General features: G+C 47.5%; 1 protein-coding gene, 1 long non-coding RNA gene and 1 other non-coding gene across 5 annotated transcripts; 1 reads left to right on the top strand and 2 right to left on the bottom strand.

Annotated features, from left to right (window-relative positions):
* Positions 1-33,152: 33,152 nt before the first annotated feature.
* On the bottom strand, positions 33,153-33,259 carry LOC123813287. Its single transcript, XR_006784716.1, has one exon. It is a non-coding gene; the product is annotated as a U6 spliceosomal RNA (small nuclear RNA).
* A 24,391-nt stretch (positions 33,260-57,650) lies between these two features.
* ATP10B (ATPase phospholipid transporting 10B (putative)) lies at positions 57,651-287,979 on the bottom strand. Of its 3 annotated transcripts, XR_006784369.1 has the most exons (26): positions 287,794-287,979; positions 252,327-252,393; positions 202,635-202,698; positions 143,397-143,691; positions 142,202-142,396; positions 128,338-128,542; positions 115,632-115,717; positions 111,924-112,030; positions 108,368-108,499; positions 104,796-104,923; positions 103,043-103,295; positions 101,811-102,049; positions 94,776-94,967; positions 92,880-93,483; positions 90,385-90,494; positions 88,093-88,219; positions 85,062-85,246; positions 80,629-80,950; positions 77,912-77,988; positions 76,387-76,512; positions 71,454-71,654; positions 69,650-69,730; positions 68,236-68,340; positions 65,269-65,456; positions 58,410-60,419; positions 57,651-58,031 (listed from the first exon to the last, which is right to left on the bottom strand). XR_006784369.1 is itself a non-coding variant. In XM_045827276.1 (25 exons), the coding sequence occupies exons 4-25, from the start codon at positions 143,669-143,671 to the stop codon at positions 59,966-59,968; spliced, it is 4,392 nt and encodes a 1,463-aa protein (XP_045683232.1). In that variant the 5' UTR covers positions 143,672-143,691; positions 202,635-202,698; positions 252,327-252,393; positions 287,794-287,979; the 3' UTR covers positions 57,651-59,965. The 3 variants fall into 3 exon arrangements, 2 of the variants coding, with proteins under 2 accessions (XP_045683232.1, XP_045683235.1); XM_045827276.1 differs by having other exon boundaries at positions 57,651-60,419; XM_045827279.1 differs by lacking the exons at positions 142,202-142,396; positions 143,397-143,691; positions 202,635-202,698; positions 252,327-252,393; positions 287,794-287,979 and adding an exon at positions 140,862-141,503 and having other exon boundaries at positions 57,651-60,419.
* LOC123811298 lies at positions 74,453-77,561 on the top strand. Its single transcript, XR_006784370.1, has 2 exons — positions 74,453-74,574; positions 77,151-77,561. It is a non-coding gene; the product is annotated as an uncharacterized LOC123811298 (long non-coding RNA).
* Positions 287,980-288,358: the final 379 nt, after the last annotated feature.

Genomic DNA, 288,358 nt, shown 5'->3' with positions numbered 1-288,358 from the left:
GCTGTACTCTCCCCAAGAGGCCTCATCAGCCCTGGGTCCAGTCAGGCCGGCCATGAACTTGGTGTTCCTTTTTCTTAAGTCCACAATAAACACCTCCTATTACCTGAGGTACTGGAGGTAGCCTGAGGGAATCTTTGTTCCTTGTAACCTAAAGCTTGTACTTAAGGTTCCTTGTCTAGTGCTGGGCACCACATTGGCAAACTGGAGCAGGTCCCAAGGAGAGAGGCTAGAATGGCGAGGAAGCCTGGGGAGGTTTCCCGTGGAAGGAGTTTTCAAAGGAGCGTGGAGGGTTTATCTGGAGCAGAGGTTCTCAAAGTAGGATCTCCAAGCAGCAGCAATAGCAGTGGCCACGAGAAGATGGAACTTTCTGGGCCCCCCCAGGTCCTTTGAATCAGAAACTCTGGGGGCGGCCCAGCCCTCTGTGGTTTAGCAGGATCTGTATGCCTGGTGCATGCTCGACTCTGAGAACCGCTGGCCTAGAGAGGCCCAGGTGGAACACGGGGACCACCTCCAGGTATCTGAGGGGCTGTCCGGGGGAGCTGTGAACCAGAGCCCGATGAAATGGGGAGACAGATTTCAGGGCAAGAGAACAGAGTCTTTGCCAGCAGGTCAGGGGGGTCTGAGAAGGGTTTGGGCCTGGCGGATGGCGAGCTGCTCGCCCCGTTGGTGGATGTTACGGAGCTTTGTGAGGTCCGCAGGGGAGAGAAGGGGAGGCTGGAAGGGGAAGTGTGAATTAGGAAGACGGTAAATCAGGAACAATGATTGAGGCCTGGCATCCAAGTCCCCTTGTTGCCACGGTGACAGTGGGGGTGGGGAATGACAGGCTGCATGCATAGGAGCCTCAAGTGGGGAGAGGCAGAGGTCTCCACCATGAAACACACGTTAACATCTAGGGCTGGGATCCTGCCCTGGGATTTGCTTCCACCCTTACCTTTGGATTCTAGCCCTTCACTGAATTGTCTGAAGTGGAGGCAGAGACTCCAATAGTGGGGCAAGCAGGCGGAGGCATCCTGATCACGCCCCCAAGCCTCTTGGCACAGGAAGCTGCATCTGGAATAATGAATATTAATGTCAAACTGACATGTCGTGTTTAGTGGGTAAATGTGGTGGCTGTAGAGTCAGAAGGCCAGGTGCGCGATTGCATGAGCTTCGTGAAGTTCATTCTCTGCCTTATCTATCTGTCTATCTGTCTGTCTGTCTATCTATCTATCTATCTATCTAAAGAGATAGATAGATAGATGAGGTTCATACTAGTTGCTATCTGATAGGGTTGTTTTAGGATTGAGCAATGCATATCTAACTATTTTCATGGCTGTTATTGTATCTCGTCCAACTCCCACGTTGCCTGTGAGGAAGGTAGGGTAGGTCTTATCAACCCCATTTCACAGCTCCCAGGGCAGAAACAAGGGGTGGGAACCGGTGCAACACCGCTTTAGTGTTATCGGCCGAATAGACCTGGGACTTCGTCTTCCCGACTTCAGGTGGCCGGGACAGGGGACCAATTCCGTATGTGTGCTCTGGAAGGAAGGACAGAATCCGTCTTTTGAAAAGGCCACATAGGCATGTGGGAAGAAGCCTAGAAAAAGGCGTGGGGTGAAACACAGGCCCCCTTCCTACCTCCCTAAGCTGGGCTCCTGGTGTTTTTCTGCTGAAGGTCCTGGGCCTCACCCTGGAACTGTACAAGCCTTGTGTGTCTAGATACCTGGGCACCGTTTCTAAGGCCGCTGCTGCTCCTTCCCCTGTTCCAGGCCTGTGTGTGAGCAGGTGCGCACCTGCGGGGCAGGCAGCGCTGACTTTTGAGGCCGGAGGGTGGTGGTTTGCGACCTGAGCTTGCCCTTGGAAGGAGAGACCAGTAGTCTTAGGCAGCGCCAATGACAGGCCAAGTGCTTTCGCCTCCTCATGGCCGGGGGCCTTGGACTTCCTGACTCTGCTCAGGACGGTGCAGGAGGGCGGCCCACTTGCCCCTCACTCTGAGTCTGGCCTATTATTATTATTTTTTGTCTCTTTCTTAAAGTGCAGCCATTCTCCCTGCTCCTCGCCATCCTCCTGGGGAGTGCTGATGGGGACCCCTAGGCTCCACGCTGCTAGATGGGCAGACCCAGGGTGCAGGGCCAGGCTGGGGATGCGGGCCGGGGCGGGGCAGGTCGCAGGCTCAGGAGCCCCATCTCTTTGGATCTTCCCCTTTCGCCTGGGGCCTCTGCTCACACAGCTTCTGGGGAAAAGTCAGACACTTCCCACTTGGATAATCCTGCCACTTTCCCAGCTTAGAGGAACAGTTGTGCTTGTTACTATTACCACTATTGCTTTCAACTTCTAGAAGGCACTCCTGCAAACACTGAATGGTCTTGGTGGCCCGCCATGTCTCTCAGGAGACAAGGGGTGGGGCCACCCAGGAATGCAAGACCAGAACTGGAATTTGTGGCTAGGGCTGTTTGCATGGACAGCAGCTGAGCCCTCGTCCTCAAATTCCTCTCACTCAAAAACCCTACGGGCCCTTGCTCTCAGGGTCTCTAGGTCTTGGAACCCGTTTCTCTGAGGGCCAGGTTTCCAGTGGCCCATCTAAAACTCGGTGGGCTGGGCCCATCTTTCCTGGGCAGGGGTGTAAGTGTAGGAAAGGCCCATCTGTCACAGGAGAAAACCACATAGGGGATGGACAAAGGGACTTCTAACGTCCTGTCCTTGTGCGTTTTGGCTCCACATTCTCGTGTATTGTGGAGAAACCAGAGTCTGCGATGTGGGGGCCTCATCCTCAGACCAAGGAGCTGGGACGAGCCCTGCAGCTTCCTTCCTTCTCTCTCTTTGCCTTTCTCCTTACCCCCACTGTTTTCTGCCTGGGGCGGTGCAGCCGGCAGGCAGCCCCAGCTCCTGAGCCCTGTTATTTAAAAATTCAGCTGTCACCATGGCAACCTGCATCCTGCTCCATTGCAACCAGAGATACAAAGAAGCAGTGAAAGGGAAAGTTTAATAAGTTTTTTTAAAAAATGAATTGTACTGACAGCGTCCGTCTTTTTGGGAGATAGAAATGTTCCATTTTAGTGGCGTTATCGAAATACCACTCATCTTATGCCCCTTGGCTTCTGGGGGGTCAGCGCTCACTGCTGGCTTTCTAGGGCTGCCAGCGTCACCCCATCACCCCCTTTAGAAGGGGTGAGGGGTCTCATCTGGCATTTGGGCTTTTTGAAGGGGCTTGGGTTGGGCTGACTCTAGAGCATGTCTGTGGTTTTATCCTCCCTTTTATTTCCCCAGCATCCGATCAGCGACATCGGCATATTCAAAGCTGGAAGAGCCCTTCAGGACCAGCAACTCTGCAGAGCTGTGTTGTGTGTGTATGTGTGTGTGTGTGTGTGTGTGTGTGTGTCTAGCAACCATTTCCCCACATTCTGGGTGCTTGGCCTTTCGCTGTGTGGCACAGGTAATTGGGGTGGAGCCCAGAACTTTCCCTGACCACAGCGACTGGCTCATGGGTGAGCGTGTGGCCCAAAGGCACCAGTGGGGCAGTCCTGGGGCTTTTGTGTGGTCCTGCTGTGAGGAAGCCCCTCTGTCTTTCCGCTGTGGGGATGACGGGCTGGAGCTGCCGGAGACCCCCACCCACAGGGGCAGGCCCACAGGGGGACCGACCTGTGGGGAGCAGAGCTCAAGGATGGAGACAGGTGATATGACTTGGCCTCCTGGATTGAGTCAACCACGAACCCATGACTTTTTGGTTTCACCAGCAAATATATGTCCCCTTTTCTACCCCAAGGCTGTTTAAGTTGGGTTTCTGGCACCTGGAAACCAATGACTTTGATGTTACTTACTCCAAGATCTTATTGTACAAGTGCAGCCAGGGCGGGGAGGCTCCAAGGAGGCGTCACAGAGAGGCAGCTCTGAAGGTCAGGTCTCCTGATATGTTCTTTGCAGCCTCCCAGCTGTTCTTTGCAGCCTCCCAGCTGCCAGTCCCTCAGCCCTCAGGCAGGTTTCCCACCGTGCAGGGACCCAAGCCCAGCCGATGGAGGCTGACTGTCACAGAGTGTAATTATGGCAAAGACACCAGCCCAGCTACCCACCCCAAGGGCCATGGTGAGCATTTGGGGTGATAGTCAAGGGCAAAAATCTGCCTTTTATAGGCGGGGAGTCATCTTGACACGTGGCCCAAAAAGCAGTGACCACCAGGGGGTGCTGCACCGAAGCCCCGAGAGACAGTTCACCTGCTTTATCTGTGGAGATGAGCTCTGTTTTTTGAGGGTCTGAACAGATGCGATTCAGTCATTCAACCAACACTTGTGACTTCATTAATTCCACCGAAAAGCATTTACTGAGGGCTTCCTGTGTGCTAATCACTTTTAGGGACACAGGTTCAGTAGTCAACAAGGTCCCCTCAGTGCCTGTCCTCTGGGAGCTCACATTTCAGTGTGGGCATGACAATGATCGGAGAAACACAGAATTAGGGGCCGTGAGAGTCTTACGAAGGGAGAGGATCAGGCGCTGTTTGAGCATATGAGGAGGGCTGGTCTCTTGTACTGAGACCAGGGAAGCCCTAGCTGAGCTGGGCAGGGGCGCAGGGGCTAGCCGAGAAGGGGTGGGGGCCGGAGGTTCGAGCGTGGGGAACAGCCTGTGCAAAGCCCGGCAGGACTTTGAACACATCGATGCCAGTGTTTGTTGGCCTCCACATGCCAGCATCCCCTCTTCTGCGATTTTAGCTGGCCCTGTTTCTGCCCCCATCACATTCTCAGAGCGCATTTGTCCCACAAGTCCCTGAGACAGTTATATAATTCATTTTCAACCCAGGATCCTTGACACCCTAGCCTCACCTCTCCGCAGGTTCAAACCTGCTGCGGCCTAACGTCTAGTTATTTGCATTTATGTGTGTGACATTAAAAACTTTCCCATTATAACCGGGCCTGCTTTTATAGAAAAGGATGCGGGTTGCCTCTGTCCCCTCGTCAAGCGTTTCTTCCTATTTCTTTTGTCTTTTAACGAATGCCTGCAGTAAAGTTTTCTGCCACTAGAGGGCAGGAGCGCCAAGGCAAAGGACTGAAGCCCGCAGGTAACACACAGGCAGTCGGACAGGGTCCCCGCTGGTCTGGGTCCCACGAAGTTCCCAAGCCCAAGCCCTGAGAGTCTCAATTCGGAGACACAGGTGTATTTACGATGACGACCACATTCCGCACACTGTTGATGGTTACAGATGCTAGTGCCAGAAGAGAACATTTCTAAAAAGGGGGGCTTTTGGTGGGGGACGTTCCTATTGCCTGTGAAACAGAGGAACGGTACCTCGGACTAGAGTTTAACCTTCCAGAGTCCTTCAGAACGTGCGAAGGAGCCAGAGGGCCCCAGTCCTGGCCCCCAGTGTGCTGCCGCGTGACCTTGTGAAGAGGCATAACCCCTCGGGGCCTAGCTGCCCCTTTATGAAAAGACGGGGTGATGTGAAGAGCCCCTTCAGAGTCCAAGAATCCAGAGGTGAAGATAGCTGGGCCCTTACGTGCCTGCTACTGTGATTTCTAACCTGGGGGCTCTCTCGTGGGCGGCGGCCTTGTTTTCCTGACTCACACCTCCTTTCATGTTGGCAAGCGATGGTGTTTCACACCAAAGGACTGCAGAGCTGTGGGCAGCGTGGGCAAGCGCAGAGAGGGGTGCTCGTGGCTCTTTCCAATCCACCAAGACAGTCAGAATGCTCTTGCCTTTGATGGGGTGAGGCGTTTGGATCTGATACGGGAGGCTGATGGGGCGGCACGTGCCAGAAGCAAGTCTCTCCCTGAAACTCACGTGAACCCCCTCGTTACCCCGGGACCCAGAGCTTCACGGAACCGGTGCACCCTCGAGGCTGCCAGCTGGTGGCCTGGGAACAGCACCGCCCTGGGGCTGAGCGGTGATGAGCTTTAAGGCCCTTCGCTGCCTTGTCGTTCTGGAATTAGAAGATTTATATGCCCGGACAAGAGGCCTCCAGGAGGCTGGTTCCCGCTGCAGGCTTGTTCTAGGAGGAGCCCCCACGGGAACGGGTCCCCTGGGACCTGTGCTCCCATCCGTACGTCCCTCCTGCTGGCTCCGGCTGGGGAAGGCAGTGGATTGGGCTTTCTCTCCCAGCTCTCTTTCATGAAACATCACAGAGACTGGAAACCAAAATAAACCCAAACAAGCAAGCACCAAAACCCTGTACAAAATCTTCTTTTCCCTGGCAGCATCAGCTTCTGGAATTCACGTTCCCAGATGACTTAGTCCCGGAATACAGAGTGGGAAGGGCCAGCAGGGGTGGGGTGAGTCTCCGCTTGGTGTCTGGGGTTGTCTTCCTCTCAGCGATCACTCTCCCCTGTCCCCCGACCCGCTGCTGCCTGATTGACAGCCAGCCGCTGCTTCTCGCTCAGTCATAGTACTCTCACTCCGTGAGACATTACACGTACCTTCAGACTCCATTAATATAGATTAGCACCACCGTTTTTTCTCTAACGGTTATTTTAGTTTTGAGATACATTTTAATGGAAGCTCTTTTTTTTTTTTGGTGGGGTGGCATCAGCATCCCAGTTTTTAAGGATTGCAGATGTTTCATTGTGACCGTCCCATGGTTTTAACCAGCAGGTCCCCACCTGCCCCACCCGTTGCACCTCCTGTGGGTCACCTGCGTTGTCTTGTCACTAGCAGAATGACAGCATTTTAGGGATCATCCTCCCGGGCCCGTTCGGGTTACAGCGCAGGGCACTGGCTTCTGGCTGATGGCAGGTGAGGACTGCAATTCAGGTGTTCTAAATTGCTAAGCTGCTGGGCTTCCTGGGGGTGGCCGTGAAGAGCAGAGGAAGGGACCACAGACCCCCGTGCTTGGCAATTTACAGCTTAGTGAGAAAAACATCCCCTCATACACATTTTTGTAATCTCGTCCATGTTTTCAGGAGTGTCTGGGTGATTGCTAATTGAGCACACTTGGTCTGATCTGTCTTCCTGCACCCCAGAGCGGCAGTTCAAAGCCCTCCTTGCCCCCTCCCAGGTCTGCCTCACCTCTGCGTCCCCCAGGACTGAAGTTCCCAAGGGCGATCATCACACATAGCCTGCAACCCAGTCACAGGACGGCTAAATATAAACCCTGCAGACTGCAAATAAGCCTCCTCCATCATCTGCTCCTTTGTTTAGCTTATTTGCCTCCCAAATCAGACTGGCAAGGAGGCATGCGCATCGTCCGTGCTGGGCAGGACCCGGTGGGTGTCCGTGTCCAACAGGACAAGCCAAACAAACACCGCTGTGCAGGGAGCCAAGTCACCCCCTTCTCCAGTGGCGCGGGGCCTGCTTTGCAGGGGAAGCGCATGATCCCCAGGCTTTGATTTCCAAAGCCAATCGCTGTGAGTCACATCGCTATCGGGAACACTTGCAGCAGTCTGGCTGCGGGCTGAGGCAGCCGGTCGGCCAGGAACACGGGATCGGGGACAGGAGACGTGGTGTGCGTGGAACGTGTCTCACCTCTGTCTCCTCTGACGCCTTCCCTGCCTCAGGGGAGGGTGGGGAACGGGGCCAAATGAAGCGGTCGGGGGATCCAGGGTTCCGGGCTGGACAGCCTTCCCGGAGCACGGCAGGTGGGGACAGTGACCCCCCAGAGGTGCACGTGTTTAGGTGGAGACTGCTCATCGATCAGTGATGTTGGGTGGGTTTGTAGGCATGCCGCATGTTAGCCACCTGTGGTCTAGAGCAAACCCGTCTCAGTGCACGGATTTCTTAGTAGGTAGGGTTCAATACGTCCTCCAGAAAATTACAGTCTTGGTGAAAGCCCCCAAGCTGTGGTGCTGAAACAGCCACAGTGGTGAGGACCCTAAGAATGATTGGTTTTCCCTGAGATTTGAGGTCCATTTTGAATGCGGGACGGTAAGAGCAGGGAGGAACAGGAAAGAACCTCTGTTTGGAAGGGAGCCAGGGTCTGCTCTCTGTCACAAAAGGACCCGTGACCTCGGTTGCTAATCGAGTTAATATCCGTCTTTATCTTAAATTAACCCTTATCAGCACTTGATGCTGCTGGTCATTTCTTCCTTCTTGAACTGTGCCCTTGGCCTCCTTCAGTCTCTCTGGTCTCTCCCTCGTCTCTCCTCAGGCTCATCCTCCTCTGCCATGCAATCCCATGCTTGCTGCAGACTGGTCCTGTGCTCACGGCTTGTCCCACCCCGTATCCTCTCCCTCCGTGACCTTATCCTAGACGATGACTTCAGTTCCCACCTGTACGGACAGCCTGGAGCCACACACATCCCTCAGCTCTGATGGCCTATTTGACACTTCTGCCTGGATGTCTCAAAGGCACCTTACGCTCAACATGTCCAGAATCGAGACTGCTCCCCCAGCGGTGACCCACCAACCTGGGTCTCCCCTCGTGTTTCCTGTCCCGTCGAACAACACTGCCGTCTGGTTAAATAACCCAGAAATGCCACCCTGAGCACGCCCCCTCCCTCTCTCTCCCCATCTCCAAACCATCGCCCAGCCCTGGTGATTCTCATACATATTTCTGAATCTGCCCCTTTTTCCGTTCATGACCTCCATCCTAGGTCAGGCTACATCCACCTCTTGCTTGGGCTACAAATAGTCAAAAAAGTTGTCATAAAAGATCTTTGTCAAAAGCCACATTGGATCACCCATCCCGTCCTTTCTACTCCCAGTATTTCTGCTCCGACCTGGGCCTCCAGTTTCCCATGGTGCTCTGAGAAGGGCATTCACATGGTGCTCACATTCTCCAGCACTTTTGTACACATGATCTCATTTACCTCTCAACCAGCCTTGTGTGAGCGGGTCACACTCACGCCACTTTAGGGGTCTTGTCTGCTCTCCATGGGGACCGTCCCAGAGAGGGGAGTCAGCTCTTCTGGGGTCATCCTCCGGTGAGGGAGGGGCTTCGGTCTCCTGACCGCTCACACAAACCTTGTTTCTCCCCTTGTCCGAAGAGGGCTTGGGGTTACCCAGTGCTGTTCAAGGCCCATTCTAGCTCCAACGGTGTGATTCTGTGGCTTGCAGGGGCCAAGAAGTAGGTGCAAAAACATTTCAAAGGGAACTTTATAGTCAAGGCTGAGACCCAAGGCTCCAAGTGGAAGTTGTCTTTCTCCAGGGTGAGCCCCCGATCCGGAGCCCAGAGACGACTGGCCCGCTCTCTCCTCCTGCATTTGGCCTCTCGGTGAGAAGACTGAGAAGTGCCAGGGGTCATCTTGCTGGGGGAAGACAGAGCATGGGAGGAGTGACAGCCTTCACTGTCGAAGAGGGCGATGAGGAGTAAATAAAAACCACCCACTGGGCAGGGGCCCTTGTACCGGCTTCAGATAAAAGCAGGGGAGCCACAGGAGTGGAGAATTTGAGAGAAAGAGTCCAAGCCATGAGGGGCCAGCGATTTCGGGTTCCCAGATGCGGTCCCCACAGCTCACCTCTGAGACCACACCAGAAGGGTCTCTGTGTGCTGGATCGCTGCGTCTCCTCTCGGTGTGCATCTCAAGCTCCCAAAAGGTTGTGAATGGGCTGGACGAACAGGAGGGACTCCCTCCAGTGAGACGGCCATTCTCCACGAACTTTTTACTAGACTGGAAATAAAAAGATAGACATTTCTTATTCTGGGCATAAATATTACAAATGGCCAGTCTTTGGACCACGTAGAGCAGGGATGGTAAATAAGTTTGTCTGTGGTGTCTCTGATTATTGGCGCGGTGGCGGTTGTCTTGAACACTGGGATGAGAAAGCTTTTACAGCCAAACGTGGGCTTGATGGGGAAATGTGTGACGATTGATTGGCGATGTCTGCCACGGCCGAAGAGTGAGGCAGTGGGAGTGAAGGGCATGTGGGTCAGCACCACTCACTGTGTGGTCTGCAGGGGGCGTAGGTGTACAAGTCATTTGTTGCCCACGATAAAATGAGTACAAAGATGGGGTGTGAGCAGTTAGACACTTTTAACACAATTTGACATTGCTGCCTCATCCAAGTGTATAATTTCTGTGTTTTATGAAGAATCAATCAACAATGGATTAAAAATAAAAGTAAAACCCGGCCCTTGACCGGAGATAGTTCGAGAAGCATTGACCTAGGGGACTGTAGTTGACCCCGTTAGGTCTTGTTGCAGCACTGGAACGGCCCCGGACCCGGGGAGCTGAGGACCGCAGCCACAGCCCTCCCTGTGCGCGGGCTCACTTGCTGAGTGCAGGTGGTTGCCAGCTCTCCTCCTCTTGCTTGGCAGAACAGTTAAGATAATAACTGCTCAAAGATTGCCAGGCATGCCTTCCTGGCCTTCTCTACTTACTCATTTCTGCTCTCCGCTCATTCCGGAAGGGCTTTGCTACCATTGATTTCTTCCAGTGGAGAGGCAGGGAGGCCAGCAGAGATGTGATGTCCCCGAAGGCGCTGGAGGGAGACCAGAGAGGCAGCTGTGCAACATCAGCTGGTGAGCTGGCCTGGGTGGCCACTGGGGTCATGCCTGCATTCATTCATCCACTTTCCTATTCTTGCCTTCTTCTTTTTTTTTCTTTATTCTCCCCTCTGCCCTACACACCCCCTCCCACCCACATTCCCCCACTTTACTTCATGTCCATGGGTCATACATATAAGTTCTTTGGCTTCTACATTTCCCATACTATTCTTAACCTCCCCCTGTCTATTTTCTACCTACCATCTATGCTACTTATTCTCTGTACCTTTTCCCCCTCTCTGCCCCTCCCAGTCCCCTGCTGATAACCTTCCATGTGATCTCCATCTCTGTGGTTCTGTTCCTGTTCCAGTTGTTTGCTTAGTTTGCTTTTGTGTTTGTTTTAGGCGTGGTTGTTAATAACTGTGAGTTTGCTGTCATTTTACTGTTCACATTTTTATCTTCTTTTTCTTAGATAAATACCTTTAACATTTCATATAATAAAAGATTGGTGATGATGGACTCCTTTAACTTAACCTTATCTGAGAAGCACTTAATCTGCCCTTCCATTCTAAATGAAAGTTTTGCTGGATAGAATAATCTTGGAGGTAGGTCCTTGCCTTTCATGACTTGAAATACTTCTTTCCAGTCCCTTCTTGCCTGCAAGGTTTCTTTTGAGAAGTCAGCTGGATAGCCTTATGGGAACTCCTTTGTAGGTAACTGTCTCCTTTTCTCTTACTGCTTTTGAGATTCTCTCCTTATCTTTCATCTTGGCTAATGTAATTATGATGTGCCTTAGTGTGTTCCTCCTTGGGTCCAAATTCTTTGAGACTCTCTGAGCTTCCTGGACTTCCTGGAAGTCTATTTCCTTTTCCAGATTGGGGAAGTTCTCCTTCATTATTTGCTCAAATAAGTTTTCAATTTCTTGCTCTTCCTCTTCTCCTTCTGGCACCCCTATGATTCCGATGTTGGAATGTTTAAAGATGTCCTGGAGGTTCCCAAGCCTCTCTGCATTTTTTAGAATTTTTGTTTCTTCATTCTGTTCTGGTTGAATATTTCTTTCTTCCTTCTGGTCCACTGTTGATTTGAGTCCCGGTTTTCTTCCCGTCACTGTTGGTTCTCTGTCCATTTTCCTTTATTTCACTTTTCATAGCCTTCACTTTTCCCTCTAATCTGTGACCATATTCAACCAATTCTGTGAGCATCCTGATTACCAGCATTTTGAAATATGCATCTGATAGGTTGGCTATCTCTTTGTCGCTTAGTTGTATTTTTTCTGAAGCTTTGATCTGTTCTTTCATTTGCGCCATTTTTTTTTGTCTTGGCACCCTATTCATGCTTTCTTATTCATTCTGCTTATCTAACAGCTCTTCCTGGAATGCCAACTTCCTGGAGTGGCAGGTCCTGGGGATATAATGGTGACCAAGACAAACCGGTTCTTTGCTTTCTTGAAACTGATAGTCTGGGAGGGGAGACAGATGTCAAATCAATGATGTATGTAAGTTGTGATGAAAATCCTGGCGGGTGGGGAAGCACCGATTGCTCTGAGAACGTCTAGCAGTTGTGCTGCCTCAGTCAGGGCACCTTGGAGGCCCCCGAGGAAGTGAGGTGTCTGCCCTTGTGTCTGAACCACGCCAGGTGACTGGAGAGCTAAGGAGGCGACTGAAGAGGTGGGCAAGGGACGGATGGCACAAAGCCTTGCAGGCCACGAAAGGAGTTTGCTCTTGATCCCGAGAGCAGGAGGGACCTGACGGAGTTACAGATGTGGTTCGGCCTCTTGCAAGGCCCTCAGCTCGGTGAGCGAGAAAGATACCTAAGCAACTACATGTGACATAACATGAGCCGGGCTCCACGGGGGAGCACGGGAACGGTTTACCAGACGCAGTCTGACCCTGTCACTCTCCTGCTGTAAACTCCTAGCTGCCTGTTGTTGCTAGCACACAGACAGAATATTGTCATGTGGCCCCACACGACTCGGCGGCTCCCTCCCTCCTCAGACCCTCTGGGGTTCTCTCTTTCTTGCTCTCCCCGCTCCCAGCATCCCATGTGTCTCTAGGCTCCCAGATACCACACGCTTTCTTCCTGTCGTGTGGCCTTTTGGTTGGGGTGCTCTCCCGATGCCCCCGCCCCACCCCTGCCAGCCTCACTAATTCTCTTGTCTTTTTAGGGCCCAACTTAAACATCCCTGGCTCCCTATAGGACTCTGTATTTCTCTCTCCTCGTGCTTGGGACGAGTGGAATTCTTTACCTCTATGATTAGTTTTGTAATGTCTGTCTCCCCTGACGCAGCAAGCATGCAATACATACTGAACGAATGCGTACGTGCATGCATGGATGAATGAGTGAATAACGAATGAGGGAGAAGACAGCTGGCCTGGCCTGAGAGGGTGGCAGCTCTGGCGTGAGACAGTGGACATGGGTGTGGACTTGGGGCTGAGCGCGGAGGAGTGGGCATGACCCACCCAGAACGCAGCCGTTTCCTTTCTGTTGGGTTTTTCTTTCTCCCAAGCATGTGTGAAGTGAGTCACAACACGATGAAGCTCTCGAAATGTCCACTTTCAAGGGGTTATCAATGCCAATCCTTAGCTCTTTAGGAAAGGCAAGCATCCCAGGTGGATAAACTGTGCTTAGTCCCTCTGTGAATTATAAGAAAACCCTCCAACCTTAAAATTGCTTAGGGCTAAGAAGCTTCTTTTGGGGTAAGGCGCTCTGCAGTGTGACAGACGTGTTGGAAGGCTGGGGCAGGGGGCTGGGGGCAGGGGGAGGGGGCAGGGGCAGGGCAGGGGCAGGGCAGGGGCAGCTGAGCCCTCTCCCTGCATTCCCACTTCTCCCTGGCTGCACAAGCCTTCCTGCCCTTAAGGTTTTAGATCAAGAGCCAGGAAGCCTGACATCTCTGCACTTTCCTGTGGGAGCCATCTCTTAACTGGGTCACAGCTTACCCCCCAGTTTTGTGGCTTCGGATAATGTTATCATTTATTATCTCATGGCTTCTGTGGGTCAGGAGTTTAGAGCACCTGGCTCGTGTCTGTTGCCCCGGGTGTGGGACCTCAGCCGGGGTGAGTCAGAGGATGGGGGCTGGAGTCATCCAGAGACTCGCTCACTCACGAGTCTGGCGGTTGACACGGTTGTTGGGTGGGGGCCTGGCTGTGTCTGTGGGCCGGGACACCCAAGTGTGGCTTCTCACGTACTTGGACTTCCTCTCCACACAGTGCCTGGATTCCCAGGGCAAGCTTGGGAGAAAGAGAGCCAGGTGGAAGCTGAAGCCCTTTTAGAACCTGGTTCTGCAAGTCACACAATGTCACTTCTGCCACATTTTGTTTGTTAGAAGAGAGTCACCAAGTCCCACCTACGTTTAAGGGAAAGGAGATTACACTCTGCTTTTTTTTTTTTTTACAGGCGTATTTTAAAACCACCACATTCCCTTAAGCAGAACCCCAGAGAGCACCCTGGAATAGCACTGTAAGCTCAGGAGTGAAGGTGTGGCCCTATAGCAAACATTTTATTTCTGAGTGTTTGTAGGATTTTGTGCCCTGGGCAGTGACTTGGCCCGGGCCCCCATCTCCCATTGGAGAGGTGCACTGGCTTCTGGACTATTGTTAAATAAATGCAGGACAATGTGGTTTTATCGTGCGTGCGGGCCGGGGGTGCGGCCCACAGTTCACCCCCCACCCTGCAGACACTCCGGTCCTGCCCTGGCCCACTGGGCAGCTCCTCAAGGTTCGGGGATGAGTGACGGCATTTTAGAGCCACCCAAAGAAGAAAGTAAACAAATGAGCCATGCGAATCGTGAGGAGTTATATTTAAGGGAAGTTTCTTTGACTGAACTAGTTTAAATGTTAATTTTATTACTCAAGAGGGCACTTTGGCACTCCCTGTCATTATCAGACAATTAAACTGTAGATCCTTATTAATTTTTACTGCCTTCCTAGGGTAATTAGTGGCACGTAACGTGAATTACATCCCATTAATGAATAGATATTTGAATGTGAATGGGCAGAGCCTTTTGTTTGGCACTCCAACAAGGGTCATGAAAGGAAGACGGGTGGGCCCATCCCAGAAAGAGGGTCCCCTCCCCCCAGCCCTGAGTCTCAGATTAACCCCGGCCGTGCTCGAGATCAAACGCCTCCTGGTCATCGAGCTTTCCGGAGGGGTGATGGTTCTGGCACTCCCCTTGAGCCCCAAGTTGGTTGTCAGAAAATGGACAGTCCTTTTGGAACAAAGACTTGGAACCGGGATTTTGAGATTCCCAAAGTCCTAAAGGATGGCGGTCCCTTGAGGATCCATCTTTCTGGTTTGTTGAAAGGGCCATTGAGAAGCACCTGGTATTTGCCTGGCACTTCGTTAGCCAGCATGGGTATTGTTTAATTCTCAGTGCTGCCTCACGAGAGGGCGATTATTATTTCCAGTTTACAGGTAAGGAACACTCGTCTCAGGCTTACAAACACGAGATCGTACAGCAAGTGACAGATGTTGGCCCTGAGCCCGGGTCTGGTGCGTCCAGAGCCCAAGTTCTAACCCCTGAATCCTACTGCCTGTTGGTTGGGCCATATCCTCAGGCTGATCGCTGTAATTTATTTCAGTGCTTTTCTTTGTTGATTCTTTAACTAACAAGATAGAACATGAGTCTTGAGAAGACCTCAGAGACGCCATGTGGTCCCTGCATCTTATGGACGAGGAGATGGAGGCCCACGGGAGCAGAGGGGACTGTCTGAAGCAGAGGGCGAGAAGTGAATCTTGGTCCCCGGGTAGCCTAGAGGTAGCGGGAGTTCTGGCCACCACTGGGTCCCCTGAGTCCTGCTCTGGACGTCACCCTCACGTCCGCACAGAGAAGGCCAGCCCTTCTCACGCCTGCCCGAGAAGCTATGGGCAGGCCACGTTCCTCTGTACGGGAGAGCCGTAGCCAACTTCACCTTGTCCATTCGCAGCTCAAATGTCACCAGCCTGCAAACACAAATTGTGCTGGCACAAGCCTGCTTGGCCGACAGCATTGCCCCCCTCTAAGTGTCCCCTGGTGATTTCTGGGATCGCCAAGGCTTGACTGAGACGGTCCCAGAGCCAGCCTGGCCTCTGCAGTCTGCATGGCCTCCCTCCTCCTCTGTTCTGCTCCCACCTGATTGGTAGAGGCCACTGCCTGGGGAGCCCCTCCACCACCCCCCCAAGGCCCATCATGAGGACAGTTTGGCTCTCTGTGCCAGGGGTGGAACTTTGCTGGGTGATGTGGTGGCCTGGCCCAATGCCCTGTCGTCTCTATGCTCTTGTGAACACTGCCGTGAGCCCCGGGCCATCTCCCCTCACCCAAAATGTCGCTGGGATACTCATGAGTTGTGGTACCATCCGTTTCTGGCCTTCACTCCCTCACCCACTGGAGCTCGAACCCATTCCCACGTGTTCCTTCCACCCTCCTCTGCCCTCCCTACGCTCCTCAGTCCGCACTGCTGTCTTCACCCTCAGCTGCAGAACAGCGGTCTGCGGGCCAGGCCTTCTGCTGCGTGCGGAGTGTACAGTTGTGACGGACATTGTTATTCGCCCTGCTCTTTTTTCTTCCTTTCTCACAGAACCTCAATTCTTTTTTTTGCAGGAGGGAAGAATTTGTCCGACTCCAGTGATGACTCAATGCTCATTCTAGACGGATCTGTCCACCTGCCCTGTCCCGCCCCGTCTGTGGGCATGTGGTCCTGACCTGGATAAGGGGTAAGGGGAAGGATGGCTGTCTCTGGGGAAGGCCCTGTTCTCCCAAGCAAAAGCGCAGACATGAACGGTACCTGGTGGTGCCGCCCCATTTCCTGATTTCCTGCCTCAAGTGGGGAGCTGATGGCTGGAGCTGGGGAGAGTGGGGGCGGTGGGGTTGCACAGGAGGAGGGCAGAGCACAAAAGTAGGGGCGCCCAGATCCTGAGGACTGGGTTCAGCTATCAGCCCAGTCTGCGGCTGCCTTCCCCTGGGCTTCTCATTGGGAAACAATTAGTGCCCATGAGTGACAGGACACAGCCCCTGCCCCCACGGAGCTTGCACGCAGTGGGTGGATGACAGAGATGCTGGGAACAGAGCAGAGGAGTCGTCAGCTCGGGCGGTGCCTGCGTGCCAACCCAGCCATTCTCTTGCTTATCAGAGGAGAAGAACAGCGTTCCTTGGTCACTGTGTCTTTGCTCAGGATAATTAAAGTCCCTCTCTATTTGCTTTGACTTTTAACTTCTAATTTCTCAGAGCAAATATGAGCCAGGAAGGGCTGATTGAGGGAGCAGCTGCCCCAGGAACCCGGCTGTCTGCGGGCTGTGGTGGGCTGTGAGCTCATTTAGAGAACACTCTGGATCGATAGTGACTGTGGTTCCACCAGAGGCAGCGTTGGAAGCCCGTGACTCTTGGAGGAGCGGCGGTTACATCCGGAGTGCTCGGGCAAAGCTGGGAGGCGCTTGCCTTCTCTCCTCTGCACAGGGGCCAGTGATCTGTATTCTGGCAGCTGAGGTGCCACGTCAGCCGGCCCTGGGAGTGGTTGGTTCACAGCTCGGGATTATTCTGTCACGGGTGGCAAGTTGTGCCAAGGGAGAGGCCGCGGAGGGAGGTGGTCAAGAGCTCCAGGTCCGAGACAGCAGACACTGTCTCTTTACAAGCTGTGTGACTCTGGGCAAGTTGCTCAGCATGGCTGAATCTCTGCTTCTTTACCAGGACATTGTGGATAATCACAGCAGACCAGGCTTTCCTCGGCCCTTAGCAGGCCTTTCATAAATCTTCTGAGAAGCCTGTCCAGCCAAGGGCTGGGCTATGAGGAAGTGACTTTGTGGAATGCATAGAAATGGAAACACCCCAATGTAGGAAAGGTGAAGAGGTTAAAAAACAAAACAAAATGAAAACACAAAACAAAACCCAGACCCTGGGTTTTTTGGGAGATGCCCTGGGCTTTCCCTGGGGGATAGGGGGAGGAGAGCCGTGTCTTCCTAATTCTTTTTGCCCACGGTACTGCCAGGACCACACCCCGTGCGTGAGAGGTGCCAGAATAAAGACTAAAACACACTCCCAAACATGCAGGCATGGATTTTAATTTTTAGTGATATTCAGAGTTTCTGTATTTTTTAAGGGAAGAAATAGGCACCTCTATGCTGCTGTGGATATATACTTATTAAAATATTTCAGGACAAAAACAAAGAAACAAGCAAAATATAACCAAAGACACTGAAATAGAGGACAGGCTGACAGTGACCAGAGGGGAGAGAAGAGGGAATTTCAGGGGAGAATGGGAAGGGTTTACAGGAACAAATTTAAAGGACACATGGACAAAAACTAGGGGGAGGGTGGTAATGGGAGGGAAGTGGGGAGGGTTGGGAGGAGGGACTGGAATGGGAGTAAAAGGAAGAAAACTGTACTTGAACAATGATTAAAATAAAATTAAAAAAAATTTTAGGACAGTCAGTCTGGATCAAGAGCCCCAAAAGTGGTCATACCCTTTGACTTGTTGATGCCATTTCAGAAATTGACTCTAAGGAAAGAAAAATATGGTTATGGGAAAATTTAGTTAACATGCTCTTTATACAGCATTGTAACAGAGAGGAACTGTCCAATGATTCTCAAATGCTGAGGCATCTGTGCAGTCGAATACCACGTTCCCATTTCAAAAATCGAGACCAGCCCTGGCTGGTGTGACTCAGTGGATTGAGTGCCAGCCTGTGTGTGAACCAAAGGGTGGTGGGTTCAATCCCAGTCAGGGCACATGCCTGGGTTGTGGGCCAGGTTCCCAGTAGGGGGCACACGAGAGGCAACCACAGATTGATGTGTGCCTCCCTCTCTTTCTCCCTCCCTTCCCCTCTCTAAAAATAAAAATAAATAAAATCTAAAAAAAAATCTAAACTAGAACAACATTGAAAACCTAAGACGTTCAAGATGGATGCAGACGTAAAGCATGAAGACTGCGGATTTATATTCTTGAAGCTGACACCTGCTTCAACACTTTCCAGCTTTATGGCATTGGACACATTACATAAATTCTCTGCACCGAGGATAGTTCATGGGAGAACAGGGGTTATAAATAATAATTACCTTACGGGATCGTTATAAGTAAGACAACGCTTGTAAAACTCAGGGGACAGTGACAAGCAAGTGGCAAGCGACTTATCTACTGTTAAGTGAAAACCATGGAAACATGTTTAAAAAAAAACAAGGAAGGAAAGAAAAGAAAAATGTATCTATACAAAGAAACAAAATAGGATGGTATTTATTTATTTATTCACCACGTATTTGTGGAGGAACTCCTGTGCCATGGGCTCTGGAGTGCAGTTCAGAGAGGAGGTCCTCATAAGACTCTGGGGGTGACTTTAGAGAATGCAGAGGGGACCCATCCAGCCTCGGAAACCTGGATCCCGCAGGTGTGGCCCGAGGCCCGGCTGTCTCCACGGGGAGACCGTGCCGCAAGCCTTCAGAGGCTGCAGGGGCCGGGGAGGGGTGAGGACTCAAAAATTTTTTCCCGGTGTTTTGTCAAGTTTCTCCAGGAAGGAAGAGCACTCTTTTACAATTAGAAGTAAGCATTTTATATGTATAAACATTCAGCAGCTGTGCCCCTCCTGTCTGCCTCTTCCTGTTACAGAACTAAAAGGGGCCAAAAGCAATATGCTATTATTGAAAGGAACCCCCCAGGTTCGTTATGTCTGCTGCCTTATAGGAAAGATGTCTCTCAATGCCAGAGATTCATGAAAAGGAAAAGAAATGTTTATTTAATGCTATACAGACTCAAAGTAGTGACCTAATGTCTTCATCAAAATCCCAAAGTCCCTTAAAACACCCACAAACACACACAGTCCTTCCTTCCCCCCTTTGCCCAGTCTGGGGTACTATATCTCAGGAAAAGAAATAGAAGTCCATGGCTCAGGCAGCCCCCAGTTCTTCCCAGTAATCCATCTTGGCTGGTAGGCCTCCCTCGGTTCCTGGCACCATCAGCTGTGTCGCCGGGATCTCTGCTAAAGCCAGGTGGTGGTTCCCCCTTCTAAAGCTGCCCACACCTGAAGGGGGAAGGAGTGAGGACATCTTATATGTCTTTCTAATATTTCCTAGACACCCTGAGTTCTGGGGCCCATTCCAAATCCCTGTTTGTGGCCCCCCTCTTGGCTGCACCCTGTAACATTCCCAGGCCCAGGACAGTCCTATGTCTTCTTCATCAGCAGAAACACATCACCAAGACTTTGGCTTAGGAACTGCCTCTGGGAACAGGCGGTGGAGCTGTGATTCTCAGCTGCAGTCTCACAAAGGGAAGGGGGACGGTTTATTTCTTGTCCAAATCATCTACTTTTGTTTGAAAGGGCACCAGAGCAGTCTCTGCATTGCAAAGGGAACCTCTTGAACGGTACATTTCATTTATTTTCTTTTTCTGCAAACCCTCCTGACCTTGAGATTCATCCAGTGGCTCTAGTAGTTGGTGCAGCTTCCAGAGTCATTTGTATGGACGCTGTGCGATGCGGAGGTAGGGGGAGAAATCTCCATAGTCATCCCGCGTTTGCACCAGGTGAATTTATATTTTATGGATCTTGGTTAAATTGATTTTTGTGAGACACACCGGAGTGTTTGCAAATATGAAAGTTCTTGTAGTGCCGGTCATTTGTTTGCATTTACAGGAAGAATAAAAAGAAGAAGAAAAAATTTGCTCTCTCTGCCAACAGACTCCACTGTCCCCAAGAGTGTGGTAGGGAAGGAGAGGGAGGGCTTCTAACAGGAGAGAAAATTAGAGGCAGGGAGATCAAAGATAAGGGGGAGCAGCTGCCAGGGAGGGCTGGTCTGCCCCAGGAATCTTTGGCAAGGTGTGGGCTGCAAGTTTTCAAGTGTTGGGTGGGTCTCACCAAAGATAAAGATAAACACAATTGCTGTGATTAAAGGCTTTAAAATTCCTCAACTCTCTTATGAGTGGGCTCTGTGGCCCTGTTGGGTTCATTCTGGCCTGATCTTGGCAATTGCATAGATTCAGAGAAAGATACCTGCCAGCGTGGTTATATAACAACCGAGTTTTTAATAGTTTGAAAAACATATCTTTCCTAACCCCAAACTAAACCAAACCAAACAAGAATACCTAACCTTATATCAGTTGATTCTGATGCCCAAAATACTTTTTGTGTGGTTGGTCCTCCTAGTAAAGGTAGGCATAGTCAGTATGTAGTATGCAGAACACCCATCCCTACTGCTGAGCCCATGGCAGACATCACTAATCAATTACAGTACTCTGTACTGCTGAGGACAGATGTCAGCCCCAATATTTGCGCTGATAGTCTCAGGCAGAACACTCATTTGGGGTTGGTCTTAAGCATGGAGTTGGTAGTTCACTTAACCAGCAGAAGTTGTGGGATGTTCTCTACTCCACAGTACTTCTCCCATTAAGCAAACTGGGTGCCTGAATTTCTCACCATGATAGCCATGCCATCCCTTTTGCATAAGGCACAGTTGGCAAATGCAAAGCGTCTACACTGCTGTTCTTACTGTCGTTCCTCCCTGTTTTGTCCTCGACAGGCACCAGTTGTAAATCTCAGCGCTCACGGTGAGTTCAGGTGTGAACGTAGAATCTTTCTCAACAGAGTTCTCCTTGCAGCTTCTACCAGTTGATGGGATTTGTGTGAAACAGAAAAGGCATTTTCCATCCTTGGGTTTCTGAGAGTGAGGGGCCAAAGCATGCGCCATTGAGCGCTGTTTATAAATTATTTTATCAGATCAGTGTCACCAGAGGGTGGAGGGTATTAAGACCCTTTAGAGCAGGGACCAGTTTCATGGAAGACCATTTTTCCATGGACAGTGAAGGGGGGGGGATGGTTTTGGGATGGTTCAAGCACATTGTATTTATTGTGCATTTTATTTCTATTATTGGTATGTTGTAATATATAATGAAATAATTATACAACTCACTTTAATGCAGATGCAGCTGTACAAGTGAAGCACATCAACTCACTGGCCACTATAAAGCCTGCCACGGGATGCAGCTTAATTGTCGCTTGCCACTCACGGATAGGGTTTTGATATGAGTCTGTAAGCGATTGATTTATTCCGGTCTCTGTGCAGTCAGACCTCTCTGCTCACGATAGTCTGTGTTTGCAGTTGCCCCCCAGCACTGGCGTCACCCCCTCAGATCACTGGACGTCAGATTCTCACAAGGAGCACGGAACCTAGATCCCTCACACGTGCAGGTCCCAGGAGGGGTCTCGCTCCTACGCTAATCTAACGCCGTGGAGCTGACGGGAGGCGGCGCTCAGGCTGTAATGCAAGCGATGGGGAGCGGCTGCAAAGACAGATGAAGCTTGTCGCTTGCCCACAGCTTACCTCCTGCTGTGCAGCCCCGTTCCTTACAGGCTGACCACGAGTCTTGCTCTAGAGTCTGGCCTCAGTTTCTACTTCCAACCCACAGCCTGTGTCTGCTCAGACGAGCCTTCCCACTTGCTTTCCTACATCTTGTCTCTTTCTTTTTTTGTGGGAGAGGGTCCTCTGCTCACTGTCCCCCGACCTAGAATACCTTCCATCCCGAATACCCAGTTCTTAGCATTATTTCAGGCTTAGTCCATGGTTCATTTCTTTTTGCTAAGTTCTTTTTTTTTAAATACTAGCAATGACTTTTTAAAATGATTTCTTTGTGGTTTAAATTCCCATGGCTTTTCAATTCATCGAACTCACTTGGCATCGAACATTTTCCCCCGGAAATGTCTGTTCCTTTTAAAGTCTACGTGTTTGAATTTGTTAACCACTAGCAGTGAACCCTGCCAGCAGGGGCTGGGCCTTCATCTTCCTCTGTGTCGTGTGTAGGGCTGGGCCCAGGGAGGTGGGAGGGGGAGGTGCTGACGGAGGGGGGTGGCCCCCACTTCCTCTGCTGTGCGCTCTGGTGGAAACCCCTCTCTGTTTCCATTTGAGGTCTTTTAAATAAGATTAAAAACATCGAAGGGAATATCTGTGGGCTTTCCCAAGAAAAGCTCCTGCCTGCAGTGTTGAAAGAGAGGGAATGGCAGGGTCTGGTGGGCGCTCTGAAGCCCATAGCAGCCCCAGGCCCCGGAGATGGAGCGCTGAAGAAAGCCTCCCTCCCCTTGAGCTGTTCCCACCCCACTGGGAAGTCGGGAGGACACCTCATCTTCAGAAATGCCTGGTCTTCGGTCCTGCCATTAGGCAAGAAGTGCATTTAATCAAAGCTGCCCGTCTCCCTGTGACTCTGCTCGCTTAGAATAAGGTGTCAGGGCAGGTGCAGCTTATTTCCTATATCTGATATATGTCTTAATAAGCTTTTAAAAAAAAGTAGAGCTTCCGTGCTGCATAAGATGATACAGGTTTTATTGTGTGAGGCACGGAGAAGATGGGAATCAGACTGAATAGTTGATCTCAGAGCTTTTTCTATGTGTTTCCCAATCTCACAATGTTTTAGTTAAAACTATTTTCCTTAATTACAATGTCAACATATTTGCATTTTTATTTTACTCAGGGAATAAATTCATAACACATCCATGAGTTCATAAAAATACCCAATGAAAAACGGGTGTGAGTCACTGAGCATGTCAGCGATCCTTCTTTTCACAGGAATGGATACTTAGGCGTAACGTACTAAGAACAGAAAGTTCAGTGGAGAAGCTGAGACCCACAGGCCCATGCTGTGTTAATACAACTTGAAAACCTGAGCCCTAATTTTCTTCCACATCCCAGCATGCATGTATCGTGTCTCCATAGCTAGTTGGTAAATTCCTTGACGTCAGAGATACAGCTTCTAACCCAGGCAGCCTGTCTCTGGTTAGCTGGGTGACCTGGAACAAGCAATTAGAGCCAGACCATTAAGTCCCAAGTCCTCATGAGTAAGACGAAGAGGTTGACTGCGCTGAGGTTTCCCGCTGTGCTCCGTGGGGCCCTGGGTTTCCCCGGGCACCTCCAGGGCAGCTCTTCACCCACCGATCTCTCCCAGGAGAACGGCTCTATTTTTGTGACTATTTTTTCGTGTTACGATGAAGATTTTAGGTGGAAAAAAATGGACCGTGTGATACCTCAGTTATTGTTCACCTTTAAAACATTCTGATTCTAGGTCTAACTTTCTATACCCAAGGGCTAGTTCAGTGAGCACAAAAGCGCTTAATGAATTTTTTTGGCTGTGCCCTAGCTGGTGTGGCTCAGTGGACTGAGTGCTGGCCAATGAACTGAAAGTTTGCCCGTTCAACTCCCAGTCAGGGCACATGCCTGGGTGGTGGGACAGATCCCCAGCCCGGGGCATGTGAGAGGCAACCGATTGATGTGTCTCTCACACATCGGTGTTTCTCTCCCTCAATTTTTCCTCCCTTTCCTGCTCTCTAAAAATAAATAAATAAAATCTTTAAAAAAAATTGTATTGGCTGAGAAAATAAAAGGAAAACTTTTGTGAATAATGACTATCACTTATGGGCTACCTATTATGTGCTAAATGCTTCAAGATGATTGTTTCATTTATTCCTACCATAGCCCTATCAGGCAGGCTCTTCTGAACTCCTCATAGAGACCCCGAGATTCTTAAGTGACTTGGACAGGGCACATTATTAGTAAGAACTATGTTGTTTTAAAACGATTTACAGAGTGGTCCTGTTCAGGTTCTACTCTCAAAACCTTTGCGTTCAACTGCAGTTTCCCCTTGTATCTCTGGTCCACGAGTTCATAGCTCTCCCAAATCAAAGGTTTAAATAGTCTTGGGGAAAAAAAATAGAAAATTATTTCCCTAGACATGTGCTCTTGAGGTTGCCTTAAGCATTTAACCCACAAAAGACAGAGGACGAGATGGAAGGACCCAGTGAGGTGGGTTTCCAATTCTCATACAGTGACAGCCAAGATGTCTATTGAATCTAAGGCCACGGTTCTGAGTTGATTTCTGCCTTCAGCATCCAGGGAACATTTGTCCTCTAATAACTGCCCCCACCTGAACTGGAAACAGGGATAGATTCTACTCCTTGGTTGGAGACGGAAATTAGGGAGCCAGGTGGTGAGGTCAGGTCAAGGGCATCGCCTCTGGATTCTTTCCCCGGTGGGACAGTGTTATTTAACCAATGTTCCCAACACATTCTCTGTAGGTAGGAGGAGGCTGAAAGAAAGCATTCCCAGGAGTCTTGGAAAATAACTTCCCATATGTCCTCTTAGGACTCAGTGTGAAAATTCCTGGGGGTGCATATCTATCTAGGAGGAGGGCTCCTGGGTGGTAAGGTAAGCCACACTGACGCTGGGGTGAGGTAGGGTAGGGCTCAAGGTGAGCGCTGACTCACTGCCCTCCGGGATGACCTTAGGTTTTCACTCCCATGAGGATCCCCTTCTCCTGTGTCCTCATCAAAAATCCGATGGGTCTAAAGAGGTTTCTCGCTGGCATTTAAATGTGCATTTATTTCTCTGATGACTGGGGGTGATGAGCAGAGCATTGTCTTTCTCTTCCATGAAGCTGTGAGCTCCCCAAAGGCCAAGGTGTGATTCATAGAGACAGAAGATACAAGATAGGTGATCCTGGCCTGGTGGTGGGAAATAGGGAGTTACTATTTAATAAGTGCAGAGTTCTGTCTGGGATGAGAAAAAGGTTTGGAAATGAATAGTGGGAGGAGGAGGTGTTCGCACAACATTGCCAATATACTTAATGTCACTGATTTGCACACTTAAAAATGATGAATTTTTTGTTGTATGTATTTTACCACAACAAAAAGAATTAGCAAAAGCCAGCGGTATAATTCAGTCCAAGTCCAAGTCCAAGTCCAAAGGCCGGAGAACCAGGGGAGCCGATGGTGTAAGCTCTAGTCTGAAGGCCCACCAACCAGGAATGCCGGTGTCTGAGGGCAGGAGATGCTGTCCTAGCCCAAGTAACAGAACAAATCCACCCTTTGTCCTCCTTTCTGTACCATTCAGACCAGCAATGGATTGGATGATACCCACCCGAATTAGTGAGAGCGATCTCCTTTATTCAGCCAACCAGTTTAAATGCTAATCTCTTCCAGAAACATCCAGAAATAATGTTTTACTAGCTATCTGGGCCCCTCTTCACCCAGTCAAGTTGACACATAAAGTTTACGGTCACCGTTGGTCTGTTTATCATGTCTAATCTTGACTATAGACTCCCCGAGGTCAGGAACCGCAGTTTACTTGTCTCCTAGTCTAACACGGCACCTGGATCTCAGCAGTTAACAGTGAATGAGTGAGTGAGTGAATAGGTGAATGAGCAAGTAAGTGAATAAGTGAGTGCATAAGCAAACAAATGATTGTCACATAAGTCTTAAGGCGGTCGAGTATCCACTGAGATTGTGTGCAGGATTTTGTGCATACATGGGTTTCCTGGAGAAAGGGTCTGCACTTTTCAGCAGAATATCAGTGGGACACATGACCCCAAAGTGCTTAAAACCACAAGTGTAGAGATGGGGACAGGATGGGGTGGACTAGATGACACCCCATGGGTGGCCCTTGGCAAGTATTTCAAACGGATCAAATGCAGGTGAGCAGCAGGCAGCCAGACAAGATGACATACCAAAACCAGAAAAGACACGGAGGGTGGGCTGCTCGTCACTACCAAACCCAATAAGCAGAGACAGGGATTGCATCTTTATGGGCGCTTTATTCAGATGGCTGGCGATCTGAGAAGGTGGTGGGTTCATACCCTAACAGACCATCTTGTCTTTTCTTTCCAGGCCAAGGTTTTTATAGCAAGAATAAACAAGGTGCCGTGAGGGGTTTTGAAATTCGGAAAAAAGTTAATTGGATTAGAAAAAAACAACCTCAGCATTCTTGTTCTGGGCAGTGGTCTTAAGCTGTGCCCCAGGTGGTGGTCATTAGCTGTGTCCTGGGCGGTGGTCATCTCACCCTGGAACACAATGGCTCAGATAACATCTCGAGTTGCTTGCAGTCCTTCTGAGCAACAAAGGTAGAACTGCTTGTGGTCTCCTGGACTCAGGGTGGGTCATACCTTCAGTTCCTGGAACAAAAGTTTGTACATGCATCGATTACTAAGCTTATTAGCTATTACTTCAACTAAAATTTTCCAACTCTTAAGTCCCCTATCAATACCACACTGTTTTTGTAAAATCAGAGAACTGGTAGACTTCGAGGACTCAAAGAGGAATGGCCAGCTCCTTAATCAGGTCCTTTGCAGTAAACTCTGATTTCCATTCTTGTTTGTCCATGTGTTTTATTTTATATTATGTAATCAACTGTTTTTTTCTGGTCTCTAATGTTTTTATAGGCCTCCCCAAAATGTATAGCCCTCAATTACTGTGCCCACAGCATTGATGGAGAGAATGGCTTTGAACAATACCCGAAGATTTGCCTTGCTAAAAAAAATTAAAAGATAGGACAACTGGTCAGCTTCCCATTGTGTGGATGCATTACAATTTCATTAATCACACCCAGTGAATAAATGTCACTTGTTTGTGTTTTTTCCTTGTGTGTGGGAAGCTTCATACGCAGAGATTCTGGCTGCGCACAGGAATCACCCGTAGACCTTCTCTGTTCCCAGGCTTGGACCTTACTACTCAGGGGCCTGATTGGCTCGGTTTGAGTGCTGCCCAGGCATGAGTCTTTTTAAAGGTCCTCAGGTGAGTCTAATGTGCAGCCAGGGTCGGGGACCTTTGTCCCACATGCACCTGTGACCACTCGTGGTGTCTTGTCCGGGCAGGACATTCCCTTGAGATCTGACAGGGACTCAGGAGGAGACTCATCATTATCTTTGTAAAATATGGGTGGAGATGATTCTCCAAATCAAGACACACCATGTTGTTACGGCATCGGCACTGGCAAAACTGACCTGCAGTTCACCTCTGCTCTAAAACACACACATGCATGAACATACATGCTCACACGTGCACACACACACACACATGCACACCCTTCCCTGGCACAGATGCTTATCTTTTAATTGCCAGGGAGAAGGGAGGAAGAGCATTAAAAAGACAAGCATCACTCAGGGGATCAGGACGGGAGCTCATTCTTTATCCTTAATAGAGTTTCTACATTCATTGTTTTCATTATTTAGATTCTCGCATTGAAGATATATTCAGTGCAGGAATATTAGGACAGATTAATGAGTGAAAAGAAAAATATATAAGCCTCTATTTTCGATTTAATGAAAAATAATGAGAATCAAATCCAGTCACCTTAATTGACAGCAGTGTTCAAGTGCAAATGTTACATTTTGGTTTGGAAAAGATGAGTGACTAGCAACAGGTGCAGAGATTTTGGAAGGTGAATCCAGATGCATTTTTAAGGAGCGTATGTACGTATGTGTCTGCGCATGAGATCTTAATCTCTTATTTATTTATTTATTTATTTTTGAGACCTTCATCTCTTCACAGCTTTCACCCTTAGTGAAAGGACAAAGCCAGCCTCATTTGCTATTGTGGACCCATTTCTCTAGCAGGCCTATGACCTTGTTAAACATGAGGCCATTTTACTGTTCTGAGCTTGTGTTCCCAGGACTGGAAAGGACTGGAAACGAGACACTGAAATAGGGAACAGGCTGACGGTGACCAGAGGGGAGAGGGGAGGGGATTACTGGGGGAAAGGGGGAAGGGTTTGCAGGAACAAGTATAAAGGACACAGGGACAATAACAAGGGGGGGGGGTGGAAGCAGGGGAGGGGGGTGGGGAGGGCTGGGTTGGTGGGGAGGGGGAGGGGGAAAAGGCAGAAAACTGTACTTGAACAACAATAAAACAATGTTTAAAAGAAAACAAGGAAGCAAAAAAAGAACAGGACTAACCGCTCCCCACAGCCCCAGGCAGAGATAACTTTGGAACAAACTGCAGCCTCAGTTACAACGCCCCCACAGCCCAGGGGCCACCCAACAGCACCCCCCACCCTTTTTAATCCAATTATAGTCCAATAAAAGCTCAAAGCCCCCACCCCTCAGTGCTGGTGTACCTCTCCACACCATGCCCCTCCTCTCCTGTCTTGGAGAGTGACTAAAAACTTTACTCTCTATATCAGGGGTGTCAAACTCATTTTCACCAGGGGCCACATCAACCTCGTGGTTGCCTTCAAAGGGCCAATGTAATTTCGACTCCTTAACACTTAAGAAGCAGTTACATTTATACAGCCCTAAAATGACATTTGGCCCTTTGAAGGCAACCTTGAGGCTGACGTGGCCCCTGGTAAAAATGAGTTTGACTTGCCTGCTCTAATACTTTCTTCTCTTTGTGAATTCTTTCACGGCTTGCATCACAGACCACCCTAACACTCAGCGTTGATTCCTTTACAGTTGATGCTGTGAGCAGATTCCCTGTGGGAGAGGTCCCCTGACGGATGGGCCCTAGGAGAGGCCGGCGCTGACGGGGAGAGAGGGAAGTCAGGGCTGTGGGTCTCTGCCCGCGGAGAAGAGGCCTCTCTCTGGAGGCGGCAGCATCAGCAATAGGCGTGGGATGGGAAGAGGACTTGAAGATCGGTCTGGCCTGGTTTTCATCGTGTTGCCAAGCAATTAACTTCACCGCAGATGACTAGGCCTGATCTCTTGAACTCTTTTTCAAAAACTGTCTGGGGCAAGTGAAGACTTAAAAAGAAGCTGACAAAAATGGTATTTCTTCCCCTCCCCCTATTGGTACTTCCCACCCAATACCCGATTCACTTTGAGAACCTCCAATGATGACAAAAGAAAAAGACTGAATGTAATTTTATTTTTGCTAATCAAATCGAACAATTGGTCTTTGTAAATCTCGGTAAACATGCAGCACATTAAGGACTTCAAATTCTATTTTGTTCATCTTCTCTGGGTCACTGCCCTTGAAATAAGAAAGAGCCAGATAAATAGACATCCAGGAAAGAACAATGGAGATGCCTAGCCTTCTGTTTGCTTAAATTATAGCATATCAAGGGCCTTATCCTTTACTGGGGTACAAAGCACAAAAGAATAATTTAAATTTCCAATTTAACAAAAGAAAAGAGACCTACACCCCTACCACAGTTTATTTTCTGTCTCCGTGGTATCCTTCAATCTAGCACAGCTAGAGAATTTGCACTATTGGTTTATTGGTGCCAGAGGGTCTGGGATCCCGGATGTGGCCAGAGGGGAAGGTCTCCTGAGTCCCTGTATCACAGCCCTAGGAGGGGCAGGGAGACCTTGGGCACAGATGCATAAGAGTGAAGCGAAGGTGGGAGCTTGTGGAAGTTCCTACCCAATTACCTTTTATTTTCTTAATGATTTGGAGAAGCAGAGTCAAGGGCTGGAAATGGGGATGGGGATTTGAGGTTTGCAGTGCTGGGAAAAGGCAGGAAAGAATCACCTAGGAGGGTGGGCCAGTGCATGGGCTAATGATTGGAGCTGCTCGAGGCTCATGGTTGACTTCACAGGGACCCAGCGTGACAAAGAGAGAAGAGGCCAGGGGGTTGTCCCAGAGGGAGCCGTAATAACAACGGACCAAAACTCTGAACCTCTGGTCACTGTCGCTCTCCCTCTCCCCCATGTCACGTGCTGGCTTGGAGGGAGGGATGCTCGAGAGTGAGATTTTGGGGAGAAGCCCCTCCACTGCCCTTCTTGAGTGTTTGTGGCTGGAACGATGATGTGAACACAAGACCAGATGAACAGAACAAACAACATGTGCGCGAGGGAGGTCATAGGTGATGCTCTGTGAACCAGCCAACTTGTTTACTTATTAGACAAAGACACAATGCATTTCTGAAGAATCGACAGCGACTGAGGGTGCCCATTAGCGAGGAATCTGACGAAGTCTGGGCTTAGGTAGAAATTAGTAACCGGGTTTGTTTCTGTCACCTTTTGGAGCCTGGGTGCCTTCACTCTAGTGGTAAGGGCGCCCCCCTCAGCCTCCAGGTGTGGGCGGGGCAGCTTTCACGTGGCACATTTACCTCCTGCTTCCCGGGGGGCAGACAGATAGGTCAGAGTGTTCTCACATGGCTGGTTTTTAAAGTCGCTTTACGTGATGTCGCGGGCGCTAGCGCGGGGCAGCCTGCCCTGGGCCTCGATGGTAACAACGAGGCCTAGGGCCTGCGGCGAGGCCATGGGGTTGACTGGTGAAGCGGGATGGAGAACAAGCTCATCGGACACAAGAAAGTCAAGGAACCGAGGGAACAGGACGTGGGAAGGGTCAGAAATGCAAATATTCTGGATGCTGCTGATGCCTGCACATGGCATCACTTACCACGCCCCTCCTCTGGTTTTCGTACTTTCCGTAAACTGGTCATGGCAGAGACTTGTTCAGATTGAGGCTTGATTTTTGGGGGGGAAGGGGTAAGATAAACACCGTAGATGTTCCTTTTAAATTTTGAATCACGTGACTATATTCACTATTAAAATAAATAAGCATAAAATTAAAAAAAAGGAGACGTTGAAATCACCTGTCATTCTGAAGACAGAACTACAATTGGAGAGAGGAGAGACAGGCGCTAACTATTCCAGCAGGAAGCAGGTGAGGCTGGGAGTGGGGCAGAAACGGGAGTGGTGGTCGGTGGTGAGACATGATAACAGGAGACTAAAAGCTGCAGACATTTTACAGGAGAAGGAAGGAGAATGTTCTGGAAGAGAGTAAGGATACCACCCTATGCCCAGGTCTGGTGGATGGGAGAGTGTACAGTCCTGACCCGATGGATCTTCAGGGAAAGTCCACTGTGGCCTAGGACAGATTACTTCGTTTCTCTGACTCTCTTTGTCACCAAGATGGGAATAATAGTCCCTACCCTAAAGTTCCTGTGTGAACTAGGTGAGGTCCTGCAGTAATGCACTCAGCAGTGACCGGTGGCACGATGACTGTTCAATATATATTAGCTGTTATTTTTATGGCATCTGACCTTGAAGCGCACACATGCTCTCCCATTAGTTCCTCTCCGGTTTGGCTGCACGTCGGAACCACCTGGAGCCCGTTTTTAAAAAACACGAAAGCACGGGTCCCACCCCCGGGGATTCTGCTGGATCTGGGCGGGGCGCGGCCTGGGTGTTTTCATAAGCCCCGGGGCGGCGCTAATGTGCAGCGAAGGTGGAGTGTTCTTGGTGCTCGAAGTGCTAGACCCTGAAACAGGAACACTAGCCTCACCCAGGGATTAGTAAGAAATGCCACATTGCCCTGGTGGCCTGAATCAGAACCTCGGGTGAATCAGCAGCCTGTGTTTTAACAAGCTCCCCTGGTGATTCTAATGAACCCTCAAGTTCCACGAGTACTGATCTAGGGGCAGCAATTCCAGGTGGTCATTCCCGTGGTCCGGGCCTCCCATCTGAACCAACGTGCAAATCAGGTCCCCCCGCTCCCCGCCTCCTCCACGTGCTCGGGCCTGAGCTCGTGCTCGCGTGCGCTCTCTCTTTTGTTTTCCCTTCAGGGACAATGGTGAGATTCAGGGTTATTTCTTGTTCTTTCGGATTACTTAATTTTGTATGTGCTCTGTTGTCTTTGTTCTGTTCCACTCTCCCAACAAAATGGAGGTGCCAGATACTGGTTCAATAGGACGGAACTGGTTCAGCTCCGGACCCCGTGGGGTCGCCCAGTGGTGATGTTGTGATTAATGATAAATATATATTTGGTCTTCGTCCTCCTGTTCAGCACAGGAGCGAAACCCTGGAAATTCCCGAGACAAAAGCGATGAAGATGCCTTTTGTTGTGTTAATGAGTGACTTTTGAAAAGCTTGTGCTGGAGGAGGCTGATTGCCAGGAGGAGCCACCTGGATGAGAGGCTGGACCTTCCAGTGCACGGGGCTGAAGATTGACTTCAACCACCAAAGGCCAATGATTTAATCCATCAAGCCTAATGAAGACTCCAGAAAAACCTGAAAGCACAGGTCTGCGAGGGCTCCTGGTCGGCAAGCTGGGGGAGGTTCAGGTAGTTTCGTGCCCAGAGAGCATGAAAGCTGTGTCCCTTCCATCTGGCTGTTCCTGAGTTACACCCTTTCACAGTGAACCTGCGTCCTGTAAGTACAAGGCTCCTTTGAGTTGTGTGTGTGTCGCTCTAAATACATTGATTGAGTTTAAGGAGGAGGGCATTGTTACCTCTAACCTATAGTGGACAGTCGGAAAACCTGGCCTTGCAACTGGCATCTGAAGTGGGGACACGGGGTGGGACACCTCGTGGGCCTGAGCCTTCACCCTTGGAATCAGATGCTACCTCTGGGTACAGTAGTGACAAACTGAGCTGCATTGTCCAATGTCCTGTGGGCAGGGGAAAATGACTGGGTGTGGGAAGGAATGCACTGCCCACCCCCCCCCAAACACTGGAATTACAGTCAAGAATTTTATCAGTGTTAAAAAAAAAAAAAAGGTGGCTAACTGGGCCCGCCCGGGGTGGCCCAGCTGAAGGGTGATTTTTTTGGCCCTTATTTTGCCCGTTTCACATCCTCCTCTTTCTGCACTCTTGTGTTCTGTGCCCTGCTCCTGCGAAAACCTGGTCTCAGGTTTGGATCCAGGCTCCGTCATGTGTAATTTAGCCTGAGTCATGTTTGCTGTGACCAGACTGGATGCGCCTGAGGAAAAGGGCCGTGTCCCCATTGCTTGGTGTCCACATACTTCTCCAAGTCCAGATCCCCGCAGTGACGTGCCACTTGCATTTTTATTTTTAAGTGGCAGAGAGCTGACAAGCACCGGCTTTGGCACCAGCATAACCTTGGGCAAGTCATGGCACTTTTTGCTACCTCAGTTTTCTTATGTATAAAATGGGCTTCATGATACTTTAATTTTAAAATGGTTTGCTGTAATTCTTAGTAAATATTTTTTTTTAGAGAGAGGGGAAGGGAAGGAGAAGGAGAGGGAGAAAAACATCGGTGTGTGGTTGCCTTTCACACACCCCCGGCTGAGGACCTGGCCTATAACCCAGGCATGTGCCTTGGCCAGGAATTGAACTGATGACCTTTTTTGGTTTATAGGCCGGTGCTAAATCCACTGAGCCACACCAGCCAGGGCTAATTTTTTTTTTTTTTAAAGAAACAAGTACAAGCCATTACAGAAAAACATGGGACGCTTCACGAATGTACGTGTCATCCTTGCACAGGGCCCATGCTCATCTTCTCTGAATCATTCCCATTTTAGTCTTTGTGCTGTCGAAACGAGCACTGGGCTTGATGACATTTATATTTAACCTCACACTGTTGTGAAGACTGTGTAAGATAATGCATGGCAAGGGCTTGGGTCAGCACCTTAGGCCCTACTTGGAATATAGTGAGTGCTCAGTGAGTGGCACCTGTGAGTGATTGCTGTTAAACTCCTTTCCATGCTATGGAAGGATAGGTTGTATCCCCTGGGCTGTTGGGGAGCTCTCGGGCCCAGTCGGTTTTCCCCGAGGTACAGCTTCCGCTCCGACAGGGGACACCTCCTCCCGAGACCCCCTGCTCCAGCTCCTCCAGTTTCCCACAGCCTCACCCACACCACCTGGAGGACTTCCTAAATCTCCTCTTCAGGAAGTTTAATACCATGCAAAAGCCTCAGCCTATTTTAATTGAATTATTTCCTTCAATGTCAGGCTTAGAGAGCACCCGACGGGCTCTCAGCTCTGACTGAATGCATTAAAAAAGTCAAACAGTGCAGACCGTGGCCTAATCCTTGAGGGAGATGGAAACAGAATCCCCTCGGCAGCCCTTTCATTTTCTTATGTTAGTTAATAAACATACTCATAACATCTGCTTTTTCTTTCCTCCCCGAATGCTCTTTAGTTGCCTTAGTAAGAAAAAGAATAAAACTCGGACTAGAACAAGATGTTGGGGAAGAGTTTGCCATCTTAATTTTCAGGGCTGGAAGGGATTTTCGACGTTACCTGGTCTAACCTGAGTAATTTACCTGGTGTGGGGCAGAGGTCTGGAGTAGGAGATGGCTTGGCCAAGGTCACAGAACTTAACCTCCAATGAACGCAGCTTCAAAAAGACATGTTCTTTGTCTTGGACAAGGTTTGGGAGCCACAATGAGACACAGCAAGGGACATCCGAGCGAGTGGGCCAGGGTGGTGGGTAAGGGTAGTGCTCTGGCCTCAGCCTCCCCAGGGACCGAGTCTCGGTCCACCTCACACCATCTGCCCCTGGGCAAGTTACTTAACGTTGCTGGGGCTTCAGGGCCCTTACCCCAAGTTAGGGATGGTCATGGCACCTACTCAGAGTGCTGTTGAGCAGACTACAGTTCACCGAAAAGTTCGGTACTGCCCCGGGCACATAGTAAGTGCTCAATAAATTTTAGCTATTACTGTTACTGAAGAATTTTTTGAGAGGCTGTTGTTGGGATGGCAATGGGAAAGCCCTCAGTGTGAGGACCTGTGGCTGTGGTTGTGTGTTGCCCACAAACGACTGGATTTCTGGACCTGTAAAAAGAAAGCCCCAGATCTCCCTTATTTAAGGACAGACCTGTCTTCTAATGAGACTAGAAGGGCAGGTGTCAAAGGTCAGTTCTATCAGAGAGCACTGAATGCAATACTGTCGGAGCCCCAGAGTACCAAATGCAAGTGAATCTAAGTGCTTAAAAAATGTGGGAGCTCAGTGAAAGGAAGGTGCTATAACAATAATAAAGCTAATGCTACCAAGTATATTAACATCCATTATCTCATCTGATTCTCAAAATTATATGTGGTTATATGTTCTGTGGATGTTGTGCAGGGGGCCATCAAGAGTGCTACTGGATAAACAAATGAACAGTTGGATGGGCATTGTCTTCCCTTGAATGAGGAGATAGGGACTCAGCCTTGGCTGTGTAACTAACCTCCCCAAAGCTGAAAGCAACACAACTTATTCTTCATGCTTTTCTAGGCTGGCCAGGTACCTCTGCTGCTTTTGCCTGGACTCAAAACGCTGGATGTTGGGCAGGTCAATTGGATTGGAAGGTAGGAGAAGGCCTCGCTTGTCTATTTGGCAGTTGATGCTAGATGTAGTATCGTTTCTCCACCATGCCTCGTTTTTCCCCACATGGCTTCTGCAGTAGGCTGGGTTAGCTCCCTTGCATGGTGGTCTCAGGGATGCATTCTGAGATGCTGGAGAGAGAAGCCGTATGGCTTTGGGACTTACACGATGCTGTGTCCTCTACGTTCTATTAGTCAAAGCAGGTCACAAGCCCAGCCAAGATGTAAAGGTTGGAGAAGCTCCCTTGTTAACAGCAGAAGCCGTAAAGAATTTGTAGCTACATTTAGTTTATTAGGAGATCAACAAATACAATCCTTGACTAGCATTTGGCCAAGGTCAAGTCAGGACCATACTTGAACTTGGGTCCTGTGATTCCAGGGATTGTGACCTTTCTTCTATAGCAAGGTCACTTTTGTTGCAAGAGTAAACGTAGTCCAGGATGAGAGGCAAAGGCTTTTCCACCCTTTGACTCCGTGGGACATGGGGCACCTGGCCAGTCTGTTAATGTCATAATCCTGCGACATTGTGATTTGGACGTAGTGCTGGTCTTTCTTTATTTGTGCATGAAAATATTCATTGTTGTGGTGGTTTCGTAACTCAGTGTACTCGCTTTAAAATGCGAGCCTAATGATAGTTTTCCCTTCCAGGAGAACCAACGTGCCCATGTGCAGCTTAATTTAGGTTTCATCTTCTCAGCTGTTCGCAGAATCCAGGCCCAGGAATGTAAGCCCTTTGTACATGCTGAGGTTTGAGTAGCAGTCGCGTGGTTCCCAAGCCTTTGGCTGAGGCTTGAGAAGATGAAACAAAGACTAAAAGGAAAAAAGGAGGTTAAATTTTCAAGTTAACAGGGGCTCCTTTAAAGCCTCGGAAGGACCAGAATAGTCTGTTGAATATAAAACCTGTAGGAGAATGTGCCTAAATAGCTCCCCGAGCTGCAGTGATCTTTTCTGGGTAGCAGAAGAAAGTGATTCAGAAAACGAGTGGCTGGTTTTCAGTGCTTGTGATGGCGTCCTTTAGAACTTGACCGTGGCCTGGAAATGTACTGAATGGCACTAAAAATCATTTCTTAGGGGAGGGAGTAGTAAAGAACCAGTATTTGGTCTCCCGTTGTTGCCTGCTAAGGAGGAGGGGAATCGCTTCCCAGCCACAGACCTCGGTCGCGCAGAGACCCCGAGGAAGTGTGGGGAGAGGGTGCTCTGCTGGGGAAAGGGCCTGCGGCCACCCAGGGCACCTTTGGGGACAGGGAGGTGCCAATGGCCAGGGAGGATTTGGGGGAATTTCAGAATTGTTCTGTAGTTGTGGTGTAATTAACTCTCCTTTTGTGCATCTTCAAGACACCTTTTCTAAAGACTTTGTTCCTCTTGGAGGCTTTTGGAGATGATTTGCGTTTGAGTGTGATCACTGAGAACAGCCACAGCCAGGGGCTGGAAGACCTAGTTTTATTTGGGTTGTGCTAGTTTTCTCCCAATAGTTTTCTCTTACATTTCCCAGGAGATTTTGACCTTTTTAACCATGAATCTTTTTCAGCTGGTGGGGGTTTTAACAATCTTACAGATTTTCATTTTCTTTTCTAATTCAGTTAATTTTGTTATAAGGGTACTTCACTAGCGGTGAGTCTATAAGGCCCGTGCTAAGTGTTCCCTGGGCCAGAAGAGCTTAAGATGTTGCTGACCCAAGAGCAGGCCTTTCTTGGTTCTAGCCTGGGTCTCGCTGAGCCGTGTGTTGGCATGTGGGCCTGCTTTCCCTGGCACAATTTTGCAAGTAATGTAGAAACCATGGTGGTTCCCCAGAGCCCCCCTGACATTGGAGCCAGCAGGCATTAAAGTCATGCCGTGTGTATTGCTTGGAGAATCTGGATGTTTGTTACTCATTATTACAGCCCATTGTCATTGTGTTCATTGCCAACGTTCTACCCTTTCACGTTCTTTTTGTGGCTGTGGGAGAGGGCAGCTGAGTAGAAGGCGATTTGGATTAGGATGAGAAAAATAAGAGATTTCCCTGGAGTAGTCGTCAAAGCCAAAATGATGATAACGAGAGCATGTGTATCTATACGTACGAGTACATATTCATGCTCACAGACGTAGGTTCACTGACTCTCTTAGCAGCCTGAGGACGTAGGAGCGTCTACATTTCTCAGAGGCCGAGAGACATGAAACAAGATCATGTAACTGGTAGGTGGCAAAGCTAACATTTGAACCCGCATCTCTCGGCATCAATCCGTAAGCCCTGTACTATATAGAGCATCCCTCCCGAATGACAGGAGGTCTGGGTTCTAATCCAAGCTGGTTGCTCTTGTACAAGTCAGTTCCTCTGCCCAGCTCTTAGTTTTTCCACGTGTAAAGGGAACCATGGACCTGATCTCTAAAGTCCATTTCAGCCGTGCGAGTCTGTGATTCCAGTCTTTGCAGACGCTTCCTGCGTGCCAGCATGCTGACCTTGGGGTAGGAGGGGAGGCATTCCTGCCTCCTAGGTGGGCAGTGGAGCGGGTCCGACTATAACAGGAGGGAGAAGCACAGGAGTGAGGAAGCTTATAGTGTACTTGGTGCATAACAGGCAGAGGTGATGCTCAAAATAGTTAATAGCTTGTTTGGTAATATAGGCACAAAATATAAAATAATATGAAACTCCTTTTAGCCTATATACTACATATTTTTAAAAAAACTTTTTGGCAAATGATGTAAGTTGTAGTGTATATCATGGGTCAAATTATTCTAATTTCCAAATCAGTTATTGAGTTGTAGGTTTTTTCCAGCTCTATTGAGATCTAATTGACATAAAACATTGTGTAAGTTTAAGATGTACAAGGTGTTGACTTGCTATCCTTCTATATGATGAAGGGATTCTCATAATAATGTTACCCAATACCTCCATCACATCATGTAATTCCCATTTCTTTTTTAAAAAATATGTATTTACTTTTAGAGAGAGGGGAAGGAGGAGAGAGAGAGACAGAGAGAGAGACAGAGAGAGAGACAGAGAGAGACAGAGAGAGAGACAGAGAGAGAGACAGAGAGAGAGACAGAGAGAGAGACAGAGAGAGAGACAGAGAGAGAGACAGAGAGAGAGACAGAGAGAGAGACAGAGAGAGAGACAGAGAGAGACAGAGAAAGAAACAGCAATGTGTAAGAGATACATCCTTTGGTTGGCTCTCATATGCCCCCAACCAGGGACCTGGCCTGCAACCTAGGCATGTGCCCTGACCGGGAATCAACCTGGAGACCTTCAGTTCACAGGCTGGCACTCAATCCACTGAGCCACACCAGCCAGGGAACCATTTCTTTTTTTGTGGTGAGAATACTTATGTAGCCTTTATTATGTTGAGGCACATTCCCTCCATGCCAAGTTAGTTGAGAGTTTTTATCATGAACATATGTTGGATTTTGTCAAATGCTTTTTCTGCATCTATTGAGAATGGTCATGTGATGTTTCATCCCTAATTTTGTTAATGTGGTGTATCATATTGATTCTGCCTATGTTAAACTCCCCTTGCATCTCTGGAATAAATTGTATTATTGACTTTGGTTTGCCAATATTTTGTTGAAGTTTCTTACATTTGTGTTCATCTGGGATCTGAGCCTGTAATTTTCTTTTCTTGCACTGTTCTTGTCTGGTTTTGGTATCAGGGTAATCGCTGGCTCTGTGAAGTGAGTTTGGAAGTGTTCTGTCCTCTTTGTTTTAAATTTCATTGATGTTCTTTCAGTGCAGTTGCCATGGGCTGAATGATGCCCTTCTGAACCATGATTTGACATGAGGCACTGCCTCAGCCTTTTAATGACTTCCCCCATAAATGGATAGTCACTAGGGTCCCAAAGCCCTGTATTTCATCATAGCAGGGAGGCAGTCAGGACTGCTGCCCGTGAATTGGGATGGGTGAGTGGCTGCCCTAACACCCAAAACAAATTTAGGCTCTGTGAGCAAGAAAATACATGCTTGCTATTATGAACTGAGTTTTGGAATGTTTTGTTTTGCAGCAGTGTTATTGCAGTAATAGCTGTCTAATACACAGGAACAACTTGGTGTAGACCAGTATAAGTAAGCACTGAGACTAGATGATGAAATATTTCTTGTTACAGTCATTTTGGCTGCCTGAGAAAGTGTTGGGGACGAGGAGAGGACAGAAGAGGCGGGATTTCAGGGGCAGAGATATTCAAAGGTTACGAAGGGACAGTGATGGAGATCATCTTGTCTGGAGGAAAAATAAAGCGCCAGCACCCAGGGAGAGGCCTCCTGGCTTTTTGACATGTATTTTCTTCTTTCTTTATAACTGGGGCTTCCGAGCCCTCTCTTGTAAACATTCATGTCACTGATAGGATGTCCCCTGGTCTAGACCTGGAGGAAAATTGGGGAAAACATATCAATTCATTCAATGTGCCTATTGTTTTTCTTCCGACTGAGCTACTCCTTTTTAAGAGTGTGTCCTAATGAAATTGAGCAGGTGAGACAGGTGATACAAGAGTTTTTTTCTTACTTTACAATTTGAAGTAACTAGATATCCAAAATAAAGAATATTGGATAGCTTGGCTGTCCAATAGTAGACCATTACTTAAAAAAATCCATACATACAATCAATAAGATATTATATAGCTTTGAAAATGAAATCATAAAAGTGTATTTATTGACAAGATGTTTTTTATAATGTATAAATGTGAACATGGACTTCATTGTGTGTTTATGGGATTTGGATGACAAAATACTGGGTGCATGTGTACACACACACGTTATTGGAGACAAGTTTATTCATTAGGCTATTTTTTTGGAGGCACAATTTATGTCTTTAAAATAAATATATTGGTTGTGACTGGGGTATGAACCCTGAGTAATAAAAAAAATCCTAAGAACCCCAATTGGCTGCTAACTTGCTCTAGATAGTGAAGGAGTGTTTGGGGGGGAGGCAGGTTCCAAGAAGTCAGGATGTTGTGTATGGGAAGGGAAGAGAAACTCTCTTCTTCCTTGGCCTCCCTCCTGCCCTCTGCTTCCCTGACTTTCCTCCTCCCCTGCCCCAGCATAGTCCAGGAGGGACTTTGAGGGAAGAGAGAGTCACCCTGGCTGAATCCAACCAAAGCCTCTGGCGAGGAATCCAGTGCGCATGCTTCGAGGCCTGGCGGCATGGAGGAGGGGGGAGAATGGGGAGTGCGGGGCTGCCACATCCCCAAGGAATCCTTACCACGTGGAAGCTGTGACACCTGTTCTCATAGGCTTTGATCCTAGCTCACTGGTGAAATACAAGCCCCTTTTCAAAGGTGACCACTGGCCGAGTCAAGTGGGGACTGGTGAAGGACTGAGGGCGGGGTGTGGGCCAGACCATCAGTTTGACTGGGCGAGGAAGTCAGATTTCAGTCCCATTCATCAAAGGGAGTGATCTGTCTGGAGAAGCAATGGGGACAACCATCTCGATGCTTGTCACTTGATTTGTTGCTTAGCCATCCGCACTGAGTATTTGCAGGTGTTCGTGAGTGAGGCGTGGAGAGGCAGGTGATCAGAATGAAGGAGTGCCAGAATATTAATCCAAGGGAGATGATTAGGCAAAAAGCCAGCCTGTTGAAGGTGTGTAAAAACACACAGCTCTGGATTCTTTAATGAGAAGATGGAATTTACAGAAAATGTTCTTAGAGAAATCCAGAAGCTTCCACTTAAGAGTCAGACTGTGACTAAGTACCATGGCTGTGGGGACATCTGAAAGGTGGGCCAAGGGCAGGAAGGCAGAAGGCGGGGTGACAAAGAGCCCAAGGGTGACTGCCGCTGGGAGGTCCATGAACACCCCACACAGAACACCCAGATTGGATCCTGACATTTAAACACGCAGAGGACTGATTGGGCACAAATGTGTTTTAAATATGCATTACTTTCCTGTAAGAACTGTTTATCAGTGATTATACGGGGCTTACTCAGTTAGTGTTGGAAACTGGCCTGCAAATGTGAAAACACGTAACTGCATAGCCTCGGCTCTTTGAGACGTTCTAGAAGTCATCTACTCCTCCTCCCCTCGTGTGCGGCTAATGAAATGGGGCTCGGAGAGTCTGACACGTGGACTGAGGTCACACAGCTGCTGGAAGACGGAATGAGGACGGGAACCCCAGCAGCGAGGTTCCCAGTCACTCAAGTTTCCATGCTCTTTATTATAAACTGTGCCTTGTATCTTGACAGAGGCCAGGCCCGTGTCTGAGTGAAACAGTGCTTTCTAGGTTCATCAGAATCACCACTGGGTGTTTGTCCAATGGGGACCTATCTGTCGGAGGCCCAGTCCGGAACCTCAGAGGCAGAATTCTGGAGTGTCAGAACAAAGCCTCAGGAGTGTGTATTTTCAGAAAACTTCCTAATGAATGTCTGGTGTCCTGCCCCGTTGTTCCTTGTCCAGTTCCTGTGGAAGAACATGGTTTCAGGCATTGACTGGCAGAAGAGAGAGTTCTTTCTGAATGTCCACACAATTCCAGTTAGGGAAGGCTTTTGCCTGAAGCCCCGTGACTGAGTGACTTCCTGCGGGCCTCACGTGCTGTACTCCGTCATTAGGAATTTCCATTTGCCCTGGCCAAGTACTCAGGTGTTTAGAGTGTCATCCCAATACACCGAGGCTGTGGGTTCGATCTCCGATCAGGGCACACAGAAAAATCAACCAATGAGTGCATAAATAAGTGGAACAACAAGTTGATGTTTTTCTCTCACCTCTCCCTCCCACCTTCCTTCCTCTCTCTAAAATCAATAAAGTAAAAAAAATTTCCATGGGCCCATCCTTTGTACTGAGAGCAACAAACAATGAAAGTGCAGCATTAGCTATTGTCAGACTGGCTCCTGCAAGTATCTGTAGTCCAGAAGATCTCAGGATGAAGTCCTGTTCAGGCCACGTGAAGCATTGATCCCTAGGCACCAGGCCATTGGCATGCTTACCCAGTGGTGAGTGTAAGTTGTAACTGGGGAGAGGAGGCAAGTCTAGGGCTGAGTCTCTCTTGCCCAGTGTGTTATCTGTGCTCCTAAAACAGTACCTGGCACATAGTAGATGCTCAGTAAATATTTGTGGACCGACTGAATGAAAGGGAGCTGCTTATTGGGTGCCAGCTTGAAATAGCTGTACTTAACGTAATCCTGAGTCACTATGTGTCCTGTTTCCAGAAGTGTGGTTGTATCTGAGTGTAGTTGGGACTCATCCAGCAAAGCTCCGCAGGGCCTAATGTATGATGATAAATCATAACCGTCCCAGGTGCTCGGAATCAATTTCACACCTCATCTGTTATCCTGAGCAGAATGTGTGAGAAAGTCCCCTCACCATGGTAATATATCAGCTCACAAAAATAAAAACGCCCGAAGATCAGAAAAAGGAACACTGTTCTAGTCCATGGTGCTTAATCAGCTCCCCAGACATTGATGGATTTCAGGGGATATTTACATTTAAATCATGGCATCCGAATGTCTCAAGCAGAACCCAGAGTTATGGGCGGCATGGAGGCAATTTAAAAAAATCATTTCTTATTATCTGTAGTCAGAAACGAGGTCTCTCTTTGCAGAAGTATTCTGTAAAAAAAAAAATAAGAGAAAACTCAGGCCAGGGGAGTATCCAGAGCAGTGCTGGGCTGGCCACTGGCATCCTCACCGTGACCATGACAGACATGGTTAACTCATCACGGTGTACTTCCAGTGCCTCCTGCAGTCCCACTGCTTCTCACGCCAAGGCTGTAAGAGGCCACTGCTTGTTGACCGGAGGTCTCCTGTTGAACTGAAACTCACCGACCACCACTGCTCTGGAGCTTCTCTTTGGCTGTTATTGCTCTGGAAAGCTAACGTCAGTAGGTAATAAGAGATGAAGGGGAAAGCCAGTGAAACGCCATAGGTGTGGAAAGCACCTTGAGGTAGTGAGCTGGTGGACTGTCTTCTGGGCAGGGCAATAATCCTCAAAGCCATTGGCAGAGAGGGTTTCCTCAGTGGTAGTGTTTCACCGACGGAGGTTTTGGGGCTGACTGCACAGCCGCACCTTAGAGATAATGTAGGTGCTTGTGCCTCAGGACTTACTGGACCAGAACCGCTGGGTTGGAAGCCACGGATACTGCACTGGGACAAGAATCCCACTGTGTCTCAGTCCCTCTAAAGGTGGAGAACCACAGCACTATGGAGACCCGGGTTCTCGTCCCAGCTGTGCCATTCGCTTGCTGTGTGAACGTGGGTGCATCCCTTACCAGCTTCTGTATATGAAGGAGGAACAGCTACATCTGTGCCATCTACCTCATAGGGCAGCTGTGACAGTCGTTTGAGATGAGTCACCCGAGGATGCTTTGACAAGGAATGTGCTGTACGCATGGACTGGACTGTTGTCCACCTGGGGTACCTGGGGAGTTGGTGGCTTGGGGTGGACTTCTGAAAGGTGATTCCAGGATAAGACAACTATGGGGCATTTACACAATGGAAAACTGCTCAGCCATAAAAAATAAGAAAATTTTACCATTTGTGACAGTGTGGACGGATCTGGAGGACATTGTGCTAAGTGAAGTAAGCCCATCAAGAAAAAGACAAATGCCATGTGATTTCACTCATCTGTGGAATCTAATGACCGCACTGAACTGACGAGCAAAACAGAGACAGACATAGAGAACAGGCTGACAGCTATGGGGCTGGTAGGAGGTGGAGGGATTGAGCAAAAGGGAAACAGACTCATGGACATGGACAACAGGGTGGTGATTGCTGGGGGGAGCGGGGTGGAAGGGGCCTAATTGGTAATGGAAAAAACACAATTAAAAAAAGGTCTTAACATTATCAGGAGTCAATGATCTGCTAAAAACCGGAATGACATAAGAGAACGACAATAACTCTGCTGATGAGACCAGAGCAGGAGTCACCAACCATGGGTGCAAACTGGAATCACCTGGGGAAAATCTAAAACTATAGGCGTACCTCGTTTTATTGTGCTTTGCTTTATTGTGCTTCAGACGTGTTTTTTTTTTTACAAATGGTGGCCAGGAAAATGATGACTCACTTTGTGATATGGCTTTACTGCATGGCTTGGAGCTGAACCCTCGATGTCTCTGAGGTGTGCCTGGACGGAAGCCGGGGCCCCATCCAAGAGAGAGTTAAACAGAGTCCAGAGACTGGGCTTGGGCCCTGGTGGCTCTCCTCAGGGCTACGCTGGTTTCCGGCCTTCTCAATAAACGGCCCCTCTGTCTGTCCCTCGAGTCTGTGGGCATCCCAGTATTCTCCCAACACCTTTCCTTTTATGTAAGTGACTCAGCCTCACATCTGTTGCTCGTGACCTAAAAACCTTAACTGACGTCTCATTAGCTGACTAACCTCCAGAGCTAGGGACTGTGGCTGTTGTGATTCATCTGGCTCCGGAACGACTAGCAGGCACAATTTCTGACACATAGTGCAGATGAGCTATATCGGCTTAAATGAACGGACAGCCACTGGGACAGACTGAATCTCAGTTTCCTGGAAGCACGAAGGTGATGCCCTGAAAAGCTGCTGGCCTGCATAGGTGGACACGCAGTGAGTGGTTGGGGTGGCTGTTTTGAACACTGTGGAGATACAAAGGGAGGGAAGACTTAAATGAGTTCACGGTAAATAAAATTCTATACATAATGAAATAAAAGTAACTTTTTCTTGGAACATAGCTACCATCCTTCATTTATGTGGTGCTGTGATGGCAGAGGTAAGGAGTAGCAACAGAGACGGTTTGGCCTGAGATGGTCAAAATATTCACTCTCCAGCTCTGTACAGACAACATTTGCTGGCTGCTGGTCTAATGGGTTGAATGGTGTGGATTGGATACATGCACGGGTGCTGGACATCTTCCTTTCACTCCTCCATTTCAACTTTCCACCCCTTCCACCCTGCTCTGTGCCCAGGGGGGCGCTGGCCTGTACTCCAGGGTCAATGGCAGCTGAGCTTGATGTGTGGTCCTAGGGTCAGCATCACGTCAGCATCACTCGTGATCTGGAAAAGTCTTGACTCTCAGCCCAGGCCAACTGGATCACAAACTTTGGGTGTGGGGCCAGGAATTTCTGTTTTGTCAGTTCTCAGGCAGCCATGATGTCTGTTAAAGTACGAGAACCACTGGTCTACGGCACTGAGTGCCCTTGTCCTTCAGTTTCTGGCCCATGCTAAAACGAGTGACCGAACAATGGCTGCCTCCTGTTAGCCTGACCTCCCCCTTCCCCAAAGCCTCACCGCCTTCCACCCTATCTACAGCCTTAGGTGAAAAACCATAAATAATAATTCTTCCTGAAATGGCCTCTTTCCTGCCTTTTGCATTTGCCTCCCGCTGGCTTGTTAATTTCAGTTTGGGAGTCGGAGACCTAGTGACCACTGCTATCACGCAGGGCTCCGTGGCTGTTCAATAAATGCTAATAAACCATCATCTGCAGTCTTAATAATTGCTGCCGCTCGAACCAAAACGCAAGGGCACCGCTTACTTTGGTCTGAATAGGACTTGAAAGGGCTGAAAGAACAGGTCTGGAGCGTGCAGTGGAAATGCCAGTTGAATACTAATGGCAGTGGCACTGCTGGGCTGCGGAAGGTGCGGCGGTTCAGCCACAAGTGCCAGGGCAGGAATGGAAGGCAGACAAGGCGCTCCTGTCTGCGGCACCCGAGAGCGTGGCTTCAAACAGCATCCGGGGAGCATCGGGTGGTTTTCTGCAGCTCTCCCGCTGTTCAGAGGGCTCTTCCCGGGTTTCTGATTTGCTCTTTTTATATGTTCCTCAGAATCGCCAGGATGACTCAGCCGGGAGCTATCTTGGGGGCAGGTTTTAATGAGTGGCTTGGGATTCAGAAAGTGGCAGGGAGGGAGGTGCGGGTTCCTGAACCCCTGTGCCCGGCCAGTTAGGTCCCACAGTCCAGGAAAGGGACGCTCCTACCTACAGTGATCCAGGCCCTGGGTGATCACAGCCAGTCTCTCAATGAGCTCGGCCTCTGTACACGCACGCACGCACAGAGCATTCATAGCACGGGGTGGGCTGGGTTTACGGACAGACTGGGCCATAGGCAAGAGATCATCTCCATGTGTCTCAGCCTCTGGCAAACTCTTATGTGTACAGGATAATTTCCTACAGATCTAACTGCCTGATAGACTGTGCTGCCTAATTGTTTCTTTCCCCTTACCACGGGCGCCTCCTGGTAGGCTATATGTTTTGGTGTAATTATGTTGACTCAGACCAGGGCCCAGGCCATTTGAGCAACCCGAGGAGCATGCTAATTGTCCTGAAGTATGCTGCCTGGCGCGTGCCTCATTGCTGTAGTGGTTCTAATGGAACTTCTAATTAAGAATAAGAAGAGAGGTAGGGCTGTGGGCGTTCCTCCAGCGTCAGGGGTTCGGGCGGGGCCCCTCTGAGCATGCCAGTGTGAGCCTGCCCACGGCGGGAGCCAGCTGGGGCAGAAAGTAATGTGCCTCTGCTCTGGTTTGTCTACCAGGCAGAGCACGGGCTGTCAGAGCGAAAAATTAGAGCTGGGCCAATGTCAACGAGTCTTCCAGGCACCAGCCTTTCTCCTGGGCTCTGTGGTGGTGGATGGAGGCTGTGCCTGCAGAGAAGTTGGGCAGGAAGGGGGCTGGAACGTTTAAGTCACTGGAGGTACAGTTTGAAACCTTGAGGGAGGTTGTGAGAGAGGACTCCTCGGGACTCTGCTACTTCCTGAAGACCAGGCTGCCCTACTTGCGAAGGGGCTGGGAAGCTGACCTGAGTTTGGAATGCTGGTTTACCTCTTAGTGCACCTTTGAAGTTGCTTTTTTTGAGTGTCCGTTTGCTTACCTGTAAATTGGTGATAAGTTACAATTGAAATTTTGATGGTATTTGGTGGCATCACGGACGTAGAACTCAGGAATGTCTGTAGCCCATGTAGACAACTACTTCTTCTCCCCAATCTGGGCCTCCACTTTCCCATGCTCCTACTCCCCTCTACCCAGATTAGTGCCAGAAGAAACATGAACAGAATGGGAACAGTAACTTTTTAAAAAGATTTTATTTGTTTTATTTTTAGACAGAGGGGAAGGAAGGGAGAAAGAGGGAGAGAAGCATCAATGTGTGGTTGCTTCTTGCCTACCCTCTACCGGGGACCTGGCCCACAACCCAGTCATGTGCCCTGACTGGGAATCAAACTGCCGACCCTTTGGTTTGCAGGCCGGCACTCAATTCACTGAGCCACACCAGCCAGGGCTGGAAACAATAATTTATTTATAACTGAGTCCAGTGGCCAAAAGTAAAAGAGAGGAAAGTGAGCAACAGAGAGGTTGGCTTCCACCTGAGGTGTGAGTCTCAGCCCCGCTGTGGTTGCTGACCCCCGGGAGGAAGAAACCCAAGGCAGAGAGAGGAGTCCAGAATATGTATGGAACACTTTTAAGACAGTTCGTCAAGAACTAGTGATTTTCTGGGAACTTTGATCTTTGGGTCATCACCCAGTCTCTGCCTATGGGGCAGAGAAGACGTGTGGCTGAGACAGAGACTTCCTGGTCTGGGGAGGGGCAGAGGAAATGTCCCGCCTCTGCCTCCTGGATCTGTGGGCAGGACTAGATGAGAGGGCATTCTGACGAGCCAGTGTGCTAGTCACTAGCATTGGCCACGGCTGGGTTCTAGTCCCAAGATGACCCAGAGGGGATTTGTTTTAAGACCTATGACTTCAGGCTCTAACATTCTAGAAGGAGTGATTGGAAAAAAAAAAAAAATAGAGGAGTAATCAGCAAGCTCATGGGACAATCTAGAGTAGTTGAAGAGATGCTCAACCTCCGGCAAGTTCATGCCCCCTTTCTGGGTCTTGCATCCCCTCTCTGCTTCCTTTGCTCCTTAGAAAGAGGATGGCTCGACTAGAAGTGCAGCAAATATTAAACTGCCCAGGGTTCTTTTTAAAAAAATTTTATCTTTCAGTTACAGTTGCATATATTTTATTAGTTTCAGGTGTACAACATAGTGATTTGACAATTATTTAATGTAGGAAATGATCATCCCACTAAGTCTAATAGCCATCTGTCACCACACACAGTTATTATAGTACTATTAACTATATTCTCTACGCCATACTTCACAGCCCCGTGAATATTTGTATATCTGGCAATTTGTCCCTCTCGATCTCGTCCCTTTTTTCACCCAAGCCCCACCCCCTGCCATCTGGCAACCATCAGTTTATTCTCTGTATCTATGAGTTTCTGTTTTGTTTGTTCCTTTATTCTGTTATTTAGATTCCACATATAAGTGAAATCATATAGTATTTGTCTTTCTCCGTTTGGTTTGTTTCACTTAGCATAATTATCCTCTAGGTCCATTCATGTTGTCACAAATGAAAAAATTTTATTTTGTTGTGTTTTTTTGTTTCAGTAATATCCCGTTATATATATATAATATATAATATATACATCCACATTTTCTTTATCAATGAATACTTCAGTTGCTTCTGTATCTTGGCTATGGTAAATAATGCTGTAACAAACACAGGGGTGCATATGTTTTTCTGAATTGGTGTTTTAGATTTCTTTGGATAAATATCCAGAAGTGGAATTGCTGGGTCACATGGTAGATCTATTTTTAATTTTTTGAGGGACCTCCATACTGTTTTGCATAGTGGCTGTACAAATCTGCATTCCCACCAACAGTGCATGAGGGTTCCCCTTTCTCCACATCCTTGCCAGCACTTGTTGTTTGTTGATTTATTGATGCTAGCTATGCTGACAGCAGTGAGGTGATATCTCATTGTGGTTTTAATTTGTATCTCCCTAATAATTAGTGATGGTGCAAATCTTTTCATATGTCTATCGGCCATCTATGTGTCCTCTTTGGAGAAATGCGTATTTAGGTTCTCTGCCCATGTTTTAATTAGATTGTTTGGATTTTTTATGGTGTTAAGTTGTACGAGTTCTTCATATTTTGGGTATTAACTCCTTATCAGATGTCTCATTGGTGAATGCCTTCTCTCATTCAGTAGATTGTCTTTTCGGCTTGTCCTTCATGGTGCAAAAGCTCTTTAGTTTGATGTAATCCCATTTGTTTTTTTCCATCTCCCTTGCTTGGGAGATGGAAAAGAAAATTCCAAAAAAAAATATCCAAAAAAAATATTGCTAAGAGCAATGTCAGAGAGCTTATTGCTTTCTTCTAGGAGTTTTATGGTTTCAGGTCTTACATTTAGGTGTTTAATCAATTTTGAGTTAATTCTTGTATATGGTATAAGACAGTGAACCAGTTTCATTCTTTTGCATTTGTCTGTTCGGTTTTCCCAACACCATTTATTGAAGAGTCTGTCTTTACCCCATTGTATGTTCTTGCTTCCTATGTCATAGATTAATTGACCATAGAGGCGTGGACTTATTTTGGGGTTCCCCTTTCTGTTACATTTTCTATATGTCTGTTTTTATGTCAGTACCATGCTTTTTTTTATTACTACCCTTATGGTATAGTTTGATATCAAGTAGTGTGATCCTCCAACTTTGTTCTTTTTTTTCCTCAAGGTTGCTTTTGCTATTTGGGATTTTTCGTGGTTCCATTTAGAAAATTCAGAAATTTTAGGATTAATTGTTCTAGTTCTGTGAAAAATGCCATTTGTATTTTGGTAGGAATTTGCTTTATACATGTAGATGCTCCATGTTGGGTGGCTAGATTTTTACAAGAGTTACGTTGTCTTATTGGATTGATCCCTTTATCATTATGAAGTGCCTTTTTTTGTTTCTTGTTAGAGGCCTGGTATTTTTATTGTGATTTTTTTTTAGTATATTGTCTTGATTATGCTATTATAGTTGTCCCATTTTTTTCTCCCCTTTATCCCCTCTGCCCTGCACTGCCCCTCCCACCAGCATTCGCCCCCTTATTTCATGTCCATGGGTCGTATATATAAGTTCTTTGACTTCTCCATTCCTATACTGTTCTTAACCTCCCCCTGTCTATTTTGTACATACCATTTATGCTTCCTATTCTGTATACTTTTTGCCCCATTCTCCTTCCTCCCCCTTCCTGCTGATAACCCTCGATGTGATCTCCATTTCTGTGATTCTGTTCCTGTTCTACTTGTTTGCTTAGTTTTTTTTTTTTTTAGGTTCAGTTGTTGATAGTTGTGAGTTTGTTGTCATTTTGCCATTCATAGCTTTGATCTTCCTTTTCTTGTATAAGTCCCTTTAACATTTCATATGATAAGGGTTTTAGTGATGATGAACTCCTTTAACTTGACCTTATCTGGGAAGCACTTTATCTGCCCTTCCATTCTAAATGAAAGCTTAGCTGGATAAAGCAATCTTGGATGTAGGTCCTTGCTTTTCATGACTTGGAATATTTCTTTCTAGCCCCTTCTTGCCTGCAAGATTTCTTTTGACAAATCAGCTGATAGTCTTATGGGAACTCCTTTGTAGGTAACTGTCTCCTTTTCTCTTGCTGCTTTTAAGATTCTCTCCTTATTTTTTATCTTGGGTAATGTAATTATGATGTGCCTTGGTGTGTGCTTCCTAGGTTACAGCCCTAGTTTTAAAGTCTGTTTTGTCTGATATAAGCATTGCTACTCCAGCTTTTTTCCCTTATATTTGCAAGAAAATAACTTTTTCTATTACTGTTCTTTCAGTCTGTGTGTGTCTTTTGATCTAAAGGTCTCTTGTAGGCAGCATGTGTATGATCTTGTTTTAAAAAAAAAACTATTCAGCCACCTGTTCTTGATTAGAACATTTAGTCATTTACATATAAAATTATTATCGATAGGTATGTAGTTATCACTATTTTAGTAATTGGGGATTGTTTCTGTAGTTCTCAGTTCCTTTCTTATTCTCTTGCTCTCTTCTCTTGCATGTTGATGATTTTCTATGGTGTTGTGTTTGGATTCCTTTCTCTTTATTTCTTGTCTATCTCTTGTTGATTTTTGATTTGTGGTTACCAATTTGTTTCTATGTACCAAGTGATTTATAGCAGTCTATTTTAAGTTGATGGTCACTTAAGTTCAAACACAGTTGAAAATCACTACCATTTTTACTCTCCCCATGTTTATGTTTTTATTATTTTTTACCTTTTTTATGTTGGTATTTTTGTATATTCCTTAATTGATTTTGGAATTACACATGATCTTCCTACTTTTGCCATTTAACCATTGTACTAGCTTTAGAGTTGGTTGATTCAATGGTTTTATTATGTATTTGTCTTTGATTGTGAGAATTTTTTCCCTATATTTCCCTATTCATATTTTTAATCTGTTATTTTTTAAAGGAATTTTTTAAAAGTTTTTATTTATTTTTACGGAAGGGAAGGAGAAAGAGAGAGAAACATGAATGTGTGGTTGCTGGGGGCCGTGGCCTGCAACCCAGGCATATGCCCTGACTGGGAATTGAACCTGCGATGCTTTGGTTCGCAGCCTGCGCTCAATAATTTGTTATTTTTAAAGAAGTTCCTATAACATTTATTATAACTGGTTTATTGGTGATGAACTCTTTTAGTTTTTCTATCATTTGGGAAATTCTTTACCTCTCCTTTGATTCTAAATGATAGTCTTGCTGGATAGAGTAATCTTGGTTTTAGGTCCTTGCTTTTCATCACTCTGAATGTTTTGTGTCAATCCCTCTTGGCCTGAAAAGTTTCTGTTGAGATATCAGCTGATAGTCTTATGGGAGCTCTCTTGTGGGGAAGTAACTGCATTTCTTTTGCTGCTTTTACAATTCTCTCTTTGTCTTTACCCTTTAGCATTATAATTATAATGTGTCTTGGTTTGGGCCTCTTTAGGTTCACCTTACTCAGGACTCTTTGTGCTTGCTGGACTTATATGTCTATTAGCTTTGCCAGGTTAGGGAAGTTTTCAGCTATTATTCTCCAAATAGGTTTTCAATCCCTTGTGTTCTCTCTTCTCCTTCTAGTACCCCTATGATGTGAATGTTGTCATGCTTCATGTTGTCCCAGAGGCCCCTTAATCTATCTTCATCTTTTAAAATTCTTTTTTCTTTTTAATCTTTCCATTGAGTGTTTTCTGCTACCTTGTCTTCCAGATTGCTTATTCAATCTCTATTTCACCTGATCTGATGTTGATTCTCTTTAATGTAGTCTTCATTTCGGTTATTTTATTCATTTCTGACTGATTCTCTTTTATATTTTCTATCTCTTTGTTGAAGTTCTCACTGAGTTCTTCTGGTCTTCCCTTTAGTTCATTGAGCATTCTTACGACCAGTGTTTTAAACTCCGAATCTGGTAGATTGCTTGCCTCCATTTCATTTAGTTCTTTTTCTGGAGTTTTGTCCTGTTCTTTCATTTGAGACATCTTTTTTTATCTCCTCATTTTGGTTGCCTTCCTGTGTTTGTTTCTATGTATTAGGCAGAGCTGCTATGACTCCCAGTCTTGGCAGAGTGACCTTATGTAGTTGGTGTCCTGTGAGGCCCTGTGGCACAGTCTCCCTGTTCACCTGAGCCAGGTGCTCCAGGGGTGTCTCTTGTGTGGGTTGTGTGTGCTCTCCTGTTGTAGTTGAGTCTTGATTGCTGTTAGTGGGTCGGTGGCTGGGAATGACTCTCAGGCCGACTGGCTGTGAAAGCTGGCTGTGACTACATCAGACGAGCTGTTATGTGGGGGCTGAACCCATGGAGTGGGAGTTGCTGTAGTAGGATTTCTGGTGTCATTTGTGGAGCTGGTTGGCTGGTCCATGGTGTGATCTGAAGCTGACCACTGGGTGTGTTTGTTCTGGGAGGGGCCCCTGGGCAGACCAAGGTCATTGTTGCCTGTGCTGGGTTGGAGGCACTTGGGAGAGGCTACGCTGTGAATCAAGGCTGGCTGCCACCAGTGCTGGTCTGGGGGCACCTTGGTGAGCACCACATTGTGCACTGAGGCCAACTGCCACTTGTTCCAGGTTTGTGGCTGCTTATTGAAGCTACGTTCCAAGACAACACTGGCTGCAGCTTGTGCCAGGCTTGGTGCCATGTGATGGGAGTTAGAATGCAAGTTGAGACTGGTCTCTGCTTGTACCAATCTTGGGACTGCTCAGCTCAAGAGGCACAGAACATCCTGAGGCCAGCTGCTGCTGGTTTGGGGTTTGTGATCATTGAGAAGATTTAGGAAAGCCCTCAGCATGAGCTGATGCAGGCCACCTGTGTGCAAAAGCAGCACAAGTGGCCTGCTGTCCAGGGTTCTTGTACTTGCTTCTTGAAAGAGAACTATCATTGCCCAACGCACGTGTCTCCTATAAATGGGGTTGACAAATGTATGCTTCTCTTCACACTTCTGTCTTTTGCATCCAGTGAAAGGAACGAATGTGTTTGTAGATACGTAGTGTGTGTGTAGAAGTTGGGCTGTTTTAAAGGCAGGATTGGAGGCTCCGAAGCAGCAGTTGCTGGAGCATAGAATTCATTTTCGTCTCTGCAGATGGGAGATGCTGAGCGGTGACTTCTTACTGGCATAGCCCCTCCCTCCCCGCAGGCTGCCCTTTTGCAAACAGGGCAACATGGAGTGTTCTGGAAGGATTCCATAGTCAAACAGATCTCAGATCTGACTCACTTGCCATGAGGCCTTTTTAAAAAGTATATCTTTTTGTGTTAGCCGTCTCATTTTGATACGGCCCAGCAGCCCTGGAAAGGATTGCTAGTTACTAGTCTCTGGCTGGTGAGGTGGTTGGGGAGCCCTCACCGAGGGGTTTCGGGAGACCCTGTTCTAGCCTTGGCTCTCAATTTAAATTCCTGGGTGGCTCCGGGCTCGTCTACTTCTCTCTCACCTGAGTTCTGCTGTCTTCAGAAACATCTTTCACCTCGTCTATGGGAACGTAGGTCAGCCGGGGTAGGAAGGGCTCGTGACACTGAAAAAACCCATTTCTCCCTCAACATTCAGTCATGTGTCTGTCAGCCAGTCTCCACTGGCTGAACAGGGGCCTGAGGACAGACGCTAGGTCCCCAAGGTGCCTGGGCTTACCTGTCCCAGTGCGAGCTGTGAGGGGCTGGCCCCTGTAGTGGACTGACTGGGGGAGAGAAGGGGCTTGGGGGCAGCGCTGTGCCTGGAAGGCATACGGAGACTTGTCTCAACACTTCATTTAGGTAGCGAGCAGCTCTTTTTTTGGGGGGTGGGGTGGTAGGAGATGCTGATGGAAATTACAGGAAAGGAAGGCTCCCCTTTCCCCACTCCTTACACAGTTTAGCACCTGGACTGAGTCCATGAGAGCCTGGGTCAGGGAAAGAGGCCTCCAAGTGCCCTTCTGACGGTGGAAGGGGGCTGCCCTGCCCCCTCATAGGTATTTGCAGCTCCCTAATATCTCTTGCTCTGAAAAAGGCAACTGGGGGGCCCTTCATCTTCCCAGACGTGGGTTCTGCCCTCCCACCTTCTCATCCTCCTGCTGAGACCAGCCCCGTCTGTGATTTTTTTAACAGCCAGAGTCACAACAGTGTTCAGCACTGAGCGCTGGGCCCGCAGCAGAGAGCAGATGGCAGGGATGGGGGGTTGGGGGGGTGCCTCTCCCATGGGATCTTCCACTGTGTGTGCATGCGGGCATGTGTTTGTGCACGCACACAGGGGAATCAGATGGTAACTCCATGTACCAGGGCTCATTCCTATACTGTAACCAGCCTCCCCACATAGCTTTTAATAGAAGCACTGCAGTTTAGGACCAGAGCAGTTCCCACCCTGAGCGTTTGGGGAAACTGACTAAACTTGGGTTTGAGGATGAAGGCTGGTGAAGGGATTTGTCCGGAGTCACAGCAGAAACCGCTGGCAGAGCCAGACTTGATATCTGGCCTCTTGACTCCCGGCTTGGTTCCTGTTCCCCCTCTGCCCTGGTTATTTTTTATTTTATTTTTTATTGTTCCGGCTGCAGGGAGAGCCCTCAGGTGCAGCAGCTCCTCCGCGGCTGCTAGGTGGCACCAGAACGCCTCTGAACAACAGGCTGCCAGTCTGGCCTCCTGCCTGAAAATGCCCGAATCCTGAAGCTTGACAGGCGGCACTCCTCCTGTGCCCTGCAAAGGCCTCCCTGCTCGGGGCATCGTCCCAGCCCACGGCCCCACCTTCTGAGTCTGTGCAGTCCTGCCTGGGCCCCACCCCGCCTCGGGTTCTCTGGTGACCTGGGAGAGCTCACTCCTGTGGGACTGATTTCTCCTGGGGGCTCTGTGTGCAGAATGGGAAGTCCTGGCTGGGTGATCAGCTCAGGGGAGATCGGAGTTTGGGTTCCCTGTAGGTGCTATCTTCCTCACTTACTGAATGAAGCCTTTGTCTGGGTGAGCAACCCAGCTGAACAGGGCGTGGGCTCTCCCCAGGTCACCTTGCTAGTCTGTGACAGGGATGGGATGGAGTTCAGGCACGCTAAGTACTGTGCTACCTTGTCTCTCAAGAGGCTGTAGAGAAGACCAGACGCTCTGTCGTCTGGTCCCTCCAGCCCTGTCTTGCATTTGTATAGCTCTGTGGCTAAGAGTATATATGGGCTTTGGTTTCAGACTTCGGGAATTAGAATGCCACCTTGCCACTTGTCAATTGCAGGACTGTGCCAAATGCATGTAACTGCTCTCTGCCTCGGTTTCTCCTCTTGTAAGTGGGATGTGGTAGATTACAAATGGTCTCAAATGTCTTTGTAACTCCTCTCATTAAACGTGGGTTATATTTTCCCACCCCCTTGCGGCTGGGCTGGCCTTGTGACTGGTTTCAGAGAGAATGTGGTGGCAATGACAACGTGTGAGTTCTGAGCCTCGGTGTCAAGAGACTTCGCAGCTTCTGTTCTTATTCCCTGAACGTTGCTGCCATGTGACAGGGCTGGCCAACGTCCTTCAGGGTGAGAGACCACAGGGAGCGAGGTCCCAGCCACCCAGCCCAAATTGCCCACTCGCAGCGCTGTGAGCACATGCCTAATTGTGTTAATCTGCTAACTTCGGGGGTGGTTCCTAGGTCGCCAAAGTGCAATGGACGAGGGGAGGATAACAGTGCTTGCCTTGCAGGGTTGCTGCGAGCTTACTGACGATGTGTGCTCCGGCCAGTACCAGCCCGCAGCGGCCGAGGCAGTTGTTACTGCTGATGTCCTCCTGGGCACTTGCCCCTGCTCACCGGGTTCCAGTCACATGGGCCTCTTCTTTTCCTTAACGCTCTTTGATGTAATCTTCATTGTATTTTTTCCTATTACTAGTCCCCTTATACCATCCTCCTGCCAGCAGTCACCATGCTGTTTGTCCACGTTCACGAGTCCTTTTTCCTTTTTGCTCAATCCCACCGCTTTTTAACCTCCCTCCCCGCCCCCAGCTGTGATCCAGCTCTTCATCCGTGGGTCCGTGTCTCCATCTGTGTCACCGTTTTGCTTGTCAGTTCAGTTTGTTCATCAGATTCCACATATGAGTGAGATCATACGGTATTTGTCTTTTTCTGACTGGCTGATTTCACTTAGCATAACGTTCTCCAGGTCCATGCATACTGTTGCAAAGGGCAAAATTTTCTTTTTTTGTGTGGCCGAGTAGTGTTCCGTTGTGTAATGTCCCCTAGTTGTTTTATCCGCTCATCTCATCTACTGATGGACACTGGGGCTGCTTCCACATCTTGGCGATTGTAAATAACATGACTATGGACGTAGGGGTGCTCGTGGTTTTTCAAGTTAGTGCTTTGGGTCCCTTCAGATATGTTCCCAGAAGTGCGATAGCTGGGTTGAAAGGCAAATCCATGTTAAATTTTTTGAGGTATCTCCTTACTGCTTTCCGCAGTGGCTGCACCAGTCTGCATTCCCACCAGCAGTGCAAAAGGGTTCCCCTTTCTCCACATCCTCATCAGTCCTTGTTGTTTTGTTGGTTTTTTGATGATAGCCTTTCTGACAGGTGTGAGATGACATGTCACTGTGGTTTTAATTTGCATTTCTCTGATGATTAGTGATGTTGGGTATCTTTTCCTATTTCTTTTGGCCATCTGTATGTCCACTTTGAATAAGTGTATATTCAGGCAGGTCCTTTGCCCATTTTTTAATAGGGTTGTTTTTTTTATGTGTTGAGTTTTGTAAGTTCTTTATAAATTTTGGATATTAATCCATTATCAGGTGTATCGGTGAGTATGTTCTCCCATTTTGTGGGTTGTCTTTTTATTTTGTTGATGATTTCCTTTGATGTGCAAAAACTTTTAGTTTGATGTAGTCCTATTTATTTTTTTTTGTTTCCCTTGCCTGGGGAGATGTATCTACCAATTATTTTCTTTTTCAGGGCATTCATACTTAATTCTCTGCTGGTTAAGTAAGGTCTCAGCTGAAATTTTGGATTACCCTGGGAGCCACCCCCTGCCCCCACTCCCTCTGTCTCCCCTTCTAGACTGTAACCCCCTTGAGGGCAGGATGAGCCTGTTCGTGTTCCCTCTTTTAAACGTGCTGCCTACCCCAGTGCTGCGGACAGCAGGCACCTGCTGGGTAGTCGCTGCATGAGTGAATGAAAAGGGGCTCCTGATCCATAAAGGTTGGAGGTTGGGGTCAGGCTTCCCGGAAGGGGCGCGGGCAGCCAGGTTAGGGTTTCAGAGAGAGGGGCCTGTGTGTGTTGCTTCTTGTTCCTGTAGCTGTTCTGGTTTGTGTTGCACTCTTCTGTGGGGTCAGATATGTTCCCGATACTCTGCGCCCCACCAGGCTGTGAGCTTCTGTAAGACAGGGAAGAGTGCCCAGCAGTCCCTAGCATGCACGGCACAGGCATGTAGCAGGGGCCTACCAGAAATTCAGGGGGTAGATAAATGAATGGATGAATGAGCAGATAAATGAATGCAAAGAAGGACTGGATGGAGGACAGACTACTCCTAACTGCCAGCAATTCTGAAAAAAACATTTGTTTATTTCTATCAACAAAGGATGACACATTTTCCAGCCACTCAGTAAAAGAACATAAAAGTATAAAAATGTATTAAGTGCAATCATTAACGTGATGTTGTAGGTGAATAGTTACGCTGCACGGTCACAGCTGATTTGGTTTACAAAGGGCAGGAGTGGGTGGCCCATTGCCCCAGCCGGCCGGGCCGGAGGAGGTTCTCAGGACGGGGGACTTGCAGCGCTGAAGCTGGGAAAATCCCGGCTAACGGGGAGGGTCGGTCATGCCCGAGACAGAGCAGCATCACAATGCCGGCTATGGTTTGGCATTTAGGTGCCAGGATCGGACACTTTCTCAACTTCTCTGTCACCTCTGTTCCTCTCAGCTCTGAAATAAAAATCCCTGTGTCATTATCGAGGGTGTGACATCTTTCAAAGCATTTTCCCCTCCCCTCCACTCCCTCCATTTTGACTGGATCCTTATGCCCAGCTTGGAGGTAGGGCAGTTCAACCCTAATTTGTAGGTGGGGCTTCCTGCTTCAAGGCTCCTGGCTCTAGGGAGTAAAGATCTAGGTCCCAGCTCGCCTGAGGCTGTGTTCTTCCCACTCCCCAGTTCTCTTCTGAAACACCCTGGCTCGTCTGGCTTTCGGGGCTGGCCGGGCAGGAATCACATGGAGTAAGGGACCCTGAGATCCAGGTTTTGGCTCAATCCCCTCTTTTGGGATAATGCATGTCATTGTATCACAGGACTCCCCTGAATACCCACCAGCTGGCCAGTGCTGCTGGTGTCATTGCGTGGGAGTCAGTGAAAGAGATCCGGCGTTTTGGCTCCAGGATGGCGCTCCAAACAGCTGCTCCAGTTCAGGTTTGTCTGCAGGTGGTCGGAGGACCAGCTCAGTCTGCCGTTTGCCAAGTTGGTTGTGGAGATCTGTTCGGGCATCGTTGCTGAGAAGTTACTCAAGCCAGGTGGCTGACTCTTGGGGCTCAAAGGCTCATCCTGTTCATTCCTAACCCAAAGGGATTTTTGCCTGACGTAGAGGCACCGCCTGAAGGAGAAAGGGTTTAGTAGCTCTCCCTGACTTGCCTCGAAAGACTAGGGACAGGCTCTGCTTGACCATTGAAGACCTGGCTTCTCTGGAGAGCCTGTTAGAATTCTACCTTCCATTCTTTTATTTCAACACTGTTTTGAGTGGTTACGTTTTTGGAATTCACTACCTCTAGGGTTAAGAAGCCTAGGAAGTCCTTCTTTTCCCCGTGAATGAGACTCCCTGTGAGTCTCCCCAGCTGAATGGAAGCATGTGCCTGTGTCTTCCCGATGGTGCTCCTCTGGGCTGGGCTTAATGAATAGGGTTTGACATGGACCCTACCCTTAGAGGTGTCATTGTTTTGGCTCCGCATTGCTCCTATCCTGTGGGTCTAATTCTGGGTGCAGGTGTGCTAAGATCTACTGGCCTCAGCGTTTTCCTGTTCCGAGAGCTGGATGAGCAGGAGTCCTTTTCTTTAAAAATAAATACAATAAATAGCTTTACAAAAAGTGCTGCCCTCTCGGTGGATTCCCGAGGCTGTGGGACATAGGGTCTGTCAGCTGAAGCCTGGGTCCTGAGACACACATTTCCCTTAGTGTGCGGAAGCACACCAAGAAAGAACAGAGGTTCTTTCTGCCTCTTACACCACCGGCTGTGGCCCTACAGCCCCCTGACGTGTTTGTGGCACTGAGTTCAGGTCCAGTTTTAATCTTCAGATGTGGTTTTCTTTGGCTTAGAGACAAAAAGCGATCCAACTCTTTGTGGTTGGAAGAGGTGTTAACCCCGACACGGCCATCTCTGCAGCACCAACAAGACGAAACCCTAGTGTGTATGGGTCTCTTCTGAAATTGAAACTCTGGTGCCCACGGGGTGAGGTGATGGTTTGACAAGCCCAGAAACTTCCATAGCCTGAGAGATCGCCTGGATGGATGTATTTCTTGGAATCTTGGAAACTTACGCATTGGGCCTGTTAGGTTGTACTTTTCTAGCAGATCAGAAGACCGTCTCTGAGCTAAAACATTTGGGAACTCAGTGCCACAGAAACGGAGCCTCTTTAGAAAACTGTTTGCAAGATGTGCTGCCTGGCAGCAGGAGAAAACTAGAGGTTGACTGGTTTCCAGTCTTTTTTTTTGGTCAAACCCCTTGGGACCAGCACTTCTCCAAGGAAGTCAAGACTGGTGGGGATGAAAGAGTAGGACTGGCTCCTTCTGTCCTTTGTGAAGAGGAGTCGTCTTGGATCCATGGGGCCAGTGCCAGGGCGGCCTCCTCTGAGCATGCGAGGGTTTCTGCAGGCACCTCATATGGTCATCGAACTCTGGGATCGGCGATGGCTGCCCCTGCTCGAGCGCTGGTATGCACCGGTCTGTCCACTCTCGGGGGGCCCGGGGGCCATCATGCCGCCCAGAAGGAGGTGCTCTCTGGAGGAGAGATTAACTGAGGGGTCTGCTGAGCACGGGTCATCCCTCATGTGCTCTCTGCTGCTTCTCTCTCCGTGCACCCCCTGGTTCTCTTTGCACTTCTGCTTGGGGGGGCCGGAGCTCTTTGGGGTGCTGGTCCTGAAGTCCCGCTCAGGGACAGGTGGCACCGGGCGGCGGGTGGGCTGAGGCCCCCCGGGGACAGGGGCAGGCACGTGCCTGCTTCTCCAGCTCTGGATCTCCAGGTCTCTCTTGTCTGCTGGGAGTTGGTCAATTTTCTGAGCTTTGGTGATCAGGGACTTCCCGTATGTCCCTTGTAGAGATAAGAAAAAGTACCTGGTAGGAAAAAAGAAATAACCGAATCAAGCATTTCTGACTTTTGTTGACTTCTTGAATTTGAGCACTGAAAGAGATCTGTGAATCCAACTCCCCACCCAGGGCACGGTCCTTTTAATGCCGAGTTTCTGACTGATGGTTATCAAATCTGTGTCTGAGCACCTCTGGGATTTGGGAGTTCTGTGGCAACACATAATAGCTAATGCTTATTATGTACCAGAACTGGTCTAAATGCTTTAAATATCATTAATTCGTCTTTCCCAACAGTCCCATGTGGCTGGTGCTCCCCACTCCACCCCCGGGTGTTACAAACGAGGAAACAGAGGCGGTGAGGCAGTGACTTGCCCAGAGCCACTCAGTGGTCCAGCTGGGGTCTGCACCGAGCCCTCTGGACCCCTGGGTTTTCTCTTCTTTACCTTGTGCAGGGCAGTCCTTTCCCTGTCTGGGCTATTCTAACTGAGGCACATGTACATGCTTCACAATAGCAGCCCTTTGTGGAACCTAAATAGTTTCTAAATATATATTCTTCTTGAATCTGTGGGACATGAGATTTTCACAGCATTGCTGTATTTTCATGATCTGCCACATGAAGAAACTGAGGCTGCAAGAGACGAGATGGCTTTTCCCGGGTCTCCCCCTGGCTAACGCAGGGTTCCTTTCCCTGGCCCAGCGGCATGGAGCCGGTTCCGGACCTGGGACTGGGAATCTCTACGTATGCCTGGAGTGTTTTCCTGTCCCACGTTTGGGGGAAAACATAAGGTGAGAACAACTCCGTGGTTTCTGGAGAAGGCCCGCACCATCTTGTGATACTGGGCAAGCCATGTTCCTGCCCTGGGGGTCAGTTTCTTTACCTAAAAAGTAGACACCTAAGGTCTTTCCCCAAAGTAACCCTTTTCATTGAAGTTTTTATTTCTAAAGCCTTATGGCAGAGAGGCCCCCATGCTGTCCCGGCATCTGAAAGCGTTAGGCAGCCTCACAGTGGGCGGGGGGCGGTTTCTGCAGCCCCCCAAGGCTTCAGGTCAGCTCCCCCTCGTCCTCCTCTCACCGAGAGAGGCAGCACAGGCGGGCATGTTAGGGTCAGGAGAGCCCCAACTTCCTTCCTGCTACCTGGAATCTTCTCAGTTTAACACCCGCCTCCCCCCCATCCCCCCAGGCACCACTTTTCTTCTCTATCTGTTCATTCCAGAGATCCCTCCCAAGTCCCAACCATGGGCCAGGCCCCCCCACCCCCTCCCCAGCCCCCAGGGTTAAGCTGAGAACAGGGCGCACCGGGTGCTTGCTCTCCTGAGGCACCTGAGCAGCGTTGGAAGCAGAGGAGCAGAGAGAGAGAGTGTCAGACCCCGGATCTGGTGTGAGACACCTTCGTCCAGGGACACACACTCCAGCTGAGGACCAAGGAATGCACAGGGGGCAGCCTGACAAAGGAAGTGAGACCGAGTCCGCTCACAGTGGTTGGAGTGAGGACAAGAGTGGGGACATGACACAGCAGGGGTCGTCGGGGCCAGAGCAGGCAGGGGCCGAGAGCCACGTTTTGGTCTTTGTGCTGTTTTGTAAGGGCCTTGGGGAGCCCTGGGAGGATTGCAAGCATATGACATGGCCTCGCTTTGACACAGTGATAATGGGTCGGAGTAAATAAGAGACTTTTGAAGTGATTTGGGATGAAGGGATTATAACCTATCCACGGTGGCGGCGGGAGGAGTGGAAATAGCACTAGAGCTGAGAAATACATAGCAGATAGAATTGGCCGTTCTTGGTGATGGGCTAGACATGGGCACGAGGTGAGCGGGGGTGTCAAGCATGCCTCCCGGGGCTGCCTGGGTCCCGACTGGGCAGCATTTGATGGAGGAAACTCTGGGACAGACCCAGGTTTCCTGGAAGGTGCCGGTGCTAGATAATAGGAGGATTATGACTTCAACTACAGACGTCTCTCACTTTCTTCGAACTCACATCCCGAGTGGAGGCGGTGCAGGGGTAGCTAGAGAGAGGTGTCTGGAATTCAGAGGTGAGATCTGGGCTGGGAATTTATGCTGGAGATCCACCTGTAAAAAATATTTATCTTCACAAGAGTGGTCGCCATGTCTGTGGAGAGGCTGTAAAGGCAGAAGACAGAGGAACCTAAGGCCAGAGCTTGACGATACGCTGTGTCAAGGGTGTGAAGCGGGAGAAAAACCCAGCGTGTCGGGGAGAGTGTCTGAGGCCTGGCATCTGGTACCGTAGCTAATGAAGATGCTCATTATGTCTTAAAGTTCACGTGTTAGCTTCTTTTGTTTTTATCTGCCCAGCGATTTACATGTCCTTAGCTGGAGAGAAGTCTAGGTCTTTTATTTCTGAATTAATTAGACCAGGATCAGTGAGGTCATGGTCAGTGGGCCAATTATCACAAGGTTGGTGAGTGAAATCTACCTCCAGTATGACAAATACAGCGTATAACCTTAAGTGAACAAATAGGGCTATAACAAACATTCATTTTCCCAAGGTTACAAGTCAACAGTCCTTGGGACTATTAAAAGAATCCTTTCTTAGAAGAAACCTCTTTGCTTTACTTGGTAAACAGAATTAAACAGAAATACAACTTTATGATAACGTAGAATAAGCAAAGATTTAACTTATGTGCTATGGTAACCGACAAGTAAATATTTGCTCACTTTTCCTTAATGTGTCTGTTTAGCAAGCTGGAATGTTCAGTGCTTGTCTTTCCAAAGCACATGTTAACAGCCTTTCCTACTTTGCAGGGCTTCTCGTTAAGCTGGTCGCTTTTGACTCCGAGTATGTTTTCTAGCCAAGGGTGAGACAAAGAATATGGGGCTGATAATTTTCTATTTCTATATGCCCGCCACCCCCCCACCCCCCAAAAAAAGCACAGAGCAAAGAGATCAGTCCTTGGTCAGTTTTGACCACAGCTGTGTTTAACCCTGAAAGTGTGGACAAAAGTATTTTAGCCACTTATTTGACACTCTTTTCCGGCGAGGGCATGGTCCTCACCGTCTCTCCCGGGGTCTGGCTCCCGAGGGGGCGGGCTGAACAAGGGGTGTGGTGGGAGATGTGTTGTGCTTGTTCTTAATCGCTCCCCGCTCTTGGCTCTCAGGGCCCTCTGTGAACACTCCTCTGCTGGACTCGTGGGTTATAGTCAAACTGAGGTCTAGTCCGTTCACTGCACTGCAGGCTTCTTGAGAGCAAGGATCCCATTTTTCTGTTCCTTTAGCTTCCTTTGCTCATTTGTCTCTGGGTGCAGCCACTGCGACAGGAACTGTGCTACGCGTTGGTTGTGTTGCTATAAGGAGGATGCCTTCTGTCTGGGCGTTAATGGGCAGACAGAGACAAACAGGCAATGTATGTGAAGGGCAGTGACAGATACACCCAGGTCATGGGACAGGCAAGAAAGGGGAGCCTGTTTCAGCCTGAGGAAAGGTAGGCGAAGTCAGGGAAGGCTTGGAATGGCGCTACCTGAAAGAATGTCCAAGGGGGAGGAGCTAGTGCAGAGGGTGTTCTGCAGAAGGAACCCAGGAGCTGCGGTAGGAAGGTGAGAGGGCGGGGCGTTTAGGGAAGTACAAGCAGCATTGGGGGGTGCGGCTCGAGGGTCGAGGCAGGAGTGGGGGGAGCTGAGGCGGCAGAGACCGCACACTCAGTGCACATTCAGACTCAGCGACACAGGTGTTGGCATGTTGGTGTCTTCGGCCTGCAGCCTTGCACAGAGGTCAAGGTTTTGAGGGGGCTTCGGGAGAGGACATGGAGGCCAACCTAGGTTAAACCGGCCGCCCCATTTATTAAAGGAAGCCCTGTCCGCTGAGTTTGGATTAGCACATGTTCTGCACAGCATCGCCATGGCCTGTTTTCCCTACAGCTTATAATGAGAAAGGGGCTGAACGTGGATGTTCAGAGTGGTGAGATCGCGAGGATGGAGGGAGGGGCCAGGTTTCGTCTGTGGGTACCACAGACAGAGTTCACCGGCTGCTTGACTGGACAGTGTGGACGGAGACTGGAACCCTGGCCACCAAGTTGGGAGAATCCAGCTCCCACTGGGATTTGTGGTGAGCCTGTGGGCACATTTCTGGTCCCTCCTGGCACCTGAGTTGTGCCCTGAGCGAGTGGGACTAGAACCACCGCTCCCCCTGATTTCTAGGTGATAGAAGCAGCAGAATGAAGAGCTGGATACAGTGTTTGATAAGAGCAATCAAGCTCCAAGGAGACACAAGGCGTTGTTGCTAGTTTCCTGGAAAAGGCCAATGCAGGGGGTTTAGGCTGAAAACGTTAGAACTAGTCCCTGGGCATGAATGATTTATTTGGCTAATACATCTTGTGCCTGTGTTAATGAATTTGAGTAATATTAAAAAGTTGGCTGTTGCATGCAAAATTTGAATTTGTGGGAGAAATCTAAAGCTTGAGAATGCTCAGCGTGATCACTCCTGGGGGCAATGATGGGGGGAAGGTGCCCAGGTCGGTCTTTCTCCCCACATATGTGCTTCAGTTGGTTGCCGGCCTGTCTCTACAGGCCTTTGTATGGGGCTCTGGGGCTCACAGAGAACTGCTGAGCTTTTCAAAAACGATCCCTTACACACAGCAAAGTTTGTAAGGCTGGAGGATGGGAATGACCACTCTCATTTTACATACGTCACATCTGAGGCCATGCCGGATTTGGTGGCTTGGCTACTCCATGGCTGACCTGGGACCAGAGTCCATGCTATTTGCCTCCAAGTTCATTGTTCTTTCTGTCCCGGGGGCCTATCTTTGAAAACAGTAGCCTCAGGGATCCCCGCCAGGAGTCAAACTCCTGACTCCGGGTTATGAGAAGGGCTTATTGAGGGGAGCTGGGGGGGGCGGTGTAGGAAGGAAAGAGGCCTCCTGCTCAAACCTTGGGAGAAGAGCCATGGCCGGTGTGAGGAAGCTGACGAGGTAGAAGGTGGGGTCCGAGAGCTGGCCTTCCATCACGCCGTAGGGGTTGGCGGGGCTGTTGCAGGTGACGCAGGTGGCGTTGTACACTAGGGACACCACAAAGTACATCAGGAAGCTGCCGGCGAGCACCAGCGCGTGGATGACGGTCTGCGGACGAGAAGACGTGAACGCTGTTGAAGCAGACCCTGGATGGGCAGGCAGCGCACTCACTTCCTGACTTTACGCTTTCCTGGGTGGGGGGATGCAGCACACACCCCACGAGCACCCCTCGATCTCTGTCTCAGCCTTGGCTTGGGTGATAATTTCCAAGCCATCCTTGGGTGTTTAACCACTCTTCTGTGTTTCTCTGCATGGACTGTTTTTTTGGGTGTTAGTACATAAAATATTTTGCATAGCTTTTCCCCTCTTCAATATTATGTGTGTGGGACAAATCCCTTTGTTCTCCAAGGTCAGTGATGTCGTCTGATCGTATTTTTTCCTGCCTGCTTTGCGCTGCTTTCTCTCCCCATTCTCATCCTCTCTTAAAGTGATCGACTATTTTTAATAATTTTATTTCCCCCTTGGCTAGTTTGAAAGTTACGTACTCCATTTCGATTCTTTCAGTGATTACTCGGTAAATAGTAATAGGCAATTTTAACTTACCGTGGTCTACGGTTTAGAACTCCTTTCTCTCTTCCTGCATTCCACACGGGCGTTGGAGGCCTTGCTCCGTTCACCTCCCTGCCAGTTTATCTTATTGCACCTGCTGGCTATCTCAACTGTATCATTTTTAAAGCACACATGTCACTCTAGTGTGGCCAATATTTATTAAAATTCAGTTATGTCTCCTACTCTGTATGCCTCAATTCCTCCTTGAATCTTGGACCTCCCGTCAGCGATTTCTCCCTTCCTGATTTAAGGGCACCCTTCAGAACGGCCTCCGGTGGGAGTCTGCTGGTGATCCCTTCCTTAGGCTTTATTTTACTCTCATTCTTGATGGATACAGTGTTTCTGTTGGCAGTTATTTTCGTTCAGCCTATTTAAGATGGCACTCCAGTGTCTTTTGGCTTCCATGGTTGCTACCGAGAAATTAGTAACTCTTTATTTTTTATTGTTGCTCAAGTTCTGTTGTCTCCTTTTTCACCCCCCGCCGCCCCCCTACCCAGAAGTTGCTCACTCTTCATCTGTTGTTCTTTAGGACATCTGTCACTTAAAACCTGGCCTGCTTTTATGATTTTTATTGTGTTCTATAGTTTCCTTTTGATAGAATATGTGTGGATTTCTTTTTATCTTGTTTGGGCTTTACTGACTTTCTTGAAACTGTGGGTTGATGTATTTCATCACTTCTGCAAAACTCTCAAGTCACTACCCTTTAAAATATTCCCACAGTCTCCTTTTCTCTCTCCTTTCTTTCTGAGAGTTTAATTAAATGTATGTGAGACCTGTTAAGATACCACAAATTGCATTTTCAATTTCAGTGATGATTTTTCAACTTCAGGTGTTCTACCTGTTTCCTAGGTTGGCTCAGTTCCTAGTGTTAAAGTTACACCTTTGTCTCTTGCTTCTGATAAAACTGTCACTCCAAATACTTGTCATTGTCATTTTTTTAGCTTGTTTTCTTGAGCTCAGGCCTGAGACCCAGCAGAAAACTGGGGCTCGCCCCAGAGGAGCCAGACTCTCCACCTCCTGGCCCCCCAAAAGCCCGCCGCCTGCACCTGTCCCATACCTTCCACTTGTGTTGCGGCCTCTTCCGGGGCTGGTGGTCCTTGGAGACATTCATCCTGTACTTAATCATGGCTCTGCCTTTTCGGTTTTATCACTTTGTTCTACTTGCCATGGGCACGAGTTAGAGCACAGGGGGTGTGTCAAACGGGAGCTCTCGGATCCCGGAGTTCCCTTGGGTGGCTCTTCCCAGCCATCGCTCAGCATGGCAGGGCCTGGGCTGGCCTGTGACAGTGGAGGTGGGGGCGGGAGCGGGGTGGGGGGGAGTTCCACTGTGCAACGCAGGGAACACACTGTGCCCACTGGGGGCAGTTTAAAAAATTTTTAATACGCGTGTTTTCAGGAAGAGGCACTTCAGTTTGGCTAAGGACCAATCTTTCTGTACAATGGTCTCTCACACTATTAGCAAGGCAGTTAAAAACTCAGGAGTCAGACTGCCAGAGTTCAAGCACGCTTCTCTCTTGAACTTGCTTGGGGCAAGTTTTTTTAAACTTCATTGTACCTACTTCTGTATCTGTAAAGCGGGAATATAAAAACCACCTAACACAGGCATGCATTGCAAAATGGTGATCACAGTAAATTTAAGTTAACATCTATCACCTGGCAACATGTGCATGTGAAGTGATTACACGGTATACTTTAAACCTACAGAGAGCTGTGTGCCTGTTAAATCTCAAAACAAAAGCCGACCGACCACCTTCCCAAAGGGCTCTGGGAAGTTAAATGAGATAATACATTTAAAAAATTGTGTAGCTAGGTACCTGACATGCAATTTTCATGCCTTTGTTTTTATAATTATTGACTAGGAGAACTTAATGAAAAAGCTGGTGTTGCCCTTTTAGATACTAAAATGGGATATTTCAGCTTGAGATGTGGTTACATAAAGTTGGTTTTCTAATCTTTTACCCTGACATTAAGTGGGAGCACACCTCTCTACCACAGTGTGATCAGTCTGATCTCCTTGCCTCTGAAAACACTCTTCACTTTTTTTTATTAATATCAATTTTTGCAACTAATTGTCTCATGGTTTTATGTATGTTAGCTTCATCCTCCCGGCTGGCTGATGAGCACATTGAGGCCAGAAATTTTACCTTCCACACCTCCTTCATCCTTGTTTAGGACAGACACAGGGAAAAGCTCGGCATGCATGTATCGAGTGGATCAATGGTATGAAGCACAACAGATCTGAACACAGTCGCAAATTTTAAGCCAGTGAGGCACTTACCCAGGTCTTCATTTCCATTGCCTGGTGCAGGAGGATGGTGGCGAGGGAGATGGTGTTGATGGGGGTCCCAAAGGTGAAGACGTCGATGTCGGAGTCCCTGTAGGTCTGCAGAGGGGGAACGAAGGGGGACCTTCAGCTGTGCCCGTGGGCCCAAGGCCGTGTCTTTGACACAGTGATTCTAAAGCATCGGTGAAGGCAGGTGTCAAGGGTTGGGGAGGAATGGGGAGAAGACGCCCAGCTGCCACCTGTGTGGAACTGACCCACAGAGCAGATGAGATGAGGGGGGAAGTGACGGGGCTACATTGTTTAGAAACCCATTTTCACAGGGAGCCGCGATGGGCATTCCAGAACGCTTGGGGTGAATGGAGTAATTTACTGAGCACCTACTGGGCATGATGCTAATTGCTGAAGATACTTTGTGTCTGCCTTCAAGGAGTTCACAGCCTACTTGGCAGGGTTAGCAGCACAATTTAAGGGGGTAAATGCCACAGTGGAGGCGAGTACGAGGCGCACTGGGCGTAAAGAAGAGGGGCTGTGCCAGCTGAGACCGTAAGAGGAGAAGTTCATGTCTTGAAGGGCAGGGGGGAAGGCAGTTCAGCTGAAGGCCAGAACTGAGGCTGTAGAACTTTAAATAGTCCTTGAGGGTGGGTCTGCTGAGCTCACACAGGAGCAAAAGGCTCAGCAGAAGAAGCAAGCAGAGGCCAGGCCAGGGAGGGATTTGTCGGCCAGGAAATTCAAATGAAGAGTAAAATGCCTGCTTTCTGGACCCCCGTGTTGCTAACTGCAAAAGGATACGAGCCCCGAGGCTGGGTAGACACCACCGTTTACCTGGTGGCAGTTACCCCGCATTCTGGTTCTCTGTCCAGGAGAAACACACATATCCCTCACTCTCTAAATTCTCACGCTACACGGGGGAACCAGGCTGAGACGGGGCTGCTGTCCTCGCTGCATGTATTCTTGTTTTTATTTCAGTACTATAGTGTTCTGTATATCCTGCTGCCTGAATGCAAACTGAAATCAAGGGTTGTAAATTCGATTCCCTATAGTGCTCCAGTAGGAAGGAGTAAATAAGCGAAGGTGGCCAGGGATGATAGGAAAGGGAGTGGTGGGGACTATGGCAAACTGGAGAATACAGGCCCCGTCTAAGCAGGGCTGTGCTCCAACTCTGGATTTCTGCCACAAGGGAAAAATCCAATGCAATGTTAGCGTTCAGTTTTTCAAAGCCTGGCAGAGAGTGAAATGTTTGGGTAAAGCATTCTGACTTGTTGGATGCCCTAGGCTGGATGTAGTCTGCAGGCCACCTGCTCTGAACCTCCGCTCTGAAGTGTCTGGAAAGACACTACTAGTCAAGAACGTCACATAAACAGGGCCAGTCCCGCCCTGCGGTTTGTGTGGCTGGAACTATGTGACTTACCAGGTAAGGGACGAAGAAGCAGACGAGACTCTGGTAGAACGCATCCATCATGGAGATCCAGAAGGTTCGCAGGTTATAGCACTGCCGGAAAGAACACAGCGGCAGTCACCACCCCCGGAGGGGGAGGGGCCGTCGGCAGTAAGTCAGCCAGCAGCCCGTGCCGGTGAGCACACGGGGCAGGTGACCCGGGAGGGTTTGTGAGTTGGTGCAGCCATGGGGAAGATAGCATGGAGACCCCTGAAAAAATTAGGGAGAGAGCCGCCATGTGATCTGGAAATTCCACTTCTGGGTATTATATGAAGAACACAAAATTATTAATTTAAAGAGATATATGTACCCCATGATCATTGTATATACATACTTGTGTGTATACTTACACACACACTGGAATGTTCTTCAGCCAAAAAAAAAAAAATCTTGCCATTTGCAATGGCATGGATGGACCTAGAGGGTGTTATGCTAAGTGAAATGATTCAGGCACAGAAAGACAAGTCCCACATGATCTCACTTACATGTGGAATGTAAAAAGAAAAAAATGAATAACAAAAAAAACCCTCTTTAAAAAACTTGGTAAGTTTAGAGATTCTAAGGCTTTTAAATGGCTCGTTAAAGGAAGATCTGTCTCAGGCCAGGGTCACAGTTTGCCGAGAGACAGCTCAGTGGCTTTGGACACAAGCCTTCTCCTTCTGTGCCTCCCTTGGGAAAAGGGAAAGTATTCACAGTTTACGCTTTTGCTACATTAACTTCTTTTAACGTCAAGGCCTCAAGGAACACAGCAGCCGGCCAGTGCGCCTGCGGGAAGGGGGCCGTTCCGGGGCCTGGGATGTACACGGGCCCTCCCCACGTCCCCCTCGCCTGGAGCTGTGGGGCTGCTGTGTTCCCCTGTCTCTGGGTCAGGATTGGGCTTGCTTCTTTGTTTCTGGCCACAAAACGTCACCAGCTCTCAAGCACCACAGCTGGCTTTGCTGTCCTTTCCCGCAGGTGCGAGGGACTTCCTCCCAGGTGCTTTACTGTCCCTTTTCCCAGGGCTCCTCCTTTGGGGCAGCTTCCCTCTCTGGCTCCTGCATCCGACCTCCCGACCCCCTGAGCGCCTGCTCTCGGACTTCTCCAAATTGGTCAGGTGCCGCTGTGGCCCCTCTGGGTCTTTTATGAAACTGATGGCTTCCCAGGCCTCCTTTACTCTACTTCGGGGGTCCCCAACCTCCAGGCTGCAGACCAGTACTGGTCCGGGCCTGCTGGGAACTGGGCTACATGGTGGGGCGTGAGCTTGAATGTAATGCACCTGAATCATCCTGAAACCATCATTGCCCCCTCCCACCCGGGTCTTCTGCACAAACTGTCTTCCCTGATACAGGCCCCAGGTGCCAAGAAGGCTGGGGACTGCTGATCTACTGGATACCAGCAAGTTCTGGGCCACGTGTGATCTTGGGGTTTGCCCTCCCTGATGTGCGGTGGGAGCCCTCATTTATGACAAATGCGTGACCCAGCGCTGAGCGAACTGGCATTCAGTCCCAGGGGTTGTGGCGAAGGCCTGCCTTTGGGGCTGGCTTCACACCCTCAGCCCTTTCAGTGAGGGCAGTCCCATAGCGGGTGGAGTAATTGCAAAATCACTAAAAAGAAACACACTCCCTGGTCCGGTCCTTCACCCTCAACAGCAAACGAGAAACAGGCCATGAACGGGGAGCGGAGCTACTCGGTCACATGGGGGACGAGTGGCAGCGTGGTGACTGGGACACGGGGCTCCCGGCCCGCAGCCCAGTGCTCCTGCTCTGACGCCCCCCGCCCACCCGCTCCAGCCCCTCACCTCGGAGTCCTGGCCGCTCTTGTACAGCTCGGGCAGCGCCAGGAGCGTTTCCGCAGAGACGTCTTTATCGAGGATCCCGAAGACGAGAGGAGGCAGCGAGGTGAAGAAGAGATTGAAGAAGATCATCTGCCAGTAGTCGATCATGGTGGAGCCCGAGAAACCGCACAGGAACTGGTACCAGAAGAGCAGGTTGACGTAGCACTGCGGGCAGAGACGGCGTGGCCTTGAGAGCGAGGACCCTGTGCTGACAGGGGCTCAGTCTCCTCGTTCATGACGTGCAACGTCCGGTGAGGTTGGTGATAACTCAGACCCCTGGAGCAGCACTTCTGTCACCACTAAGCACTGAGCGCGTTCAGGGCCTTGCTGAGTGCATGATGGTGGTTAAGCGCACAGGTTGGGAGGCAGGGAGGGCTGGTGCTGAACGCCTGTCCTGTCCCTTCCTAGCTGTGTGGCCCTGGGCAAAGTGCTCAGCCTTTCTGAACATCATCTTGCCTCCTTTCAGGTGGGAGGAATGGTACCTCGACCACAGCACGTGACCCTGAGAGGCAGCAGGGACTGGCAGGCTGGTAAGAGAGAGGGACGGAAGAAGACGGGACTGAGGGAAGAAGATTTCATGAGGAGGTCTTTCTCTCAACACTCTAACGGTCACTCAGCTCTGGTGAGCAGGACAGTCTGCTCCCTAACTGCTGCGTTCTGTTTGCTGAAGCTCTTTCCCACGCTAGCCCTGCCCCCAAGATGGGCTGGCCGCCACTGCTGGCTCTGATCATCGTGAGTCGTGCCGTGATGTGGTTTGGTGACAACGAGCAAGGTCACATAAGCAGTGTCCTGGAGTTAGGACTAGAACTTCTCTGCTCCGTGTGGCCGAGACACAGTGGGTGAAGGGTAGTGTAAGAAATCATTCAGCAGGTTTGTGTTCAAACTAGAATTCTCATTCCCTAACTACGGGGCCAGTGTTATTCTGAAGAGGCTCTCTATTTATCATTGTAATAATAACACAAACATGTTAATACTACCATTAGTAACAACTGATCATTCATATTTGACCTTCTATTTGTGCCAAGTGTGTAATATATATTAGTGTATTATATATTAAATGTGATATACATTATAATGTGTCCCTGCAACCTTGCATGATTAATATTATTGCTAATAATACCATTATGCCTATGTGTTATCTTAATATGTTGTATCTTGATAACAACATCCCTAGCCCCACTCTGTGGGTGAGGACTCTGAGGCTCCGACTCATCAGCTACCTGCTACCCACGTGCAGAGCTAGACAGTGGCACAACGTGAGTTTTCAAAGCTCTTGCTCTCCAACCACCCCACGCCTGCTCAGTCCTGCCTCTGAGCTGTGTGGTAACAGCAAGGCTGGCTATGATTTTCCCCGCCCAGGAGCTCCATCCTTGGGCTTCTCTGCCCAGGTGGCTAGTGGGAGGCTCCCTGTCCCCACCCCACAAGGCTGTCAGCACCTGCTGCCACCATTGTCCCCATCACCTAGTTTCACCCGGAGAAATGAGGCACTTACTAGGCGAGGTGCTGTCCGAAGCACCTCCCATAGAGCAGCTCATTTATGCAAACACAAGTCCCCTTTCACATGAGGGGCCTGAGATACTGAGAGCTTAAACAAGTTACTTGGGGCCACAGTGCTGTTTGGTAGCAGAGTGGGGCTGGGACTTGAACCTGGTCTGGCTCCAGCACATATGCGCTGAGCCGCTGTACTCCCCTTACTCCCATGGGTACCTCTGAACGTGAAGTTCTTGGCACAGTGTTTAGTATACGATAGGTTCTCTATAATAGTGGTGGATGTTACCGTTGGTAATGCTTTGCTGAACAGTAGCAAGCAGTTCTGAGTATGAAGGAAATGGCACAGAAGTCACGGGTGGGGAACTGGGCGTTGGACAACTCAGCATGTGTTAAGCTCCTTGCCCCACACCTCATGCACCGGCGGCACTGAAGGGTTTCACCGAGTCCTAGTTAAAGGGATAAAACGCTCTGTGCTTTGATGTCCCTGGCTCAGTTTCCCACAGAAATGCCCTTACTGAATTATGATTTAATATTGACTTTTACTAAGGGTTGTTAGGAAAAAGACCGACCATAGACGGAGGTTAATTTTCATTTCCTACAAAAATGCCAGGGAAGGCAAGTTCCCAAAGGTTTCTGTGTGGCCTTTGTCTAAAGGTCTGCTTGACAAACTGGTCTCTGAATGTAGAGCAAAGAGAGAGTGGCCACCTCCCCACCTGCATCCCCGTCCCCCCACCCCAGAACTGGTCTGCTTGTTTCAATCAGACGTCGAGCACTTGGTATTTTATCCCAGGGTCCTGGCCCAACTTCTCTCTCCTGATCTCTACTCTTACATGTTCTTTATAACTTCCCTACTGCCTTCACGCTTTTACTGTAAATTACTGACACTTCTGTGGGATTAGGTACAACACCTGCTGTGAAGTTATACACAAGCTGCCTGCAGTCATTTCCTGGAAGGACTCAGGTCATCAAGCCTCTCCTGGTCAGCGAGGGGACAGCAAGGGTTAACAGTTATATTTACTCTTTCAGGTCGTGGCTGAGATGCTCACTTCTTCCCACCTTCTTCCGCCTGAGACCCTACATCTCACTTCCCGACAGGGAGTTCAGAGAGGTCAGGACACGCAGTACACTATCTGTTGGCGAAAGTGTCTGGAGGAAGGAGGTCGTTTGGGTTCTAGTCTTGCTGACTCTCGCATGCTGTGTGCACGTGGGAGAGTCCCTTCCCCTCTCCGAGCCTGGGTTTCCTCATCTCCTAGAGATCTGTCCATAGCACCCTGACCTTCCTTCCTCCAGGGAGAGAGTTCTCAGTTCTTTCCTGTGCTAGTGCTTATCAATCTTTAAGCTTCACAGGAACCACATAGGGACCGTATTAAAAATGCACATTCTGAGCTAGCAGGTCTGGGGTGGCCCACGAGGATCTGCGTTTCTGAACGCGTCTGCGGAAAGCTAATGCCGCTGGTCCCTAAACTGTATTGAGAAAAACAAGGTTTACTGAGACCAGGAGTTGACAAACCAGTCCAGCCACAGATGCCGGGACTCAGCCACAGCAGTTCACTCGTACAGTGTCTACAACTGCTTTCATGTTGCCACAGAAGCGGTGAGTAGTTGCGACAGAGGCTGGATGAGCCGCAAAGCAGAAAATGTTCACTACGTGGCCTTCTGCAGAATGAGTCTGCTGAGCACTGATTTCACTGCAAGCTTCGTGAGGGCAGCGACCACATCTGTCTCCTTACCCAGTGCCCGAGAATGTCCCTGACACAGATGTTCAATAATAATTTGAGCAATTATTCATTTATCTCGGTTCTTTTCTCCTAACGCTCAGGCTGGAGTCTTAACAGTACAGAGTGTTTTCTATCCCTGAGGCCCTGGAGGACTTTGCTTATTTCCACTCCCTCCGTCTGGCTGCGGTCTGGGCACCTCGGCGGGAGTGCATTGAACCCAACGATGGCGGCGCCCAAGGAGCCCCGGTGCAGTAATTAATGCATTGTTCACATCTCTGAGCAGGCGGGGCTTGCAGCCCCTCTGGAACTGGTTTCAGATGTGGGAGTCCTAGTTCTCCACCCCCTAATTGCAAAGGGGAGATAATGCGGCGTCAGTATCGCCGTGGCGAGCATGGCATCGGGCTGGAAATACATATCATTTAAGCTTTGAAAGCACGACTGGCAGGAAACATTTCTTTTTCTAGTTCACAAATTTAGTGCAGCGAGGAGGCTGAGCTTATTCAAAAGAACTATTCCCTTAGAGGCCAACAGAAAAAAATTAAATGGGTATTTTGAATTCTAAGTAAACAGTCTTTCATGCTCAGTGAGTGTTCGAGTCAAATTGAGTGACTTTGCAGAGACCTGCTGAAAGAGTATCATCCAGCTTATTGAATTAACGTTATTGTTTGCCGCACTGTTTATACACATTGACCTCCGCGCAGAAGTGCTCACTCCTGAGCCCGCGCAACAGCCTCAGCGCCTGCTGGCAGGACTGGGGGGTGGAGCAGGAGGGGAAAACATAACTTGGAGGCTGCCACTTGGCTGCTGTTTTTCTCTTCCACCCCCCTGGTCTCAGGCCCCCTCTCTTTTCTTATGCAAACAGGCAGGGATTCTCTGTGCAGGCTCTTGGGGATTGTTCCAAAGTCCTTGAACTAGATAATGAAACACTCAGGCCCTAGTTCCCTCCCTTTAGTACGGCAATGTCCTGACTTCCTCCTATATGCCTTGTTCATGAAGGGCTTTTCCAACCAGAGCCTCCGCCAGTTTTACTGCCTCAGCTGGTGTGTCCCTGCTTTGGACCCTTATCAACAAGACAGAAACGAACATATCTGGTAGGAGAAGCCATGTTTTTGTATTTGGCTAGTGATGCAGAGAGGGCCATAGTCTCCCCACGTTGCTGATGAGGAAGCCAAGGCTTCAGAGAGGCTAAGTGACTCTTCCCAGGTCTCCCAGGTGACCTCCTGACTTGAAACATTTGTCAGTAGATACTTTATTTAGTGTCCTGCCTTTGACAACTGCCTGCTGGGAGGTAGTGGCAGAGTCAGGTAGAAGTCAAGGACTCCACCCTAAATCTTTACCTGTACTCCCCCAAAGGGTGGACCGTGGGTCTTGCGTTAGGGTGGCTTTACAGACGGCAAAACTGAGGTGTGTAGGGCCGTGACCCAATACAGGAGCCTAGGCTGGAACCACCTATGTCTGACTCCAGAGTCCACGCTGGTAACCGCCCCTGCTGCCTCCTAGGTACCAGGTGCTTTCTGCGCAGCACTGCTGTCCTCACAATAACATCCCAAAACAACTAGTATTAGACGCATTTTGTCAAAGATGAAATCGAGGTGCAGAGAAGTGCATTGTCTTGCCCAAGGCCCCAGAGCTGTAGTAAGGCACAGGACTCCCAAGGCGCAGACAGGAGGTGGCCGTGGGCTACTCACCACGTTCTTGTAGAAGTAGTACACCACCATCCTGGCCAGCCGCGAGTAACACCAGTGGCCGTGCACGAGCAGCAGCTTTTTGAGGTGGCTGAAGCGGGAGATGGCGAAGTCGCTGGACATGACAGCCTGCGGGGGCGGAGCAGAGACGTTAGCCTCCACCCTGGCTCCCGGGGCACCACAGAGGCTCCCCCAGGGCAGGGCTCAGTGCTGGGTCCGTAGGGCCCCTACATGGTGCCCTTGGGTGTCTCTTCTGACTCGGACACCCCACCCTCTCCTCCGGGAGACCCAAACCTCACTGGAATCCAGTAAGGGCAGGTCAGGAGGGGCCCATGGTCTCGCTGGGCCTTCGTCTCTGTTTATCCAGTGGGCACTGACTGTGGCCCCGTATGTTTTGGGCACCACGCTAGGGATGTGACGGTGGCCCGGAGAGTCGGGGCTTCCAGGCACGTCATCCGCAAACCTCTGAACACCCCTGGCCACCTTGCTGAGGCCGGCCACCTGCTGAGGCCGGCCACCTGCTCCGCGCTCAGATGCAGTGTGTCTTCTGCCCTCAGAAGACAGTTCCTACTGCTCTTTTAAGACTCCGGGGTTTGGACAAGTCTGGTCATAAAGCCTGGCATGAACCTGGCGGGCGTGGCATGGAGTCAGAGGGAGGCCTAGTCTTCTGAAACTGGGGGACCTCATGACTTTGATTAAATTTAGCTTTAAATCCTAAGTCTAGAAATTTCTCTGTTCCCCCCTCCCTCTTTCTATCTTCCCTGCAGCCTTTCCCCTGGATAAGCAGCAACCCCCAAAGCAGCAGGAGACAGTGGCCAGAACCTGAAAAGTGGTCACATGGTCTGGATAGCACGGCAGGCTAATGGTAACATCTTGACCTAATTGATGTTTCAGTTCTGAGCCCTAAGGGGATGACCCCCTGACTACTTTAGCAGGAGACCAGACAGAGGGACAAGCAGAAAGGACCTCACAGAGGTGTCCTCAAGACCTGAAGAAACAATTCATCGCCTTCCCTCGCCTCTGACACTCAGCTTCCAGCACACGCCCTAAACCACAGTGTCTTACGATTTTGCCCCATATAATCTGTAACCTACACACCTTTGGGGAGTCAGGTTTTTAACTTTAGCTCCCTGCCTCTGGGTTAGCCAATGCAATATTAAAACTTTCTATGCTGGGAACTCCTGTTTGTGCGTTCCTTGGGGCCAGTGCATGCAGGCAGGTGGACATAAGGGAAAACATTCGGGTTCTGGGAACGCTCCCCTGAATGGTTGGGTACCATGGGGCTTTGGGACACCGGTATCACCAGCTGTCTGTGACAGGCTGAGCACCTTTGATATTCTCTGGGCTCAGAAGCACCTGGCAGTAGGGGGCTGGTAAGGGGGGTTTATGACATGGAAGCCTAACTTTCAGATGATAACTCTGCAAAACTCTCAGGGAGAAGTTTACCCCACACTGCAGAACGCCTTAACTCTCCCACAAGGAGCAAGGACAGCAAGGAGGAAATGAGGACAGGTGACGGGAACTGTACCTGCATGCCTTCCTGTCCAGATATTCCGATCCCGATATCCGCAGCCTGAATCATGCTGACGTCGTTTGCTCCGTCACCTGGGAGAAGAGAGGTCCCGGGCTGTCTTTATTCCTGGTCCCGCTGCTGCAGCACACAGGGGAGGGTTTTATAGAAATGGCTCTAAAGAGTCCCATTTGTACTTAATTGAATCCTTTTAACATTGCTCTAAATAGTCCTACAGGAAAAGTCAGTTGCTACGGTACTTGGCCTGAGAGACGTCTTTTCTTCTTTGGACAAGGAGCCCTACTTTTTTTTTTTTTTAATCAACAAATATTTGTCTCCTTTTTCTAGGCACAAGGTTAGGTGTTGGGAGTTACTGGTGAGTAAGTGAGACTTGAGCTCTGCTTTATAGTTTACACAAAAGGCCTCGAGAACGCTCCAGTGGACTTGAGTGAGGAGCAAACGGAGAATCTGAGCAAGGCAGGCACTGGGCGAGAGTAACCCGGCCAGGGAAGAGACCTGGGGAAATCGGAGCTGAGGTCTTTCCGACTCCAAGGCTAGCTACCACACCTTCCTTAACTCAGTGTAACACGGAATACTGACCGCACCAAGACCACCGGGATGTCTGGACAGCTCAGTCCTCAGATTATCAAGGGACTCGAGGGGCAGGGTTCGGTTTTGTTTCTGAATATAGAAAAACGAGACTACTTTTTTGACTGAGGTACATTTAGTCACATTGAGCTGCCATGCAGTGAGTAATTCAGAGAACTGGAAATTAGGGCCAGGTCGATTTTTCTGTAATGATGCAAATGTCTTATGTCTTGACTGTCCAATATGGAAACCACTAGCCTCATGAGACTATTGAAATGTGGCTGGTGAAATTCTATTTAAGTGTACACAGCCACAGATAGGCAAGCGCTTTGGACAAGGAGCTGTATATAGCTTGCAAGCCTGGGTCTTCCTAACGCTTTATCTTTCGCGCTAGAGCTGACCAAACTTTTTCTGTAAAGGGCCAGATGGTAAATATTCTAGGCTTTGTCGGCCAAGAAGCAAAACTGAACAACTGTCCTTATGGTTAGAAGGATAAAAACCATTCTTAGCATCCCTATAGAAACACACAGTGGGCTGGATTCAGCTTGTGGGGTGTGGCTCATAGATGGTATTGCCTTAACCCTCTGACCCCACCACTTTCCAGCAGGTCCTCCTGGTCTGCAATTAAATCTGTATCAGGCTCCATGGAATACATGGCACCCGGGGGAGAGACTTTCCTTCCTCTAATTATTTGGCAACAAAATTTACTGATCTTAAACATCTTATCATTTTAAGTAGCCGTTATTCTTATAATGACCTTTTTTTCTTGATAACAGAGCAGCACATAATTTTGGTCTTTCCCCGTGGCAGAACAAATCCACCCTTTACCCTCTTCTGTTAGCTGACCAGCGGGAGCAGAGGTGTATAATCACACTATTTCTCGCCCCGCTGGCTTTGTTTCTGTCGCTATGGGAGTGAGGCCAATCTCTCTCTTCAGGGAATCAGTCCTGGGCTATTGCCTTGCGTCTGTCTGAAGTTTTGGAGAGGACAATTCAGGGGGATGAAATTAGAATGTAGTGGCTCAAGCGCTGTTACCTGTATTTTTTTTTTGTGCCCACTCCCTAATTATTATTTTTTTACTTGCTTTTACCTAAATACCAGGAGAAAAAAACAATGTATAATAGGCTTCTTCTATGGAATGCCAGGAAGGAAAATATCTGTACGCAGGTCCCTAAATAAACGTACTCTTTACACGCTGTGTGGTACGTGCTGGGTGTGGGATGAAGCGGTGGGCAAGACTGGCACTGTCTGCCTATGCTGGGACCCCTGGTCTCTTGAGCAGGCCATCACAGGGGGCATCCGAGCACTTGGGAGCTAGGAGGGCTGTGAGCCAGGGGAGGCCCCCGAGAAAAGGGAGGTTAGGCGGGGCTGGCAGAAGGAGGGTTTTACAGAGGAAATAGCTTGTGCAAGGGCCTCGATGTGAGAGAGGACAAGGCTCCGGGAGAATGGGGAGCAGTTTCGTTGGACTGGGACCTGCGGGCAGAGATGGCTGGAGGGTTAATGGAGACCCGATCAGTCAGATTCTTGTGAACCAGGATTGGGTTCTCCTGGAAGGTTTTACTTCTCTGCCTCCACTGTGATGAAAGTTTGTTCTCCCATGAAGAATTCTTCATCAGCCAACAAGCTGGCATTTAATCAAGTGTATGCTTTGCTGGGCCTTACATTTAGGAATAAACATACAAAATTAAATGTGGGACAGGCCCGACTTTTAAATATCACTGAGCAGAATACCAAACCCACCACACCTGACGTTCATAGTGTTGTGCCGTGTGGGAAGTGTGGGCGGGAGGTGGTCTGCATCCCAGAACTGAGCTGGCCTCTGCGTATATTACCGAGCTACCTGGAAGCTCCAAAGTTGAGGCCCCTCTTGGCTTTGCCCTTCTGCCAAGTCCTAATTTTTCCTTAGCTCACCTGCCAATCCTGAGGACTTGGGTTCACTCTCCCACTCTGCTTAGCCTCTGCTTCATCTCCTGGTTGCCACATCTTGTCACTTTGACCTCTCTCCCTCTAAGACAACGACCCTCAGCTTTAGCATCTTAACTTAGATGCCTAACCTCCCCCATGCACCCCACCCCCCACCTCTGGTCCAGGCCTCTGGTCAGAGCAGCCTTGCCACAGTGCCACCCACACCTGAGCATGACGGGTACCTATGGAAAGCGTCATGACGCCCAGCTTGTCTCGCACCAGCTTGACGATCACGCTCTTCTGCAGCGGGGTGGAGCGGCAGCACAGGACGGACCGGCAGTGCTGGGTCAGCTCCAGAAACTTCTTCTCCAGCTTCCCCTGGAAGATGGTGTTCAGCGTTCTCCCATCGATGACCAATCCAACCTTCGGAACGGCCGCTCCCGAGGTGGGGGCGGGTGTCTCAGAAGGCAGGCACCACCCAAAGAGCTTGCGGTCTGGCTTCTGTGGTCCATGAAATTGCTTTACCTCTTCCAGTGCGCAGTCGAGGATGGATTCACAGGTCTCCTGTAAAGATTCGGAATCATGCATTCGGTATGAGTAAGCAACATTGGAAATGCATGTCTAAAGCCTCCCTTTGTCCTTCAGTAAAATAGTTATAAAATCCGATCGCCACACAGATTACTTACCTAGGAATCATTCTGTGATTTTTTTACACGTCTCTGCACTCTTTCAAACAGCACTGAAGCAATATTAATTTGGAATCAAACTGATGTCCAAAATGGGGAAGACTGCTTGGGAATGGGACTGGAAAGAGCTCACGAGACAGAGACAGATACTGGGGTGGTGTGCGATAATGAGCCCGATCCGACAGTAAACAAGGACAATGCATCACGCCGGTGTGGTGCTTTCCACGAGTCACGGTCATCTCAGCTCCCCTGCGCTGTTCCTCGGGACGCTCCTGTGTAGTAACTTTGGAAGGAGGCTGTGTTACCGCCCGCTTTTGTTTAGAGATGAAGAAATGGAAACAGTGGAAGTGCCAGTGACTTGTTCACGGTCACCCAACTTAGTGCTGGAGGCACATCACCACCACTCAGATTGTTACAGCTTCTTAATTGTAAAACCACATTCACTGTGTGTGTTCACCTGTTGGTGTGAATGTGTTGGTCGTATTGTTTAAAACTGACCGTGGATGTGAGAGTCTTACTGGTTTAAAGAAACTTCTTACTTTTTCTGGTGTTTCCCGTGAAACATAGTAGGGAAGAAGTTACCTCTTTTTATCAAGTCTCCTCCGTTACTTCTGATTATATCAAATACCAAGTCAGATTTTGGTTCTAAATATATTCTTAATCCTCTTTACCTTCTGTAAACCTCACTTTTAAATAAAGCTAGAGAAAAACCGTGGCAGGCAACTGTATTATCAGTGTTATAGCATCATGTCGCTCACGCAGTCTTTTTAGGCACGGCCCAGGGTGACAGTTTTCATTTACTGTTGTGCCAAAAATTCCTTCTAAAAATACATTTTTAAATGCTCAGAGTCAATTTAAGTGAAATCATTCCATAAAAAATAGCACAGGTAATACGTGGATTTTGGCAAGAACTGTGATGGTGGTTCTGAAATGACAGGTTTGGGAACCACTGATCTACAAGCTTCTGAGAAGGCCGTAATTTCTTCCGGAGCCAGTAGGCCTGCAGTTCATTATTCCCGATCCTTCCTTTAGAGGGCGGGCTGCACCGGCCACCAGGCGTGCACAGAACCCAGGCGGCCACAGGAAGCAGTGCGAGGAGCCGCAGGTTATACCTGAAACACTTACTTGGGGAAGAGATCACGACAGTCCTCGCTGAAGCTGGGATCGCCATAAAGAAAGATTCCTTCAACTCGGGACCGCAGCAAGTCATTGGAAACATAAGCTTCCAAGTAAAATCTCCAAGTTATTTCGAATTTTCTATGTAACAACCACAGTAGTCACCATGCGTGTAACATTTAGCGTATGTCAGGTACTGGGGTAGGCAGCCTCTTAGGAGGTTCCCTCCTGTGTACTCACGCCCTCGTGTGAGTGCCTCCCCTTGAGTGTGGGCTAGGACTAGCGACTCCTCTCTAATGAAGAGTTCTGCAAAAGCAACAGGATGTCACTCCTCCAGGTGGTTTATGAAGACTGGCTACCCATAAGGTGTTCTTCCTCACTCTGCCTCGGACAGCTTGCCTTGGGGAAAGCCAGCTGCCACGATGGGAAGCCCTCTGCGGAGAGGCCTGCGTGGCAAGCCTGGAGGCCTGCTAACAATCATGTCCATGAGCTTGAAGGAGGACTCCTCCCCAGTCCCCAATGGCCCACCCAATTGAGCATTTAGATGAGCCCACAACCCTGACACCTTGACCGAAACCTCCAGAGAGACCTTGACCTGGAGTACATACTCACCCAAGCTACTCCTGGATTGCTAACCCTCACAAACTGCGATAGCGAAAGTGTTGTTTTCGGTTTTGATGTAATTTATTAACTAATACAAATACTGTGCTAATAAATATTTTCCTTCGATGATCTTATTTAACTGTCCCAAACAGCCTCTGAAATAAATCTTTTTAATTTCTATTTCACAGATGAAGAGAATGAAGTTCAGAGAGTTATGGTATCTGGACAACATTAAGCCTTCCCATATGTTGCTAATAATAACAATAACAGTTGCTATTATTAGTTCCTACTTAACACCATAGTCCCATCTAAGATTCTGTGACACATCGACATTTCAGGGATGGGCTGTTAATTCTCATCTTACGGATGAGAACCCTGAGGTCCACACTTGCTTACTTGCTTACAGCTTCAAGATGCATAGCAAAGCAACGGTAGCCCTAAATCAATATATAATGAATGAGGCAGATAAAAACCCTTGGAGGAAATATCCACTGAATATGTAATTACATTAAACGGATGTTTAAATAAATCTGTGGTTTAGCATGGATTTCCCCAGTGTCTGTCTTGACATATCTAGGCACCCAACTCCTTTTCCCCAGACAAGGAGACAAGAAAGACTCCTGGGCTTAGCACCCCGGGGTGTGGTGTGGGCGGGGCCTGATGTCCAGGCACCTTCTTGGAGGGCCCAGGCAACCTTCAAAGCTGGCAGTGACTGAACTCAATGTGGAGTGTGGCCCACCATTCCTTAGGAGCTTTGGCTAATTAATCAGCAAACACCCCAGCTCCCTGCAGGGACACATTGCATTTAACAGAACCTGTCCCCCACAGAGGCAACCCGCCTCCCCCGGCAGCTCACATCACAGGCTTGCAATGTCCTTCTGGAATCACCTTGAGTGAAATAATCTTTGCAAACAAAATTTCCATTGTCAGCAGGGCAGGAAGGCATCAACACTCTTGCAGGGATTGAGAACTCAAGCAAGCTGCAAATTACTTTTTCTCCTAAGCATAATATTAATGCCAAAGATTTCCCCGAGATTATTTTCATTTTGAAAATTCTTTGGGGTTTAATCTAGCTGTAGCATCATCTGCACACCTGACAAGAAAGTTAATGATTTTTCCAATTAATTTAAAGGGCCTCAGGCACTTTCCACAGTATACACTACCCTTTTTTTTTTTTAAAAAAAAATGTGTATGTGTATTCTTCGTGAAATAAAAACCAAATTTAAACCTCACAGATTTCTGGACCCTGATCACTTCTATCATCCTTCTCCCTTTTTTGTCTATGGTGGTCTTTTCCTTTCCCGCCTTACCTGTTTCTGCCCCATCCTTTCTCAGTGGCATGCTCTAGGTCTCCAGGTCCCCCCACCCCCACTCACCCCCTCTGCCACGCAGAGCTTTTCCGGTCCACGCCCCACATCTCATCCAACCCCTGCTCCTTTTGGTAGGAGCACACAGGTCAACGCCCACTTCCCATATGCCTCAGCCCAGGAGAGAGGGGAAGTTCACTTCCTGTAGTTGGCATTGTGAAAATTGACTTTGCCTTCTAAATATAAAATGATGTTACAACTTTGAACACACTTCTTCAGACTACACAGCCCCATTTCCAAACCTTGCTCCCTGCCACTTAACAGCCTATTTGGGTTGAGAATCAGAGTGTTCACTGTAACTCTGCTTCTCTCTCTCCTATCCCATCAAAATGTGCTGGTTTCACATGTCATTCCCTTCAGGATTTATTCTGTGGCAAACCAACTTGACTTACAAGTTGGAGCTGAAATTTTAAACTCAGAATGATTTCAGTTTAAGTGAAGTTTTTTTTTCCCCCCAATGGATGAGTTAATCCAAACTATAAGAAATGAATCATTGAGGTTCTGTGAGCGAGCAGTACGGTCTCATGCAATCAGCAGTGGCCTGAAGGAGGCAGCTTTCTAGACTTTTATTTCTCTACAGGAAACTACAAGGTGACCCTGGGCAGGTGACAGCCTCTGTGATCTTAAGCGTCCTCACACGCAGAATGGGGAGGCTGGGCCAAGGGTAGAATCCGGGAGAGGCATACCTTTCTAATGTGCACTCTTAGACCTAATATAATACTGGCTACCCCTACTCGGGTGCGAGGGAGAGGGTCCTGGGCTGGATGACTTCCGGGGCCCTCTGAGCACCAGGGTTTTGGCAGAGTGGCCTCCTTGTACACCCAAACACCACCCATGAGCCCGTCTCCAGGTGGCCTGAGGGCTACGCTGCACTCGGACATGTGGACTCGGCCTTGTCCTCACCTGATTTTCGGTGTTGATGGAGTACACGGTGTCGGTCTGATCCAACAGTCTGCAGGAGTGGGCGATGTTGACTGCTGTCTCCTGCTTATCTCCCGTCAAGACCCAGAGCTGGATCCCGGCTTCCCGCAGAGCGGCCACCGTGTCGGGCACTCCCTCCTGCAGCCGGTCTTCGATCCCAGTGGCTCCTGGGGGGATCACAGACACCGGAGAGCACAGTTACGGTGGGAAAGGAGCTGCTTCATTTCCCCAAAGCCCTATCAAGACAGGCAGTAATGATTAAATATCTTCCATGTTCCAGGCTGTGCTAAGCACCCTGATTACAGCAGTGGTATATACAGAGCTGGCCCCTGCCCTCTTGGAGCTCCGAGGCCTGTTGATAAGGGTTTGTAACTGAGCCACATGAGAAGCCCAGGGTCCACGGAAGGTCAGAGAAGGCTTGCTGACAAAGTGCCCTTAGCGCTCCAACCTGGAAGATAAAGACCAGAGGTGGAGAAGGAAGAGAATTCCAGGTGGAGGGATCAGCATCTGTCAAGGCCCAGGGGTCAGAGCGAGAGAAGGTGCAGAGAAGGAGGCCGAATGGGGTGAGAGAGGGGCCAGGAGATAAGGCTTTTCGGATCAGGGCCTTAAAGGATTGGCGTTTATTTCGCAGCTGAGAAAGCTATTAAAGGGACTTAGGTTGGAGAATGGCAGGATCAGTTTTGAGTTTTCAGAACACCATTCTGGAGAACTGACTGGCGTTTGGAGCACGCAGGGTGAAGGAGTTCAGGGCCAAGGGGCCGAGCACGAGCGAGGAGCGGAGCTGGGGGCGCGGTGGCAGCGGAATGGAGAGAGACAAAGAGACCGAGATCTTCGCTAGGCAGCCGCTCGTGGCAGGATTGATAGAGACCCAGGTTTTTGCTAATATTCTGGGAGAGAATTAAACCTGCAGCTTCCCTGGTTTTTGAATCATCTCCAGCTTTGCACCAGCCCAAAGACTGGATAGCAGTGATTAAGCAAAAATAAACCAGCATTTAAATTGAGATTCATTTCAGGGCACAGACCCATGTCACTCTGGGCAGGAGCGAGGCATTTCATTTCTTTCAACAGTTCCGAGTGACAGTAGGTTGGCAAAGCAGTTACGCTGGATGCATAGTGAAAAGATCATCTCACCGTGGGAGCGACTGTGAATGCCAGGCAGGTTTGGAAGGGCCGGGCGGTTTCTTGGTGGCAAGGTGAAATCTCTGCCTGGCCCTAGCCGTGTCTTTGCAGAGCCACCTCGAGGGAAGAAATACAGCCTGGCTGTCCCCAAATGGGTCTGTTTTGTGTTTGAGGCCCAAACACGCAGGTAAACTGCCCCAGGAGGAGGGATGGCTTGGCCTTGTCTTTCCCTCCAAGGCTTAGCTTGGGCGGTGGGCCTCCGAAGCGGATTCACATCACAGGGAGGCAGAGTGAAGGAGAGCGGAGGAAAAACACATTTATTTGTGTGAAAGAGAAAATGAAACAGGGTGGCTGGGCAGACCCTCCCCTGCCCAGGAAGCAGACAGGTCCTGACAAGTGCGTTCTCCTTTCAAGCTGAAGAGCCCTTCTCACCAACTGAGACCAGAGTGCTTCCAGAAACAAGAAACCGTGGGGGCTGCGAAGGGGTCAGCGCCCTAACGGGGTGACGCTGTGTGACCTTGTGTGGCGGACAGAGCTGTGGCCTAGCTACCCTCTGGTTCCCGTTGAAGTGAGTTCTTGCAAACAGCTTTCAAGGGGGCCTTGGGAGGCCGCAAAGGTCCCTGTGATCGACACACGGAAACAAAAGGGGGGAGGAGGTGGGGAGCAGAACTCCGTCCCCGGATGCCTCCCATCTCTCCACATCTTGCTGCTCCCTTTGTATAGCAAGGCATCATGCTCTTACGGGGACGCTGGACGGGTTGGGCAGCGTGGAGGAGTGCGTTTTATCCAGAGAAGCCAAAGCTGAGAGGGCTGCAGGGATGTGTTCTTGGGCCAAGGTCTCACCAGGGCTGGGATGTGGCCCTTGTGCCCAAGGCAGCGTTATCTCGTGAGAGGAAAGAAAGCTGCCACGGGGCCCCTGTGTGCACGCTGCCCCCCCCTTGCGTGCTGCCCTGGCGCATGCTGCCTCTGTGCATGCAGCTCCTCAGGGTCTTTCTGAGATCTTACTCCCGAGCTGAGAGGTTGAGTCTGATAAGTAAAGCCCCCTCTTCTCTCAGCCATGCTTTCCGCCCAACAGAAATATACAACGCCACCTCTGAACTGTGGTCTGTGTGCTGCTCCTCTTCCCGCAGGGCGTCAACCTCACTTCTGTGCGGGAACAGCCGGAGTGATCTCGGTGAAGCACAAATCCATCCCCGCTTTCACTCCCTTCGCCTCTCCGGACGTTCAGTGTGTGATTTACGTGGCCCTTCATAATCTGGGTCCTTTCTCCCCAACCTCCGAGGGCCAGCCACAGCAGACCCGAGGGACCAGCAGGCCCAGGCTTTCTCTCCGTGCCAGGAACACTCACTCTCCCCCTTGGCCCGACCAACTCTGCTTCTCCTCTCAGTCCAGCTTGCCTGCCCCCTCCTCGGCCCCCAGGCCAGGTTGGCGCCTTTTCCCTTGTGTTTGCACCCCAGCTGGTACATCTTCCAGGCCAGCACTCACCACACTCTGTTTAATTACTCATTTAATCCGTTTTCTCGCTGAACTCTGACCTATGGGAGGGCAGGTCCTGTGCTCTTGTTCCCGGTTGTAGCCCTAATGCCTAGTATACTGTTTTGGCACACAGTAGGTGCTCAACAAACATTTGAGCGAATGCAGAAGAGGCAGTGAAACTCCTAGGCTTCACCCGGCAGGCAGTGCAGGAAGGCCCCTGGGCACCCTCGGGAAGCTGCGTGTCGAGTCTGGGTGGCATGTTGGCACAGCCTGTGCGTGCCAAATAGCCAGAAAGGAACCTCAGGGAAGGCCCCTAATTGAGACACATTTGTAGCAGTGTCAGAATCAGGGCCAAGAACTCCCTTCCCAGCTTGCCATGCTCCTATTTTTCATTTCACGAGGACTTATTTTTAGCTACCGAGTAAGGTGAGCTGATTCTCCAGATGCTGTGCGGTCTCCATCAGAAGCTCCTCTCGGTTTTCAAGGGCCGCCTCAGCCTCGTGCCGGAAACTGGCCCACCGCCGGAAGTCCTCCTCGCTTATGACCTATGGGGCAGGAATAGACTCATTCACAACTCTGAGTGAATCCCCCACCCTTCCCATGTGTCTGTTTGAGCTTCTCTGTGTATTTTTTTTAAGATTGTGGGAGAAGCGGGGGAAACAGGGAGGGAGAGAAACACTGATATGTGAGAGAAACATCCATCAGTTACCTCTTGCTCACGCCCTGACCTGAGGACCAAACCTGCAACCTAGGCATGTGCCCTGACTGGGAACTGAACCGGTGATCTTTCCCTTTATGAGATGACACCCAACCAACTGAGCCACACCAGTCAGGGCATGTCTACAAAATTTGATAGGGCTTTGTCCTGAATGATTGTTTCTTTAAATGCCTGAATCAATAAATCAATTATATTCTATTATCACCAAACATCTGTTGAGCAGCTTCTGCCCTTCTCAGGGCACTGGAGATGCAGCAGGATCAAGACAGACAGACCCCTGCATGCCTGGGCTTATGTGTTACCAGGCGGGGGGTGGGGGTGGGGAGCGGCGAGAGACATTATCCAAGTAAACACTTTAAAAGAATAGGTTATTTCAAGGACTTCTACATAGAAATGAAAGAGGATGATATCATGACGTGTGGGTTACTGGGTTGGGGGACAGCTGTGGGAGGAGGGGCTGTTTCATTGGAATCTTCAGGTCTCTTAGACAAGGTGACGTACAAGTTGAGATCCAATGAAGAGAAGGGTTCAGTCATGGGGAGGGCCAACAGCAAAGGCTGTGAAACAGCAGTGAACTTGGTTTTGTCTGTTCCTTGAACATGCCAGTTGGCTAAAGGACGGAGAGCCAGGTAGAAAGGAGCCAACAATGAGGCTTGGAAGGTAAGCAGAAACCAGATCTTGCGTAGCCTGGTGGAATGCTCTACCTGCTTGCTGTTGGAGGTGGTGCCCGAAAGCCGGAGGAATACAACTAGAGGACACATCTCGCTCCCTTGGAGTCCCACGGCACTTTAAGACACTTGCGTGGGCATTACACGAAGACTGTCTCTTACAGCAACGGATAAATCTGTTGTCCATACATCAAATATATTTTCTCTCTGTGCCTGGCTCTATAGGGAGTGCCACGTGGACATAGGTGGGCCTTCTGCTCTTGTGAAATTCTATGTCTTATCAGAGGAGATGAAACTGGCACAAATAATTTCAATGGAAAATAGAAGGTGGTGAGGGTATAATTACCATCTATAGAGTAGTGAGCACTGGTTGCTGTCCCCTGTACATGTGTCCCTTAGTTAATCTCCATGACAACTGTGGGAGGTAAGGAGCACTGACACCACCACTTCACAGAAAAGGAAATGCAAAACTCCGAGAGGCGAAGAAACTTGCCCAGGGTCCCACAACACGTAGGTGGTGAGACTGGGACTTGGACCAGGTAGGTCTGGCTTCAAAGTGGGTGCTCATAAACTTTTACATTTTTGTTGTTGCCTAAACAGCACAAAAGAGATGAGCTCTGGGGATTTATGGAAGAGAAATCAGTCTAGCCCTCTGGAAATCTGCCCATCATAGCTTCCCTACCTGATTTAGGTGCCTCATTACATGCCCATGCTCTGGGATACACAGCTCTGTCTGCGTCTCTTGCCAAGTTAAAGACCTGCAGGGGGTTAGGTGGTCATCCACATGACCAGAGCTGGGCCAAGGGCAATTCCACCGGGAATGGTGGGGACTGTGACTGACCGAAACACAGAATACGCCCCTGATCAGGCATCAGCTGGACCATGGCTGTAGCTGTTTGCTGCCCTTTGAGAATGGAGACCCACTTTGGCAGATCCTCTCCATTTTCAAGAGAAACCAGAAATCTAGATTTTTATGTGATCACATAAAATCTGCCAAGTCCCAAATCTATGCAAATAATGCCAATTTTAAAAGAATACGCTGAAGGCAAAATTACAACATTGAAAATTACTTTATGAGCTAGGTAGGGGTCACCAGCTTCCATAGACCCTGTAAGGCAGGGTACCATAAAGCCACACTGATGGAACCTGGCCATTCTGATTTCTGCCCCAGCAAAACCGTCAAGGTCATGGGTCTGTGGTGAGTCAAAAGAGCTCATTTTGAAAGAATCACAGCAACCGACATTAAGGGTCTTCTAAAAAGAAATGGAAAACACAGAATCAGGGTCGAGGCCCTTCAGCTATGTGGAGAGGAATCTGTTCCCACCTTCTTGGCGATGCACAGAGTTCGGAGGCCGTCTCTTGCGTACAAGTCTAGGTGCTTCTGGGTCCGGGCTCGGATTCTCCTCACCTTCTTTTCCACATCAGCATCAGTCACTGTGAAAGAGTCATTGTCCCCCATGAGGTCATGTGCAAATGCTCAGGGATTCTCTTCCTAACATTCTGGACTTTTTAAGAGGGGGAACCCCCTTACAGCCCTCCCTGGAGACAGGGGAGCTCTCCTGACCACCAGGGAGTCCAGGAAGGTGATGTGGTAACTCTGGGAGTCCCTTCAGTCCTCTGCTCTCTCTAGCCGGTCGTCAAAAGCCTGGCTGGGCAGGGCGCTGTCTAAGGAGGGCAGATGGTCTGTGTGTTGTTCCCAAACGCCCGTGGGCCTCAGAATTCTCTGGGACCCTCAACAAATAATAGAGATTCCCAGGTCCAGTTGAAGCTTTGCTGAATCAGGGCACCGGAAATCTGAATCTTTATTATTATCCATAGCGTTTTCTCTGTAGCTGCATTAGCCCTGGATGACCAACTGTTTGCTAAGTGGTAGACATACCACCCAGCACCTTCTCTGCCATCTACTTCAGCCCCCATATCAAGTCAGGTCCCAAGACAGCTTCGGACCCGACTCTCATTGCGAAATTCATCGCCGCAGTGGGTTTGCTGAATTAGCCTTTCTTTCTAGGTAAGAAATGGTCTTAGAAATTTTTTTTTTTTTTTTTTTGCATTTCCTACCAATCTAGTGTTTAGAATGAAAAATGCTTCATTGTGTTGCTCACGGTCCCTTTAGGAAGTCCTACATAATACATTTCTTTTAGAAAAAGTCATCTTTTTTTCTTGAAGTTCCAATACTTTAATCTACCAGATAAAAAGAATTTTTTATCCTGGGTTAGTGGGTATGGGGCAGGATTGATGCTATCACAGCTTGCTTTATCTCAGATGCCGCAAACATCACCAATCAATTGCTGCACTTTACAAGCGGAGCTTGGAAAAAGGGCCAGAGTTTATTTTTTATTTTAAAAACAGGTCTAGATAGAGATCTTCAGAAAGCCCAAAGTAGTAAACAGATTTTGTGCACCTCATCCATCCCTCTATATAATGCAAAATTAAAGATACAATATTTAAAAGTAAGGTAAGTATAAGAAAGCCCAATGAGCTCTGATTCTTCCCCCACAATAGCAGTCTAAGGCTGTTTTTATACACTGCAAAATTTCTCTCAGAGATTATTTTTCTCATTTTTTCAAAGGCATTACTGTTTTCCCGGTGCCTTGAGCACAGTCTTTATGCATTGTCTTATTGAGCACTATTTGCAATATTTTATTTTCAAAGACATCAGTTTCTAAGATTAAACCCTTTTGCCTTCTATCTGGTTACCTTTGAATTGGCCTGTTTTGCTTGGGCTAACAGAAACCTCGGGGTCCGATCAGATGTTCAAAGCCCATCGCTATGTTAAACCTCGGGTTATTTTCCCCCTCATCCATTTCAAAGCTTTAGTTCTCAATGCTTAATAGCAACATTGCTCATGTGTCTTTTACCGAGAGCATCTCTAAGCCATTTTGCAATCAGCCGAGGAACAAATAAAAAACATCTCTGGGGTGGCTCTGGTGGCCGTGGCCCAGGGATTCAGAGACACTGCGTTCACTTGTCTGCCAGAGTCTGGGGATGGAGAGACCTCATTAGCTCCCTTCCCATTCTAAACACTTATCCATCCCCACGAACCTCTTGGCTTTGCTCCACAGCTGATAATGCAGGAGGCACAGGGCTGCCTGGGCAATTCTAAAGCTTGGCTGGAATCTACTGTCCCGGGAGAATCATAGCCCCATCACTGTCTTCTCCTCGTTAGTAATCAAGGAGCGGCTGTGCACTGATTCACGCTGCTCCAAAATTGGACACTGATAGGGAGAGACTTTGGAACATTTTTCTGGCTCAGTGCAGGTTTATGAAAATCTATTCAGGGAGAGGCTGGGGAAAAGGATGATAAAGAGGGACACCTGAGGCTTCCCAGAGTGGACCGAGCCTGGTGCAGAATTCCGGAGGCAGGGAGGGAGCTCTGGGCTAGGCTTCAGGGGCCGTATCTGGGCAGAGGATTTACCCCTAGTTACCACGCCACCTCTCTCAGGTCACTTCCCTCTCTGGGTTCAGTTGGCTTCTCTCCAAGACTAAGAGTTAGGGGCACAGCACGCTCTAGGGTATATTCATGGGTGTCCTAGTCAAAAATAGTGTATGGATACTCCATGTTTCAATGAGTTTGGAAAACTAGAAACTGGGATAATGAAGAGGCTTTGCTTTTACAAGACCACCCTTCTCCAGGTTGAGGAGACATGGAGTAGAGTGTGTGTTAAAGAACCTGCTTTGAGGAGACCAGCGTGTGGGCCCGTGTCCTTCGGGGACTGGCTGGGCCGAGTGATGCTATAACTGGAGCTCGCCATTGCTGTTCCATGCTGCTCTTACCCCTCAGAGCCCCGTCCTCCCGGAGCCCTGGGGAAGGGCACTCACCGCGGGCAGGGTCTTCCAGCAGGTCCATGATCACCGAGTCGGCGCCCTTGGTGTAGACGATGATCTCACCTGTCAGCGGGTGCTTCACCACCACAGACATTCTCTTCCTGACAGAGTCAAAGCCCAGGGTGCAGAGGACATTGAAAGTGAGGCAGGTGCCCTGGGGCAAGCGCACAGTCACCTGCTCGGGTGTCCGGGACATGAGCGTGAAGCTGTAGGCATTGGCAGCGTGCACCAGGGCGGCCTCATCAGGGCTCTCGGCCTCGTAACACAGTTCAGAGCCGGCCAGGCCTAGGGCCGGATCCTCCAGAGCCGCCTCCAAGGAGGCGCCCGACCCAGACACCAGCATGTCACCTTGGTCCCACGTGCTGCTCCTGCAGCTGCCATCAGTGGAGTAGCCTCCGCTGCAAACAGAGGCATCGTCCTCTTTTTCATCCGAGTCCGTAGTGGGCATGTTGGTCCCCAAGCTCTCCCCCAGGTCGGTGCCAGAGGGCGCAGTGGATGAGAAAGACTGGCTGAGGCTCAAAAGCTTCAACTTCTGGAAGAGCTGCTGGATCTTCTCCAGGGACGTCCCCAGAGCCTTGGTGGAGGGGGGCATGGTGACCTTGAGATCAAAGGAGGGAAGGAGAATGTTACTCTCAAGGTTGGAAAAAGATATCAAGCTGTCTTATGGCAGACTCTGAAGGTCATTGTGCAGTAAATGAATTATTTGGGCCTTCTGGGGTTGTGGACGAGCCTTCTCCCCCAGCTGAGCCTCAGTTTGCCCGCTTAGAAAACGAGACAGTTAGGCCAGATGTTTCCTCCACCCGTGACATTCTTGGGATTGGTCACGACCGTCCACTCTAGTCAGAGACAAAGGAAAGGAAAGGAGACAAAAGCCAGACCCATAGTAAGAGTCTACATTCCCCACACCCTAACCACGGCCTTCATCGCACTTCATCCTCCCAGCAACGTTAAGGGCTACTATCACCCCAATTCATAGATGAGGAAACTGAGGCACGGAGAGGTTAAATGCATGGGCCATCATCACCCAGCATGAGAGCTGGGACGCAGGTCTGGTTCTGTCTGACTCCAGAGGGTGGGATCTTCCGCTCCCTGCCAGCTGCAGCCTCCCTATTAACGCAAACATTGAGAGGTGGAGGCTGTTCTTCCTGAAATGGTACTTGCTCCTCTCTTGGGAATAGAGTTCACTTCTCAGATAACGCTAACATCCTCCCAGAGCTCCCTGGAGACCTCTGATAACTGGGCGACTTTTCAGTGCCTGGAATGACTTTTCAGGGTGCTTTGGGGTCTGGACATAAGAAGGGGAGGCTCTGAGTTGGTGCCTGGGTGAATCCTTTTCTTAATTTCACAGTCACAAGTTGTGACACCCAATATTCTCAGCAGTCACTCACAGGGGAGCTTGGCAGAGGGTCGACGGATGATGAAAGACCAGCTATCTTCATTACTAAAGCAGAGACCAGTATAACATGATGTTATGGAGTCACACAGGTGGTTCTGTCATGTACTGACCATACAACTTGTGTTGAGTTACTCAAGCTTCCTGAGCCTCTGTTTCTTCCCTTGTTAAGTCCAAAGTCATACCACTGTGAGGCTTAAATGCTAATGCAGCATGTAGCAAGTGCTCAGTAAATATTAACTCTTACTATCTACCCTGCGGACAGACAGACACCAAATCTGAAAGCTACACAGAGAGCTCATAAAGAACCTTTTTCATTTTATTTAAGAATGAGGAAACTGAGGCCCAGAAAGGGTACGAGTTCAAGGTCTTAGAGTGATGAAGCAGTGACGCTGTGGCCCAAGTGCCTTGTCTTCCTGTTCAGGGCCTCACCTCTTGCCCTCCCCCCTCCCCCTTTCTCCCCTCCCCCCTGCCACCCCACCTTCACCGGTCCCTACCCTCTGTCTGGGCTCGGTGGTGGTGGAGACCATGACGGAGTTGCAGATGGTTAGGGCGAGGAAGAAGTCAGCGATGGAGGAGGTGGTGGAGAGGGCAGGCCTGGTGGGTCTGGAGTCTGGCAAGGTCCCCAGCCACAGGGCAGCCTCTTGCACCTTGGTCAGTAGGTTTTTATCTGGAGTCACATCTTTTTCCTGAAAGAGAAAGGCCTGTGTGAGTCTTTCCTAAAGGAAGGCCCCTTCCAGCAGGTTCTTTGCACGCCTGGGGCAAAAATGATTGTCTTTCCTGCACTCCTGAACCCAGACGGCTGCCCCTCCCCTGAGCCCGGGCACCAAAGACTCTGATTTGATTCCTCCCTTTCCCTCGCCCACGTGCCCATCAGTTACAGGCTCTGGCGATTCTCCCCTCGCAGTATCTCCCCCCATTCCTGATGCTACCAGCCAGGCTCAGACCCTGCAGCCCTCAGTCCTGATTTCTGCATCACCCCCAAACTGATGTTGCTGCCTCTTGCCTGTTCTCCTTCTAACCCTTCATATGTATCACCTGCGCATCTTTCTAAAACACCATTTCCCTCAGGCACTCTTGAACTGGACAGACCTTCAGGAGATCTTCATTGTTAACACGATCAATATACTGTCACTTGAACTTGTTCACAGTCTGCACTTCCACTCTCTGCTCCCGCCACGTCTAAACGCAGACCTCAGCTTAGCTGGGTGTCTGTTTGCTGCCTCCCGGGTGAAGACTCCTGTTCTGTGCCTCTGACCTCACCTCGTTTGGAAGGTCCCTTCCTGTCCAACGAAACCCTACTTCGACTTCAGTAACTATGAGAAGTCCTATGTGCCCATGAGAGCTTATCCTGCCCACAATGAGTTCTCTGTCTTCTGAGCCACAAGAGCAGGCTCCTGACTCAGAACGTCCACAGGACTCAGGCAGGCCGGGCGAGGGAGGGAAGTGGGCCAGAGCACAGAGGAGGACACTGTGGGATGGTGGGGGCTGTGCGTGCTGGCCGGTCCTACCCCACCGAAAGGCTGGCAACGGCCCTGCTAGTAAGATGCTCCGGTGCTGGCCTACTTTGCCAAGCCTCTTGATTATTTGAGATAAAGCAGAGATGACCTGGAACTCATTATTATTTCCAATCTGTGGGCTGGATCTGTGGGTTTCCAATTTTTGACATCTTTGTAGAAGTTGCCACTTGGACCACCCTTTGGAATTCAGCATATATTGACCTATGTTGTAAGGTCAAATTTCTTACATCCTCTCTAGAAGTGAGGTTAGAGCCTCAAAGACAGAGAGACTGCATTTACCACAAAGCTGTATCTTCTAGAGCTCCGGCCACTGCTCTGTTTGAAGCAGAGGTTCAACCACCACCAGCTTTCCACAGTTAGCTATGGTAAAGGCATTCTGCAAAGAAGTTTCCATGTGAGACCACTCTTATCAGTAATCAGAGTTTGGTTTAAAGTTTAGAAGGAAGAACGTACAGTGATCCTCCCAGTCACCTTGCATTTCAGATAAAGAAACTGCTTCCCGGGGAGATTACGTGTCTCACCCGAAGTCACACCATAAGCGGGAGAGATTCCTTCAGTTGACCCAAGATAATCTGACACCCGTTGATTCGAGATCGTCTGACACTAGAATTCATGCACTCAACCTCGACGCCAGGGAAGACCCCGGCGAGAAGAAAGGGCTCTGGTGCTCGCCGGCAGCCAGCATCTTCAGCATCCGGCGTCCCAAACACAGCGGATGGGTTTGTGCATGTAATCCTTAGTGCTCAGCAGACAGGCCATGAGCTTATAAAGGGGTTATGGGAATCTTTCTTCTTGAGGAAATAGACTTCTTTGTTGGGGAGGGAGATGAGGGTACAGGAGTGGGGTGCTTTTAACCCTTACCACAGATACCCAGAGCTGGGAACAGGCTTGGAGGTCATCAGAGCCAAGCCCCTTATTTCGCTGACAGTAAAACTGAGTGGCAGAGAGAAGGGGTGTGGACCGCTCAAGGTCACACACTGAATGCAGGTCAGAACAGAACCAGGGCAGCTCTCCCGTCCCCCGGCTCCCAGCCTCTGGCACACCTGGCTTTGCTGCAAGCTGTGCCTTATGTATTTCCAAATGGTGACACGGTTAAAGTGATTTACTGGTTGTTTATTGCATGACCACTTACCCTCTAGTCTAAGTGCCACCAGGAGAGACTGTCATGTGTCCCCAGTGCCTGGCAGACGGCACCACGTCAACCTGTCGGCTGACTCGAATCTAGGATGCTACGCTAGAGGTGCACTTCCACCGAATCATACAGGGATGCGTTTAAAGAAATCTCTGCAAAGAACCTCCTTCTCTCTGGTGCTGGCAGCGGGCCTGGCCTGCAGGTGTCTGCTGAGATGTTGCTTAAGTTTATCCAGTCTCCACAGACCAGCTGCTGCAGGGCAAGGTCCCTGGTTCCCTTCGCCCACAGCCCACTGGTTTCCTGTCTGGTCCGTTCACATTTAGGATCGTGGCACTTAGGACAGTTAGAGAAAGCAGCGTGCTGCCCACCTTTGGGCCCTTTGATTAGTCTACTTCTCTGAACGCAAAGATACATAAACTTGTGGGGCCACCAGTTGTTCAGGTGAGTGCTTTGTGGCAGCCAGACACCCAACTGGTTGGATTTCTTTCTATTGCGGGTGACCTAAAGCTCACACAAACCCTCTTTGAGGAAGGTGACCTTGGACCTCACACAATACCCTACGGACCCTGTTATTACCCTCACATACATTTACTGACAAGTTAGAGCAAAGTCCAGTGCTTTGCTAAGTGCTTCCAAATACATCATAATCATCAGAACAGCATTGAAATAGTTACTATCAGCCTCGAATTTTAATTAAGGGGCGACTGAGGCTCCCTGAGGTCAAGTAACTTGCCCAAGGTCACAAAATGAAAAAAAAGAGCTGGGACTTAGCTCCAGTTCTGCCTGATGCAAAACTGGGACCCTGAAACACTGCGCCAGCACTCCCCCAACTTCACGGGCACACGCATCAGTCGGGCATCTGGTTAAACACCGATGCTGATTCAGCAAGTCTAGCACCTGGGTTCCTACCAGCTCCCGAAGGTGGTGCTCATGCCACTGGTCCCAGCACCACAGTGTGAGTAGTGGGTGCTGAGATCCACAGAACTAGCAGAGGTGGGAGGAAGCAGACACTTCTCTGTTGGTGAGTGCCTAACCTGGTACGGTCTCTTAGGAAGTGTCTATCAAAATTAAAAAAAAATGTACATACTCACAATTTAGTAGTGATGCTCTAAGAATAAGTACTCTAGAAAAATGCACACACGCGTATAAACAGATGATGGCTCCACCATCCAACAATTGCTAACAGCCATTATATGCACAGGGTGGGGCAAAAGTAGGTTTACAATTATTCTTATGGAAAATAATACAATGATAGCCCTGGCTGGCGTAGCTCAGTGGATTGAGATCGGGCTGCGAACCAAAGCATTGCAGGTTCGATTCCCAAACAGCGCACATGCCTGGGTTGCAGGTCATGGCCCCCAGCAACCGCACATTGATGTTTCTCTCTCTCCCCACCTCCCTTCCCTCTAAAAAGAAATAAATAAATCTTTAAAAAAGGAAAATAATACAATGATTAATAAATCATAATACAAGAATAAACTCTTTCACATGCTTGCAACTGTAAACCTACTTTTGCCCCTCCCTGTACATGAAGTATTTCCCAAGATTCACTAGGTAAAAAGGAAAAAGCAAAGTCCAAAACAGTGTGTGGGGTATACTTCCATTTGAGGTCAGAGACATGCTCATGTGGATACAATGCTTGTTTGCTTTCTTGTAGGTAAAACACCGCTGGGAAGGACGCAGGGAACTGTGAACCGTGGTTGTCTCTGGGGTGGTGGGGACAGAGAAGGGAGGCAGGGAGGGGGACCTACTTTCTACCATTTTTCCCTTGGTTCCTTTTCTCTGCTTAACCATGTGGTCGCACTTCCTCAGTGGAAACAAACCTCCCTGGGGGCCGAGGAGCGGGAGGCTGAAATGCTGTTCAGGGCAGTGGTGCTGCCCTGGCTGATGCTGTGCCCTCGATGCTACCAGGTCTGGCTCAAGAACAGGGAGAGCCTGATGTTTGTAAATTTGTGCTTAAATGGAAGCACCTGGATCATTGTGGTAAGCTTTCCCCAAATGGGACCTAAGCCCCAAGGGGGAAAAATGCTTAGGGGCCTAGCCAGAAGGGCGTTTTCCGCCTTTTGTGAACAGGGTCACTGCAGCCATGCATCCCCCCCATACGGGACCCTGGGGACTAAGGGAAGCACAGCTGAGACTGCCTTCATCTGTGGGGTCACATCACTTCCAAAAGATTCCCTCCGCTTGGCTAATTAAATCAGGACTCTTATCTAACCGGTGGGTGGGGGTGTGTGGCAGGGTGTGTGGGGGCCGTCCCTCCCACCAGGAACAGACTGGAGTGCTGTGCAAATCTCTCGCGAAGGAAGAAAGGAAGACTGAGATTAAGGGAAGGAGGCAAAGGGCCAGGTGTTCCTTCTGGAGGGGTGGCAGGGGCCGTGCCCACAGCAGCGAGTGGTGGTGATGTTTGGGGGATACTCGGGTCGCCGATGCAAATTTTAAGATTAGGAAAAGGTTCTTTGGTCTGATGGTTCTGGATAGCATTTGGCAAGGGGCACTTCTAAACAAAGACTCTCTGCTCCCATCATGGCTGCTTACTGTTGCTGGGCGGGGCGGGGCATTTCGTTGTCTGTCCGCCCATAGTATTGACCGCTGGCTCAGCACTCACCACGTTCCTGAGTACGTTGCCCTACCCTGAAGGCACACATTTTATAGCAGCCAATTAGGCAAAAGATAACCCATGCTTCATTGTTTTTTTGCAGTAAAATAAAAAAGCCAGCCTTTGCTGTTCTCATGGAGACTCATGATATTTTTGATTTAGAACAAAGAGCCAGGGAGACCAAGGCTGGGCTCCTTCAGCGTGTGGTCGGGGGCTTCACCGCGACTTGCCAGTTCTGGCTGCGTCTTTGAAGGGCAGGTCCAGACCCGGTGGTGCCGGCGGATGGTCAGACCGGACTGAATGCCCGGTGGGCAGGGGGCAGAGGAGGCAAGCCCCGAGAGCTGGCCGAGAGTGGGAGGGGTGGGAGCTGGGGGATCCTTGGGGGCTACCCCAGACATTGTCCAGGGACTGACTCAAGGACCTGCCACTCTGGCCACAGATATTTTTATAGATACATATTTTTAAAGATCTTATTTATTCATTGTTAGAGAAAGGGGAAGAGAGGGAGAAGGAGAGGGAGAGAAACATCAATGTATGGTTGCCTCTTGCACACCTCCCACTGGGGACCTGGCCTGCAACCCAGGCATGTGCCCTGACTGAGAATTGAACCAGCGACCCTTTGGTTTGCAGGCCTACGCTTAATCCACTGAGCCATACCAGCCAGGGCTAGCCACAGATATTTCACAGGTGGTGTCAGAGCCGGATGAGGCAGTGTAAGTCACTCCCTTCAGCCAACTCCCTCCAAGCTGGAGAAGGGGCCTATTTGAGCCAAAGGCAGACTATTTCCTAGTCGGGGTGGCTGGGCATGCTTCCAGAGGTTCTCTGTCTGGGTTGCTCACTAGAATCATCAGAAATAAAAATATGAATGCTCAGGCCCTGCTGTAGACCAAATATACCAGAATCCCAGGGGAGGGGGCTCAGCATTGTTTTTATTAAAAAATTCCAATTTTTCTTCCATGTCTCCAGATACGTGAGCATGTGTCCGAAGCAGAGAGCTTTCTGTCAGAAAGATTATTTAAACCCTCTGTTAGTTACCCATCCATCTAGAAGGCATGATTTCAATGGTTAAATCCTCAAAAGAAACTCAGGAGGCAGAACTCTTTAAAGATGGGAACGCTGAGCCCTGGCATGGTGGCTTGGTTGGTTGCCGTGTTGTTCTGTCCACCAAAAGGTTGTGGGGTTGACCAGGTCAGGGCACACACAGGAGGCAACCAATCGTGCTCTCTCTCATTGATGTATGTATGTATGTATGTCTGTATCTATCTATCTATCTCTCTCTCTCTCACTGTGTGTGTGTTAATGAGAATAAATCCTGGTAGGAAATTCACTGGAAGGATCATTTTGAAAATCTAATTTTCTAGTGATGGGATAATGGCACTTTAGGTTCCTCTTGAAGCGTGTGACTTGTTCAAGATGCTGGGGTTCCCTGTGCCCTTTTCAGGAAGTGCAGAAGATTCCAGATGACGTGTCCCCTAGAGAAAGAGCTTGGTGCAGAGGAATGTGGAATGGGACAGAAGTCAGAGGCCCCGGTTCTGGCTGTGACTGCTAGGGGATGCTGTGAAATCTTGGAGAAGAAACTCAATTCCTTCACCTGCAACCTGGACATTTAGTGATGAGTGTCCCAGTGGATCAAATGTGAAGGGACTGTATGCAGAAAGCCCCAGACCAAAGCTGCAGGGTCGAATGACCACAGGGGTCAGGAAGGTAAGCAAAAGGAGTTTGGACATGGGTAATTTTGACGTAGAGGTTCTTTGCTTCGTAATAATTTAAGACACTTTCTGATGATAAGCCAGTAACCTTATCTTTTGTCTTTCCACTTTATGGAAACAGGGGCATGGCAAATATTTCTCTTTCCTCTTACCCGTATCATTGGGAAAACACGCATAATGAACACGCTGGCTCTCGGCTCAGTGACGGGGACACACAGAGAAGCGGGGTAGGGGACCGTGATGAACTGAGGATGACGTGCCCAGTTTAAACGGCATCAACTCTGTAATGTGAGCAGTTACTTCCACATGGAAGTGCCGGCTCAGTGTGGAGAATTTTCCCAATTCCATTTTTAAAAGAGAAGCCCTAACTCTATGTTTATACGAAACCTCCCGATTTCTAAATACTGAGCTTTGGGATTTAACAAGAATGGCGCAAGCTCAGGAGAACGGGTGGGAGGATTGGACACAAGACCAAGGGCTGGCATCCTGGGAGCCCTTCCGGGCTCACACCGCCCCTCCCCATCTCTCCCCAACAGAGACCACGTGCAAATCCAAGAGGAAACGGCAGGACTTACTATGGAGCTGCTGAAGGCCACCGGGGACTGTGCGTTTTCCCAGCGCCCGACCGACCTTTGTCGGGAGTGGCTCTGCATGGGCACCTGGGCGCTCTGGCTCCTCCTCAGAGGCTGGCCCCCGCCTTGGCTCCTTGTGGCTGCCGGACCCTGGGCCCTCCTGGATGGGAAGGACAGGCACTGGTATTGGGTCCACTCTTCACTGTCCGAGTCCAGCTCCTTTGGGATCTCCAGTCGCTTGGCTGTAAGAAAGGAATCCTGTTGTTGCCCCCGTCACACCTTGGCTGGAGCGTGGTGGGGGCGACCCCAGACTTGGGGCGTGGAGGTCAGAACACAGATGAAGAACACGGTGCTGCTCTGAAAAGTGGGGAGCTGGCTGCCCTGACTGGAGACAGGGGTGCAACCAAATGACAGGTTCGAACCCTGGCTCTACTACCTCCTAGTGATGTGGCGTTGAGCTTCGGCTATACCCGTGCCTCTGTTTCCTCAGGAGTTTCAAAAAAGTACCAAACTATGAGGGCTGTTTTGAAGCGCAGAACGCTCTGAGTCTGATAATGGTAGCTGTTTGGATTATTAGAAAGGATCAGGAGCTCCCATGTGAATGGTTAGCATCGTGGCAAGGGGAACTGCGTTCCCTCGAATGTCTCCACCTTTCTCTTTCTCCATCCGCCCCACCCAAAAGAAGGAATGCTGCTTTCTTGAGAGTTCCTTCTCTCAGTTAAAACGTGTGTGCATGGGGCGGGGCCGGGCAGGCAGATCGGGGCAGCTGAGGGAATCAGGTCAGTTTTAAAGGTCACCTTCCGTCCACGTGAGATGACAGTCCCGGCATTTTATAGCCCTATCTCCTACGCTGAAGCTTTGCCTCTGAACATCCAAGGGATCAGCTAGCATGGAAGGCATTTCCTGGATGGGTCCACCTGACCACGCATCTAGACCTAGGCCTGTCCACTCAGGTAAGGTGAACCGAGAAAATCTTACACCTTGGAACCTAACTGGGACGTGCGGCAGGGCCCCACACAGGCGGGCCCTGATAGCCTCGTGAACCAATACGGGTTTGCAGGTAATGAAAGCAGCTCCGATCTGCGACACGGAAGCCACAGGGATAGAGGACGCTGCTCTCTGCAAGCCGTGCCACCACTGTGGAGAGCCAGGGTGAAGTCTTGGACCCCCTTTCTCTAGGAGAGCGGGATGATCCCCTTAGCGAGAAGGACGCGGAGCCCTGGGAGGCCACATACCATTTTCCTGGTGAGAATACTCGCTGCCCACGATGGTGCAGCGCCGGAACACCATCTTGTTCTCCGTCAGCGTCCCCGTCTTGTCAGAGAAGACGTACTGGATCTGGCCCAGGTCCTCCGTGATGTTGAGGGCCCGGCACTGAATGGGCGAGTCAGTCTCTTCGTCGTACAGGTCGAGGTCGTTGTGCAGGAAGAAGACTTGCCCGAGCTTCACCAGCTCGATGGACACGTACAGCGAGATCGGGATCAGCACCTGCGAGAGATCGAGTCCCGCCCAGTCAGGCACCAGGTGGGGTCCTTGTCTCGGGACCCTGTCCGGTGGGTGGCAAAGGCTTTCCATGGAAAGCTGAGGTTGGCGCACATGGTGCATGTGCTCTGAGAAAGGAAAGGTTAATGACTCCGTGTGTCCCTTGAAATTCTTAGGGGGATCTGAAAAAGACACGCTTTCTTCCAGCAGGCGAGTCTGGGATGAGGCGGGCACTCGCCCCTGGGTGTTTAATGTGGAGTGGGGAGCAGGTGAGGTGCTCTGTGCAGCACCCCCGGACTCCTCCCTTGGATCTCAGTGTCACTGAGGGTGGCCTCCCATTTGACAGGGATTCACACCTATTGTTGACAGCTGGCCACGGACTCGATGACTAGTATCTACGGAGCACTTCCTGTGTGTCACCTGTCATTCTAGGTCCTGGACACGGCAGTGAGCAGAACACTATCCCTGGCCTTGAAGACCTCAAATGCCAACAGACATAAATATGTATCAGGGGGTGGTAAGTCTCATAAAGAAAAAGTCAAGAGGTAGAGGGTGATGGCTGGGAGGGACGCTGGAGTGGACGCCTGAAGGTGAGGGTGTGTCTCGAGGCTACCTGTGGGAGGAGGAGCATTCCGGGCAAACGCTGGGCACTGGGAGCGGCCAGCTGTTTGGCAGGTGAGAGTAGGCCCGTGAGTGAGCAGGCCAGGGAGGGAGGGGGTCAGGGTGCAGATCACTCAGGGCTGGTTGGCTGCCGGCTGGACTTTGGATTCCACCCCAAGAGGGTGCGCAACCACTGGAGAGGCCTGTGCAGAGCAGGGGTGTGACCTGATCCACATGTAGAAAGGATTACTCTGCTAAACGAATGAATGAACCGATGACTCGATAACATTCACCAGTAAGAGGACAACGAACCGCCCTCAAACAGTGCAAGACATTAAATGCAGACAAAGTCTCCTCGTCTTTTCATAGATTGTAATTTCTTTCAGAGCCTGAGGATTTTTTCTTCCTTCTCTCACATAGGTGCTCTGTGTTTTTGTTTCTGTCTCCTATATAGGGTCAGTTCCTTTTTTAAAACAATTTAAAATCTTGACTTATCAAATGCTAAAGCACCTGTGATTTCTTTCTCTCAATATTTAGGGCTGGACAGTTCTTGAGCGTTCTCTATGCTGCTTTAGCTTATTCCCACGTGCTGGGTTTCACCTGTTCAGTGCCTGGCAAAGGGGCAGGCACACATGGGTCCCTGCTGTAATCTTGCTCTTATGTAGAAGAGCCTGATGAATATTTTTCTCCGCTAGTAGCCGGGGGCAAGTTTCTCTCACAAAGCAGGCCTGGTCCTGCCTTGGCCCCCAATGTAAATATTTTCAAAGACCCACACGAAAGCAACAAACATCTCCCTATCTCAGTCCCATTAGTTCTTTCTTGGGGCTGGCATTGATTTTTATTTCATAGAGTTGTACAGGTATTGACCACAGGTTTCTTAACCATTAGTGAGAGAGGGCTTCCTACCTGGAGCAGGATGATCATCGTGAGGAACATGTAGAAGCCCTCCAGGGCGAGGGGTAGGAAGCTGCCCTTGGCATCTGGCACGTCGAAGGGAGGGTGCTCCCTGAAGGTCCTGTTCCACAGGCTGTGGCCTGAGAGGAGACAAAGCCAGCATGAGGCGGAATCTCCACTTAGTCCAGAGGTCGGTCAGTTGCCTCAGCCCTTGACCTATTTCTGGAAATGAGTGTGCTTTGGAGGAGCCCACCCCTACTCTATATAATCTAGCTCTGTGTGTGTGTGTGTGTGTGTGTGTGTGTGTGTGTGTGTGTGTTCCTTTAGCTCTGCAGTGGTCCTTCCTGTAGCCTACACATCAGCCTCTCGATAGGCATCATGTCTGTCTCACCAAAGGAGACTAGCATGGGCATTACTTACATCCCCATGAAGTTGTTATATCGGGTTTGGAAAAAGGGAAAGGGGCACGAGTTCTTTTCAGTTGTGTGGTCCAAAGTGCCTGGTTGGGGAGTCCCGACTGACCTTTGCCTAGTCTCTTCCCCTACGCATGTCCTCGTCCATCTACCCACCCATCCACTCATTCTCCTACTCATCCATCCTCAGTTCATCCATCCCTCCATCCATCCATCTCTCTATCCATCCCTCTTTCTATCCATCTATCTCTCCATCCATCCATCCCTCCCTCTATCCCTCTATCCGTCCATCCCTCCAACCATCCTCCCCTGCTGTCTGACATTTATCAGTTCAAGAAGGAATTGGTCCTAGTCCTTGTCCTTGAGGAGTTCCCTACCAAGTCAGGGAGTCAGATGTGCAGGGACAAGTCCCCTATGGCGTGAGAGGTGCTGTGCCAGAGCCTGCAATGCTCTGCGAGCACCTGGTGCAGGCTGAGCCCTCTGTTTCTCTGTCTGCAAACGGGGAGGAGAACACCCATCATCTGAAGATTAATCAGATGAAGTGCATCCAGCACCTGCTAGCCTCTCCCTGGGTCTCAGCATCCTCATCTGCCAGTTTGTAGTAATACCTTCTCCTTAGGGTTATTGTGAGGCTAGAATAACCTAAATGTGTATAATGCTCTCAGCTCTGGAGTAGGCACTATAGGGACTAAAAAATAAAATACTGCCCAGCCCCCAACATGCTTCTTTTCCCAGGAGGTTGGGCCAGATGCTATCATACGTGGCAGGAGAAGGGAGACTCCCAGGCATGAGGTTCGGGGCCAACGCATGGTGCAGAGTAAGGGCCACTGGCCTTCAGAGGAGCCAGAGACCCTGGGAGAAGCCAGAAAAGGCTGCATAGTGGGGGAGGCCTTGCAGGGTCCTGGAGCCTGGGTGGGTATGGGGTGCTCAGAAAGGCCTGGGAGGGCATGTTTGGAGGAAAAAAAAAGACACAACTGCTACACAATCAAGGTAAACATGTGATAAAGAACCCGGAATGGCGTTGGCTAAGAGCTTTCCCGTCCTGCAGGGCCGTCTCTGTGCATTAGTCATTGCTCTCAGGAAGAATAGGATTCTGCCTCTCCCATGCCTTCTCAATTTATTTATCATGCGGGCCATCTGCCAAGCTACTTCTGGCTTGTCTGTACCTTATCTCACTGCGTGACCTTTATAATCATTAACTCCCTTTCTCTAGAGACACAGTGAGATGATCTCAAACGTCCTCTCCAGCTCTGACACTCCTTGAAAAGCAAGTCCTGAAGCAAAGGCGACAGTTCCTGCAGAGTCTCAGAATGCATGACGTGGCCACACAGGGTCGGTTTCCCTGCTTGTCTGTGTCCCTCCCTCCAGGTGCCCTCCTCCCAGCCGTGGGCCACTCGCATGGGGACTGCCACTAGACAGGTATGGGAAGGATTAATCAAACACGGCAGGCCGTCCAGAGGACTAAATTCCACCGTCTTCCCAGTGGCGGCACACACACGCTCTCCAGGCCCCAGGAAGGTCTTAGCCTTAGACACTCTCCTTTAAAACCAGCGAAGGGGACGGTAGCTGACGCAGGCGACAGAAGAGCGAACATCACCAGGGCTCCCGGTGTGGGGGTCAGCAGGGGGTTCTGGACTCGGCATGGGAGTTCTCCCTCTTGTCCTTCCTTGGAGCTTTTTAGGGACTCCTTAAGGGTTCCGAGAACTATCCTGAGAGATAACCTTAGTGGGGGCAGAGCGGGTGAGAGCGGGGGTCCCTCAGTGCCTACACTCCGAGGCTCAAGATGAACGGCTTGGACTGCTCGCACCTTGCCTCCCTCGGCTCTCCACCCTGCGCAGGTGGGGAGCTCGGCCCGGCTAGGTTCCCACCGGGTCTCCATTCTTGCCTTGCTCTCGCCACACCAAACAGCCAAATGCTCCTCTGTCCAAACGGACTGCCTTTTCTACCTCTGTGCTGTCACTGGGGCAAGGGGACCTCTCTCCTCTCTCACTTTTCACCTCTGCCCGCCCCTCCTGCCCCTGCCCCCACCTACTGACCTTCTCTGAGAATGCCTACTGCCCCCTGACGCTTCCACCACACCTGTGGCCTTCAGTCGTGTGAATGACGCCCCCTAAGATGTCTACGTCCCTAGCCCTGGGGCCTGGGGATACGCTCTTACATGGCAAAAGGAACTTTATAGATGCAGTTGATTAAGTTAAGGATCTTGAGATAAGGAAGAGTATCCGGGGTCATCTGGTGGGCCCCATGGTGTAATTACAAGTGTCCTTATAAACGGGAGGCAGAGGGGGAAAAATGTGAGGAGAGTGAGACATGAATTATCAGAGTGTGCTGGCGGAGTAACGTGCACTGATGACGGGGGGAGGAGCCACAGACCAAGGCACACAGGTGGTCGCTGGAAGCTGAAAAGACGAGGGGCAGATTCGCCCTCCGGGGCCCCCAGAAGGAGGCAGGCCTGCCAACCTCTTGGTCTTATTACGGTGATATCGATCTTGGGCTTCTGAACCCCAGAGCTAACAGAATAGATTGTGCTATTCTTTTTTTTTTTTAATGCTTTTTAAAAAAGATTTTATTTATTTTTAGAGAGGGAAGAGAGGGAGAAAGAGAGAGAGAAACATCAATGTGTGGTTGCTGGGGCCCGTGGCCTGCAGCCCAGGCATGTGCCCTGACTGGGAATTGAACCTGCGATGCTTTGGTTCGCAGCCCGTGCTCAATCCACTGAGCTATACCAGCCAGGGCAGATTGTGCTATTCTAAACCAATAAGTTTGTGCTAAGTTTTTGCAGCAGCCACAGGAGATGAATACGGTACTTGCGTGTGGCCCTCCGCGAGGGGATAGACTGCTACGGGCCCCGTCCACGTGCCGGCCCCTTCCCGCTGGACCAGGAGCTCCAACACACTCACCTTGCTCTGGCCTCTCACGCTAAGAGAGGCCTGGCTTCAGTGAGCATTTCTCAGACGAATTAATAATAGATGACATTCCTAATAGTTTCAGTAATTAGTACTTCCAGGAGATTTTCACACGCATTTTTAGATCACTGGTCTCTTGTGACAGGACAGGGGAGGCCTTAGGTTTCATGAACTCTACTTTATAGATGAGGAAACTGAGGCTCAGAGAGTGGAAGAAAAAGGTGACTGTGGTAGTGTGTGTTGTTCTTTCCAGAACATTCCATACCTATCGCTCCGATGAGGCACATGAGGAAGAGGAGCCCGATGCAGAAGAAGATATCGGTGTTCATGCGGCGCTCGATCTTGCTGCGTTTGTACCGCGGGCCGCTGTTGTTCAGCATGGCTTTCGTCTCGTGGCCTTTGAGCAAAAATGAGGTTGTCAGTCTCCTGGCCCCCGTCTGTCTCTGGCCCGGATCACAGCCTGGGCTCTTTTCACCGGAGCCCACAGCCCCGGGGCGGGTTGGGGGGGCCTTCCTCCCCCAACCTGCCTCTGCCCTGCCTCAGGGGGCCTGCGGAGAACCGCTGCAGCCGCTGCACTTTACTGAGCATCCTGACATGCCGGGCGCTGGGGGGCGCTGGAGAGCTGCCATGCTAGGGCTGTGCCCTGCACAGCTCTAGAGGTACCCCTCATTTGGCAGTTGTCATCGATTTGTAAGTTCCTGGTGGCCCATTTCTGGCGAACGGCAGTAAGCTGTTTTGAGGAAGGGCTTAAGCTGTTTTGAGGAAGGGCTATCTTTTTCCAACGTGCACAAAGGCACTGTTAGGGGCTAGTGGTGGTATACAGTGCGAAGACAGATGACTCACCTTCTGGTGAAAATATACAAGGAAATAAATAAATAACTACAGTTAGTAACACGTCCCATGAAATACACAGTCAACAAAAGGCTAGTAAATGAGATGGTTTCAGAGAACATGATCATGGAAGGCCCCTTGGAAGAGACCCCATTTGAAGAAGACTTGAAGGGAGAGAGAAGAGTTGGGAGAAGAGGATGGGGAACAGTAGGTGCCAAGGCCCTGGGGCAGGGCACTGCTCGGGGCCAGCTGTTTTCACGTTTGTCTCCTTGTCTAAGGTGTGGGCGTGGCTTGGGCAGGAGCGGTCAGGCCTGAGGCCCCCACTCTGACATTAATTCTGTGCAGCGACACTCCTGCCTTGGAGTTCTGCATCCAGAACATTTGGTTCAAAGAAAGGACAACAAAATCGGAAAACTACCCATCTCATCCAATCACCCCTTTTTCTAGTTGGAGAAAAGTACAAGGGACTTGCCTAAGATGAAAGGATAAATCAGTGCCAGAGCCATGCAGAGCACCCCGGGTCCCGATTCCCAGCCTACTTCTCCTCCGACCAGCACACGGCTGAGAGTCGAGCCGAGACTCTGTCTTCAGACAGAGCCTGTGCGTGGGAACTGCTACATTTTAACTACTATGCTGCCCTCCTCAGCACTCAAGTGACAAGCCACCAATTACATCTTTTCTGTGCACAATTAAAGTAGACTAATGTATCAGCTCCAGCAGTGAACGAGTTTAACGCTGTTCAGCTAGTTGCCCTGTGGATTTAAAGGGCAACGAGCCGTAGGAGCGAGCAAACTGTAGGCCTGCTGAATGGGACTGGAGTCGCTGTGGTTGCGAGGGGCATTCCACAGCACGGCGAGCACAGGCCGACTGTGCCGATGACACTGCGCCTTCCCGCCTGCCTCAGGGTCACTCCACACGGGGGGGCTGGGACCACCCTCTTCAAATACCTGCTCCTCCTCACCTCCGGGATCCCTCTGTCTTTGCAGCCAAAGTTGGCCTCAAGGGGTGGGGGGCAGTGTGGTGCAGCAGTTAGAACATGGCTCTAGAGTCAGAGTTAGACTCTGCAGATACTTGACCTTGGGTTACGTGGACTTAATCTTAGGAGACAAGTGACCTCAAGTGACTTAACCCCTTGGCACCTCCATTTCCAGTGTGTAAAGTGGGAGATAGTGGTTGCATATGTGTGTTTGGGGTGGGGGAGTGGATTCATATACACAGAGCACCTAAAGGCATTGCTTGTCCACAGCAGGGGCGCACACCTCTGCACTGGGTCTCTCCCCTGCAAAGCTCAGCTTGGCTTTTTTGGGCTTTGACACTGAGCTGCTCCAGTGTTGCCCATCCGTAGTCTCCAGGGAGAGACTCTGGACCTGTCGTTCTCGACCAGGGGGACTGAACTCCTCAGAAGACATTTGGCGATGCCTTGAGAATTTTGGCTGTCACATCTTGAGAAGGCAGTGCCAACGGCATCCAGTGGGTGGAGGCCAGGGGTGCTGCCCCACACCCCACAGGGCAGCCCCCGGCACAGAGGACAGCCTGGGCCCACACGTCAGCTGTGCCGAGGCTGAGCACCCCTGCTCCAGGTGACAACACTGGAAACCATTAGTGCCCTTCTTACTCACGCTTTTGAGAGCTTAACATGCGCCAGGCATGTTGGCCCCTTCACAGATCATTTCATGGGAACCTTGTGACACTCCAAGGCAGGAACTCTCAGTCCCCCTGTGTTGAAAGCCTAGCCAACTAGCACAGAAACATTCAGCCAGTGAGTGGATTGCACCGCAGGCAGCCTGATGCCCCCAGAGCCACGGTGAACTCTCTCTCCAAATCTGTCCCCTCGGGTACCACTCCCAGGGCCCCCACAGCGCTGCTTCTTTGTTTCTGACCACTCAGAGAGGCCAACTCCACGCCTGTGTGGGGTTTCTTGGTGGGATGGAGGTTATCTTTAGTGTGTCTGCCGGAAGGCACTGGACTCCATTACCGAAGACCATTACAGTCACCTGGACCAACAAATACGACCTCCTTTCCCCCAAGTGAGAAAATGTTTAAACATTTTTTTCTCTGGCAGTCCTAAAAACGATTCTTAGATAGACTGATACCTAAAATGCTCTTCTATGTCCATCAAAAGTGGGGTTCTACTCAGACAAAAAAAAATAAATCAAACAATACAACAAGCAAACTAAATATTACAAGGTGTCCCAGTGAGTGGAAGACCCAGGGAAATGTATTCTGGAGTCTTCCAGCGAAAGTGGACACCTCGGGGAGACTGTTTCCCCTCCAGGGGAAGGAGTCTGCAGTTGCTAACATAACAACAGACAGTTACTGAGAGCCCACGGGGCACCGGGCTCTGCATTCCAGCGATACAGCAGTCTTAAGACTACCCTCTAAGACTTTAGATTTCATAGTAAGAAATGTTGCTTTTTTTTTTTTTAAGAAAGCAAAATTGCAGCAGCAAGGAGAGACAAACCACCATAACTGAAGCCATAAAATGAATAAAGATAACAATAAAAACTTAACTGAAAAAAATACAGTGACAGCCAGTCTCGCCTTGGCGCACTAGACACAGTGCGTCTCCTGTGTTGGAGACACATTTGGTCCTCGTGAGTACTCTGAGGCAGATACAGGCATTTTCCCCATTGTATAGATGAGGAAACCAAGGCATGAAAGATGAAGTTATTCAGTTTGATGAGGTTATTCCTCAGGCTCCACAAGATATACTTCATCTTGCCTATTAGTGTTGCAAAACCATTTGGGGTGAATGATCGGGAATCTCCTTGTCTTGTTCAGTTGCGTGACAGTCACTTGGACTCTAATTATGTCTCCTGTGAACTGAATGAGCAGCTGGGATTCCAGCCTCAGTTGGCTTAGCTGAGAAATGGGAAGTTTATGTGACTCTACCCCTGGGAATTAATGGGAGTTCCCCCTGACTTGGAGGTGGATTTGGAGGAGGGGACAGAGGAGGAAAGATAAAGGAGAGGGACAAAAGGAACTGTCACCTGCATAGATGACGATGCCAGCAGCCACCTCGGTGTTTCGGATGGTGCAGCCTCGAAGCAGAAGACTCTCACTGCCAAAGCCGGTCCTGGTCTGGTCAGGGCGCTCCCTGGGGATGAGGAAGGACAGGGGGCAGTTTGGTGGCCTCGATGGCATCCCAGAACTAGAAGTGGTGAGTGAACATGACCCCCGCCCTCCCTCTTTTTCAGAAGAGCTATATTAACTCGGAATCTAACCTCTGCATTCTAGTGCAACTTCTGGTTGCTGCTGGGAGGCTGGACCATTATTAGAAGGGAATTACCAGCCCTGGCTGGTGTAGCTCAGTGGATTGAGCTCGGGCTGCAAACCAAAGTGTCACAGGTTCGATTCCCAGTCAGGGTACATACCTGGATTGCAGGCCATGGCCCCCAGCAACCGCACATTGATGTTTCTCTCTCTCTCTCTCTCTCTCTCTCCCCCTCCCTTCCCTCTCTAAAAATAAATAAGTAAAATTAAAAAAAAAAAGAAGGGAATGACCCACCCCTAGGAAAGCCCTCGTTTGCCCACCTGAAGAGCAGTACTCTGAAAAAGCCTGAAAACCGTTTGTGGGGAAACTGGCTTCTGGCCCTCCGAGGACTGCGTTGTGTTCCCTTCAGGCTGGGTTCACCTGCCCGCTGTCCCCTAGTGGCTGGGACCGGAACTGCACCGGCTGACCCTCCGCGTCCACAGCAGACACCAGGCAGACAGTCCTGCCTCTGGCAGGGGAGCCAGGTAAGGAAGGGCCGCTGGCGGGCTCCTCTCCTTCCAGCTCCTTCTCCCACTGGCCCAGCTCCTGAACTATCCTCCTCTGGCTCCATCACTGGAAGTGGACCGTGGCCCTCAGTGCAATATACAGGGAGGTGGCTTCTTAAAGCAGGACAGAGTTTTTTCCTCGCTCTGGCCTCAGGGAGCATTGCACTTTTCACCCCACGGTAGAGAATTCCGGGTCCAGGCGACACCAGTGATTACTTCATGTCTGGCCCTTATTGCACCTGGATGGCTTTCCTTTGGGATTTTTAGGAAGTTTAAATATAACTTCCCCACAACACTGGGGAGACCAAAAACAATAATCTGAACCTTCAGGGCTTTTCCCTCCTTCTAGCTCTCCAGTAGTTCATTTTCTGGGGCTGGTATATGTGTTTTTCATGTATCAAATCAATCATCATGATGGCTTTCTAAGATTGGAAAATGCAACTTTTAAACAAAAAAGACCTCTATAGAGGTCTTTTTATATATTTTATAGAGGTCTTTTGTGATCACATAGACCTCTATGTGATCACACCCACGATATGGACAGGGAAACTGAGGCAAGTTCATAGACCTACTAAGGGACAGATCAGAGAGTCAAACACAGCACGTCAATATGCCTTTCAATACTAATTATTCCTCACTGTGCTTATAAACTGCCTTTCCTCATGGCATTTGACCCCTCAAGGCTCTGGGAAGTAAGCAGGGTGATTACCCTTCCTTGTGAAAAGGGTAAGGGAAGGTCAGAGAGGGTGACGGATTTTTCTGAAGACACACACACCTCGTGAGATATCCCAGGACTTGGGCACTCGGGGCCCACGTGACCCCGACCCTTACTTGGGTTCACTGCCCGAGGGTTTGCAAAGCGGGGCCCCGTTACCTTACACTGAATCAGAGTCACTTTCCTGCGCTGTTCTTCTGAATTTAACAGGGCCATGTCTCCGTTTGGTGCTAGTATATTGCTAACTTTTTTCTAGCACTTCTGTGTCTAACTTTTCCACACAGGGAGGCTTGGGCCAACGATCGTCTGTAGGCAGAGCAGCCTCTCTCCACCCTGACACTGCTGGCGCCTTAGGCGCGTTCACTCTTTGTTGCCGGACCGTCCTGTGCCTTGCAGGTTGTTCCGCAGCGTCTCTGGGCTCTCCCCACCACGTGCCGGCAGCCCCCTCCCAAAGTGTGACAACCAACAATGTCTCTAGGCATTGTAAAGATTCCCTTGCGGTGGCAGAGGGGGTGGGTATTGCTCCTTTTTGAGAACCATGGCTCTATAGAGGTCTTTTTTGTTTAAAAGTTGCATTTTCCAATCTGACACCCCTAACCCTCAATCAGAGCATTAAAAAGGATGCAGGACCACAGCGGATAATTCTCCATCATTCTCTGGTTGGCTTCTGGGCTGACCAACTAGACTTTTAGGGCTCACCCCTGAGGCCTGGGCAGGTGGGGGAAGGCATCTCTAGGGGCAGCCGCCAAGAAGAGGGAGTGCTGGGGGTTAGGTGGGAGAGTTCTGCCTGAGGTGGGGGGATGGACCCAGGAGGAAGCTCAGCCAGGCTGGCTGTGGCCCGAGCTGTTTGGGACAGGACAGAAACCCAGCGATGAGGCTGCTCTGGAAGAGGAAGGAGAGCGACTCCAGGAGCAGGTGACGCGCGATGAACCCAATCCACAAACCTCGGGTGTGACTCCTTGCTGGGGGGCAGGTGGCAAGCTCTACCTTGCCAGATCCCTGCCACGAACCCTCCTCTCCCCCAGGAGTCCACGCCCTTCTCTGCCTCCATCTGCTCGCTCTGTGGTCTCAAAAGGTCAGTGGTGTTTCAAAGCTGCTCTTCCTCTCGGGTTGTTCTGACCCCTGTCCTCTCGCACTGCTCTTCACGACACCCCATATGGCCTGGGGAAATGCGGATGGAGGGGCAGCATCGACACTGGCCTCCCCACTCCAGGACAGTGGGCAGGCCGCCACAGCAGGGCTGACCTTAAGGAACACACTGGGGTGGGGGGTGGGGGGGGTGGTGTGAAAACACCCGGATGTAAATCCTGGCTTCGTCCTATGCCTGCTGCGCACCTTCAGGTGAATCCTGAACAGTCTTAGATCATCAGATCCCCTATCTGAAAAATGAAATCATTTCTCCCTGGGTTGCTGTGCGGATTGAATGCGATGATGTTCTGTGAAACTACTCTAAAACCTGTTAAGGCACTATATGAGGGCATTTATTCATATCTGTTACCTTTTTTTTTTTTTTTTTTAGTAAGACCAATAGTCTGATGTGAGAGCAGAATTTCAGTAAAATTCTCAGGCTGAACCAAAGTCGAGGAACAAGAATAGCAGTGATTGCCTCAGCAGCGGCCACCATTAACTGAATACTCACTCCGCCCGTGGCTGTGGTAAGGGCTTTGCATAGGATAAACAATTTTATTCTTTGGAAGGAAAAATCCTGTGATGTAGGTAATTATAATCTTCATTTTACAGATGTGAAAACTAAGGCCCAGAGAGGTTAATTAATTTACTCAGGGTCACACAGCTTGGATAGAATCCAAGTGATAGAATCTGATTTCAAACCTAGGTCTGTCGAACTCCAAAGTCCTTGTTCTTACCTGCAATGCAATACAGGGTCTTTCAGAAAACCAATGTCAGGTAAATCTAATTTGCCTCCCCTGAATCAGAGTGTATAGTCTTGATTCTGATGCTATTTCACCAGAGTTCTAAGAAACGAGATTCCGAAATCTCATCCTGCAAGATAATTAACTGTCACTCCAGCAAAAAAGAAAAACAGAATCGGAAAAGTTTCACAACTTAGGTTTCTGTAGCCCTTCTTTGTGATAAAGAAACACATTTCCTCAGGACCTGAATGCTTATCTGTTTGGCCATTTTGAGAAAACAACAACAACAACAACGATGTTTTCTAGCTGCAAAGGAGATGTTTACTAGCAGCTCGTGGGCATGAGATACTTACATATAACCCTTGAATCTGCTGAGGTGGTTGTTGGGTTTCTCACACACGACGGTGCTGTGGAAACGTTCTGGTTCGAACTGTACCCCCTGTGAGAGAGAGGACGTCACGGGGTTATTATTGTTATTATTTTTGACATCACGAGGTTATTAAGAGGGATCTAGTTTTAATAGGACCATCAGGGAGCTAATCATGATCAGAACCATTGCAAATAAGGTAATCCCTGATCTGCTGCATTGCGATAGTCGTAATGCATTAGAAGAAAAAGTTAAATCCTCATGAAGGAGGAGAAAATAGATGCAAATAAAATTTGGGTGCATGGCTAAGAAAAGTTGGACGGTGGCATTTCTCTGTCCTGTGCCTTTCAGGATGTGGAGCAGCATCTCTGGCCTCTGCCCGCTGGAGGCCAGCAGCGCCCTCCCTGGTTGTGATGCAGAAATGCCCAGGGTCGAGTTGCTAGACCTGCACTGTCCGACAGACCCTCCTGCAATGATGGGAATGTTCTGAGTCTGCACTGCCCCGTGTGGAGGCCACGAATGGCAGGTGGCTGTTGGAACGTGGTAGGATGGCTAAGGAATTGATTTTTAGATTTCATTCATTTTAATTAAAGTTAAATAGCTACATGTGGCTAGTGGCTTCCACACTGGGAAGCACAGAAATAGACGATCAAAAAGGAGATTATATATCATGCCATTTAGAGATAGCTACAGTTAATATTCTTGTGTGTATAATATTCCCAGGGTTTATAAATATATATGTACACACACGCACACACACATTTATGTATGGGCACACACATATCGTGATACATTTCAAAACAGAGATTTGGCAATCATATACTTGAACACATTTTACATCTTGTTAAAATGTTCTACATCCTTATTAATGCCTGCATAGAAACCAGTTGTCTGAATGCCACCGTATTTCACTTAATCATTTCACTATTGAACATTTACATTGTTTCCATTTCTTTTGCTGTTATAAAAATCCTGGGAGAATAGTTGCTAATAAAACAAAATAAGTAGCATTTTCCGCATGCTCATTTCTGCCAGACTCTGTGATGAGAACTTTGCACATATTATTTTCAAGCTCCCAATTATCCTATGAAGTGGGAATTTTAATTATCCCCTCTTTGGAGTTGGAACGACTGTGGCTCAGGAGGGCCAGGCTGGCTGCCCAAGGTCACCCCGGCATGGGGACTGGAATGCGAGTCTCACTGCAGACCGTCTGGTGTCACTTGCACAGTACACTGCCCCCGGTGACTATTCTTGGAGCAAAGTACTTTAAACACGTCCCTGGTTCTTTCTTCACTTTTCTTCTTCCTTTGGGTAATTTATTTGTATAATCTTTCATAGTCCAATGGAGGGAGAGGATACAACTAGGGGTAGGGAAGTCTTGCTTTTTTAATTATATCGCAAACTGACTGCAACACTGCATTCAATTCCCGAGCCTCAGTCTCCTCATCTGTAGAATGGGGCCAGCGCCACCTCCCCTGTCCCTCTGGTGTGCCCCAGAAGACAGGATCCGTGTGGGGAAGTCGTGAGAGGGGCAGAGTGCTAAGCACATGAAAGGAAAGAATGCTAGAGGCGGGGCTGCACATGGTGCCGCCCCGCGTGCAGCTTTCAGCAGGGGGAGTGAATTTACAGCCGAGAGCTCCAAGGTACAGCTGCTCACAGGGGTGAATTGATTAGAAGAAATGATAGCATTTTCTGGCTTCGTGTAAATATACCATCCACCGGATCTGTGGGGACACCGGCATAAATAAACTCTCCAGTCTCTTGAAATAAATTACCCATCCAAGAGTTTCTAAAAATACGGCCCTCTTCCCTCCAGGTATCGATTCTTTCAGGGACAAACACTTGCCGAGTTCTGAGATGATGACAAATCACGCTGTAATTTGTCAGCTGCTTTCATGCCCCTGATTAAGCCGTGTGCTTCCCTCCCAATGCACACCATCGGCCCGTCCCTGGCTTCCTAAACCCAAACGCATTCCAGAAAGGGGCGGCCGCGGGGTCTGAGAGCTAATGGTCCTGCCGCTGTGAGTCCCCATAGTCGGTTTAATCAGACTTGTTGGACCCCCTCAATGGCCAAGTGTTCCTCTCTTGTCCCTCCAAGGGGCTTCCCAGCGACCTTCCTCCGAGGTGCTTTGCTTGTCTTCTGGGCTTGGGGCTCAGGTCCTCTGTCTCTCCTCAAGGAGGAGTGACCTGGCCCTTTCTAGCTACCTGTCCCCTGGGCACCTTCCTCCGCTCCTGAACACGGGCTATGGGAAGGGGTGTGTGGACCCTGCTGTGGCCAAAGACAGGCCCTCAGGCTCCGCTTGGATGGGTTTGCCGAGGCACACTCCTGGTGGCTGAGAGAAGAGACCAAGGACGGGGGGCTTTGCAATGCACCCCCAAACCCGCCATGTCCTTAATTTAATCAGGAGTTCTGATTCCCTTCTGATGCACTTCTCCAAGCCTACCTAACCAGCTCTTCTTTCTACACAGCCTCTTGTCTAAGGCACTGTCCGTGATGGAAGCCCTACTAGTAGCAAAACGGCCTGGGAGCCAACAGTCAGGGTACAGGCAAAGACAAACCCTTTGCAGAAAGGAGAGCAGGTGTCTCTGCATTCTTCGGGCCAAGCCTACCTACCTTGAGCACTTCCTATGTGCCAGACTCCTGTCCTTAAGTTCTTGCAGTAATCTGTAAGAGGTTCTGACAGGCGTGCAAAGGGAGGCTGCACTAAAGCCACTGTTTTACAGTTGGTAAGTAACGGAACCAGGATTGCAATTCATATAATTGGAATCCAAAGGCAATTGGAATCATGATCATCATCACTGTCGTTGTCATCATCATCTTTATTCCTCTTCCTTCTCCTCTGTTATTAGGACTATTATTGCTATAGCCTCCATTGAATGCTTATTTTGTGCCAAGAAACAACTAAGTATTTCATACGTGCTATTTCCTTTAATTCCCCAACAAGGGCCTGACTGGTCTCCCAATCATCCATTCATGCATTCACGCATTTCTGAATGCCCATGATCCCTGAACCATAGGGAAGGGAGAATCAGACCGGAGAGGTAGGTAATGGACAGCAAGCAATTACTGCAGCCATAAAACAACTCAAAGTTCCCAGTGTAGCTCATGTGTATGGGCAGCATTATCTAGGAGAGCGCAGGAAGTTCAGCCAAGGGTTGGTGTGTAACTACTCTCCAGGTTAAGGTACTCCTCACTGACCTATCACTGAGATATAGCAAACTGCATCCTCCCAGGCTCTCTGGGAAGGCCAAGGTGAAGCAGACGGCTTGAAGTATATTCCAGTAACCGGAATGGGCCGTTTTGCTTGCACTGGCCTCCACTTTTACTTTTCTAGGCTTACTTCCCACTGTTCTTCACAGCTGAATTCCAAGTTGGTCTGTACACAGGATCACATGCACGCATAAAAGTATGAATGATCTTCTGAAATTCTTTGGAGCGGATCACTGTTTTCTGGAGACTCACCATCCATTCTACTCCTCTTCCATTAACAAGCTTTTTGTTTCCTCTTGGGAAACTACCTCCCTTCCCTGGTTCGTACTTTCAATGGGAACATATGTCACGACGCCTTTGCCCACAAGACTCTCCCGCTGTGGGACTTTGACGTGAGTGGAAGGACTCCAGGAAGAAAAAACAAACGCGAGCATTAAGTAACTGTCGCTACCGATCTCTCCCACGGCGCTGTTTCCTGGGTCTAGTTTCTGGGAGCTGTGTCGTGTGCTCCTTTCTTCCACGCCCCCTCCCACCACGGTTTTGCATAATTCTGTTCTGCTTAAGTTAGATCATTTCTGTTGCTTGCAGACAAAGAATCCTAATCAACACAGTGGCTTACTCAGTTGCATGGGCATACCTGGGCCTTTAAAAAGTAACGATGTTTATTAATTTGGTAAAATTATAGTCCAGAAATAAATGCTGCCTCATATTTATTTGATCTGATTTGATCTTCCCAACTCTCCTGAGACAGGTTCAGGACAGGTCATTCCATTGTTTTGGAGAGGACACCGGACGCTGATTACACTAAGTGACTTAAGCAAGGTCACACAGCTCATGAGCACGCAGGTTTGTCTGATTCTAAAACGTGCGCTGTTCTTTGCTTGATGGAACCATTTAACCCTCTGGGCCTTTTCCATGATTTCCTGGCAAGTTTTCCATATTGACAATTCTCTTAAACTTTCACAAGCTCAACAGTTACACTTCTTAAGGACACATCTATCCACAACAGACCATTACAATCTCTCCTTCCTTTGCGCCTGGACAACTCTTAAATATCTATACCACTCACTTTGAACTTTTCTTACACTTTTAAGTGTCAAGTACCAAGCTGTTTGTATAAGCCAATTGGTAGATTAAGCACTGTAACTGGTCCTCAAATTCCCACATGCACCAAAATGTCATCTATAGACAGGATAAAAATAAGCCTCACATATACATGGTTTTCCAAATTTTTACATAGGAATTCTTGAAATCAATTACGAATTCATTTTAAAAAGCAATCAGATTCATAGCAACTTTTTATATTATTTTCTTAAATAATGGACTCTGAATGGGCAACTACTTTCAGGGAGGAGAGCTTAGAAATGAGGTGGCCTCCGGTTATCAAAAATTTTTTGACAGTCACAAGGGTCTTTATAGTTCATAAAATGGACCCATAGTCCTAAAGTCTTAGAGGATAGGAAGTGTATCTTAGACCAGTTTGAAAGCCATCCTTGGCCATTAGGAAATATTTAAGAAAGATGTTGTGAACTGAAAAAAGAGAAATCAGCTAAACTCTTTCCTTAAACACAGAATGCATTTATTTACTGAGTTTCTACTGTGACCCCGGGACACTTGTGGGAAAGGAGAGTTGAACCAGGGATCACCGGGCGTCTGTGCAGCTCTGAGAGTCTATTTCCCACACGGCCCTCAGGCGACATGACCAGAGGAAACACGCCCTCCCTCCCATCCCCACCCTACACAGGGGTCAGGGTGGCAATGCGGCCGAGGAAACCCATTTGTAGAGTGTTCCCATGGACTCTGCATGGACTGGGGGTGACAGGGTACACAGTCTCCGCCAGCCCTCGCAGCTGTGCAGGAGGGACAAGGCAATCTTGCAAAATACTATAAAGCTTTGTCCTTCCTTCCTTCCTTCCTTCCTTCCTTCCTTCCTTCCTTCCTTCCTTCCTTCCCTCCCTCCCTCCCTTCCTTCCTCCCTCCCTCCTCCTCCTCTCTCTCTCTCTCTCCCTCTCTCCTCATACGGGTTTGGATATGTTGTAGAAGCAAATGTTCTTCACGCCCCAGCTGCTGAGCCAGCTTTCCTTCTCTGCATACAAATGAGCCCACCGATGCCCGAGAACCCTACCTGAAAACTAACGACAGTTCCCAGCACTTGGTAACCTTCCTGCTGCCGGGTTGGGCAGGAATTCTTTCCAAGATCAGCCATCATGGGGTGACCGGCTGTCATGGCCCCTCTGATCTGATGAGGAAATTGCCTACGAGTTCAATCACTCCTTGTCTCTGCCTGTGGGACTGATTCCTGCCAAAGCACCCAAATCCGTCTGGAGGGCTGAGGGAGGAAGGCTCTCTCTTACAGTCTGTTCCCCCTTCTCAAGTGGACAAACACTGACTCAATTTAATCTTGCAATCCTTTTTCTATAGGTTGACACAAAATTACGTTAGTGTTAGGTGTCAACATAAGGCTACTGAGGTTGTGGCAGAAGAACTCAGGAGTCAATTTGAAGACGCTCCCATTGGCTACAGATGGGGCAGTCAATAAATATAATAATGGCACTGATTTGACACCCACCAAATATGCTTAAATGCATAAGGTCATGTGGAAAATAAAGAAGAAAAACTCAATGGCCACCTTTGGAGGATACTAGGGGGTCAACTCATGAAACAGTGACATAAACAAGCAAAACACAAATCTACCTGGAATCTGATTTAGGCACTAGATCTAACTACCAATGTTAGGGATACATCATACCGGGAAATGTGCTAAATGGCAATGCAATCAGCTAAACCAAGACTACAGGAGATTTCACAGGGCAAATGACCTGGTTGATTCAGCAACAAAAACTAAACATACAAGAAAATAAAAAAGAAAGCAGAATAGTCAACCTATAGTGTAAAAGAGGTTTAGGAAACTAGTCTCAACATTTGGCCTTCTTTGAATCTCGATTCAGACACACTGATAATATGGAGCACTGACTTGCAAGTTGATGTCAAGGAATTATCATTAATATTTTAGTCATGACAGCGAGAATCTGGTATATTTTAAAAATCCCACCCTTAAGAGATGAATATTAAAATATTCATGGGTGAAATGTTGTGACATGAAAGATTGGCTTCCAAACAATTTGCAGAGAAATGAGGGGGGATATAAAAAACAGGACTCGTCATGAGTTATTAAAATGAAGTTGTGGTATATAAAAATTTATCATAGTATTCTCTCTACTTTTGCATATACTTGAAAATTTTCCATAATAAAAAGGAGCTAAAGAAAGGAAGGAAGGAGGAAGGAAGGAGGAAGGAAGAAGGAAGGAAGGAAGGAAGGAAGGAAGGAAGGAAGGAAGGAGGAAAGAAGGAAGGAAGGAGGAAGGAAGAAAAGGAGGAGGAAGGAAGGAAAAGGAGGGAGGAAGGAAGGAAGGAGGAAAGGAGGAAGGAAGGAGGAAGGAAGAAAAGGAGGAGGAAGGAAGGAAAAGGAGGGAGGAAGGAAGGAAAGAAAGAGGGAGGAAGGAAGGAAGGAAGCTGCTTGAGTTTAAATCTGAGGTCAGTCGATTGCTAGCAGGGTTGCTTAACTGCTCTTGCCTTTTGTGACATGGGGTGATCAAAATGCTCATCTCATAGGGTTATTTATGAGGAGTAGAAAGAGATAACAGGCACCTAACAGAAGAACTATCTGTGCCTATTTCATGTGCTCAATCAAGTTATCGACTGATATTACTTATTATTATATGTTACTATGTAGATCCTATGTTAACAGAACCCTAAACAATATGATCTTGGCTCAACGTTTAAGCAGTGGTCAACAGGGAGAAAGACTAAATATTAATCTTAACGATAATTTGGAACAACCTGTCAGGGGCAGACCTCATTACTGAATCCACGAGGAAAGAGGGTTTTTCTCTGGTTCTCGGGGCAGGCAAGGCTGAGACGACACGCTGCTTGCTACCTTCTGCTTTCACGTGCGGCGTGGCACCACTGAACTGGGATGGCGATAGATGACTCCCTGTCCCTCCTCAGTCTGTGAGCAGAGTGCACCTCTGCCTAAATACAGGGTGGGCAAAAGCAGGTTTACAGTCGTTCACCTGGAAAGTAATGCAATAATTGCTAACACAAGAATGAACTGTGTTTTGAGCACTCATCACTGTAAGCCTACTTTTGCCCCACCTGGATGTTCAAGTCGGCACGCGCGTTCACTGCAGAGGGCCCAAGCTCCCATGGCTATTTACAGTTGAGCAAATGGCTGAAAACACTAGCCATCAGTGGAATGCAAGCGAGTTCAAAGGGAGAGCCAACTGAGAGCCAACCTTTAACCTGGGCAATAAACAGGTAAGCACACTGATTGCGATAATGAATGATGCCCGAGGCCAGTGCTTCCCAACTTTCATGTGCACATAAACCACGGTGGGGGGGGGGTTCTGGTTAAACTGCAGATTCTGGTTCTGTCTGGGGTAGGGTGTGAGCATCTACACCCACGCCTCCCTCAGTGTAGCAAGTTCTTGGTTGGTAGCAGGAAATCATCAGACACATGCTTCAGTACAACCTGGGCTTTGGCAATTTGAGTAACAGGTAATAGTTGTTAAAGAGAAAACCCACAGGTCCAAATGGCATCCCTTGTGCTAAAGCCCATGACACCAAACTTAGATTTACTGCCTGATCTAAGTAAGGGCCATGCCAACCTTTCCCCACTCATGGAACCTTAATCAACTAGTCCGAAATTTTCTGGTCAACACCCATGAAGTAACCTGTCATGCTGGGTTCTTGCCACCCTCCCCCCCCCCCACCCCCCGCCGCCACTTCCCCGTCTGGCCCTGTAAACAGAAGAATCAACCAGCACTATAAAAACCCGCATCATCCCTTTCCCTCTAAAATATGTCCTAGTCTAAAAATAATCCTTTCTTTTCTTTTGTGGATAGCTCACTTGCTCGGCCTTCTGCTCATAAAATCTTTCCATTTTTGCAACTCCCCAGAGCAGCCTTCTAGTTGCTAGACGGGATGCTGCCTGATTCATGAATCACTTCATCAGGATGGGTACATCTTCAGATCCACTCGGCTGAGTGTTGTTCTTTCACACCAGGAATGTGCTGGATGTGAGATACGAATCAGAAGAAGTAATTTCTGAGTCTTTGGTTTGGAAACTGCTCCATTTCCCAAAATGAATGGCACACACTCATTTTCAGGCGTGAACTGCCAAGTGCCCATCTTGGAAATCCTTCTAAAGAAGGGTTTTCAGGCAGCAGAATGCCGTGGAAGAGAAACTGTACAATTTAATTCTCTCGGGATGTCCCCTCAGCATAATCCCAATTCGAGATTCCTTCTCTTCCCGCCTTTTTCCCCAGCAATGGGGTATGGGAATACATATTTCATGAGCAAGTCAATACTTTTGTGAATTCAAAGATGGCCCATCACAATAAAAATTCCGACTGAAAAAAAGAAAAAACTGGCTTGGTCCAAGTTGAATTCTGAGAAAAGGATTTTGAAAGGAACTCTTTGGCAACCCTGAGACGGATGCTCTGTCACAGGTGGAAGAGTCTGTTGAGAAGCCTTTTCCTGTTTCAGAATTGCCTTTGAGTCTCGATGGGAAAGAAAAGGGTGAACTGCCGAAGCTACGAGGATTGTTGACTTCTCCGCCACTCTCCCCCGCATTGCAATGCTGGGTGTTCTACCGTCCAGTGTAACATTTTGCCCCAATTTCCTCAGGAATGCTAAAAATTACTGTGCTGAAAAAGGGTTCGGAGGTTAAAAAAGTCTGGAAAGCTCTGAGTTAGAGAGTTTAGCCAGCCTCTTGACTCCAAACTTTCAAGAACTGTTGCTCGAGCTAAGGGTTTGGCGGACTCTGCCTTGAGACCCAGGCCAAGGGGAGCTGGAACAAGGTTTGTCTGACTGACTTCGCATTGACAGGATGTGGCCACCTCTCATCATCTGTGACAGGGTGAGATGGGCGTGGGGATATGTGTGGGGTGGGAGGTTTCCAGAAATCCCTGTGGTTAGTGACAACCCTTTCGTCAAGGTGAAAGTCTCACAGACAGTCGGGATTTAGAGGAAAAACAAGCTAACAAAAGCTGTCAGTACTTCTTATTTAAGATATTAGATTTTTAAGCAATCTGTATTTGTAGGTGTTCAAAATCTGAGGCAATCGGTGAAATTTGCCTTTTCCGTGCCTCAGCATTTCCACCTGTAAAATGGGGCTGGTAACACCCACCTCCCACGGTGGTTGCAAGGACTGAAACAGACAATGCAGGCAAGAAGCACAAAGGTGGTAGTTTTGTTCTCACTGCTCTTCAGGGTCTGGGGGAAGTACTTGAATACAAAGGCACCTTCCCTTTGTTGTCCGGCTTTTCAAGGAGGTGGCAGTAGGTTCACATCAAGGTAATCCAGGGAAACGCTTAAAAAATATGCGTGTCCAGACCTGGGGCATGTACTTGGCAAAAATAAATACCTGTAATGTGATTGGGGGCAAATGGTTCAACTGTGATCTCGCCTCTACTGCAGTCATCCTGGAACAGAACGTTTCTGTGGCTACGTGTTTAGGAAGGCTGCACCGGCAGCTGCCCCCTCCCTTCCTTGGGGCTCCTTGAGAAGTCCCGAGGGGCACAGCACTGGTGAACTTGTGACCTGTTGCCTTCTGACCTTACCTGACTCCGCAACAGGTATTTGTCTTGCTGCTGTCATACTGTCATCAACGTTTTTGTTCCACACGTTGGAGAACTACTGTAGTCTAGAGTCAGCCAGAAGAGAATTCTACCCAGATCCAGAAATCTTTCTGCACTAAAGACATAAAGGGGAAGCCAGGTAGCAAAGGGCAGCACAACTCCTCTCCCCCAGGTAGCTAAGTCTACCTTTATTCTTCCTGCCACTTATTACTTACATGTGGAAAGAATACTGAAAATGAAAAATGTGTACTTTCAAATAAGCATCTCTGGGTAATCTCAAGGTAACAACGGGCCAGGGAGACGAGCGACTGACAACCTTTAAGAACTGAGATTCCGGACGAACATGGCTTTGAATCCTGGTTCCAACACTTCCGGGCTCCGTGACCTTGGGCAAGTGACCTTCTATGCCTGTTTCCTTATGTGAATAACGGGGACAATAACAGCAATCGTCTCTTTGGGTTTTTAAGAGGATAAATAAGGTAATCATGCAAAGCCTTTAGAAAGGGACTGATAAAAGCATATTATTATTACTGTTATTATCTAGAAATAGAAAAAAACACACTTGAGAAAAGTAAGGGGGGGAGAATCAAGAATGAAAACAGAAGAGAAACTCTGAAAAACTTCAAGCTCACATAAATCTTCCACTCTTCACAAATGGATTTACTGTTTTTTGGAAGTCATTACGCCGAGAACCCTGTGAGGATTCAGGGCTAGAGTTGGAGCGATGTTATTAAATCGGCTGGTCTCTGGCGCTGGAGCGTAACTGACCCCTTCATCTGGCTCTGCGCTCCGGCTGAATCCCAAACTATCTGACTAATTAATATACAAGGGACAGCGTGGGAGCTGCTGCCAAAGACAGGGAAGAAAACCAAAACAAAACAACTGACTTTTGCAACTCAACAACACCGAAACGACTGCCCCGGGGGGGCGGGGAGAGAGAGGGAGAGAGAAGGAGAGAGAGAGTAAAAGGACTTAGAACTGTGATAAGGGTATTGGGGTGAGGTGGCGGATGGGAGATTTACAAGCAAATACAAGGTTCACTGTTCCCAGAACGTTAAAAAAATGAAATAGAATAGAAACTCTCAGAACGCTTTGCATGTAGTTTAAGTAAGGAGGCAGTGTTACACACTCACACGCCTGCTCACACATGCACGTGTGTGTATGTGTGCATGGCCTAGTTCTTGTTGTGAAGTGTGGTTAAGAAGGTCTGAAAGCCCCAGCTCTCGGGGACAGGCCACGGGGCCCTGCACCCAGAGGCGGGTCGTCACTGCATGTCTGGAATGGCTTTGTGAACTCACTCGGACCTGGTCCTGCCTTTTTGTGAACACAGGAGGCACTTGGTCCAAGTGGTGAGGACAAGCAAAGGAGAGAAAACTCAGACGCCAGGCCGCAGTGCGGTGGACAGCTCAGGTAGGGCCTGGAGACCACTCGGGAGACTGGGCTGCCTCAATAACCACACCCACCAGGATGAAGGTGAGGTGGCCACGGCGGGTTCCGCTCCCAGGGCTGCAGTGGCAGCTGAGGCAGCAGCGACAGACTGCTTACCGTGTGCCTGCTCTGCACCAACCCCCGCAGTTTCTTCCTGACTTTCCTCATCTCCTTTGAACCTCGCAGCAAACCCATGGGATGGCTCTTACCATTCCCATGGTCAGGGCGAGAGAACAGACATTCCTCGGACCGGATTAATCACACAAAAAGGGATTTTGTGGGAACTGTTCAGGCAGTACTGTGAGAGAGGCGGAGTGAAGTATGATGAACGGTCTCCTCTTGAGAATTCAGTGGAGACAACTGAACTCATGAGAATCACCTGCTGTCTTTCTCCTGGATCCCCCAACCTGTCTGATTCCTCCCCCACCAAAGACCGGCCGACTGCAGAAAATGGATGAAGCCTGTTGTTTCCCATGGGCAGAGGAAGGTGCCAGGTTGGAAATCAACTCCTTCAAGGGGAATTTTCATTGAAAATGAGAATGTCACACCCAGTTTCAATCAGTCAGCTTATTGCCTATGGACACCGTGGACATTTACTGCCGACTCTTGACTGGTCTCTTACTCTGTGTCTATCTGCATGTTAGGTAATTCATGCATGTATCAGTCAGTCTTCAGAATTATCCTGTGGAGGGGGTACTACTTTTGTACCCATTTTCCCATGAGGGAATGAAGGCGTGAGGGAACAATAACTTCCCTAAGGTGAGACGGCTAATAAATGGCGAGGCTGGGCTTTGAGCCCAGCTCCGGGCTCCAAACCATCGAGCAGTAACGGCTTCCCCACGATGTCCAAGGTCCCATGCATGTATGTGCGGGGATTCAACAAAAGTGTCAATGATTGCTCTCTGTCCTCAAAGAGGCTTCAGAGAAGCCTCTTGAGAAAGTAAAATACACACAAATGGTAGCAGTTAATGACAACTAATTGCCGTTCGTGCTGGGGTTGAAGGAATACCAGAGGAGATTTGTGAAGGGAGAGATTGTCGTTGGAGTTGAGCTGAGCAGGATGAGCAGGGCTTAAACACAGAAAAGTGGGTTGGTCCCCAGGGGAACAGATACTAGACTCCTGGGTTTAGAGAGGAGAGCATAGTTTCATCCGATGAACAGGCTGGGTCTTCATTTAGAAACTCAGAGGTTTTCAGCAAGTTATTTAACTTTCCCAGACTTCCGTTTCCTCCAGTGAGATAAGGGGATGACACCCATTTCAGAGGCTGCCAGGAAGATTGTACCCAAGTGGTTGGGAAAGGAGGCAGCCACCACTTTCCCCTCCACCCACCAGATTAAGGTCAGATTTCTGGTGGAGTTGGCGTGCTTCTTCCCTCTGACCTTACCCTTGCAGATGTTAGAACAAGCCCTACCTGCTGGGAGAAGCCCTTCACCACACGCCTCTGTTTGAGGTTCGTCTCTCCATCCAGGTTGGCGGTTTCCAGGTGGCAGATGCCGCTGGGGTCCGAGGAAAAGAGGAGCAGTATGTCGGCCGGGACGATCTCATTGCAGTGCATCTGGATGAAGTCCCCCACACGCACATCCTCCCAGTGTTTCTGCACGTAGCGCTGTTCTTTCCTTGGGTGGGGGAAAGACAGGGTCAGAGTGAGTCCTAAGCTTCTCCAGAAAATCCATGAGTGAAAGGAGGAAGGCCCTACCCATACTTAGACAAGTCAGCCTGCTGCCAGGCTGCTCTGAATTATCCCTTGCCCCCAACGACCACCACCAGAATCTCTCTAGAAAAGCGAAGCATGATCCGTAGAATCCCACCCATGAAAGATCCATCCTTAGGATCATTGGGAGTTTTGATTGACTGCTGGCTGCTGACTGGGTACTGTGTTCAGGTTTGCTTCCTACCGGGGGAGAAATGGAAAGCAGATGGTGACTATACAGTCACATGAGCATGTATTCCGAATATACATCTCTCCACACAATAGCCAGTTATCACGGTAGAAAGCAGGGTCACAGGACCCGGGGGTACAGGAAAGACTGTTTCTGATTGCAGGAAGAGAGTGGCTGTGGGAAAGCTGAGGGTATAGGCCACTGTCTGGGAAGATCCGAGTGGTTCTGAAACAGAAAACTCGGGGCCATCGGGGTATTAGGAGAACAGCACCAGAAACTTTGGGTGGAACCCACAGCGATCGCAGAATTAGAGGACTGAAGAAACCAAAGGATATTAAATACGTGCTCTTCCCACCCGATTCATTAAACTCAGATAATAGCAGTGGCAGTGATAAGGACAAACTTGTCATTTCTACTGTGCCGGGTTCAGGTGCTAATTAAGTATGCTTCATTTACTAGCATAATAACCCACTGGAGTAGAGACTGTTGTACCCATTGTACAAATGAGGAAATTGAGGACCCAAGAACAATTTCTCAAGGTCTTACAAAAAAAAAAAAAACAAAAACGGAGCTGGAACCTGAGCCTGGGGTCAGCAGATACCAAATCCCACAGTTTTTACTGCTGGGGTAGCCTCCCTCCTCAGAAACACGCCCCCTCTCCTCCCAGGTCCCACGCCGGCCTCGGCGTGTCCACACTGGCAAAAGGGCTCGCTACTCCCCAAGGCTATGCACGGCACTCCAAGGAGCTCTTATTTCAAAAAGTCTTCCTTCTCCTTAGCCAAACATGGAGCTAGCTCTGCTCTCCCAGGTACTTGGATCCATCCCACCTTCTACCATTTGAAAAATAACTTAAGGCATCCATCAGGTGTCCCAAGAAGCCTCTGGGGAGTGTCAAGCTGAATTTAACTTCCCAAGTGCCTGGCGGTTGTTCTTGTGTGACTCGGTTTCAAGGTCTGCCCTGGGGGTGTGGACTCTTCTGCCTCCAGTGGCACGTAGAAATGTCCTTCTTTAAACGTGGGACTTGGAGACAAACTAATAGTCCACATGGGGTCGTTTTAATGGTGCCCAGCGGGATGGCAGCTGGAGGCCTCTGAGCCCTGCCAGGCCCGGAGAGGCAGGCTCTCCTTGGCTGTTTTTCTCTACTGATGCTGAGCGCTCCCCCTGGGCGTGTTACTGCTTCTGTTCCTACTGGAATCCAGGCTGCCCTGGGCATGTCAAGCCTACTCTTCCAGAGAGAGAGGCATGACTGGAACGTCCCATTTCTCCTCTGACTTCACAAACATCCCTGAGGGGTTTGATGTCTGCCTTCCTGCTTTGGGGCCCTCTGCAGAACCCCAGGCAAGTCCTCCTAGGACCCTCTTTTCCTTGTCATAAAAGACCCTCGCAGAAGACTCTCTCACAGTCCCTGAAATGAATGTGCTTCCCTTTGGCAGGCCGAGGGGAGATCTCAGCGTCTACAAAGCAATCCGGGCCGCAGTGCCGGAGTGCAGCCTTGCAACCTTTAAGACCCACAGAGCTCTGTGGAAGTGCCCGTGGTCCCGGGAGCTCAGTGTCCTGGTTGGAGCCACCCAGGGGCAGCACCACTCAGTTAGCTGTGGAGACCATGTCTGAGGAGTGGCAGCAGTGCACCTGCAGGGTTTTGGAGATGATTCTCTTCGTGGGAAAGCACGCCACGGCTTTTTAAGCATTCTTCAGCTTCTTTTACGCTTCCTCTCTGCCCTCACATCCCTTCTTTTCTACGTGAAGAAGAGGAACAGCCACCCTAGACTGTTTCTCAGCGTGATTTCAGAAACGCATGCATCCATTTATGGGTGTATTTAGGGTGGATGCGCCTCCATCGGGAGTGTCACCGTTGCTGTCAAATAATTCATTGAGAGAAGGACTCAGGGCACGACGGGTCTTTCTTTAGAACAGTTTAAAGGGAGCACTGCTGAAAGGAATCAGAACGGCCCACACTTTCTACGTGAAAAGAAATCTTACAGGGTAAAGGGTTATGGCTTTCTCTATTGCCTCCCTGCTACCCTTTGTGAGAGTGTGCTTTTAAAAAGCATCCTTAAATATCAACAGCAAAATTGCTCCAAGGAACAAAGATTTATCCTTCAACTTGTCTACCTTCTTCCCTACCCTCCCTGTTTGACCTCTGTGTCCTATCGGATAATGCCTTTGGGGGTGGCGGGGACTTGGTGGATTGCTGTAATCCCAGCATTCCAGCTGGTATCTGAGATCGGATTTCACTAGAGAACACATCTAACTGGGAGCAGCCTCCTGACTACCAGCGCTTTCAGAGCACACGGGTCAGCTTTGCAAATGCCAGCTGGGGGTGCAGCAGATGCAGGCTTATCAACGGCAAGGTGAGCGCACCTTCAACGACGGACATTGAATCTCATTCTTTCCCCTTCTTACCAAGGACTGCGCTACTTATTATGGAATGTGGGTTATTAAGGTGGCGGAAGATGGAAGGTTACGGGGATGAGCTCATGGTACACATTTTTATGAATAGTCACCTCTATGATTTGGGCTGGAGAGTTTTCTTGTCAATTGCGGCCACAGTGATAGGTATCACACAACAATGGAGCCACCCAGGAAGCTGTAAGTCCGACCAGTCTGTTTTTCCTTTGGATGTAACCTGCTCTTCCTTAGGATGGCATGCGGTGGTGAAGGAACATTCTCAGTCCTGCTCCAGGCTGGGCATGCCCACCTGCAGGCTGTGCTTCCCCAACAGAGGCATGCCTACCTCCAGGCACACAGCCTGTCCTGTGTGTCTGGGAGTAATGAAGGCATGAGACCAACGTGATTTGGGGAATGTTGGTTCTTAATGATGTGCGTTTTTGAGGGGGAGGGTTTAGGGAATATGGCTGAGTAAATTAGCAGGCACATAATTGAAAGAGTCATGTTTACATTAACCCCAATATGGCTGTGTTATGACATCAGAGTCAAATTTTGTAGGAACTTTAGGGATAAAGACACGGAGACATCCAGAGCATTGCCTGAGCACTGGGCCCCTCTGTGCTGATCTCCCGATCCTCAGGGTCCGCTTTGTCTTTTCAACTGTCCAGAGCGTGACTGTGGAAAAGGCGAGGATGCGCAGCCCCAGGGGGTCCAGCCAGAGGAAGTGATGAGTGGCTGAACGCAGCTGACACGGAAAAGCCGCAAGCTCCTGAGTTGAGTGACACCCGGACACGGCCAGCTGCTGGCTCCAGCCACCTGAGGAAGTCATCCCCTTGTTAATCCAGCCCGTGTGGAACTGCTGGCCCAGTGGACACGTCCACACACTCTGGATCACCTCCCTGCTCAGTGAGTCCACACCTGGGAACTGACTGCTATTTTAGTTTCATGGAATGTTCACTGATGTTTAAAAAATAAGACAAATCAATGTGGCTCGGGATGAAGACTCCATCTGGCAGATTCTGCCTCCAGGAGAAATTGAGTGGGGCGGCGTTAAATGGCTTTCTGAGAGGCCATAGAGCTTATTAAGTGGTAAATAAACAGCAAGAGATTTGTAACCAACTGGATACTGTAGGGAAGCAGGTAAAAGGGGAAGGGGTGGGGGAGGAGAGGATGCCTAAGGCTTCACTTCTCAACTACGTGGGTTTTGTAGAAAGGGTTTCAAGGAACTGGAGTAGAGGGACTTTATCGGGATTAGTTGCCTGTGGGACTTTTTGTTCAACGGAGGATGATGTGCTGACCTGGGCTGCTCTTCAGGAAGCTTCAATGTCAAGCCCAGAACGGGCAGTGTTGCTACCCCGGGGTGAAAGGGGAGAGTCAGGGAGGATGAGCGCAGTGTAGGGATTAAGAGCAGGCTTGAAGCCCAGCTTCTCCGCTCACTCCCTGTGCGACCTTGGGCAAGTTACTTCACCTCTCCGTGCCTCTGCTTTTTCCAATGGAAGGTAATACATGTACTTGCCTCAGAGGACTGGCGACAAGACACAGGTAGAGTACTGAGCTCAGGGCTTTGCCCCTAGTGCTCAATAAATACAAACTTCTTCCTGGCTGGTGTAGCTCAGTGGATTGAGCGTGGGCCTAAGAACCAAAGTACTGCTGGCTTGATTCTCAGTCAGGGCACATGCCTGGATTACAGGCCACATCCCCAGTAGGGGGTGTGCAAGAGGTAACCATACATTGATGTTTTTCTTCCTCTCTTTCTCCCTCCTTTTCCTTCTCTCTAAAAATAAAGAAATAAAATCTTTAAAAAATTGAGTCAACAGATCTTAGAGGAGCAAAGGCAATATCATGGGGAAAGATAGCCTTTTCAACAAAAGTGCTGGAACAACTGAACATTTATACGCAAAAATATATATATATAGACACAGACCTTATACCCTTCTAAAAAATTAACTCCAAATGGATCACAGACATAAATGTAAAATGCAAACTATAAAATTCCTAGCCAATAGCATAAGAGAAGATTTGTCTTGAACACGAGGCAGCAGAAAAAGAGCTTTGCTAACCTTTAGCTATTTTAACACCCAATCTAGCTCTTCTTGTTTAGGGACTCATCAGTGGAAACTTCCAATAACGATAATATATGATAATGTGATCTACTATGACATAATACAGATAATGTATATCATATAATACACAATCTAACCTAATGGAATAAATATAATAAGCTCATATATATTGAGTGCCAGTCATGAACCCAGCACTTAACCTATATGACCATTTAGCTATGTGACAATGAAACAACTTCTGTTGTTACCATTACCTCTGTTTCACAGATGAAAAACTTAGGCCCGGAAAGCTGATCTAACTTATGGAGGGTCACATAGGTGTGTCTACCAGGACGTATGAGTGACAGCGTAAGAGCTTCATGGGTCATCCTGGTCTCCTGGTTCTGTGTGGGACTGAGCCACAGAGCAGATGAAGTGTCAGAAGCTGGTGTCACAGGCGTCAAGGAGGAGGAGTGGAGGACAGCAGCCTCGCTCTTGGAAATTGTGTGCTCCTTAATGGCAAAACAGAGGCTGTAAATCCTCACCCGCTAAAATACAAATCAGGCCTGTTGACACAAGTGCAGAGCTCTGGTGACACTTGAATTCTTGTTTTACGACTCTTGCACCCACCGGGGTTTCGGGGAAGGCCTAATGCATCCCATCCTGAAATGACAAGCTGAATTGGCCCGAATGGTTTATGGCCTCCTGTGAGCACAGGGTGAGGCAGTGGGCGGAGGGCGGCACTTGCAAAATTAACACTTCTGAGGGGAGCCTAGTTTGCTGGTGCCAGAGGCAGACCAAAGACTTGTGGGATGGACGCGATGGCCCGCTGGTCTACTGTGTCCAGCCAGTGGTGCTTTTCACCGTCATGCTTCAAATGACACTGATGTTGCTTTGTTGTCTGCATTTTTCAGATTCTTCCCCCAGGCCCACTTTGCTATGTTTTACAGCTTGCAGTCCAGTCCTGTGGCAAAGAATTTGTTTTCTCTCCTGTGGTTCTAAACCCTAGCCTTTCTTTCTTACTCTCCTTGAGTCAAGCTCAAGGTGATTTCTGACTATCAAGGTCACAGAAATCTCCTTAGCAATAATGTTAGCTAACATTTTCTGAGTGCTCCTCAATGCCAGGCACTGTACTAAGCATTTTCCATGCATCATCTCATCTAATACTTGCAGCAAGCCAGGATGTAATTTTAGGGTGAAAATGAATGTGTGATTGTATTTAGATGCTAGAATGGCCCTGGCAAACCCTAAATTCCACCCTGTCCATCATTGCATCTCCTTTGGGTTTCCTGGAGAGCTGTGGTTCAGAAGAAATAATAGCAGCATGGGGTCCAAACAGCTGCTTTATGGGTAGCTGCACAAGCATGACATTCTAACGCACACTCAATGTTAGAAATTGGGCTGAACAACGTGCTTATTAGGCTCTGGGCTGGATGAGGCCACCCACATCCCTTGCTGGATCTAAACCTTGGTGTGTGTGTGCTCAGGTGTGGCGTGGAAAGGGCAGGGCCCGGGAGGAGAGGAGATCCAGGCTCCGGTGGGATTCCCTGAACTCCAGTTTTAAATTCTGTCCTTGGAATAGATGAGAAATGAGAGAGCAGAGCACAGGTTTTTCCTTTTAGAACATTGAAACCCTGCACACTGTCAATGTGGCTCTGTGAATGTCCTTGCTTTTTCCTAATAAAAGAAGCAATTCCTCCCTTGTACATATGGGGAATGTAGCAAGAAAGAGGAAGGCTCAGACTGGGACTGCCATTGATAAAATTAGAGTTGAAGTGCCTGGAACAAATTTTTAAAAATTACCTAGTGCTAATAGGTAGGGTGCATAAATGGTTTATAAGGATTATCTCATTCAAGCCACCAGAAAGGTCCTAGTATTGTACCCATTATGCAGATGTTGAAATGGAGGCTCAAGGGATCAAGCAATTCTATATGTCTGCACATTTAGTAAGTGGCAGTTCTGCGATAACCCCAGGTCTGACGTCCAAGTCCCCGATGCCAAGCATCCAGTAAGATGTCACGTTTTAAATGCCGTTGTTGAGACTGCTTTGCCTGTCCTCCTTTCACGCTGCAGTGCACTGCATACTTCATGTCTACAGCTGGGCTCTTTTCAAGCCCTTTTGCATGTCATCTGCACACCTTTTAATAAAATAGACCACCTACCCCTTTTCAGAAAATATAACATGGAGAGATTATTATGATCACCACTTGAAGATGAGACACACGGGGTCCCAACTGCTCAAGTGGCTTTGTTCAGGTCCTGTGGTTAATTAGCAACAGACCGGGATCAGGACCTCTGGTGTCCTCACTCTCAGGCTTTCCGATGGGGCCCTGGCAAGAAAGGCAGCTGCTGTACCGACACAACAGGTGGCAGGCCGGCCCGTCCTTCTCCCGCAGGGAGCCAGTCCTCAGGGCCATGCGGGCAGACGGAAGACCGGCCTCTCACCTGCAGCACCTGCAGCACCTGCAGTTGTTTTTACGTTACAGAAGCTGCCTGACTTGGCAGAAAAGGCAGTTCCCAAATCTTAGTAAGAGTCAGAGTTTAAGAATTTCTCATTGAAATCATTCTTCTCAGTTTCTGATATTTTTTGACCATGGTCCTTGGGATAGCGGCGTCAAGCCACGTGCACAACTTTTAGGTGACACGTGAACAGGCTGGGGGCTGAAAGGTGCTCCCTGTGTGGGGTGAAACGCTGTGCATCCTCTCTCCCTTCCATGCCTCCTGGAAGGTCACCTCTTCAGGGCTTCCCGCGCCTTCACGTTCCTCACGTGCAGATGGGTCATCATGTCCCCCGCTTGACCACGGCCCTTTGTACACGGGCCACCAAAGCACGTGGGCCACTGCAGCTGTTTACAAATTCCTCCTGACCCCTGGACCACTGGGAGCCCCTGGAGGGCACACAGGGCCTGTGGCGGTGCAAACGTGCTCGGTCCTGAATTAATACTTGCTAAACAGATGAATGAGTGAGTGCCTGGCCCTTTAAGCACTTTTGCTACGTGACAATATACAAAATACAAAAATCGTCCTGGATTCTCTTGGTTTCCACTCCTGCTTCCTTATTGCCTGTTTTCTGAATACAAATAAAAATTTACTAAGCTGGATGAAAAAATTCTCTTGCTGGGTATTTTTTTTTCCCTAGATTCATTAAACTGAGCCCTGGGAGAAACAGAGCTAATACAATTCTGAAGCTAATCTCTCCTTGAAGTCATTCCATAAATCTGATTAATGGGTCACCTTTAGACCACAAGCACAGTTGCTGTATTAAAAGAAAATGCTCTAACAGGATTGTAAGTCTGTTAACAAGGCTTCTGGTGTTTGCAAAAAGATTCCCTCACAGTCTAAACACGTCCAGGCTGGATGATGCATGGGATTAGGTTGAGCAAAATGTGAAGGGCCCTAGTATTCAATCGCACAAAAATGAAAACAACCTAAAAAAAGGACATCAGTTTCTCAGATGTGTGAATGTGAGACAAAATGGATAGAGCTAGTGATTGAGATACAAGCTATTATGTGGCTTCTCAGAAAAAAACGATCCTCTCGGATCTTGTATTCTCCGTTTGACGTCCTGTTATGTATCATCAATATTTGACAAAAGGAAGTGCCATCGGGCATCCGTCAGTTAACATAACAACTAACACAATCTAGCGTTTCCCAGCTTCCTCTCCCGGGGCTTTTCATAGAGTTGATTCACTCCCGAGTTTGAAGGACTCTAGGAATCTGCAGTACGGAATGTCCCAAAGTGTGTATGTTCCTACCTGCTAACATGTGGAAAACAATTTATAAAAAGACTAAACTCAAATATTCTATAAGGTGATAATTTTGAGAACATGGAGGTAGCTTCTCTAACATCTGCTCACCCTTCTCTCAGAAAATATATCCCTCCCTCTCTCCATTTGGGTTTTTTATCTTCTCTGGGATGCTCATGTGCTTTCAGGGAAGCAGATTGCACGTAGAACTCTGTGGCTCAGATGGAACCTAATTAGCATATGCCCATCTCCTGGTCACAGAGATAGATTCAAGGACAGGCATGTGACCCTCTGTGGTCACTGAGGTGTGAGGAGGGACTTGGCCTCCAAGAGTGCTTCTAGAGTGCCTTTCTTTTCCCTTTGTGAATTATCACATGTAGAGGTGAAGGCTGGAGCTGCTGCAGCCATCTTATCACCATGAGGGAAGTTTGCCTGAAGATAAAGATGACATAAAGGGGACTGAATGAAAAGGACAGCTAAGTGTTGGGTCTAGGGTACATACTGAACCTTGCCTTATCACCTGCCCACCTCAGCATGGTTGTAGTGACTTAAACCAAGAAGTCTCTTTGTTGTTTAAACTCATTTGAGTTGAGCTTTCTGCTGCTTTGAGCAGAAGGCATTTCAACAGACACAACTGAGTTGAACAAAGTTGGTTTAACTCAGGGGTCATCATCAAGGGTCTCTCGGAACTTTTATTGTGTTAATGAGCATGGTTGTACCTTTTCCCAAGTTTATTTGGCTGTGGGTTCTGTTCTTTCACAGTGTTTATCTCCAGCTCAAGATCTAGTCTGACTCCAAAGTGTTACAAAAGTGCAAACTGAGACCCAGAGACTTAAATGACTTCTCTAAGCCATTACATCAGTGATGGGTCTGAGCTGTGTGGTTCCATTTACACATGAATCTCTTTGCAGCTCCAAACCACGTTGTCGAAGAGTTGACTGTACTAGCAGTGAGCTGCAGATCTGGGCCGAGAGGGTAGGCTCCCTGACTCCTAGGTCTGCCTGCTCACTTCTAGACCACACCCCCTCTGCCCAAAGGGGTAAAGAGGTTCCCTCTGTGAAGATAAATCTCAAAAGAAGAATCCAATAATTCTTTTTCGAGAATCCAGATTCCTAGGATACCGTAAAGCAAAGGCTGCAAAGTAGGGAGCTCCCAGGAAACGTAACTTTATGTCAAATAAAATAGGTCTGAAGTATTTGAGAAAAATCAGTCAGTTACCAACATTTAAAAAGCAGGTTATTTCAAATAAAAATATTAATTCTAGCTCCCTTAATAAAACTCAGGCAATCTAGCAACATTAGCCCTCGACTGCATGGGGCAAAAGTAGGTTTATAGTTGTTTTTATCGAAAGATAACACAGTCATTAATAAATAATTAAAGAATGAACTTTGTTTTGTGTACTCACAACTATAAACCTACTTTTGCCCCACCCTGTACGTCCACATGGTAACCAGCTGCAGCTGAGCGGCCATCTCTGCCTCCTGAGATGAATGCATGCTCCCCACCCCCTTGCCACAGTCCCCACCACTCTCTACTGCCACCTATCGCTGAGGCCAAGTGTCACTTGCCATGTATAAGCACACACACGCAAATACGGCTTTCCTGTTTGTATCCAGTCCATTTTATTCAATTTCCTTCCAGTCCCTGTAGTCAATTATTTGGCTCTCCTGGAAAAAGTAAGAAATATTAACAAATATCCCCAAGGCTCAGTAAGTCTGTACCAACACCGAGTGAATCAATGATGAATAGTTTTCTTTACTCGGTACTTTTTCTTAGTCTTTCATGGACCATGGAGCAGGAGGGCCAGCATATATACATATTTGCCATGGATGTCTTTCTTCAGATGCATCTCTCTGTCCCTATTTTTCCACTAAATAGACTTTGTCACAAAACCCCGAATGCCCCTCTCCGCCAGTGAGCCTGTGGACGAATGTCTCTTCTTGCTGGGATTGTTACCACCTAGGCCTTCTGCCGTCCTGGAAGTTATTCTGAGGAAAGAACTACAGCCATCCAGTCTCTGTTGGGCCAGTACCCTGCACAGGCCAGCCTGTGGTCTGATCCGCCCTGACATCATCCCGAAGAACAGGCCCATTATTCTGGGATGCTTCGGACAGGATTCCTGGCAGGGCAGGGAGGACAGGACCAGGCTAGTTGAGGCCCATGTGCATTCCTCCCTGGAACCAGCTTCCAGACTCACTAGCTTCTCTAATAGGGGGGCTAGGGGGGTGAAGAAAGAAAGAAAATAACAACAAAGGAGGGAACAAAAAGTGACGGGTGGATCGATGACAGAAGAAAAGCTATGCTTTCTACAAAGCCAGCCTTGTCAAAGAAAGACGTCTGACCCCCACAGTTAGTTCCCCTCTCTTTATCGTTCCTTATTCACAGGAGAGCGATGACTCAATCTCAGCCCTAGGTTGTGCCAGCAACATTCAGGACAATTAGGCCCAGCTGAGAAAACAACCACAAACCCAAACTAAAGCCTTGTGATTCAGTTTCTTAGACGCAGGTGTGGTCCTGCCCGCATGGAGACCCGAAGCTCATCTGAAGCTGACAGAGGACACGGAGCCTCTTGGGGTGACCTGGAGACACATGCGTCACCTGCGTGAGAAGCCTCCCTGGTGACAACTTTCCAAATGGAGTTTGGCTCAGCAACCCTCTCACCAGCCAACTCCAAACGGGTCTCCTTCCCTTCCACGAGGCGAGGACCCTTCCTCAGAAGGACGCAGTCCCTGCTCGTACAGCTGCAGCACACACCTTGAAGCGAGAATGACCAGAGCCACTGCGGAACTCGTGCTGAATTACAGTTGACAAAGTCAGAGGGAAAACGTGAGACAGACAGTGCTCCTTGGGCGAGACATTCTCCTGATTCGCCAAGACGTCACGCCCTCACCCGCTAGTGAGTCCATCATCTAAGCATGGGCTGCTGACCCAGAGAGCCCTCGGTCGGGCAGCCCGTCTGTGAGCCCAGGCTCGGTGGCCTCGCTTTCTTCCAGCCCATGCGAGCCGGCACACACTTGAGACACATGATAACTCTACTCTCTTCCCTCCCTGACCATGAGCATGTCCTTTCCCTAACACCTGAGGCCGGTCAAGTGCTGGTGGAACCTTTGTAAAGCAATGACCCATATAAAATAACAAATAATGTGGCAGCAAGACAGGTGGTGTGCAGCTTTTACTTTGGCTGGGACAACGTCAGAGAGGAAGCCGAAGGGCAGGCTTGACGATGGAGCTGATAGGAGTTTTACACTCTAAAAACAAACCCATTGCAGCGTTCATGACACGTTAGGCATCGTGCTAAGCGCTTTCCAAGGATTACCTTGTGCAATTATCGTGACCACCCCAGGGAAGTGTTCCGATTTTACAAATGACAAAATGAGGCTCAGAGAGATTAAGCGAGTCGCCTGAGGTCACGCACTTCTCTAGTGACAGGGACGGCGTTTAGCCCAGGCGTGGAGTCTCTGATGCCACTTCTCCTAATACGACTCTCTGCCAGTAGCTCCCCCAGCCAACAGCGATGCCTCCTGCCCTGGAGGGTGTCCAACCCGCGCCACTGTGCTCATGGCCACACAGGACCAAGGATAGGTGAGCATGTATGCAAGATTCTTAAATACTAAACACGTTTGAAACAGCAAAGAGCATGCCATCTAAGAAAGACCTCCTAATTTTAAAAAGTATCTGAGTCCAGCCTCTACTGTTTTGTTTTGTTTTGTTTTTTGGTTTCACACCATAGTCTTCACTGGGAAGAACTGAACAGCTCCACTGAGGTAATGTGATGTTCTCTCCCTCCTTACCCCTTCTCCACACAGCAGCTACAGGGGTAGCACCCACAGGCAGAGCAGAGCTGGGCCCCCCAGGTGAGCCGAAGTGTTTCACGTTACCTGCTATAGACGAGGCACTCTCTGTTATTGATCACCTTATCGGATTTGTACCTCCGGAGGTCTTCCCAGGCATCCTTGATGGCGGTGACCCCCAGGATGATACAGATCGGTATCAGGTTCACCTCGGGCTGGAAGGCATTGACCACGGGGACGAAATTCAGAACCGCGATGCCCACAAAATAGATGTTGGCAAACCGGTGTAGCTGCTCAAAGATGTTCTTGGGCACGAAGGACAGCACGGTGTACTTGCTGGTCTTAATCTGGTTCCCGCAGTAGTGCCTGTTGGGGTTCTCTTTGCGGGACCCTCCTTCAAAGGGCAGGCTGGAGACCACCACTCGTTTCCTGTCTTCTTTCTTCTTCCGCCTTCTCTTCCCTTCTTCCTTTCTCATCTCTGCTCAGTCCCGTGTCTTTAATTCTCACGGGATGGCTTGTGAGCTCCATGCAGAAGAGGTTTTTCCCTGTTCAGTGCCATTGTTCAGCCACCAGCGAGTCATGTCTCTGACATCTTTTACCTCCCTTCTCTGCACGAAACTTCTCTCTCCTTTTTAAAGGCAAATTAAAAACAAAAAGCTGGTGTACAAACACCGGGGGAGAAATCTAACAAGGAAAGAAAGAGTTTGCAAAGGACAGGTGTGCACTTGCCAGGCCACTTCCTCCTACCTGCTGAGACTCCACCTTCTGGAATGTGGACAGACGTCACCAGTCACCCACAGGTATCTTTCTTTTCCACCCTCAGCAGCTGGGAACAGGTGTGCCAACTCTGGGTCCTAAAACCTACCTGATTAAGTTCTCTAAAAGCAAGGATTTTTAATCAAGAGACTCGGATGCTTGAAAAATGGTACTTAATTTCTGGTTGGGAGACACTGCTTGTTACCCCCCAAAGATCTGCTCCTAAACTTGGTCTCCTGAGATGATCCAGTCAACACTGGACTTCTTAGCCCTACTCTTAATAATATAACTTCCTTGTGTTTAATTATATGAGTGTTTACACAAGTTAAATTAAGGTTTCTAAGTCTCAGCACTATTGACATTTTGGGTTGGATAGTAACTGTTTGTCGTGAGGGGGGGCTGTCTCATCTATGTAAGATGTTTATTTAGCATTATCCTTGGCCTTTGCCCATTAGATAGATTCCAGTAGCAGCCTCCTTCCTAAAGTAGCAACAAAAATGTCTCCAGACACTGTCAAATGTCCCCTGCAGGGAAAAATTGCCCTTTTGAGAATCACTGAAATTATGTGAACTTAAGAAAATACGTGAGAAGAGAGACCAGTCTTTTGAGAGTGCTGATGATTTTACATAATTGACTTGCAAGAGAGAACACAGAAGAGTGATTCCCCTTACCTCTCATATATCTGGATGTGGGAGCAGTTTATCTCTCTGTCAAAGCGGTATCTCTTGAAGTCCTCCATGCCGTCCTTGACCATGATGATGAACAGGACAGTGGCCAGTGGTAACATGGTGATTTCCCGGTGGAAAACCTCCATGGCGGGCATCCAGTTCAGAATCACCAGGAACAGGAAGTAGAGGTTGGCCCACCTGCAAGGGGCGAGCAAGGTGTGAGTGAGCATCACGGAGAAGAAAAATACCCTCTCCACCCTATTCCTCCCCTACCCTTGACCCTTCTCCGACTCAAGTGACATTCTTTCTCAGCGTCACCTCGAACAACACGGAAAGGGGTTTGAAGCCAAATCTATCCAGATTCAAACTTGGCTCCTACTGTTTACTCGCTGTGTGACCTTTCTGAGAATGTTCTGTCTTGTGTAAAATGAGAATAGTGTTGCCTACTTTAAAGGGTTCTTAGTACATGGGTCACATTTATGTATACAACGGAAGGTTTGGGAGCATGGTGGTTGCTTAGTAAATGGTATCTTATAATAATAATTACAAAATTTAGGCTGATATCTAAGTGCATGTTTTGCTTTATAATTAAAAGGCGATTTTTGCATATATTATCCTAAAAAGAGTGGCTTGCATTTTCAAGTTTTCCAGGTGCATCTTGCTCCTCCTTGCCACAGGGCTTTTGCACATGAAGATCCATCTGTAGAAACATTTTCCTGGCCCCCTTCCCCGACTTCTCTCTGCCTCTTTCCACCGAGTTAACGCATCCTCTTCTTTCCGAAGAAATGATGGTTATACTTCAATCACCGGTTCCTCCTGGAAGTCTTCCCTGTCTTTCCGAACTAGGCCAGACTTCCCTCTTGCTCCAGCAGCACCACATATCTTTCCTTGAAAATACCTATCTGGGTTATCATTTTACATCTATTTATATAATTTGTAAAACTAATGTCTCTTTCACTGGATGATATACTCAGGATGGTCTTTTTTTTTCCCCCTCATGTATTTCTAGAACTCAACACATGGCCTAACACAGAGTAGAATGTTTATAAATACTTATCGAATGAATGATATGGCTTCTTTCTCAATGTACATGCATTTGGATACTAAAAAAGGGGGGGCCCATGGTGCACATCTCTGAGATTCTCTGAGCGGCAGATACTTGGTCACAGTGAGTTTTGCTCGCCAAGGGCGTGTGCACCTGTGAAACTGCTCCAGGAGGTTCTGGGGCAGGAAGGTGAGGAGTGAGTACTTGGTCGTGCAGATCCGGTTGCCGGAGTATCTCCTGGAGACCTTTGCCCAGTCCCGGTGGAATGTGTCGTTGTTGGGGAACACGACCCGCTGCCGTGTCAGGTTGTAGCTCTGCCTCCCCTTCTCTGGGGACAGCAGCGGTGTGGCTTCAGATGGATGCTGGAGGTGGTCATCTCTGAGTCGCCACTGCCACCGGGGCCAGGATGAGTCCACCGAGAGGGCCATTTCCTGCAGCAGGCTACGGTCTGGAAACACATGAGAAGTCGCTACGGTCAGAAGAAATACATGCACGTGGTGTATTGGCTCATCCCTTGTGCACCCACCCACCCAAGGAAGATTCTGGGACACAACGTGAGGTAAGTAGGTGCAATCCCCATCATCCATATTTGCTCTAGGGTGAGAGACATGGAGCAAATAATCATCTAAATAATACCCAACTAATACAGGGATAAATGCCATGAAAGCATTTAAGAGGGTGGGGTTCTGATGACCTAGTGATGGCCACCAGTCTGATGGGCTGTGACCCCAGAGGTCAGAATTCTAGCTCTGGTTCATTGCTGTCTCTGAACTCTCCCTTCACCTGGCTGGTCTTCAGTTTCTGCACAAGCATTTTGTGAGGAACAAATTGGACAGTGTGTAAAAGTAAGTTGAGATATGTCTTAAAGGGAAAGGTATTTATTCTTTAGGTTTTCTTCAGCTCCAAAATTTTCTGATATTGATATTTTGGAGAACCCCATTTGTGGCCAGAACGTGAAATGACAGTGATAGGTGGGACAGAAGAGAGAGGTTATTCTCTAGGACACTGGGGCCCGGGGTGACTGGGAAGTGCTGTATGGGGTTCCAGGAACACCAGATGGCTTTCTCTCACCTGGTTGTCTGGAGTTGGGGGAGGGAGAGTCCTTTCTTTCTCTCTACTCTGTCTGCGGGAGGTTCTGAAACCGAGCACTTGTCAAGCAGACGATTTCTCTAGATGGTGGACGAATGATGTGTTATCCAGGATATTTCAGTTTTTGAGCTCTTTCAGTGAAAGCTCTAAGCAAGTTCTCAAGGTTCCTTTTAGCCAAAGCTTGCCTGAAGACCCAGAAGGATACTATTCAAGGATATCCTTTGTAGTTACAAGTTGTATGTAATGATGCTTCTTACCTAGTAGGCTAGCAAGATGATTTTCTTTTGAATAAATGGATGAGTAAATGTCAGCTATTATGAATTGTACAATGAGCTACCCCTTCTGTCATTGTAAATATGATTCACTTAAGGAGAAAAAGTCCCACTTCTAGTTTAAATGGTAATATTTTCCCTTCTTGGTGCCCATGTGATCTGACCCTTATCATAATTCTCCTCATGACTTTAATCAATCCAAATGATTTTCAGTCCACAGACTCCAAGGCTATAAGAAGCTATTCAGAGTCTTAAGTGAGTCCTTGTAGCAAGCATGAAAAAATAAATGCAATTATAGATGCCCATCATAATGTGACCAAAAGCAGTATTATGACATTTGACAAGCCAGAAATAATATTATATACCTTCTTTCTTATTATAAAAAATATGTCATTTTTATGGATTTTTTTTATTGTAAAAGAAAAGGAAATGAAAAGATAAATTCCTGAATAGAGTTGAAAATGCAAATGAGAAATATTGCCTTGGCTGGTCCCTTACCTATGGGACCTCTCATAATTGTAGGTGATAAGATCTTCATAAATAAAGAAGCTGGGTTGGTATGGGAGATGCGGGTATTTCAGGTGGGTGGTTTAAAAAGCCCACTTATCATAATCATATTCTTTATTAAGAACGAAAAATAAGCTTCTTTAAAAATGAAGCAGATATAAACTGGATGCCAGACTAGTGGACGAGAGTTTGATGGGACGTTCCCATAGTTTCAAAGTATCTCCCCCCCCGCCCCCCCCAGTTATTAATTATAATGGTGAAAAGAATCGCTTTGTGGTGGAGAAACCTGGCAGTTACGACCTTCCCCCCAAATCAAAGCCTGAGTCCCCAGGACTGGGTAACTTGACATCTTGTGCCTCCTGATATGCTGATGTACTGGGAAGGACATGACGCCACCTCTGTGGGCAGTCACAGGGAAACACTGAAAAAGTGCAAACGGGGGGGCTAGTCTATAAAACAGCTGGCCTGTGTTTTTCAAAGGTCAAAGGTCAAAGAAGGGCAGAGGACTGAATAAAAAGAGATGACACCTACATGCGATGTGTGATACTGGACTGGACCCTGAACTAGGCGGAGCTAAGAATGGGCATGAGGATGTTCTTGGACAATGGGCAAGATTTGAATGTAAAAGCAGACTAGGGAATGGTATTTTAATAATACTGAACTTCTTGATTTTATAATAATTATATGGTGGTTATTTAAGAAAATGTTCTTGTTCCTAGGAAATCCATGCTAAATTCAGTATGGGTAAAGAAGCAAGACACCCCAATGGCTCAGAAAACAATGTCTATATTGTATGTATGTATATATATGTTCATATGTGCACACACACAGACACACTTACTACAAGGAAGCAGAGTCGGGAAGACTTCCTGGAAAAAGAACTATTTATTTTCACAGTCACCCAAAGAAATGCATACGAGTTAGCTCGGTAGGGCAGTTGTGGAAGGTTGTTCCAGGTAGTGCCGTTTCTAGGAAGAGACAGTTCACAGGGGTGTCCCGCCGAGTACACAGGAGTCGGGGACACAGGGTGTTGAAGGCTGAGGCTAGAGACACAGACCAGGGCCAGGTGGCCTGTGGAGGCTGTTCCCTGAGCCGCGAGCGGGAGGAGTCCTGAAGGGTGCTAGGCAGGCAAGTGAGCAGAGCAGAGCAGAGCTGCTCTGGCCCAGCCGCACCTGAACAGGCCACAGAGGGCCCAGGGGGGTGACAGGAAGGCAGCTTCTCAGTCCCCGCTCCTACATTCCCTCCCACCCCCTCAAATGACTGCTTTCCAAAAATAGAAAAGGAAACACAGGGGCATTGTGTAACCCTTTTATCTGAGGTGTGGTTTATTACTGCTTTCAGGAAGGGAGGGGCGTGCCTGGAGAGACTCTCCAGGCCCCTCCCAGTTGTAAAGGCTTTCTCCTCACATTTTCTGCAATGATACCTCCCACTAATAATAAACTCTAGTTGTGCCGGTTCACACTCAGATGACTCTGGCTTGAAGTGGCAACCCTCTCCAGCACCAACATCATCTTCCTTGGGCAGAACGTCCCCTAGATGGTGGTTGGGGGTGACATTCCTACCTGGTGGACCATGAGCCTAACATACTGGGTTAATTATAGATTGCTGAGAAATCCTGTTCTCCCTTCCAAACTTTATCCTGCTTTCTAATCAACCCCAGTTGCTTTCTCTTTCGTTTTTTAAAAAAGTAGTTATTATTTTAGAGAGAGGGGAAAGGAAGGAGAAAGAGAGGGAGAGAAACATTAATATGGGAGAGATACATTGATAGGTTGCCTCTCGCACGCCCCCCAACTGGGGACCTGGCCTGCTACCCAGGCATGTGCCCTGACTGGGAATCGAACTGGTGACCTTTTGGTTCGCAGGCCAGCACTTAATCCAAAGTACCAGCCAGGGCCCTTCCTTTTTCATATTAATGAATCTTAATAAACCCCATCATTAGCAAATTCCATTTTTACTCCTAGGGGTCCATCAACCAGTCAGTCACTGAACAACAAGTAGCTATTGAAAGAACCCTCGTTTTACAGCTGGTAAGTAAGACCTACACATCCACCCCTCTCTTCCTGGAGCTTGCACTCTAGTAAGACTGAGAGATTTTGAAATACATGCCCATAGAAATAAAAGGATATTCACCGACCAGCAGGGTAAGTGCCACAGAGGAGAATGGAGTGCAATGTGCTTGCCTTATAGAGGGGAGTGACCTTGTCCCCGAAGAGGTGGGGTTTGAGCTGAGGTCAGGGGACGAGGGAGAGGTAACTGGATGGTCTTCTGTGTGTGTGTGTGCTTGTGTGTATCTGTGTTGTGTGTTTATGTGTGTGTTTGACGTACAGTGTATGTGTGTGCGTGCACATGTATGTCTAGAAGTAAGTGAGCATCCTGGCAAGAAGTCACGTTTGCAAGGTTCCTATGGCCAGAGTAAACACGTTGACTTTAAAAATGAAAGAAGACTCAAGGAGGGCTAGAAAGCAGAAAGAAGTGGTTACTCAAAAATTATTTTCCCTGCATATAGAGCAGGGGTGTCAAACTCATTTTCACTGGGGGCCACATCAGCCTCGCAGTTGCCTTCAAAGGGCTGAATGTAATTTTAGGGCTGTAAAAATGTAACTATTTAACAGTTAAACAAGAGCTCAGCACTGCTGCCGGGTAGAAACAAGGCGCCAGGCTGGATAAAACAAGGCGGAGAGCTGGATTTAGCCTGCGGGCCTTGTGTTTGCCACCTGTGATATAGAGTTCTCTAAAAAGCATATCGGTTAGTCAGGACTATGGGGAAAACCCTATACAATTTAATCTACACTTGGATTCTTGGTAAGTAGTACACTATATCCTGATATTAGAATGAATTAGAATCTGAAAAAGTTTGGCCTTTACTACAGGCGCTTTTAAAACGCTCTGTCTTGAGGACAAAATATGTGGATCTCACATGTGTGCATGTACGCGCGCGCACACACACACACACACACAAAATGATTTCTTGTTAGACACCTAGTTAACAAACAATAAGCACCTTCGAAAAAACCATCTGAAGTTAGTATAATCAATCAATTATATCAGTTTTACTCAAATTGCAATCATTCTTGAATCCCCTTTTTCTAATTTTTGCCATATCTGAATATCATTTATTTCATTAAATGCGGTATGTTTTGTCAACTTGCTTTTTAAAAGCTAAAATATCAACTTTGGGTTTGTGCTAAAGCATTGATATCCACAATGAAGGGATTTGACACACCAGTTTTTTTTCCCCCCATGGGTACTAACAAGACTTATTTTTTATTAAAATAAAAACTGTTGGCCTGTTATTACAACCTTGTAATAGGCCTGGTGCACCTCTCTCTGCTGTTCTGAAGACCAGGTCTGGAAACCTCACCAACTGCTCAGAGAGCGCCACCATTTTCATTATTCCAGGCTTCCCTCCCCACGCGTGCAAGGCTGCTGACGTGTTTAGCAAGTTTTTGTTTGTTTCCTATAGATGCATCAAAACAGCAGCAGTGACAAAAGGCTTTCATCAACCCTGAATTAAATAAAACTCAGTGAACCAGATTCCTATCCGTTCCACACGCCGTCTACTGGACCAAGGAAAGGTTTGCACGAAAACAATCTTGTCATCAGTTGCATATTCATTTCGCCTTTCTCACATATTTGATTAGATTTGCTTGAGAAAATGGCTATCACTTCATGAAATTTTGTGCCCATCTTACCCACACCCGTTTTACAGATGAAGAACAGGAGACGGGTGAGGGGAACAGAACAATTCCTCTCTCGGATCTGTCCCTTCTTTTTACTTCCTTTAAGGAAAGAAAGCCTATATTTACTAGAATCCAAGATGTCCCCCCCCCATTTCAATGTTTTGAGCCTAAGATATGTCAACATAATTGATATGGTAACATTTCTTTCCTTCTTTTTTATCCTCACAACATATTATTAAATTGGTGGCAGTAGAGATTCCAGGATAGATATTTGGTTGTAGGCCAGAATATAAAAATCACAGTTTGAAGTTCCCTCTCACTAGGGTTTCCAGTTTTGGGGACCTGCCCAGGGAAGTGGAGTGAGGCCTTTGTGGGAAAAGAGGGTCAAAGCAGAGACCTCATTCTCCAGCGGAGTTTTCAGACAGTCTAGACACCATGGGGACGGCGGAACTTCCGAGCCTCCATTCACCCGGTTCTCAGCCCCTGGGGTCTACACAGCTGCGTGTGTGGCCAGTCTCGTAAGCACCAGAAAGTGCTCTGTCCTTCCCGATGGGAAGAAAAAGAGCTGTGATCCGCCTCATTCACAGACTAACAAAATGTGTCTGATAATTAGGATGCCAGATGCTGTTGTCCTCTAGAGGAAACAATATTGAATAAGAAATGCGTCTAGGCCCTTGCACAGGATGGGGTGGGGACTGTCGCCTTTGGAGGCTGGAGGGAGTGAAGACGAATGCGAAAGGGGAGGGGAGAATGAGAAAGAAACAGCAATCACCGTAAGTAACATTAACCAAAGGAAGCAGACAATAATGAAAATATACAACAAATGGAATCCTTCCTGGGAAAGGAATGAGCAAAGGGTAAATTTTGACAAAACTCACACATCATCAACACGCCATGCTCAGCCTCTGTCTCTCCTTTTTGAGTGAATGCATTTTATCGCTGATTGGTTTTTCTCATAGCTCCTCAGCCTTAAGAGCCTTACTCCAACAGATTTTCAAGGACAACTATTTTTTAAGCAGACAAGAAGGTATTTCTGTAGTCGGCTATGTTGTACTTCATTGCTCCCCAAGTTCATTAGCGTTTAGGGCATCGCCAGTTACCCAGCAAGCTGACCTCCCTTTTGTGGGATTTGGAGCTCAGACCTCTCATTAGCTTTGGGTGGGAGTAACACACTACAGAACTAACTTGCCATTTCCACTTCTCTAGGTAGCTGAACTTTAACATTTCGGAAACTTTCAGAATCTGTCCAAAATCCATTTTGGTTTCAGTCTGTGAATAGCATCTCCATTTACCGAAATGGCCTAGCCACTTCCAGGTTTCTCCTTTATGTGCTATAGCCAATCAATCTGTAAGTTCTATAGCCAATTTTAAGTTCTATTCAATTCTGCTTTCGAAATAGTCTTTCAACCCGTCTGCTTCTCAGTATTTACCACTTTCAATCTAATCTAAAGGTATTGTCCTTTCTCGTCTTGGACTACTCAATAGATTTCTAACTGGTTCCTGCATCCTTCCTGGCCCCCTTTCCAATGTAGTCTTCACATAGCAGCCAGTTACTTCCCCACAGTGTAAGAAATATCATGCCAGCATTCTCTCTCTTTTAGAGAAAATGGAAGGGAGGGAGAGAAACACAGTTAGTTGCCTCTTGTACATGCCCCCACCAAGGACCAAACCCACAACCAAGGCACACGCCCTGACCAGGGATCAAACCCCTGTGAGGCCCAACCAACTGAGCCAGACTGGCCAGGGCTCAGTTCTCTTGTTAATGCTCTTTATGATTGCCTTTGTATAAAATCTGCCTCTGACTCAGACCCACTGTATCAGAAAGTCTGGGCACGGGGTGGGAAATAGGCCCCTTTAACTAGCTCCCAGGTTATTCCATGTAGGGGTTGCCAAAGGACAAACCTGGAAAGCCACTGACTTATGCACTCGCCTACTTGCTCTCCAGTGGAAGCGACCTTTCCCCATTTCCTTCCCTGGCATCCAAGGCTGGCTTCCCAGGTACCTTCCTAAAGCAAGGCGAGAGAGCTCAGGAAACAAAAAGACAATGTGGGCAATCTTGTGAGTTTGTTTGGTAAGAGGCAGGCAAAATGAAATGCGTGATTTCATTTCTTATATCCCTCCAGGCAGAAATGTGACGTCACTTAAATGCTGTCTTATAGATTGTATTGGTTTCTTTTACCGACAAAATAATTAAGTTGGGCCTAATTAAAAGTGAACAAATTGCTTGCAGAGACGAAATGAATCAGTGCTGAGCTGAAGGGTGAAGACAGTCATGCCAAGTCTGCGGGGCTGAACGCAACTGGGAGATGACAGTGCACACGGATGGGCTCGGTCCAGCTCCCTCAAGGCCCGTGCGTGGCTGTGTGAGTGAGGGGCTCACGGGTCCATCCTGGGAAGACTGAGGTGGGGCAGGCAGCCGGAGAAATCTGGGAGGAGCTTTCTCAAAGTCAAATGGACTAGGCATTTGGCGTAGTGCAAAGAATGTAGGGCCAGATTTGCTAAGTGGGGTGGGAAAAATGGACATTTTAGCATTTCCCTCAGGAATTTTTTTAGGGCGGGAATATACCCTGCTCAACCTTTGGGATGGAAGGCAAGGGTTCAAGATTGATGGGAAGAGGAAAGTGGAGAGGGCAGGGAGAGGGAGAAGGAGTTGGCAAGAGCTTGAGAAATGGAAATTGAGATGGTAGCAGGTTGGGGTGTGTGTTTTCAGAAGAAGGCAGGGATTTTTTTTTTAAATGTTGATCTACAGTTGACATATCACATCATATTAATTTCAGGTATACAACATAATGACTCAATATTTGTATATATTACAAAATGATCATCACAATAAGTCTTATTAATGTTCATCACCACTCAGCTATAGAAAACTTTTTTTCTTATGATGAGAATTTTTAAGATCTAGTCTCTTAGCGACTTTCAAATATATAATATAGTATTATTAACTATAGTCATCATACCACAGTCATCTATGGTATTTATTAGCTATAGTCATCCCCATGACTTAATTATTTTATAAGTGCAGGTTTGTACCTTTTGACTATCTTTTCCCATTTTACCCACTCCTATCCCTACCTCTGGTAACCACCAATCTGTTTTCTGTACTTACGAGTTGTTTTTACTTACAAGTGAGACTATTTCGTATTTGTCTTTCTCTGGCTGACATTTCACTTAGCATAATGACCCCCAAGATCGATCCATGTTGTTACAAATGGCAAGATTTCCTTCTTTTTAATGGCTGCATAATATTCCACTGTATAAAACTTATATTTTTTAAAAGGTTGATTATTCACTTAAAATACATATGCTATTATATTATAATGTAATATCCCTCCATGTTACTTTAAAAGTGTTAGTAAAACCTTATAACACAGAGTGGCCTTGTGTGAATGGCATCATTGGATTGGGGGGTAGAGGTCTAGAAACAAGAAGGACTTGTCCTCATCCTTGCCTCAGTGCCAAGGGGAGAAGGTGAAAGAAGAGCCACAAGACAGTGGAGAATGAGAAACAGAGCAAATGCTGGAAATCAAACCAGAGATGACCGGAAGAAACTTCAGTCCCATAGGAATTCACAGGAGTTGGGGGCAGGGCAAGTGGTGGCATAGGGTTTTCCATGACCTATGGGCTGGGGGTCAAGTTGATTTCAGCTGGAGTTTAAAGGTCAGGGCAAGCCAAGCTGACACCTGGTCTATAAGTCCCACCAACAAGCAACGTGGCTGTGGGCAGGTTGGTTACTCTTTCCGGGCCTTACCTCCCTCCCCTGTACAATGAGGGAGTTGGACCAGGGAGTCACTAAGGCCCATGTTCTTTGACTTTGGGTTCAATTCTCACCTGGACTCTTCTGAATTCAAGGGGATGAGTGGCTCTGACAGGGGACCTTGCAGAGGGCGATTATTTCCTCCCCATATGACGGCCAGTCCCTACGAGGTACGTGATCTTAGCTATGTTACTGAATCTTTTCTTTTCACAAACGCAGCCTTTTTTGAAAATTCATCTGTTTTGGTTGAGTTACTCTCTTACACAAGCGTTGGGCTGAGCCTTCTCATATTTTCCAAAGAAATAACCGAACCCTCCTATCTCCATTCTTGCTTCTATTAGATTACTATATAAACAACAAGGGTTTCAAAAGGTCTCTATGTGGTCCAAATGTCTATTCCCAAAGTAGGGAGGACTTTCAAGAAAGATCCAACTGTGTGTTGGACATCGCCATCTGGGTGTGTTTTCAGAATGTCAGGCTCAGTTTGCCTCCAAACGGACTGAGTGTCCTCACCCCTATACCTGCTGCTCCAGCCCCCTCTGTCCTGTCCCCCGGAATGGCAGTGCTACCCTTTCAGCTGCCCAGGCTTTCGACTCCTTTCCCCCAATGTATCCAGTCTTTCACCAAGCCCCTCTGACTGTAACTCAGACGTATCTGTCAGTTCTCTCTGCTCTTCCCTGAGCCCCTCGCCACCACACCAGTCCTGGCCGCTTTCATCTCTTGCTTCCATTACTTGAAAGGTTTCATAGTTTGCCCTCCTCCACCCAACTTGGCTCCTCATCACTCTGCATTTGCGCAGGGACATCAGAAAGATGTCATCAAGTTGGAAATCCATCCATGTCATCGCCTTGCTCAAAACCCTTTCTGGCTTTCAATTGTCCTTGGTCAGGATTCCAAACAAAACCTTAACATACTTTTTGACTCCTTTTCTCTGTGAGCCAGATACAGCCTCTCTGTTAGGGCTTGTCTTTTGTTAATCTCCCTTTCACGCTCTGCTCTGGTCATGGGAAATTATTTTATTTCCTTCTGTGTCTCTCTCACTGTCACCGCCAGTACCAGCTGCACTTTCTACCTCCCAGGTCCCCAAAGCCCAGCTACTTCCCCTCCATGTTTTAGGGCTTAGATGCCACCCTTCCCAGAAAGCCTTCCTCGGTTCTGAAGTATGATGGAGGGGCTACGCATGTGCTTCATGGTGCCCCATCCTTACCCCGTGTTAGCTCCTAGTCCTGCATGTTGAGACCATGCACTTGTCGGGATTGAGGACTTCTACAGAGTGCTCACCACTGGACCCCAGGGTCTCCTGGGAGCAGGGACCACTCTACCCCAATGCCTGGTAGGGTCAACTGTCACTTTACCCAGCACCTCCTGGGAGCAGTTAGGACTTTATACTACTCCTTCCCTGGGACAATGATAAGCACCAAGAAAAGCTTCATTTCTTTGATGAATAAACACATCTGCATTTCAATATTATTTTTAAGAATTTCAGAGAACTTCCACTTTACCCCCCCAACAATCCTCTGAGGTAGGTAGGTGGGGCCTGTATCATAGTGGGTCTCCTCAGCCATGGGGTTAAGTTCCTCAATGTGCCCATTCAGAAGAATCTGCGGCTAAGATTCTTGAAAAACAATAGAGGTTCCCTTCCCTGGTGAGCAAGGAAAGTACAAAAGAAGTTTTATTGTAGTTCTGAGAGTGTAATAAAAAATACATTGAACAAAACAATCAAGGTGGCACAGTAAATAAAGTCAATATAAATGACATCCATCCTTTTGAATAACAAAGGCATGGCACGATTTCACTCAGAACCCGCTCCCAGAACTTTTTTTAATGCTTGGCTCTCCTAACACCAGAAACTTGAAATTAATTTTGTTTATAGCTAACATCTGTTATGAAGCATAAAAACAAAACCCATGGCTTTTGATTTCTGGCTCCTTGGGTCTCCGCAACTCAGAATGACTGGATTTTTGAGAGAGATAAATGACTGGGGAGGTATTTCTGAAACTCCCTTCCCACAACGCATATCCTTAACTCTGTTCAGGAGGATTTCTGACCGAAGCACTTGAACAGCATGCTCTCATGCCTCTCAGCAAAGGCTCTCCCTACACACTCAGGGTGCAGTGCCAAGGTCAAAGTTCACATGCTTTCAGTATGGTTTCACGCACACTTTCACTTCCGGCACACCATCTTTCTGTAATCACCCTCTGGTTTCCTGTTTTCTTAGACATGACTTGATATTTGCATATGCTGGAACTGAAATCATCCAACTAACCAGAAGAGCTGCAGAAGTAAATTTGCTTTGATGGCATTTTCACTTTTGGTATGATGGTGGCTAATTCTGAATTTCTCTATATTTTTAAACATCCATCTGATTACCTCCCCCCCCCCTCTGAAATAATAGAATGAAGAGAGACTAGGTGACTTGCTTAAGGTCACAAAGAAGCGCAGTGGTGGCGTTAACGCCCGTTTCCAAACGCACGGCCCTGGTAGCTCCGCTTTCGGTTTTTCTGTTTCAGCGGGAGCAGTGCATGCTCACCACTGTATCTCTTGTGTCTGCGATTGCCCCGGTTGGTTTGTTTAAAAATTTAGACTTTTGATTTCAGAATAATTTTAGGTTTACAAAAACGTTGCAAGGATAGTATAGCGTTTCTTCAACCAAGAGAGTCTCCTAATCTCATAGAACCAGGATACATTTGTCAAAATAAGAAATTCTCACTGGCACAATGCAAACTACAGACCCCATTTGGATCTCGCCTGGACATTTTTAAAAATCCCTTAATTTACAAAGAATTTGGAATCAGAGAGAAGTACAGACCCTGACCCCAATGCCACAATGATGCTTGACCATCGGTACCCAGAGACTCAATCAGTCAAAGGCTTGTTTATGAATTGTCTATTTTTCCCTGTTCTATATTTATCACCTACTTTTCAGACCGTGAGAAACCTGGTACTGCCATTGGACAGATATGCACTTATTTGACGAAAGCCCCCATTGGCAACCAGCCTGGGGCCGCTGCTGCCCGCTGCCCTCCCTTCATAGCCACACTGCCTTTAGGACAGCTCAGGAAACAAAGGGAAAGGTTTCTTACCATCTGGTACCCTGACCCATGCCTGCGGTTTGCTTGGGGTCAGTAGCTGCCACCGTAAAGGAACACTGGGTCAAAGTAAAGGCAGTACACACCGGAATGTAACTACTCTCTGTGTGGGCGTCCTTCGGTGGACCGGCCCTGTTGGGAGGCTGCGTACCATTCCCCTGAAGTCGCTGTTGCTCTAACAGGCTTGTTCATTTGCTTTATTACCCCTTTATTCTCTTCTGAAACTTACTAAGTGATCTTCTGTTGGGACCCACACTGCTCCCCGCTCCCTCACTGTGGTAGGGCCCCTGAGCTGGTATGGGGTGGGGGACAGGGGTCTGGCTTTCAAGGCTCTCCAGGCTGTCCGTGACAGCCAACCCTAACCTTCTTGCAGCATCGGAGACCCTGAAAGCGTTCCTAGTTATTATAAGACCCATTACACCACAAGGAAGCCTATTTCTGCACAGAGACATTGTTTTGTTTGGCTTATTATTCTGACATAGGAAATTGAAATAAAAACAAATTAACACTTGCAGATAGCTACACTCACCCTCCCTCCCACCCCCTAGCACTTCATTCTGTCTTTTCATGAAAGCACCAAGAAGATAACACCCCATCTGGTGGGGGATAATTTATTTCCAATTCTCTCGATCTTTTTAGAGTTGTGCCTGTGGAGATCTGGTGGCGTTTTACATCTCCAATATAATGATTTCTATCACAAGAGCTTTACAATTATCCAGTCTATACATACTGCATCGAGACATCTTTCTTTTGGACCTGTGGACCCTTAGGAAGACAAATGGCTTTGCTGTCCAGCAATACGGGGAGAGGGACCATTGCGGACAGCACTGTGTACAGTAGACTGTGACAGCGGCAGATTGTGGGTATGGGTTTTGGAGTCTGAAACACCACAGCATATGCATTGAGAAGAGAGGTGAAGGGCGAGTTTGAATGTATTCTATTCCTCCCTTCTGCTGTGCTCGCCCCTGTGGCACTGAGACTTGTCCTACGTAGTGTTGGAAGAGCTGCCGGAACAGGGGAAAATCCACCCTAACTACGATTTGCTTTACTTGCATGATGCCACCAAACCAAGATCTCTGAACTAACTCATGGATTGAAGATCCCCTAGGGCCTGAGAATCCGTGTGTGCTGGCACTGGGATAGCAAAGAGGCAAAGGGTACACACCAGAGAGGTGGGCAACGGACTTGTGCGCATATGGGGCACTCTATACACGACAGATGTGGCCTTACAAATCTGTGTGGACAGAGGGGCTACTCGACCAATAGTGTGCAGACCATTGTTGACTTGTATAACAATAACTACTTTCTACATCACACACAACAATACATTCCAGGTGTACTAAAGACCTCCCTCCTGGTGTGTGTGTGGGGGGTGGATTTAGTACAAGTTCAAAAAGGAAAAGACAAACACCCCAGCAGAAAGGTAAGAAATGACAGGAACAGACTGTTGACAGAAGAGGAAATCCAAGTGGCTCTAAATGACGTGAAATTATCTCCAGCTTCACTAGTAATCAGGAAAATGCAAATGAAAATGAGAGCACAGTAATACCTGGCTACACCATCAGATCAGGGAAAAAATAAGAAGTTTCATTTCGCTGGGATTTGACAAAGATGGGACGCCATGGGCACTTTCTTATCCAAAGTGTTAGGGCCACTTGGGGACACAGCGTAGCTTCATCCAGCCAGGCTGCGAGTGCGCCCACCCTTAGACTCACGCTTCCACCCCTAGGGGGCGCCCCGGGGAAATGAGCACACGCGGGCACCAGGAGACATGTGCAGACGTGTGCAGCGCATCCTTGCCTAAAAGCTAAAAACTGGAAAGATCTTCGATACCCATCAGACATAAAATGGAAAACTAAATTGTAACATGTATAAAGTGAATATTATATGGCACTTGAAATAATAGTTAAAAGTCTCTGTAGGCTTAGTCATTATTTTCCTATGGGGACTACTCTAAGAATTTGCCACGTGAATATTAACTCATTTAATTCTACTGATTGTCTTGTAATGGGGATACTATCATCATCCCCATTTTATAGGTAAGTCATCTAAGGTATGGAGAAGTTAACTACCCAAGGTTTCATAGCTGTCAGTGGCAGAGTTGGGCTGTGAATGATCCAGTCTAATTCTAGAATTGGTGATATACTTATTTTATTTTTAAAAAAGATTCTCTTTATTTACTTTTAGAGAGAGAAGAAGAGAAGGAGAAAGAGAGGGAGAGAAACATCAATGTGCAAGAGAAACATCAATCGGTTATCTCTCTCATGCCCCCAACCAGGGACTTGGCCTGCAACCCAGGCATGTGCCCTGACCAGGAATCAAACCAGCGACCTTTCAGTTCACAGGCTGGCACTCAATCCACTCAACCATACCAGCTAGGGCTAGCATTGGTGATTGAAACACTATACCTGCCTCATAAAATAAACAGAATGGTCACCAAGCAATAAAAGCACAATGCTGAGCAAAAATTTCAATTTGGAAGATGATATACAGTATGATTATTACTCAGGTTAGGTTCAGCTGCATGTGATACAAACAAAAATGACAATGAGGCTCCAAGGCCATGAGCAACCCAGGCCTTACTGCTCCGGCATCCTTAGCACCGTGCCGACCTCAGGGTGGGGTCCTGAACCCAGGGGCAGCTGCAGCTTCCTCCTGCACTCCCATTCTACATAGGAAGAAGAAGGGGAGGAAGAACACAAGGCACACCTGCCCGCTGAGATCCTTGAAGGGGTCGTCTCAGCAGCCCTGCCCAACAGCCTCTGCTTCCACCCCACAGCTGGCCCTACAGCTGTAAGAGAAGGTGGGAAACGTAACTGTTCAGTTGGGCACCTTGTTGTCCAGAATAAACTACATGCTCCATGAAGAAAAGCAGACATTGAGTAGGTACCTAGAAACTTCTGCCATAAATACCATTTATATAAAGGTTTAAAATGATACTACATATTATTCATGGATCTATATATACTTACTATAGTACAAAAGCATGCATGGGAATTATTAATACCCAATTTAGGGCAACAGTTATTCTGGAGAAGCAGGGAAGGAGGGGGATTAAGAGAGGGAGATACTACAATGAACTTCCACACTAACTTTAAAAAAAATACAGCACAAATGACATGATGTTAACATTTGGTAAGTTGGGTGGCAGGTAAGGCCTGGTGTGTCTTTTGGGGTTTCCAGTTCTCTTCTCTTGGGCAGCGCATCCCCTCCTTCCCATTTTCCCCTCTTCGTGTAGGAGAAAGTCTAGGTGCCCCCCAGCTGCCTCCCCTGTTGCAATCTGAAGCCCTCACCGAACCCGAGACAGTTTGTTCCAAAACGCAGTATTTTTGGAGCGTGCCTGCGTGAACAGGACTAAATTGGCTGAGAGCTTATCAAATGTCAAGCACTAAGCGAAGGTCTTTGCAAGCATTAACTTATTTAATCTTCACGAGAGCCCTGGAGCTAAGAGCTGCTGCTATTTCCATATTTCAGAAGGGGAAACGGCTCGCAGAGGTTGAGTATATTTCCTAAGGTTCCAGAGTTCACAGAGGCAGAGTCCAGATGGGAACCCACACTTGCCTGGCCTCTGAACCTGAGCTCCTAATTACCTCGCTGTCCTGAGACCCTTCAGCGAGCTCTTCCGAGGTCCAGTCACTCACTCAGCCTGTTCTCCTGCTAAAGGAAGGGCCCCTGGTGTGGATCGGAAAACCAGGGATAAGGTGCGATGTGGAGTCTGGAATGGAAAAGCAGGATGGGTTTACCACGGGCTTAGTGGGGTCTCAGTCTGGGCGGGTCACGTAGAGGCAGGTTGAGGGGAAGGAGCAGGCAAGCCAGGGACTGAGTGGTCAGAGTGGTCGACAGCTGAAGGACTAAGGACTTCTTCAGCCCTTTGTTATCCGTGCTCTCGCCTCTGCAGGGCAGGAGGCAGTGAGGGGCTGGAGGTGGGACTCTGGCCAGGAAGAGGGTACACACTCTGCTGTCCCCAGCGCCACTGCCCTCTGACATTTAAGCAGGGCTCAGCGCCCACGCCCTGCAGCTCTCTGTCCCCTCACTCCCCTCCAGAGAGCTCCTTGAGGACAGGGACTGTGTCTGGTTCAAGGCCTGTCCCAGTGCTGGCGCACAGCAGGGACCTAAATGTTTGTTACATAAACAAAGGAGCACATAAATGAATAATAAGTCAACTCAGTAGGATGGAGGTTTGGTGGAGGCCTCTGAATTGGGACCCAGCACCCAGAACAATAAATACCAAATTAGCTTCCGTTTCTTGAGGGCAAAGTCCATGTATTATTCATGTGTACTTCGCCCCTGATGCTCGCTGAATAGCTGCTGAGTTGAATTGAGATGAATTATCAAATGAAAACAGGGATTTATAATGATGGTCTGGAATTGCATGAGGCATTCCAGAGATCCATATAGAAAGAGCCAGGTTATTCTGGAAGTGATCCCAAATGTTTAATAAAAACACCTTTATCTTCATGGTCAGAAACAAAATAACTATGGCCACCATTGATTTGGTCCATCCTGTGTGCTGGGTGCTATTGAATGGATTATTACTAAAGCTTAACCTTCACCTTGCAAGTAGATTTTATAATTATCATGTCACAAGGAAGCAACCCAGGTCCAGAAGGCTAAGTGACCTGCTGAAGGCCAAACAGATCACGGAGAACCCAGTTAGGACTTAAGTGCATGTTTCTCGGGCTGTTGGGGCCATTAGAATTTTTTTCCTTTTGCAGCAGTGACAAAGGGCAGTCAAGAAGTTGCTTGTCTTCTTGAGAAAAGGTTCTGCAATGTCCTGTAACTCCTCCCAGGGCACCAGTGATCTTATGGCTACTCTGAATATACTTGAGCTGCAACTACTAACCTAATTGTTTCAGCTGGCAAATCCAGTTGACTTCATGTAAGCCCTTATTTCCCATGGGGGTGATGTTAGGAATCGGTATTGCCCTGTGGACATGGTATACCCCATACAAATCCCAACACTAATCACGAAAATATATGAAGGGAAAAGAGCCCCCCAAATATGTGCTTTTGCAAATACAAATACTGAATGTAAAAGACTGAATGTAAAATTACATTGTAATTTTTCTTCTTCTTTTTTTTAATAAGAGGCTTTACAAAAATCGGAGTGCAATGAAGTTTGAAATGAAAACGCTGGCTGTCTCTCCCGGCACCTCTCTCTCTACCAAGCTCCTTAAGCCCTTTTCCTGCTCCGGGCTTCTCTGAACTGAATTAAAATTAAAGTCAATTCTCTTCAACTTTCCTTATGAGTTCATATGCTGCCTCCCCCTGGGCTGACAGCCCCCTCTCTTCAACGATCCTTTACACCGGCCGAAATTCCTTCCTTAGTGTGTCACATGCGTAAGCTTTCGAAAGGGAGATGCTCCCATGGTCAAAACTGTGGCTTCGACGGAGACGCAGATGATTCATATGGGTTTTCATCAGTCTGCGCCATCAAACATCTTTCTGCTTTCCTGACTCGGCATATTGTCTTTGATTATTGGGGGCATCATTCAGTCAGCTGGGGACTGGGCGACATGGGTGGCAGCAAGCCAGTTTCAAGCGGGTTGTGGGTGCCGAGGTGTGTGTGAGGGTGTGCGAGTGTGTGCCAGTGTGTGTGTGATGACTGACAGAGTGTAAATGTGGGAAGTTGCCTGCAGGGCCTTCCTAGGCTGGGGACAGCAGACGCACACTGCTCTTTTGGGATCAGACCACCTAGGAATTCCAGGACAGAGATGCTCTGTCCTACAGACTGTTACCACCTCCCGAGCAATGGGGATTCGCAGGTGATTATGGTGATGTTGACCAGATTTATAAGATGGATTTTATCAAAGGGGAAAAACAAAGTTTCAAGGTGTAAAAAGGGATCTGCTGCATCTCCACGTGGCCATCCCAGGGCTAATGCCCGCCCCGCTGCCTCCCCTCTGCCCAGGCCCATTGTCGTGAAGGCAGGAGCCCGGCCGGGATGGGGGTTCTGAACAGGTTGCTGCGGTAGAACTCAAAATGTCCAAGGACACTTCTGGAAGTTCCACGTTGTAACTCTGTCCATTTAGGCCCGTCTTTACTTTCTTCAGAGTCCCTGATGAGAGGCTGATGTGCGGGCCAGGCAGGAAGGGGCTACGGAGCTGAGGCCGCACATTGAGCACAGCTACCACGGGCCTTGTTGCAGCTGCTGGGAGGGTTCGCAGGCCGGTTTCGTGGAGAACATACGAGGAGAGCCACGACGCCACAGAGAGGCAGCAACGGCTCCCGACAACCTGACACGCTCTGCCGCCCATCCCTCATGCAGTCGGCTGCTCTGCCTTCCTTGGGTTCTACGAGACATGCAGATTCCTTCCAGGATTCCCTGCTTAGTAAAACAAAACCAAAAAACAACTCCATATCCAGGCCCTTGCCTTGACCTGTCATGACACTGTATATGCAATTAGGTCCAAACTTCCTGAGTTGGAACCTCAGCTCTGCCACTTACTAGCTGTGAGTCCTACGTACCTTCTTAGTTTCTCAGGTACCCCCCTTGTGCGGGAGTACTAGGGTTGGGGGGATTCATGAGATAATATTTCCAAAACATTATAAGAATGAGTGCCCCATAGTAAGTGCTTTCTTTGTAAGTAGTTGTTCACTAAATACATTTAAAAAAACTATGTTTTAGGCAATTCTTGGACTTATGAGTCCATGATTGTGGGTTAAAAATTCCCTGATTTGGATGAAAATTTTTGTTTATATTCAAAATGGGTCACTATTTACTTAAAGATTACATTTCATGGAATATAATTATATAAATACTAAATGTATTCAGGCCAACAACATAAAGACTAAATAATAGAATTTAGCTCACTTCTCTCCTCCTAGCTCACATCAGAGGAAATAATTTTTGAGGATTCATTCATTCATGCATCGATTCACTCATTCATCCATGCATCCATCCATTCATCCATCCACGCATGCCTCCATCCATCACACCAGTTGCTCTCCCTTCTCTCTTCCCATTGGGTCGTGGTAGCTCCCTGTGAACTGATGACTAGTGTACTCACTGAACCTGTCTAACTGTTGGTTGCTACTTCAGCTGCTCCCAAGCACTTGAAATATTCGTTCCACACCAAATGACCTTTCTGCTGGCAGTGAGCATGTCAAAACACAGGGAAAAAGACTCAGGGACCCAAAAAAAACCAAAAAAAAACCCCAAAAACCAAGTAAGGCATGGAGAACAGGACTTGCCGTACCAAATGGAGCAAATCTTATTTACAAATGACCTCTCACCCCCGAGATCAGCCCAAATAAAGAAGCATCTGTCATCTTTGGGAACATCCAATACTCCTCACCCTGACAAGGGGCCTCCAAAGACCAGATTCCATTTCAATCTAATTGGCTCTTTGCCCTTTCCCTGCCTTCCTGCAGCCACGCACAGCAAGCTAAACCATCTCAGGACGGAAAACCAGCCCAGAGATGAGAGGCATCTTGACAGCGGAACCTGGGGGGGAGGCAGGGCAGCGGCGCTGCTAATTAAAGAACAACACAGTGAGATTTCGGCGAGAGGCTGCGTTGCCTGGCATCTCAGAGCACCTGCGCACGGCTGCGTTTGGGTAGGACACTCTGCTTCACTGAGGCATCGCACAGAGAGATCTTTCTGAGCGAATGGTCTAAACTATGTTTGGCCCTCCTCTGTAAGCCCTCCTGAATGTTAGTGCCCAAATTTTCTTAGCCGCAAATGAGTGACAGGTATGAGTGTGCGAGATGGACAGTACATAGGTCAGGCAGAGATGTCATGGGAAATCCAGGCTGAGCGATAGATTCTTTCGCGCTTCTACTCATAAGTATTCATCAGGCATATGTGAAGGTTGAGGCGCTGCTGTAGATGCTGATGAGCTTGCAGGTGAGATTCTTGGCCTCACGAAGCTTACATTTTGGTGGGGAGGAGAGAGGCCAAAGAAAAAGAGACAAACACGATCCCACCAGATGGTGCTTAAGTTCTCTGATGGAATAAAGCATGGAGAGGCCCAGAATCACAAGAACAGTAGCTGACACTTGCTTTTCATGCACCAAGCACAGTGCTCAGCATTTGCTTATAACAACTCATTCAACTTTCACAACCTTATCTTTCCGATTAACTTCCCTGTTTGGCCGATGAGAAAACTGAGTCAGAGAGAGGTTAACCATGATGTGTTACCATGTGGCAACTCCATCCTTCTTGGCCCCAAACTGTTGTGCCATTTTCCCTTCTCTTTGTCTGTCCCTCTATTGGACTCTGTCCCCAAATATACAATGAATCAGGAAATACCACCTTCTTTACCTCAATCAATATACAGAGTCCGACCAGGGCTCACCTCCTCCACTGATACATTCTGATCTGAGCCACCATCGTCTCTCACCTGACTTGTTGCAATGAACTCCTAACTGGCCACACATCTGTTCTTGTTCCTCAGAATCTATTCTTGAAAGAGTAGCCACAGCTGAAAAATGAAAGTCAAGTGATTTCACAGCTCTGCTCAAAAGGCTCCAAGAGGCTTCCTATCTGTCTGCTCAGAGTAGAAGTCCTTTGCGTTTGGGTTCCTTAGCCACCCCTCTCTTCTCTGGCCACCTGTCTAAGCTCGCTGCCCTCCTGCTCAGTCTGCTGTAGCCACGCGGCCCTCCTACTTGCTCTTAGGAGACAGCAGGCATGTGCCACCTCAAAGCCCAAGGACCTGCAGTTACCGCTGTCTCAATACCCACTGAGCTCCCTTGATCTGGCTCACATGGCATTTTCTTCATTGGGAACGTGCCCAGCCACCCTATTTCTCAGCGTTCTTTATCATTCTTCCCTACTTTTTTTTCCAAAGCATGTATCACCATCTGCTATACATTTTTAAAGTTTTTTTTCTTTTATTGTTTGTTTTCTACTACTAAAATATAAACTACATGAGGGCAAGGGTTTCTGTCTGTTTTGTCCATTTTATCTTTTAGATGGCTTACGATAGTTCTTTGTGTGTAGGAGACACTGAATAGATATCTGTTTAATCAATGAATGAAGGAAGACGCCCTATTTTCCTGACATGGTAATAATAAAAAATGAAGATCAAAAGAGATAATAATGCCGGATCTAGAAGAGGAAGAGGAGGAGAAATGACTACAAGTAAGATAAAGAAAGGAAGAAACTCTCAAGGGGAAGTATAATTTGAAACTAAATAACAGAGGCCAAGCATAAAAGTAGCCTGAATATACACTGCTAAAAAAAAAAAAAAAAAAGGCCTGGATGCATATGCTTTAGTTCACCTCTGTGCAGTCCTCGCCGACTGCCTGAGATCAGTCAGTCCCCTGCTCAGCTGATTAAGAGTGTCTTAATCTTGAAGAAGTGACTTTTCTCTCTAGACCTTGCAGGAAAGATAAGGGCAGTGCCCCTGTGTGCACTCTCTTTCCCAGCTCTAATTGCCTTGGACTCTGTCACAGGCTTATCAAGGAATTCTGAGACCGAGACAGGCCCCTTATCGCTGAGCATCCTGAAGGCCACGATTGTGGGGAGAGGTGCTGGGAAGGAAGCAGCCAGACTGGTGACTCAGGTCTTCACCTGCCTGGAAACGGAGGCCCTGAACCGAGGTGTCTCCTTCTCTTTTTCCTTCTCCTCCTCCATTACTGCAGCTCTGTAGGAGGAGTATTTTGAGCGGAAGTGCACACAGAAGGCCGATCTCAATCACAGGATATGTCTGGAAAAGGGTCAGCTTTCCCCCAAACCTCAGAACAATTGGAGGCAGCACCCGGACGGCCTCCGAGTGACGTCCAAGCCTAACCCAGCGTGGCTCGGGCTCGGGGTCTCCCGAAGACTTGGCTGCAGGACGGGGTCAGTGTTACTCTGGGGTGCTTCGGAGTCTTTCTCCGTGAGTGGCGCGCTGTTTGCTAACGCTAGCGAGGAGTGCAGGGCTTTTTTTAGGCGAGTTTCCTGGCATGTGAGCCCAGCCATCCCTGTTTGCCCAGGAGAGAAGTCCAGGCAAGATTATCGAGTAAGCAAAGGTGAAACAGGCTCAGACATCTGCTGCAGCAGCAGCCGGGCAGTTTGGGAAAACACATTTTCATCTTCACTTTACACCAGATCTGGAGTGGAGTGAAATCATTACAATGTGTTTGCTCCTGTTCATCCCACTGCGGACAGCTAGCTTTGTTCGGCAGATACCTTCAGGGACTGTCCCCAGGGGGTGGGGCGCCCTGAGGCTGCTGCGGGAATGTGGTTCTCTTGAGTTTGCCATTTCGTCAGTCACAGCGCATGGAAGTGACATCCTCTGATCCCGAGCAGGGATGGAAGGTTGGAAAAGGACACAGAGAACAAGCGCATGGGAAGGAGGCAGAAACAGAGAGAGACACCAAGAGGGACGGAGGGAGAGAGGGAGGGAGAGAGGGAGGGAGAGAGGGTTAGAAAATAGAAGACTATGTAATTGATTTGGTACCTATTACACAACAGCGTGATATCAAACACATTAAAAGCGTTAACTCAGACGTGGTCCCCACCCAGCCTTCTGCCACAGAGACCAGCCAAGCCACTGTGTGGGCTGACCCTCCGGGAGTGAGTTTGACTTCACACAGGGATGGTCTCCGGCAAGTAAGCTGTTAGCTGCTCCTGACACCTTTGCAGGTGTTTGCCGTGGGGTAAGATTACACGGAGAGGGGCTTGCACAAGCACCACGCAGTGCCTTTCCGGGCCCCTGGCATCCGGATGGGGGGTCCGGTGAAGTGGCGTTAGGAGGGATGCAGGATCGAGAGGCGGATAGTGATCCTAGCTCAATATAAACTTCTTGTTGCTACTTTTGCACAAATCCACTCATTTGTTCGACACATATTTATCAAGTGCCGATAACAAAATCATATGTACATGTAATTTACATATAAATATAAAATATAGAACTTATATAAATATATGTAAAATTTGAAAGATTTTCAAAAAGAAACTGTGACCAAAGGTGACTTTTGTTTCAAGGCCGACTGTCAAAGCTGATGCCTACACGAGCTGTGACTTTATTGAACTCAGGAGAGCCCTCAGTCCGTGCACAGAAGCGTGTAAACCACTCTGGGCCCGAACGCTTCACGTGGGGGGCCCGAACCTCAAGTTCCTGAGAGTGTTATTCAAAGATCGGAAGGGCTCCTGGGTTTCCTTCTGTAGTTGTTGTTTCTTCTCTCTAGTACTAAACAATTCCAGTCCTAGATTGATTTTCCTTCCCTCCTGTAATCAGCCCAGCAGAGGTCTGTGGCCTCAACGCAAAACAACTGCTGAGCCAGCACAATCGGTCCTCAAGTTACGTAACAGCGTCAGCTACTGCAAAGTGCAATACACGAGGCCCTGAATAGCACTAGTTGCATTTTTCCAGCTGAGTTCTGCCAGAAGGCACTGGGGTGCAAGTCTCTGGACCTCTGTCTGACCTCCATCTCCAACATGTCACTGACCAGCTTTAGGAGATCGCCATCCCGACAGCCCTCTGAGCAACTCGGCTCCCGTTTCGGTGGAAGTTTATAAGCTCAAGGAACAGAAACGGCCTCCCTTCCCTTGCCCCAGCCTCCATCAGGGAGCGATTCAATACAGAGTAATGATCTTTAAGGAGTGGCGTGTTTATTCTGCAGGCAGTTTCTGCTGCCTCCATTAGTGGCCTGAGCCCTCTCCCAGGCTAGCACAAACCGCTCTCCTGGAAGCAGTCACGCTTTATGAACTGTTCACAGAAAAGCACATCACCAGCTGTCAGCAGCTGCACGCACTTTTACCCTGAAGAGCTAGGAAAGGAAGGAAAGACAAATAGCTCTGAAGAAATGCTTCTGTAAATTTAGCAAACAGAATGGCTACCCAGAAGCATCTGATGCCTCTCATTTTGCTAATGCCATTTGTCAAATTATCCAACTTCCCTAGCAAATCCAGAGGGACGAGGGGAGGGCCCCTTCCACTCCACAAGTGAGACAGAAATTAGACAGAGATCAGGGGCTTGGGTCCCAATCCCGCCTCTGCCTGGGGTTATCTCTAGGAGTCTCTCCTTGCCTAGCAACGTGCTAGCAGAGCTGATGGGTAACCAGCCTGTACATTGCCATGCCCAGACCAAATGCAACAAAAACCACCACAGAGCATGCAAAGGATGAGAAAACTGTTACCAGTCAAATATGTTTTGTGCTTTACCTTTGTCAAGGATATGTTCTTCCCTATAGCTTGGTGGAGCCTTTACTATCTTTCTTAGCAGTTAGAGGCAGATAATATTAAGTCCATTTTAGCCTGCTTGAAAATGGGCAGTTTGAGATGAGAGAGTAGGTCAAGCTAACAATTAAGGACAAATCTAGGGACTCAGGCAGGTCAGGTCTCCTAACTACTAGTGCAGTAGGTCTTTTCATATATACTGCTCTGTGTAGACCACTGTTATCTTTATCTAAATAACCATTATTTTCAGAACTATCTACTGAGCACTTACTAGATGCCAGGCTTTGGGCTGCATGTGTCACAAACACTTTACAAACTGAAACATTAGAGCAACCCTACGCAGGAGAAACACAGATGTGAAAACTGAAGCTCATGCAGGTCAAATAACTTGCCGGAGAGAGTCTCTGATCCACAACAAACTGGTACGCAATCTCGGGCAACTGCACCTCTCCGATTCTTGGTTTAATAGAATTAATGACATCTACTCCTGGTCTTCCAAGGTCTAGCTAGCCTGGGGACCATCTGGGATAATGGGTAGGAGAGAGTCTTGAAATGTGCAAGGTGATAATCTCTCATAGCTAGTAGGTGGCAGGGCTGGGATTCGAACCCAGGTCCGTGCTTTTTCAGATGGAGGATCTGTGAGCACGATGCTATCTACACAGCATACTAATCCCATATTTTAAAAAGCTATTACCTAAACCCCTCATTGCTGGTCACCTACGCAGCAGAAATAGGAGTCCATGAACTCTTTGTTGATATAAACAAAATGGTCAGCAAGTCTTTTGAACTCTTAAATCCCAAAGGGTATTTTCCACGCAGGGCACATAGGCAGCAATGGGTTAATGCTGGGCCCTGAGAAAGAGGCAACAGCTACTTTGGCTGCACCTGAGATTCACCTCTTTCCGGCACATCTTTGCTTTTCACTGGCTGAGTGAATAAATATCACCAAGGAAACGATCTTTTTTTTTCTCCTGTCATTCTGAACTCAAGTGTAGCCACTTCAAATGATGACAGTAACTACATTTGGAAAGGCGGAGGGAGTGGGGGAGGACTTGTAGGCGCCTAAGAAAAGAGAGATTTGGGGGACACTGAGGGGGTCTTTGGGGGTCTTTGGGTTTCTGGCGCTGGCTGATTTCACCGCAGACATCCCACAGACGTCTTGGCTGGTAATCTCATAGTGGATGAAAGGTCTGATAAAATACGTTTTAATTGCTTTCAAAGAAATGTTTCTTTCTACAAAAACTCCTCAAGCAATCCTCTGGCTGCCTTGAAGTCATTACGTCCAGATCCTTCCAGCTGAAATAGGAGGAAAGGGAATGAAGCGATAATTAAAAGTAATTATGATGGTGATGACGATAGTGGCCATAGCGTGCACTGAATGCCTGCTCTACGCACAGCACTTTCGCAGACACTTCACACGTTGTGTTTTATTCAATCCCCACAACCACCCTGGGGAGCTGCTATTACTGCTCCCATTTTGCAGATAATAAAACTGAAGCTAAGAGTTTCAGGAATAAAGTTTGTAAAATTAAATGAATAACTTCTACTGTTTCATCAAGGATATTTTAAAATGAAACTGGCTTTCTGTGTTTTAGCCCCAAGTCACGGCGGTAAATAAAAAAAGGCGAACAGCCCAGCCTGGTGCCCCTGCCTCGGTGCAGCCTAGAGCGTCTGACGCGCGCTCCGGTTTCGCTCACCCTCGCTGCAAAGGTCAACACCGCAGAGCAGACAGACAACAACGTGGTACTGTAACAGTATAGTTCTGACCTTGCAGACGTCCCGAAAGGGTCTCAGAGATCCCCACGGGTCCGTGAACCACGTTTTGAGAATTGCTGTTTTAGGCTTAAAACCTGAGTCTGCCTACACAGAACAAAACAAAAACGATTATTCGGCGACCAAGAGGAAGGTTCTCACGATGACTTGATAGCTCATCCCCTGGGCGTGTGGGTTCACGAGTGTCTGGTGGCAGAGCCACATTTTCCCGCCACGTGCGCTATTTTGCTCTCAGTGTTGAAAGCCACTCGGTCCCCTCTCAGGATCCCACTCTTGTGCAACAGCCTCCTCGCGGAGTCAAGGCTGAGAAGAACGTGTCTGACCGGCTCGCAGGCTAAGACTCTGCTTCTCAGGAGAAAAATGTTTAAGCAACTGCCTTGATGTAGCCAGGGGCAACCGGAGGGACACCACAGCCCTGGGATCTTGGCCTCAACCTTTGAACCAGGGCATGCGGACAAAGCACACATTTAGCAGTAGAAAAAAATACATTGAGTTACGCTTTTGTTTTAATCCTCACCCGAGGATATGGTATGTTCACTCATGGGGTGGTGGGGGCATGGGGCGAAGGAGAGAGAGAGAGATCAGTTGATCAGCTGCCTCCCGTACGTACACTGACCAGGGATTGAACTCGCAACCTTTTGATGCACTGGACGACACTCCAACCGAGCCACACAGGCCAAGGCAAGTTAAACTTCTCACCGCACTTCGCCGTGTATAACACGCACCCACATTCTTGTGTGAACTACACGCGGGATTTTTATACCCATGCCATGTGATTGTTACACCTGTGTATAATGCGCATCCTTATTTTTGCCTCAGAAATTTGGGCAAACAAGTACACATTATACATGGAAAAATATGTGATTTAAAGCCTATCTAAAATATTGCAGGGCTCATAGGACTGTATAGCTCAATGGTACCTCTGAAATCACCTAATTGAGAGTTCTCACTGGAGTGTACTTTGCCCTCCAGGGGACACTTGGCCAAGTCTGGAGGTCACGCTCCTGGGTAGTAGTGGGTAGAGGCCAGGGATGCTTTTAATGGTCCTCCGCTGCCCAGGACAGCTCCTGCAAGAAAGCATCACCTAGCCCCGATGCCAATAACGCCAAAGCTTAGAAACACATTGTGGTTCAACTCTCTAGAAGCTTAATGTTTAGGTTTCAAGTTTTATTTAAAAGTTGTATTTTATGAGCAGAGTGTAAAGAAAACACAGCCCAACAGAGGTTTATCCTGTCAGCTGCACCATCAGCCCCAGACCAGTGCGGTGTCCCGTCCCAGACAAACCAGACACCGCAGTGATCCTGCCCAGCTGGGGGCGGCCATGGCCAGGGCTCTCAGATGGGGGGCGGAGCTCGCGGGCCTGTGGGCCAGAGCCTGGGACCGCCCTGTCTCCCTACCCTGTCCTCCCATCCGCTGACTCCACTTCCACGTGCCGCTGTTTCTTCCCCGGCCCAGGATGCTGTGGTCTCCCTTCCCTGGACAGCAGATGAGCGTGTTTCCCCGGCTGGAACCACAGCTTTCTGGCTACGCCACTGGAACCTAAGGGACCCGGAAAGTAACTCCAGACGCTGCTGCGTCCCGTCTCCCTGGGATCAGGGCAGTTCCTTTTTAAAAAATCTGTATAAATACAGGGGATTTGGTGCAGGTTTGTTCCTAACCGCTCTAAAAGCTGGACGGATTTCCACCAAATTTGGAGAATAATATCTGGGATATTCTGACTTACAATACACACTCTCAGGCAGACGTGAATATCTCTTGGAAAGACCCTGTGAAGCACCTCAAAGACAGGTGACCTAAGACAGACAGGCCCGCATAGCTGTCCATGGGGAGCGACACCTCACGTGTGTGAAGTCCCTGCCATGCATAAATTCAAACAGCGGTTCCGATATGACCCTGAATCATAAGCCTCAAAGGCATATCTCCATCGCTGGCCCTCGTTGGCAGTTGGCTGCTTCTTCTGCCGGTAGCAGTGAACCAGGGTGGTCAGCAGAGCGGTTGGAGGGGAAAGGTCATGGGCAGCCCGGAGGCAGCCTGCCTGACCCCCACACTGGGCGCTGTGACCTCGAGCACATTACCTAACATCTCTGTGCCCCAGCTCCCTGTGGGGTTGTTGCAAGGCGTAGATGAGCGTTGGGCCAGGTCTCAGAGCCAGTAGTGCCCGGTGTACAGCAAGTGCTCGGCAAAGGATTAGCGGCTGCTGTGATGACCGAGGTCATGGTCATTGTGCCTGAGCAGCACATCATGGACACCAGCCACTGCCGTTTGAGATGCTGACATTCTGTGTAAGGTTCCATTTTTTGAAAAAGGTTTTCTGCTAAAAATAAATATGGAAAACCACTGGGAAGCTTCATTTTCACACAAAGCGCTTTTAAGACTAAATGCCACCCAGTATTAAAACCAGATTTCTCTTATTCTGAAGTCTGAATCTAAACTGTCACATGACAGACGGGAAAAGAAGCTCAGTGATGCAGTTGCAGACAAACGCTGCAGGGCTAAGCAGGGGCCTCCCTGCCTCGTCGTTGCCCTTCACTTTCAAAGGGGTTTATTTAACATTTTAGACATGTTCATTCTCACTGTCCATCATGGGAGTTGGTCAAAGTCTCAGCCAGTGCAGGGGGTTGGCACACACATCCCACCCAGATCCAGGGGGCTTGGTCGGTGGAGGATCCTAGAGGAGTATCAGCAACACTTACCGAGGACTGGAGAGCAGAGACTGCACGTTAGGTGACCTTGGACTTCCTGGGTTCAACTCCTGGGCTTTGCCACGTACAAGCTCTGTGACCTTGGCAAGTTATTGAATATCTCAACCACAGACCAGAGAGGGAATGTGATTCACCTGAGGTCACACAGGAAACGGCCCAGCTGGCACTGGAACCCAAGGTGCTCGACCAGTGGCTGCCCATCTTCAGTTTGGCATGGCATCTTAAAAAAATATTTGATTTAGCTTCTAACTCCAGCTTCTGTTTCCCCATCAGTGAAATAGGCATCATTCTAGAATCTGCTTTACAGAGCTGACGTGAACACTAATTGCAAATAATCCTAAAAGCTCTTGGTACAATGCCTTGCATTCAGAACACGCACAAGGAGCTCTGGTTATCAGCTTCTGCCTGTCTGTCCTTCTTTCCCACTCAGTTGTAGCCCCCCACACGTCAGCATTTGGAGCCCATGCTTGTAACCACGGTGCTAAAATAGACGCTGAGTCTCCCTCAGAGGGGAACTTGGGAAGGTTAAGCACGAGGAGAGGACTTAGGCAGCATTAGGCTGCGGCAGGCACTTTCCAGGAGCTTTAAACTGATCCACTTACATAATCCTCAGAACAATTGGATGAGGTCACTAAAGCTATAAAAGTTGTTTCTCAAACTCATGTGTAAACTCCTCCCATGTGGGCTGGCATCCCATCCCTCTGAATTTTCACCACTGCGGTGGGTGGGATGATCAAGGTCGTCTCATCCCGTTAGAAACTGTAGCCTGGAGATGGGACGTGAATCACCCAAGGTCACCAGCGAGTGGCAAGCCTGGACTTGAGCCTCAGGCTTTTTACTGTTGGTGGCCAATGGCTGCCCATGACTGTTCCTACTTTGTAGGTGGGCTTAGTTTGGACTGAACCATGTTTTGGAAAAAAAAAAAAATTTTTTTTTGGTTGCAAAGTTTTTTTAAAAGATGTGAGATTTCACATGCAGATCTGTATTACTGACTCCTTGTCAGGTTTGGCCTTGAGGGACTTTGGTGCTGCGAGGCAACTGTGGCTGGAGCTGAGGAGCCTCTGCCCCTACCTGAGACAAGCGTTCCTGGTCACTGCCGCCGTCCCACCGACTCCAAGCTCAGGGACAGGCCCCCATCTTCCCACGCCACAGCCTTGGGCGATGCCTGCCTGGCCTCTGCAGGCACTTGAACTTGTCACCCTGAGCTCCTGACTAGTCCTTTTGCAGCCTCCTCTGTGTCTTCCACAGGACTGGACTGGATTAACCAGATGGCACTCCTCTGAACAGCCTGTAATCTGTTGAACTGTGCGCCCCCCCGCCCCCAACAAATGTTGAACTCCTAACCCCCAGGACTTGCAAATGTGACCTCATTTGGAAACAGGGACTTTGCAGATGCAATTGAGTTAAGATGAGGTCATACTGAGTTCGGGTGGACACTACGTCGATATGTGCTTTTGTAACAAGAGATGAGACACAGATGCAGACCCTGAGGGAACATGGTCATTGGAGGTAAGCTCCCACAAGCCAAGGAATGTTGGGGTTCCCAGAGCTGGATGAGGAGAGGACGCCTCCTGCCCCAGAGGCGCTGGAGGGAGCGTGGCTCTGCAGACACCTTGCTTTGGATTTCTAGCCTCTAGGACTGTGAAAGATTAAGTCACGTGGCTTGTGGAACTCTGACAGCAGCCCTAGGGAATGAGAATGCAGCCCTATCACACAAGCCTTCCACTTCTTGTTCTCAGAGCTGGCTTTTGTCCTTGTCCTCCCCTCTTTTCGGCATCCTTCACTCTCACCCGTCCTCCGGCACATCTCCAGCATCCTTGCCTCTGTCTGCCTCAGGTCCACTTGGGGCTCCGAGCTGGACTGATGTCTCCCGGGATGAAGAGGCCCCTGAGCCCAGTTTAGATTTTGGCACACAGGGAGGCGACAAAGTGGGGTGACTATTTGCAGGCATCGATGTGGCACACAGCTGGGTGGCATCGTTGCCAGGCTGCCAGAATCAGCTGTGGGAACCTGAAATACGTCCCGTGGGTCACTGTAGTACCAACTTTGGAAGCTGTGAGCGCAACAAGCTTGCCTAGGACTGTAAATGCATTGGACCAGGCTCCCCCCAGCCCCCCTCCGCCTCCCTTCCCAGCATTCCAAATCAACTTCACTGGCTCCTTAGCATTCAGCACGTGCCTGGCTGGTGAAGTTGGGACAGGCCGCTTGCCCTCTACAAAGCAGGCCACTGACAGCTTTTCTCTTTTCCCTTCCTCATTGCTTAATCCGTCCACTTCCTAATGCTAATGCATTTTTAAAAGAGCCTAGGACAATTGATAGCATTTCCCAATTAAAACCAAATACCCTTCATTCACGCTTTACTCAGCCACTGAGTAAGAAGGAGCGCCCGGGAGCACAGGCCCAGTTGGGCACCTCTCCCTGGCTCTCTGCCTCCTACCTGCTCAGCTCAGTTCTATCCGCCCCCCCCCCGCCCCCCCGCATGGCCCCAGGGGACCTGGCTGTGCAGAGGTGCCCTGAGTTGCAGGAGGGACTTCCAGGGACTAGCTGGAATGATGCTGGCCCAGGTTTCTGAGCGGGACCGTCAGAGACAGGGCTTTTCCTCATTCATGTCAACTGGTCTCACAACTGCTGAGCTCAGACGCCCTTCACAGCAAGGGAAGAAGTCCCTATCCAGCTGTAATAATTCCCAGAGAGTTTGAGAGAGGGAGGGCTAAGTGTCTGGGGAAGCATATACCCTCATTTTCTTATATTTGAAAATTATTATAAGTAAAAGAATATTGCTAATGCCTACTGGGTGCCTACTCTGTGCTGGGCCCCTCACATACATGATCTGTGATTCTCATAAGAACATTGCGGAAGGATCATCTTGTTTTACAGATGAGGAAACAGACACAGAAGTTCAATGACGGCCCAAGACCACACACCTAGCAAACGTCAGCGCTGAACCTCGGGCGTCTGACGCCACAAGAGCCAAGTTCCCGGATGCCAGTGCAAACAGCAGCAGGGGAATTACACTTCCTTCTTCCTCTAAGGCTCAGGGCGAGTCCGACCGCTCGGGCTGGCCGCGGTAAGAAGGAAGCAGAGGGACGGCAGGCTGTAACTAAAGACGGAGAGTGGGAAGATGCCCTGAATTGTTCTGCGCTAGTTCCTCTCACGCACCTGGTGGTGGGGTCAACACGAGGTCCCTCATCATGTTCTAAGATGAGCGTGTCACCTTCTCATCGCGTGCCGTGGGGTCTGTTTCAGAGTTGGAGCACACCCACACGCAATCGCACAAAAAGCTTTGACAGGCGCCCTTCCGAAGGCTTACCGTGGCATAACCGGCCTGGCCCCTCTGTGACCGCCCGCACAGCGCTGGGCCTCCGCTCATCACTGCGCCCCGCCCAGCAAATGGCCCCGCCTCTGCCTCAGCTGCGCAGCAACTGGGCTTCACTCCTCACTTCGCTGTCTCTCTTTCGTCCCCAGTACGGTGGCTGTTGATTCTACTTCTCGGAACTTCTAGAATCCGCCTGCACCCGCCCAGGGTCACTCGTCCTGTCTGCTCCACCACTCACACTCCCAACCTCACGGGGTCTCCCATCCCGGGACTGCGTGGCTCCAGGACCATCCTCCCCTCTGCTGCTGGCGCGACTCTGATTACGTTGCAACCCTGCTTAGAAGACTGCAATGGCTCCTCACTGCTTTGCAGAGAAACTCCAAACCCTGAAATACGACTAATTATTAGGTAACTCACAGTGTGGACCTGGCCGCTCTGCAGCCAGCTCGTCCTTCCTGCTAAGTGCCCTCCTGCTCCTCTCCAGCCACGGTGACCTTACTGCAGGACTGAGGCCCCAGGTGTCTCGCCCCTCAAGGCCTCGGCACACTTTACTCCTCTAACCAGAATGTCCCAGGTCCTTTTTGCCTGGTGTCCCCTCCCCACTCTTCAGATGCTGGCACAGACAGTTCCTGTGGGAAATCTACTCCCCCCAAACCCATGTCAGCACCACGTGCCACCTACGCCCATCACGCCCCGTCCTTAGGGCCCGGAAGAACGTGCCCCTGACATTGCAGTCATTTGTTTGGTTGTTTTTCTTTTCCAGACACAGAGCTAGGGGAGCTTGCAGAAGACTCGTTTTTAAGCACAGCACCAGGCGTGTGGTGGTCCTCAGTAAATATGCACAGCGCTCTTTTCCTTCTGTTTCCTTGGTGCTGACCACATCAGCCACTGCTCGTTCCTGTCCAGCACGTCCCCAGGGTCTTCGCTCCTCCTCCATCCCCTCCTCCCTCAAGTTCTTCTCTCCGTTCTGTTCAGAAAAAGTTGTTGCAGGTTCATGCCATGGGATGTCACTTCAAAATATTTGACCAAAAAAAAAAAAAGCTTAGAGTCATTTTTTTCTCCTCCAGTCTTCCATAGTGACAGGCTAAACTGAGCATATAGTGCATCTGAGTTGCCATGGTAACTAATAATGGTCTGGTCCTTTCGCTTTCTTTGTAGGGGGAAAAATGTGTGTCTTTTTTCTATAACGAGCAAAAGATGACACTTTATCTTACCATCTGCTAGATACCTAACAGCCCGAAGAACTCCTTCTCAATAACCTAGTGTTTTCATATTGTCGTGGAAACTCTCTCGTCCTGGTCAAAACGGCCCATCAGGACGAATACTGTCACCGGTGCCTTCCCCTCTGCTGTCACTCTGAAGTCTCATGAAGCACTGGCAGGGGGAATTCTGAAGCACTTGACACACAGGGTCTGGAGGAAAGAGTGAGTGTGCATGAGGGTGAGTGTGTGCGCACTTGCAGAAGAGTCTGTTTGCGGTGGACGCGGGGCAGGTAAAGGGGAAGTGATGCTTCACATTTCTGTCCCGGCCGAACTAGGTCATCAGACGCACGAACTCAGGGACCCTCTGAGCACGGAGTCTTCCCTGTGAAGATCAGAAGCAGACTCTGGAGGCCGGGATCGGCGTGCTCCCTCTGCCTGGCGGTGGTGTAGGAGTTAGAGACGGCTGCTCACAGGCGTTTTTGACTCTAAGTAGGACAGCCACATTTCCCCTCTTCAGTTTAAAAAAAAAACACTTTACCTAAAAAAGACATTTGTGTACGCAAGAGAATAAAGATAAACTAGAGCTGATTCAAACTCCAGGGGGCAGGTCTCTCCCATTTTTTGTTCCAGGGAAAAGACACAAATACGATTCCTTCCTTTTGTAGAGTCTTTAGATTTCTCTGGGGCATTTCTCTTTTGGGTCACGGGTGCTATAGGTATGGTGGATTACCCTGAAGTCTAGATTGGCTAAATGACCTATCCAAGGCCACAGAGCAAGTTCAGGACAGGCTCAGAGAGAGTCCAGGCCTGCACACGGGGCATCCAATGGCTATCCCACCCACCATGACGGACTCCCTCTCAAGGGTGAGCTGGGCCTTTGCACAGTCTCCATCTCCTTTGCGTCTCCTCCACAGGCAATAACAAATGTGCATGAAAAAAGCCTCTGGGGCTAGACATTCAAGTGCAAGCAATCCGGTGAGTCTTCTAGAAGATTCTCTATCCCAAGCTGAGCTGCCACAGCACTGCCGCTGCTGTAACCCCATTTTCTCCTAACAGCCAACTCAGCGTGGTCAGTGCTAATATGACCCTCTGTTTTAAAAATAAAGAGGCTCAGAGGGGCAAAGTTAATCACTTGGGGAACCAAATTAAAAGAGAGAAAAAGAAAGAAGAAAGCAAAGAAAGAAAAACTCTTATGGGTAAATCTTTTACGTGCCAAGTTCTGGGTCCTGTGCTGGGCAGTTTCACACAGAGGATCTGATTTACCTTCCTAGCACCCCTGTGGCAAATATTTATTCTATGCATGAGGTTCTGAGATTCAAAGAGGTTAGACTGTGTTCTGGATTTCATGTGGCAAGTTTGTAGCAAAGCAGGACTGTCAGCCCAGCTTTACATGGCCAGGCACAGCCTGTGCCTTTAACTTTGGCAAGATGCTGTCTCCCACATGTAGCACAAGTTGCATCAGTTTCAAAAGGCTACAGCAGAATGATCACGGTGAAACAACTTTAAGACTGAAAGCCGGCCATGAGATGCTCTCAGCTGTGTACGCATTGACGTGGGGAGTAAGAACGCAGGCATTCTCGGACAGGGTCCAACAGATGTTCATGTTTAGTGTAACGAACCAGAGTTGCTTGGTGAAAGGGCACGGCTATCCACCACGAATTTGCTGCGTGATATTGAACAAATTCTCCACCCTCTGGCCTCCGGTTGCCCATATGTAAAGTCTGGCCATTGGACTGGATTAGTACACGTGCCAGTGCTGATGAACTAACTGGGAGTGGTTGCCAGAGCTCTGCATTCTGAAGGACTCCGAGGCTGCACCTGTGCCCTGGTCCCTTAGGGACCTCTGCCTCAGAGGTTGTGCAGGGCATTGGGGGTGGGGAGGGGGCATCCGCGTCATAGATTCACCCTTGCAAGACTGACGAGCAATAAACACTGGTAGCTTTCTCATCTTTGTTCCTTCACCCAGTCTTTTTAGGAGCAACTTCAATTTTCGATTTATACTTTATTTGCTTTAGTACTCAATTCTCATACTCTGGTCCATACTCTGGACATTTAGTGTCAAGCTATAAGGAAGAGTCCCTAGGTCCAAGAGTGAAGAATTTGCTGGAAAAACCCCACCTTTTTCCTTTCCAGCCCCATGATGACTCACAGACTTCAACCGCTCCAAAGTTTTACTTGTGTTTTTTTCCAGATTAAAAAAATTTAGAAAATTTCAGTCTATTTTTTCTCAATCATTACAATGATCAGAAAAATGATCATTGGATGGTAAGATAGGAAGAATGCTTTTGAAAAAAAGTTAGGATTTTTCACTTTGGAAAGTAGGCAGCGTAAAGGCAACGGGGTGGAAATGGATCAAACCACAACTGGTGAACTCAGAGGGACAGTGGGCTTCCTGTGAAATGCACAGACAGGAAGTCTGTGGACTTTGGAAAACTGACTGAAGGCAAGTTCGTTAGGGCAAAAGTCTTCAAAGTTTTCAAAGAACATTTTGGATTTGGGGGACGTACTTGGGGGCAGCTGGAGGGGTAAAGAGTGCGTGTGGGGCCCCGTTTGGTTGGGGGCCACTGGCTTCATTTCTCAACCTTCATCCCTCAGCCCCTCTCGCTTTCCGCTTCAAGAATTACACTTACATGGGAGACTTAGTGGGAGCAACACACAACAAGCGTGAAAAACATGCATTAGATAAATAAAAGAAAGCGCTGTTTCACATAATAGGGAGATACATGACTAAACCCCTTATATTAAGGAGCATGCCAGAGGACGGTTAGGACAAAATTATCAATTCAAAACATTTGGACCATTCTCCGGCGGGTAAGCCCAATGATACCTAATATTACAGTGAGGAAATATCATGCCCTCTTGTAGGATATATACTTCAGGTGGAACTCAGGATGTGAAGTCTAGATCCTCAGCCATGAAACTGCTCCTGTGTAGATGGCATCCTGCTTGTTCTGAACCACCTTCCCAGAGACACCCTCGCTGTTTCCATAGTCCTGTTTGTTACATACTTCTATTTGTTACATATTACATATTTCTAGCAGGCTCGCCCCTGCGCTGGTGGGGGCACCGAAGAAGCAGCAAGTACTCAGAATTAATTAAGTCTGATTTACAAGGCAGCCTCCCTGACGTACATGATAATTACGATCTCACATTAGTTATTATTCTATTTGCTTTGCTGAACAACACACACACAGGGGAAAAGTGTCATTCTTACTGTGATCTCAAGAATGTTTGGGTTTTCTTGGAAGTACTTTTGGGATGGCTGTAGGGGACAGGAGTTGCTTGGAAAACCAGAAGAGACAGAGGGTTTTAAGTGAACAATGCCTACCACTTATCTGACACCTCTTTGGTGGCACTAGTCGTGACAAATTCCTGTGATCACAGTGCTGATGGCAGCTGACATTTATTGACTCCTCATCTTGGGCCAAGTACTGTCGCACATGCTTTACGTGTATGAACTAATTTAACCCACCAGCGTTACGAAGCAGGTGTTACATCGTCCCCACCTTGGCAGATGAGGACAGATGAGGACACTGACAGAGCGCTACAGAGTAAGGGGCAAGGTGGAGATAGACTGCAGGGCTGTCTGACCTCAGATCCCGTGATTTGAATGACTACCTGATGGCGTCCTGTTCTCTCAAGTTCTTTGAAGAGTCTGTCTTATTAAACTCTTATAACTCTATCCCATTTCACAGGAGAGAAAACTGAGGTTCACGAAAGTGAAGAAACTTAGTCAATGTCAGATCACTGGGAGATTATACAAATAGGTTTGGGGTTCCAAGTCTAAGTCAATTTCTACTACGGCAGGCAGAGTCTCATGTGTAATATAACACTGTAGCAACTTTCTGTTTTCTATACACAGACTCGGAAAAACTGATGGTTAGATGACAAAAATCTGTCCAAGAGCATCATTGTCATGTCGCCGAGCACCCCCTCCGTGTAAATTCCTAACCCTCACACACGTGGCGTACCCATACCCGAGAAGAAGGTTGCTGGGAAATAAATCTGATTTTGTTTCTTGGTCAAGGAAGGGACACTGAAAAACCAAAGTCAAAATTGATGAGCTTTCAAAGGCATGCACTCGACCTGGAGGACAGCTACAGATGTGAACTGGAGCTTAAAGACAACGTACCGCAGGTTCTGTGGAGGACACGCTCAGACGCTGTTTTAGCAGACGGGGACTCGTAGGACGTACGGGCTTCAAAGTGCAATTCGATCCATACTTACTGACGAAGATCACCCAAGAGGAGGCCACCAAGGTCACCCATGTGCAATTTCTAAGCAATTGTTGCCTCTTCAGGTCTTTGTGGATGGGCCGGCTGACCACTGAAGGACGGAATGCACCAGGGGAACCTTCCTGGAGGCGACAGAAGTCGGGAGGCCTCACTGGGCCGGCCCTTAAGGACGCAGGCAGCAGTGTGGCCCCTACAGCCAGCACCGTAGGGAGTACAGCAGGGGCCCCCCACTGGGTGGCAGCTTACCTGGAATGGGGACCGGGAACTATGGGACCCACAGACCCACCTTCTCTGATTCTATTTCACCTCATTTTTCCTCAGTGTTACTGAGGTGTGTTTGATGTCCAATAAACTATGCCTATTTAAAGTACACAGCTTGAGTTCAACATAAGTACCATCATGAAATCACTGCAATCAAGATAGTGAATATAGCCATCACCCCAGACCTCTCCTTTTGCCCCTTTATAAGTCCTCGTCCCTCACCACTCCTGTCCCCCAGACAACCACTGCTTTGTTTTCTGACCTGTAGACGATGTATGGATTTAGAACATTTTATAAGCAAAATCATACAGTATACAAAGGGGGACCCCAAAAACCTCAGAATTATCTTCTGGAGGGTGGGCCTCTTGTTCTACAGGCTTCCCTCATTAGGTGTGTGTTCTAGGGATCCATGTGTATCAGTATGCCAGCTGGTGTTGTTGTGAGAGGCTGCATTTGGCTTCAGTGATTTTTTTTTAAGACTCTTTCAACACATTTGCCCATTTCATGATGGGTGATTTATGAACCTGCCATGCCATGCTGAATGTTCAGCAGTTTTTGACCAATGGAGGCATGACCCCCATACCCCACCCTCCTTATTCACTCCATCTTGCCCACAGGTGACTTTTTTTTTGTTTCCCTGGATGAAAAAAAAGTCCTCAACGGGAAATGTTTTGCTGATGTGGAAGAAGTGAAACAAAAGACAGCAGAAGCACTAAAAACCACAAAATCAATGAGTTCTAAACCTGTTCTGAGCAGCGGGAAAAAGTCTTAATAGATGTATTGCCTCCAAATGGAGAGTACTTCGAAGGTGGTTGAAGTTCAAACATGTAAGAATAAATATACATTTTTAATAAATAAACTCCAGGTTTTTAAAGTCCCTCCACCCTGTGTGCTTTTCTGTTTTTTGTTGTGTGTGGGGGTGTGTCTGGCTTCTCAGTCAGCCTAAAGATTTTGAGATTCATCTATATTGTGTGTGGAATATGTTCCTTTTTGTTGTAAAAATATATACAACTTATGTGTTTACCTGTTGATGGACTTTGGGGCTCTTATAAATAGAGCTGCTTTGAACATTTGTCTCTCAGCCTTTGTGGGAATACGTACTTCTCATTTTTCTTGGGTGAATTCTTAGGAGAATGGGTAGACCGAATGGTGGGTATATGTTTAATTTTTAAAACATGAAGCTGTAAGGTTTTACAAATGATTTTTATAATTTCTTGTTCCTACCAGGAGAGTTGCAGTTGTTCCACATTCTTGACTATCCTCGGTATGGTTCGCCTTCTTAATTTTTAACCATTTTAGTGGGTGGCAGTGGCATCTTATTGTGGTTGTAATTTGCATTTTCTTAATGATAAGAAATGTTGTTCATCTTTTCATGTTTTTTTTTTTGTCATCTGTAACTTCTTTCTATTTGTGAAATGTCTCTTCAAATCTTTTCCCTAATTTTAAAAAATGGATTGTTTTCTTACTACTGTTATAAGAGTACTGTATATATTGTAGCTATAAGCCCTGTTTTGGATAGATGTCATGCTAATCTTTCTCTAAGTCTATAGCTTGCTTTTTTGTAACACTGTCTTTTGAACTGCAAAGTGTCTGATTTTCAGATTGCTTTTTTTCCTCTTTGCCAGTCCGAGTTTTTGTGTCGTATTTAAGAACTTTTTGCCAAGCACAAGGTCACTTTGATTTTCTCTTAGGTTTGTTTTTTTCTAGAAGTTTTATAATTTTAGATCTCACATTGAGATTTATGGCCAACTTGGAGTTCATTTTTGTTTATGGAGCGCAGTAACGTTCAAGTTTAACTTTTTTCACGTACGACTGTGCAGTGGATGCAGCACTGTTGAGAAGATGACCTTTTCCCCACCGAAGTGCCTCGGCGCCCCTGTCAGAATCAATCGACTCTACTTTTGTGGGTCCATTTCCAGACTCTCTATTCCGTGCAACTGATCTATGTGAACAGGCTTAAATTTGACAGGAAAATAGTCGCGCTTTCCTTGAAGGGCTTGATAGTTAGAATCTTTTTATGGGCTTTCAAAGCCAACACGACCACATCAAATGGAAAAAGAGGATAACACAGACGAGTAGGGACCAGACGGGGTTAACATTCACTGGCGTACACACTTTGTGGGAACAGAGACATTGTGCTACTCTCAGGTGGACTGAAAGATGAGACGTGATGTGATTGGAAGACAGTCACAATACTACTAGGTGGTCTTCGATCCAGTGCTGGCTTTGCCCTTCACTAGCATTTGATCTTGAGTAGTTCACTTAGTCTTCTGAGCCTCCATTTTGAGCAAAGAGAAACATCGAAACAGGCAGAGAACAGAAGACTTGATAGTCAGTGTGGCAAGGGTGGGGATGAATATAAGGTGGAGGGAACAGACGTGACATTGCCGCTTTCTCCTGACGTCTGCAGGCTCATCTAGAGAGCAGTAGTTCAGTTCACTGTGTGCGGCAACAGAGCAGGGTTTTCCAATCTCAGCATGACTGACAGTTGAGGCTGGGTGGTTCTGTGCTGGGGAGGGCTATCCCGTGCCCTGTGGGAGGCTTAGCAGCATCTATGGCCTCGATAAGCAGTGAGAGTGAGACTGCCCTCCCAAGCGTGGCAGCCAATGTGTTGCCAGGCAGTGTCGAATGCCTGTGGGGGCAAACCACCCTGGTTGGGGACCACTGCCGGAGAGGGTGCGAATGATATTCAGTGTAGTAGGCTTCAGGGGGACAACATCCTCAATAGCAGGGAAACTCAATCCTGGCCACAAGGACCAATGGTAGCCTCAAGCTGCCTAGGGCAGGGGTGATATGAAAGGGGCGTTTTCTAATATTATATGTCAACAGTAGGCTATAAATCACAGTAGGAATTTAGACACTGAATAGATAGACAAAGTAGGTGAAACCTGACTTTGCTAAGCCTCAATTTTCTCATCTGTAACGTGGGTACAATTGTGTCAACATCACAGGGTTCTGTGGAAATTAAATGAGCTGATGCACATAAAGCGCCATCAACAGCCCCTATCAATGAAGAATATACTCGATATACGATGGGTATTGTTATTGTTATTACAGAGGGAGAAGCACCTATAATTCTGAAACCCTTCCTGGTGTCAGAAAGCTTGTGGCCTGCCCATCTCTTCCCGGTGCCCCTGCAAGGGAAGAGAAGGGCCTCACCTGGCTGAGCAAAGTACGGACACAAAAGCCACCGGTGGGGACCTACTTCCACTTCACAACCTTGAAAAGCTCAGTCTCCTTCTCACACTTCTGCCTCCTTCCTGTCTCCATGTGGTAAGCTGATAAGGGCAGGCCTGGCCACTAAGGGAAAGGCGGCTAGCCTCTCCTCTTTTTCCGGTTCAATGTCCCCCAGTGGGTGAGTATACTTGGACCCCTTTGGAGGCCTGGTCACCACTCGTATCCTACTGGCATGCTTTGGAATCCTGGGGCCAAGATTTAGAAAGAGGGGGACCAGGAAAGAATAGAAATGGAGACTTCAGTAAGCCCTATCCTTCTTATCAGAGCTTTGCAGCGTTTCTACCACTTTTAGTATTGCAGTGTTTTGCATCTCGTTCACTGTTTACCGCTGTACACATTCTTCTTGGGAAACCCATCAAATGGTAGCAAGGCTGGATTTGGGTCTCTGATTGTCCCAGACTCTATTACTACAAAAAAACCGTGAAACCAGCTGCTCAATCCATTAGAACTTAAAGAATGATCATATTTAGAATTCCTTTTACCAATTTAAAAATTTATGCTCAAGAATCTGTAAAAGAAGGTGGGACTTGCCTTTCAGGGTCCTTTTAAGCTCTAATTATTTTCTCTGAGTTTGCCCGATTATCTGACTTCACATTGAATTCCAGGCACAGACACGATTCAATCTTTTGTACCCTCCGTGATAAGGAAAGACCTGCCCGGTATCGGTCTGGTGGATCAATCTCTATTGTACCTTTTTTCAAAGCCTCTTCTGGCACGACAATGCGCCCTTTGAACAATACCACAGTCTTTCAATTGCACCACAAGGAAAACACAGGTAACCACGTAACTGACTCCGAGGCTCTAATCTTCTTAATAAGAGAATCTGATGCATCTGTAATTACCTTTCACTGAATGTTTTAAAAAAAACAACCCATCTGTTTTTGTTTTTGTTTTTTTTTAAGATCCTTGCTTCACCATGTGTTTTGCTGAATTGGATGAACATCTGAGGTCTTTCTTAATCTCATCTTTTTCCAGACAGGAGAGTGCAGGCTTTATAGATACCTCTAGCAGCAGGCCGTGCAAGAGCAGCCAACACATCTGTACCCAAAGGGATACCCATGTGTCTGCCTTCCTGTGCTCCCTCCTGTCATCTCTCTGTCCACCAACTTGTGCGAACATTTCATTCTTCCTCTTCCACCCTCCCCGCAAAGGGAAATTGTTTTCCTTGCAGAAGCACCTTCCTCCGAAGAGGAAATCTGAATGTTGTACCTATTTTCTTAAATTCTGTTTCGGGTGGGGCTACAGCAATGCCTGCCCTGTGGTTGCTGGGGCTCCGCTCCAGGATTTGCTGGTTACCATGGATTCTGGAGGGCACCCTTGGGCATCCCTTCTCATCACAGCCACGGCTGCGAGGCAGCGTCGAGGCCATGCTCAGAGCAAGGTGGGTCCAGTCTTCAGCATTTCTCAAACGTTCTCCCAGCTGCATCTGTGAGATGGCAGCTGGACAAAGCACTAGCCATTTTAGGGTTTGACTCTCAAATGCTAAACATCAAGAGGGGGATCAACTTCCATTGTCATTCCAGGCAAACCGGGTAGCCTGAGCACCTGCTACCCTCGGAACGTAAGTCAGCACCTCCGCTCACTGCTAACAGGCCCTCTACAAACACTGAGGGCAGCGGTGTCGGCATTGCAGTACAAAGAGGTGTGACGGGGCTTTACAACTGTGCGCGTGCAGCTTGAAATAATAACTGAGCAGGCTGGGATCCTCATCCCAAGACCTTCCTTCCTGCGCACTCGCAAAGACACAACATCCCTGCACAAAAGCTGTCGTGGCTGCCCCTCACGTCCCAACCAACACAATGAGGGTTTTCTACTTGCAGGAAAGTGTTCCCATTCTTTTCCTGTCCTGGCACAAGACCGTCTCCAAGGAAATGGGGTAGGGGGGGTCTCATCTAGGACTGCCAAGTGTTCATGTTCCCAATGTCAATATCAAAACGAACAACCAAAATTAAACTACCTTCACTCTCACTGTGGTTATTTTTCTGTTAAAGACGTCGGGAAGGTCATGATCTTAGAATAAAGGATAGTCCCTTAACTTAAATAAATTTAAATTCATGAAAAACATATTACATTTTCCTAATTTTACTCATTTTGCTGAAGACTGACTTGCGGGCCTTCTGGCGATTGCGCAAAACAGGGGCTGTTTCCCCACCGTGAACAAACCGCGTAAGCCTGCTATCCTGGGTGATTTCAAGGTGCATTCCTTTAAATACTTGTGTTCTGCACGTGGTGAGCCTGACCTTTAGAAATCCGACTTTCTTGTGCTCTTTGCAAGTGAGCGTTTCCTTTTCTGTCCTGAATGTTTCTGTCTCTGTATTTCTTTGCCATTTTGCAGTCTTCCAGGTTTTCTTCAATTGGGTCCCTTGCCCTGTCTGGTGCTAGTGCCCCCGAATCTCCTCCCCAAGTTCACGAGTCTCTTGCCTTTCATTCCGTCAGGTCAGTCTCTGCTCTGGGGCCCTGGTCACTGCTGACCTTGTCATCCTCCTCCCCCTCCTCTCTCTCCTCCCATCGGTGCTATTTATTAAGCTTTTGCTATATGTTTGGAATTTTTCTAAATCCTTTACACATTTTGTCTCCTAAATGTAATCCTAATTCTTACAGAAATGCATATTCCCATTAAAAAAAAACCAACAAACATGACTGCCCTGGCCGGTGTGGCTCAGCTGGTCCCTTAGACCAAAAGGTTGAGGGTTCAATTACCAGTCAGAGCACATGGGTTTGGCCCCCAGTCAGGGCGTGTACAGGAAGCAACCAATTAACATTTCTCTCTTTCTCTCTCTCCCCCACCCCCACTCTCCCTCTCCCTTTCCATCTTCTTCTTTCTGGAATCAATAAATATATGTGCAGGTGGGGATTAAAAAATAAACCAAAAGACTAAGATTTGGACAGATGAAGCTATTTATATGGCTGGAAAATGGTGAAGCTGGGATGGTAAGCCGGGTGTGTCCATAGTCCATGTTGCTAACTGCTTTCTGTCTTCTCCTCTTTATCTGGAAGACTTTGCACAATTTCTCTGACTACTGATACTCAAGACCTAAAGCGTGGCCTTCCTCCTCTTCCGGGGCCACAGGAAGTCCCTCACCTCTGAACTTGCAGCCTGTCCCCCGGAGGCATCATTCTGTTCTGTTCCATTTACCACTGTGTTGCAAGTCCCCCACTCCTCAGCTGACATGTAAGCTAGCCGGATTCACAGGCAACCAGTGTATGCCCACTACGAGCACCCAGCTTTTATAGCCAGTGAACATATAAGACAGGCGGACTTTCCTAGCAAGTTACCCAGGATGAGCCTGGAGCTTTGAGAGCATCCAGGGGGATGCATTCTGGAAGCTGACGGGTCTCAGCAGCAACACTACATCAGCAGGCTCATTATTCATTCTTTCTTTCCACAAATGCTTTGTGAGCATGCAAGCTGCCTCAAACACTAGGAGAGGTGTTCGGGACACAGTGGGATATAAAACAGATGATACAGGTGAGGTTCCATAAAACAGGACCCTCAGTCATGAGCTGGAAATCTGGGCATGGGACAGTGAGGGGTCATCTCCAATGCCATGGAAACACAAGCGCTCAGGAAGCCACTCTGACCGGCTCCCTTTCCATTTGCGTCCCTTTGGCCGCCTGATGTTCACTCCCTGCTGCACACCGAAAGACAGAGGCTCGTTGGAGGTGGCTGGAGTGGTGCACAGAGGAGGGATGATGATCATTGAAGACTGTGGCAAATTTCATTGTCTTGATGAATTCTAACCCTTCCTCGAGCCCCACCTCTTCTCCCTCTTCCTGGAAAGGCTTCCAAAGCTGCTCTTCTGACAGACTGCGTTTGTTAAGGAGGCTGACAGAAGAGGTAAAATGTGCCTTACACAAGGCGCAGCGCAGAGAACCTGGAGTAGAGAGGGGGCCCACATCTCACAACTGCGGCACATTGGACAAGGCCCACACCATCACTCTGTTACATTGTTCGCAGTCTCCCTCTGCCCTGGTAATCTCCAGATAGGCTGGGCTCCTTCACAACCAATAGCCTGCAGGTGTGCGAGTAAGCACCCCAGTCCATACCAGATGTAAGGGCCTAATTAAAATATTGAATGAAAGTGCTCTTTCCCAGGGACCGAGCGGCCCGTGCTACAGTGCTTCTTGGGATAGGCAGTGGGTAAGGCCGAGAATTTCACCTGTAGAAGCAAATGGCTGCGAGGAATCCTAGGTGAGGACCACGTAGCAAGTTCAAAGGAAACACTGAAACCATCCTGTTCCCCTGGTCACCACCACTTTTCTGTTGGTTAGCATAATGCAACGAGTGTGGCTGATTTTCAGACCACACAGGGACTCTGAGTCAAGGATCTCGGTTTAGTTTTTGGTTCGTGGAGCGCCCTGATCGCCCTGGTCATGAGCACATTGCACAGTTTATAATTCTGCTTGTGAGCAGCCACATCATGTGGATTTTGAGAGGGGCTCTAAAGGTTTAAGGGAAAAGAAACTGCAAGAGCTGTCCATCAGCTAGATAACACACCAAGAGAAGTGACAGGAGGGATCTGAGCTTCAAAACCCATAGGACCCACGAATGGGAGACAAGGAAGGTTTATCACTTAAGAATTCAGCAGATCCTTCCGCCCCCACTTCTTCCCTAATGTTCTCTTTCTGTCTCTGTCCTCTGTCTCCCTCTCTCTGGGTGCCCGTTTGTCAGCCTCTCTCCCTCTGCATTTCTATCTTTCCTTCTCCGCCTCCGTCCTCCCCCAACGCACACACTTCCTCAGCTGCCTCCTTCCCACTGCCACCGTTTCTTGCTGCGATTCGAAAAAAAGTTGGCCTTGGAATTAAAAAGGTCTGAGTGTGAGTTCTGGACCTGACATATTTTCATTTTGTTTTAAGTGAATATGACCCCCCACCAGGCACCCCGCATCCCCTGGTCTTATGTTGAACTTCAAACGAATTCAATTTCAAGGCACTCTCTCAACAAACAAAATCAGGTTTTTAAAATCTGGGGAGCTCTCAATCCATTTCCTCGGGGACTTCAAGGAGTATCACCTGTCATTTAGAAGCAGGCTTTTCCCATCCTTACTGCAGCGTGCCACACACAACGTGCGTTAACTTTTCTCTCTAGTGGGAGATGTGGTAATTTTGCTCAACACACTTTTAACAGTTATGCCTTCATGTTAATGTGAAAAAACCAAAACAAGTGTTTCAAAACCATGGTCTCATGGATAAGAAAAAAAGTTGATTGGAAAAAAATATATAGTCTGTAGGTAGTATGAACAGATGGCATGCATTGAGGGCAAAAATCATCAAGGGGGTCCTAAAGTGAATGCAGCCTTAGAAAAAACAAGTGCAGCCCTGGCTGGCATAGCTCAGTGGATTGAGCGTGGGCTGCGAACCAAAGCATCACAGGTTCGATTCCCAGTCAGGGCACATGCCTGGGTTGCAGGCCATGGCCCCCAGCAACTGCACATTGATGTTTCTCTCTCTCTTTCTCCCTCCCTTCCCTCTCTAAAAATAAATAAATAAAATCTTAAAAAGAAAAAACAAGTACTTCTGCAGGATTTACATCCTCACTGCATGCTGGGTGAACACCATGTCCTAAACCACACTCGCGCTGTAGACTATGATCTCTCCTCTGTCACTGTCCTTTGCCTGTCCTTTCAGCCACCGCTCTCCCAAGTCACCGAGTGGTTAGAACATTCACCCCCCCAGGAAGTGAGCTGGGGTTGAGCCGAGACGCGGGCCTCAGTCCGGGAGCACACACCTTCCATTGCATGCCATTCTGATGCGCCAGGATTATGAAACAACGAGAATAACCTTTAAAGAGTCCTGTTATGAGCTGTACATAAAAAGGACTCACTTTCACTCTTTTACTGTCTCACCTTGTGTTGATGCAAACAAGGCGAGTGGGTGAGAAAGTGTATTTGTGGTCAGAAGAATCCTAACAGAGTCTCCAAGGTTCCAGGTCCCTGGTCTACTTACACCAGCCTTCTCCCATTCAAACAAATCCTATACCAGGTATTTCTGGGGAGGGGTTTGGCAGGTGTAATTCGGGTCCCAAAGCAGTTAGTTGACCTTAAGCTTAGAGAGATGATCCTGAGTCACTGTGACTAATCAGGGGAGCCCCTCAGAGGAACTGGGCTCTTCCTGGCCAGAAAGATTTGAAGTGTGAGCGGGATTGGGTGGGAGAGAGATTTTCTGATGCTGGCTTTGAAGATGGATGGATACAGAGAGCCACGTGGCAAGCAGTGCAGTGGACCTGTAAGGACAGCTAGCAGGGAAATGGAACTACAGAGCGACAAATGCAAGAAATGGAATTTGGCCAACAATGTGAATAGCTCTGAAGGGGCTGCAGAAAGGAACCCAGCCCAGTTAATACCTTCACTTCAGCCTTGTAGAAACCCCGAGGAGAGAACCCAGCCATGCTTTGCCCGAACCTACAGAAGATGTGACATAATAAATAAGTTTCTGGCAATTTGTTAGACAGCAATAAAAAGTCAATACAGTATTGAAAGGCCTAAGCGGAAATCATATTATATAAACATATTATTATCATATATTTAAAGGCACTCAGCCGAATCATTCACTGTACTTCCCATCCTTAGACTGGAGTATGTTTTACTGCTTCTGAAAACCAAATCACAGTGTAGTAGTAATTGTAACAATATCTAACACTCACTGAACAATTATGAGTTGTTCACTGGGCTCGGTGTTTTTCATGCATTAAATCATTTAATCTTTACAATCTTAGGATGTAGGCACATTAGGAATCTGTTTTACAACTGAGAAAAAATGAAGCCTGGAGAAATACAGAGGGCAACAAATATCATTATTGAAAAAAAGGTCAAAACGACAGTCACAGAGTTCGGGAACAATACATTTTGCTTCTTTCAGTCAAGGTTGTAGACTTTCATCTTTCTTTTCTCTATGACTTTATGCTCCTCTCAGACCCATGATCTGAGACCTGTGGCCCCAGGCTTGCGTTTACTCGTCCTTAGCCATGACGATAGATACAACACTGATAAATAAGGGGAGAGGATCAACAAGAGCCTTATCCTCCTTGGACAGCTGCGGTAAGGGGTCTCGATACTCAGCACCTCTCCCGGCTCAGAGCCAGCTCTCAGGGAAAAGGAAGTGTCCTGAACACCATCCCCAGGTTACGCTGACGACACGTGCCATCCCATGCAGGGTTCTGTGCCAGGTGTGCTCTTCCGATTCAGTTGTTTCCCCTGGGCATGATCCCTGTCTTCCGGGGAGCCACCTGGCGGTGGTGTGTGTGTGGGTGGAGCTGGGATGCCGGGTGGAGCCATGGCCTCGCGTCCCAGCCATGCGGCCTCCCCTAAGGCGAGCCAGCGATGCTTTAGCACTCAGGTCCCCACACCATCCTGGGTCTGTGGTTCTAACTGAACCACGCAGTAAACACTTAGGCAGAAGTCCGTTGATGGCTCTGAACAGTTGCTAACACACTGTAGACCACATGGACCATACTCGAGACATTCAGCAAGATAACTGTCTTGTTCTTTCCTTAATTTTGTTGCCTTGACTGGTTGAGATCATTAGACTGGAAATTAAAAAACCTGAGGGCATTTGTTGTTTTGTTGTTATCATTTGCCAATTGGTTCTACGGTTCCCTGACTCTCAGGTGTCTTAGCCTTTTTAGGGCTTAGGTCAGTGGCTCCCCGAGATGGGGAGGACTAAGGACTGATGCCAATCTGACTGCCTGAGAATCACCTGGGAATCTTGGTCCCTAGCCTCTGAGATTTTGAAAAATATGTCTAGTCTTTGTTACTGGAAGGAAGCACCTTAACTGACTCTGCAATTGTCTGTCAAGGAACGGGAGGCCAAGGTGAAGGGCATAAAAGCAGGCTGCACGGGACAGGAATGCCCGTGGCCTGGCCACACGCATCCTTAAGAAGTGCCTTGCGTGGGACCAGGGCCGGGGCCAATTTGGGAACCTGTGTGTGAGGTGGTTTCTGGCGTCAGTCCCAGCCCCATTAGAATGATACCACTACACCAAGATGGTGCGTTGATTCAGCTGAATACTTCACACGCCACTTGTTAGGCGTGGGGATAGTGCCATTTTACAGGTGAGGAATTTCATACTCAGAGCCGTCTGTATTTTTCCAGAGTCACACTGCTCGGAAATGACGGGTCCAGGTCTCCGAATCGAATGCGACCTGACTCTGGACCACCTTGCCAGTTTCCTCTTCAGTAGCGTGATGGCACGTTCTGGGTGACAGCGTTTCCGGATGCCAGGGACCTCCGCCTCTGTCCCAGACAGTCCCATCCCGCGCAGCCTGACCTCCCAGCCCCTGTGATGTGTGACTGCGGAATCTGTCTGGGTGGAAACGTGGTGTTTCCATGAGCGATGACAAAGGCCACTTAAAAAAAATCCCACACGGTGCGTCTGAAGGCTGGAGGGCCACCTGCCACTGTGCAGACACACGCGAGCTTCCGCGGAGAGACCACAGCTCTCACACCGTTCTCTCCCTGTCTTCACTCGCAGACTCTGAGTCAGCGTCTTCCTCCGCAGGCGGCACGCGGCACGCGGCACGCCAGACTTTCCTAAGGGATCTAATTGGGGATGATGCTTTCCTCCACTGTGGTTCATTAGAAGCTTCGCTGGGACAACTCCAGGAGGTGGACGTTCAAAGTAGATGGCATTGGCTTTCATTTTGGCCCCACGGGAAGAGCCATTAGATAGAGGTCCTGGCAACTTAATGCCAGCTAATCAGGATGGAGGGCTTCCCGGGTCGTGTCGGCGGTGCCCTGCGTGCATCTCACCGTTCCCCTGGAGACGCCGCGGAAGTCCAAGTGCACTCTCAGAGCAGAGATTGGAGTTCTGGTTCCATTTCTTCCATCAAATTGCTGTGGGACACCAGGCAGATCTTATAACTGACAGACCTAGGCAGGCCTAGGAGGAATGGAAAATCACCAGGCGGGAAACTACACCGTGGGAAACTGTGCCGTGGGGGGAAGCTGCCTGCCGACCCTGCCCAGGACACACGAATGCCCGGCTGAGCCTGGGGCCTGGGGTCGGCCTATCCCGCATCACAGGATGCAGCTTTAACTTGAGCCGGACAAGGTGTATCAAGAACAACGGTCAGCAGGAACGGCACCCAGCAGCCAGCTCTAGCCAAGCACACTTTGACGCCCCAACAACCAGTTACCCTTCTCGGGTTTTTGCACTCAACAACCCTGCCCGAAGAACAACCCAGCGAGTCCGATTCTCCCTTGGTTGGCTCCCCAACCTCCCTAGGTTGGCCCCACTTTCCCTCTTACTCCCCGCTGATACACCCTGCTCCTTGGCTCGCCGCGTCCCTCTGGTTTCTGGAGTGACTCTGACCTAACAACAACCTGTGTGGATATTCAGAGTTTGTACTTGTGTAAAGGGTGTTAAAACTACCCCACTGGTTGGAGCGTTGCCCTGTACGTCAAAAGACTGCAGGTTTGATCCCTGCTCAGGGCATGGGCACAAGGTTCTGAGTTTGATCTCCAGTTGGGGTGGCATGTGGAAGGCAACAGAGCAGTGTTTCTCTCTCTCCCAAAAATCAATAAAAATATATCCTCAGGTGAGAATTAAAAAGAAATACCCAGCATCTGTCCATTTCCTTGGTGCTGTGAGGTTCAGATGAGACAGCTGACCAGCAAGCCCTTAAAAATGACGACATCCGATCTGTGCGGTTCCACCATCTATGCTGGGGCTGCTCAGCACAGCCCCAGGCTGTTCTTTATGTTTTCCAGTGGTGACTGTCCACTGTGTGTGTGGGGGGGGTGGGCAGCTGGGGAGCCAGTCCTTGAAAGACTTGTTGCTTTACATTTCTTCATTCCAGGTTGCAAACGAGAACAACCCTGGCCTCCGTTTGGGCTGTGCGCCCTCTTCTGTAAGTAACACAGACCTGAACTCAGGCTCCAGCTGTGTTTGGCTTTGTTTGTGAAGGGCAGGGCGTCTTTGCTTTCTGCAGGAAGGCTCTCTTGTCTGCCTTGTTTTTAACTCCTGGTCAAGAATCTCATGGTGCCTCAGGGCTGTGCAGACCCTTCCCTGGCTGGTAGCTGTGAGCCAGGACATCATACTCGCTGCTGGCATCCTTGGCTCACTGGACACCCCCAGGCGCCTAAAGAGATGCAAATGAATCTTTGGAGTCAAAGAGGCAGAACTGAGTTTGTTCAGCTCCTTTGAACACGGTCCTGTGTGTGATCTACGGTTCTGCAGAAGTCATCAGGCTGTGGCTGTGTTCATCAGCCAGTCTCCTGGCTCTGCCTCTGCCTCTGCCCATGTCTGTTCAGGCCACGCCGGTCTGCACTCAGACAAGTCAAGCTCCATTTTCACAGGCCAAAGGGGGCAGAGACCTGCCACTGGCTGATCTGCTGGTGTTTGCCCCTGGATGCAGGGGTTCTCAAAAACACTACTAAATAGAGTTTAGGAGAGCAGAGTTCATCAGTTTAAATCCTGCCACTGGATTTTAGGTAGTGCCCAATTTCTTTGTTTTCATGGCCGTCTCTTCTAGTTTTTTTTTTTTTAAACCCTTGGAAGTAACTACAGGAACTCTGGGCACAAAAAAAATGGGACACACCTTCTATGTGATTACAAGGGGGCTGTAGTAGTGACACAGCTTCTTGTCCTAGCTCTGATCCCAGTCCTGGGCCATCTGGACTTCTTGGAGATACTTTAATAAGCCGTGCTGAGCTCAAATCCCAGCTCCACCATCTTCCAGCTACGTACTTGTCTCCTAGATGAGTCATTCTGCCTTCAGCAAGCCTCAGATTTTGTATCTGTAAAAACGATGATAGTAATAGCAGCTGCCTCACAGAGCTGCAGGATAGATTGAGTGAGCACCTGGTCGCTCCCAATAAATATTAGCTATTTCAGTTATCATCAAGAGAATCTGGGGGCACTTGAACGAGGTGCTGGGGCAGCTTCACAGAGGCAATGCCATCCACCTCCTCAGACCGTCAGCTCCATGAGGACCGAGACTGTGCCCTCCTCACCTGTTGCCCTGTTCCCGGGGCTCGGAACACAAGGCAGTGCCCAACAAATAGCTGAAGAATTGGGCAGATGGGCCTATGTTGAAATCCCAGCTCAAAGCCCAGTTTGGTGACTTGTAGTCTTTGGCAAGTGGTTCACCTTCTTTGCTTCTGAGTTTGCACCTTCATGAAGTTGGAAGCAACCACCTCACAGAGACAGCTCCAAGAATAGCCAGCTGGTATTGCGAGCTGGCTCTGTGCTGGCACCGGGCTGAATGTTCTCTGTGGGCTGCCTGGTTTGACCTTGACCACAACACTTATGTGGTTGGTGTGGGTACTGGGTTAGTAAATATTTTTTTTTGTAGATCATGTAGCTATTGTTCAGAGACATTAAGGACATGTCTGGGTGACACAGCTTCTGAGAGGTGGAGATGGGGTCCCGACCAGTTAGGCTGATGCAGGTCCCACGTTCTTCATCACAGTGTCCGCATCTCATAAAGATGCCGGAATAAAACTGGAGCTCAAACGTAGCTTCTGCAGCTGCTGTTATTATTATTAAAAAAATACACTCGCCACCCCCACACTCCCCTGACACGTGGTAAAAGGAAACCATATAGTCAGTCTAGTCATCTGTATGCTTATAACAATGTGTCCTCATGAAAAAAAAAAAAAATCCTGCCCAGTCGGAATTCCCAGACTGATTTCAGCCTATGTGTCTGCCACCCTGGCCAGAATGCTGATTGGAAAGGCAAAGCAAACATGTGCATTCAGAAGGCATTTCAGTCGGGCGACTGTGAATAGTTCCCATTTGCAGCTGGCCAGGCAAGCAAGAGGAAGGGGCGGGTCTCCACATCTGGAGAGTTCCGACTGATCAGACACCATGGGCACCAAACGAAGTAAGGCAGGTGCCTGGGCCTGACGCCTCCCTCCCCCCATGCGTGACAGCGCATCACAGAGCTGGGGAAAGCTTGTGTCGGGGGGGCATACAAAAGTGGCGGTGACAAAGGGCTGCTGATGGAAGGACTGCTTGGACATCCACCCTCGAGTGCGTCCTCAGGGTGGATGCCTGGCCAGCACCCAGTCCCCCATTTTCTGGTGTCAGTTTCTCCATGTGGGGAACCACCCACACAGCTCACCTACATTGACCTGAAAACTGCCAGGGTGGTTATTTTAGGGGAGAGGTGCAGAGAGGTTGGACAGCACCTCCGTGGACAGCTTAACTGTTACCGAGTCTCCTCAATGCATGAAACATTTTACCACACGCACGAGTTACCTCTTTAAAATAAACACGCACACAATTTTTAGGTGATGACAAATAGGTCTTTATAGAGGATAGAGCCTCACTTGGAAACTGCATCTGAACTTTTCTCCATCCCTTAAGCCTGATTAGGAGCCAGAAGGAAAGATAGTTTTTCTCCCCTCCCATTGGGAAGTCCCACGGCTCTGAGGCTGGGAGAAGGCTGCTCTCGTTTTGCCTTAAGGGACTTGATGGCACCAAGTGAGAGGGAGGAGTTGTCCGAACACCTACTCCTTCGTTATTTCTCCTGACGCCCATCACCGGGTGAGGAGGAGGCTGACCATTTGTCCCTGTTTTAAATGGTTGGGCAGCAGGAGCTTCCAACTCCGTCTCCAGTCCACCCACTTACTGCCCACTAGGGAGTCGTAGGCCGTAGAAGTCACAGCTGGAAGGGGGTCAGCTTGGTAGTCTCCGATGGGGGACATATCCCAAGGGAGGGCTAGATGCCCATTAAGGTGTGGATAAAAGAATTTCTAGTCATAATCATTTTTAAAAGTAAGCTTTACTCATATTTAATTATAGATGAAGATGCACTTTATAAATATATATATGTATGTCATCAAAATGTATTCTGAAAGATTTTGCTAATAGAGGTTCATGGTCAAAACATTTTGAAGACTATTCAATAGGATTACTCTATTTTTTCTATCGAGGACATGCTTATTAATTTTAGAGAGAGAAGGGAAAGGAAGGAGAGACAGAGGGAAACGTTGATGTGAGAGTCATCAATCAGTTGCCTCACGCATGCACCCCAACCGATTGAACCTGCAACCTAGATATGTGCCCTGATAGGGAATCGAACCTGTGACCTTTTGATTTATGGAATGATGCTCCAACTAACTGCGTCACAACTTCCAGGGTTCTATTCTTTTAAACCTCACCCAAGGATATATTTATTGATTTTAGAGAGAGGGGGAGAGGGGGAGAGAGATTGAGAGAGAGAGAGAGAGACATTGACCCATTGCCTTCCATATGCACCCCAAATGGGGACTGAACCCATGACCTAGGTATGTGCACTGACCAGGGATCAAACCCACAACATTTTGGTGCATAGAATGATACTCTAGCCAATGGAGCCACCTGGCCAGGGCAACACAATAATACTAAAGATTATAAAAGACAAGTGACAATAACATCAGCTTTAAAGTCAGATGGATATGAGTCAAAACCCCAGCTGTCCCATATTAGCTGTCATCTTGAATAAATGACTTCATGCCTGCTTCCTCACTTGTAAAAGTGCGATAATAACAGTATGTACCTTAAAAATCATGGTGAAGAGGATAAGATGTGCATGGCAGGTTGCTTGAAAGATGGCTCCCAACCATTCCCACCTACGAGCACTTACATGTGTGTGGAGCTCCTTCCCCTTGAGTGGACACAGTGAGTTACCTCTAATGAATGCAACAGGCAAAGGTGACGGGATCACACTTCTATAACCAGGTTATACAAGACTGTGATTTCCTCTCACTAACCCTCTCTCACTCTTCTTGCAGACCTGTCCTCTCAAGAGGGCAATCTGGCGAGGAACTGAGGACATTCTCTGGACATAAGCCAGCGAGGCACTGAGACCCTCAGTACTACAGCCCTCGAGAAATGCCATGCCACCAATGACCACATGAGCGAGCTTGGACTGGGATCCTTCCCGAGTCCAGCCTTTGCCTAAGACTGCAGGCCTGGCTGATGCCTCGGCTTTGTCTTTGCGGGAAACTCTGAGACACAGAACGAGAAGTGCTGCTCAGAGATTTCTGACTTACAGAAGTGGTGAGAGAATGAATATTATTTTAAACTAAATTTGGGGGTAAGTTGTTATTTGGCAATAGAGAACTAAGCCAGCATGCAAGTGACCTGACATTGCATGACATGCAAAGATTTAGTGAATGTTGGTATGAAGCATATCTCCATCTTTATTCCATGCCAACAGCAGACCATCACTGATGAATCGCAAACATTTTTTTCCTGGTGAACCCAGAGGCAGGCTCAGAATCCTTCCTGACACAGAACTCCAGGAACTTATCAATTGCACAGATAAAACTTGTTTGCCAAATCGGATCTGTCAATACCTCTTGTTGCTTCACTGTTTCTCATGTGCAATATTCTTTTAATGGGAGACCAAGGCTTTCATCATGAGAGGTATGATGAAAAATTATTAGAACTAATCTGTAAAAGTATACAAAATATGAATGGCTGGCATCATGTGTAGTCCGAGTACTAGATTTTGCTTGAGGTGAGACAAAGGGTCTAAGAGTACCGGAACCCTTCAGAGAACAGAAGAGGCAGGCCCAGAAGGAGGGGCTGGGAGCACCAAAGCTCCCCTTACCCTCACTCTCATGTTTACTGTGGTGTGGCCTCATTGTAGGCCCGCCACTTTGAACAAATGAAGGAATAGAGGGAGAATTCCTTTGGAAATGATAAAATGCTCTAAGGAGTGAATGGTTGTTTTTAAATAGAGAAAATGTCCTGCAAACCAGCATGGAAGATTTTCTCTGGCCAACATGATAATACTGTAAGCTATGGAAATAACAATGTGTTTAGTTATTCTCTACTTCATGTGCGCTTCTTTTTGTTGGTTAAAGCAGGGGGATATTTTGGAAACAAGACCCAAGGGATTGTCCTTTAGGGGTGCGTGTGTGTGCGTGTGTGTGTGTGTGTGTACCAAATACCCAAGGGTCGTGCAAAAATGTGTATTATGACTCACTAGGTTCGGGCTTCTGCATTCCTAAGGAACTCCCTGGTGATGTGAATCAGCCAAATAGCAACCTTTCCTCTCCTTAGGGATGGTTTACGGATTTCTAGGGTCATTACTACTCTAAGTCCAGGAGCCAGTGGGATGGTCAGTCGGTGATGGGTGCAGGGAGTCTCTGTTCAGCGAGCTCTTTGGCGGACCACCAGAATGCGGACAGACTCCGTGAGGCAGGGAGCGTGGAAATGACCCTCACTGCCCTGGGAAGGATGATAGAATGTGAGAAAATTAGATAAAACCCTCCATGATAGAACAGGAGACATTTTTGGAAATAGAAAAGGCAAATTCATGTTTTATGGAAAGAGGAAAACAGTCTCATCTTTCCAGGGTGTTTTGGAGCAAATCATACTGGCACAACATTACAGAACGCATTCATTTTGCAACAGAATTCAATATGAAGTCACATCTCCAAGTTCATCCCTTCTGTGATTTGTCATAACCTCAGAGAATCTTATCTTGTTTAGAAAAAGAAGTTAAAGGTTAATCAAGTACTGGTCATTTAAAATAGTTTGACCCTAACGTCAGGGGGTCAAGTGAATTACATTCAAGATAACCTCTGCACTGACAGGGATGGATGGCCATTCACAATAACCCACTCCTAACAGAGTACTCCCTGAGACAGAAGAACTGGCTATGGCCCTAAAACAGTGGATGCATCTGGGGCCGTATGCCTCTCTGCTCCCACTGTTGCAGGCCAGACAGTACCATAGACACGAGTGGTACTGGATGAAAGGGTTAAAAGAAAACAGATTCTGTAGACATTTCACTCTTTAGGAACTTCCTTCCAAATCCCTTTCCATCATGCAGCATTTTCTATTATAATTCATCCACTTACCCAAAAAATACATTCATACAGTAATGTAACTACGTAGGGCATCCGCATCAGTGAACAACGGAAAGCCAGACCTGGTTCCTCCCAGAGGGAGTTTACAGTCTAGCACAGACAGACAGACAGACATTACTCCAGTGAACACAAAAATAAATGATTGCCTGTGGTAAGAGTAATTCTCCTTTTTTGGTCCATCCTTGTGCAGGATATAAAAGCGGCAACAGTGAAGTTCACGGTAGGTGCCCTTTGTCCCCATTTCCCTCCTCCCGTCACTTAACCTCTCCCTTCTGCAGAAGCTCAAGGCGTCACAGGCATATCCAGAGGCCACGGAAGGTGCTCTGGGAGCCCGAGGGCAGTGTCCAGATTCTAGTTCTTTGTGACACAGCCGGCTGACCTCTCACTGCCCCGGAGACCACCCTTCGAGGAACTTGGCTCAAGAGAGAACCTTATGTGTGGAGGCAAATCTTTGTGCACAAGGATGATTGGTATAATTTAAAGCAGTAAAAACAGAAGCTAGTAATGACATATTTTTCAATAGAGAATTGAGTAAATAAATGCCCATTCCTTCCTGACACATAATATTAATCGGTGGTAAAAAAAAAATGATGCATATACAAACACACACACACTGCAAATGCACAATATCTGTAATCTATTGCCGGGTTTACAAAGCAGGTGATAGAATAGCTTGTATCAAAAGGAATTCACTTCATGTAACATTGTATAAACGTGCGTTGTGTTTACACAATCTTTATGTCTACTGTACACATACAATATGTAAATATATTATATATATATATAAAATTAGTAATATAGCTCCAAAAGGATTTCTCTTATGCATCCACACATCATTATCCCGTGTCCCAGCCCTCATTGGGGCTAACCATAAACTCACATCGCGGTAAATGGAGATAGTCCACCTTAGCCAGGTGGCATATTTGTGCTGTAGCTGAGACCTTCAAGGCCCAAGTCAGGGACTGGTGTGGACACTTTAAGTAAATCAATGAGAGAGAGATTTGGGGCAAGAGAGTCTTTCCACACCTCTCCAATCACTTCCTATAAATATTCAAATATAAGGCCACAGGGAGCTCACAGGTGACTCTCAAAACTGAATGGAGACATCTGAGAAAATGTTCTTTTCCTCCTGCTGCACAAAGTAACTGCCAGTACCTGAATGACGGCAGTCAGCGCGCGATGAGTAATGAATCCGAGAGTCATTTGAATACAATGAGCTCCTACCGGTAATTTTCAGGCATCAACCCAAATGCATTAGCTTAAAAAAGCCTGAGTTTCAGCTTTTCTATTCTTTTGATTTCTCTTTAGACAGGTGGAAGGTTCTATTAAGCCGGCAGGATCTATAGAGTTGTGCACATCTCTGCAAGGATCCCGGGCAAATTAAAAAGTCAAATTAGCAATGCATATTTAACGCTGCTTTGTAGTTTGTTTTTTTAAAAGTTGGCAGCAATGTTTACTCTTTGAGGGGGAGTTTATAATTATGCAAATTGGAGAAACAGTCTGCTTATGGTTTATGGTAATGCCTTGGGTTTTATATCCAGAGTCAAATTATTTCTAAACATTTCTCCAATTTTATTCATGACTTGGCAGGAGGTGAACCAAGGCGAGGGGCCTGCTTTGCCTCGGGGGGCTCGGGATAGGAGGCCTCTTTCAGGACTGTTCATCCTTCCTTTCTCCTTTGTAACAAGACTTTAATTTTGTTCAGATATGCACTCTCCTCCCTGTGGCCCTGTGCCTCGGGGCATGTGGGTCCCACTCCCAGCCCGGGAAGGGACTAGTGATCAGCTCAGACCAATCTCGGCTGTTCCCATCTGCTTCACCTGGGACTGATCTCAGCAAGGGCATGTGCCAGAGTTCTGGCCAAAGACACAGCCCCTGAAGATGTCAGAACCCAGACTTTGGGGATGTTTTCGAGCTCTTCAACGAACCAACGATGGAGCTTTCCTAATTCAGAACTTATTGTTATGAGAACTAATGACTTTTGTTCTTCTTATTGAGGCCATCTTCAGTCTGTGTTTTCTGTTACTTGCAGCCGAGAACACATCTGAAGCAATCTGTACCTTGACAGCTCCTGTGTTGCTCTGAGGACCGAATGTATCTCTGTCTTTATCTCTATCCTCACCTATGTCTGCATCTACACCGACCTCCACCCCTCTGCCTCTCTCTCTGTGTGCAATACCCACAGGGAAGAATTCATTCATATACTTCGGCATCTGCTTTACCAACAAGGCCGGCTGATGTTTGTTTAAATGGAAGGGTAGAAAGAAGGAAGGGTAGTCTAATCTAGCTCATCTTGGTGCACCAGAGAGGAGTCCATCTCGTAACCGACGAGTAATAGAAAGAGCTACTCACTGTTCACACTGCTGCTTTCATCGACACGAGTGCCACCAGTTCCAACCTTCCTGTCCGAGCAAGCCTGCAAGACATCAGAGAGAAAATAAATACAAAATGCACCATCTCTTTTTGGCATCAGGCGGTAATCATGTATTTGGGCTTTTCCTCTTTGGCTGGACGGTTCCGGCTTTAAACAGACTCTACAGATCATCAGGCTGAGCATTTTTCCAGGCAGTTGTTTGAACAGGAACAACTTACGCCTACCCCAGGGAACCAGGTCTGCTGCTCGACCTGCTGCCCTCCGCAATGCACACCATGTTCCCAGAGACTCCAGCTAAGTGCCCGACGGCGCTAGGAATGCGTGCCGGCCCAGCCACTCGGTGCGTGTCATCTCCTCGGCCACTTCATCTGGTTCCGGAATGGGCTGAGGACGCGACTGGGGCCAAGGAAAGTCACTTTCCAGTTGTGTGAACCAATGCTCATACTCTTTTTGCTTAAGCCAGTTGGGTTTTCTGTCCCTTCTAACCCCAGATCCTCCCTGATATAGGGCTTTCTCATACTTTACAAAGTATGAGATGGAGACTCAAAGAAAGGTAAGGATGGGGAGGGAGGTCAAGGCTTTCATTCGAGGGCTCTTCCCACTGCAGTCTCTAGCCTATGCATTCAGTCATTCATTGCAGTAAAATAGAAACACTAGACATATGGACTTGAACTTTCTGCTTTGGAGAAAATGGAGAAGTCTTCCCCCAGGGCTACCAAGGGAGATGATAGATCATCTCTATCATTTTAGCAAAGTAAAGGTGGTTACATGCGTGTGCACTCATGCATCTCATGCATGTATTCACCCCGCCCCCCCAAACACACACACACGATAGAAGGCCACAGCAGGTGTTTGCATTTGCACAGAGAACCTTCTCCCTGAAGGATCTGTCCAGGCTGCAGCTGGACTCTGGGGGAAGCCCTCTCCCCGCCCACGGGACCGCTGCTCCAGGTCACGGTTGACCTCCGCTTCCTCAGTCTGTCTTCCTGACCCTGTCATCTCCACGCCGGCCCTGTCTGCTGGTCTGTGACTGAACTAATCACCAACATCTCTCCACCCAGCCGCTGCCTGGCCTGCACAGTGCCCGTCCGCCTGAAGTGAGTCACTGAGCAGAGGCCGCGAAGGGGAAGCCCACAGCCCGATCCTGCTCCTCTGTGTGCTTTGTTTGACTGACATTTAAAAAAAAAACCAAAACCCTGAGTTACACTGAAAAAATGTTACATAAAAACTTAGATTTCAAGCTTCACGTAGAACTAAGTGGAAAGGCCCGTCAACACTGTGTGCCCTTGCTCAGGGTGACGCGGGTCGAACCTGAATGGTGTCTGAGTCCTTTAGACACATTTGCTTCCGTGACCATAATCCCCGTCGGGTGTCCTGGACTCATTTCTGCCCTCTGCCTGGCTGCTGTGGGCAGACGCATTTCCAACCCCATCCTACCTTTCCTGCCACATGTGAGGGGCTGACCCAGGTGAGGCGCCCCCTCACCCTCCAGTGGCTGTGTCTGGAAGCATCCTGTCTCCAGCCAGGTTCCCACCCCAGCCCCCCCTCCCTTCAGAAAGAGAACCACAGGGCACCACTGAAGGATTTTATTTTAGGTTTCCTTACTCTTGCTTTATTTTCTAGACTGTCTAAAAAATAGGAGTCATTTATCTGAATTGGAAAAGAACTGTCTTATAAATGCTCTTGTGAGGAGAAAGCTCCCGGGCCCTGCAGGGGACGGGGACTTGAGAGAGGCTGTGCGGTGCAAGCGGCGAGGCACCGGACGAGAAGCCAGAAGAGCCTGCAACTTTGTGACCTTTTATAAGTGATTTCCTGCCCTCTGCCTCAGTTTCCCCATCAAGAGAGGAAGTTGAGCGACATCAGTAGTTCATAAACTGTTGGCTATGAGCCATAACCAGTCAACAGATAGTACTTTAAAAAATTTATTAGTTATATGCCAACAGCTAAAAAGAAGACTATTTCAGGCAAGAATTCAGGTTGCAGACCTGTCAGAACTACCTAGCAACGACGGGCAATGGCCCAGCATTACCCCATGGCAAAGGTGATGGCGTGGGGGTTGGGAGTTTACCCCAGTCCTCACCCGCTCCCTAGTGGATGCAAACATGCGTCCCAATCGCCTACTTTACCCATTTACATCCTTGCCTGCCCTCAGAAGCATTTTCTCTTGCCACCATGACAGAGGTGACCTCTAGGAGCCCATCAGCCTTAATTCTGTGACTGGAGTTGGAGGATCTGAGAGTCAGAGACGATTTGGAGAAGAGAAACATGTTCAGAGCAAAAAAGGCCATCCTGTGGCGTTCCAGTCCTCCCCGCCTGGCCCAGAGTTGACACAGCAAGCCGTCCCAGCCTTTGTGACGGTCCCACGACATGGTTAAATCTGCAAAGGCAACAGCCAGGTTTTGAAAGTAGCAGAAATATTCTTCCGTTGGGGTTGCTAGCTGATTCTCTAAGTAATTTGCAATTCAAGTGTCTCTTTGTTTTGTATGAAAATTTGCTGCTATTTGGAAAGTGGGGAAGAGCTAAATTGCATCCTGCTGGTTTTACTTCGACTGTATCAAAAAAGAAACTGTTAATCTGGTTCCATAATTAACTTTCCTGTTCTAAAAAGGCCCTGGGAGAGAGTCCAGAGAGTGACTGTCAACTCCCTGCTCCTCTTCTCAGTAAGTCCCTTTGACAGAAAGAAGAATGGGTCCAGGTGGGTGCTGGCCTTGATTTTCTCCTTTTCTGATTTTCCTTCCCTCTTATCCCCGTCCAAACAATACTAAGTGAGTCCTCACTGTGGGTCAGGCACTGGGCTGACCAGGGAGGGTAGAAGATAAACCAATTCCTGTGGAACTGCCAGAGAATATAAGTTAATTTTCCTTCCATCCATCCATCCATCCAAAGTATGTTAGGTTTCTATATTATAAGCCAGACACTGTGATAGGCATTTGTATGTGATAAATGAAAAACAATGAATTCAGCATCATCTAAGAATTCTAAAGTTGAAGAGAGAGATTCTTGTCTAGGCCTATGGTAGTTGGTTCCATGGAGAAATGTTGTTTAAGTTGATTTTGACTCCAGTCACACTTGTGTATGGTTACGAGTGTGTGCACACACCCATACGTGTGCATAAAGCGCTGGAGGGACAGGAAAACTGAAGCGAACAAGGGCGTGCAGGCTGGAAATGAACGTTGACCGCCAAGGGGAGACCACTTTGGCATGAGCAGGGCGCCTGGACTAACATTAACAGCGAACACTCATCGACTACTTGGACCTGTGCTAAGCACTTTTTATCTGTCATCTCCATGAAACCTCACAATGCCAAGCAGTAATGATTGGTTACATGGTACAAACAAGAAACACACTCAGGGAAGTTCTCAGGGAATTTCCCAGGAAACATGTGGGTAGGATAAAGGGCAGAGATGGAGCCTGGACTCGTGTGTGACTTTAGAAAATAAGTCTTTAAGCATGAGGCAGTACTGCCGTGTGGGAAAGTGACTAAAGAAGGACTTGGGTGCCCACCACTCACTCACTCACTTACTCAATCAATATGCACTTGTTCCTGGAAATGTGCGTTTGTTGGTGCTCTGTACAAAACACCCTTCGGAGAGCTGTGGGTACAGAAAACAGGGCAGACAAGGGGCTGTGCTACTTAGGACTTGGTGTACCCCAATATGGCACAAACCCCAAACAACAGTGGCTTAAACACCTAAAGTCTTGATTATTATTGTTGTTGTTGTTATTTTTGCTTTAAAGAAATCTGGAGTAGGCAGTCTAGGGTTTTCTACTAAGGAGGTTCTAGAGTCATCGGGAGAGAAGGCTGATTCCCACTTTTTGTTCTGCTGCTTCCTGGGTTAGCTTTCATTCTTCTGATCCAATGTGGCTACCAGAGCACCAGCCATCGCATCTGAATTTCAGGCAGCGGGATGGAGGGAGTGTGAAGGAAGACTATTTCTTTTTTTTTTTTTCAAAGATTTTATTTATTTATTTTTTAGAGAGGTAAGGGAGGGAGAAAGAGAGAGAGAGAGAAACATCAATGTGCGGTTGCTGGGGGCCATGGCCTGCAACCCAGGCATATGCCCTGACTGGGAATCAAACCTGCGACACTTTGGTTCGCAGCCCGCGCTCAATCCACTGAGCTACGCCAGCCAGGGCAGAAGGCTATTTCTTTAAAAATACTTCTCAGTAGTTACATTATGATGTTTTCCCTTTTATCTCATTGGTCAAAGCTTGGTCACATGATCACATATAACTCTAAAGAAGAATAAGTAGGACAATATGCTCAATTAAAAGTTAGGATTGTCATCACTAAAGAAATAGGAGAGAGTGGATTTGGAGGGATAACCAACAATACCTGCCTTCATGTAGTTATTTGGTGGGGTGGGGGTAGGGGGTGGGGAGGGCTTGTTCAGTAGCTCTCAAAAGCCCACAGCTATGGGTGTGGCCCTGGGTGGGGTACAAGTTTTCCCTCCGTACTCATTGAAAGCCCCTTTTCTCCCTCTCACCAGTCCTTTTTCTCATCTCCAACTTCCAATCTGTGCCAGTCCTGTCCAATCTTGAGGGCTCATTTCAAATCTTATCTCTTCCAAGAAGTTATCCTAAATTCCACTCAGAGGGAAATACTCCCCCTTTCCTTCAACTTCCATAACACTGGGTTTCTATTTCCCCTTGTCACACTCCCCCTTGTGTGAGAGCCATTGCTGTGAGAGTGTCTCTTGTCTTCTGGGGTGCAGGCCCTCTGTCTTCCTCACAGCTGAAAGCCCCAAACGTGGCATGAACTCAATGTATGCACGACAGAGCAAGACGCTGCTAGTCTGCCCCCCGCATCCGTAGCCTTCTTTTCCTGTTAGAACTCATCCCCCTCCCTTGCCCTAAGTGTGATATGTGTACATGGTTTTCCAACTAGATATTTTAGTTTCTAGTCTCCCTTGGGGTTATGTGTGGCCATGTGACTAAGTTAGGGCCAATAAAATGTGAATGGGAGTAATACATGCAAATTCTGGGTCATCTCCATAAAAATAAATGCACTTGTCAGGACTTTTCCTCCTGCCTACTTCCTGTTGGCTGGAAAACAGTATAGCAGTGTCCTTGGCACCAGAGATGGAAGCCACATGTTGAGGATGGCTGAGACAACTGGCCAGCCCGTGACTCAGAATGAGCTTGCAAAGCTGCCTACCTGCCCTAGGCCTCTCTCCCACCTTTGAACTGTGAGGGGCACACAGTCTTGCTCTCCTAAGCTTGATCTCCATGACTGCAGTTATCCATGCCTTAACTCATTCACATGTTTAGGGGTATTGGTCTGTTGGCCTATGGACAGAAGTCTGGCTTTCTTTCCACTTGACTTTCTCATGGAAGGTGACACCTAGCCTAGCATGATGAGACTTTGAGCACTGAATAAGCATATGCCATGTCTTAAGAGCAGCTGAAGGCACTTGATGGGAGGTGTGAGCTCAGTCTCTCTCATCCTGGTTATCTAGGAAAGTTAAATGAATAGATTCATGCCTGGCACTTTTATTACTTCTGCTGGAGCCACTGAAAATATCTTCAATCAGAAGTATGTCCATACTTCCTAAATAATGTTTTGCACTGAAATTCATTGCTGATTCATTCTTCTCAAACCCATCATTTTAGAAAATTGTCTTTTGCTGCCTAAGTATTTCTTGCCATTTGAAATTTTCTTTACAAACTTCCATCTTTTGGCCATTCCCCTTTAAGAGCCTATTTTGACGATTCTGCTGAGCATTCATTTTCTAGCTGACTATTAACAACACATGCCTTGTGTTTGTGTGTTGTTTAATACTTTTCAAAGCCCTTTCACATCTAGTAGCATTTAATCATCAGGGAAGCCTGGTAAGTTATATAGTGTAAGTATTAGTATTCCCAGTCCCTAGCTCTTTAGTCCCCAACAATTGAGTGGCTTAACAGTTGTATTTATTCATTGTGAAGTATGTTACATTGCAAATAATTTTTTTCAGATAATAAAATGTCATTCTTTTAATTCATTCTCTAAGTACAATAGACAGTTTTTGAGGAGCTAATAACATGCCCTAGGAACAGTCTTCAGCCCGGGGAAAACAGTGGTGAGTAAGACAGACAATATTCCTGTTCCTAAAGATCTGGTATGCAGTTGATGCATCACTGCATTTTGAGCAGGATGGTGGATTTCCATCCTGTTTGTCCTGTATCATCCCCTTCCTCTGGGCATCTGCTTCCCTGCTGCTCCAACCTTGTGATTCTGATGGGGTTGTTGATCACAGAGGCAGACAGGTGATCCAGGCCCGGCTTTTCTGAGTACTGTGCTCCTCTGGCCAAAGTGATTGGCTCAAGGGAAGTCACATGACCCAAACCTAAGCCAATAAAAGTCTTCTGGGATTTTCAATGCAGGAACCGGACGAGGAAGAGGCCCTTTTTGATTTGCTATCACTGGGCTGTGGTAATATAATCTTGGAGCCAACTGTGGTAGTATCTCTTACCACATGGAGGAAATCTTTTTTCAGTAGAAAAGGAGGACTAGCAAAGATAGGTGGTGGGGAGATGGAAAGGCAGGCTTTGAGGGGCAGGCAGTCATAGCAATTGGGAAGGATATAGACTAGTTGGACCAGATACAGAAACAATGACTAACCCATAGTAGGTGCTCATTCCTTATTTGTTGAAATGGTGAATGAAAAAAGAGAGGTGGACACTACCTTTGAGTCCACTTGCCTGGGAGTCTCCATCACTCAATACATGTGTTCAGCAGAAAAGTTGCTCAGGGCATATTTCTCAAATGAATGAATGAATGCATGAATGAATGGTATTGCATTGATTATGCCTTCAGCCAGGTAGAGAGGAGTTTAAGATTGAAAAAAAAAGTCCCATCATCTCATTTCTATCATAATTTTCATCCATTTCCCCAAAGTGCTGCAAAGCGGAGTGGCACTAAAGAAAAAGGGCTCAGCTACCAGGCAGGCCTGGCTCTGATTTCTGGCTTCCGCGGCAACCAGCTGTGTGATATTGAGAAAATAATAACTATCCACTCATAAGGGCTTTTGATGAGAATATAATGAGGTAACTATAAAATTTTAAGCAGAGCAATTGACATATTATCAAAAGTTCTAATGCTGTCTATATTCATGAAACCAATTTTTATTGATTGAGTGTCTTCTATGGGTTAGACATTGTCTTAGTCCTGGGGTTACAGGAGGGTGAGACACATAAGGACCTAATACTCAAGGAGCTTCTGTTTGAGTGGAGGGAGATGGTAACAAAGTGGAAAAAAAGACAAGTAATTCAAAGAAGTAATACAGGCCATGGATAATAAAGCAGGGGTAGACACGAACAGAGCCTCCTCTAGACTGAGTGGTCAGAGAAGGCTGCTAAGGGAAGATGACATTTGAGCTGAGATCTGAATCTAAACAAGAGGCCAACCACATGAAGACAGGGAGAAAGTGTGCTTGAGGCAGAACAAACTAAAACAAACTGAGGTTGGAATGAGCGTGGTGTGTTTGAGAGATTCAAAGACAGCCACGTAGCCAGGTGTAAAGAGTGACCAAGGGCACGATGGGAGGAGAGGTCAGAGAGGCTGGCCCAGTTCCCCAGCCATTCCGACTGACTTGTACTCTGGGACAGGGACCAGGAATACAATCATGAAAAGGAAAAATCTAGTTCAAGAAGTTCTCGGCCTGTTTGATCTCACCAAATTTTGTCAAGGGAGGTTTCCGGTGAGCTGAATTTTTATATAGCCACATTTTGACTATCTCATACTATCTGGGTTGGGGGTGGGTTCTATGCCAAGCTTTTTCCACTGAGCAAGCAGGATGCAGTTAAATAGTAAACATGAGCTTGCCCACAGGAGAGAAATTAGTGTGTTCCAAGTAATTATACCTCATCAAGAACAAATCCCATCGTTGTGAATGCATGCAATATTTGGGAGGAGAGGAAGCAATGGTAACACCCTTGAGGACCCCCAGTGCAGAGTTCAACACCCGTCTTGTGAAAGGGGGTGTTGACTTGCACTCCAAGTCACGCCCAAGCCCTTTACCCATTGGTGGTCCTTAAACATTCTGATTTCTTTATGTAGAGCCATTTGTGGGGACTGTTATGTTTTATTCATGGGAACTTTAAGGGTCCAGAGGGCTCAGAGCAGCCAAGGAAAATTTTTCGGTAAGCTAGAAAAGGGTAGAATACACAGTTGATCAGAACACACACTTAAATTGGTGCAGTGTGAGATGTCAATCCATTTTCTGCGAGAGTACCTGATCCTTCTCTCCCTGGGCAACCTTGTCCAATCCCATTGCTTTAATACCCTCTATAGGCTGATGATTCTTAAATTGTATCCCCAGCTTAGACCGTACCCTTGAGTCGTAGACTCATGTATTCAGTGTCTGATTTGACATCTCCATTTGGACCCTTCACGGGCTTCTCCAGCTTAATGTGACTCTACCGTAACCCTTCAGAACCGGGTTCCACTTGCCCTCTGCAGTATTCTGTTGCTTCCTTGTTCTACACCACCTCTCTAAATGGCACCAGCATTCAACCCTTTTCCTTCCAAGTTACTTTTTTATCCTCGTGCCCAGCATTTAGTACACTAGTCAAGACCTGTAGGACCCACCTCCAAATAGTATCTCAGCTCCATCCTCTCATTTCTATAGGCCTAGTCACAACGCAAGTCGGAATCCTCAACACTGGCTGCCTAGATGAGGCTACAGACTCCTAATAGATTCTTGCTTCATTCTTGTCCTACAATAATCTGTTCTCCAGAGAGATCTTTAAAAATGTGTATTAGATCCCTCCCTGCCCCAGCAACCTTAATTCATTGTACTTTGAATTTTGTTCCTACTTTTTCCCTGGACTACAAAGTGAAAAGTGGCCCCTGGCCACCTCTGCAATCCCCTGCTGCTCACCTTCCTTAGCCCGCTATTGGTTCTGGCCACAGTCTGATGGTTCCAAGACTGTGCCAACCTCGCTGGCCCCTTGGGGTGTTGTGTTTGCAACACAATGTCTTCACCGGCCTCTTTGCACAGAGGGCTTCTCCGAATCTCACGTAGTTTTCACAGAGATCTTTTCTAATTCCTCCACCAAAGTAGCACCATCAGCAATAATAGACTCTCTCCCAACGCTCTGTTTATCCCATTCATAGCAATTTTCAAATTTTAAAATAGCACCCTTTGTTTTCTTGTTGTTGCTGTCATCTGTCTCTCCCATACTGTGTTATGTTCTATAAATACAAGGAGCACTTTCACCTTGCTCATTATTGTCTCCTTAGCTGTAAGCACACAGCCTGGAACGGGGTAGGACTTCAGTGATTGTGAGTAAATGAGCAAAGGAATGCATGAGCAGATGATGGTTTCTCCATGCTAGAAATCACTCCACATATTTTCTTGCAAACCATCTTTTAAAATTGTCATTAAAAAAAGATTTGTTGAATCTCAGATTGGATATCTCAATATAAAAACAAAACACAACTTGCTTAAAGGCTCCACTAACCCAGACAAAAATACCTTCAAACCATCATAGGAAATACCCATAATACACATATCTCTGGGTGAAACCATGGAAGACTGGTGTAGAGAGGAGACTTGACTTTGGTATCCACCATATTGTCCTGAGTAAGCCACTTCTCATCCCTGTCCCTCAGATTTCTGCACTGGGCACCTTTCTTCATTAGTGTTAAGACCTTCAGCGAGTCACCTAAACTTTCTCAGCCCCACAGTACCTGTGGTGGGCTAAATAGTGCCCCCCTCCCAATATGTTCACATCCCAATCCCTGGAACCTGTGGATGTTTCCTTATTTAGAAAAGGGTCTTTGCGGGTATGAGTAATTTACAGGAAGTTGAGAAGAGGAGATCGTTCTGGATTATGTAGATGGTCCCTAAATCCAATGACAAGTGACCTCACAGGAGAAAGGCAGGGGGAGATTGGAGGCAGAGGAGAAGGCAATGAGACCCCAGAGACAGTGAGTGATGTGGCCACAAGTCAAGGGATGACAAGTGCCACCAGAAGCTGGAAGTGGCCAATAATGGATTCTCTCCTTGAGCCTCTGGAGGAAGCGTGGCCCTGTGTGATTTTGAACTTCTGGCCTCTGAAATTGTGAAGGAAAAATTCCTGTTGTTTTTAAGTACCAAATTTGTGGTAACCTGTTATGGCAGCACTGAGAAACCAACACAGTATTCGTCTGTACCGATCACGTGACTGAGATTCCTTAGCCCGGAACCTTTTACTTCTCTAATGTCACCACACTAGCCACCCCACCCGGCCTGTGCTAGTAACTTCAACCGCCAACACAAAGCCTAAGAAGAGAAGAGTCATATCCACATCAGGCAGCAGCATCCTTCCTACACATTCCATGTTCCCATTCCACATCCACGGCAGCGGCTATTTCTCCTCCTTTTCTCTGTGACTTCTGTCCCCCAGCTACCTTCAGCCACATGACATCTCCCTTCCTCATCCTCACCCCCCTGTGGGTGCCCTCAGCCAACACGTCAGCGAGTGCTCAAGGAGGGCCCTCTCTCGCCCCAGGTGCTACAGAGCTTTCCATTTCCACAAGCAAGGAGAAAACAATACCAGTGGCAGTAATAATAGTAGTAATAGTAGCTAACAGTTATTATTATTGGTTGTTTTTCATGTGGCATGGTGCTAAGCACGCTTGACGAATTTCCCTTCCAGCCCCTGGAGTGGTACCTCTTAAATGAATCCCTTTGCAAACATATTCAGAGCAGAAGGCTCGCCGTCACATCCTTGGGAACCCTAATGAGGCAGCATTGTCTTGCTTCCCGTTTGCATGCGTCCTTCCCAAAGATGTCCCTCCTCCAGGACATCTGACTGACCAGCAGACTGCAGAGACAACCTCACATCTGATGTTTTTGCATGACAAGGGCGTCCCTTCCCCTCTGACATACTGTCTAGGGCAGACTCGTGCAGGAAGTGGGGATCTTGAGAAGGAACGCGTCACTGAAGTGCCATCCCCCTGCACCTGCAGGACCAGAAGCGAGTCTAGAAGGAGCAGGAAAAAGGCAGCTTTTCCATGCCAGCTGTCTGTTGAAGTAAAAGGTCAAGTGCCATTTGCTCCAGGAGCATCAGGAGGTAGTTTCCCCTGGAGATTAAATGAACAATCTTCTTAGGCTGGGGTTGGAGGGGAGGCAGAGAGGCAGAAACCTAAAGAAAACTGCCCTGCAGACCTGCATCAGCTGCCAGGGGGACCCAAGGGTGGGCAAAGGGAGCTTCCCCTGAGACTCCTATGTTGTCAGAACTCATTAAGCTTACAAGGCTTCCAGGCCTCTGGGGGCGCAGGAACCGGGGCTCAGGACCCCACGTGGAAAAAGCATCCTCTGTACACCTTCCACCTGACTGCCTGGTCTGCGCTGCAGCTGGGCTCAGACCCCGCTCCTAAAGGCTCTGCGACTGCAGCCCACAGATGTTCCCTGGGCCCCAGAGGTTACCCACGGGGCACTCACCCTGAATTACTCTCACTCTCTTGCATCAATACCAGCTCCCTTTTGCTCTGAAAGCAACTTATGAAGTATGTCTCCACCTGCGTCCCTGCACTCCCATGAGACTGCCTGCCCTCTCCCTAAGCTGTTTGCTCTGAGTTGTTCCCACAATACTTTTTCAGTCTCTCTTTGCTTGAGCTTAACACAGCAAACCTCAAAATTATTTGGGTCCACCTCTGACCTCACCCCCAGCCACAATTCTTTGAAGGCAGGGATTATATTTCATATACTCCATGCATAGAATAGATATTCCAGTGTTAAATTTAACAAACAACTATTTATTTAGTGTGTGAGTTAGGGATGTGGTTGGTGCTGGGGGAACAAAGTAGGAGGGAACAAAGCAGTTTTGAAAATTAGTGAGAAAGCTAAGAAAATGCACCCACACAGCACTGGCATCGTGCTAAATACTAGACCAGAAATCAGTGCAGAGACCTTGAGGAAATAATGGGATCGAAGAGCTTGGACAGAGTGGGCAAAGGGAGGCTTCTTTGCAGTGGTGACATTTGAACTGAGACTAGAAGGGTGAGCAGCAGCCAGCCAGGCAGAGGAGACCCGAGGATGCACAGGGCACAGGTGGGAAAGACTGACACCTTCAGAGAGCTCCACTGAGACCACGATGGCCAGAGCTCAGCGGGTGAAGTTGGGGTGCTCTGGGATGACTAGTGTCTCCATAAAATTCAAGTCCACCCAGAGCCTCTGAATGGGACCTTATTTGGAAGCAGGATCTTTGTCGATGGAACTAGTTACCATGAGGTCATGCTGGAGCAGAGTGAGCCCAATCCAGTGACTGGTGTCCTTATTAGAAAGGAAAACGGAAACACTCAGGAAGACCCACAGGGAGGGAGGCCATGTGAAGACAGAGGCAGGGACTGGGGTGACGCATCTATGAGATAAGGAAAGCAAGGACTGCCAGCTGTCACCAGAAGCCTAGGAGGAAGCAGCAAAGCTTCCCCCCACTCCCAGTGCCTTCAGAGAAGGAATGGTCCTCCCAGGACCTTGACTCAGGACTACTAGCCTCCAAAACTGTTGAGAAGATGAACTCCTGTTGTTTAAAGCCACCCACGATGGTGATTTGTTACGGTAGCCCTAGGAAACTCATACGAAGGCAAGGAAAAGAGAGTGTTTCATTACTAGTGAAATGGAGATCCAGCAAAGGGTGCTGGGCAGTGACAAGACTGATTTTTTTTTTTCCAGCTTTGTGTTTTAAAAAGATGCATCAAATGAATGAGAAAAGTCTTCATGCTCAGAACCATTTCCCACGTCTGAACTTAGGGCTAAGATGCCTGTGCCACTTACAGTGTCTTCAATTGACCAGGGACGGTGTGGCCTCGGAGATCAGTCATCTGGTTTAACAGTCTCTGCACTAACCACAGAGGCTTCTAAGCATTCCCCTTCTATTTTTAAGCAAATGGGAGTCTACTTCTGCATTCTGAATTTAGCTCCTTCCCTCTCTGTCACCACACACACATGCGTTGCCCTCTGTCCTCTCTCTCTAGTCCCCTTCGGATCCAGTGGAAAACATCACACCTTCCGAAGTCACTGTTAATTAGTGCTGATGCTTGCTTTGCTGACATTGCTGCAAAAAGTGCTTATTTCAGGAAGGAAGGGTTCTTCTAATTCTGAACACAACTTTCAGTATGTGCCTAAAAATCAATGGATGACAGGCTTCAGGTGCCCAGTCACAGCTGGAATTAAGCCATTCATGAGTGCTATAGCTGGCTGATGGTTGTGGAAAAATACGGAACTTTGGGGTGGGGGTGGGGGTGCACGGAGAAGGGAAGAATGACCAAATAGGGTAGTGGGGCAGATGCCAGAAAGTTCTGGAGTGTTCAGTGTTAAGCAGCCTGGAGTTCTCAGCTCCTCAGAGCAGGAGAAAATGATTTTCCTTCTTCCCTTAGAGCTGATAGTTTCACCCATAATTCTCATCCATTCAGTATGCAAAGTTTTCTGATGAGGAGTTTGGAACTCACTCTTTGCCAGTGGTAATAAGGCCTTTTGCTTTGGAGCACTAACAACGTGCAGGGTGTCGAACCAAATGTTGTACATTCATTATTTTATAAAGAAGGAAATGGTGTGCCATTGATAATGATGAAAACGCCAATTTCATCAATAAATGATGATAGGTATCATTTATTAAGTGTCAAAAATCTTGGTTGGTATTTCATATACATTATTTCTTATAATCCTATCATTGTAGAGTGGTGGTTAAGAGTATGAACTTTGAGTCTTAACACTCTGGGTTTAAATCCTGGCTCTGCAACTTCATAGCTAAGTGATTTTGGCTAATTGCTAGATCTTTCCAGGCTCAGTTTCCTCATCTGTAAAATGGAAATAATGTAAGTGCCTATCTTATAAGAATTAAATAAAGTCCTGTAATACAATAACACCTATAATAATGATAATGATAAAAACTATACTAATAGTAATAATTGTATAGCATGTACTACATGCCAGGCATGCTTCTATACACAGATATTATAATTATTATTAATATTTTATAGATGAGAAATTTGAAAGGCACAGAGAGGTTAAGGAACTTGCCATTTATCACACAGCTAAAATGTGGTAGAGCTGGGATTTGATCCATAAATGTTAGCTAATGATAACACTATGATCTAGGCTTTTTACTACAGTGGTTCACACAGAGTACATGCTGGGTAAATATTTGTGGTTTGATAAATTACAGGCAGTACTTTCCTTCCAGAGAAGAGTCTTGGATCTTGCTTAATAGACTCCATTTACCCTTGATTTAGCTCTTAATACAACTGGTTTCTTTCCTTCTTCCACAGATTCCATAGAGATACGCCATTCCCTTTTGAGTCTCCATACTGGCTTGGCCTAAGTAGAAAGTGCTTCCTCAACACTATCTGGGAATGATGGCACCAGCTGAGGAGCCAACTTAAAACACCCGCATGTCAAGGCTCAGGTGATGGCCCGCCTCTCCCAGGTAGTGTCCACCTGCCCTGTTACCTGGGGCCTCATGGCCAGGCCTTTCCTTTATTCAATATCCTTTCCTGTTATTCAATATGTTTGCAATGCAGGGTTTGCTGAGTGTTGGTCTCACTTCCACGCTGTGAAAACCAGAGTGTCCCAGCTAGCATTACTCCCAGGACTTCTTGGGGAGAGTGTCATATGAACTTGTACAACTCTGGCCTTCTCCTTGATTTCTGTGGATGTATTTACCTCCTACGCCCTGCCACCAGGGACCTCTGTGAGCACTGATTCCCTGCCCAGGGAGCTTCCGAAGCCCCAGACCCTAGCAGGAAGTAAAATGGTGCTGATTCCCTGGAGAAACGCAGGTGCGGCCCTGTCTGCAGCTGGCCGTCACTTTGTCTCAGGATCCTATGGTCACAGTGCTTACGCTCCCAGCCCACCCAGCCCCTCGTGCCGTGCCGGCAGCACTCTGGGCTCTGCTCACAGCACCCCTCCCCAGCAGCCTCAGGCTGCAGCCAGGCTGGGAGATGGGGCCACCTGATCTTTTCCTTTGTAGCTCTTATTACTAGCAGCAATTGCACATTATTCTGTGACATTCCTGCCTAATGTCTGTCTTCCCCATGAGAACGAGAACAGAATGTGCTCTGTGCACCATCTCACATTTGGAGCAGCACAGGGCTGAGCGTAGCTATGCCCAGTAAACACATACGGGATGAATAAATGAAGGATTATTCTGCTCTCCTGAACCCACAAACCGGGGATCCAGGCAAGGAAGCCAGAAGTCCTAATGCAAATCGATGCTGAGGAAGAGCCCAGCCACCCACCCCAGGCCCTGGCACTGTACACCCCAAGTTCCAGTTAATCAGAGTCCAAATCTAGATCCCAATGTCCAGGCTTGAAGTTAGTTAGAGATAGAGAACTACCATGGTCCTTCCAAATAGATGGAAGCTTTGAAAATGTCTTCATCTTAGCAGCTTCTCCACCGTGTAGCACAATGCCTAGCATAGAAGGTGTGTCCAAGCGGTATTTGTTGGATACGGTTGAGCATGATGGTCAAGATGAATGTCTGCCAGCTTGTCGGAGTCCCCACCCACCAGCTGCTGTCTTTCAGCCACGTCTGGATGTGGAGATGGAAGCACAGGAGAAATTTCAGCAAGAACTTTTGCCTCCAGCTCACCTCTCTGGACATGGTTCATATCACCTCATATCAAGTGCTGAGAAACTATTTCCTAAAAACATAGGCGGGCCTTAGAAAGACGAATAGAAGCTGAGGAAGGTGAGCGCCTCATGGCAGTAGCCTTGCACACTAGACAAAGTGATGAGCCTAGTGCTTCCTGATTTGCCTCAACTTGCAAAGACAGAACAGAAATGCCTAGCCTAGTGGGATAGGGGTTTCTCCTCAGATAATGTCGGGCCACACACTTTTGGTTCTGCCCCTAAATGGAAGCCAAGAACAGGCTTAACCCACAGCTACAAACTGTCTTCAAGTCACTGTTCTTTACCGGGGGCAATCTTGTCCCCAGAGGACACTAGGCAAAGTCTAGAGACATTTTTGACCATCACAACTGGGAGGTTCCATGGATATTTAAAGGGAAAGGGCGGGGACGTTACTACACATCCACAGCAAGTGTAAAGAGCAACCTCCGACAACAGAGAAGTAGTCAGCGTACCGCATCACCGGTACTGAGGGTGAGAAACCCTGTCGTGGGCCAGTCCAAAACACAGGGCGGGGGACACTGCTGAGTGTCCTCTTTGACCGGGCACACAGCCCGGTGACTACCGCTCAGTGCCCTTGGGTCCTTTCTCCTTTCTTTCTGCTTCCTGTTGGTTGCTAGTGGCTACAGCATCTCTGCTTCCCCAGCTGCAGCCTCTCAGCTGTAACCTCCCAGCAGTGGAAAGTACACATGGGGTGGTGGGGTGGTGGTGTGGTTTTAGACTCACAGCCAATGCTGTGGCAGCACCCAGAGGCCCCAGCAGAGAGTGATATGCTTTGTCCAGCTTCGCATTGTTCTCCTGCTGAGCACATGGGAGGGAAGGGCTCAGTTTCTCTCCAGTTCCACAGTTCTGCCTCCTCCGATCCCATTCCAGAAAAAGGAAGGATGGAAACAGTTGGCGGTCAACATAAGGCTCACTCACAACTTGCTTAGAAGGAAGGAGTTAACTCCAGCTGACCTCACTCTTGCACATGCTCCCTGAGCAGCCTTTTCCTCCCTGAATTCCCCATGGCTTGTCCCTGCCCTGAGGACTCCTGTTGGTTCATTCACCCACCCTGGGGGGTCTGGATCCTGCTGATCTGGATTTGATTCGCTGTGTAGCCTTTGACCTCTGAACCTCAGTTTTTTCTTTTAGGTAAAAGGAGAATGCTAGCACCGATCACTTGGTCGTGCTGCTGGGATTAAACAACCACACTATCCCCTGCCACGGACCACTACCTTGATGAGCACAGCCACGAGACCACCCCGTGCCAGTAACTGTGCTCGGTGCCTTACACATTCCCTGATCTCACCCTCCTGGTGCCCCATGTTTCCAGAGGAGCAAACTGAGGCACAGGAAGATGTTACTGGCTCAAGATCACACAGCTTGTAGGTAATGGAATAATTTGAACCTGGTAGTCCAACTGCTCAGCTCTATTTTAATGAGATAGAGAAAAAGAGCTCTGGATACTGTGAGGTTCTGCGTAAATCTCAGAATTCCCCCCTAAGCTTTGGATATGTTCTTTATTCTTTTAACTAATATTTACTGAGCACCTCTTGTGTGTTGGAAGAGGGCAACCCTGAGGTTTCCTCAGCACCAACCCTGACCCTGCGGGACTCACAGGGAGTCGGGGATCAAATTTCTGGCCCCAGGCCCTGACCCAGCCTCCTCTTCCTGGATGGCCTCCTGAGTTCAAATGCTCAAACTCATGTGTGGGAGAAAAACAAGCCAAAACAAAACAGCAAATGTCCTCCTCCTGTGCCCTCACACAGGGCCAAGTAGACCGCTCTGGCCGGGCAGCCACTTCTGTGAAGGGAGGGGAGTACAGGCGCTGATCACCTGCTCAGGGAGGCCCTCTCACCTTTGTCAAATCCCCGCCCCCGTTTCCCCCAAATCCAATATATTTATCGCATAATTTAAAGACATGCCTTCGATGCAGTCATTTTTAGGTTGTAATTTCATTTACATCCTTAATTTTGTACTGACTTTCCAAAATGGTAGATTTCCCTGAAGTGGCTAAGATGGCAGCTCTAGAGAACAGGCGGGTGGTTTCAGAACCTCAGATGCGGGCTGAACGCTCGCTCCGGACAACGCGAACACCAAAGCCCCCTTCACACCGCGGCATGCTGCCCTGTCCTGCTCGGCACCTGTGCAGGCTCAGCTACAGCCTCATCTGTGTGTGTCCTTAGAACACGAGCCACGTCGGGCAGCCCTCGCGCCCCAGGTCTTCCCTGTGTCTGTCACAGAGGTGGACTTACAGGGCTCTGCGCACAGGTCCTGTGAGTGGACCTGAGGTCTTGGCACGTGCCCGTCCCTGTGTGAGGCACTCCACAGGCATGACCTTGCCACGTGAACATGCATTAGTGCTGACGTTTCCCGTGTGAAGAAGCAGGCTCAGGAGTCTAGCCGCACAGCCAGGAAGCGTGCAGTCTAACTCGGGTTCACCTGGATCCCAAGCCCCACGTCCCTTCAGCAGTAGACCGGACTAGCGTTTGGAAACTAGGCACTTGCCAGTCTGCAATCACTGGGCGACAGTATACTCAGAAATTAAGTGTGTGGTCTCCCGATTCCATCCGCTGGGATCAAACATGGGCTCCATCACCCTCTATATGACTCTGGTTCTATGTCCACCCTGTGCCTCAGTTTCCCTAAATATACAATAGAGAGACCTCATGGTGTTCCTGTGAGGATTAACTGTATTATTGGTAAAGTGCTTAGAATAGTGCTTGGCCTATTGCATGTGCTCGCATATTACACATATTAATTAGCTCTTATTCTTTTGTAGAGAAAAGGGAGCTTGAAGACTCTAATATCACTTAGGATTCTATACATAAGTATCCCAATTTGAGAAAAACATTGAAATTTAAAAGATGATTAAAAGCATTTAGCAGTGATTAATACTAATGTACGTCTCCGACACAATAGCTCCTCAGTCGATTCCTATTAAACAGCCACTGGTATTTAATAGTGTCTGTTAAACCGGTCTGCCTGTTCAGTGCATCCTGCAGAAACCGCTCAGATCACCCCAGAGGTTTCAGGCTGTCTGCTCATGTAGAAGCTGAACCAAAGCGGCCTGCAATGCCGTCGGTCCGAGGCCTGGCGGGGCCACACGGGCACCCCCAGGTCACCACACTGACTGGGCCACGCCCACCTGGGGCTAATGGACGTTCTCCAGAGCCAGAAGCCTGTCTCGCTGCCTGCCAAGGCCCCAGGTACAGTGAAATACAAGGCACTTAAGAGCATTTACACAGGCATTGCCAAGGCCCTGAGTGCCCGAACACTCTTGCTGGATCCTCAAGTTTGGCAACTATGTGTGTGTGAGCCGATGGCCGTGGGCTTGAGATGGGGGATTCCTCAGGAAGACAGCTGCAAGTCACATGACACTTCCTGGACACAGACCAAGGTCAACTGCCCTTGCTGCCAGTAAGGACAGGATCTGAAAACGAGCTACAGGCAGAGTTTGGGAGGGCAATGGGGCACTGCCATCTTTCCTCAAGAGGACACGCATGCACACCCACACAAGTATTTCTCGGCATAAAGTTCAGGAGACAGAAATGCAAGCTCAGAGTGGAGGTTTCCTTTCATTGTTGTCCAAGATGTCTTGGGATATTGATCGCTATCTTCTAAGGAAGGCACCAACCATGCTCAGCATTGATCAGACTCTTATTACGTGCCAAGCATCAGACAAATGTTATTTAATGCCCTCAACAACCCTATCTGCACGGGTGCTATTATTTCCATTTTATACTTGAAGAAATTAAAGAGACAAGGAGAGTTTGAGTAACCTGTCCCAGATCACTTAGATGTAAGTGGCAGAGTCCAGATCTGGAAATCTGTCTTCTTAACCAACAGGCTCGATTGCCTTCCAGACGTCACCTTGGCTTTGGCAGATGTGTGTGTGCAGCGGAGCCCTCTGCCAGCCTCCAGGGAGTGCAGAGAAATGTCCCTTGCTTCATGCAGGAGTTCAGAGGAGGGCAAGTGGGACTAGCTTCCTTTTCAAGGGCTCCAGAGAAAAGAGTGATAAGGAAAAATTACTGAGGTCCAGCCAGAGTTCAATCAGTAAGAGAGAATCTAGCAACAAACTAGGACCGCAGAAGAAAGGTATATATAGACCTATTAAAAAAAAAAAAGAATGGGTTCTCTAGAACCAATACAGACACTCCAAGAGACAAAAACAAGCAGAAATGTGTGTACAGTAGCTCTGACTGGGTTCCAAAAATAAAATATTCATGTAGATGTATAAATGCACAGACTTCACTTCTAATAGTGATTGTCTGTGTAAGGGAGGCTATTTGGAAGGGAGCAGGGAAGGAGAGGAACTTGATTTTTCAATGTAAACTTTTTAATCTTTTAAAATTTGTGCCATGTCCTTGTACCCACGGGGAAAAATGCACTTTCTTGTCGGAGCTGAGAAGTGGAAAGGCTGTGCTTTGTGGGGGTGAGTGGACAGGGAGCCCCAAGATACACGGTGAAGGCACCCGAGATGGTGTAAACACGCTTTGAAGGGCAGACTGCCTAATAAACCCGTGACTTCACTATTCTAACCTCCCTGGAAGTGATGATTCCACCGTATTCCTTATGAAGCTAGTACATTGAGGATGGCAAGTTGTCTCTGTCTGAGGGATGTCAGGAGATTTTGTAAAGGGAGCACGGTCTTGGTGACATTTGAGAAAAACTTGCCTTTGAGTTTTGTTTTTAGTAATCATTTATCCTCCGGAAGGCCCAAGAACCTACATTCTATCAATTCTTGTCACCGTTCCCCCCAGTCATGTTGCCCTTGAGTCAGTTCTGCACATCAGGTGGGTTGGCTGCATCGTTCTCTCGCTGGGACGTTCTGCCCCAAACTCGGGGCCTGCATTCTTCTTATCCTTCCAACGTCAGCTGAAATAAGATGACCCCCAGAGATTTTTCTTGATCGTTTTATTTAGGCAGGACCCCCATTGTTCTCTAATACGTCGCCTCATCATTTATCTTTAAAGAACTACGTGTAGTTTGCAACAGCTGCTGTAACAGAATACTACAAACTGGCTTAAATAGCAGAAACTTATTTTCTCATAGTTCAAGAGGCGAGGAGTCCCCAAATCTAAGTGTTGGAAGGGCTCGTTCCTTCCGAGGACCTGTTTCGAGCCTTCCTCCTCACTGGGGGTTTGCTGGCCATCTTTGGTTTTGTTTGGCTTGTAGAAACTTCACCTTCATTATCTGCCTTCATCCTACATGGTCTTCATCCTACATGATCTTCTACCTGTTTATTTTCGTGTCCCCCTTGCGGGGCTGTGAGCATCCGGGGCAGGGATTATATCTGTTTGTCTTACTGTGAACTGAGTACTCCCTACGGACCTTGTTCTCATTTCGATTAGCTTGTTTTTCACTGTTGCTGATTTGTGAGCTTTCTTAACAGACTCTAGAAAATAATGCTTAGTTGTTTGTATACTTTCAAGTGCTTTTCCAAGTCTGTAGCTTGCTTTTGAATCTTTATGTGAGATATATTTTTGAAATCTGTTGATTTTAGTTTAACTTGTTATCATTTTATCTGAGAATTACTTTGTTATTTCAGATTTCATCTATGCTCATCCTTGAGATTGCCAACAGTTTTTCTTTTGTACTTACTCTGATTGCCTGCTTTTGACTCTGAAATATTAGCTTTAAATGTAGATTGAAAGTGTTCTTTCCCAGTCTAGAATAGTTTAATGATGAACTTAATTATTCTTTGAACACACAGTCACACTCACCTGAAATACTGCATTGGTACGTGTAGAAGGGACTGGGATAGAAAAAAAGATAGATTTTCAAACCTATCTAGTAGTTAAGCTCTTTTATTGGATATTAAGCTTTTGAACGATCACTCAGTTTTTCTATTTTTTCTCCTTGAATCAGTTCTGATAAATTACATTTTAAGACATTAACATATGATCTAACAGTTTTGCAAGTATTGTTCTAAAGTTGTACATAATATTCTGCATCTCTTTAACCTCAAAAGTATTTTCTCTTTCTGTCCTTGATCAACTTTGCCAAGAGTATATGTCATTTAATGAGTCTTTTTAAAGAACCAACTATTGACTTTTTTTTTTTCTGTAGCTCATCAGCTTTTTATTTCACTCTTATTGTGCTAGCTTCTTGTTAATTTATTTATGTTGCCTTATTTTCCCATAACATGAGAATTTCTCTTGTAAGGTTTTTAATTTGATATATAGTTTGTTTGTTTTAGTTTTAACATTCTGAATACAGCATCATGTTTTCTTCAAGAAGCTTTATAGTTTTAGTTTTGACATTAAGATCTGTTGTGAGTTCATTATTTTTCCAATTCATTTTTCAAGATTCATTGTTTTTTCCCATATGGATAGCCACTTATGCTAGCACCATTTGTTGAAAAACTATCTTTTCCTTGTTGAATTAATTACCTTGGCTGCTTTGTTAAAAAAACAATGGATCGCACAGGCATGTGTTTATTTCCAGGGTCTCCACGCTGTTCTATCGATGCACGTCCATAAGCGTGTCAATGCTACACAGTCGTGACTGCAGCACCTTTGTAGTGAGGCTTCAAGTCGGGGAGCACGAGTTCTCCAACCTCACCCTTCATTTGCACAATTTCTTTGGCTCTGTTAGCTCTGTGCATTTTCATGGACATTTTAGAATCATCTTTTTTTAAATTCCTACAATAAAGCCGGCTTGGATTTTGGAGAGCCTGCGTTGAGAATGTGTGAAATCCACGGGCAAATTTCAACAGAATTGACATCTCAACAACAGTGCGTTTCCCAATTCATGAATTTAACATCGATTTATCTAGATTAAAAAATTTCTCACAGCAGAGTGTTTGGGTAATGTATTTGGTTTAATGGTGTTTTAAAAAATGCTTTTAAACAGTGTTTTAAAATTTATATTAAATCATTTTTTTCAGTTTATGAAAATACAAATGATTTTTATATATTTACTCTATGACCTCCCTAAGTTTACTTATAATTCTAGTAGCTTCTTGTGAGGACTTTCCAGGTACACAATCATGTTTTCTATAAATTAGTAATTCTCATCTTTATTCCTCTCTAAGTAATGCATCATTTTTCCCCCCTGCAGTTGCAGTCCTTTGAAGTTCCCGCTTTTATACAGGCAACTTAATTCAACACTCCTCAAATACTTGGGGCCTGAGATCTTGGCTTTGGCCCACTAATGGGTGATAAAACATTAACTTCTTATGCTACAGAGACTATCAGCAACCTCCCAAACTCACTTCAGGTCTTCAGCATAATATACCCACGAGTTCTGCTTTTTTTTCTCTTTTTTGTTTTGACCTCTTGGGGTTTTCTTTACTTTTTTAGGGGGGTGCTTAGCTAATGCATGAAAGGATGTTTGTTCTATTTTCACTTCTTGATGACTTTCACAGTACATAGCCAAATTGTCTTATAAGATTTTTAGTTTACCTATTCAGCCATAATATCAGAAATAAAAACAAACATTACGTTCAACCTTTTTTTTCCATGCAGCTATACAGCTTTAACTAGTGTTTCTAATGGTGTTTAAAGTTCTCCAAACTGACCTGATACACCTAGCTTGTCTCTACTATTTGACATGTACGTTGCTGGCATTATTTTGACTATCATAAATGGTATCAAAAGTGTGTTTAATAGAGAGAATCTTTTTTTTTTCCTTTTGAGTAACCTGTCTTAGATAAACTCTAAGTAGAATTGGGGCTGAAGTACACGAACCTGCTTAAGATTTCCAGCCCATTTCTACAAAGCTTCCTGGCCTCTGTAGCACATTGTTTAATGAATGAAACTAAAGGGGAATTTACACAGACTCACAGCTGCCTATTGGCTTCCCGGCTTTCATTATTTTATGAATAATAAAGGGCATTAAACTCATTCCTGGAAAAGTCATTCTTAGTGGCCTGGAGATACACCAAACAAGAGGTACTTTCTCCAGCCTTCCGGCAGCGACACTGCACAAACAGAGCAGCTGTTTATTTGCATTGCTCTCGTGCCAAGAAGGGGCTTTTTCCAGTAAACACCAGCACTTCCCACTTAATTCTAATGTCAGCGAGTTCTCTAAAAACTGGCCCCTGTCACGTTGTGTGATGAAAATGTCTACTTCATACTGTTTGCATTCCGCTTTGGTTGGGCATGCTCACAAACGTTCCTTCTAACCTACGGAGCTCAGGAAAGAAAATCAGTAGAGAAGTGTGCCAGAGAGGGTTACGTGTCTCTCAACTCTATGTCAGAGGGCACCGGCCAGGGTGTCAGTGATTTTGCTAGTCCCGTTCTGCCAATGGCCAGCTCGGGCAGGCTCCCCTCTCTCTGTGTGACTGGTTTCCCCTTTGGTAAAACAGGCATCAGCCCAGGATCCCCTAAATCTTTCTAACATTTCAGGAGGCTAAATATAACATGTCAACTAGCTTTATGTACTGTCCTTTCATATAACATGTAGACATATAACATATAATTTGTTGAAAGTTTTCTTTACTTTTTGGTTTATGCCACTGTTATATACCTCAGTAAGTTGTGTTTCTGTTTCTCACTTAGCACTGAGATGTTTGAGGGCAAAACTGCCCCAGGTGTCCCTCGCCCCGTTCCCAGGACCCAGCGCATATCTAGTATGTAAGAGTTCCTCAGCAAACATTTATTGAATGAATATGAGATTTCTAATATAATGTCCATTTCACTAATGCCATTTAAATTATTTCCTGCTAGCATTTATTGGGATGTCAGAAGTTAATAGCACACATTTTTTATACATTTTTAATCTTTTAAAAATAATCTTCCCAGATTCACTCAAGCAATTCGCTCCTTAATTTCTTGCAGTCACTGTGTGTTTGTGTCAGCATTGTGGCAACTGACGTGGTATTTGGAAGTCAAATGCTCAGTATAGGTTTGCTGAATAAATATGTTTTCTTCATGTGACAAATTAAAACCCGGATGCCAGATCAAAGGCCTAAGGTTTTTTGAGCTTTGAAAACCTGGGCTTTCTTTTCTGCAATGGGCTTTCAGCTGCAGATTAATCTAAGCCTTCTTTTGTACGTGTATTGATTGGTTATCCACAGAGAAGGCAGTGTCGACTTCATGTAATGCAAATCCGTTAGGAACTGGACCAAATTTCTGTATATGAAACTCCCTGGGACTGGGTTGTTTTCCCCTTAGCTCAGAGATACTGGCTAGCCCCCATTCCGCATGCTATCCGCAGTGCAGAGCTGTATTGTGCATTCTGCAACTGGTGTCGACAAAGCTGCGGAGGAGAAATGAGGGCAGCGGAGAGAACGGGACCCAGACAGATAACTGACGAGTGGAAATTTACCCTGGTGTGGCCTGGCCTTCCATCCCCAACTCTCACGCTCATCAAGCTGACAAATCAGAGCAGCAGCTTTGGTTATTTCCTTCTTGGTCTGTCTCTTTCTCACACACGCATACACACACTCAAACAGTGGACAGAACAGTGTAGTCGTTAGAGACAGGCTTTGAAATCCGGCAGGCTTACTTTAAATCTGGGCCCTGCCCCCTGATTCTTCATTTGCTTTGTGACTTTAAATGAATTATGTTAAACATTTTACTGGGACCAAGGTTGTTTATCTGCTCTGTGAAGATAACAGCGGTATTTTATTAGTCTGTTGTTGAGTGAAGTAAATGAGATGTTCAGATAAGTTTTTTGCACCATGGCTGACATGTAGTAAGTTCACAATGAATGGTGACTCTGGCTAGTAAATGGTCTCTCTCATTTAACTACACAGCTCTCTTCTGATACCTTAGAACAAATAAAGTTACAGAAATGTCCTCCTTTTTCTCTTCTGGTAGGACACACTCCTCCTGCCGAAACCTTACATAAGCAAGAGACTTTCTCAAACTAGGATGCCAAAAGACAGGCAAGGATGTCATACTTCGCTGGTAGGAAAAGACATGAGAATCCTGAAAAGAAGAGTTTATAGGAAAGCCAAATAACAGAGTTCCAGCATTTGAAATTTTCACTGTTGACTCAAGGGGGCGCTCATCAGGCTCCCAAAGTCTGCAGCTCATTTTTAGTTTACAGACAAGTCTAACAGGCTTAGAGGTTCTCCATCTCTACGCGGAACAGCGTTTCTGGGCTAGGAGATTCAGAGATTAAGAGAAAAGAGTGACTTATTGTGAAAGAGCACTGAAAATGTAATCATAAAGGAAGAGATAGAAGAAACAAGAGCAACTGGATTTATTGTTAAAGAAACAGTTATTTAAAGCAACATTTCCCAACACGTGTCCTATCCACAGGATGTCAGTATGTAACAGACAATGAATGAGCTCCTTCATCAACAGGCATGGAAAACCCTGGGTGGAAGTTAACTAGATTACTCTTCTACATGGCTTCACAAAGTCTTTCATATACTGAAGTACCTTCTGGATACTTAAGAATGGAGGGTGTGTGGGTATGGCATATAGGGCTTTCTGACCACACTTGACCACAGACACTCTTTTAATGAAATATTCACGGCACTACTTTGGATGCAAACAGCCTAATGCTTGTCAACAAGTGGTCAGGGCATCTAAATTGGACAGTACAATGATACTAGTTGTTAGCATGTCATGGGGTGGCATGAAAAGATTATATCATGATCTTTTAAAAGAAGTAAATTAAATGCCTTCTAACTAGCTACTTCACTTTTAGAAATTCAACCTTAGAGATACTCATAAACTGCTAAATATTGCCCTAGCTGGTGTAGCTCAGTGGGTTGAGCATGGGCTTGCTAACAACCAAAGGGTCACTGGTTCGATTCCCAGTCAGGGCACATGCCTGAGTTGTGGGCCAGGTCTCCAGTTGGGAGCACATGAAGGGCAACCACACATTGATGTTTCTATTCTTCTCTTTCTCCTTCCCTCACTTCCCTCTAAAAAATAAATAAATATCTAAATATCTTTATAAGACTGTTCAGAGATAACTTATTTAATAGTAAAACAATAACTCAATGTCTATTAGCAACTTCTTAGATAAATGATTCAGCTAATATGATGCAATACTATACAAGTGTTCAAAAGAATGCAGTAACTGTACTTGTACTGACAGAGAAATATACACTCAGCGCCTTGTTGGGGCAAGATGGACTAAAACCAGGTGAAAGGGAAGAGCTATTCCAGGGGAGAAGAAGGCCACAACCTCTCTCATCCCCGGAGGCATGGCAGAACAAGGAGAAAACCTGCCATAGGTGGGGGTAAGGAGAAAAAAAGAGTAATATGTAATAATCTTTCCATGGCCAGGTATGGGCTGGCATGATGAATTAGAATTCAGAGCAAATCCAAACCATAGCAGGAATGCGCTCACCTGCCCACTCTTTTCCACAGCGCCTTCCCAAGTGCACAGGATTAGAGTGCCAAAGTCTGGTGGGCCAGGGGATTGGACAAGCATGGGCCTTTACTAAATGTAAAGCATTTATCTTTTTCTAAGGCATCAGTCTCCTGAAGGCTGGTGGCTAGATACTATGGTGGGGAGATGACACAAGGCACTGAAAACTGAAAAGCTAATGGCTATCTCATAAAGAAGAGAGACCTCCCACAGCCTGGAGAGCTGACCACTTGATTGTAGAGTATATAGAGAAGCAAGGCTGTCACTAGTAAGATCTGAAGTCCTGATGCAGGCAAAGCTCTGACCCTGCCCTCATATCTGCTGAAGTCAGTGGTGGACTGAACCTCGCTAGAACTGCAACACACCTCAGATGCAGCTCAGTTACAGATTGCACGGCTGGATGGACCCAACTCCCCACATCCGTCAGCAGTCTAAAGGGCTCTTTTCAAGGACTCACTCCTATTTCATTCTACAGGTCTTTTTATCCACAATTTCCAGCAAACAACCAAACTCTATGACAGACAAAGGAGCAGGAAAAGGTCATTCACAATCAGGAGAAAAAGTAGTCAACAGAAGCAGTTCAGATGTTGGAATTAGAAAACAAAGACTTTAAAATGACTATGGTAAGTATGTTGCAGAACCTGCTGAAGGAGAGTGTGGAACTTACAAAGAGATAAAGAGTTTTAACCAAATGATGAAAACTGAAAAAAAAAAAAAAGGAACCATAGTTTTACTTTGTGTGATTTTGTGCCGTTTACATGTTGGCAGCGAGCAATTGTGTTTCGAATTTTACAAAGTGACTTTAAAAACAAACTCCCAAGTGTTTTCATGTGAAATTCAAGTACTTTAAGTGTAATTCAGATACTTGAGAGGGAAACCTTGTCCCTATGGACACAGTTTGATATAGGTGTGTGCACACCCTAAGGTTTACTGGCAGTCTTGGTTCTCCTGTATCTGGAAGTAGTCATGCAACCAGGGGCACCTGATGGTGACATTGAAATGGTGACCACACCAACGCAGTGCTTCTAAAAGCCTGTGTATGAGGGGTAGATATTCCAACCCCAGCAGTGTGATTTCAGGGAAAACGACTATCCCTAGGAGAGGGAGAAGAGAACTCTTCTCTTCAATTCAATTCTTTTCTCTGAGAAGAGAACTGTTTCCTTCCATCTTCTCAAGGGGCAACAGCGGGTTCTTACATGCTATTATAGGCATAATGCTGCTACAGTGTAATGGGCATGCTGTCTGGGCTGGTCGAGTTCAGCCTGGGCTGGTCAAGCTCAGCCTTGGCTGGATGTGGCAGAAAACAATGTTAGTTGTTGATCTATATGATGAATCTGTACAAAAGGAAGTTGTCTTTTCAGGACAACATTCTTTGTAAGTTCCTACTGATGGAGATAAACCTGGATAAAATAGAAACAAGCAGAGAGATGCTATTAAGGTGAACCCTGCTTAAAATTTAATGAAATAAAATCTCAATCGGGGGCTCAAGTGACTAATTTTCTCAGTTCACAACATCCTTCGGGACCCTCCCACATAGATTCTCACCTGGCAGAGAAACTCTGGTCATGGTTGTTGTGGTATATTTTAGAATGTTTTTACACATGCTTTCTAGCCCAAGCATGATTTGTTGTTATGAAATTAGTTACCAGAAATTTGGGGCTGCCTCCTTCAACACTGCCACTTCCAAGTCTCTTATAAGATTATATTTTGTGTGTTCTCTAGAAACTGAAAATCAAGTTGTTTAAAAAAAGGGGGAGAGGTAACAGCTGAGGCACAGGTTACTGCGTATTAGGTTAGCACAAGGTGAGGAAGCCCTCGGAACACACGTCAGTGGGAGAACACCCACCAGAGAGGTTGTAGAGCTGAAGCAGAGATCATTCCTCAGCAAGACTCTTTTTTTTTTTTTTTAATTCCATCGGAACCCTGTTTCTTACATCTTGGATTAAGGTGTGGCAAAAAAAAATTAATCCGAGATAGAGAGAGGGAAGTCAAGTTATTGCGCTGAGCTGGCACTTCAGATCCCAAACACCGCTCAGAAACGGACTGTGCCTGTGGAAGAACGAGCTGAGATGTGTAGCTCGTGGAGGTTTTATGTGTTGTTGTTGTTGTTGTAAGGAAAGTTAAACCTGTGCTCATCCGTCACCTGCAGGGGGAAGGGGAGTGGAAAATGACAAGCAGAAGCGGCAAGAGGAGCATATGGTCACCTCTCCCCGCTGCCCAAGGTTTTACAGGACACGCTGTTCTCTGGGCCCTCCTGCCTGCATCGGGAATAAGCTTCTGTGCTGCATTTGGATCCCGACCCACTGGCTTGAATCCAGTTTATTCTCTCCTCGGGGATTAAGGGTGAAGTCAGGTTTGGGGCACGCACAGCATTGTGAAGATAAATATTACCACGTCTTTTCCACTTCCTGATTCCAAATCCCCGTCTGCTGAGCAGCTCTTGCCTACACTACACACGTTTGAATAATGTCTAAGAAGTAAGTCGGACTTAGGGTGTTTGGCTTCTACTTAGGGATTGTTCTTCATGCACTGAAGTACACAGAAGGAATAAATCCTCCGTAGGGTTTCTGATTGCTGCCCTGTAGTCAGGTCTGGTATTTTTCAGTCTAGTTCCTTAGATAGCATTGCAATTTCAGTGGAAATAAATCAGTGGGAATAATGTGGAGATGTAATGGAGAGCCAAGTTGGTGTAATTGTTTCATGCAATTTGTAATCTTTTGCATGGCTTATTCTCAAAGGTGGGTCCCAATTATTCAATGCTAAACCTCTCTTGAGGATGGAATGTGAACCATTTCAAAACAGTCGGGCAACTGAACCTTGGATGACCCTCAAAACCTTGTAAATTCATGAATAATCAATAAAAATTTTAAATTTCTTGGGAACAATGGACCATTTCTCCATTTCTCTAGCCTCCACAGATGCTTCTATGTGGTAGACGTGCCATAATCAAGTGCTGAGCGAATGAAATATTTGTGGAATGCCTGCCATGTGCTCAGCAGTATGCCAGTTATTTGTGGAGAGCACAGTGAGACGGAGTTGTCTCTGGTCTGAACTGTCACACACACTCTACTTGTTCTTTGCTCCTCCAGAGTTATCTTTCCAAACCCTGATTTCATTGTATTATGCTTCACACCCAACATTTTCTTTATTGCTGACTGAATCAAGTTTAAATGAACACCCTCTGTGAACTAGTTGCCAACTACCTTTGCTTCCATAGCTCGCGTGAACCCAGCAGACGAATCATTTTCCCTCACAAGATTTCTAGCATATTCAAGGCTTCCTATGCTTGCTCACCCTGGTTCCTCAGACATAATCATTTTATCCCATGGACTCATCCCGACCCCTTCCTTCAAGACTGAGATGAAAAGCCACCACCTCCAAGGAGCCTTCCTTCACATCCCATCTCTGTCCATCATCTCTTGCTCTTTTTTTCTTTCTTTGGTATTTCCTACTGCCATTGTTCCTTGCAGTTTTCCCCCCGAACTATGAGGTTATGCAATAGATTCTCTTCCTGGAGTGATCAAATATTCCCTTGTTCAAGCTAAAAATGTCTTTCTTTAATGTCTCACTTTTCTTTTTCTTAAAGAGTTTTTCAGTGTAAAAAACCTTTGGAAAAAAATGTCATTTGGCTTCTAAGGTTTATGGATTCGCTGTCTTGTCACATACTCCCGTAGTCAAAAGTCTTTCTGCCTCATCAGTCAGTCTGTCGTGGTTTCTCCTCACTACTGATTACATTGATCTAACATTGCAAGTTGTTGGGCTGGCCTAAGAAAGAGTTTTATGGGGGTTCCTTGTTTCAACTAGAAAGCAGCAATAAAAAAAAATCAGTTGCTTATATAAATGTGGGTGAGGTGGGCCATCTATATATCCTTACTGTCTCTTATCATATCATATGGAAGATTTAGCTGTTGAAGTAGTTTTTCACAAAAATCATAAATGCAGCCAATGGGTATATTTAATTCCTCTTTATATCCCTTGGTACGCAGTACCGTGCCATAACATAGCAGGAGCTCGTTAAACTCTTGCTGGGCTGGATCGGTGCTGAGAGGTTAAGTCCATGTTAGTGTTTCTCTTCCTTAAATGTTGTTACTATTTTACTTCATGGGAAAGACCCAACAGAGTTTCTAAAGTATGATCAAGGGTTCTCGACCAAGATACGTATTTTTTTTTTCAGTGAAATCACAGCAAAAGTAACACATTTTTTATGCTGGCCATTAAAATATCATTTGGTGGTAGTTCTCCCCTCTCAAGTTAATAGTCCTTAGCAAAAAAGCCATTTTACAGAAAATACAGGCATTACCTTCAGAGCAGAGATGTAAATAGCTATAATTAGTTTTCTCCCATTTTTCAAATAGAGTACCATCTGGCTTATCCCGTAGCCCTGGAGAACCGTTGTTAGGATTCTTTCCTCATGATCCATTCTCCATCCCATTCTTACCCTGGAGATATTCCTGTACCTATCATTAACTCATTAGGACGCAATAAGCATTGCTGGGTATAAAGGTATTTATTACCTCACAGAAGCTTGAGCAAAGTTATCAGAACCAAATTTTTCTGTACCAGGATTCTACAACATAGCCACAGATTGCAGGCACCATTTGGGATCTGACTATCTCTCATTCAAAACTTTTGCCAGAATTACAAGATTATGCCGGTACTCAGAAGCCTGTTCCAATTGCCTTCTCATCTGGCACAGGTTTTGAAGCCCCAGGTTACTGTGCTATCCCTCATCAATCCGTGATGCCCCTCATCTCTGCTTTATGTGGCATGAAGTTGGAAAACTACGCTGGACAGCTGGGGCTAGACTTCCATTCTAGGGGTTTTCACATTGTACAGTTTTACTCATGGGTTCAGAATGGACCCTTCGTCTGGATTCCCACTAAAATGGTCCCGAGGATATAGGAAAACAGGCCCACATACACCATCCTAGTAAGATGTGGATGAACCTTCCAAATTGTGGTGTGGAAACAGCCTAGAGATTAACGTCAATAGGCAAGGCTGTCATCTAGTTGTCAGGCGGAGTCTCCAAATGTCTTCATAGTTCTGCTCTAGATTTGAGAGCCTCCACGTACCCGACCCAGATTTCCAAGTTGTAGATTTTTGGCTGGAGAGCATTTTAATAATACCCCTCCAAAAAACCTCATATAAAATGTTTTTTATTTGAAGTGATCCTTCAAGTATTTCCTTTGGCCTTCCTAATCTACCTGTGACTTAAGTGAATAATGGCAAGTGGTAGCACATGCTCTGAAGAAAACTCAAGTAGGATACAGGGCTAGGGACTGATGTAGTGGTGATCTTCTAAATATGGGGGTCAGGACTCTTTGGAAGATGAGCCAAATTTGAGCCTAGACATGAATGAAGTAAAGGAGTGAATACCGTCAGAGTCTGGCAGAAAGATACGCAGAGAAAACCCTGCTGCAAAAATCTTGATTCAGTAAAATGTTTGAGACAGGCCAAGAAAGCCACACTGCTGGGGTTCAGTGGGTGAATGGGAAGTCTGGGAAAAGCCAAGAGAAATAGTCAGAAGCAGGTTATGGAAGGCCTTCTGGGCTGCAGCAAGCACACTGGATTTCATTCACAGAGAGGGGATCCATTAAAAGCTTTGACACAGTAAAAGTTTGAGTCAGACAAAAGAGAATCGAAAGTACTATTAATACAAAGCTACACACACTATGGCAGAAATATGAAACGTTATAAATAGCCAAATGGGGGGACTAGAAGACATCCAAGAGAGAAAGAAACATAGTAAATGTGATGCTCCCAGCATTCACAACATGAGATCACAGACATTACCAAACCTTACAGTCATACCAGTAAATGTAAATGAGATTGATGTGGTGACGTCTCGCTCTCTCCTGGGCCGGGCCGAAGAATAAATATAAATGAGCTTAGCTCATCTATACAATAAAAAGATTTTAACTGTGACTAAAAATTCCAGCTATGATAAAGGATTGATAAATTGACTATACGTGACAAAATCATCATAAACAAGTAACAAGTGCGAATGACAAAGAGAAAAATGTTGGCAGCGTATATCACAGAAAAACAGGCAACATTTGTAATATACAAAAAATAAAACCCATTAACACTTGGAGAAAAAAATAATCCTACAGAAAAATGGATCAAAGACATGAAGTAGCAAAAATATATAAACATGAGCCTAACATATGAATATTCATTCAACTTCACTCCTTTTAAGATAAAGGTAAGTTAAAACTCACTGAGATTCTGTATCTCCCTCATCAGATTGGCAAAAATCTAAAACCTTGACAATGCACTTCGTTCCTAGGGCTGTGGATGACAGCGCTGTCCTGCCCTGCTGGCTGATAGGCATGCAGGCTGGTAGGAACGCAAAATCCTCAGAGGGCGATTTGGCGCAAGCTAATAAATAACATGTACATCTATCCTTGACCCAGCAATGCCACTTCTAGGAATTTCTACTCAAGATACATCGCCAGCAGCCCCCAAATACGTATGCACAAAGCTACTTATGGCAGTATTGTTTTTAGGAAGCTAGTCAAATGTCTAAGCATAGGAGATTGTACAGGATTTCAAGTGCATATGGGACATTTTATCAAAACAAGATGCTAAGCTGGCCAGGAAGCAAGTCTCATCAAATCTCAAAAAACTGAAACATCCATAGCATGTTCTCAGACCACAGTGGAGATAAGCTACAAATATTGTTAATAAGTGAAAGGTAACTAGAAAACATTTCTTACAATTTGAGGACTAAGTGACACACTACTAATAGCCTATGGTTCAAAGAAGAAATCATGGAAATTTAGAAAATATTTTAAACTGGATGATAATGAATACAGCATAGCAAGGTTTGTGATCTACAGCTACAGCCATGCTTAGAGAGACATTATGGCCTTGAGTGCATACACTGGAAAGGGAGAAAGACTAAAATCAATGATCTAAGTATCTTTCTCAAGGAGAAAGATTGGGGAAAAAGCAAATGAAACCCAAAGAATGTTAGTGGAAGAAAGTCAGTGAAATTTTAAGAATAAGGTACTGTAAATAGAATTTTTAAAATCCCCAAGTTGTCACGTAGGAAAAAAACTAACAAAACTGTTATATCCTGGGTTAATAATAAAAAAAAGATACAAATAGCCAATAGCATAAAGGGAATGAAAGGAATACTATTAAAGATTCAAGTAACAAAAAAACCATAGTATGGAAGATATTATAAGCAACATTATATCAATAAAATTAAAATTTTAGATGATATGGACACATTCTTATAAAAATAAAACCTACCAATTGATATAAGAAGAAACAAAAAATTTGAATAGTCCTGTATCTATTAAAGCAATTGAATTCATTTATTTTCCTTCAGAGCATTATCTACTGTTCTACAATTCTGTGCTTATATGCTGGCCTCTCTGCCCAGGCCGTGAGCTTCTGGAGGACGGGGACCATGTTTCATTTACCCCTATTTCCCCACTGTTTCAAACACGACAACACAGAAGGTAGGTGGTTATTGTTTAAATAAAAAAAGATTTAAATAAATGCACTAACAGACTTCGGCACACACATTGCTTTCTTTTCTCTGTCTTATTCAGACACCCCAAGTAACATTGGTATCATACATCTGTGGACTTCCTTTCTGAAATTCCCTAATTTCTTCATCATATTTACTTCTAATCTCCAAATAATACATTTTTAAAGGGAAGGGAATGTGCATGCACGCGTGCACACACACAGACACGCACACTCCCTTTTCTTTAAGAATTTACTTATATTCATCACTGAGTTTCAAGGCCCCTCAACGTATAGCCCATGACCCCGTGCCAGGTCACGGACACCTGATCCCTGGTCTACGACAGTCAAATACCAAGTTGAGAACCTGTGTTCAGAAACGGGCACGTCGACTTGGCCCTGCTGTGATATCCAAGCACGTGACCCGTAAACTTGCCTGGTGGAGGCTACGTGCATCACGCATTTAGTCATTCATGGCAGGACTAACAACTGGTCCGAGAAGAATCGGACAGAAAAGTGGTCATTTCCAGAGATAGTTTTTAAAGCTCTGCCATCAACTATTAGAGCAAAAAAAAAAAAAAAAAAGGCCAACTTCATTATTCTGAAATGAGGAAACTGAGACCTACAGTTCACCTAATTCCTGATTGCCAAGTTCAGGGTCTTTGTACTATAATGCCACCCACATTACTTATATTGAGAGATTTAAGGATAAAAAAAATCAATGTTGCTATTGCTATTGTTATTAGCTGTAGCAATTATAGCTAGTGTTAATCCATATTGGACATGGATTAGTTAGAACCACATGAAATTGCTATTCACGTAGGTGAAAATGGCCAACTATCTGTAATTTCACAGGGTTCTACTCAAGCGCTGAGGAAATGTCAAGTGTCTTAAAGTCTTACGAGGCATCTGGAGCCAGACGACACAGTGCTTGGCAAGTTAATGAAGTTCTCTCTGGGGTCTGTTCCCACATCCATAACCTGGAGCGTGTAGCAGTGCCTACGTAAGAGGTTTACCAGGGCCGAAGTCATCCTAGCTGTTGGCATACACTGGGCAGAGAGTCAGTGCTCGGTGAATACTAGTTCTTCTGGTTAGTCCCAACATTTCTTCAATTAATTCTCAGAACAATCTTGTGAAGTAGGAACATTTTATCTTCAGTTTACAGAAGAGACTGGAACTTAAAGAGATAGTAAGACAGTAACACGAACCCCTGCCTGCCCAACTTCAAGCACATTCGCTACGCCTTGTATAGTAGTTTTCAATGACGTGACAGCTACATTGAGTTGAATTGCCCCACTGGGGCGTTTCATCAGAACTACCAATACTAGAGAGGATCTAGTTTCTGGGGTGCTTTGATAGTTATGTAAAAGACAGTGCAAGCTGTTTTATATTCTGTTGAAGAGAACCAGATTTCACCATTAAAAAAATTTTTTTTAAGTCTCCTGATTGATGAGAATGCTATGAGCAATAAATAAGCTGATGCCTACCGCCCCTGACTTGCTAACAGTGCAGTCTTGTAGCAACCCCGAAGGTATTGCTTTCCCCTTCCAAAGGGCCCCCAGACTCCAGCAGTGCTGCCCTGGGATGCTGAGGAAGAACAACGTCATGGCCCCTGCTAACTAGAACCTGTGCCGTTGAACTTGGTCAGCATTTTGTATAAGACCAAAGACGCACCATCTTTTATTTTTCTCTTTAAATAGAATAAGTAGCCAAGAAGTTCCCTGGAGAATCAACAAGATCTGATTGAATTTTTCAGAATCTTCTATTATTCTATCAAGTTCATTTGACAGCAAAGGACAAGCTGCCTTTCAAATGTGGTGAAGTGAATGCATCAGCAATTCAGAAGGAAAAAGGTGGGTTATTAAGTAGGGACAAGTCTCTTCGAATATATTTACACCAGCTCATGGAAACCGCTGTCATCAGAAACCTCCACAACCATCTATTTTCTAGTCTCTGTCGTGCTTTGAGTTGGACAGATGACAATAAAATACAATGCAATTACCTGTGAGCTCTGACATGTACATCCTCAGCCTGCATACCTTTATTTTTCCAACACAGCTCATCCCCTTTCAGTGTTATTCCAAGCACTCAAGGTTTATGTCTAAGAAATACAGCGTGCTTATACAAAGGTAAGGCATACATAATTTATTATAAGTGTAGTATATGTATGTTATACGCACTATATATGTGTGTATAAATACGTATGAGTTCAAGAGAGCTGGAGGGGCCCTTTGAGATTAAGTTTTTGTCTTGGGAACAAGAACTCTGAAACTCAGGTAAAAAATGGTACTCGGAAGGCCACATGCAATTGGGCTTCCAGATGGAGCTTCCGAGATAAGAATGTAGCAAGTACTTACTGTTTCGTGAGGACGGAAGCAAACACTTTCCATACCTAAGTTCTCGTATCATTTCTGCAGTGTTGGTATCATCGCTCTCGTTTGACTGACGAGAGAACCCAGTCTAAGGAAAGCAGCGCAGGCACTAAACGCCACCAGGGGACAAAGCACTGGCGTCACCTGGTTTTCTCCCATGAGCCCGCGTTTGTCTGAAGGAACTCACCCCCATCAGTGCTTTTAGCCACAGCCACCTACCAACCGTACCACTGTTTTGTTCAACTTTTCTTTAAATGGACTAATGTGAACTTTTATAAAGGAAACTTTTTCTTGCCACTTAAATCTAAAACAAATACAATGTGTTGTAAATCAAAGGTATTCTTGAAAGCAAATGCAAAAAACCCCCAAACAAACCAAAGTATCACTAAATTTTAGTTAGACCCTGCTGCTCCCTAAAGACTTTGGATTTGCACCCTGCTCTTATTTCTGAGAAAGGAGATTAGTAATGATTAGAGAAGTATGATAGATCCATTAAGGTAAACTGAGGCTTAAGGACTGAAAGAGACCAGAGGGAAAACTTGCACTACGTAGCTCACCTATCTGATGTCCCCTGAAAACAGGGTCATTTGTCCTATCTCGGGTCATTTCGGGGACGGGCCTGCTCCCGACTCCTCGCTGTGAGAGACAAGGTGGCGCACCAGCACTGGCTCAGGTTCTCTGAGAGAGGATCACCACCTCCTGGGCGCACAGGAAAAACACCTTTTTTTTTTTTTTTTTGTCTTTCTGAGTTTCTGCCTCAGCACGGCTGAGGCAGGGCCCGAGAATGTGCATTTCTAACAAGTTCCTGAGGAACGCTGACATGCAGGAGCCACGTCTGAGACACTGCCTGGGGTCGTGCCCGGGGAGAAGGCAGACAGCCTATGGTGGCATGTGTGTGAAACGCTCACCATCCAGGTTACTAGTGATCATAGGGATGTGAAGTTTTTATTTTACCAGGCAGATGAGGCAATGTATTCTTGTGTGTTCCTGGGCTGTTCTTCAACCGAGTAAGTTCAGCTCCAACCCCACACCAACGTTGACGCAACAGCCTCTGCCGAGAGACACAAACCCCTCCTCCCCCAAGCACAGTTTGTTTGCAGGCTGCTGTCTGCTAGGCTTCCTGCATCTCCAGCAGCAGCCAGCGATCATTAATACGAAAAGCAGAAAATGAGATTTTTTTCTCTAGACATTAGTACATTATAGAGCATAAAAAATGACAGTTACCATTCTCTCTCATCTGGTTCCTATTAATAGTGATAACTAATAATTATTAAGTTGTAAGGCAGTGATCGCATTGTACTAGGTGATCTCATGGTGTTCTCTCCCTCCCCCTTCCCGCTTCCTCCCCCTCTCTGAGTGAGGATTTGAGAAGCTAAGTCAATTGTCTAAGGTCACCCAATTAACAAGATGGAAAACAGGGATTCAAATCCAAGTTCAATCCCAATGAGTATCTTTCCTAGTAAGCCACACCACTGCTGCTGTTATCACCACCTATTTACTCAGTCTCTCAATAAAAGTGTATTTCATAGAGAACTAAAAGATGAGGAGGAAAAAGGGCTCCAGATGCTTGAATCATGTAGAAGAAACATTTTAAACAATGTCGCTGAAAAAGGACAGATCAGTGATATTTAATCCACAATGAAGATCGAGCTTCCTAGGTTTAAACCAGGATTTAAGAAGGTCTGTCTGAATTTTTGCTTTTAGGAGAGCAAGTGGGTAGTCTCAGAAACCCAACCTCAGTTGGCTCTCAAGTCAAGGAGCCGTCTAGTCCCTTCTGATGTGGCAAGGACCAGCCTGAGTGCGGCAGAAGAGCCAACTCTGATGAACAGCCACGAGCCTTGGAATCAGGCCACAGTTTTGTCTCAGCAGCTCCGACTGCATTTCTCTGGGTCCCAGCTTCACCCCCAGTAAACCCAGCAGCTGAACTAAAGTTTCTTTCCTAGCTCTGCCCGTGAGGATGTAGATTCTTCAGCTGGATTTATTAGCACCATTTGCCTCAAGACGATAACACCCATCTCTTAGCATAAGGAGAATATGGTCTGATTGCAAACTCAGCACGTGGGTTTCAACCTTCAGCCTCTCAAGAGCCTTGGACTCTACCCGTATGTGAGGTTACCTGGCTACGGCCTTTGGAAACATGTGGTAACAACTGGGGGCCAGATCCTAAGCCCTCCAAGGTACAAATATAACTTCAATCCATACAGCATGGCTTTAAGAAATACATCATCAGAAACATTTTTAAAGAGTCATCAATGGCAATGAAATGACAAATTCAGTAGGTGTTATTAGGAGTAATTATAGTAACATCTCGAAAGAAAACATCTGCGATTCGCCTGATGAATGGACTCACGGAACAGTGCATCTGTTAATGGAATAATACTCACAGCACTTCTGAGTGTGTGTTCGCAAGATGTGGAAACAGAGAAAGGGCTGTTGAAGAAGAAAGGAGCAGGGTGCTGGACTGACTCCTGGAGGTCAAGCTCCTCCCCAGAATTTTGAATTTCCCCGTGGCTACCGGGACGAGAATTATACAGAAAATCCAGAAGACAAATGAGTTCTATCGTGAACACAAACGTTTGCAGGCTAAACCACCACCTGCTTTGGGGTTTTAAAAAAACTGATGTTTCTCTGGTGGTTGGAGGTGTTTTGTCCCAACCTTAACAGTGTGCCAAAGGAGGATGGTCCTGAAGGTGCTCATCAGGGACCTCCCTGTGTGCATGGGGCTTTTTCTGGGATGAGCAGTTAATATTTGGAGAGTAAATATATTTCTCTTTAAGCATCAGTTTCCTCCTTTGAACTCAAAGGAGAACCGAAGTTCCCACCTACAGCTGAAAACTACTGCAATGTGCCAGCTTCGGTTTATCAAGATGAGAGGGGGAAGCAGAGTATTGATGTCACTCTTGGCCTCAAAGCCGCCGCTTCTGCTTTGAGAAGAAGGCACTAACTCCATCTGCGTCCTCAGGCCACACCGGATGGATGCGGGATACATTATTTGTCATACAACATATTCAGGTACATTTGAGCTGCAAGCTCTATTGCATGAGGAAGTAGCATTTGCCATCAGCTTATCCTAATGAAACCGATCGGAGAAAAACACAACATTCTGTTACAAAATGAATGTGCATCTCACCCCCAGCCACCACATGCCATTTCAAATGTGTAAAGGAAAGCTGCTTTACCTGGGGCCTGCTTAAAAACCTCAGCATCAGCGGTCCCTTCCCCACTGCCCAGGGAGGGGCCAGATTGCTCTTACTCACCCTGGCAAAGCGGACGCCCCTCCCGAGCGGGCTGCATGAGAAGCTACGGGAAACAGGCCTCGAACGTGGCATCGTTTCTGTTGTGCAGCTTGACTAAAACAGCATTTCTCTTTGCTATGGCGTTTTCCATTTCTCTCATTGTTTCTGGCGGTGTCCAGGCCAGGGACTAAGCTAACGTTCCCCTGGAAACTCAGAGAAGGCGGCGGCCTGGGAAGAAACAACTGTGCAGGAAAAGGGAAGGACACGCCGCCTCGCTCGGCCATGAGAGCAAGAAGAATAGCGGGTCTGTGAGGGTGGGCCCAGGGCCCAGAACAGTGAAGGCGCTTGTTCTCGGCTCGGCCGTGCGTTGACACAGCAGCGTCACTGTTCGACGTGGTTCTTGCATAAATTTCTCCTTTCTGTGAATCAGTGAGCCGCCAGTATCAAAATTCATAAGCAATCTTCTTCTCCACAAATGGTACAAAAACAACTTTGTCCGTTCACCTTTGGCAACGCATGTAATTAAGTGTGAGACAATTATAACCTGGTGGCGCTCCTTGGGGGCCTGGCATATAATTCAGTTGCTGGGTTTCAAGGGCACTTAAGGAAGAAAAGACTCTCTGCAGTGGCTTTTGTATGCGTGCTGGTGATGAATTTGCCCTCAAAGCTTCAGAAGTCCCATTTCTCAGTAGTCACAGTTCTTCTCGATCACTGTTTGATTACCCAGGATAGGAAAAGTGGTACCAATGTATTATTACGGGTTATATGAACGCTTCAACCATATGGAAGTTCACAATTATTAATGGGTTTATTGAGAGCTTTAAATCTCACCCTAAAAGGAAATGCCCATGTATAATCTTTTTACTATGTTTCCTGTAACTCTGCTGGATGGGGTAAGCAGAGGCTACGGCCTTTGCTCTGTGAACCAGTTGCCACGTTAATGGATAGTTATTGTTGGGTCCACAAAGAAAAGAGGGGGTAGAACAAGCAGCAAGCCCATTCTGAGGGTAGCAAAAGAGGGACATTACCAAACTTGGGAATAAAAGGAGGTGGGGAGAAATCAATGCAATATCCAACTTCATGAAAATCTTCCCGTATGATCTTGGCTGGTTGCTAGGGTAATTGTGAATTTGTGATCACTATTGGATCCCATCAGACTACTGAGAAGAAACATGGATACAGAGAACATTTTAGAGAAGATAAAGCACCGGCAACATCTAAAATGTGAAGAGCTGGAACTGTCAGGCACAAGCAACGGCATTTTAAGAACATGAAGTTGGCCTAATGCTTTCAATAAGCTAGACTCTTTTCAGAAGGCACTTTTGCCATTACACATTTCTCCACTTGCTGAAGAGAAGAGTGCTTTGCAAGTTCATGTTCCTTCTCCTCCCTTTTCTCACAGTCCTGTGGCTTCTTGGCACGAGTGTGACCTAGACGCACAGATCTGGTTAATCACAGACTGCCAGTGCCAGAAAGTCATTAGAGGTCATTTGGCATTGCTTCCTTGGGCTGTGGGTGAGGCCTCTGGCACCTACAGAAGTTAATGTCCACTCGAGGCCACACAGGAAGCGGGTGGCGGAGCTGGGACTACGGGCTACATTCCCTCAGTCCCGAGACCAGTGCTCCTTCCCTCACCACCTCCCCAACAGAGAGAGAGGCGCACAGAATTTTGGGACGAGAGGGATCTGTCATGCCAACCCGTGATTATGGAGTCCTCAGAGCAGAGGCCCACTTTCCAAGCTGCCCAGTAATTGTAAATAATAACAGGCATGTGGCAAGTTATTGATATCATGACATTGGAATTAAACGTCCCTGTCTGGCTAATTAGAACGCTAGTAACAAATAACAGGTAAGAAATACTGTGTTCAGTTTTGTTAGAGATGCCATGTTTCTTCTGCCTGGCTGCCGGGACTCCCTGGTTGATCATGGTGAGAGATCACACATCACGGAGCTCTAGATAAGCACCCCCCTTCCTGCAGCCAACCTGCTCACACCACAGTGAACTGAGCCTTTGTGTGTGTTTGCAGTTCTCCTTGACCAACCAGGCCTTTCACATAGCCTTTACATTGTGATATTCAGCCTTTAACATTCTTGCTGCCCAAATTGGCCACTTAAAGAAGCAATTGTTGACAATGGCTTTGGACCCCCTATCGCACTCCCAGGACCACACTACCAGGATGGCCTTCATACGCTTGAGACCAATTATTTGCTACAAGCTGTGCGAATTTGACTGGTGGGGATTGTTATAAACATGACTGAGCTCTCACGTTGTGCCAAACACCATGTTAAATACATGCTACATAATTTGACTCATTTAATTCTCTAACAACCTGAATAAATGACCATAATTATTCCCATTAAACATTACAATTAGTGGGGTGATCATATTATAAGGTATAAAAGTGTCAAATCATATATTATACATGTGGGACATATATAACTCACTTAATATTACATGCTGACTATACTTAAATTCAACAAATAAATATTCATGGAGTATTCCTACTTCCAAAAATAAAATTAATGAAACAAAACAGGGTCATAAAATTCTTCAAACAAACTAAAATGTAACAGAAAAGGTTGTAGAGACAAAATCTTATGATGATGACTTTGATAAGTCAATGCTTATTTGTCTAAATTTTAGTTGTGAGAAAGTCAAGGGTCTAGAATCAGGGGTGTCAACCTATGGCCTGAGGGCCCCCTATGGCTCAGGATGGTTGTGAATGCAGCCCAACACAAAATTTTAAATGTACTTAAAACATTATGACATATTTTTTGTGATTCCTTGTTGCAGAGTATTTAATGTGTGACCCAAGACAACTCTTCTTCTTCCAGTGTGGCCCAGAGATGCCAAAAGTTTGGACACCCCTGGTAGATGAATCTTCACTGAACAGCAAGATGATGTTTAAGTATTTGGAATGGAACGTAGCGTAAAGCCTTCTAGCTGGTTAATCAGATGCAAACACTGGTATAGGATTAATGAGCAAGAGTTGGAAGAAAGGTTGAGCAAATAAAATCATGAGCAGTCATAAGGTGGGAAGAGCCATAAAACCAGTTCCTTCAGGACAAAGACAAGGGGATGGACAGCGGGGCAGCTCCCCATGACACCAACCACCTCAGGGAATGTAACACAGCGTATGGAACACGTTTCATTTTCCACAGCTCTTGTTAGGAAGAATACAGTGTACACAGTCCGAGAGGAGGTGAGGGACGTCAGGGGGTGTGCTTGAATACTCTTAGATCGGTGGTTCTCAGCAAGGGATCACCCCCACCCCCAGAGCCCTTCCCTGGTGCTTTTGGCAACATCTGGAGACGTCTTTGATCATTCGACTGAGTTAGGGGGTGCCACTTCACCGCGTGGGTAGAGCCTGGGAATGCTGCTAAACATCCTGCATTGCACAGCACTTCCTCGTACTATGGAAAGTTACCTCGTCCAAAACGTCAATAGTGCTGAGGCTGAGCGGTCCTGCCTTAGATGCTTCCTGAACTCCCAAGGTGATGGGTTAGCATAACAGCAGGACTGATTCACTGACTAAACGAGGTGGGTTTGGGGAGTCCCATCTACCCTTGCCCAACCCAAGCTTTGCTCTTTCTTCAGGCAGATGTTGAGCAAGCTTTTAAAGCTGAGCAATTTGAAAGAGTGGGAAGTTTCAGACTGGACCTCCACCAATTCATCTGATTTCTGAAGTAATTTTAGAATACAAAATAGTGATGAGGGGGAGGAACCTTTCTACTAAATGTATTAAAAGGACAGGAGCAGGCTCAGCTGAACAACAACAGCAACTCAAGAACACCTTCGTGGTATTCTTGGTCCTTTGTCGTCAAGTAATGTATGTGGTGGTCGGTGTTCCTAAACCAGATACTACACAGTGGTAATGATTTACAGAAATATTCTGTTTGGCCTGCGCAGACTTAAATTTTAGATTAGTTGGCAGCATTTAAACATTGGATTATTTCTCATAATAAAGCAGATTCTTTTTGTGGAACAAGCCAAGGAACTGACAACCCTGGGGACACATTCCCACGAGTCAAGAACTGGCTGTTGCTGGTTAGTGACCACTCACTTGGGACTGGGCACCAGCCTCGCCAATTCCCACCCGGACGGCTTCAGTAGGTTACCTTACCTGCCTGATGCCTGTAGCAATCTTAGTTTGCAACTTCTGTCTTAAAAAGACTGCACTTATATTCCTTTGACTTATTTTTTTTTAGGGTGGCACTAAATAATGCTAATATGTTTTAGAATATGATATGCAGTTTTTCCTAGATTAATTTTCATCAAGTTTACTTCACACCATCTTTTGGCCACTTTTGTTTTTATTGTAATTTGACTTCCCATGATTTCCTTTCTTCTGACTTTGCTGGTTAACCCGAAAGTGACTAAATGGTGAAGAATAACTCAGTGTTTACTCACTGGGATAGAAAGTCATCACAATTCCCACTCTACCCACTTTTTTAGCTTACTCATTTAGCATATGACACATGAGTGACAATATCTCCAACATAAATATTTTGACCGTCGTGTAAGGAAACTTGGCAGGGCTAACTTACTGGGATCTGCAGAAAGTGAGTTTCAGAATAAAATACTGAATACTGATGTTGAAAGTGTTTATAGCCAAAATTCAAATATGTGTTTTATAGCATCAGGACAGGTCATTAGGAGGTCACAAAAAGAGCTTGTCATTCTTTGAATGGTAATTTGTTCATGAGGAGGAACAGATTAGGTACTCCTGACAGTCACAAAGGAAGGCCAAGTTTTTACACTGTCTACTTCACGCTCTGCAACAGAAGACATTTGCAACGATCTATGACAAATAGAAGAACTACTGCGTTGTTTGCTGTATTGGTAAGGGTAAGGTTTGATAATCATGCTTGTATAGTGTAGTGGTTCTCGATCTTTTTTTTTTTTTAAAGATTTTATTTATTTATTTTTAGGGAGGGAAGGGAGGGAGAGAGGGAGAGAGAGAGAGAGAGAGAAACATCAATGTGCGGTTGCTGGGGGTTATGGCCTGCAACCCAGGAATGCACCCTAGCTGGGAATCGAACCTGGGACACTTTGGTTTGCAGCCCGTGCTCAAGCCACTGAGCTACGCCAGCCAGGGCGGTTCTCGATCTTTGTGGGATCATCATTCCTTTATACTCTTAAAGGTCAAATGAGTCCTAATGCATTTCTTTTTTATGTGTGTTAAATCCACCCGTATTTATTGTATTAGAAACTTAAAATTAGAAAAATTTTAAAATAATTATTTCTTTAAAAAACAATATATTCATTACATGTTAACATTTTTATGAAAGTAACTATTTTTCAAAACAAAAATATTGGTGAGAATTTTTCTAAAGCTCTTTAGTATTTGGGTTAGGAGACAGCTGGATTTTCATACTTGTTCATGCATTCACTCTACCATACTATGTTGTTTTAAGTAAATGAAGAAAAATCCAGCTTCACACGTACACAGTTGGAAAAGGGAGGATTTGTGGATTCCTCAAAGAGTTCTGTAGGCTGTGATGGGTAGTTTTATGTGTCTATGTGGCTAAGCCACAGTCCCCAGTCCCTCAGTCAAGCACTAGTGGAGGTAGTGCTGTGAAGGTATCTTGCAGGTGTGACTTAAGTCCATAATCAATGGGCTTCACATCTTTTAACAGTTCATTTGGTGGTGTATTTTTGCCATGGTCATTTCCCCCATACCCTCTTTTACCTCCACCCCGCCCCCAATCACCATACCGTTGTCCCTGTCCATGAGTCCTTTTTCTTTATGCTAAGTGAAAGAAGGCAGTCAGAGAAAGACAAGTGCCATATGATTTCACTCATATGTGGAATCTAATGAACACACTGAACTAACAGGCAAAATAGAGAGACCCAGAGTCAGAGAGCGGGGTGACACTTCTGGGGCAGGGTGGGGTGGCCTGTGCAGGGGCTGACCAATGGGCTTTAACTAGGAGAGATTATCCTAGATAAACTGCATGGGTCTGAGTCAATCATTTAGGAGCAGAGCATGGGTCTGAGTCAATCATTCAAGGCCTTAGGAGCAGAGCTGTGCCTTCCCTGAAGTAGGAGAAATTCCATCTGTGGATAGCAGCTTCCGTCTGTGCTTGTCATTCCAGCCTGGCCTGCCCGGTGGCCTCCCCTGTGGGTGTCACACTTGCCTCCCCAGCCGCACCATCATGCAAGCCAACTCCTTGCAACAGGTCTCTTGATACATATCTCCTACTGGTTCTGCTTCTCCGGTAGAACTCTGATGTGGGGACCCCCTAGGGGTTCCCAAATCACATTTTCAGAATCACTTGGTAAAGAATGTACTACATAAAGCCATTCCGGTCACTTACCCAACTGGCTTCACATAATACTACTATGGTGCCAATAAGGCAGAAACCACCACTGTTGTCCTCAGAGGGGGTATTTATCAAACAGCACACATCTGTCAGCGGCTCTCAGTTTTGATTCTTAATTTCTGGTTCCTATTCAGTGTTCTTTATTCTTTAGCACAAAAACCTTCTATACATTTGAAAATATGCTTGCAGATACAGACATTCATATTACTAAATACACACATTCCACCAAGAATTTCTTTGAAAAAAGTAAGTAGGACATAAAATCTACCTGATGCAAACGTGCTTGTTAATAAGAGTATACCAAATATTTTCTATGTGCCTATGTCCGCTCTGTGACTGAAAGTGATACAAAAGAGAAGTTAGCCTTTGTTTTATGGTCACAGAGTTTATGATTTACCCAAAAGAAAGAAGATTATTTACCACTGAAAATATGAGATGAGATTTAATAAGGAGGTTAGAATTTTGGTTCTTTCCTAATACTTTTTTGAGCACCAGGCACTTTTCCAGCTATTTCTACTCTGGAACAGACCTCCCTCAGCATCTGACGCCCCCACTGGTCAGTGAGTGTGTAGAAGACAGGGATGATAACTGATCAGTAGGTGCTCACTAGTCACCTGGTCATTGAATGACTGACCGAGGATGCAGAGGATGGGTACAAGACCTAAGGGCAAAAAGGAAGAGCAAAGGTAGAAAAGTTGGGAGATTCATGAACAAGAAAAAACTAAAAAATTAAAAGATGGAATATGACTTTTAAAGACAGCACAAGGAAAACTGAGCTGGAGAAGAGGATGAATGTTAAAGAGTGTTAGGAGGTTTTTTGAGAACAAATGAAGGGTTTCCATGTTTTGAAAGACTAGCCAAGGAACCGGGGTTCATTAGAAAGAAGAATCAGGACGGTATCACGGTGAAGACTATAACCTGAGTCAGACAAATCTGAGTTTGAATTCTGGCTCCATCACGTACTAACTATAAAACCTTGAATAAATTTCCAAGCCTCTCTGAGCCTCAGTTTCTACCACCATAACACTTTGGGGAGTTACCATAAAAATTAAATGAGAAAATGTATGTCAAGTACATCACATAGCGTCTAGCTAGCACAGAGTAAATCCAGTAAGTTCTGGCTCCAAAATTATTGATGTTATTGCCACTGTCATTATCCATCCTGTAGGCCACAAGCAGCCAGTGGGAGGTTTTTGATTGGGACGGTGATGTGGGGTCAGATGTTAGTCTGGAAAGTACATTTGATGGCAGTGAGAATGAATCACGAGGGGAAATACTGGGGCCAGAGCAAGCATTTGGAGGCTCCCCTGACTGTCAAAGCACAGACAGACGGCAGAGGAAGGGACCCCCTGCCCCGGGCTCCTTTCATGAGATCGTCACACACACTGTGGATGTGACATTGCTGGTTTATTCTAAATGGGATCAAAAGGTCTGTCCTTAAGTATAATGGATGAAAGGAAAACTATACATTTTATAAGCATATTTAAAGCATGTCATTGATCAGAGTTAGAGCAGGATTTTAGAAGTTGAAGAGTTGCAACTTTTAGAGGATGTCAAAGCCTCTGACATATAGCTTAGGCGTCCAAGTTCTCTCTGTTTACAGGGCAAATTAAAGAGAGGTTCCCAGAAAACTAACCGCCGAGGAGACACCAGTCTAGGAAAGAAAACCAAATGCTCGATGCTGTATAAATATCTCTGTGTATGTCTAGGATCTGGTAAGTTACATAAAACTGAATATGAAATTATCTCCCCAACTTCCCTATGGTGGCTATGCACAGTGAATGAAACCCGGCTGTTAATATCTGGGAGCACTGGAGGTTAAGTTCAGTTAATAACCCCCAGTTGGAACAGGAGCCAGCCAGGAGAACTCGCTTCTCTAACCATCATACTGGTCTTGCTTGTGTCTGTCTCCAACAAGAAGCAGTGACCTATTTTGAAGTTAAGCAAACTCTTGGCTCTACTGTGAGGCTCACTCTTGTAGAACACGCATAGAAGTGGGCCTCTTCCTCAGCAGCTGGTCACAGAGGAGAATGTTAATAGGATGGATCTCAGGTTTTTCTAAAATGCACAATATTAGTAATCTGTACATAATTATATCCCAAACACATGGCAATCTGCATGTGTAATCCTCTTGACTGACTTGAGGAGGTGAGTGACAGATAGTGCAGAACCTTCAGAAGCATGCTGTCGCTGCCAGTTTAAAGTAGAATTTCTAGTCTTCGAGGCTACTGCTGCACATGTGTTTGCATTTGAGTGGGATAGATGTGAATCCTCTTTTCAAAAGGATTAGAAGTTTTCACTGTGCACTTGTGCAGAAATTATTCATCAGAATAGGAGTTAGATGTGAAGGAAAAAATAAAAGCGTTAAGAGACATCACAGAGCAGCCTTTGTGCATGGTTTTCTGTTCGTTGAATGCAAGTAGTCACATTGGCTTTCTGGGTGGAAGGGATGGATTTTCTCAGAGCCGAACATGCGTTGCTGTCCCAGGCCTGAGGGTGTCTAACGACACACATTTGCAGTGTAGCTGCTTGGGATGGAGGTGGAGTGAGACTCGGAAACAGAGAGATGGGGTTGTCACTTAGAAATAAGACTTCCCCTAGCTAGCTACGCTAATAATCAGTGTAGGAAATGCTGTCACTTCTAGATGAGAGATAACTGTGAATTAATGAAGTTAAAGCAATGGAACTTGGAATAAAAACAGAAGACGAAATAGGGCCTCTGATTTTATGTGATCCTATATGACCATATCACTCATAACGGAAACTGAGACTAAGATTAAGTTGCTTGCTTGAGGTCACACATCTAAGTCACTGTTAAGGCTAGCTTATAACTCCTAATTCTGTGTAATTCTGCCAGTTCACACTGTCTCAGGGAGGTAACTGTAATCAGGGTATTTCTACCCATTTTTTCTCTGCCCAGCTCAAACTGTTTAAGCAAAAAGGGTGCTTCATTGGCTCACAGAATTAGAACAACCAGAGATCTACATGCTCCAACATTGTCTCCAGCTCATTCTTTGCATGTTTTACATGGACTTTCTCCACCTGGTGGACCAGATAGCCTCTGGAAACTCCAGACACACATACCGACTCAGCCTAAAAGCCTCAATAGAAAGTCTCTTTCTGATATATTTTGCCAAAGTCACAGGAAAGCCTGCGATTGGTTCATTTTGGATTGGGTGTTCATTTCTGGACCAATCACTTGCCACAGGACATGGATTCACCAGCTCACGTATATACTCTGTAGCAAGGTTATCTCTTTTAGCCTCATGAAATATATTTTTCACAAGGCCTAATCTAACCCAAATAGATAAAAACAACAAATATGTCTTATGATTATATACGTTAACATGCAATCTCATGGAAGGAAATAATTAAGAACAGAAACTTACCAAACACAGGAATACCAACAGCTCTGGAAATGGTGTTTCTCTTCTTCTAAATAACTTGGGTTGGCATCTGTAATGACACATATATAGGAAAAATCTCATTTCTGGAGATGGAAGAAAAGATTGGTTTGCTATGGTCTCCATCAGGACAATTGCTTTCATACACACTCTTCACATACAAAATATTTTATATTGTTAGAACAGGGTTTGGCATTTACTGAATGCTCACTCCCTTCCTTTGCCCACACAGAGTCCACATACAATTGTTCGCTTGATTTGCACCAGACCACTGCTGTCGCCTTTTCCCACCACAGACTGTCAGCACCATTCGCCTTCCAGTGTCCCCATTAAGAAACAAACTACTGTAGACTGCTTCGTAGTTTCGGTTTTCACTGTTCGGGTTTTTTAATGGCACAATGCCCACCATGGCCTATCCCTGCCCTTTGGGATTTCAAAGCGCACATTCCTGACCCTCCTAGCATAGCTGAAAGGGCTTGAGTTATTCTGAGTTTCCAAAAATGTACCCCATTTTTCTGTGTATAATGCCACTGTTTTGACCCAAATTTTTTTCGGAAAAAAAAAATCAGATGGTCATTATAGGTAGTGTCAGGTAGTACCTGAAATACCTTGTATCTGTTCTTGTTTTTGGTAATTCTTTGTTACATAAAATTTCTTGTGCCATAATATGTTCAAAAGTAAATGCTAAATTCCCTTTATAATACAAAAAAACCCCCAAGAATTTAAATATAAATAAATAATCAAGTTAAAAATTAAAACAAAAGATTTTTTTTTCCTCTGAAAGTTTGGATCAAAAATGTGGGTGCTCATTTTACATGGCAAAATACGGTAATCATAGAGCTGGAGATACCGTGGAGTGTGGCCAAATTAGGTTTCTACAATATCGCTTTTGAGGAAAATCAAAGACTTAAATGCAGTCCAAATTCTTAATTAAGAAAATGGCAGCTGTCTCATTCCAGAGGAGGCCAAAGTAGTGGTGTCATGGTTCGGAGCTAAGGCTTTCATGTTAAGCAGTGGAGGTACCGTCCCCACATTATAAGTAAGGTCGTGAAGGCTTAGGGGGTGAAGTAACTGGTCTAAGGTCACAGGCTGCAAGAAGTCAGCATTTTAACCAGCTCTGATTTTTCCCCGTCAGTATGAGAATTAGACAATGCAATTCATCTCCTAGGCTGCTATCATTTATCATCTCCCCCTCAGTCCCTGTTTAGTAAAGAGAAGTTGAGGGAATAGGACTAAACGGAAAAACCATACAGAAGCCGAATTTCAAGATAACAGTACCCATGGGCCAGAAAACAGTCTTGTAATTGCCTATTTCATTCAGTAGGGGAAAGAAAAGTCTAAAAATACTTACAAAACACTTCATTAAAAATTTGCCCTAGCACCTCCTTAAAAAAATCTCCTGCAAACAACTGGTTTAGAAATAAGGGATCTTATTCAAAGATGAGTAATCACAAAGAAAACCTCTGAAAAAGTTGTCCCAGCGGTTGAAAGATACTATGAAGAGCAAAGGGGGAATGGAGTGGAGAAAACAGTGAAAATGAAAGAACACTCAAAAAAAAAATTTTGCCACGGAGAAGATAAAATTGTGGCCCGGTCTTCACTGTGAACACAGCCCAACAAAACTGCCTCATGAAGCAGTCATCGCTGAAAATCCAGAGATTAAGTCAGAAGTCTATAAAAGCCCGGAGTTGTGCTGTTACCCACCTATAGAATGCAGAAGGAAAAAAAAATGGAGCTGGTTGGTCTGAGGAAAGAAATGGAAGATAAAACTGAAGCCAACGCAAAACTGAATTCGCAATGGGAAGCCACACAAGGAAGAGCAAACACGGCTCGCGATGCAGTAGACCACAGAATACGGGATGGGAAAAGCAGGTGTAAAAGGCAGTGAGGAAAAGCACTGGTCGCAAACACAGATGGGGTTATCCCACATGTGTACAGTTGGAGCCCCTGATGACACTGACACAGAATGGCCAACACGACGACATACCCTAGCACGTTTCCTGGATGTCCAAGATAAAGGGGCACTCCTCTCTGGGCAGCCAAGAGAAAACAATTCACGTTCTGGATACAGTGGGGAGAGAGCTTCAACAAATGCTGAAAGACAGGCAGCATTGCCTACAAAATCTCCGGGGATAGAAAATATGGCTTAAAAATGTGATTTAAGAACTTTATTCCCAGCTGAAATACCAGATGCATTTTTGAATATGCAAGAACATAGAGAATATCATTCCCTCATTGTCTTTATTGAAAAATCCACCGAAGGGAAAACTTCAGCCCATTCATATAAGATCGTAAAAACCACAGCAAAAAGACTTGTTCTGAGGACTGAATAAGACTGAGACTAAATGTCATGCAGGGATAATGGTTTCAGAGCAGAATATACATTTTATTAACCTTGACAAAACTTGGGGGTGTTAAAGGAGTAATGGAGAAAAGGAAGTATGACTACAGTGATTTTTCTCACATTTTATGGTAAAACAAAACCGAAGTAAACACAAGCAAAGAAATAAACTGAAATTGGGTGGTAGAACAAAGGGGAAAAGAGAAAACACACTAATTTTATTACTGATTACAAGAGAAATTTGGTCAATACTATTTAAAGAAAAAAGCATTAATAGTTATTACTAGTGTCACAGTTTAAATAATTACTAAAATTTAAACTTTCTAAATCATTAAAACAAATACACACAAAAACTGTAACAAGAAATCATCATGAAAGAATTTTAAAATATACTAACAAAAACCCCCATGCCTTTTAAATTAAGATAATAAATTACAACATATATGGCTACCATCTTATGTTAGATCAGTAGTGTTTATATATTTCAACAATCAGTTAACTAAATCTCATTCGAGTAATCAGTGCCACGTTTCCCTTGAGGCTTTATCAAAAAATTTCAACATATTAAAAATAACAAATAAAGCTTTTCTTCTTCCCTGAAATTAGGTAAACTTTTTATTAACCAGTTGGCTAAATAACTGCACCCAAATCAATGGCAACTGCTTTAATAAAAAGGTCACTTGTTTTTCTTGAAGATGCCAGAAGATTATTGTTCTGGGTCAGGAGTCCATTTGCACATGGGGTATCCCGAATGGTTGCGCTAAGGTGTGTTATTCGAGCCAGAGACAACGGTTTGTAGCAGGTGGAGTGATGCTGTGTTTCCGACCCTCACCTCTTGGAGTGGGATTGGTGAAGTGAGGGGTATGGGTTTCCCAGGGCTGCGATAACAAGGTACCACAGACTGGGCAGCTTAACCAACACAAATGTGTGGTCTCGCAGTGCTGGAGGCTGGAGGCCAGGCAGTTGGTAGGGCTGGTTCCTTTTGAGTGCTGTGAGAGGGAACCTGGTCCATGCCTCTCTCCCAGCTTCTGGTGTTAAGCTGGCAACCTTTGGTGTGCCTTCTCGAGTAGACACATCTTGATCTCTTCCTTCATAGTCAGTAACATTGCATTCCCCTTCTGTGTGTGTCTCCGTGCACCTGTCTCCTCCTTATAAGGACACTAGTCATAATGGATCCGGAGCCCACCCAATTCAGTATGACCTCATCTTAGCTAATTACATCTGCATGGCTATTTCCAAAGGAGGTCATATTCTGAAGCAGTGGAGGGTGGGTCTTTACACTGCAATTTTGCGGGAACACGATTCAACCCGTAGCCAAGAAAGAAGGTGTTGGTTCTGAACTGGTAAAGCCGACTATCCAACCCGTCGAAGCAGACAGACACAACCAAACTGAATGCCAATTAAACTCATATTAAAATTAGGTGCCATTGCTGGTATACATGTTGAATGTCCCTGGCACACCTTGCAGGATCTCTACCCATCAAATAGATAATTCTGCTTATTGCTATGTATCATTGGTAGGAAAGAAGGCAGACGAGTGTATGAGAGTATGAGAAGAACTCAGGCTCCTAATCTAAGCACCCTGAAACTAGGACCTCTAACAAGTGATGGAGACATTCTGGAATTGTTAAGACTTTCCAAACTTATTGCACAAATCACTGCTGTCTGGCACAATTCACTGCTGCTGGGCTCGGGCGCATCTTCTCGTGTCTCAGCCACACTGCTGACGCCTCACAGAGACACACGTGCTCTGTTTGGGGACCAACAACATCGCGACCATTCTCTGTTGCTAACAAAACATGGAGGTGAGGGAGGCTCGAGGTTTCACTTGTCCAAATGAACTCAGTGTGTGCAAGAGCGAAAAGCTTTTATATGGTCCAGGTGGAGAAAAGAAACTCTTCCCTGCAAGTTTCAGCTTTAGTTAATTGGTTGATGTTTCCTAAGGGAGAGGGACAATATGAAAAGGGTCTTGGGCAGTGTGAGGTAAGGCACGATGCCACTTAAAAGCAGTAACATAACACTGAAGTCTACAATGAGATTTTCCCTTTTTAGCTTCCTTTGTAGCGACACAATGGAGAGAATTGGCCATTTCAGTTTGTGTTAGTGGGATTTTAGTCCTTAACACCTTCAAACCTCTCTTGTAACCCAGAGGAAGACGCCACGGCTCAGAGTTTTAGGTAGTTACCATTGTTTGCTTGGAGTGGGATACTATTTTAAATTACATTTATTTTGCCATTACTTTCTAGTTATGGCTACTGATAGAAATTTTCCATTTATGAAAGGCACAAGGTTTTAAAAGAATACATTTCTAAGTTAATTTTAAAAACTACAAAATAAATTATAGTCACACAGTTAAGCCAAAAATGGAAAGGTGGCATGCAGATGACTAAAATTTGGGAACCAGTGAATTCATTAGTTTATTACGAGGGCATTTGCATACAAGAACAAAGTATTCCACTGGATGCTCAAGAAATGTGTTTAGTTGGGAGGAGAAGTGATACTGTGCACACAAATTTGCATGTTTTGGTTGGGTAGAAAGCAAACTCCCAGAAATCCGGCAAATCTCTTTTGCTGGGACGGAGCTATGGCCGAACTCCAACCGCGTCTGGAGAGGGTAGCTACGCCCCTTCCTTCCTTTCTGTTTTCATTCCTGGCTACCCTGTTTTGCATTATGCTTGATCCCACAAGCCACCACTGATCCTTTTGGGAATAGGCAGAGTATATAAAAAGGGAGGTGATTAATCAGTGTTTGTCGAATAAATGAATGCCTAAGTGAATGAATAAGTAAACAGAGAAAAGAGATGAACTGAGAATTGCAAAGCTCTGATTGTTCTCCGCGCTCCTGTTTTAATGAGCAGAGAGGGTTCTAACAAGGGAGGCAGCCCCCTGCGTGGCCCAGATGGAACTGGCAGGTCTGAACAAGCAGGAAATGAGAGAAAAAGCAGTTCTTTAGTGAGTGTCTGTCTTCTCCCCAGATGTGCTTGCAGGGCTGGCTGATAAACCACATACACAATGGACCCCGGAAACATTCGGGAGAGTCAGAGGAAGTCCGAGTTTATGGTCACCTCGGTTAAACCTTGGGATTACCTGTATTGATTCCTAATTTATGGGAACCATACATATAAAAGTCTCAGCTGCTGGTAGAAAGTTACAAAATTGCATTTGAGTGGCAACCCAGCCTGAATTAACAAGGGAGAAAAAACACGACCTGTCTTTGTCCTCAGCTCAGGGAGGACATCAGAGTCACACTGAAAGCTCTTCTGGGGACAGGAGAAAAATCCCTGGTGGCCTAGGGAGAGTTGTTTCATCCTAGTTGATGGGATGAATCAGAGGCCATTGGAGAAAACATCAGCAGCAAAGAGACACACCGGGGTGAATCTATCTGGTCCTTGTTCCCGACTCCCTGGCTGGCAGCGCTTCCTGGTTTGTAATGAGCAGTGCACCGCGTGTCCTCGCTCTCCTTCTAACCCGGGGTCTCCCAGAAGGCGGGACCCACTTCCCGCCGCACTCTTGTACTGCCCACAGTGCTCGTTATGTGAGGCACAATAGGTGCCCGGCATGTACTGGTTAAATGCATGAATGAAAGCAGACATTTGAACATTGCTACAGCTGCTGTATAAATGCTTCCCACGAATGTGTGAGTACTTGCTACGAACCACACGCTACTTTTAGCTACTGGAGAAATTAAAAAAATATATATCAGTGCATTGGCCTTACTTCTGAAGACATTTATAAACCCGTGGCTGAGGTAGCAGAAACACGAGTAACCTTTATACAACCGAGAATGTGAGATACGAGGGGGTAAGGCAAGGGGTTGTGGGCACATGGGAAAGGGGGAAATGGGTTTCAGCTTCGGGGGTTACTGAGGTGGGAATCAGGGAAGGAGCATTTGATGAGGGCTTTGAAGGATGATATTGAATGGGAACGGAGAACTCTGGAGAAGGCTGCTGTCCTGGGGGAAAATGATACCAGAGACAAAATCAGGGGGAGATTAGACCAGAGATGAAATCTGACTATGGGACAGACAAGAGTGTGTTTTCAGGTACTGGATGGTTTAGAGGGGCTATCAACATTTTCAGAATGCAGGGGTGCGTGGGTGAGATAGGGAAAGAATCAAGGAGTTAAAGACCATCTGGGCAGAGATTACACAGAGCCTTAAAAACCAGGAGAAGCCATTTGAATTTAACAGAATAATAAAGTTGCCAAGAAGAGACACCGCCCCATCTAAGCTTGTCTTTAGGACCGGGACACACCAATCAGCTGATCGGACCGACCAGCCTAGGGAGGGGCTATTAACGCCCTCTGCTCCAGGGTGTTCCTCCTCCTTTTTCCAGGTATGATGGGTGCACCACCAAAAGGGGGCTCTGGAGGAGGGTGGCTCCCTGAAGGAGTGGCTGCCGGCTGACAGGTCAGCCCCCAGTAAAAAGAAGTAACATTGTCAAAGAGAGAGTCCTTCTAAAACACAAGGCACATGTGTCTCTATTTCGGGCAGCTATTCATTTATTTTTTTAAAAGCTATCCTTGAAAGTTTGCCCCTCGAGAGAATGACCTCAGCGTTTATTTCCACCGTCCAGCAGGAAGTGTTTTCCTGCACAATCGAATCCCCAGTGCCGATGAGAGAGAGTTCCACTTCACCAAGGAACGTCAGCCGGGGAGGAGGGGGTGAGTGACAGAATGAGAAAAAGCACTGGGCAGGCTCTAATGCCACCGATTCAGGCGTGAATTTCCAATTGGTGTTAAAACTATCAGGTGGCTAGAAATGGGAACAAGTAATGAATAAAACACAAGTGAGATCTCACGGCTCCTCTGCTCAGAACACAGCACTGGCCCCCACCGGACGGAGGAAGAGCCCAGAGCCTACATGAGGTCCCCGAGCCCTCACGCCCCCTGCCCCATTACTTCTCTGACCTCAGCCTCGCCGTGACCTCCTCACCCCTCCAACTGCAGCCACACCCTCCTCGTCACTATTCTTTGAACAGACTGGTCATGCATCCTTCTTAGGGTCTTTTTAGTCACTGTCCCCAAGGTCTGTATGGCTCTTCCCCCAGGTATCTGCACGGGTAACTGTTTCCTGATACAAGTCCCTGTTAAGGCTCAACTTCTCAACACAAACACCTTCCCCACCCTTTGCCAGCCTCCAGCCTTCCCACCTTCTACTCCCTAACTCTTGGCTTTTCCTCCTCGGCACTTGTGAACTGTTAACCTGAGATACAATCTATGTACGCTGGCAGGCAGAGATTTGTGTCTTTTGTTCTCTGCCAAAAACCTTCGGCATCAAGAATAGTACCTGGAATGCAGTCACTGCTCAAATATTTGCTTACTGTGTTGACTAAAAGGCTAAGGGAGGGGAGTCTTTTGTGACCCACACTTGGTGAGCGGATCCTGCTCTGTCTGTGCATCACCCGGCACCGAGCACAGGTACGGACTGGTCTGGGTGTAAAGGGGCAAACGCGGCCCATGGGCATTCACCACCACAAGTCCGTGAGAAGTGGTGCCTAATTGGAAGTTAATGGAAACGTATTAATGCTGAGAAATTAATGATCTTGGGGAGAAGAACATCAGCACCCCCGACAAAGGGATCTGTTAGAAAACCATGAACGCAGCAGAGGCCAAGAGAGAGGCCAGCACTGGCTGCCAGACTTGAGTCTCTGCTTCAAGATCCAGAAGTTTTGCTTCTGAGAAACTTCGCTAAGCAGCCAACAGAATTCTCTCAAAGCCAGGCAGCCTGTTTGAATGATCCTCATCTTATAAGCCATTCTAGAAACCAGCCCAGGGTCTGTGTGCCTGGCGAAAGCATGTTTCCTCTGGCCGGGGATAAAGCAATTTGCTCCTTGAACCTGGAAGGACCTTCCTCTCAGGAGGGTGGGGTGTTGGGATGACATCATCTTAACTCAGGTAGTGGAGGGGAGGGGGCAGGAGTCAGCCATTGATCACCATGCAGGCTAGAGAGCCATTGTACTTTCCCTTCTACAATTGGCTGGGTTTTCCTTTCTTTCTGGAATCATGATCTTTCACGTTTTCCATTCCAGCCTCATTCCTGAGGCCAGGAGTGGGGGGTCAAGGGTCTGCAGTTCCGTGAGCCCTAAACATTATCTCTAGATTAAATAAATATCAGAGTTTGTATACACATTATTCACTTTTGAGATGTAAGTGTTCCTGGGAATAATGAAAAATGAACCCTATTAAAAGTGGCACCAAATTCACAGTATAGTTTGTTGTAACACTCACAACACAGTAACACTTTGTCACAAGAGCTAAAATTCATAAAAATTTGCTATTATTATATCAGTAGGCAAAATATTCTGTAGGAAAAATAGAGTGGGGATAAATTGCGTGTCTAGATCAAGTTCATCACTCACTTCCTTATGTGTAGGAGAACGAGAGTGACAGAGAGAACTTAAGGTCTCAGGAGGCGTGGCTGGGCGGACTCAGCATCCCGGACGCCCAGTGCAGAGCTGCCTGGACACCCATGCCACGCTGCCTCCCTACTCCAGTTCCTGGGACGCCTCAATGAATGCACGTTCCTTACCCTCTGACCTTTGACTGTTGGACCTCCTGCTGGGTTACTCTGCATTAAGAGACCAGAGTGCTCAGCGGAGAAGCAGGTCTTTCTCTTCAAGGTAAGACCTGCCTTTCAAAGGACAATGCTGTGCTGGCCACCCACAGACAGTGCCACACACAGGCCCCCCCTCGCCCCCCACCCCCCACCTCCAGGAGAGGTAACTGGACACTTCTGCCTGCCCAGTCTCTCCCCTCACCCCAAACCAGTCTGGTCTGCACCCTGCAGAGTGAGTGCCATTGTCAAAATCAAAACCCATGCACTGATTCAGCAAGTTGAGCAACTAGGCCCTGCTGTGCATGGCTGGGTGGGGGTGGGGGGTGGGGGAGGGGTGGAGGGGGACTGTCAGGGAACAGACAGCCCCTACCCTCGGGAGCTTACAAGGAAGAGGCAGGAGGGAGTAAACAAAGACATGTCTGGTGGGGGGTAAAGAGCCTTGGGGACAGAAAGTGCAGGGCAGGGAATGGAGACACGGGATATGTGTTTGAGGGTGTTATTATTTTTTTGAGGCATAGAACCAAAATCCCGAATGAGGCCATCGGGGCTCTGTAGGATTGTCTCTCCAGGCTCACCTTGTGCTGGATGTCGTCTCATATTTACAACCCACCCACATAAACTTTCCTTCTGATGCCGACTCAACCAAGAATCTCCTGCCACAGGGCCTTTCCACGGGCCATTCCCTTGGCCTCCCCCTCTCCACTGCAGACTGTCTTTCCCTCCCTAGTCAGTTCCTTCAGAAGATCCCTCAGTTGCCCCATCATCAGGAAAGACTCCCCTCACCCGCAGCTAGACCCAGGGTGCTTCTCCTTCGGAGCATGCGGCATATTGGTGATTCACCTTCTTGTAGTTTTTTTATTAACATCTGTGTCCTCCACTAGAAGGTGAACTTCATGAAACCAGAGACCAAGTATTATTAGGCTCATCCTAAAGCTGAACATATTAAGTGTGATAGAAATACACGGAATAAATAATGACCATCTAGAGATTCTCTTTATGGACTGCTAAGGTCTCCTTACCTGGGGGTTGTAGGGGCTCCCTATGACTACTGAATTTTTTAAATGGAGGTAAGATTTAGATACCATCAGAGTAACCACTTTAGAGTGTACAGTGACATCTCATACATGCACAAGGCTGTGCAATGACACCTTGATTTCCAGCATTTTCCTTACTTGAAAGGGAAAACCCACAGTTATTGAGCAGGCCCCACCCCCCACCTCCCCCCAGCCCCTGGCAACCGCGAATCTGTTTTCTATCTCTATGGACTGTGCTATTGAATATAAGCAGAATCGCATACTCTGTGACCTTTTGAGTCTGGCTTTTTTCACTTCACTCTCAGTGTTTCTGAGATTTATTTGCAGTAGTAGCTTGTATCTGAAAACTCATTCTATGACAAAATAATATTCTCTTGCATGAATATGCCACATCCTATCCATCCACCCATTATTTGAAGTGCATTTAGTTTTCTTTTAACCTTTTGAGAAGTGCCATGACTCTTCCTTTTAAAGTTTCTTTCACTTTTTCAGGCCTTTTGTGTAAGAAGAGCGGACACCCATGTCTGTGCAGTGCTGAGATGCGTTTTGTCAAGCGTCTCACGTTGCCCAAACTGTCTGGTGCGGGACTCGCTCCGAGTGTTCCTTTCCTGGGTGGAGAGTCGCCCACCCACATGCCGGGTGACCATCGTGGGCTCTCTGCCCCTGGCCCCAGGGCCCCACCCGCATGTGTTCCTCACCCCAGTGATTTTCCTGCACCGCCCCTTCCTTCCGGTGTGCGACCTGTCTTTCCTCTGTGACAGCCGTCAGCTTCCACGGAGGCTGGGACACAGGATTAAACGTGCACGCCAGTCTGAAAGTTGCAGATGAGTTTCGAGGGAAAGAGATGTTTCCCTTGGTCCTATTGATTTACTTAGGTAAGTGGGTCTCACAATTTTGTAAACTTGGGGAAATTATTGGCCCTTATTGAACCCTCTGTGTCAATTTTCTCTTCTGTAAAATAGGAATAATGCATGTTTTGTAGAGGCGACTGAGAAATACTGGTTAGATGCTGGGAGTTGTGGCTGATAATGCGTTTCAATATAAAATAGTAACTCATGATTTTTCTCTAGCTAAGGTACCATAATATAGAGGGAATTTTATAATGATTATTATTTCTATATCTATTCACAATTATTTGTTTTAGTCAGAAAAAAATTAAATTTATGTGTCCATTCATGAAAAACAGTAATCTCTAATGAATCACATTGGGCTACTTCTCTGAGTGAGGCTGCCCTGTGGCTTCTCATTGCATTTAGAATAAAACTCAAAGTCCTTGCAAGTCCTTCCTGGGCTCCGTGGTCTGGCCCCTGCCCACCCCTCCAGCTGCGCCCTAAGGCCTCTCTCGCTCCAGCCACAGTGGCCTGCTGTCCTCTGAGGCCCCGGTTTCTTTCCTGTCCCTAGTCCTTAGCATCTGCAGGTGACCCAGCCCAGAACCCGGTTCCCCAGGCTCCCCCAAGCCGTGGGCTGACACAGCACCTGCTATCAACTCAGTTGTCTGCTTCCTTTCAAGGCCATTCTTTATGCTTTACGGTCACAAGGAAAACAAAAGCACAATTTTTGTCACGGCATGCCTTACGCCTTCCTTCATAAGTAAGTATTTATTTACCTGGGGATAGCCAGTCCCCCTCTCTAAGCGCTGAGCTTCATGGGGCGCGGACCCTGGCCTGCTCAGCCCTCCCCTGCACACCGAGCCACCCACGCAGAGCCTCCCGTTGTTGGGCTCCTCCTGTCGTGCGTCAAAACCATCCCCCATGAGCCCCAGTTCCAATTTCCCAGGGAAACCAAAGCGAGAATCGATACTGAAACGTTTGTATTTATAATAATATCAAGAGGCGCAGCTGCTTCTTCGGAAGTGGGGTATGGAAAAAAATACCACAAGCACTCACTCCCAGAAGAAAGGTAGCCCGGGGATTATAACATCAATGTGTCTAGTTATTGAGAATAAGAAGGTGGGAAAGGGAATAAAAATGCAGTCATGCAGAAAGCTTTGGGGGCAAGGTGGTGGGGGGCAGGACTACGAAGGGGCGTGAGAAAACCTGGGGCGGTGGGTGGTGTGTTCGGCAGGTTGGCTGAGAGGCCTTCACAGGTGTGTGCGTCACAACCTAAACTGCGGATTTTAAATATGGACCGTTGATCGTCTGGCAGTTACACCTCAGTAAAGCTGTTCAAAGCAATAACAAAATTATATGGAAAACAGGAGCACCCGGCACAACCAAAGGGCAGGTATGGCTCTCAGCTCAGCACAGGGCTTTCTACGCGTGACCGTGGCTAAACTGACAGGGGTGCTACCCCAGGAATGCTTTGCAAATGTCATGGGGTTTCACGTGCCACCTTCTGCCTGAGCTTCCCGACATCCCCCTCACCCCAGCTGCCTCTTCCCTTCCTCGTCTGGGCTTAGCATGTTCATGTGTACCTTCTACACAACATCCGTTCTTGTTCGCTTGAGGTAGAAGACTGATAGTCTCCACAGAAGTAGGGGGGTTTCGTGACTTAACTAAACGGTCCTTAGGCTTCTCACTTAGTTGTGGATCAGATCAAGGCCTGACCTATATTTCATTTCCCAGGGTCCCCACATCCACTAGCATTCATTCATTCAGTTAAAAATAGGTTGTACTTGGTTCTAAGCATTGGGCTGAATGCAGAGGGAGTTAGTAATGAAAAAGCACAGATTCTTGCTGCTTCCAGCTTATTGAAGTGGTGGCCAATAAACACGCAAAAAACCCTGCTACACCAGGAAGGAAACACACAAGGTGACACTGTGATGAGTAATTAAGGGCTGATTTGAGATAAGGCAGAAGGTAAGGGCTCTCTATAGAAGTGATATCTGAGCTGAGACTTGGAAGTACGGGGATTGGGTCGGAAGCACATGTATCAAATATTTGCTTTGGAAATGAGTCAGCTGGCTCAGCCTTTTCTGCATCTCTCAACAGGCCTTTTGGATTGCCGAAGACCAATATACTATTGAACTTGATTCAGACAGTAGGTTACTGAGCCTCTGTCATCTGCCAAGGATGATGTCTAATAGACTTCACCCCACTAGGTCTTCCCAATGACCTCATGCCATTGTCCTTCAAATAAACGACCCACATTCTGTTGATGAAGCAAATGCTCAGTGAACGTGCCCAAGGTCACACAGCTGGTGAGTAGCAGAACCAAGAACCAAGATCAAAGCCTACATGTGTTGGACAAACTCCAAATGCACCTGCTTCCACTAACCCTTCAAGGAGTGAAGGCACGAGATCGTGTATGAAAGGGTTGAATGAGAGAACTAACTATGAACAAGCATGCAGCTGTCTGTAGAGTGGACGCTGATAATCAAATGTTTTATAGAAACCATCTTTTCCCTCTTTTAAGTGTGAAGTAAAATTCTAAAAAAAAGAGACCATTTTATAAGAAAAAAAATGAGAAGTCTCACTGTTTCAGCCATACCTCAGATACAGGTGAAGATGCCCAGAAAATGTTCTTGTGATTCAGGTGAGTTCAAGAGCATTGACTTGCGTCCCATTTCCCAGACTGGCCTTGTGATGGATGTGCTACGTGACCTTGGAGAAACGAACGCATCACGCCTGACTGCAGGGTCCCTAATGACGCCCTCGCTATCGAACGCTCAGCGAGCAGGGGAACTGTGGCGAACGTGTGGGTGAGAACCTGCAGGGTCAAAGCTCCCTGGAAATGGACACACTGGGCGTCTGCAGAGAGAAAGAACGACAGCGTGGAGCCCAGGTTTGAAGTCTGCTCTGGGGGAAGGGAATGGAGCTTGGATGACGAAAAGAGGATGGTAACAGGGTACAAACTGAAGGTGATGGAGAGAAAAATGGGGGCGTCTTTGCTTCTCCCCACTGGCCATAGGCTCTTGGATGGCAGTGCCCAGGTTCCTTCTAATTGACCTTGTTCTTGGAGGGCCCACCAGAGGGCCCTCGCCTGTGTTAGGCAATTAGACACCTGAGTGGTGAATAATTTGGAGCATTCTGGGAGAGGGGAAAGGACCCTGTTACTGCGACGATGTGGTGGCTGATAAGTGATAGATTAAATCAGGACACAGAACCAGACGAGGGAAGGGATCCTCTGCATCAGGAGTTTGTCCCCAGCGGTCAGCGCAGACACACTGCACGTGCTGGGCATACATCAAAGGGCCAGGCCGCACGGGATGGGTGCATGTGAGTACAGGCTGTGAGTGTCCGTGGGAGGCAATATTTAATTCAGAAGAGAGATTGGACCCGTCCACCTACCATCCATCTGACATTCATTAAGCGCCCACTCCATGCACTGTTGGACCCAGGAGACAGAATCTTCAACAAAACAAATCTGCTCTCTTGCAGCCGAGAACCTATTAGATCAACCATTTTGCCCCCCCCAAAACCAGTATGAGTAACTACTGACAGCAGTAGCAAATGGCTGGGAGGCCTGTGTTTGCTCTGTGACATTCTAAAGAGGAAGGAGTCTCAGGCACCGTCCTAAACACTGCCTAAACATTATCTTCCAGATGGGAAGGCTCAGGCTCACCCACTGGCTCGGGGCTGGGTAGCTCGTTTGTGTCAGGCCCGCATCCAGAACCCCGTCCGCTGACTCAGAGTTTCCCAGTCACTCGACTGGGTCTCAGAGAAGCCTGTCCCTGTTCTCAATGCAGTGAGACTGAGGGGGTGGCAAGCACTGGGCCTTGAAGGCGTCTCGCATGGACTCTTAGGCACACCCTCCCGAGCACATGAAGAGACCTGCTTCCAGCAGGCCTGGGTGTACCGGCTCTCACAGGCTGCGACTGAGACCCTTTTTTCTTTTGTCTGCATTGCACGTGGGCTCCTCCACAGAGCCACCGAGGGACCAGAGCCACAGAGCCCCTTGTCAGTAAATGGAAAACTTATAGTAACATGACTCTGCTCCTTCCTGTTGCACAGAGTGCCAACCGCCCAACCTTTCATGGCCCACCACAAATGAAATGTCACGGAAGCCTCGCTGAGATTTTAACCCTCCTTTGGTTCTCCCATTCAGCTCAGTGCAGGACGACGCCAGGCACCACTTAAGGAGTCTTGTCACACACTTGACGGGGCTGCCTGGCTGCTCCCTGAAGGGACCCCTCTTCCAACAACAGAAGAACGGGGGGCAGAGCACGGCCCTACCTGCCCACCCACCCACCATTTGTCTTGTTCGGAGAGGAGCACAGGGGTGCTGGGAGCCGCAGCTCTGCAGGCGTCCCAGGCCAGCGAGGGCTGCAGTGGGCTGTGGGGACCAGGAGGCCATCCCTGACTACTGACATGGTTCGTGTCTGTGTGCTGACACATAGGAGTCTAAGTCCATGGGGTGGCCTCACCTGGCTGCTCTTGTCACCAGAGGCATGAGGACTGATGGCCTCAGACACCACTCCTGCACTTTTTCCCAGGACTAGGAAAGATCCCACTTTTTGTACTATTCAGGATGCTAGACATGGTTTTCTGCTTTACAAAGGGCGCTTAAGTCCAGAGGCTTAATAGCATAAAGGCTCTGCAGTTAGACTGCCAGGAGGGGTGCCAGCTTCCTAGCTGAGCAAGCCATTTAATCTCTTTGAGCTTCACATATTTATCTACAAATAAATGTATTAGTACTACCTACACAATAGGGTGACTGCAAGGAGGAGATGAGGCAGCCTATGTGCAACGCTTAGAGCAATGCCTGGCACTTAGTTGTTATCCGATACACGTTAGCTTCCCCTTTCCTGGGTCTTCACAATCTCGATGTGAAAGAAAGAGGGGTAGACAGCCCGGAAAGGTAATCATGTTAGCTTCTTTCTGTGTGTGTGTATATATATACATACACACACACACACAAGCACACACATATCTATATATACAGGGTGGGGCAAATGTAGGTTTAAAGTTGTGAGTATACAAAACACAGAGTTTGTTCCTGTATTATTACTTATTATTAATTATTGTATTCCTTATGAACAATTGCAAACCTACTTTTGCCCCATCCTGCATACACATGTATACATTTACTTGTGTGTGTGTGTATGCACATATATGTGTGTTTGTGTATCACTCCCATCAGCTGCAATATATATTGTAGCTAATGTGACACCTCATCAAGCCTGTCGGCCCCAATTGCAATACGTGCTTTGCCAACATCAGCGAGAGGGAAGGAAAGGGATGAGCAGATTCTCGAATTGCGTACGATAATGTGCCTATAATGTTCTCAGGAGTGGTTGGCACGTAGCAAGCACTCTGCAAATGATAGCTATTATCATCTTAAGAACTTGTGGGCTGCTGGCACTTCTGTTGCCAACACTAACCATGTGTTTATTTTCACAGAGACCTTATGCTTCCCTTAGGTGCCATGCAAGACAGCGTCGCCTCACGTGGCGCCTGGCTGTGAAATGTGGGAGGTGGAGAATGACAACTAGAAGGGGACTCGGGGGATATTGAGATAACTTCCTTCTATTTCTCAAATGGGGAAACCGAGGCCTAGAGAGAGGAGGAGATTCCTTAAGGCTCTACAAAGCTATACAAAGCATTAATACATGGATGAAGTTCCAACAAGCTGGAAGAACAATAACAATTAATAATTACTGAACGCTGGGCGGGGTATTATACCAGGTGCCTATAACAAACCTATGAATTAGGAGCTACTATTAGTACATCCATTTCACAGATAAGTAAGCTGAGGCTTAGAAAGGTCAAGAGAACTGCCTAATGTCAGAGAGCTAGTTTGGTTCCAGAGTCTGTGTTCTTGACTACGACACTTTACTGTACACGTAAGTCTTGAGAGGGAAGTTGTGGATAGACAGCTAATGCACTAGAAATGCTCAGCCATCGGTAAAAGTCTTGGGAGATAGTTCAGCTCTGCATTTAATTATTGTATCCCATATGAATAATTGTAAACCTACTTTTGCCTCACCCTGTACATACATGTCTACACTTGTGTGTGTGTATACACACATATGCACATATATGTGTGTGTTTGTGTATCATTCACGTTAGCCTCAATATATATTGTAGCTAATGTGATGCCTTGTCAAGCCTGTCAGCCCACAGTGGACAATGATACAGAGAGAAGTAAATTATTAGCCGTTAAGCCACTGAAAATTCAAGATTTGTCTGTTGTGCACTTACAGTTAATTATCCTGCCCAAAGCATTGACAGAGTGAATTGAAATCATTTCTGGTTCACTTCTCTAGGTTTTATCTTTTAACAAAATAATACACAACTAAAAGGAGAGAAATAAGATACCTAGTTAAAAATGGCCCTTTCTGAGCTCTCTGGTCCCAGCCTGGGCCCCTTGGGAAGACACCCCCTTGTGTTTTCTTGACGAAGCCTTTCCCCCTAGTGCAGTGATGACGAGCACCAAGGAAGGTGGTACCTGCCTCTGCCTTCTGTTGAGTGTTCACCTGCTTTGGAGGCTGAAACAGTCGGTGGAAGATCGTAGATGCAAACCAAGGAGGACCTGATTTGAAAGCCCCCACTTGGGCTCCAGAAAACAGTGCCCCCCAGTGAGGCTGCCCTCCTGCCTCCGAAGGACTGGAGCCCACTGACAAAGCTCCTTTGTCTCTCTCTCCCTCCCTCCGTCCCCCAAGAGGAGCCGGGGCCAGCCTGGTTTGAGCATCACTTACCCTGTGCCTGCAGGAAAGCAACAGAGATCTGAAAGGTGTGGAGGCCAGGAACAGAGAAGACCCTGGTCACCTCCCAGCTCCCAGGGTGACGGGCCTCTGGTTATCATCATGCTAATGATTTTGCTAATTTTATTCCATTCACCCCCATCAAAGGCTCTGCTGAGAAGGGAACAGGCAGTGCAGGTTGATGCTTATTATTCATTCCCTTGTTCTTCTGGCCCTGAACCTTCAAGAGGTCCAACCCTCTGTCAGGTTTGATGGGCTCCAAGTGCTGACCCCAGCTTCCTTCTAGCCCACCCACCACCCTCTGCTTCAGGGAGGCTGGTCTCAATGTGCTATATTAAATACTAATTTAATATCTACTACGTGCCTGGTACTCTGCAAGGCTCTGGGGATTGAATGGTGGACACAAAAGCAAGTACGGTGCCTGCTCACCTCAAGCAGCCCATGGTCTCATGGCGGTCAGACTCAGGCAACCACAGTACAGCCTGCTGGGGCGGCGTGCAGAGGGAGCGCTGCAGGCCACGGCAGAGGCACTGGGGCCAGAACAGTCAGGAAGCCTTTCTCAGCATCCTAAGGAGCCAATTTATTTGGCAAAGAACTAAAATACACCAGCTGTAAAAAACCAACTGAGTAGAATAAGATGCCGCATAGATGAGCTCTGCTTTTGGAATCCCTGGTTCCCAATCTGGACATGTAGCTGCTGGAGGCTCCTATGCAGAGACAGTGTGGCGAGAGAGGATTCTGCCACATCACAACCCTTCATGTCTGGGGCTTTTATCAACCTTCTGGAAGGACTAAGGACTACAAGACAATTGAATGTATCAGTCTTTCCAGGCTCTTCCAGTTGGTAGGTAACAATGAGACCACATTCACATCACGGGGATAATGCTGATATGATACCCAGCTATCCACCCAAATCTTCTCTACCACCAGCTCCTCAAAATGCCCTTTTCTCACGGGGATCAAGTCCAGGTAGTGTCAGTGGTCACTACAGTCTCACCATCCTCTCCCCTCATACACCTGCCCTACGCACACCTGTGCCTACATTGCCGTCAGTCCCTCAGCCTAGAAGGTCACCACTATGTCCCTTCTGGGTTTACCCTAATTCTGCCCAGTTCAAGCCTCCCCTCTCCCCCAGTCCTTTTCCATGGAGCCTTCTGGTCACTTTAGTTTGCATCCTTCTCTCCTCTCTCTCTCTATCTCTCTCTCTCTCTCTTCCTCTCACAGACATACATTCCGGCACTTGGAAAATATAAAATCCTAAGGAACATTCTAATGGAAACTGTCCTGGTGAGTGTTAAGCTCTTTGGGGCAGAAACTATGTCTCACTGTACCTCCTGTAAACTTCATAATACTTGGTACAATGAGAGTCACTTAGTAGACACTCCCTAAATATTAATTGGTTGGGCATATGTTCAAGGCATTCAGTCCGTACTTTTTAACTAGCTTTTGGACCAGCATGTTATGTGTAGAGAAAAAGGAGGCCGAGTGATCTGGGACACAAGTTGCACTTGTTTCTAACAGATGTGGGAAGGAAATGGCCGATGTGGTGCCAGATACTTTGGTAGGTACTTTGTCTACTTTTGCAGGTAAAATACTTTTTTGTATACATTGTCCTGGTTAAATGTGACAAGAACTCTGAGTTCTCTTCTATTGGCTTGATTTAATAAATGAAGGCAAATAACATGACATTGAAGAATGATTTGGATTCAACTCTGATACCAGAGCCTTGGTCTCATCACATACCGCACTGGTTTCCCCACCGGACATGCCAAGGGATGGTCCCTGGTGACCCAGTCCCGGGTCAGGGTTCAACAAGGAGCCTGGTGGAGGGCTATGAGGGGCTTCCTCAGACCCAGCTCTTGAACTAGTCAGTGTCCTGAGTCCAGGCACAGGGTGTCCTATTGGACACAGTGTGTGACAGCGCTGTTCCTGATGGAACGACAATGGACCCAGCGCACGCGAGCTGGTTTGCAGAGCACCCACCAGGTCTACTGACTATTTCAATATTTTAATATGCGATGCTAACTTACGTGGCTTGCGATCACTTTGTTTCTGCTTTTGTTTATAAAACAGTGAAGCAGTGTGAACAGACTCATCTCTAATTAGGAGGAAAATAATATATTAGGGGAAAAAAACTAGAAAGGAAATCACAGAGGAGTGTCGGGTTCCATCTCGGAGTTCTTAGCTGACCCGCAGAAGCTGCCGTCTGCGCAGTAAAGGAGAACAGAGGTCAAGAAGCGAAGAGATCTCACTTCCAAACCGTAAAGTGTTTCGGTGACCTTGAACAAGTCCCTTCACCTTTGGGCTTCTGCTCCTAAATTTGTTAAAAGCAGGGAGCAGGTAAATTAAAATCCAAACTCAATATAGCTTAGGAGGCCCTATAGGATGTGGCCTTTGGCATTTTACTCCGTGGCCCTCCTGTGTCCTTGTCCACTGTGCTCCAGCCACACTCTTTCTCCTTTGACCTTTGCTCGACAGGCTTGACCCATGGTCTTTGTGCTTGCTCTCCTCTCTGTCTGGAGTGTTTTCCCACCACCTTCCCTTCCCCTGGTTCCTTTGGACATTGAAGTTTCAGCTCTGACAGGCTTTCCCTGTTTTGCTCATTGTATTGCTCACTTTCTAAAACCTCCCTGGTCTGTATGCATATTCTCAGCCTCCTGCCAACAGAAGGAAAGCTCCACGAGAGCAGGGACTTTGTCCATTTTTTTGTTCCATGCTCCAGGCCCTATTCGGAGAACAAAGCATGCTACACAGCATGTGCTCTGTAAACACTGAGTAGCCAGCTGAATAGTAACAAAAACAATGGCAGCAATGGCAATGAGGAGCGTGTGCATGGGTCTCTGTAGTCTTCAAAACACTCCACCAAGTTTAGTCTCATTCAGGCTTCACTATCCTGCAAATTCAACAAGAATTACGGTATTGTGTTTTGGTACCAAGATCATCTTGTGTGTGTGTGATAAGACAATCCATCCAATAATTTTGAGGAGTGTGAATAAAGATATTAGCCCAGCGTCTGGCAAATAGAAAGTGTGGAAACGTTTTGCCAGCATCATGATTATTAATCTATCCTCATCAACGAATATTTAAACACACATTACATTATGTATGAAGACCCACAAGGAAGACAAAGAGGAAGTAACCACTGCCGAAGAGCCTGCTCTCCAGCAGGTGCTGCAAAGGACTATGTGAGCAATGGTCAGAGAAGGCATCAAGTTAGACAGAGCCGGAGTCCTCAGCATACAATTGAAAGAGTGTTCTCACCAGGTAGATCAGGATAAAAAAATAAATGTAACGACTGAGGTAAGACAATGAGAACAAGTCACCCAAAGAAATATGGGATTGTGCAGGGTGAGGACAAGGCTTTGTAATCTATTCTTTTAAAGTTTCTTGATGATAGTCAATAAGCGTGCTTGTACTGTCTTGTGAGACGCTGACGATACCAGGACAGTTCCGTGGGATGATCTCACATGGAAGGCCACCTGTCCCTGTGCTCTCTGTGACCCTGAAGAGAAGGGTCTGTGCAATTCAGAAGATGTATATCACCTGCATCTTTGAGAAATGGGTCTTTAACAAAGGGCCATACTCAAGGAGAGGGAGAATGGCTGGTGAGGCTACTGGCTCACCGGGGACAAGAGGACAAGACACCTCAATGCCAAGGCATCCTGATGCCCCTCCTACAACAGCTGACCTGCAGATTGTGACAGGATTCCCTATGCAATGGAAACATTTAGCTCCATTAAATGAGACAACAAGAACCCCAACTGGGTCTCTGGGTAGACAAACAAAGAGGTCTCTTCCTCATCTTTCTGGGGAACTGGCACCAGAACGAGAATCCGGAGATCTGAGTTCCTGCTCCAGCGCCGTGCAGCAGGTGTCTTAACCACCCTACAAACCTCGGTGGCACTTGCTGCTCCTGGTGCCCTAAGATGGATAGGGACAATGGGATGCCAGTGGGATTTCTTTTTGGCTCCTTTTATTTCCTCCCACTCCCAGACCTTTGTTGGACCACGGAGGAAGAGCTGGCCTAGCCTTGGGAAAACGAGAGCTGCGTGTACCTGGTTTCAGGATTCCCAAGTGGGTTTCTCTGAGCTCCTTGTCCCGGTTCTTCTGTTATTGCCTTCACCTCAAGGCCCGTGGCCCAAACCTCTCATCCTAATTTGGTAACACAACACACCTCTTTCGTTTCTCCCTTGCTGAAGGCCCCGAAGAAGAGAGGGCTGGCAAAGAAGCTGAATAATGCGAAGAAGAACTGTATGTTCTTTCTCTTCTCTATATTCTTTGTACCCTTGCACCTCTTATGACTCGCGCTGCTAGTAATGAGTTATTCAGGGCATGCCGTGTTACAGGGCCTGAGTGTAAGGTAAATGGAATTATTTGCCATGAAAACACCCAGTCCAATCTCTTAGTAAATTGCAATCTCTTAGTAAATTGCAATCTTTGAAACAAGGTCCCTTTGGAAGGTGCTTAAATAAATGTGTATCTTGTATGAGAGGTTTGCAGCAATTCAAGGACAGACCCCAGTAGGGCTTGCTAATATAACCATAGATTGGCTTCGCTCTATTTTTCCTACAATTTAGTCATCATTTATCAGAACCTGCTAATCGCCTGGTTGTCCACTATGACAGGTTAGTTTGAACTGTCAAACTTCTTCTCTAAAAAAATGCCAACGATGTGCCATTTAAATATATATGTATGTACATGTGTGCATGTTTATTTACATATGCATGTATTTATTTATGAAGGAACATTAAGCAGCCTTTTTTTGTGTTTAGTTGGTTAGGTTAAAACTGATTGTTACAATATGCTTTGTTGTGCATTCAAAACTGGGCTAGACCCAATGGCAAAGAGCTGATAAAACGCCACCCTGCCCTGCAGACCCTTAACAGATCAAACGGGGAGTGAAGACATGAACTGGAGGGAAATTGCGAGCTCTGTGAGCCTCAGTTGTACATACAGCCAGGCAGTAGTCGTACAGTGAGCAGTTGAAGGAAAGAAGTTACCAACATGGGATGGAGGAGGTGGGCTTTCTGGAGTGTTTATAAACTGCTGGGAAGATGCCTAATGCGCCCTTTTAAGGGACAATGGGAGAAATTCCTTCCAGGGTGCAAACCTTGGGAAACAACCTCCCTTTCTCCTGAGAAGCAGTGTGATGGCCATGGCCCTGGCCAGTCTAGTCAGGGGTGTTTGTAGAAACAGGGAGAGGGTTCCATTGAGGCTGGTGCCTCTGCACAAGCTGGCGACCAGCTTGAGGGCCCAGAGGTGCCGTTCTGTAAAGACCAAAGTGCATGCAAGAAGAAAGGAAGGGTCCTGAGTTCAGAACCAAGAGGCCGGGGTCCTCATGCCAGCCTCACAAGTAAGCCCCTTTTTGAATGAGTCACATTCAGTTATACCTTTAGAAGTTTTAAAAAATAAGATGAAATAGCCTTCTAGGGTGGGTAGGGAAGCTTGTTTGGTGGTTGTGCTCTAGAGAGAACTATGTCCCTGGACACATAGGCAAGGGGACATCACAAAAAGCACAGAATGAGGCACTTATCCTCCCCTGCTCTGGCCTGGGGCTGTCCCCGAAGCGCACCAACTTACTTTCCAGTACCATTCTGCATTGGGCATATGGGACCCTCCTCATTCCCTTAGCCTGCCGTCTGTGTGGAGGCAAGTCTTCACTTCCCAGAGCATCCCTTCTGGTACCATAGAAATGGGGGGTTAGACAGGCAGCTCACCTACTCTGTGCTCTCACTGAGAGGGGAATGTGATAACACCTTTCACGTGCGGCCTGTCTCTCCTCTACCAATAAGCAAACTGAGGCTCAGAGATATTCATAAATGTGCCGAAGTCATGCATCTAGTAGGTGGGGGAGCAGCGGTGGAATCCAAGTTTTGTGGCCATCTCACGCATCTGCATTTGGTCAGGAGCGGAGCATGCGCTGAAGAGAACACAGGGCTGCAAACTGGGCAGCCTGTGCGCTAGTCCCTGCTTCTTTGCGGCTGTATTACGTGATCCTGGCAAAGCCCTTCCTGTTTGAGGCCTCGGTTTTCCAATGCAGACGTGCGCCCTCTGCTCTCTGAACTGAATGTACAAGATGTGTTGGTATCTTGTTTTCCGAGGACAGGGTCCATAGCTCTCACACATTTACTGAGGGATTCATGATCCCCTCAAAATGTTGAGGACCACCAGTTTAATGATGCTGAGCAATAAGGTCATAACTGCCAAGGCTTTATGTGCAGCACTATTCTAATCATTTTACCTATTGCTGCATTCTGCCATGTATAGTGTGCAGTTTTCTGCCCAAATTTTTGAGGAAAAAATGAGGATGCACATTATATATGGGTAGTACCTGAAATACCTTGTATCTGTTCTTGTGTTTTGTAATTATTTGTTACATAAGAGTTCCTATATGATAATATGTTCAAAAATAAGTGCTAAAATTCCTTTATAACACAAAAAGCAAGTATCTAAATATAAATAAATAAATAACTGAGTTGCAAAATTAAAACAAAAGATGTTTTTCCCCTGAATGTTTGGGCCAAAAATGTGGGTCGCATTATACATGGCAAAATATGGTAACTTATTTAATCCTCACAACAACTCTGTAAGGCAGGTACTTCTTTATATCCGGATTAGGGATGCAGAAATGAAAGCACAGAAAGGTTAAGTAACTTTCCTAAAGGAACAGTAATTGGGAGAAGCCAGATTCAAACCCAGGCAGACTGGCTCCCATGGTCATTTTCTTTTGACACTCCTGTTACTTTCCAGCAGACATCTGAAACAGAGCTGTGCCTCCTGATATCACAGCTGAGGGTTCAAGGATCTTACACAGGTCAGAGGTCATCTGGTTCAGTGGCTTCCAAACCTTTGCATGCTCTGCCGGCCCCTATTTTCTTGTCACCTAGTGCCACGTGTCCTTTACAGTATGCTGGTACGCACAACTGCTGGGAGCTCCTCCGAGAAAGGGACAGGATGTCTGCCGTGGTTACGAGTGTACATGTGAGTGTGTGAGTGTGCGTGCGTGTGAGATGTAGGGGTAAGTGTGCGGGATGGGTGCCGTCTAAACCTTACAGCTCCAGGGAACACAGTGTGGAAGTCACTCAGACTGCCCTGCCCTCTGCTTTACGGGGGTAAAAGGAGGCCCAAAGAGCAGGTGGTGGGCATGGGCCCCAGGGTCCTGATCTCCGTGCACTTCTCTCTTCCTGCCTCAGCTCCTTGCTGTAACCATGGCCTTGCTGCCCACAGCCTTAGGGCTGTGCCCAGTCAGAGACAAACACACTGCATGAGTATCTTCTATGCCTCTTCCTGGGCTGCCTGGATCTAACCTTCCAGCTGGCTGGGGACAGTCACTAGAAGGCTTCCGAGGGCAGGACAAATGAAAGAAAAGCTTCAGGGTGGTTTGGCGATATTAGGAATGTCAATGACAGGAAAATGTCCAGCTAGAAGTGATGTAATAGGGGTAGGGGGTCACCTAGAACAGCCTCATAGGCCTCAAGTCAAACCACACCATTTGTCTGCTTTGAGTGGGGCATCTGTGGCTGGGGAGTGGGGTGGGTGATGTGGGAGGGGAGAAGATAGCAGCCCTTCCCTTGCCAGTCCCCAGAATCAGATGAGGCTCATTGTTCTGGACAGAGTATGTCTGCGATGTCAGACCGACTTAACCGATACAACTCTGCCAGCCTCCCTGCCATCTGCCTTCCCTCCAGGGTTTGCCATCACGTCCCTTTGCTGCCTCAGCAGTTGGCAGCTGGACCTGGCTGAGTGTTCCAAGGAGCGAGGGCTCAGCGGGGCTGTGGCCTGATTTAAGAAGGGAGGGGAGCACCGTGGGGCAGGGTGGGGGCTGGCAGCCACGAAGCTTCCTGGCACGTCCCCTGGGTGTTGAAATGACTGGGTTTCTACACACAGCAATTGAGGAACGCGCTCCCGGGACCACAGTGAGGAGGGAAGTCGGGCATCTGCACCTGCCTACTGTCTCTTCACACCCCAGGTTCTCAGCAAGGCTGCGGAGAATCCACTGTTCATGCGGGGAGCACCTGCAGGGTGTCAGGCACTATGCTGGGGGTTGGGGGAAATGGCTGTAAAGCCGGTTTTCATGAAGCTGCCAGGATAAAGGAGGCGGCAAGCTGATGTCAAATAAAAACACCATTTATAATTAGAATTAGTAATAAGCTTCACAAAGAAAACATAAGGAGTTAAAAACATAGAGCTGGGAGTCTGATGGAGTTGGGGGGTGGTGTTGGGGAAGGAAAACTTCTGTGTGGCAGTGACAAAACTGAACTGAGGCCTGAGGAGTGGGTGAAATGACCAGGAGAGGAGGTGGGGACAGCATCCAGATGGTGGGACAGCATGCAGATGGCAGGACAGCAAGGGAAAAGCTTCTCAGTCTCTGAGGCCCACGTCTTTATCTGCCGTGCAACACCAAGGCTACATTCACACACGTTCGCACATGTGCGCACATGTGCAAATCCCGTTTACTCGTCACTTCCCACACCACACACAGCGCCCGTGGTCTCGCTTCTCTTTCTCACGGTGTTGGAGAAGTGGACACGGAGATGGAACGGAGTGAGGTGAGAAGAGAGGGCATATATGGAGGTATATATGAAGGTATATAAGAGGGACACATCTGGAAGAACCTGCAAGGTTGGTGAGTCAGGAAGTTTACTGGAGATGACCCTTGTCTAGGAGTAAGGTTTCCTAGACAAAGAAAGTGAGGAATAAGATGATTAGGCAGAGGGGACAGCTTAAGCAAGAGCTGAAATGTGGAAAATAGCCTCGTTACCTACATAGGCATCTACCAGCATTTTGGTGATACCGGGAGACATGCCGGAGAGCAGGGGGCGGCAGATGAGGCTGGAACCCTGTGTGTGACATCCTCCCTTGCATTCATTTTTCCTATGAACATTTACTGTGCATCAGCTACAAACCAGGCCCTGTAGTGCACAAGAGTGCACAAAATCAAGCCTGGTCAGTGCCTAGGAATTAGAATTCACACAAAGCAAGGACTTCCTGTTGAGGGAGACACCCAGTAATCAGACAGAAGCGCGCTGGGAAGAGGCCTGGAAGGAGAAGCTGGAAGGCGAACTTTGTAGGCCCCGTCAGGAATGCTGGTCTTCATTCTCGAATCAGCGAGAAGCTCTCAGGGGTTTTAAGGAGGGTTTCGACATGTTCAGATTTGCATTGTGAAGAGATGATCTGGTGCTGTGAGGGGGACATCTGTTCTGACTTGGACGCCCTATCCCTCTGCAACTCGTATCTGTCTCGGCCATGGAAGGGAACCGTGAAATCCACTCTACGGCGTTCTCTGTGCACATAGAAACCCTAGCAGTCTGCACGCGCCGTCTCTGCACTCGGAACATCCCGCGTGGCTAGCCACGACTCCTTCTGGCTGACTCTGAGGCCAACTGCGATGTCCCGGCAACAATTATATTAACATCAGAGCTAGAAACGATCTGATGGAAAGCTGTTCATCCATGTAATGAGGTCTCCATTGTACTTTAGAAATGTGTCAGATAATCTGGTAAGAGACAGAGTTTTTTTCATTTTTTTCCTTCTGTTTGTCAGGAGATGGGGGAGTTGGAACTCAAGTTCCATGACTTCAACTGCAATGTGACAAATGTCATCTGTGCATGACATGCTCAAGGCGGAATGAGCAAATGTGAAAGCAGCAGTGAGAGAGCCTAGGACATCATAGACATCATAATTATCGTCTAATGGTGATGAAGCACGCAGCGGACCAGGCACTGTCTGCACCATCTCATGTGATACGACAGTTCTGGGGGGCCGGTATTCACCGCATTTGACACTGGGCTCAGAGAGGTGAACGCAAATAAGTATCTTTCTGATTCTAAAGTCTAGTTTTTAAGATGACCTGACATTTTCCTCCATCCCTGGGTAAAAGAAGCCCTGAATGGGTATGTGTTTTGTTGTAGAGCTGTGATGTTTATTTTATATAACAGGGAAGTATGGCTCAAAGCTACTGGGGAAGAACAGCTTTCCTTCCAAACTCAGGTGAATCTCGTGATTGCACGGTTCTGTGTGATATTCATGAGACTCGAGACAGTCATCCTGGCCAGTGCTCGCAAGTGTGGGACAGCACTGATTTGTAAGAGGCACATGGAACCCACATTCAATAAAACAGAATCACATAGGAAGAGACTGGTCCTATTCCAACCTCTTTGATTTTTCCCATTCTATTGTCGGTGGTTCTCAGAATCAACTGCCCTAGGGGATCATCTGGGGTCTTTAAGAAACAACCAGGATCAAGCCCCACCTCAGTGACTCCGATTTAACCAGCTCTATGCGGTTGCTTCCTGCAAAGGACTTGGTGACTTTGGTCAAGTGCAGATTCCAGTTTCATGGATCTGGGGGTGGGGTGCCTGGGACCCTGTGATTTTAACACTGTGCTGCTGGCTAGGGGACCTCACTGGGAGCACCTGCAGTCGAGGGTGTTGCCAAGGTTGAGAACCACTGCTTTAGGGAGACAGTTTCAGTTCGGTGAAAAAATGATCAGTTAAAATGAGTCATACATGCACACGCAACACACACCCAACAGCAAACCATGACCCTCCATCCTTCTCTACTCCCAAATGCCAGAAGCCCTTTTCCTCAGCAGAATCGAACACTGCCACCCTCTCAGTGTGGCCCGTCTGCACTCAGGCTTAGATGTATGTATGTGGGTGTCCTTTAAAAACCCACAAATGAGAGCATTCTGATTACCCTGCTCAGCACTTTGCTTTTTTCACTTAATATATCTTGGGGATTATTTCGTAACTGTTCATAGAGTTGCCCAATTTTTAAATTGTGGTGGGGTATATATAAAATTCACTACTTTTACCATTGTCAAATGTAGCGTTCAGCGGCATGGTTAGGCACACTCACATGGCGCAACCGTCACTGCCGTCCAGCGCCAGGACTTCCCCAGCTGAGACCGCATAGCCTTGAAATGGAGCAGCGAAGACCAGAGACTCCTTTTAAACAAAGCAAGAACGCCAGTCTCAGGGCCACCGCTTCCAGCGGACAGCAGCAGGTCTGGCTGGAGTTTACTCCTTGTGCTCTGTGATCATTGTATTTCATTTCAGTTACTCTCTGTGATAAGAAATACTCATTCCCCACTTAAAGGCATTTCCTCTTTAAACAAATCTAATTTCCATTGAACAACGATGCCTGGTAGGTATGAGTGACAAGCTGCCTATGGCTCTGCTGCAAGATATGGACATCGCACGCCACGGAGGACTAAAGCATAGGACATGCCTCCCATCCCCTTTCTGAGCCCAGATGACCTGCATCACCACACCCTGGGCGGTGAAAATGGCCTTTTCCTGGGGCCTCGTGACTTGTAACCAAAGGTAGTCTTTTCTCTAATCAGGCCACACAGCGGGCCCACCTCTGTCATCATCAGCACAATGGAAACCAAGAAGGAAGCCCAAGTCCCTCACGGGATTTTGTGTCCCCTGAGACAGGCAGGAAGCCCAGCCCCAGACACTTTCTAGGAGATGACACTAGAGATCGTCCTTCAAGAAAATGACACCTTCCATGTGGTGGGCACGGAACCTGAGAAGCCAGAGAAGGGCCAGCATCCCTCCCACGGGAGTGGCTGCAGAGCTGACCTTGGCTGAAGGCAAGGGGTGAGTGTGCTGCGCAGCCCGCGATGGGGAGAGCTCGGGGTTGGGTGCCCAGAGCGGGGACTCACCACCAACCCGCTCTGTGACTTGTAGCAAGTCATTTGCCTTTCCAAGGATCAGGGTTTTTGTCACCTGCAAAAACGCTGAGGTCACAATCTGGTGAAGACTGAATGGAGGAGCATGTGGAGGTACTTGGCGCTGTGCCTGGCACATGGTTAGTGCTCCATAAATGGAGGACATGAGCAAAGAGTGGGGTCCGGGGATACTCAGATGGTCACTGCCCAGCCAAGCTTCCATCTGTGACTTAAACAGTATGTAGCAGGCCTTCTAGCGTGAGCCGTGGCAGCAGAAATGTCATCATTAGATGGGAGGGGAATGACATGCTCTGCCCTAAAAGAGTCCAGACAGACTCCAGTTGTATCTGGGCTGAGCAACGCTCTACTGAGAACCCGATAAAAGAAAATATGTCCCCAAATGTAAGAATTCCAATGACCCAACACTTACCCTCTGCCTTCTTATTTGCTCTTAAGGAAAAAAAACCCAGCAAACAAAAATATCTGGGAAATGAATCTGCCATGGACACTTACTCCTGTTAGAAGCTGACACACTGATCCAGTGAGTAACATCTGAAGCTCTCCTACAAACAGTGATAACAAGATGGAGAAGGACCTGGCACTCACGGGTGCACGTCTTCCTGGGTCCCCTCCAAGCCCCCGACGCCATGGCCCATTCCGCTTGCTCACATGCAACCCCTGGTTTTCCCTGAGTGTCCCGGAAAGGCAGCGGTACCTGGCGACTCTTCTGCCATGCAGAGGAAGAGAAGTGGATGGTTTTATCCTCACAGGGCAGTCCGACGGGACCTGGAGAAACACCCTCTGCACAAGCTGCAAAAGCAGCCCGTGCACAAGAGACAGAATGCGTGATCTCATGGTACAAAAGGGAGACTTTAATAACAAACCATCAGCCAGTTCACTATGCTGGTGCAGGGAAGGGACTTTTGAAGTGGAAAGAACTGGATTCAAATCCCAGTTCCCTGAGTTAACTTAATGGGTGCCTGACCTTACCAATTTTAGTCCTCAATCTGTGCAGTGGTGATCACTGTCCTCACGTCATTAGGTTGGTGGGAGAATTAAGGGAAATGCTATGGAAATAGGGGTCAACGCAGAAGCATCATCCATAGGGTAAGCAGAGCTGAACCAAACGAAAGCCTTGTTATGCTACCTTGGAAAATAAGTAATTTATGCAAGATCTCATAGGCACTAAAGTGTGTAGTATTCGAGATTTAACTAGATTTCTCTGATTCCTTTCTGCAGGAAAGGAATGCAAGGAATGATTGCATTCCCTGCTGGGGACAGCCTGTCTGCATTGGTGACCCCCTAGGAGGGACGGCACTTTCTTGATACACGCCCATGAAGCAGACCGAGATTTTGTCTGCTTTTGTAAGTGACAGAATTCACAGGCCAGCCCTCAGGCAAAGATGGCAATGACTGAATTATCTCACAGCGCTGGAAATGTGCTTTCTGATCTGTGATCAGACTGGCTTGCTCTTAAACCAGGCTGAAAAGAGAACAAGGAAGGAAAGAATAACTGGAGAAATGTGGAAGGGTTGCTGTTGACAAGGGTGAAAGTTGAACCGAGGACGCCTTGGAGAGACAGAAACGCCACCCTCATGCTCACCTGCCGAGATATTCCTCAACTAAAGGGCCACGGGCTGGGGAAGCCAAGCTGAGTCGTTAAGGGACTCAGCTGTGTCTGGATATGATGCAGCGAAAAGAAAGCAAACAGGCTCACCGCCCACGTCGGGGAGGGAAACCGGGTGAGGCAGGTTTGCCCACATCCCCTGTGGGCTGGCCCAGCTGGACGGGTTTTTCCACAGCTAATCAGGAATGTGTTATCAAACCATCTCAAACAGTGTGATTCAGGCCGGAGGAGTGTGGGGCAGTTGAGCACAGAGGTGAAGACCACGTGGTGTTCCACTTTCAGTGGAGGACCCCAGCCGAGTGTGTAGCCTCCCAAATGTCACCCTCCTCTTCCCTAAAACAGGAAGAACCTACTTGAGAGTGTTGTTCTGTGAGGATTACATGAACTCGTTAAATAAACTCACGCGTAGCCAGTACTCAGTAAGAGGAAGTTGTTAATTATTAATTACTGTCATTATCTGAGAGGCATATCAGAGTCATGCAGACTCAGAGCAGGTAGCAGTGGGATGATGGGGTCATGGTGGTCTTCCATTGCGGGCTGCAGTCCTGGCATAAGCAAGTGTCCACCCAGGGGGGAATGAGCCCGGAAAAATAACTCCAGTACCCAACTGGGCACCGTGGTCAAAAGACCGCAAGTGCTCGCCTCTGCCTTTGAGCAGCTCAGGACAGGCCCGGGGACACTTCCTTCTGGTCCCTTATCCCGACACGGATGCTCACTTCCGAGACTTGCTACAAGCAGAGTGAAGCCAGCACAGGACAATGTCATCACAGAGCTGGAAGACGCGCCTGGACAGTGAGGTCAGGGATCTGGAGGAACAGTAGTGCCGTGGATTGCTTTTGACTGGCAGACTCCACACCTGCAGGGCAGAGTGGTTGCTGGCCCACAGAGAGAATCCTGAATGGAGGAGAAAGTTCTGGCTGCCTTGCTGATATCCTAGAGACGTAAGTCGTTGTCAACAAGACACTTTACTCAGCAGCCAAAAGATGTCAGGAGGCAAGTACATTTGGGAACACGTGTGGAGAGAAAGTAGCTTGGGTCTTAGAGTACCAGCTCCCATCGATTTGTGTTTCCTAGAGAATTTATTGAGAAAATATGACATAGAAGAAAGAAGGCTCTGGGTGAACTCAGCTGGAAGTTCAAGTCCCGAGTCTAGCCGTGTGATCTGACTTTTCGTCAGTTTCTGCATTGGCAGGATGGCAGAGAGAGGCCCTCACTTGTAGAGGGGTCAGGGAAATGGAGCAGGGGCAGCGAACATTTGAGAGAACGTGACACACCAAGCGCTGTTTCAGCATTTTATAGATTCACTTAAACAATGCTCGCAGTAGCATTAGGAGAAAAGTTTGAGAATAGTCACATTTGTAGATGGGGAATATCAAACAGAGTGGTTGAGAAACTTGTCCAAGGTTTGCCAGCTAGCAACTGGCAGAGCCAGGTCCTCTGAACTATAAGCGCGTGCCTTTCACCATTGTGATGAACTGTGGTCTCTTGTGTGTAACTAATACAAGGAAGTGCTTCTACCAGTGCCGAGTATGAAGAAGTAGTTAATACTGACTTGTCATTGTCATTTTGTTAGTCCCTAGCAGAGCATCAAGTAGCTGCCAGTTCTACAGATTTTAAGCTTCTAAAACACTCTGGGTTCAGGCAGGTATCCAGTGTATGCTCTGGCCTATTCACACTCCTTTTTGGCAAGATGCACAATTTTGCTCTCTTTATGGAAATATTTTGTCATTTTCTTCGAAGGGCACTGGAGGTAAGCAGTCAATCCTCACGTGTTAAAACTGGGTTTCATCCCTCACTGCCTGGATGCCTCATACCTTCTGAGTCTCACATTCCTTATTTCCAAAAATGCAGAGAGTCAGCATGAACATTAAATGAGATCATCCAAGGAGTCCTAAGAGCACTTAGCAAGTTCACATTAAAAGTCCACCGTCAATATTGTTATTATCTCCAGCATAGCCCAGAGAGTTTGCAAGAGGGTTACTGAGAAGCATGGCTGAATGCAAGCCCACGTCTCCAGAATTACTTAATGTAATTCTATTTCCATAATATGACTTCGCTTATGAGCCCCTTCCTCCCCAGAAAACCATTAGAACTCTGTGGCTTGGCTCCTGATTCAAAATATATTTCTTTCAGAACAGGCATTTAAAAAACAATCTAGAACAGCACAAGAGAATAGAACAGATAAGGAGTGCCTTAAATTTTTTTTGTTTAAAAGGATCACAGAACAACTGAGGAGAAGATATAAAATTCAGATGTCTCTTAAATCAAACAGGGCCAGGCTGATGCCAGAAGGGTTCCACACACATTACAGTGAAGAATACATAAGTGCAGGAAGGGACCCATAAAACCACCAGCTTGTAAAATACTGCCAAATGCTGCATGCTCGCCAAGGAAGAGGCATCGCTAGGCTGGATTTTAACGCTCCTCGCTTGCAAAGCGAAGCGGCTGAGTGTTAATTAAAGTGTCTAAGTTGATTCTTGAGGTAGGCAGCTGCCTGGGAAAAGGACCCCTGCAGAGAAGTCTCTTCCTCTGATAGACTTCTTTGGAAATGGTGGATTTTCTGCAAGTGAAATTCTCCAAAACAAACACACCTCCCTGTGTATTCTCTGCTCCTCATGGCTTGCAGGGCCCCCTGCTTGGGGGCCGGAGACAAATTGCTCGGTTTCCACATCACTGCCACACCAAATCTTGGAGACACTGCGCTTCTTCAGGTCCAGACCAACACAATACAGGGAGTATCACAATAAAGCGAGTATCACAATCAAGTGAGTCACAATCTTTTTGTGGGTGGAGGGGCTTGCATTCAATTTGTAAAAATATGCAACATCTGTGAAGTGCCTGTACTTTGCAAAGGGCTGGTATCACACGTGTACCTCACAACCTCGCACGCTTTAGAGGGCAGCTGTTATCGATCCACTCCACTAAGGATAAACACGATCAGGACCAGGTTCAGTCTCCAGAAGAACATGCTGGGGTGAGTTCCAGGCAGAGACAGCTTTATCTTACACAGCCTGCTGTTTCTTAGGAAAATAAGTCCATTTGATGTCACTCAGCCCTTTTCCCTACATTACCCCAAGAATGAAACAATTTGCCCCTTGAGCACCTGAAAACTCAGGTGCTCTTTAGTTCAGATTCTAGAACAAGATGTTTGCTTTCTCAAGGGAGACTGAGGGGAGGGGTTGGATGAAAGGAGGTGAACTGGTGGTCATGACCTCTCCTGACCCCTTTTATCATTCATCCACACGCCAAGTATTGACTGAGCCCCCGCCATTATTGGGAAATCTGCTAACACCTGGGGACCCAAGGGTGTCCTGCAGGTGGAAAACATGGAAGGTTCCTACCCTCGTGGAACTTACAAAGGAGACAGAAATTCAGGTTGTCACTAGCACTATGAAAATAATGAACACTGTGTGGGAATATAATGGGGTGGTAGTGGTGGTGGAGGGGGTCCGTATTAGATTCCGTGGTCTAGGAAGCCCTCCTGAACAGGCAACATTGGTGCTGCAACCTGACTGAAGACAGGTAGCCAAATACAGGAAAAGCCCAGGGGAAGGTGTTCCCCGCAGAGGGAAGACCAGGTACACAGGCCACAAGGAGGAAAAGAACAGAGGCAGCCCAAACTGAGGCGAGGCTGGGGAGTGTGCGAGGGTTGGAGACGTGAGAGGCCTGGTAAGCCATTTGGGGGTTTGGTTCAATTCTACATGGCCCAGTGTCCGGCTCTCAAACACGTTCCCTTTCCCCTCCCATTGCCAGCTTCCATGTTTTGCCAACTAGCTCTTTGCTCTGCTGACTGCCTCTGGCACAGGCCATGTAGATAACATACTGCCGAAGGTGGGCTCTCAGCACTCTCCAAATCCACAAGCAGGGGCCACTGAGGCCTGAGAAGTAGACACCAGGGTCTAAATCAGTGCCTGACCACGGCAGCAGGAGCACCGGCTCAGCTCGCCTCCCTGAGCCTCGGCGTCCTCACCCGTCATCACACACATTGCCGACACCTGCCTCACGGGCTCGCAACGAGAGGTGGTGTTTCACCCTCGTGCTTTGCAAATCATAAGCTTCCCATAACCTCTCACCATTGCCATTTTCACGAGTCAACATCGTCAAAAACCCAGTTCTGCATTCACTCTCTCTCCCTCACACACACACCTACTTCTGTCAAAATCCTGTGCAATGGGTTTGCAAGCTTTCGGAAACACACCCTGCAATAGTACAGGTGGTGACCAGTGCTTGGATATTATGGGTTCTCCATGCAGGTCATTCATTATACACAACAGGCAGCAAAGGCCAGGGCCGCCCGCTCATCAGCGACTGGAAGAAACTGAGACCACGTAGAGCGATCGCCATCACCACGCGCAGCTGCTCTTGTAACACAGTCAACTGCACATACATGGCCCTCCTGCATGAGCAGAACACTCCCCAAATAAACAGAGGAATGAGGTTCCCCAGAAGCCTGTTGCTGCTCGTGGCTGGTGGTAGACAGCCACAGCCCCCAGGACCCAGGATACTGAGGAGGAGACCAGGGGCAACCTCAGAGGCTCCCTTTGAAGTAGCACCCCTGAGCCAGGCCAACAAGCGATGAGAGCTGAGGAAAAAAGACCACCATCTAGTCTTAGCATCAAGCAGGGCGCTTACCTCCTCCTGGGTGCAGACTCGGGAGCTCTGCTGGAGGAGTCAACACTCCTTGGGTGTTTTCATTCTGGTGGGGCCACTAGGGAGGGAGGCTGGGTTGCCACCGCCTCCAGTTACCCCATCAGAGAGGAGGAACAGCCAGTGGGAGCTCCCCTGTCATCACTGGTCTGAGCAGGCAGCCCCAGCCCCTTTTAGAGCCCAGCCTTCAATATCACACACCTGCTCAACAGGCCTCCGCCCCGTTTCCTCCTCTCCTGGCCTGCTGAGCCCCGCCCTGCCCAAGGCTCCTGGGCTCCTCCTCCTCTTCCTTCTGAGGCTCCGTGGCGGCACTGGCCTAACCGGCCCTGGGGCCTAGCTAACCCCAGAGAGGCTGCTGGGCTGTTAGAGGGCGGGTGGTGGGCCTGCCCTCCCCACCCCAGTTTATTTTGAGAGAGACCCTCTGGGTTCATTAGAGCCAGGACTTGGGACCTTGGCCCAAGCTGTGGAAAAATGGAGAATATTCATTTTCTGGTGATTAACTTGACGACTGTAAGATTTTGAAGGCCAAGTGTCAGGACATGGGAATTCT

The sequence above is a fragment of the Phyllostomus hastatus genome, unplaced genomic scaffold (genome assembly GCF_019186645.2).
Source record: "Phyllostomus hastatus isolate PE091 unplaced genomic scaffold, TTU_PhHast_1.1 phas_contig_150, whole genome shotgun sequence".
NCBI classification, from domain to species: Eukaryota; Metazoa; Chordata; class Mammalia; order Chiroptera; family Phyllostomidae; genus Phyllostomus; species Phyllostomus hastatus.
This window is presented reverse-complemented; position numbering and strand designations above follow the sequence as displayed.

Excerpts from the sequence above, each read along its gene's own strand:
- ATP10B (XM_045827276.1), bottom strand. The coding sequence starts at position 143,671 with ATGGCCCTCTCGGTGGACTCATCCTGGCCCCGGTGGCAGTGGCGACTC. Across the intron at positions 77,989-80,628 it reads CGTCATGACGCTTTCCATAG|GTGACGGAGCAAACGACGTC; the intron begins GTACCCGTCATG and ends CTCTTCTCCCAG. Across the intron at positions 71,655-76,386 it reads ACTACTTCTACAAGAACGTG|TGCTACGTCAACCTGCTCTT; the intron begins GTGAGTAGCCCA and ends CTCTGCCCGCAG.